Consider the following 248,094-nt stretch of genomic DNA (forward strand, 5'->3'; position numbering starts at 1 on the left):
TTTTATGTCCAATTAACCACCAAAAAGCAGGAAGTGGTGCTGTGGTTTAAGTGGTAGACCACCAGTCTTAAGCAAAACAGCTAAAGAATAGTGCCTAGTCCATAGGTTTAAGCCCCAGAACTAGCATGCATGTACACACACACACACACACACACACACACACACACACACACACACACACAAACTGGGCCGTAGTTATGATGATCATGGTCAGAAACATAGGAAGAACAATACCAGCATAGTCCAGGAAGCAGAACACTGAATCTGGGGTCCAAAACGACACATACAGGTCTTGTCACTGTCACCCATTCGCTGTGTGAACTTAGCTCTTGCCTGGTGGCTCTAACAAGAGACAGTTTCTCAGGGCTGCTGTGAATCCACTGACAATGCAGGTGAAAAGCGCATTCAAACTGCAGAGCGTTCCACAAATGTAAGTTATTATGATTCAGCTTGTTGTTTTTGGAAAGCTTGTTTCATTTTATGTATCACATGCATTCTCCACCCCACCTCCCCCTGCAATCTTCAGATCAAAAGTGTTTGCCTTTCTCTTTGGAGCCAGGAACCTCTGATCTGACAAAAAGCTATGAAGTCACCAGGCTTGCTCTCGCCCAGCTTTATGTCTCAGCCTTGGACAAGTACGCTCCCCATGAGGCAAGCAGCCTAGCCTTCACCACCCCATTTGAAGAAGGGCGAGGGTGGGGGGGAGGGCAGAGAGGAGTTAGTCACCGCTGTCTGAGTTTCATTATGCAGGTCTCCAGACAAGCATAGGGGAAAAAGTGCAAAGGAGAGGGTCAGTGTCTGAAATGTGAGAAGGGCAGCCGTCTCTGAAGTGTATGGGAACCAGAGGAAACATAAGGCTGCTCCAAAAGGGGGAAGGGGCATTGCATCATGTGAAAATCTTGCAGGCGGTCAGTAGAGCAAGGGGGCTTGGGGAGGCCAACTTGTCCACTAACCCACTTGCAACAGCACTTTACTCTGTTCTGTTCTATTATGAGCAGGCATCAGCAGATTCTTACATCAGTCTGGGTATTTGCAGGAATGGAGACTGGATCCAGGGCATAAGGGACCAGGTCCTATGAGAGTAGCAGAGGGATATAGCAGGCACTTGGAATTCCAGCTTTGATTTTTAAAAGAGCCATAATTTGGAACTGGAGAGAATGGGGCTGAAAAATCTACTAATTAGCTGTCATTTCTGTTCTTGCATTTAACATATGCTAAGACCACACTATTCTCTCTTTTCATGTAAGTGTGTGGGGGAGGGGTGTGTATATTGGGGTTTGAACTCAGGATCTGGGCACTCTCCCTTTTTTTTTTTTTAAGGCAGGCTCCCTACCCCTCCAGCCTAAGCCCCACTTCTAACTTTTTGGTCTAAACCACGATCCTCAGATCTCAGCTTCTTGAGTAACTAGAATTTGGGACACTATTCTTGCACTGCTCTATCGATACTGTGCACTTTCATTTCATGTACCAAGAATCATAATCATGCCTTAAGTGACTTTTCCAAGGGCACACAGGTAGTGTGTGGCCAAGGCAAAGTCTGAACCCAGATTTGTGTAATTCCAGATTTCTGATTTCAGAACTTTCAGCTATCTCCATCTCTAAATTGCTGGAGTATAGCTCAAAGTGCATGCTTGATGAAAATAAGAAGGGGGATGGGGTCCTGGATTTCTGAAATATGAATAGCTTTTCTTCCTGGCTGAGTGAGTGCATGTGGTTTCCTCTTATATTTATAATGAAAGAGTTGGCTACTTTTCCTAAGTAGATAATACAGGGCTTGGCCTCTCATCTTCAGTAGAGCTGTGGCCTCTATGAGAAGTAAATACAACAGGGACATAGGAAAGATAACATACATGGCCAGCCACTGTTGAGATTTGCCTCAGGTGTTTTTTATCAGTTATTCAATGCCATAATAAACCTTCATAAGATACTACCCCAACACTTACAAGCCTAAACCACAAGTATTTATATTGAATTTCTCAGAAACCTAGTACTTGGCTTTGCTGCTTCACTGGGATGGGTTTTAGATCATGTCACCCAACCTTGCTCTCGGATATGCCAATCTAGGGCAGGTCTGCTGGAGATGGCTGATCTAGTATGGCCTCAGCTGGGAGCGTGCTGCCCTACTTAGTGGAGTGACTCATCTCTCAGCAGGCCTAGCTCAGCATTACCCTACTGTTCAGCTAGAGCTGAGAGAATGCTTCAACAACTTAGAACTGACCCCTTGGGCTTGCAACTGGAACATCATCTCTTCTGCATAAAGTAACTTATGCCACCTCTTTGTGGAGTTGCTGGCAAAGTCCCACAACAAGATGCTTCAAGAATTGCAAACTTTTTTTTTTTTTTTTTTTTTTTTTTTTTTGCTGTCACTCTGAGGCAGGACTTAATTCCAGTCCCCGGAGCAGACAAAAAGTAGTGGTGTTACTCGACATTCTGAATTGTGTCCACTTCCCTACTAAAAATCCTCTGTCAGGGCCAGGAGTTTGGCCTAGTGGTAGAGTGCTTGCCTAGCATGCACAAAGACCCGGGTTCGATTCCATGGTACCACATACATAGAAAAAAAGCTGGAAGTGTTGCTGAGGCTCAAGTGGGAGCCCTGAGCTCAAGCCCAGGACTGGCAAAAAAAAAAAAAAACACAAAAAAAAAACACCACCACCAACAAAAAAAACCCCACCTCCTTCCATTGAACTCCATCCCCTTGTCCAATCTCTCTGTGTCTGGGGAGAGAGGGATAGAATGGCTCTACGATGGGTAAATAAGAAAATGTGTCTGACTCCTTTTCCCTAGGGGTAGTAAAATTTAGACCATTTACCCATTACTTCATCTCTATATTTTTTTTTAATAACAAAGTTTTGTTAGAAAGTATACTTAAACCTTCCGAGTTGTCCAGCTTCTCCATACTTATATGAGAATGTTGCCAAATTCCAGGAAACAGATGTTCATTTAATTAGATGAATTTTTACTAATATGTCTACCCCACCACAAATACTATGTTTGTGACCTGAATTTAAGGCACTAAACTCCTGCAAATTTATTTCCTACAATATGGCTAAGATCATGGACTCTCCAGCACTGTGCCTTAGAAATCCCTTACCCATGAAATTATTGGCATGGTCTTTGACATTTTTATGCCAAGAACTAACTGCTACAATGTATTGGAAAGAGTATTGGAAGCAAGAAGACTTGGCTAGTGAGGACGTCAATGGCGCCTGCTCTGGTTTCAGATTGCCTGGATTTGAGATCTGGCTTCATCGCAAGTGCTGGGTAATCTATCACAGGTGATTTTACTTCTCATCTCCAAATGGAGTATATAGTACCCACTTCCAGAGACGTCCACTCAGAATGCGGAGAACAGCGGCTCTATGGTACACTGCACCAGAGTGTCGCCTGTCATTACTGGCTGCAACACCTGCTGAGTAGATGACTACTCAGATGGTTAAGCAACTTCCTTAACCCCTCTGCTGCTAAATACCAGCATCTGTAAGACAGATGTCCAACCTGGAGCACCCACTAGATCCTTCAACTTCAGAGGTCAGCTGGGCTTTCCTGTCCTTGAAAGTGCCTTGGAACCATGCCTTGGCTCAGGCTAACCCACTAAAAGAAAAAAAACAATACAAGGAGCGGGGAGAGGATCCGGTCATTCTCACATGGGTGTTCTTTCCCTTTCTCATCAGCCGTTTGGATTCTGTGGACATAACTGCCCTGTGTTTATGCAAGATATAGCACTCAACTGGATAGACACCTGGGAGGACTCCTTCTCACTTTCTGTCCACATCCCTCCAACATTTGACAGTGAGGAGGAGCCCATGCAAGGGCAGAATGTTGAAGAACAAGAGCCTGAACTGACATCAACCCCCAATTTCATGGTTGAAGTTGTAAAGAGTGACGGCACAAAGGCCCTAGTACTGGACGGTCACTACCCAGAGGATGAGACTGAGAAGAGGAAGAGGCTGAGAGTGACACTTTCTCTATCAAGGAAGTTAGCTTTCAGGCCCCTGGTGACTCTGAATGGAAGGAAATGAATTACACTCTCAACACAGACTCCTTGGGTGGGGCCTTCGATGACCATCTGATGGATAGTCTCATGGACCAAGGAGTGGACAACACTTTTGCCGATAAACGGGTGGAGCTCAGCACAGCCCTGGAGCACCAGGAGTGTATCACCTTTCTTGAAGACCTCAAAAGTTTTGTCAAGAGCCAGTAGCGCTGTGAGAGACAATGAAGGCCTTACTTTTACACCCACATTTGGACAGTAAGCAAAACTACCCTACCATTACAACAGAATCATGTGCTTTTCAAATGGATATCATCCTGATAGCATGGGGGGAAAATAGCAAGTTTATACTGCGTTCACGTTTACTATTCACCCCGTATTTTTTTCTGTACAAATTGATTTCTTGATTTTTGTATAACCTGATAGAGAATAAAACTGTTTTGTGTCATAAAGAAAAAGAAAAAAAAGAAAAGCCAGCTTTAACAGGCTTATACAACTTCCCCATCTATGGAGTCATAACCTCCAGTGCTCTCCTTTCTTTGTCCTGGGTTGGGGTAGACTAAAAGAGTACAGAGCCAAGGGCAAAGAAACAAGCTCTCTGCTAACCAGAAGGAAAGTCATGGAGAGGGTACCAAAACACAGTACTGTGCATTTCAGTCTCAGGACTGAAAAACAATAATGCTCTTTTTAATTTTTTAAAAGGCTATTAAAATACTTTACTCTTTTTTTTTGGCCACTCTTGGGGCTTGCACTCAGGGCCTGAGCACTGTCCTTGGGTGCCTCTCTCTCTCTCTCTCTCTCTCTCTCTCTCTCTCTCTCTCTCTCTCTCTCTCTCTCTCTCTCTCTCTCTCTCTCTCAGCTAGCCCTCTACCACTTGAGCCACAGTACCACTTCTGGTTTTTTCTATGTATATGGTACTGAGAAATCAAACCTGAGTCTGAGTCTTCACGCATGCTAGGCAAGCACTCTATCACTAGGCCACACACACTCCTGACCTGTACTTTCTTAATTTCAAAAGGAGATAGAGATTTATTAGTGGCTGGGCTTCAACATTCAACAAGAATTACCAATGTCCAAAAACAGCAGCTAAAACTTCTTCTGCAATATGGGATAATATGCTTCTTAGGCACCATGGCCTACGCCTAGCAACTTGAATTCCTTGACATGTGCCCAGAGTACCATGTTCTTTGCCATCCTCTTGACAACTGATTTAGTTTGGACTCATTGTGATCTACCTGGAACATGGCATGTAGTTCCTTGCTGCTCCACCCTCTTCTCTGATGCCCCAGCAAGTCTGTTAATTACATGTTCACTTTTCCATGGTTCCCAAGACTCTATGGATAATGAAAGCCTTGCATTTGCAGCCTTTTAAAGTTCAGTCTTTCTCCATCTCCATATCACTTCCCATACCTAAGTCTTGGCTGCAACATTGAATTTCGCGCCACACCTCAAATACTCTATTTCCTTTCCCATGAAATGTCTCCGCCTTAGCTGTATTCTCATTTTTTCCCTTTTCCTTTCTCCTCCTCCTCCTTCTTTTGTCTCTCTCATTTTCCTAGATGTAGCTCTTTCTCTTCTTTCTCTTCCCACCAACATGCCAAGTTTCACGTTATCCTCTGCACCTTTCCAAGGCATCTTTGATAAAGACCATCCCTTCTGTAGGAAGAGGTTCATTCCTATTAACTGTGAAGATGATTCTCATTCATCTTTCGACACCTATAGCTTTCCTGTGACCCAAGCCATGCCTGTTCATTCCGTATAAGTAGAGGCTGTGTGTCTACGATAGCCATTCTCTTCAGCCAGTATTTAGGAAATCAAAATGGGAAATCACTTAGATGTGATCAAGACTTGGCTCAGATGTGATCAAGACTTGTTAGTTTGGGGAATTGGATAAATTGCTTTACCTCTAAGAACAGCAAAACTATGGTACAAGAAGTGAGCCATTCAGTCTTTCTTGGTGAGGTAAAAGAAAAGTAAGAGGATGGGATGGGAAAGAAAAGGGGAAGAAGGGATAGGAAGGGGAGGAGAGAGGATAGGAAGGAAAGGAAAGGAAAGGAAGAGAGGGAGGTTATGGGGAAAGGAGAGGAAATGGAATGATGGGAAAGGGGTAAAGGAAAAGGAGGGGTATAGGATTGGAGGGGAAATATGTGGAACCTGAGAGCAGACATTCTAAAATTTTGTACCCTGTGGGTCACTTGTTTCATTCCATCCTGATTCAGGTCTAGAAAAAAAGGGAGATATTGGTATCTGTCTCATGAGATGGTTGTGGTATTCTTTGAAATGATGCATACCATTCGCTAAACAAATCCAGTTAGAATATTTATAATTAATAATCAATCAGTGCTTTGCCTCAATCATTGTAGCCCTTATAATTTCAAATATTATTACTCAAGGAATCATTAAGTTCAACAGAAATTATTTGAAAATGAATGCTTGTTTGCAGTTGTAATAATTAAAGACCCCTAATAATATTAAACTTAGTAGACAAAGCATTTAAACCTGCATCCGTGGTTCTACTTACTCTAACACATAAACCTGTTTTCACACTCAGACTATAGATGGCATAGAGTCACCATCGAGACGAGGTTTTCATTGTTGGTAGTGGAGTATTTGCCCACAGGAATGTTGGTTAAGCCTCATGTTTGAAATCACTGTTGGTTTTGTGCATCTCTGGCAGCTGAAACCAGTGATCTGTCTCTTCTAATTGGCATCGTTGACGCCTCTCTTTGTCCTCAGCTTCATTGCAGAGAAGATGAACACCTGTCTCCTTGGGTGTTTCAACAAGCCAAGTCAGACGTCTGCTCCAGATGCCTTTTAAAAGTTTGCCTTTCTCAGCCCTGAGAAATGTCATCATAGGCCTCTTCTTTGGGTCTCAAACAAGTCTCCCATTTTATTGACACTTTTAAAAATCTCTTTAAAAGAATTCTTCCCATGATCAAATTTATGCCTTTAAGGAGAATTCAGTCCAGTTAGATTCCTTAGACACATCCACTGGAGGAAAAAACATTGATTATTCTGAAGTATGATAAACCCAAAGAGGCTTCCTTATCATAGAACTAAAGGAAATCTTATAAAAATGTAAGTGTTGCCAAGTGTCACTCGCTCATACCTACAATCCTAGCCTCTTGAGGGACAGAGATTTGGAAGACTGAAGTTCAGAGGCTAACTTGGACATAAAAAGTTCTCACAACTCCATCTCAACCTAGCCTGAGCAGAAAAGGGAGATCCTACCTTGAAAACAAACAGTGCAAAATGTGGCATGAAGCCCTAAATTCAATCCTGAGTGTTGAAAAAACTTAAAATAAAAATCCAACATTGGGCTTTCAGAATGAAGTACAGCATCCTTTCTAAAAAGATAAAAAATACCCCATGCTTTCCAGAATGAAATCTTGACATGTTGGAGCTTATATTTGAAAGGAGGCCATCCTCAAAGACTCTGAGAATTTGTTGGAAATTAATCTAGCTACTTTCACATGATAGGCTGCCAGAGGGCCTGAGAAGAACCAACTTGTATTTATGTAGCTGGCGATAGTGGATGTACGATGCATGTATGAGAACATTAGGCTGATTTAGAGACTGAGCAGCAGCAGATGGTAGTTGACCCCAGACAAAGCTGGAATACCTGCTGTTATCTGTTATGCAGACAGGGTACAAAGCATGCATGTCCCATCATTGAGGATGTAGATGAAGAACAAAAGAGGAAACAGATGTCAGTAAAAGTCTGCTAGGAAGTATACCGAACCATCCAGAATACTGCCTTAGAGCTCAGAAAAGCCGTCTCATCCCTATTTTCTCATTTCACTTTTATAAACAAGTATTATTTATATCATGAAAACAACATGAAGTGCTATTACACTTTGATCCTTTTAAGAAATTCTATTTTGTCTAATTTTATGAATCACTTTCTAGACCTCTGCAATGCTCTGAGAGAAGTTTCGTTAGGAAGACTCAGAAAATCGACAGGGACACATCCTGTTGCAACAATGCACACCAATTTCCTCTCCCCTTCTCCTTCTCTCCCCTCCTCTCCCTTCCTCTGCTCTCTCCCTCTCTTCCCTTCCTCTCCCTTCTCTCCCCTCCACTGCCCTCTCATCCTCTACTCCGCTTCCTCTCCCCTTCCTCGTTTCTTCTTCCCTCCTTTTTCCCTTCCCTTCTCTTCTTCCCTCCTTTCTTCTCCCCCTTCTTTTCTCTTCTCTTCTGTCCCCTCCCTTCTCCTTTCTTTTCCCCTCCTCTCATTGCTTCCTCACCTCTCCTCTTCCCTCCCATTCCTCTTCTTATCTCAACTCCTTCCTCCACTCCCGTCCTCTCCTCTTTCCTCTCCCTTCTTTCCTTTCTCTCTCTCTCCTTCCTCTCTCCTCTCCCCTTCCTCCTCTTCCTCTCAACTCTTTCTGTTAAATAAATGATTTGCAGTGTGTCAGCTTCCATATTTTCATTTACTAAAAACTCCTATTGCCAAAGCTGCCTGTGCAAAATGACAACATATAAACATTCACATGTTTGCTATTATTTTTCAAGCAAAACAAAAAAATGAATTTATCTTAAAAACAACCAGACTGTGTTGGTTACTTCTTTATTTTTTTAATGTTCCTTTTAACACTAACAGTATTAGTAGCCAGAAACTGCCAGAAAATCTCTTTGCAGAATCCAAGGCACTGACCTCAGTTAAACTCCTGACTACTAGTGAACAAAGCAAACAAAAAAAAAATTCCCACAACTAAAGCCTGATTTTACGCCCCAGCTGTGTAACAGGATGTGGATATTTTAAAACAACCCAGCAACAAAATGTCACCACCACCACGGTCTTCCAGTATCAGGATATGGTCAGAGTAGCTCCTTCCAGAGTCCTGCAAGAATTCTTAAGGAATGGGACTCCTGGCCCCTTGACTGATGGAACCAAGCTGAAGGTTACCTGGCCTGAATAAAAAGCTCCCACTTGGGTGGTGAATGTAAAGGGACTTTGCCCAGGTTGATGACATGAGTGATGTCTGGACCAAGAAGAACATCACTGTGGGACAGGTACACTCCTGCTTTTGTAGTAAGAGATGAAAGAAAGGGAGCTAAACTGATCAAGGATCTGTTTCAGTCAGTCCTTCACTGTATCCCTTATCCACTGTGGCTTTAACAACAACCCTAAGAGATGGGGGTTATTGTTCCTGATTTCCAGGCAAGAAAACTCAGCCCTCAAGAAGCAAAACAACTACAATGGATATCATCTTTCTTAGCAATGGAATCAGATATTAAATCCATCACCTTGGCTGATGTTCAATGAGAAATCTCCCACTGTGGAGGCTGAATGTCAGGAATCTCATCTATTAGGAATTCTCAGCCTTGGTCTTTAACCAAAACAAATTCAAAGCTGGGTGTGGGTGGCTTATTCCTTTAATCCTAGCCATTCAGGAGGCTGAGACCTGAGGATGGAGGGTCAAAGCCAGCCACAGTAGGAAAGCCCATGAGACTCTTCACTGGAGAATTAGCCACCAAAAAGCTAAAAGTAGAGCTGTGACTCAAGTAGTAGAACACTAGCCCAAGGACAGTGGCCAGCCCTTGAGTTCAAGCCCCAGTAGTGACACCAAAACAACAAAAAAATTCAAGAGGTTTTGCCCTATGATAAAGAGGGTTTTCCTTCTAGGGAAAAGTGGATCACCTTTTCAGATGACAATTTTGCTGTCCTTACAGCAGTAGTACCTTTCCCTTGCTGGAACTGGGAACCAGGTCTCCACAGAGGATCCTTTCCTGTCTCTGAATCTCATCACCAGATAGCACAGGAGCCAGGTCTTCTGGTCTAATCCTTAAATGGCTTTAGTTCCCTTAGCAGGCTTTCTGTTAGTCTAGATCATGACGTGGTTAGAAGATAATGTGTAAATATCTTAGGACTAACTCCTCATAAAAGAATATAGGGCAGCTCTCATTCTAAGCTGTACCTGGTTGGATAATGGTCAGTCCTTAGGCAGTAACCAGCCTAAGCAAAGTTATCTAGTCTTCAACAGAGATTTCAAAATCAAGGAAGATTTTGGTTTTTTCAGAACTAACAATCCTTTGCAAGGCTTTTGGATGCCGGTTTATTCTAAAGTCTCTTGTCCTAACTGTTACAAAACCTGGCCGTTCTGGCAGCGCTTTTGACTGGGCTCTAACTAATGTAGGAGAGAAGGTGAACAGCACATGTTCAATTAGACAGTTCTTTTTGAAGAGACATAGCAGAAGCAAAAATAGATGAGTCAATAGGTCTAGGTTTTCATGGATGAGTTTCCAATATAGCAAAGAGGCCTCTGGTTCGTATAAAAATGACCCCTTCATTTTGGCCCTGATTTTCTTTTGGTTATAATTTCCTAGCATTATAATTATGTTATCACCACAAGCCAAAACTCTAGGGAATGGAGAAAATACATAAATTACTACTAATCCTATCATCAACCAAGAATAACACTTTAGAGGATTGTTCTCCTGTCAAGCCTTTTCTCAATTCAACAAATACTTATTGAGCAATAGCTAACGTTTGAACATGGCTCTTTTCCATTGTAGTAGTCATTGCAAAAAACACAATTTCTTCTCTCATTTTCACTGAATAGTATAGACAGCTTGTATTAGAAAATACAAGGACATAAACTCATAGGAGATGGAAAAACCTTGGATCCAGCTAAAAGACCAGAGTCTTCGTCCTAACACAGAAATCACTGAAAATAAGGGCCTTTTGCAAATGTGATATGTACCTCTTTTCCCATTCATTACCCACAACAGCTCCCACACTGGCCTTGACCCTAGAATAAAAGCAGCAATTACCAATTTGTTCTAGGTAGGCAGATTTATCAACTCCCTAGGTGCTAATAAAAAGATTGCATATTTAGATTTTTTTCCTCAGGAATCAAAGCAGTTGTTGTGGTTTTTTTTTTTTTTAACTTCTCAAAGCACATCATCAAATGAGTGTTTTGATGCATATATAGGATACTGCAGGAGCCTGGGTTTACCATATAGATATGGCCAATTCTTAGAACCAGACCATGAACAACCAATCCCAAAAATGGCACAGGAATTGCATCATGAAATGCAGATCACAAAGCTATGAATCTCCTAAGAGAATAGACCCTGAAGTCCTAAAGAGAGTGCATTTTGCTAAGAAGAATAACAGGAATAGCCTGAAGAAGGTGAAGGCAGACAAGGCCAACATCATAAGTAAAAGTTGCTGAGGCTATCAAGACTCTTGGAAAGCCCCAAGAGGTTAATAAAGGCAAGATCCTAAAGGAGATCCCAAACTCCAACAACTTGCCTTCATCACCTAATCCGAGCTTGGGAAGTATATATTTGTGCTTACACTATCAAGGTCACAAGTTCTGCTGGCCAAAGGCAAAGAACTCAAGTCCAGGCTACAGTTCCAACTTGTGGTCCTGCTCAAACTCCAGCTCCAGTTCTTAGCCAGGTTCCCAGATGTGCCTAGACCCCCATTAAGGCTTGACAGTAAAGGTCTCTGTCTGCCAATGTGAGGACAGATAGACTTTGTTCCCACCTGGCTGCCATCCACAGGATGATAATGTCCTAGGCTACTTCTATAAACAAAGCTGAGACAGAATCTGATAATCAACAAACAATAAGTACAAGACTTCAAATATCACATATTTCACCTTGCGTCAAGCCTCAGGTTCTTTATAAAATAGAGGCAAATAAAGTCTTTCTAATAGGGACTTGGGGGACTGGTGTTAATTAAGACAGTAGTACTATAGTAATTGAAGTAAAGTACAGTACTTGTTATCGGTGTTCTACAAATGGCAACCATTGATTGGAATTAATCATGAGAACCATGCATTAAGGATTTCTGGCTCTACATGCTAGAATTTTTTCTACTTGGCTGGATATTTCACTGAGGCCATGACAAATGTTCCAGTGTTATCATCAAGGTCTCTATTTTTAGGGACAAATTGTTAGTATTCGTCTTTGTACTGGGCTGAGGAATGGAATCCAGGCCTCACTCGTGCTCAATAAGTACTCTGTCATTCAGCTACCAGCCCAAATCTAGAGCATGCTGAGAAGTATAGACACTCCCTAACTTTCACAAAGGGTAAATGTCTTGGGAGCCTTCTAGTTATAAGTTTGCTGCAAAAGTTCAATCAACTGAATCATGGTGTATTAGAAGTGGACTTAGAGATATTTTAATCCAACATCCTTATTCTGTAAAGGATGTTACGTTTTTGTTTCCAGCTAACTTTTTACTTTCAGTACTGATTTTTTATTGACTGTTCACAAAACAAGTTTAATAATACACCAACTCAACTTTACATGAACGACGGACTTTCTATGCTAAAGAACAAAAACACAATTATTCTTGTTAAAAAGCATTAAGAAAGAGTCCATTCAGGGCAATTGTAATAGATACAGGAGACACTGTAATAGCATTGTTCACTGGGACAGAGAGATCAGGCTCAACTCCAAGAACAGCAAGGACAAATGGGAATTTATAACCAAGGAGCCGGTAGGAGTTGATGGGTAGAAATTTACTATGAGACAACATCAGGAGTAAAAAGATTCCACCTAATTAGGCCTAACCAATTTTTAAACTGACGATGGTTAAAATGTGGAACCTGACCAGGTATCCACAGCAGGGAGAGTGTCTTGCTAAACCTGCATTTGACAAGGACATATGCAGGTGGCCTAGAAAAAGTTTCTGACTAGCATTTAGCCAAGTAAGAATCATTGCCATAGAGCACTCCTATCTCTCTTTCTTCCTCAGTTCTCATGAAACAAGTCACCCTTCGGGGGGGCGGGGCGGAGGGGAAACTGGCAGGGCCATGATAGAAATCCCAAGGATATTTACATTAAAGAGGATGTATGAAAATTTGGTCATTCTGGGAACATTTGAATCATGTGTGTGTGTGGATATGTATATTGCAAATACAGTTTCCCCACATTTCATCTGCCCTTTGTTATAACGAAGATTTTCCTTCAAGCAGCTCCTAGGAAAATGGAAAGTTTAGAGCCCAGCATCAGCTAACTTGCCTTAGAAACCCTGCCTTGTCTTCTACTAGCTCTTTCACTGATGAGTTCAGTTGACTCCTCCAAGTCTCCATTTTCCTAGCTGTAAAAAGGGGGAAACAGTATCCAACTACTGCTTGATAGTTAAGGCCAAGTGAAACCCTGAGTAGCCATGGGGGTGCAAGATGTTCTCATGGATGCTAATAATTAAAATCTGGGTTGTCATTGGTAACACTGACAGGAATCTCAATTTGTGCTTAATTCCTGGTAATGAGTGCTTTCTAGAATGGCATCCAGCTTTGGTCTGTGGTCATAGAGTTTACTGGTAAATACTTGTGTATGGGTGGCAAGCAACATTCTCAGATGCATATTTAAGCTATCAGTCATACCAGAGAGGCATCAGCTGAGGGTCTTGACTCTTTCTGTCTGAAAAAAAATCAGGGAAAAGTGTTGTTCTTGGCATTTTAACTTTCTTTTCTTGGCATTCTGAGACACAATCTTGTTGATATATCTGTGCCAGTATCACAGGTACACACCACTGCATCTAGGGTTTTTTTTAATACACTTTTTTTTAAAGTACATATCTTGGTTGTGTCTGAAAAGTGGCAAAGAAAGCATTCGAGTCAAAGCAGATGAATAGGAAAAAAAAGATAGCAAGTGGGATTCGTGAAAAAAAGTGGGAGCTGGGCATGAATTACCAAGAGCAGTGCAGTTTCCCTCTGAGAGGAAAGGAAGCCACCAGAGGGCTAGGTCCGTCCAGACAATGACAGCCTAACTCAGGCTTTAAGTGAACCATTAGGAGCAAGTGGAGCAGATGGGCCAGGGAGAAGACTTGCAATCATTTTGACAAGAGGTGTGAGGACCTGGCCAAAGAGTTAGTGATGCAGGTGGTTGTAGGAAGGAGGCTCTGGACAAAGGAAATGCTGTATTAGAAGAGAATGGTGTCAGGAATCATCCAAGATTTGGGACTGAATAACGGTAAAGAAGACAGCGGAGCGGTTCTTGGAGAAAGCAGGGAGCCTGCAGTTTTGCTTTACTTTAAAATATTCAATAAAATCATAGTTGGAGTGTTACTAATGAAAATTCCCACATGTGAATTTTTTTAAAGGCATTATAGTTTTTGAAGCAATTTTACAGATGAGAAAACTGAGGCTTCAAATGATTGAATAAGTTACTCAAAAACCTCCTTAGTAGACCAGGAGTTTGGCCTAGGGGTAGAGTGCTTGCCTAGCATACACAAAGACCTGGATTTGATTCTTTTACACCACATATACAGAAAAAGCTGGAATTGGTGCTGTGGCTCAAGTGACAGAGCACTAGCCTTGAACACTGTCCAAGGACAGTACCCAGACCCTGAATTCAAGTATTGGTAAGAAAAAACCAAAAACAACAACAACAAAACTTCCTTAGTAGCTAGGATTATAGGAATGAACTACTCAGGAAGTTTAGATCTGAGGATCATGATTCAAGGCCAGGCAGGAAAGATCATGAGGATTTTATCTCTACTTAACCACTAAAAAAGGCAGATGTAGATTTGTGGCTCCAATGGTAAAGTGCCAGCCTTGAGCAAAAAGCTAAGGGACAGTACCCAGACTGTGAGTGCAAGCCCCAGTATTAGCACCCCCCCAAAAAAAGTATAAAAGAACACAAGCCCAGATGTGCAGCCAAAGCTGTTAAAGCCTCATGAACTATTTTGATGCTTCCATTCAGCTCTGTTAGTGGCTCATTCAAGACTGGAATCTAAGTCTTTTCAACATCTAACACAAGCCTAGCTATAGTTGGTTATGATTTTCTAGAAAGACTTATTGCTTTGAATACCCAAATGGGCAATTTCTTTACTGAGGTCAGTCCAGAAGCCAAAAGCCACCTGCCTGGTGAACAGAAGAGTTCTCTCACATTTGCTGTCAAGAGAGGACTAGCATTGACCTTCTCCACCTTGCAAACAGGAAAACAAACATAGCCTAAATCTGGGAGATTAGACAACCGTAGCACTGTTCTGTAGCCATATTGTCTCCACTTCAGTGTTCAGTCCCTTGGAGGCAATCGTGTAATCACTCATCCATGATTCAACAAAACTCATGTGTCCGGCATAGGTTTATTAGGCATTCCTTCATATGTACACATGAAGGGCAGCACACACAGAAGGGAGCTTGCACATAGTTCCTGCCTTCTGTGACTTCATTGGTAGCTGGGAAAGCTTCAGTTCATTCCCATTACTCCCCACCACACACATATATCTAAAATAGTTTCCAGAAACACAGCACAAGAGTCAGGGCAAACTGGTGGGGAAAATGACTGATGGAATTGTCTTTCATTTCACTCAATTAATAATAACTAAATATGTGTTGTATTTCTCTTCTCAGACACTGTCCTAGACACTTTGTTTTTTTTTTAATTTTTTTTATTGTAATTAGTAAGAGGGTTACATGATATTTGCCAGATAGAAGGTGCATTAATTCACATACATTGATACCCTTTCACATGTCTTGGTACCCATTTCCCTCCCCCCCCACACCCCCCATGTCCTAGACACTTTGGATGTTAACTACATTTCATTTTTCTATCGGCCCTGTATAGTAGATATTATAATCTTGATTTTACAGGTAAAAAAAATTGAAGTACACATGGGAAAATTTCTTGCTTAAGAATATCCCATGAGACAATGTTAATAATTCTAGAATCTAGGTAATCCAGTGATCTTTTATTTTTAATTTATTCATTTTTTATTATATTTTATTTTGTATTTTTTTTTGTTTGTCACAGGACTTGAATTTTCAGCCTGGTCACTATCCCTGAGCATTTTCATTCAAGGCTAGTGCTCTGCCACTTCTGGATTTTAGGTAGTTAATTGGAAATAAGGGTCGCACCGACCTTCCTGTCCAGCCTTGTTTGAGCCACAATTCTCCCATCTCATCTTTCCCGAATGGCTAGGATTATAGGCAGGAGCCACCTCACCCAACTCCAGTGTTCTTTTAATTCCATCATCTTACAAAGGAGACTACAGCATCCTTGAGCAAAGCAAAGTTACAAAATAGGGGTGGACCAATCAAATGAGTGGGGGTGGGGAGGTAATAAAATTCTGTGGAAAACAGATAGCTTGGGAAGGTTTCCTATGTGATGAATTCAAATGTTTGATACTTCTCCTCATCGGTGACCATATTTTTATTTCCAAGGAATTTTTCTGGTTAAGGAGTATTATGAGGAGTGTTTGAAATATCACCAGAGAGATTCTATGCTAAGTATTTCAACAAGGTACAGTAGCCAAAACATGACATGGGTAGAAAAATATCCAGATGCTGGTTGAAAAGTTACAACATACAATTTTCTGTTTCATTTGGGAAAACATTTTTTTCCCTGAGTCCCAGAACCTACAGTGAGCTTGGCCAGGCAGTCTGCTCTGAACTCTTGAAAACAAAGAATCTCTGTCCATTTTAGATATGGAGAATGGGACCCCTCCATCTGTACATCACTCAACCTCTGGCCTATGTTGTGACAGGATTCAAGTTCTTTCAGCTAAGAAAGACTTACTGATAAGTCCTGGTAATGTGACAAGAGTCTATCCTAGCTGTCAAGTGCTTTACAGATATTATTCCTGTGTTCTGATTCCTAAAAATAGATTTCTTCACAATAGTTCTGAAAGGCAGGGTTGTTACAATAGACTCACAGAACTTGTCAATTGAGCTGCTGTGGTCATCCACTTGGAAAATGGAGTCTGGCTTCATGTTCAAGTCTAGAGAACCAGGAGATCCTTTTGCCTTACTGGTTCTATTCATATCATAACCCTCCAGACCCTAGATATCTATCTGGGAGAAGGGGGAAGATACTTTTGTCTTCAATTACATGCCGTAATTTACATCAGGATTTTTCTTTGCAGAGGGATAGAATAAAGTGTGTTTAATTTAATTGGTCAGGAGATACCATGTATATGTTTGATCTCTCAGGAAAACTTTTTGGTCATTGTTTTGGAGCCTGGTAATTCAGCTGCCCTCCCATCAAAGGTAATAACACAGATTGGTTTTATTTACCTTTTTCTATTTTTCCTATTATTCTTAAGAATCTAGCCCTAACTGTTCCATAACTTGCTTTTACAATGAGATATCTGAAATACAGCCCTCTTTACAGTATGGAACAGAAAACTCATTTGAGAACATTATGGTCCATGTGGGGATTGAAACCCCATGGAAGCTGGTCAGAGGCAGGCACTGGGCTTTGGAGTAGAATTCGACTAGTTGAGTTGGACACAGAAGGCTGCCTTTACATTCCAATCTGTTATACCTCTGAGCCCAGCTAGACTATTTCTCCAAACCCCAGGGCACTGGGAGTGCCAAGCTCAATCTGGCTGGAGACCAAGTACTATTTCCTGAGTTCAAATCAACATTCTTTGTTCCAGAACCCTTACAATGCCTGTGTCACCTGCTTCCCTTTCTATGTCCCTCCAAATTCCTCATTCTCTAGGCCATGTTTGGTCTTTATCTTGGCCCCCCTCTCAAGAGTATCATCCACCCAACTTAGAAAAAATTGCTTGGTAGTATAATGAATTTCAAATTTGTACATACCTTGAGCATTTAAAACTTTCTATTTATAAAGAGACAGAAAAGAATCACACACAACCTCAAGTTGTTCACTTATAGACACAGAGCTATTGAATTAATATTTGTCCTGCTGCACACACAGCTTTGGCAATCGCTATATCTTAATGTGGTGAGGATGGCAAATTAGTCTCATCTCTTATCCTGACTCTGGTAAATGCCTGAGGTCCTGGCTTCAAAGAGCCTCATCTTGTGGGCCCCAATGGTTCTTACATGTGATCCTAGCAGCTCAGGAGGTTGAGATCTGAGAGTTACAGGTGAAGCCAGCCCAGGCAGAAAAGTCCCCATGAGACTCTTATCTCCAATTAACCATGCAGAAACCAGAAGTGGAGCTGTGGCTCAAATGGTAGAGTGCTAGACTTGAACACAAAGAGGCTTAGGGACAGTGTCCAGGCCTTGAGTTCAAGCCCCTGATTAAAGGGGGGAAGAGAAAGAAGAAAGAAGAAGAAGGAGGAGGAGGAGGAAGAGGAGGAGGAGGAGGAGGAGGAGGAGGAGAAGGAGGAGGAGGAGGAGGAGAAGGAAAAGAAGGAGAAGAAGGAGGAGGAAGAGGAGGAAGAGGGGGAGGAGGGGGAGGAGGAGGAGAAGGAAGAGGGGGAGGAGGGGGAGGGGGGAAGGGAGAGAAATTTGGGTCCTTGGCTAAATCTTTGTTGTTGTTGTTGTTGTTGTTTGAAATCAGGGCAGTTGTATGGGTTGTATTCATGTTCACAACACCAGCTCTGTAAGAGAATACTGGGCAGAGTGGCAAAAGGTTGAGAAATGTTTCATCTGGCTTCCTGATAGATAATTGGCTATAAGAGTCTCACACATTCTTCTACCCAGACTGGCTTTGAACCAGGATTCTCAGATCTCAACCTCCTAAGTAGCTAGGATTACAGGCATGAGCCACCAGTGCCCTGCAAGCTATATCTCAACTGCTTTTTTCTTTGCCTTCTTCTAATGAACTGCAGAGAAAATGAGGCTCTGACTTGCAGGCCTTAAGAGGCCTTGCAGGCTTTGTTTACTCTCTTGAGATCCAAATGACATGTAAAGTAGTTCAGGTTAGATTAGATGAGAGTTCTGGTGGGAAGAAACAGAACTCTAGTCGGCCCCAGATGTTCCTGCCATCACCATGAGCCACCAACAGTGGATTGAAATCATCCTGGCTATTTGGCCCTTACCAGACCCCAACTGAAGGCATCTATGAATGACCTACTCCACACCACAGGCACAAGAACTACCAGCAGAGCCCATGCAAGCCACAAAATCAATGCAGAAGAAATGAAAAAATGTGGTTTTAAGCCACAACAATAGAGTGTATGTATATACAAATTATATAAAACATTTTTCTGTTAATAGCTGACTTTCCCAATTTCCACTATAGACTATGTTCCTTGATCCTTTTCCATTCAAATGGAAATTAAAGCTCTCTCCTTTGTATCCTTTTGACTTCTCAGTCTTCCTTTCTTTGGATGGAGGGGTGAGGAGACACAAGGAAAACAGTATTAGGGTTTCAGCTCAGAGCTCTCTCTATGCTACACAAGGGATTTGCCACTTCAGTCATGTACCCTAGTTCTTTTGTGCCTATATTTGAGGGTTTTTTAGCCAGCTAGCCTCAAACTATGATCCTCCAATCTCTGCCTCTTGCACGGCTGGAAATACAGACAGGAGCCACCATTCCCAGAGACTCCTTACTTTTCATTGCATATATTTGTTTTTAAGTCTATCTACCTCACTGGGTTAGAGACTGTGGAGGTCACTGTGTGGATTGTATTCAAGTTCATATCACCAACTCTATCAGAGAATTTTGGGCTGAGTGACAAAATCTTGACAAATGTTTTGTGAATAGGTAAACAGACCCCTGCCATTTTATGTTCACGTTAAAAAAAAGACCCCTGCACCAAATCTTCTCTTTGCCAACAATACTACCTCCTCTCTTACAATGTGTTGGCATATCTCTCTATTTCATGGAGTCTCTTAATAACAAGGTCTTCTTCTCTATGACACTTCAAATGGTAACTTCCTCTACCCATCTCTATTTTCTTAAGCTCTTTGATTTTTCTCACATTGCACATATGATCTAGCAGTTTGCACACATCTATTGTTAGTCCCTACTAGAATACAAGCTCATGATGTCAGGGACTCTTAAATGCCTTACATGCCCTAGTATCTAGAGCTCTGCTTGGCTTTGCAACTATCTAATGCTTGGCACTTAGTAGGTTCTCAACAAATACTTTCTGGATTAAAACAAGTTCATGAATGCATGCTTACATTTAACTTGGGCTTTCTTGAGGTTCAGCTTGAGCCCTTTGAGTAAGTATGATTAGTTCACATCAACATTCAGTGTCATCTCTTTCTGAGTACACAGAAAACTCTTGCCATAGGTGTGGCCATGTGACTGGGTGTGGCCCCTGGACGCAGAGGGGCATTAATGGGGAGTTTCTTGACTGAGGCACTGCAGAGGTTGTGTGTGTGCTTTCCACCAGCTCACAGCTCCTGCACTGCCTGGTGCTGAGATGATAGAGCCACCAAATCAAAAGAATCTGGGATTGATGAGCCACTGTATGGAGAACAGCTGTCTTGGAAAGCTGCCCATAACCACAGAGGACACTGTATGAGTCAGAAATAAACTTTTGTTAAGTTAAGCCACCGAGATTTTAGAGAGGATTGTTATGAAACACAGCCGAATCTAACCTGATCCAAAAAAATAAAAAAGCCTATTAGGTTAAAATTCCTGTACACTTGAAAAACAGAAGATGTGAATGCAGAGGAAAAAGGGGGGAAACAAGGTCTTTCCATCACCCAAATCTCAATTTACCATTTCAAAGGACCAAAGCATCTACTCTGGGCCAGGCACGGTGCCAGGAGTAGGGCCAGACCCTGAGGGAATAGGAACGAATCTGATTCCATCTCTCCTCACAGAATTCACAGCCTAACAAGAGAGACAGACATGCTATTAAAATATGATGGGAGTATTGCATGGTAATAGTTACTTCATGTACAAAGTGCTCAGACACACAGAATGGGCCACTTCGTTCTGAATAGTCTTCCCATCGTAAGGTCACTCTGGGCTCAGCCAAGCTGGGGCATGCCTAGGATACACACAAGATTGAGACTTGGTCAGACTGGACAGGAGGTGATGAAAACAGAAAAAGGGAACATAGTTTTCCTTCTTTCCTGGCCACATACATACTGGCTCCTCTTTCCACTGTGGGGAGTCCTCACTCTCCTGGCTCTGCAGGTCCTCCCTTAGGCTTGTCATCTAAAATTAGAGCCCTGAAGTTGAGGATATTGTCTTGCCTTCTTTCCCATTAATTCATAGCCATCTCACTTTTGGAAACAGAAGGAAAAGGAAAAGAATCCAATACACAAATGCACAACAATGTCAAAAACAACGCCAACTCTCATTCATCCACTGGCTACTAATAACTAGACGTCCTATCTTCTACGGAGACATGACTATCTCAAGAATTAGGGTACTTTCTTGGTCTAATCTTTATAACAGCTCTGGAGCTAGGCATCAGGCTTATGTGATAAAGTGACTGCCCAGCAAACATGAGGCCTTAGACTCAAATCCTAGTACCTCCAAACAAAACAAAAGGTTCTATACCATGAGAAGAATTAGTACCATTCAAAGAGATTACGGATCCACTTAAAGTCAAAGTCACACTTCAGGTAAAGTATTTTATTTGCTAAAGGCTTTTAGAAGTCTGTGCAGAAGGGAATCTTCCAAGTTCTACCCATTGCCAACTCCTGACTTTAATATCTAAATTATTCAGCCTGTTCCTGCTGCTTAGGGTTATTATTTCCTTCCTTTGTGGTTGTAAAATACAATAGGCAGGCCAACTACATGCTATTTAATAAGAAGGTTAAGGTCATGGCAGTGAATTCAGGGCAGCAGATCAGTGAATAGAAGGTGACAAAACAGTTACTTCTCTTCTTTAACCACTTTCTGACCCTGCGAAGTCACTGAAGTAATGGATCTAACAGTTAAAAAGCTGGTATGCTAATGGCAAGATGTCCTTTGGGTTCATCGCCTTTAGTCCTAGAGACTCCTACTATTTCTTTTCTTCTTTTCTTTTTTTTCATATATTTTTATTGTAATTAATAGAGAGGTTACATTACATTCACCAGATAGAAGATGTATTACTTCACAAACATTGATACCCTTTCTCATGTCTTGGTCCCCATTTCCCTCCCCCACTCCCATCCCTCATCTTGTTTTCCTCCCTTCCCTATCCTATTTCAAATAACCAAATACGTATATATACAATATATCAGACAACAAGGTGAGATACTGTAACAATATGAGATAACCAAGGGATAGCAAAAGAGATGAGAGATAACATAGTACATTAAGGACAACAATCACTCATTATATGGCTTTTGTTTCTATATCCTAGAGTATCATTTAGCATCATACTATATAGCCTTATGTATCTAGGTTTTGTTCTCTTGTAAATCTCTGCTAGGAGAGCCCAAGTTTTCTGATTATGACAAATGGGGGAAACTATTGAGCCTATGTTCTTTTGAGTTTGGCTTACTTCACTTAATATGATTTTTTCTAAGTCTTTCCATTTCCTTACAAATGAGGCGATGTCATTCTTTCTGACAGCAGCATAGAATTTCATTGTGTATAAATACCACATCTTGTTGATCCACTCATCAACTGAGGGGCATCTGGGTTGGTTCCGTATCTTTGCTATGGTAAATAGCCAATCCTGGGTCTTGAACTTAAGGCTTGGGCACTGTCATTGGATTTTCTCAAGGCAAGCACTCTACCACTTGAGACACAACATCACTTCCAGCTTTTTCTGTGTGTGTGGTACTGAGGAATCAAGCCAAGGGCTTTGTGCATGTTAGGCAAGTACTCTAACACTAGGCCCTGCTCCTGGCCCATCCTACTATTTCTTTACTTGGATAATATTTAGTTGTGTATTACTTGTGTATTACCTGAGGACCTTATGCTTACTAAGCAGGTGCTATATGTACCACTTGAGCCACACTCCAGACCTTTCCTTGCACTGATTTAATAGTTCCTTTAGCACCAAAATAAGTTGAAGTAACTTCTTTCTCTTTATTCACTGGTCAGCTCATACCTGTGATCTAATTGCTTCTCCAATCAGGAGAAAGGCAGGAAGGTCGGCCATCTAGACTGAAGTTATGGGTATACCTGAGAAAGGTTAGAGGGTTGCTGCCATTGTAGCTCTGGCTGGCAAGAGTACAAGGAAAGTCTAAGGAATCAAAACACAAGCATCAGAGAACAGACATTGAGAAACAAGTGTTTCTAATCCTATGTTTTACTAAGACTTAGCTAGCTTAAGAACTGGGCTACTTTCTTGATTATAAACATAACTTTACTGCTAGACACAGTGGCTCAGGCCTGTAATCCTAGCTACTCAGGAGGCTGAGATCTGAGGATCAAGGTTCAAAGTCAGCCTGGGCGCAAAAGGACCTGAGACTCTTATCTACAATTAAATGGAAGTTGGGCTTGGCTCAAGGGTAGGACAGTAGCCTTGAGCAGAAGAGCTCAGGGACAGTGCCCAGGCCAGAGTTCAAGCCCCACAACCCACCAAACAAAACAACAACAACAACAAACTTTATTAAGGTAAGGACAACGTAAGCACACTGCTTTAAGAGTTTCTAAGGGCAGATAGTAGGGGTGTATGTAGATCGTGCCTACAATTAGAATGATCAAGATCCAACCCCACCCAAATCACCCTTATTCTTTTTTTTTTTCTTTTGGGTTTTTTTTTGTTTTGTTTTTTGTTTTTGACAATCTTGAACTTAAGCTCAAGGCCTGAGCACTGCCTTGGACTTTCTCAAGGCTAGTGTTCTACCAGTTGAGCCACAGCACCACTTCCAGCTTTTTTTCATGTATGTGGCACCAAGGAATTGAATCTCAGTCTTCGTGCATGGTAAGCAAGCACTCTACCACTAGGCTAAACTGTTGGCCCCCCAAATCATGCTTATTCTTAAAAACAATGTATCTGCCATTTTGCCTGAATTAGTGATAAGCTATGGAAACACTTATTTTTCCCACTTCTTGCCAGAGGCTTCCAGAATTTTCACAGGGTCTTTTAAAGAACAATGTTTTAATTGATTGTCTTAGTCTATTTTGTGTTACTATACAAAAATCCTTGACACTGATAATGGTTGGGTGGCGAGGATGATAACTAGTGGCATGAGTGACACAAATCACAAGGGGAGAAAAACTAGAGCCTAGGGAAGACCAGGCCTACCCTTTTCTAACAACCTGATCTTGAAGAAATGAATCCATTTCTGCAAGTTTAATACCAGTACTAGTTGTTTCATAAAGACAGCCATCTCCCACGAGGCTCACCATACTTTTTTTTTTGCCAGTCCTGGGGCTTGAACTCAGGGCCTAGGCACTGTCCTTAGATACCTTTTGCTCAAGGCTAGTGCTCTGCCACTGGAGCTACCACTTCCAGATTTTTCTGGGTATGTGGTAAGGAGGAATGAAACCCAGGGCTTCATGCATGCTAGGTGAGTCCTCTACCACTAGGCCAAACTCCCAGCCCTAGACTCACCCTTTAAGTTCTCATTACCACTCAACACCATTATTCTGGAGACCAGGCTATGATCACACAAACCTTTGGGATTCACTGTTGCTACAGTGATCCTCTGGATGAGACAGAAATACACATTAATTAAGGTAAACCATTGAGATTTTACAGAGAGCTGTTATGAAACATACTCTAACCCAACATGATTTCTGACTCACACGTCACATTTTGTAATGTCTTGTTCAAACATTAACCATTCTTGCCAACAATGTCGTCTATCTGATAAACAATAACCAAGAAAATACTATTAAAAATAACAAATTAATAACTCTCTGAGATCTAACTGGTTTTGTTTAGATATTTTGGCTTTGGCTATAAACAAAGAGAAAATAAATATTCATGTTTCTACCAGGAACAGTAGCTTACTATGTGTTAGGCAGAGTTTTCATAAAAGCAAGAATGGCAAGAAAAAGCCCAGTTATGGTCTGAATGATCTCCTGGAGTCCTTTAGATATACATGGGAAGATTATTTGCATGTGGATCTACACTATATATGTTTCAGTATCAAGTTATGGGTATAACTTCTCTTTTTCTTCCTAACAAATTCGAATCATTTCTACTAATAGCACAATTAGAAACAAACTCTAATCTCCTTGCTTCACTCTCTCCTTCCTTCCTTTATGCATTGGAAGATAGGACTTTGGGGCCAGAGAGACAGGGCATTGAACCCTATAAACTTTAGCTTCCTTATTCTGAAACCTGTATGATTCTATCAGCTTTCAAGATTTGGAGAATCCTTCATGAATCATTAGCAAGTGTTGAGCTTCTGGAATGTTCTCTTACTGAGTGTTACTTCACAAGTACATTTCCAAGAACTGGCATTACTTGGGTATGACCTGAGGACCTTATACTTACTAAGCAGGTGCTATATGTACCACTTTGAGCCACACTCCAGACCTTTCCTTGAACTGATTTTATAGTTTCTTTAGGACCAAAATACGTTGAAGTAACTTCTTGCTCTTCACAAGTGCATTTCCAAGAATTGGCCCAGTGCATACAGCTGTCATTTGTAATAGTTGTAGAGTATTCCACTGGGCTAACATGTCATAATTTGTTCTACAATTTCCCCAACATTGGGAATTTGGATTGCAGCCAGTTTTGCTCTCTTATGAATTGAACTGCCAAGAACATCTTTGGACAGATACTTTTATTTTTCTCCTCCAAGTTATTTCCTTGGAGTAAATTCCCACAAGTAAAATTACTGGTCAAAAACTGGGAACAGTTTTGTGCCCCTGGTTATTTATTGCCATGTGAAATCTCATTTTCTAAGAAAGTTGACAGCTGGGAGACCTGCATATGTGGTAGATACTTAGAACTGTTTCTGCCACAAACCAAACTGGAAAAACTATCTCAGACTCTCTCATCTTGCAGTTAACATTAAATAGTAGGAAATCAGCACTAAATAGAGAAGCTAGATGTAGACCTTGTATATCTATGGATAAAGCGCTGGGAGAGGGAAGACTGATAGAGCTCTGAATTGAGGTATTAGAATCTGATATAAACAAATGATGTTGGGAGAAAACTCTTCAGTAAGCTATGCACTGCATATTAGTACCTCAACCTGAATGTCCATTGGTCCCTTTTGTAGCAGGAGGAAAGCAAGGGGGATTAAGTCTGGCTCTGCCTAGAGACTGCTCTTCAGTTAGGATTATCAAAAGGGAGAGATTTCGTATAAGAAAGTAGGGTAGAACAACTGGGTCTGAGTAGAACCCCAATTTAGAGGTATATAATAAAACTGTAATATATAACACATCCAAGAACAAAGACAATTTCCCACATTTGTTTTTAAAAAGTTTTTTTAATTTTTATTTTTTGCCAGTCATGTGCTTGAACTCAAGACCTAGACATTGTCCCTGAGCCCTTTTGTTCAAGGATAACACTCTACCACTTTGAGCCACAGTGCCACTTCCATTTTCTAGTGGTTAATTGGAGATAAGAGTCTCAGGGTCTCCTGCCCAGGATGGCTTTAAACAGCAGTCCTCTGATCTCAGCCCCTTGATTAGCTAGAGTTACAGGCATGAGCCATCAGCATCTGGTTTTCCTATATACTTTTAATTGTATTTTCAAATTTTGATCGTTTTCACAGATAATATTTCCTCCTTGCTATGCTAATAGCTAAAAAAGCTGCATTAAAATAATAAGGGGGTTAGTAGTGATTCTTTGTAGATCCAATTGTCTTTGTTTATGCATTTTGAAGCTATAAAGATTAAAAATGTTATCTTCCTGACAAATTGAATCACTTGGTGTTATGTAGCGATTCTCTTTATCTTTATATTGATTTCTTCCCCAAATCTATTTTGCTTTGTATTGGTTTAATGCTACCTGCTCTTATACTTATTATTTCCAGGCATATTTTTTCTAGCCACTGAGTTTCAACCATTCTGTGTTCTTGGATGGTTAGCTAAGTCCCTTGGGAAATCCATAGGTAGATTTGTGTTTTTACGACCAAGAATCTGTGTTTCAACAAGAGAATATAATCTATTTGCATTAATATTATTCACTGGTGTATTTGGATTTTCAGTCTTCTGTTTCTATTTATCCTTTCAGTTTATACTACATTGATTGCTTTTCTACTTACCCTTCTGTTCAATTATTATTCTACTCCTACATAAACTCCTTGGTACACAATACCATCTCCAGACCTTTCTGCACTTTGGACCTTTTTGTCTTGTCACTTCCTGTATTCATTGCACCTATCTCACTTCTCACAGTTCATTGCTGAGATATGGCCTCTAATTTTGAAACATCATCATTCCTGTTGTCATGGAAGAGGGCACTGAGATGCCCCAATCTCCTAGCTCTCATTACAAATGGTAGCCAGTACCAAGCTTCTCAGTGATGATCTTCCTTCAACCAAAGTGTTTCCCATTGCTTTGGCAAATAGAATGCTATCTGAGCCCACCTGTGCAACATATCTTCTGGTGATTCACCGACCTTACATAGTTCATGCATTCTAATATGCACATTTCTCTGAGCCATTTGATCTCTTTATCAACTAAAATGTCTATGGGATTTCAGCTCCCCTTACCATAAGCAGTAACTGCCAACTATGGAAGAGTCATGTGGTTAAGTGTGTTAGATTTGTCAGCCAGAGTCCTTGTCAGGGAGAGTGCTGCCATACCTAAAATTTCCTCTCATCCAAGTTTGAGATCTATACCCCAGCCACTTACTGGACCGCTTTCAGTACTGAGCTCCACATATTGTCTCTCCCAGCTTCTATCAGGCAGGTTGGCTAGAGCTACAGCAATGCTGGGAAATAAGTCTACGTCTTCCCTTAACACGTATTTCACACTGTCATGGCAAAGATGTGTTTTTGCTTAATTTCATTGTTTTTTGCTTCTTATTTTGGGGGGTTGGGAGGATAGGTCTGGTAGTCAGAGAAGTTGTGTTATTTTTCAAGGCAAAGGCGTTTTGCATTGCCTAAAATCAAAGGGGATACCATTCACCTCTAACAGGACACATGAGCTTCATTTCTAAGCCCAGAGGGTTTAAGAGAATCTACAGACTGAAGACCAAGTCAGCCGTGAAGGCCTCCCATCCTAACCAGAGTTCCATGCCTTCCTTATCAGGCCCAATACATATACTATAGTTCTGCCTGGGTTTAGAAGCTCTATGACCCTTAGAATTCATTCTGGGCTTGATCCTCAACTGTTTCTACTCAGGATCTCACAGATGACAGTCTCTTCTTCGCTAATAAGCATTTACCCTCAACCGTTCAGCCTCTTTCTCTAAAGCTCTCGGCCATACTCATCAATTCTGTTCTCTTGCTAACTTCATATTCCCCTATACTGGACTTACCACAGCACACAGTACCTGGGGATGTTTTCCAGTTCACTGTGGTAAAAACTGAACAACTGCACTGCTACTTTGGGCAGCCAGAAGCCATCTGTAGTCCCTCGGCTACAGTAATGGTGTTCTTTTTTCGTTCCCCCTGTCCTGGGGCTTGAACTCAGGGCACTGTCCTTGGACACTTTTTGTTTAAGGCTAGCACTCTGCCTTGAGCCACAGCACCACTTCTCGCTTGTTCTGTGTATGTGGTATTGAGGAGTTGAACCCAGGGCTCAATGCATATGGGGCAAGCACTCTGCCACTAGGCCATGCTCCTGGCCCAGTAATGGTGTTCTTATTGCCAGCTCCAAATCAGCACAGAAATTTCCTATTAACATCTGTATTCTTAAGACACTCCCAAAACCAACTGTTGCAGATCAGATTTACTGAGCAGCAGACTCTGGGATGGACATTCTAGGGAACTCTCAGAGTAAACACTTTGATAGACACAAAGGAAAAGAGCTGGCTGGAAGGAGAAGTTGACATGCCAAAGCTAAGGTCTCATCAAATCCAAGGCAACACTCTAGAGTTAGGATGGACCAGCAGAGCGATCCTGAATGAGGTGAGGAGATTGGCTTCATTCCCAAGAATTCGCTACTCAACAGCTGCAGACTGCCCTTGGGGAAAGGGTGTGTTCAACTCCTCAAAAACATTTGAAGTTCAAGAGGAGAGAAATGGAGGCAAAGCTGGAGGACTTGGTGTGGACAAGAAATTTCTTTAAATAAAGGAGACTTTAGAACTTTATAAGTGTGTGTGCCATTCCTGGGGCTTAGAATCAAGGACTGGGTACTGTCCCTGAGTGTTATTTGCTCCAAGATAGTGCTCTACTTCTTGAGCCACAGCTCTACTTCTAGCTTTTCAGTGATTAATTGGAGAGAAAAGCTTCATGCTATGACTAGCTTTCAACAGTGATCCTCAGATTTCAGCCTCCTGATTAACTGGAATTACAGGGGTAGGTCACCGGTACCCAGTGACTTTAATCCTTTTTAGGTTAAAGGGAAGGAAGTTTTTTCAGCCATCTGGATGGTGTGTTGATGGATGGGATCAGGGAGAAAGGAGCACTCACTGCCCTGCTGATGCAAGGACTGCCAACATGACGAGAGAAGCAACCCGAAAAGATAGTTCAGGATAAGTTTCACGTATGAGGCCATATATGTGCATTTGAACGTCTTCATTACGTACGTACTCTTGAGAATAATGAGTGGGCCTAAATCTCACACAGATGGAAAGATCTTGAAGAGAACCACACAGGGGATAACCCAAGCTCTCAGAATATTTGCAATTAAAAGAACAGTCTGCTGGATATGTTGAATCCCTGTTTCCCAAACCTACATAACTATGGAATGTTGACCTTTTTCTGGAACACCCAGTGACATGCACAGCATAAAACATTATGAACCAATTAATAACTTCAACATCTTCATCAATCTTGTAAGAACCAATTTGTAATTAGGACATTGATCACCGACTCATGATTATAATGAGGAAAATTGAACAAACTAGAATGACTTAAAAAAAAAAAAACTTTCTTATTCAACAATGGCTCTACTTAGAAAACATTTGTAGAGTGTCTCTACTACCTGGTCAGGTCTGTTCTGGGCTCTAAGGATACAGAGATGACAGTGGAAAGGTTCTGTCCTCAAGGGAATTGGCAGTCTATGAGGGGACTCAGAAGAGTTAGAAGTAACTATTATACTAAGTAGTAGGTTCTTTGAGAAGGAGACAGATGTGGGGTGCCCAGCCAGGAGCCTGCACTTGTCCAGACATGGCCTGAACCCCTCCCTTCCTAAGACTGGCACTAAGAAAAGAAAAACAGAAGCCAAACCAGGGCAATCCAACTGGAAGAGAAAGATTGCAAGTAGCAGCCAAGATCTGGGCCCAGAATTTATGGGGAAAGACTCCGCCAATACCTGTTAGTGTAATCTTAGCCCTGGCTGGTCTTTTTCTCTCTCTGAGCTTCTGTCTCATTTGCAAAGAGAAGATAGTAATCATCTACACCTCCTAGGGACTCCATGAAAATCAAACAGGAAAAAAGAATAGTAAAAAAAAACTTATCCAAACACTAAAGCACTCCACCAAGAGGGATCTTATGACTTATTCCTTTGCAAAGTACATTTCAAAGAAAGCTAAACAAATTTCCCCCAAACTTTCCACTCTCAAGGCTATTTTTATTTTGTGATTTTTCCAAGCCTCAAAATGAAATTTAAAAAAAAAAGGAAAGGAAACCTTCAGCGGCTTCTTTTTATATGGTAGTTTATAAGAGTCCGGATGAACTAGAAATCATGATAGCACAAGGCCCCAAGTTTACATTCTCAGAGGGAGGCCGAGAAGCTGGGAGCTCCAACAACTTGAAGGAGGGCAGCTGAAATCACCAGTGCCAACCTGGCTCTAACCAGCCTGTATAGTTTTAAGTGGTCTAATCAGCCCTGCTTTTCACAAACACAAATAAATAAAAAATGACACTACATCGGGCAACAATATGGCATGCCCCGTGCAATTAGAACCAGCTGAGTTTATGTACCCCACAGTTTACAGAGAAGGCAGCCAGACACTGTACTCTAGGGACAGATGTCTCTGTGGCTTCTTAACACACGTTCCAGAGCAGCAGTTCCCAACCCCCTGGGAGGTGCCGGGTGAGTTCTCTGGGGAGCCACGCATTACGACAGTCATGTCCGTAGGGTGGCTAATCGTTAGCTCCCATATAACGGAGGTATAATTTTCTAGCATGCATTAGTCAACGGAAAGACTGTTCTTTAGATATTTTCTCAGTTAACATACTAACATACCAAAAGCATAATGAGTATGGCATTGGGTAAAGTTTTTTGTTTTTTTGGTACCTTAATAAAGGGTTCTCAGGCTCACAAGGGTTGGGTCTAAGATGACCAAATTGCCAGAATTTATTGGAATCCAGTTTAATGATGCTATGGCTTGCATAGTCCAAGACAAAAAAAAGGAATAACAGGAGTTAGAGAAATGATAGAAGCCAAAGAATGTTCTAGAAGTTTCAAAGCCTAGACTTGTTCCTGGAATGAAAAGATCTTTCTTTACTGTTCTTTCTCTGACCAGATACCAAAGCTGGGGTTTTTTCCAGGCTGCTTTCTATCAGGGCATCACATTCTGAAAAGGGAATTGATGGCTCTAAAATGCAAAGCTAGAGGTGGCCCTCCTGGCTCCAGTGATCTCCACCTCCCTGAAAACAAAACCCAAGTTCTTATAAATGGCTCCCAAGGTTCCTGGCCAGATCTACCCAGCTCCTGTTTCTTTTTAACCTCACTTCCTACCCCTCTGTTTTCCACTCTAGATGCAGGCTGTACCCTGCATACGTCACCTAGCCTCTGCATGCACACATACTTCTGTCTTCACCCTTCCTACCTGTGCCTGAATCACTTCTGTGCTCCAAGTTTCTGACCTTGTTCTCCCAGTTTCCAATGCTGTTTTAGATGCTAATTACTTAGAAAAGCTTTCCAGAATATTCCTCCTCAATCCTGAGGTCTTAGCCGTCCTTCTCATGTATATAACTTCCTACAATTGTGCCATCGAGCGTGGAATGCAGCTGATTCTTTAACCATCATCAGGCCTTAAGCTTCCAGGCTGAGCTGATCTCTGTGCACATGTGTCCCTCTAGAAGGAGTGAAATACATAATGTGTTCAGTGGATACTGATTTCACTGAGGGCTATTTTCAGACAGAGAAACCACTCCCTTCTTTAGATCCCCCCCACCTAGTCAACCACTTATTCCATGGGTCCAGATTGCTCTGGACAGGGGTACCTGCTGCCATTAAAGAACAGGGCAACCAAGACGGGTGGGGGATGTGGGGAGGGGGAGGGAAATGGGTACCAAGACATGTGAAAGGGTATCAATGTATGTGAATTAATGCACCTTCTATCTGGCAAATATCATGTAACCCTTTTACTAATTACAATAAAAAAAACTTAAAAAAAAAAAGAACAGGGCAAAGACTCTCAGAAGTTTCTGGTATTAGTCACAAAGTATTGGAAATGAGACAAGTGAAGAGAGAAATGGAGGGGAAGAATGTAGTCATACTACAGAATTCATATCCTATAAAACTAAGAAATTTGAGAAGAGGGTTTGGGAGGGGTGGAATGCAGGACTATGAACAAAATGACATCAGGCAAGACGCATTGTACTATAAGCTATAAACTAATTTGTTGAATGGTAACTCTTTTTGGTACAGCTGTTTAAAGTATAATTTTTAGAAAGAGGTGCTTAATTTGAGGACAGAAGGAAGAGATGGCTAAAGTTCCCACAACCTCCTTCACCATCCTCTCTCCCACTGGAGGCATCAACAGAACATTAGGGAAGCTTCCTCTCAAGGCCAATCTTGAAGACCTAGGATGCTAAGGGCAAAAGGTTCTGGAGAGGATGATACGTTTTGCAAATTTGGCCAGCAAAGTAAGAGGCGGATGGTCCTCAGCCTTCCTCCTTCCAGGATGGCATGGTGTTCGGTGCTATATATGTTTCCCTAGAGAGACTGGACCCGTTCCCAGGTGGAGCATATCACACTTCAGCCAGAGATAGCCTCAATAAATGTGCATTATTGCTTGGTTTTCAAAGCGAATGTTTACTCACACCCTACAATGTAAGGTACATAAGTTCCTGGTGGCCCTGGGCCATTTCTAATGTACTTATCAATTATATTCAATTATTTTTTTCAGTACATATATTTTCTGCATTAGACCTGGAATAAACAAAGTTTGGAGTAGAGGCTAGTTTAGCTGAAAAGCAGTATGTGCTCAAGAAAAAAAAAATATGTAGTCATTCCTGATTATCCAGTTTCTGACAAGTTCAGGAGCAAAATCAATCAAGCTTAAATGGACTCAGTGCTCTGTTTAAGATAGTCTTCCAGGGACAGCATATTGCTGTCCTTCAGGACATGCTCGGAAGAGGAGACACGAGTAGCTTGCAGCACATAGTTCAGTACAATTCAGGATAGCTGGGCTATGACTATGACCTTGTCTCTAACCATTGGTAACTATCCATGCAAACTGCTTAAATTCTATGAAATTCAGTACCTTCATCTGTATAATGTGATTAACAATATCTTCCTACCTGATTCTCTATTCACAATAGACCAAATTGAAATCCAATTTGGATCTATCTACTGTTCTATCTACTGTTTACTATCTACTGTTTACTAAAGTATCTATTTACTGTTTACTAAAGGCCTACAAGCTAGGGGACTGGCTCTTCTGGAAACTCACCAGTTGGCTGCGGTCACAATGAAATTCTGTCTTTTACTAGTAGAGGCCAGAGAGATGAAAGACATTGAATTAATAGATGATGGGTACCTGTGGTCACAGGCCACCGGCTCCTGCCAGCCCAGGCAGGAAAGTCAGTGAGGCTCTTTTCTCCAATTAATTACAGAAAAGGCTAGAAGTGATCCTGTGGCTCAAAGTGGTAGAGCTTGAGCAAAAGAGTTCAAGGACAGCGCCCAGGCCCTGAGCTCAAGTCTCATGACCAGCACCAGGCTGAGTAAAAAAATAAAAATTGAGATGCCAATCTTGACCCTGTGTTTTCTCAAGAATGCAACACTGACTTGTTTAATATCTGCTTGTCTCTCCTGCCTTCTTGGGCTTATTGGGTACTACTCTCTTTAGCAGGCACCTTCCTTCACGAAATGTCATCTGCAAAAATGGGAATCTCTGCACCAGCCCTATGCTATTAACAGTCCTGGAGTTGTTTATGAAAATATCCCTGGTATTCCCTGCCCAATGTGGTTCCAAGTCACACTCCACTTGTAGGCCAGCTTTGCCGACCTGATAAGGCACCCTTTCTTTGCCCTTTAGGGAAGTTGTGACTCACATCTTCAGATTTCCTTCCCTTTCCAGAGCTCATGTTATTCATACAGAGGACCCATTATGAAGTCACAGAGAAGATTAATCCCAGTCCTGGCTTTAAACATTCTCTCTAGAACACATTTCAATTCGTGGTATCTGTGGCCAATTAGTTTGATTAGAATCTATTTAGGTTAACAAGACACTGGTTAGTTCAGGCAGTAATTTGTCCATTACTCTTGATACTAGTTAGTTTAGCAAGGGACTGGAGAGCCCAGGGAGGGGCAGCTAATACAATCAAGGACTGATTATCTCCTATTTGATTTGGAAATTGCAGTGGGTTAATGTACTTGGCAGCTGATTAGCTCAACTTCCTATAGCCCTGGGCTTTGGAAGAAAGACCCTGATCTTTATCTCACTGAGAGTTAAGTCAGCCTCACTCTGCCAGGTTCACTAACCACAGACTTCAGGCCTAACCCAGGTAGCAGATGCACAGGTGCAGAGCATAGAAATGGAGCCCCACAGCACATCAGGCTGTGCAGGAAGAATAGCTCTAAGTCTAGGTCCAGCTTTCAGTTCATATCTAGGTCCTTCGGTCTATATCATGTTTAAATGTCAAGCAGGGTTTCAGTGGAGAGCACAGCAGTCAAGAGCAAAGAAGATTCAAACGTGTATTTATTTGATGTTGTTTATTGAGCATCCAACTCTCCCCTAAGCCCTGAGCCATAGCTAACAGCATTGTGTACAGTTTGATGATAGTTTCCAGCATCATAATTTAGCCCCTAAACGTGTACAAAGGTTATATACTACACCTTCAAGAGAGACCTAAAAGTCCCTCCATCGTCTTTCTCTTCCTGTGTTTACCAGGGGACACAAAGGCTCAGGAAAGGACTCTGAGCTTTCACAGGAGGTTGGAGCTATAGTGAATGGATCCTGGGTCTCCAATCACTGCATAGAACAGAGGCATTGGCCTCTTCTGTCCGGACTTGACATGAAAAGACGAGCTGTCGTAATGACAAGCCACTGAAACTTGGGTATTCTTTGTTGCACCATCCTGACTAAGGCACTGCCATTTCCCTCTTTTTCACTTCACTTGCAGTACTTCTTGCCTCCTTCTGACCCCAGAAAGGTAGGCCATCCTGAGGCTTGAACTCGAGGCCTGAGCATGTCCCTGAGCTTCTTTTGCTCAAGACTAGCACTCTACCACTTGAGCCACAGCAGCACATCTAGCTTTTTCTGTGTATGTGGCATTGAGGAATAGCATCCAGGGTTTCATGCATGCTAGATGAGCACTTTGCCACTCAGACACATTCCTACACCTGATCTGGCCCTTTGAAAGGGAGGCTTGACATTTTTTAAATGAAGTATGTGAAAAGGGGAGGTGTTTACCAATCTTGATTCTTCCTGAAGCAACTGACCTGTTTTGAGCCTTCATGTCTTGAGTTACTCAGGTTGCTACAACAAAATACCATTAACTGAGTATCTTATAGACAACAAATATGTGTTTCTCACAGCTCTGGAGGTAGGAAGTTCAAAATCAAAGCAGATTTGATGCTTCATGAGGATTCAACTTCTAGCTGACACAAAGTAATCTCTTGCTATGCCTTCACATTGTAGAAAGAACAGTGTTTCTAGCAGCTTTTTGTTGTTGTTCTTGTCAGTTGTGAGTTGAACTCAGGACCTAGGCATTGTCCCTGAGCTTTTTGTACTCCAGGCTAAAGGTTTACCACTTTGACTCACAGCGCCACTTCCAGTTTTCTGGTTGTTAAATGGCAGTAAGAGACTCGCAGAGACTTTTCTGCCTGGACTGGCTCCAAACTACAATCCTCAGATCTCAGGCTTCCAACTATGATCCTCAGGTCTCAGCCTCCTGAGTAGTTAGGATGACCGTCAGGAACCACCTGCACTGGGCTTCTCACAGCTTTTCGAAGGGTACTAATCCATTCATGCAGACCTCAGTCCCATGACCTAATCATTCCTCAAAGGCTCAATATCTAAGACTGTAATCACTTTAGGGTTTAGGATTTCAAAACATAAATATCAGGAGATAAAAACATTAAGACCAAAGTACTTTGTGATCTAATCTCTGGTAATTAGGCCAGACTTCTTATGTCTACCTTATCACTTATTGACTCCTTATGCCACAGTGATCTGGCTTTCTCTCCCAATGCTGCCAGTCTCTTTTTACCCTGAGTCTCATCATATCCAAGGGATTTTTGTAAGTTGTTTTCCCCTAGATTAATCTATCAGTAAGGCCTAATAACACCTCTATCCTCATTCTTCTCTCTTCTGGCTCTTTTTCTCATTCAAGATATGCTCCCATATTTTTTCTTGTTCTTGGCCAACATTTTTCTCTCTAATTTTTTTCTACTTTGGCAAACAGGATTATTGAGTAGAAGTCTTCCTATCAATGAGTACTTTTTAAAAGTTCATGCATGAGACAAGTGCCACGCAGATCACCTGCCTTGTCCCACCTGCTCCCTCACAGAAAGTCACACTGCTGACTTCACTCTACAGATAGGAAGGCAAGGTCAAAGTCAGGGCTGAGGAAGTTGTGCCAGGCCACACAGCTGGCAATGAGTGGAACTGGAAAAGACCATCATGTCCCACCGAGCACTTTGTCCTATGTTTGAAAACAGGTATCCTAGTTCTCTGGACAGATGTGACCCTGTGGCAGAGTTCTTGCTGGGTAAAACAGAGGAATGGCCAGGTCCCTTTCTACAGGCCACCAAATGTGAAGGTATACAGCGTAGTCACAGAGCCAGAATTCAAGCTATAGCCTTTCTGACTCCGACACACTCACTGCAAACCCCAATGCCCCAACTTCATGACATGATGGAAGGACTAAAACTAAACAGATCGTAGATGTATAACTCTTGGCTCAAAGTCTGGCATATAAGAACTACATAATATAAGGTAGTCAGTATTATTGTCATTATTATTCATAGCACCCTTCTGATCCACTTCCAAAGCTTCAACAAACTCATTCATCAAATACTTAATTATCCCACATGTGCCAAACAGAATGCTAGGTGCTCAGGTTACAAAGCAAAGAAAAGCATGGCTCCCGACTCACTGCATTAAAAATCTAGTGAGAGAGAAAGCCTCACAGTGAACTAGAACTATGAGGAATACAGTAACAGCTATGGGGCAGGGATAGGATCCAAGACTGGTTTGGTAGCAGCTTCAGGAGAAGGGCCATTTTGAAAAGTGTCTGAATGATTAATGTCAGGTGGTGTGGATCACCGGGAAGTAAAATCCAAAGAGGGAAACTGCACGATACCAAGCAAGGAGGTAGGCTGAGCAGTGGTGGCTCATGTCTATAATCCTAACTACCCAGGAGGCTGAGATCAGGGATCAAGGTTAGAAGGCAACCCATGCAGGAAAGTCTGTGAGACTCTTTTCTCCAATTAATGCCCCAAAAGACAAAAGTGGAGCAGTGGCTCAAGTGATGGAGTGGTAGGCTTGAGCGGAAAAGCTAAGGGACAGTGCTCAGGACCTGAGTTCAAGCCCCAGGACATGCAAGGAGGTTAGAAAGTGCATGGTGTATGTGGCCTAGAGTTTGCACTTGGCAATGAATGCCATTGGAATTATGTAAACTGAGCTGGGATTTAGTCAGTTCTGTTTAGAAAGTGGTCCTGGCATCTAGAACAGTATTTTGTCCACAGTGGGTGCTTAGTAAATGTTTAATGGGTGAACTGACAGATGGAGGAACAAAAGAATGGATGAACAAATTAGAGGACACTTTGCCTTCTTGTGTCAGCACTGAGACATTCACATGTGAATTTCAAATGCCTCTGGAGCTGTATAAACGTATTTGCTCACTTATTTATTTTCATCCATAGTAGGATGAACTTGGACCGGGTTTGAGAATGTTAGCACCCTGTCAAAGTCCCTTGGTAAGAAACCATTCCTGTTCTCTCCTACCAACACAGAAGCTGAGGCGCCCAGAGGGGAGGGGCTGTGCCTCATGTCCCAGCCTCTGTGTGTCCATCATGGATCTCACAGCCTTTCTGTTTTGGAATGGAGAAGATGCTCCATTCAGGGGAACTACCTTTTGTGAAACATGCCCTTTGTGTATCCATATCTCATTGCAAGCCACAATGCCTACAATGCCTTCTCCCTTTCTAAATACTTCCCCAAACTGTCCCTCCTCCAGGACTTTTTCCTCCAGGAAGTCTCCCTTGCTGACCCTAGCAGGAAGTGATCTCCTTTTCCACCAGCAGTGGCTGTGAGTACACTCACATGCCAAGAATGGTACTCAGCAATTTACAGTCTTTTATTCTTATGCTTAACCCTTCCAGCAGCTCTATGACATATGGAACATAGCTTTATGCCCAGCGTGAGGGGTCATTGGCATGACCACAGCTGGTTATACTGCAGACCGTGGACTAAATACTTTTTAATGATTGCATTGGTTATCTCCTCAGTAACCCCATCATGCTGAGGCTTTTACTTCTGTTTCCAAATGGCTGAGAGGAAAACTGAGGCTGAGAAGCCTAGATCTAAGTCTCCCTGGAGATCGGGCGCTGTAATCAAACCCAGCCTTCTGTTTCTAGAACTTCACTGGCTTCCAAGTGAGAGTGAGGACTGGCGTGGGGATACCCTACAATACAGAAGAACCAAGGTGTCAGCTCACCTAAAAATACACACTTGATTCCCCGGCACTAGACAATCTTCCATCACGGGGCTACTCAACCAAATAATGTCCTGCACAGATCCTTCTTTTTCCCCGGGCTGGTCCCTGGGTTTGAACTCTGGTCTTGAACTTGCTAGGCAGGCATTCTACTCTTGAGCCATAACCCCCCACCCTGCCCTTGTATTCTTACTTTAGTTATTTTTCAGTAAGGGTCATTTTACCCAGCTCCAGCTTCAGATAATGGGCTTCCATAGTGTGAATAAAACACTCAGTTTATCTGTTGAGATGGGAATCTCACTAGCTTCTTGCCTGAGCTGGCCTCAAACCTCTATCCTCTTGATCTCTACCTCCTGAGTAGCTAGGATTATAGGTGTGAATCATGACACTTGACCCCTTTTGTTGTTAATAACACCACTTTTTCATGTCTGACTTGTCTACTCACATTGCAATTTCCTCATGACAGAAAATGTGCTTCTGATATTCCAGTATCCTCAGATTACCAACAAAGAGCCACTAACCCATAGGTACTTATGCACTGTTGATTAATCAATTCTTATGGAAATATGCTTACATTTTCTTGAATATGGAGATATTTGTAAAAATCAGCAGCTTCAAACTTTATTGTAGAGTAATAATCTCATTTACTGCTGCTCATGTTTTATTAAATAGATCCAAAAGTAAAGAGGGTTGAAGTTATTATCATGTGCTCAAATTAAAAAATAAAAAGCTTCTCTAAAAAGTGGGTAGCCTTTTTGCCTAAAATACCACCAGGAAGTTGCTCTATAAGTACTGCTGATTGATTAGTCCATAAATATACAATGTATCTTAACACTGAGGAATATTTTTGTTAGGTTTTTGGTCCCTAGACTCTTATTAGTTTAGCCTAAATAGCACTGGTTTTACATTGGATGGATTTCTTTATGTGAATTTCCTCCCTCACAAATATAAGAGCCTACTCCCTGAGAACAAACTGTAAAATTTTGAGACAGATTTCTGTGAAACAGGGGTGTGGGGTGAAGTAAAAAGATTTTACTGCCAGACTTTATTTCTCAGTTCCTTCCTAGGGGTTTAGATATTTCCGAACGTTTCCTTCTCCAAAGGACCAGCTTTAATCCATCGTGTTGTCGCCCCCTACTGGTAATAATGAAAAATGATTTGCTCTCTGACGTTAGAACTGGAGTCCTTCACCTTGAAAACTTAGAGGATTCGCAGCTTAAGAACATTTTAAGGTCATATACGATGAGGCTAAATAAAAGGATCTCCAGGATATGGAAACAAGAGCTCTATCTTGTGTGATTGTTGTTCTTAATGTACTATATTATTTCTCTTCCCTTTGGTTAATCTCATATTGTTACTGTATCTGACTTTGTTACCTGGCATATTGTATATATGTTTATTTGTTTATTTGAAATAGCAAAGGGAAGGGAGGAAAACAAGATGATTGGGAGGGGGTAGGAGTAAGGAAATGGGGATAAAAATATGAGAAGGGATATCAATGTGTGAGAAGTAATACACCTACTATCTGGCAAATATAACTGTAACCCCTCTATACATTACAATAAAAATAAAATAAATAAAAATAAAATCACTAAAAATAAAAAAAGAACATTTTGTTTTTCATAGTAAATTTGCCTACCAGTGGTATGCCTTACTCACCTGGAAGAAAACATGTCTCATTTCTCATATTCCAGGACTAATTCTACTATAGTTCTTATTTTCACCATATAATAATCACATCCTTCAATTTCATTCTGTTCAAGCTTCTCCAAGACCTGAGCACAGGTCTTGAGACTAGGAGATACTGAGTTAAAGATTTGAATGGAGCTAAAGGAAAGGAAGGAAGGGGAGGGGCAGAGATGGGAAGGGGAGGGGCAGAGATGGGAAGGGGAGGGAAGAAAGGAGGGGAAGGAAAAAAAAGGAAGGGGGAGGAGAACTGGAGGCTGAAGGGAAGGGGAGGAAGAAGGAAGGAGAAAGGAAGAGGGAGAGAAAACCAGAGTCCTCCTTTGGTTAGCAAATGGGTGCCCAGCACATACTCAGCACATGGCAAGTATTCAATAAAGTTAGATAAGAGAGAATGCTTCAAAGAAAAAAAAAGAGCTTATTTGGTAGTCTTCTCACCTGATCCCATCTCAGATAAACCCAAATCAACTACTCAAAGTGTGTGGTCCACTAGTAGAAAGGTAAACTATCAGCTCCTCCTGAGACCTGCTAAATCACATGCTGCACTTTTTAACAAGTTCCTCAGTGATTCCTCTGCATTTTACAGTTGAGAAATGCATCTGTGAGGCTGTCATCTGAGGCGTGGGCTGCGTGACCTTCTCAAGTCTCACATTTTTCCTCTGCACAAGAGTAGTCAGAAAGCATAGGAAATTGTTCACATTTAGCCATGTTGGGCTATAGAAACAGCAATTCCATATTGTACAGCCTGACATTTCCTTTCAGAATTAGGTAAAATTCTCTGGAGAACGTGTTTACCCCAGAGCCTGCCTTTCCACAAAGGTTGCTCCAGGTCTTCACAGTCAGACACTGGTGCCAAACTTGGTAGGAATAAAGAGTGCAGGGAATGCATTTATTGAGAGACTGTAGAGGATTCAATTCAACATACTCGATCTTGCAGTTGTTCTGCACTAGCTAACTTGCTACATGCCTAGAATTCTGAGTCCACCAAACTAGAACCCTTGGGACAGATCGATCTTGACCGTGTGTATGGCATGGCTACTCGTGTACAATATGGAAAGTTGTCACATCCATTCTTTCATTCCATTCTCATTCTCACAAAGTGGTGAGGTGCAAATTGGCTTCCTGAATAAATGAGAGATCTAAGGCCAAGAGCAGCCACTAGACAATAAAACAAGATTGAGGATCTAGACAAGCATTGCTAACCATTGTGAACAACTGCCATGACACATCAACATAGCATGTTAGAACCTTCCTGAAGCCCACAGAGCTTGGCTAGCTTCTTTTTCTCAAACACTTACCTGTCCTGGGCCTATCTCAAACTTTTGCCTCTCATGGATCCATGGTTTCCTTACCTCTTCTGATGTCCAATTCTAATTTGATTGCATCATGGCCTCCCATAAACGGATGGCTCCATTGTGACATGATGAATGACATTTTACTCTGACTGCACACACTGAACCTGTATGGTAGCATTTCCTGGGTGGCTGGAGAAAGTGTCCTAGACTTGGATGAGCATCTTGCAGACCCTTTAGCTTCAGCTGGTCCTTTCTTCTTCTCAATCATGATAGAGTGGCAACCCCTTAGTCAAGGTTGTGTTGTGGTTGTGTGCATGCAGCACAGCCTGCATGGGTGGGTGCTCTGTCATACATGCCACCACCAGAGGCCAATGCTGTGGCCATTCAAAAATGGGAATGGCTGTGGATTAGTTGTTTTGTGGGAAAATACTGAGTACCTGGTATGGGTAGTGAAAACCATGGAGAAGCAAAACCTGCTACATCCTTCCTAGGCTTTCCCACTTCAAGACAACTACCCTTGGCATTGCTGCATCTTTGCCTTAAGACTTCCTTTCTTTTTCCTTCCTTTTCTTTTCTTGCTTTCTTCCTTTCTTTTTTAATGACAGACCCTTTTGTGTGTATATAAGTCCTAAAATTAACACCTATACAGAAATCCTCTTCTGATTTGATTCTACTGGTGTATAAGAATGCCAAGTCATGGGCCGGGAGTTTGGCCTAGTGGTAGAGTGCTTGCCTAGCATGCATGAAGGCCCAGGTTCAATTCCTTAGTACCACATACATAAAAAAGCTGGGAGTGGTGCTATGGCTCTAGTGATAGAGCACTAGCCTTGAGAAAGCCCAAGGACAGTGTTTAGGCCCTGAGTTCAAGTCCCAGGAGTGGCAAAAAAAAAACCAGAATGATTTGTTAATAGTACAGTTTTGAGGGGCCAGGAGGGTGGCCTAGTGATAGAGTACGTAGCATGCACCAAGACTTGGGTTTGATTCCTCAGTACCACATGCACAGAAAAAGCCAGAAGTGGTGTTGTGGCTCAAGGGGTAGAGCGCTAGCTTTGAGAAAGCCCAGGACAGTGCATAGGCCCTGAATTCAAGCCCTAGGACTGTCCAAAAAAAAAAAAAAAAGAAGAATGCCAACTCTTATTCCTGTTCTCCAAGCTACTTAGGAGGCAAAAACAGGAGACTTGCCATTTGAGGACTTATTGAAGAAAAAAAAAAAAGAAGGGAAACTCCAGCTCTGAAACATGCCATATGTGGCAGCTCCTGTTTGCAATCCAAGCTACTTGGAAAATGGAGATGAGAAAATCACTGACAGAAGATAATATCTGGCCAAAGGAAAAAAGAAAACAGAGGGGGGGGAGGGAAAGAGAGAGAACACTTACCTGAATAAAAGGAACTAAAACAAAATGGGGGGAGGATCTGAAGGCATGTCACAAGTAGATGAGCACTTGCTCTATCATGAGGCCCTCAATTGCATCTCTAGCACCACAAAAAAATAAAACTAAACAAATAATATTCTAGCTTCCTCACTGATCAAGCAGGTTATCTCTAAGACCAGTACTTCATATTTGTTCCCAGAGTTTCCCACAACAGCAGAATGATTAAAACAACATTCTTCATTGGCCTCTTTCCCTTCCTTATCTCACCTCTCCACTCTACCTGAGCTGATTGTAGTATGCTAAGTCAATCATTTGCACATGAAAGTCAGCTCTGTGACTGTGCTCCAAGCCCCCGTTGTCTCTTCCTCCCTCTCTCTCTCTCTTTCTCTTACACCACACACACACACACACACACACACACACACACACACACACACACACACACACGAATGTTATGCCTCCAAATCATTGTTGTAATTATTCCACAACTATTAAGTGGAACTAGGGAATTAATACCACGTTCCTATGAATACATACTGTTTACAGAAACAGCCTAATTACTAGTTCTTATCTATAAGAGCTAAAAGCTGAAACATAAAGGAAAATAAATAAATGGAAAAACTGGGCCCTTTTTGATATTGTGGTTCTCTCTTCAATTTTCTTTGCATATTTTATATCTTTAAGTAGTTGTACAAAAGAGTTGTTATTCAGCAAAGCAGTTTATGCTTGCAATGCATCTTGATCAATGTCAACCCCTTTCCACATTCTCACTCACCTCCCCCCAACCACCCCTTCCCTCACTCTTCTTCATTTTGTCAGATATACTGATCTCCTCATACAGTCTTCTTGAAGTAGACTTGATGAAGGCCAATGAAATCTTCATAAAATTAAATGATAAAATTAAGTCCTAAGTTCCCAGTCAAAAACACTAACAATACATTCATTTTCTGGTTTTAAGAACAACAGCAGATTATGGGTCTCACAAAGTATCAGTGTCATAGAAATACACTGAGATCAGCCTGAGCTAATGGATGGATGGATGGATGGATGGATGGATGATTGAATGTACAGGTGGAGGATATATAAATAAATGAGTGGTAGATGGAAGGTTGGCTACGTGGGTCAGTAAATGGAAGAATGGAGTGCTAGCATCATATATGAATGATAGTCACTTATAAATGGAACACAAAAATGGAAGTGATTCATTACAAACCAAGATTACTTGCCCTGAAATATAACCCTGGGAATGTAGCTCAATGGCAGAATACTTACTTAGCATGTGTAAGATCCTGAATGTAGTCTTCAATATTGGAAAAAAGTGTATCCCAATTTTCAAATGTGTTGTACCTCAAATATGTCAGCTATGAGAATCTGTAGATTTGCCAGGAGTGAGTTTATCTGCCTTTAAAGGAAAAATTATCCCATAGTGAAGCTCAAAGAATGAGATGACTCTATTTCATCATTTCCTAATGCTGTGATATAGCAAGTTTTAACTTTTCCTTGGCCTTGGTTTCTTCATCTGTATAATGTGAATACTCTCTTACAACATCTTTCAGAAGAGAAAAGAACATGTGAAACTCTTAACCCAGTATCTGGCACACAATAAATGGTAAGCAAACTTTAAAAATAAACAAATACCATGAGGCTGACTCATCTGTGGTCAGGAGCCTATTTAACAAGCATGAGCTATCATTTGTTAAAACCAATTTCAAGGACACAGAAGTAATCTAGCTTTAAAGAGTGTTAATTAATGCTTCTGAATAAACATAGGCTAGGAGGGAAAACAGAAGTAGGAGACTCTAAAATTCAGAAGATAACTCAGCCCTGGGAGGACTTTAATTTAAGAACTTTCTTTCAAACTCTGAATGCCTTCCTGTGCTCTTTATCTGCACCATCAGCAACAGCCATTGCACTCGATTGGAACCACTCAGCCAGGCTATAGCAGAATTTATCCTGGGCACAAGACAGTGTTTGGGCACATCCAGGCTTGTAGAGACGGACTCATAAAAACTAGGAGAACTTCATCCAGAAAAATAGAAACTATCCAGTGGTCTCCACTTATTTATAGCTTCTCTTTTTAACTTTTCATTTGGCTGACTTTCACTGTCACCCCAAAATGCTAAATGGGACTTTTTCAGAAATAAATAATTCATAACTTTGCCTTTGTGCCCCATTTGTATAGCATGATGAGATCTCACACTGACAGAGACTTCATGAAGCCTCAACTTCACTAGCCTCATAATACATCTGGCTGTGGTCAGAGGAAGTATGTCCCTGCCTCTAAACAGGACTGTGTTTGCCCTCAGTTGTAAATATAGTCTCATTTTGCATGCAGACCTCTAGAACTTATTTCAATACTAAAATATACTTCAGAAAGTATCTAACCACTGATTTTCTATGTGATGACAGTGAAAAGTAGAGGTTGGTCATCTAGGTCACCCAATCCAGAATAATTAGAACCTAATCTGCCAACGACTTCTAAGAGATAGAAAGAAACAGGGAATTTTAAATATACAGACCTAAGTTACCCTTTTATAGATTTATATTATCAAAAAAATGAGAGCTAGGGGAAGAGATGTGGGTGTGTGTCCTGTTCCTGGAGCTTGAACTCAGGGCCTGGGCACTGTGCCTGAGCATTCATGCTCAAGGCTAGTATTCTTTTTTTTTCTTTTTTAATATATTTTTATTGTAATTTATAAAAGGGTTACATTATATTTGCCAGATAGAAGGTGCATTACTTTACAAACATTGACACCCTTTCTCATGTCCCATTTCCCTCCCCCCTCAAGGTTAGTATTCTATACTTGAGCCACAGCTCTACTTCTTGCTTGGTGGTTAACTGGAGATAAGGGTCTCACATACTTTCTTGCAATGGCTAGTTTCAAACCGTATCTTCAGATCTCAGCTTCTTGGGTAGCTACAATTATAAGTACTGGCCACCATTGCCTAGAAAGAGTCTATTTTTTAAACAACAACAACAACAACAACAACAACAACACACACACACACACACACACACACACACACACCCCACAAATCCCAGAACACCAGTTTTTAAAAGCCATACATAACTATAGAAGTTGAAAAATCTCTCTCTTGTATTTACTTTAGTGGCAGTCAGTGAACTCCGGGCCTGGGCACTATTCCTGTGCTTTTGTATGAGTCTAATGCTTTACCACTTAAGCCACAGATCTACTCCATCTTTTTGGTGATTAACTGGAGATAAGCATCTCAGAGATTTTTCTGCCTGGGCTAGCTTTGAACCAAGATCCTCACTTGGCCACCAGTGCCCAATTTGAAAATATCTTTTTTTTTTTTGTACTGAGGCTTGAACTCTGGATCTTGGCTCTGCCCTTGAGCTCTTCACCTCAAACTAGCACTCTACCACTTGAGCCACAGCACCACTTCTGACTTTTTCTGTGTATGTGGTAACAAGGAATGAAACAGAGGGCTTTGTGCATGCTAGGCAAGCACTCTACCACTATGCCAAACTTCCAACCTGAAAATATCTTAATACTATTGTTCACACATATTCCAGAAAACACTTCTTAAATTGCTTTGAAATTATCTACCACAACTGAATTATTCATGAGTCAAAAACCCCTTGTTTTACTATAGTTTGAGTAATTCTGAAAGCTCAGAAAAAGAGATTTATATGCCCACTTCTCTGAGTGACAAGGAAAAGACACAGCAAAAGTGGTATAGAGAAGCCATTGCAGTAAGCTAGGTGGCAGACCACAGCACTTGACCTGTGATAGAAGCAGAGAGAAGAGAATAGAGAATTCAAGCTACATTTTGGAGGTTGGTTTCATAACACTTTCAGATGTACTGGATAGCAAGAAATGAAAGGTGACTCCAACGATTTTAGCTTGAGCATCTGGATGCCTGAGAGATTATTTATTGAGATGGGGAAAACCAGATGTGTTAGTTTGAGTTCTCTAGAGAAATAGAAAACATAGCCTAAACATGTCCTATTATATGAGAGAGATTGATTTACCATAAGAAATTGCCTCATGCGATACCCAATGTAATATGCAATAAGGCATCCAATATTTTTAGCCGACAGATTAGAGACTAGTGATAGCCAATGCTATAGTTCCAGTCCAAGTCTAAAGGCCTGAGAACCAGGAAAGCCCACACTGGAGAATATCAGTGACCCAGCTCAAAGACAGAAAGAAAAAAATACTTGTTCCCTACTCAGCTTTTCATTCTGTCACTGCCTGCACCAGATTGGCTGAAGCCCACCCACACTTGGAAGGACAATTTGCTTTTATAATTCCACTGATTCAAACGTTAATATATTCCAGAAACACACATACATTCACTCCCCCCTCCAACACATACAACATTTAGCCAAATATCTGGGCATCCCATGATCCCCTCCAATTGACACATAAACTTAACTACCACACCAAAGGGGGGAAAAAAAAAGATGATCAAAATAATGCAGAGGACTAAGACTTCTGTTTAAACCCCATTAATCTGAGATGCCTAAAAAGTACCAGAATGATGAATGGACAGTGGGATATAGAAGTTTCAGGTTCTGGGAAGAGCCCAGGGATGGAGGCCTAAATCTGAAAAGTATTGATTTAAGAATGGCTTAAGAGCAAGGGAATTGAATGAAGTCACCTAATTTAGAAACAACAGCTCAGTGCCAGAGGCTCACACCTATATTCCTAGCTACACAGGAGCTGAGATCAGGAGGAAAAGGTCAAAGTGAACCCAAGCAGAAAAGTCTACTATATTCCTTCTCCAATTGACCAGAAAAATGCTGGACTGGAGGCCCGACTCAAGTAGTAGAGTATCAGCCAGCTGTAAGTAAGAAAGCCAAGCAAGAACATGAGGCTCTGAGTTCAAGCTCCAGTCTTAAACATGTATGTGTGAGAGAGAACAAGACAGAGAGAGAGAGAGAGAGAGAGTACTAGAGTACTCTAAAGTATTATTTATGCAGTTATTTTTAGGGCTTCTCAAACAAAGCACCTAAAATTTGGTGGCTTAGAACAAAACAAATTTTTTTGCCTCATGTTCTTGAAGCTAGAAGTCCAAGAGTAAGGTGTTGAAAAGTTAATTTCTTGTGAAAAGAAAAAAAATAGCGGTGGAGCTGGTCACTGAGTGTCTCATACCTGTAATCCTAGCTACTCAGGAAAGTAAGATCTGAGGATTTGGGTTAAAAGCCAAGCTAGGCAAGAAAATCCTTGAGCCTCTTATCTCCAATTAACTACCAGAAAACTGGAAGTGAAGCGGTACCTCCAAGTGATAGAGCTCTAGCCTTGAGCAAAAAATATTAAGTCCTGAGTTCAAGCCCCATGACTGACCAAAAAAAAAAAAAAAAAAAAAACATGTTAGAGGTGCAGAAAAAGGATCCCACATGGAGTGAAATATGAGCTTTCAGCTTTGCTCTGCAATCCTGATTCCAGAATCAAGGGTTCTGGAATCCTTGATTTAATCCACTTCCTCTTTTTAAAGTGCTCTTTTCTGGTTCATAAAAGAGAAAGGTCCTTCCAGTTCTCCTCATCTGTAACCAATAAGAAAAGCCTGGAAGCTTCAGCCTCATGACAGGAAGTAGAGATAGGCTGCAGTTGATAATGACATACCATGGGCAGATACAGTCTGAATGGGCCTGAGGACTAGTGGGAAAAAGGCCTCCTGGCCTCTTCAGGTGACCATGCAAATTCTATACACTGGGCTCTGCCCTTGTGAATGGACTGATGTTGTTACTATGGGGTAGGTTACTTCCTGTGGAAATGGTTCTATATAAAAGTGGTTTGCTCTGTTTTGAGATTTCTTGCTCCTGCAACACCCCCCTCTCTCTGTCTCTCACACACACACACACACACACACACACACACACACACACACACACCCCTCTTGCCATGCGCTGCCCCCGACTCCCATCACATTGTGATACAGCATGAAGACTTTTCACCAGGTGCCTTCCATATTGGACTTCCAGAACTGTGAGAAATGCATTTCTTTTCCTTATAAACAGTTCAATTCAGCCAAATGCAGTGTCTCTCACCTGTAATCCCAGCTTCTCAGGAGGCTGCGATCTAAGGAATATCATTCAAAACCAACCTACTCCGAAAAGTCTGGGAAGCTTTTATCTCTAATCAACAAAAAGCCGGATATGAAACTATGTACAGTTCAAGAGCCTCGAAAGAAAAGCTCAGGGACTGCACCCAGGCCTTAAATTCAAGCCCAGGTGATATGTGTGTGTGTGTGTGTACATACACATGCATACACACATATGTATATTCACACATGTGTATAGACATACACACATACATATATACACACATATACATAATAAAATTACTCAACCCATAGATTCTATTATGGCAATGCAAAACAAACTAAGACACTCCAAATGGAGCCTCCTAGGGACAGAGGTGATGTTCTGCTCTGTTCATCATTATATCCTGCTAGCATGTCAGTATCTGGAGGGAGGGGGAAGGGAGGGGGAAGACAGGGAGAGAGGCAAGGAGCAAGGCAGGAGGGAGGGAGGGAGAAAAAGCATTCAGTGGTCTTTGGGAAAGGACTGTCTAGGTCCGGTGACCCTTGTGCGCATGCTTCCTACACCACCGGGACCCCACAGTAGCCCGTGGGAGCTGCTTCTTCCATCGTCTGCCAGATAAGATCATTAGACTGCCTAGGTCTTCTTGTAAGATTTCAAATTCCCGAAAAAGAGTTGTTTGGCAGATTCCCCCTACAGCAACTCCATCACTTTGATCCTCCCCTTGGCACCATCCTGCATCAGCCTTTGGAGAAATGAGTAACGAGAGGTTTTGCAACCAGGTCCAAACCCTGGAGGAGCAAGCGACCTAGATCTCCTTAACAAGAGCAGTCTGAGGATCTGGGGGAGACAGCGAGGCAGGAAAAGAACAGGTAACGGTGGGTGGGATGTAACTGCAAGGCGGTAGACTGGACAGATATCTGGGTTCTGCTGTTGGCAATATGCTTACTAGACATACCAGAGGCTTGTGAAGGCCAGCCTTCCAGGTAACACTGGAGAACAGTCCTTATTCTTCACCTGAGCTTCCTGTCCACTGCAGTGGAATTCTCATCCTCTCCCTGCCCTATTCCCAAACCCCTGCTGCAGCCTCATCCTCCAGGAACAAAAGCCATCTGGACTCATACCATCCAGGTGCTGGGCCACAGGTTAGTCATCCGTTCTCAGCGCCCCTCCCTCCCCTTCTGCTCTGGCAAGTCTCAAGATCTCCACAGGATGAGTTCAGCCAATGGGAGATGCTGTGGGAAAGGAAGACAGGAGCTGGGACAGAGGGTGGGGGCCAGAGGTAGGGTAGCCAGATCTGATTCAGTAACAAATCTTTAACCAAAATGACAGGAGCTCAATCCTGAGACAGCATGTAGGAAATTGAGATGAAAATAATGACTCATAGAACTCAAATCTTTGTAATAAGGAATTATCATGCTATGTTTATGTTTAGTTGTAGAATTAGACGGTGAGACCCCAGACAAAGGAGAAATTGAGTTAAGTCTTTCTAATTTAGTTATCAAATGTACAAAACTCCTGTTGATGTTTTCAAAAACTGGATAACAGAATGATGCATAGTAAACCAGCCAGTCTCCTGAGCTTACTTTGGTTACAGGCTACATGAGAGCCTGTAACCACCTGGGAATGCAGCAAGTCTGCGTTGTGGCCTCAGAGTCTATGTTTCCAGTGAATTTTCATCCAAGTCTGCTTCAGGCTAGACTTTAGATAGCAAGACCTAGAATGGATCTATTTTGAAGGACTTAATTCCATGGATGCTTCCAAGAATACTTTGAGAAATATCTCAAATATATACTTTGGGGAAACTGAGTATAGTAAAATTCATTCTTTTGAATGTTAAGAATTTTGAGGGCTAGGAGTTTGGCCTAGTGGTAGAGTGCTTGCCTAGAAAGGCACAAAGCCCTGGGTTCAATTTGTTGGTGCCACATACACAGAAAAAGCTAGAAGTGGTGGTATGGCTCAAGTGGTAGAGCACTACCCTTGAGAAGACCCAAGGATGGTGTTCAAGCCCTGAGTTCAAGCTGCAGGACTGGCAAAAAAAATTTTTTTTGAGACAGGGTTACACTCTGCAACCCAGGCAGGCCTCGTACTCATAATCCTCTTGCCTCAACTAGGATTACAGCCATGTGCCACCACTTCTGGTCCTACTTTGAGAACGTCTTGCCCAATATGTCTTTTGGCTCAAAGAAGGAATTAATTATGAGTTTTGGTTCCTGAGTTCATTTGGGCCACTGAATCTTTGCTCCTCCACATCTCAAAGATTAGGATTTTCAGACTACCTCAAGGATGCTTTTCTGAGAACTTAATCTTTAACCACTTACTCTCAACCCATGATTCCAAGGCGAATTATTTTTAACAATGATTACTCATAGAAACTGGGTTTGTTTTTTTTAATTCAGGCAAAAGACCTTAATCAGAGAGATTAACAACAAAAGAATGTGTTGATGGTTTAGTTACAGTAATAAAAACATAGGTTTGAACTCTCCCACCACAGCTTACTAGCTTCATGAGCCTGCCATTCTCTGAACCTCAGTTTTCTAATCTACAAAATGGGGCTAGAAGCATATGCCAATCTTGTAGGGCTGTGGTGAGAAATCAGGCTGGGATGCACATAGAGAACTAGGGATGTCACTAGCACACAGTAAATGTACAATGGAAGCCCTTATTATTACAATGATGCAAAAATGTCATAACATTTCAGATACAGCCCATTTATGACTCCAGTTTCTTCTCTCAAAGAGGGAGAAGGAGATGGGGAGAGAGAAAGAGAAAGTGCAAGTATTCTGGCTTGGAAAAGAAGTCAGGCTTTGAAGCTGACATGTATAATTTGTCTTGAGACTGCCAAGTGTTCCGCTTGGGCCTTCATATTGCAAAGAGACAAGCGAGATTAATCTGGGGCCTTCATTACTTACTCCATCTGGCCAGGCTTGGCACAATCCCTGGCCTCCACAGACTCATTACTCCTTCAAAAGCCTCAGCAGAGAGGTCTCTAATGGGTTCTGACATGGGAGAAATGGGGCTCAGGCAGCTTGGAGATAAGAACCCCAGCACCAGGGCCAAAACGCTTCCAGCCCTCCAGCCTCTGCCACAGAAGAAAGAAATACTGAAAAGGAGCCAAGGTCTCTGGGTGAAGCTTAAGATTCCCAGGAGCACCTGGATACCCATCATGGGAGAAGCATGCCTCAGCCTCACATGGACAGGTGCCTGAGATACATTCCCATGTCCAGGGACGCTCAGTAGACCAGGATCATGTCACACAGGGGATAAGAAAGTGCTTGGGGAGATAAAATTTGTTTTCAGACATTTGTTCATAAAACCCAGCTAACAAGCTTCATGTACACACACACACACACACACACACACACACACACACACACACACACACACGTATTTCACGCCAGGAGAAGTGAGCTAATGTTTCTGGAGCATTTACTATGCTCCAGGCATGAAGCCTCACCATTTCCACACACTTGGTTGAATCATTTGGCCCAAGCCTGGGAAATAAGCATTACTATTATTTTATGATGACAAGGTTAGAGTTTCAAGTCAGACATTCAGTGACAGAGCTGGGACTTTAGCAGAGAACTTTCTAGGTGTGGGCAGTTGTGCTAGCTTGCACTCACAACATGAATCTCAGGATCTCTGAGAGGAATTATGAGGCGGGAGAATCTTCCATGTCCCCAGGAAGCATCAACTCTTCTCCCTAGGACATGGTAAAATGGGAAAGCTGGGAAAGTATCTTTGAGACACTCTTAGAAAGGTTATTACTGAACCAAAGAGTAAGCCAGATCATCAGGGCTTTGTTTATGTTGGACTTCGGGCCTGCCATCTCTGGAACAAAGGCTCGCCTCTGTTCAAGCTGCTTTGAACATCACAGCACCCTGAGAGCTATACTTGGTGGAGGCCTATGACTCCAGGGGACAAGATCAGCTCTGCAGCACTCAGGGCTTTCAGAGAGTGGTAGGAAACTTTGAAAGTCAGGCACTGTGCAACACTGCCATCTCCTGGGAGAAAGGTCCACTTTGGCCTGGGAAGACAGAAAATCCAGCTTGGAATACCTGGCTGATATAAGAAGAGTTAGGCCATCTGTATCTCTAGGGAGCATTCCATATTCACATGGTGATTTATGACAGCCAATTTTATTAGTCAACTATGCCCGTGAAGATCAGAAACTTCCAAGTCAAACATTCAATCTTTCTATTTGCTTGTTCTATTTGGCAAGTATGAATGAGATTCCTATTTTTGTGCCATGTATTGTGTTATTATGTATAGATGATGATCAAGATAAATGGTCCTGAATTTCATAAGGCTGGTCATTTAGTGGAGAAGATGGGTTGTAAACAAGCAAGGACCTTATTGTAAACATTGTATTGTTCATCAGTCTGTTATGAGTGCTTGGGAGGAAAGCACAGTGTGTGGGCAAGGACAGTGGAGCATGGGAGGGCTCTGGCCTAGTCAGGCAGTCAGGGAAGCCTTTCTTAAGGCCACGAATATGGACACACACAGAGGAGATGTGCAAACTACCCAAGCCATGTAATTAGAATAACAGCATATGTGAAAGCTCTGAGACAAGATGGAGCCTGGAACATCTAAAAAAACAAGAGAACTTTTCTCTTATTGAATCACTGAAAGTAAGAATACAGAGTGTGAACTGAGAGTGTTTATAAGGAAAAACCCAACCACACAGGGCCTCAAAGTGTTACGATTAACACGGAGCTCCATATTGATTAAGATTTTTTTTGGTACCTGTGACAAAAATTGAATGCCAACTCATTTTCTTTTGAAAAATAAAACAGTAATTTTTTAATGTACAGGTTAAAGCTTTGGTATGGTTAGATCTGAGAACTCAAGGCCTGCATGTGGCTGGGCATCGTACCATTGTGAAATAATGGACCTGGATAGGAAGAACTAAGCCAGTGCCAAGGAGAGGATACGTGTGTCTTCTGGGCTTAAACTGTGGGTAGATAAAAGCCTTTGAGAGTGTATAAACAAGTTTCCACAGCTCTTAACCCAACATTTCCATACGTCTGGGTTAAAATCTGTACTACTTACATGGCCTTGAAATCTCCCAGCCAATAAACTTTTAAAAAAGAAAAAGGGTTCAGACTAGTCAAAAGCAGTGCAACTTGTCTGAGAGACTCTCAACCTCTGATGCCAGAATTCCCTAAGAAACATCGCCCTGAGCAGTGGCCCACAGCTCCATGCCTGTGCCTTCAGCCGGCATCTCCCCTGTAATGAATCAGTGAACCTTTAGCTGGCCACCAGCCACCCAGGCTGTCTTAACTCCTTTCTGAACTATGTGTACACTCAGGGCTCCTCCTTCTGCCTGAGGCCTGCACTGTGTCCTTGTATTTATGCCATTTTCTCATTTAGGCCACCCCCTCAACCTCCTTCAGGGTCCCATTTTGATTAGGCAATCTCAGGCTGCACCCTTCTTCATCACCAAAGCCCAGCCTGGCCATGGGATCCTACACAATTCCCACGTGGTGGGTGCTTCTTTCATTTCCCTGGCCAGACATGCTGTTGCATGACAAAGAGCACTGGAGAGTGAGGAAGGAGCTGGCCCTGGATTGCTCTTCATTCCAGCCTAATTCCATGTTGGAGGTGGCATAACCCATCCTATCTCCACAGGCTTCTCACCTACCTGCTAAGAAGGCCTATCGGGGCAAGATGAGAGCTGTGGGAGTCTGACTTAGACCACTCAAATGTGAAGCGCCTTCCCTGACCAGCTCCAGGAGCCCAAATTCCTCCTCACGCCTCAGCCTGTGGCAACCAGGCTGGCACAGAGTTCTGAGGTCAAAACCAAAACAGATTAAACACAGTGGTCTTTGTGAGAGGAGAAAAGCCCCGGAGAAGTCAGAATCTGCAAAGTAGCCAGGTTGGCAGCTATGCCCTCCTCTACAGCAAGGAGGAGGCTTTCCTGAGACAAAAGCAGGGCCTTGGCAGCCATGGCTAGGACAGGACTCTCTTCCTGGCCTTCACAGGCAGGAACATCACCAAGTGAGGCGCTCTTCCCAGGCAGCTCTGAGGGGGTGGGGAGGGTGGCTGTGAGCCCAAGAACACACACAGGGCCTGGCTAACTGCAGCAGGCTCTGAACCGCAGCCCCCTCTGCTCTCATCATTCTCCAAGCACTGATCCTCCCCTAGTACCTGGCACTGGGAGTTGCCATTGTGTGTCTAATTTAGCTTTGTGGATGGCTGGCCTGTAGCCTCAGGGGTCATGCAGGCTGTTGCTGATAGTAGGGGCTCAATAAACAGCTATCAGTGCCTTCGAGAGTTCTGTGGGGGATGGAAGGAGGTTCAACGTCTCCAAAAGACTTAGCCTTGCATAGAATTTGGAAGCACAGGATCAGAGGCCACAGAGAGAATTTCAAATCTGGCTCTAGTACCCATTTTCGGGTATTTTTGCAAGAAAAGGTTGACCTCCTTGTGAATGCCCTCTGGAGCATGCGTAGTCAGTGGTCATTGCACAAGGCTTAGGAAGGTATCATATAATCACCTGTGCAAAACACATAGCACCACGCAAGATGCATAGTAGTACTCGAAGCCGAATCTCCACATCCATTTGCTTCATGATACCCTGTGAAGTTGGCACTATGAGGGCAAAGGTGAAGATATTAGGGGGGCTCATAGTCTAAGTCCTTGGCTGAAATAAGAATTCCAGGCACGTATTTTATAATTCTACTTATGTGAAATCCACAGAGTAGGCATGTCCATTGAGTCAGGAAGTACATTTGCGGGGGGCAAGAGTTGGAGGGAAGATGATATGGGGAGTGACCGACTGCGAGTGGGCCCCATGTTTATTGTGTGAGTAAAGAAGATGGTCTGGAATTGGACACTGGTAATGGTTTCACAACCTTATGAATATACTACAGACCAATGAACTGTGGGTGGATTTACTGTTTGTGGTTACATCACAGGGTTTTCTTTGGTGCCATTTCTGGGGCTTGAACTTAGGACTTGGATGCTGTCCCTAAGATTGAACTAAGTCTTTCACTTGTTCGGCAGGTACTTCTCATTTGAATCATGTCCTTGTTCCTTTTGTTTTTAGTTTGTTTCTCAGATAAGGTCTCACACTGGCTTTGCCCATGTTGGCCTCCTCTGATCTCCTATCTTCACCTCCCAATATCTGTGAACCGCAGGCTTGTACCACCATGCCAGGTGGCAAAAAAATTTTTTTGCAAGTCCTGGAGCTTGCACTCAGGGCCTGAGTACTTTTCTTGGGCTTTCTCAAGGCTAGAGCTCTACCACTTGAGCCACAGCAGCACTTCGGGCTTTTTCTATGTATGTGGTACCAAGGACTCGAACCTAGGTCTTTGTGCATGCTAGGCAAGCACTCTACCACTAGGCCAAACTCCTAGCCCTGGCAAAAATCTTTTTTTTCATATATTTTTAATTGTAATTAATAGAAGGGTTACATTATATTCGCCAGATAGAAGGTGCATTAATTCACACACATTGATGCCCTTTCTCATGTCTTGGTCCCCATTTCCCTCCCCCCACCTCCATCCCTCATCTTGTTTTCCCCCTTCCTTATCCAATTTCAAATAACCAAATACAAATATATCCAATATGTCAGATAACAAAGTGAGATATTGTAACAATATGAGATAACCAAGGGACAGCAAAAGAGATGAGAGATAACATAGTACATTAAGAACAACAATCACTCATTATATGGCTTTTGTTTCTATATCTTAGTACTTGGATGGGAAGCAAAAATCTTTTATTCACATTTCTACTACATTAGATTAGTCTTTTTCTTAATTCTTCCCTCTTTCCTCTTTTTCTTTCTCCCTTCCTTTCTTTCCCTCCTTCCCTCCTCCCTTCCTTCTCTTTTTTCCCCTCTCTCTCTCTCTCTCTCTCTCTCTCTCTCTCTCTCTCTCTCTCTCTCTTTTTATTTGTCCTGGGGCTTGAACTCAAGTTCTAGATACTGTTTTACTGACAACTAGCACTCTACAACTTGAGCCATAGCTCTACTTCTAGGTTTTTGGTGGATAACTGGAGATAAGAATCTCACTGACTTCCCTGCCCTGGTTTTGAACCACAATTTTCAGATCTCAGGCTCCTGAGTAGCTAGTATTGCAGACATAAGCCACTAGTATCTAACATGATTAGTGTTTCTTGTTCAGCAGCTTATATTGAGATTTCTGGAGTCCTGTGTAGGTTTAATAGAAATAGTGCTGCAATTGATTTGTTATATCTGCCATAGGCATAAAATGATAGCACATGACACTATCTAGAGAATCAACAAGAAGGGCAGGGAGTTTTGCCTAGTGGTAGAGTGCTTGTCTAGTATGCAGGAAGACCCTGGTTCAATTCCTCTGCACCACATACATCGAAAAAGCTGGAAGCAGTGCTGTGGCTTAAGTGGTAGAGCGCTAGCCTTGAGGAAAGCCCAAGGACAGTGCTCAGGCCCTGAGTTCAAGCCCCAGGACTGGCAAAAAATAAGTGTAGAGAATCAACAAAAAGATGCTCTTGGGCTAGGGACCAGTGGCTCACACATGTCATCCTAGCTACTCCAAAAGCTGAGCCATGAGGATCATGGTTGAAAGCCAGCCTGGACAGGCAAGTCCATAAGACTCTTATCTCCAGTGAACCACCAGAAAACTGGAAGTGGTGCTGTGGGTCAAAGTAGCTAAGCAGTAGCCTTGAGCACAAAAGGTCATAGTCAGTGCCCAGGCCCTAAGTTCAAACCCCAGGACTAGCACCAAGAAATAAACAAACAAACAAAAAAAAAGCTGGGTACCAGTGACTCACGCCTATAATCCTAGCTACTCAGGAGGCTGAGATCTGATGATCAAGGTTCAAAGCCAGCCTGGGCATGTAAGTCCATGAGACTTATCTCCAGTGAACCACCAGAAAACAGGAAGTGGTGCAGTGGCTTAATGTGGTAGAGCACTGGCCTTGAGTTGAAGAGCTCAGGGACTTCCCCTTGAACCTGGGCTGGCCAGAGAAGGCTGGTGGGAATCAATGGACACAGCTGAAGTGGTACTGCAAGGCTTCCAGAGCTGGGTAGAAAGGGGAAGCCCAGCTTCTACTTGCTCTCTTGGCACCTTTCCTCTTGGGAAGCTCCCTCCTGAGGCCAGTCCCATGTGACACCTACAGGACATAGGAAGGCCCTGTGACTTAGCAGTCCCAGATATACCCAGACTTTGAGCCCTAAGAGGCATTTGAGCAATTCCACACACAAATTCCAGCCCTCAACCCTTTAGATCTGCCTTGCCATTTGTATCCCAGGTGAAGTTCCAGAAATTGTAGGGCAGAGATAATCTGTCCTCACTGACCTCTTGGTCAAGGAAATCATGCCTGTCTTCAATATGACTAGATTTGGGGGTGCTTAGTCATACAGTCAGATCAGCATCAGCCACACAAAAAAATCCTAAGCCCCCAATAGCGAGTGGAGATGATGGGTCATGACCGCAGAATTCTGTGTGGGCCACATAAATTCTCAAACTGCCCATCGCTCTCTCTGGAATAGGAATAGCCCTCCTGTCATGGAGTAGAATGAAGCCAGAAAACAAGAGAGGCAGAGCTTTTCTGCATCACACTTGTGAAAAGCCAGCAGTGTAGACTGCTTCTGGGAAGAGGTTCCCAGCAACAGGCTGTAACCCACAGATGTGCTTTCTGGGCAGTAGTTATTGGCCCACACCCTCAGATGAATCTAGATGGAACTACCACACTGGGTGAAAGCCAAAGCCAAACTCTCAGAAGTTGCCAGTGGCAGACAGACAGACAGTCAGACAGATGGGAGGCAGATTCACTAGGCAATGCTGACTTCACACTTCCATGGTAACATGACAGTTTATGGGAATGCCTCTCCTTCTGACAACAGGAACCAACAAGACCCCATGATCCTTTCAGCAGTACCTGCTTTGTGCTCTGAAGCACACAGCCCAGGCCCGGGGTTCCCTTCTGCGAATTTGTTCAATGGGCAGGCATGTCAGAGCTCGAACCTGACTCTGTTGATTCTGCTCCTTGAAGAAAAACAATCTCTTTCTGGCTTCCACAGAAAGAAGTTATCTCTAATTAATCACTTTTCTGCAACTAAACCCCCAACTAATTGTTGTAGCAATGGTTAATGACATGACTTCTGATATTTAGATTTTGTCATTGTCATTTTGAGATAGGGATTTGCTCTGTTGTCCAGGCTGGCCATGAACTTCTGGGTAAAAGCAATCCTCCCTCAGCTCCTAAGTAAGTATTCACAGACTACAAATGTGTGTCATGGCACCCAGCAAATCATCTTATTTAAAGTGGCTATGATGCGTATTTCCTACCTGTTGCTAGTATCCCTTCCCCCCACCCCTGGACTTTCCCACCTTCAGCCTCTACAGCTTCTGATAAAATTCTTGCTGTGCTGATGAACCTGTGAAAGTTGTACTAGGTATCACCTGTAAAGTCATGCTAATCCTACCTCTAGCCAAGCACCAGAGGCCTGTGCCTGTAATAGTAGATACCCAGGAGGCTGAGACTGAGAGGATCATGGTTCAAAGCAGATTTGGGTAGACAAATCCAAAATAATGCAAGCAAGCAAGTAGTCCAGGGCAGTAGAAAAAGCTCCCCATAGGGCCAGGAGTTTGGTCTAGAGGACAAGTTGTAACAAGGTAAGTGTACTGGAAAGTGTGCTTGGAATAACCAAAGTATAGCTCATACCAAAGTATCTGACTTAGAGTGCTTGCCTAGCATACACAAAGACCCGGGTTCAATTCCTTGGTAGCATATATATAGAGAAAAAGCCATAAGAGGTGTGGTGGCTCAAGTGGTAGAGTGCTAGCTTTGAGAAAGCCCAAGGACAGTGCTCAAGCCCTGAGTTCAAGCCCCAGGACTGGCAAAAGAAAAAATTAAAGGAAAAAAAAAAAAGATAAAGCTCCCCAACTAGACAGACTGCTTAGGCTGAGACCTGGAGAATGAACAGGAATTCTTCAAGGGATGGTGGCAAGTGAGGCTGAGGGAGAAATGGCTCAGGCTAAGAAGAGCAAGTAGGAGGACAGGAGGCAAGGGCATGGACTAGGAAGCTACAAGTGTTCCCACAGGCTGCCCCCCAAATCGTCCATGTAAGGCACAAAGTAGACAGTGACGGGGGCTGCTGGGGTAAGCAGCAGGCAGAGAGCCTTTGGGCTTCAGCATGCGAGCACTTAGCAGGGTACAGGGGAATGGCTCAGTGAGCACAGGTGTTCAGGCCATGCAGGGGCGGCTTGTCAGACACAGGGAATGCATAGTGTCTGTTTAAATATACCCCACCCCTTCACTGAGGCTGAAGGGGAATCTCTCTCTCTGTCTCTATGTCTCTGTCTGTGTGTGTGTGTGTGTGTGTGTGTGTGTGTGTGTGTGTCTCTCTCTCTGTCTCTCTCTCTCTCTGTCTCTCTGCCTCTCTCTCTCTGTCTCTCTGTGTCTGTGTCTCTGTCTCTCTGTCTCTGTCTCTGTCTCTGTCTCTCTCTCTCTCTCTGTCTCTCTCTCTCTCTCTCTCTCTCTTTCTCTCTCTTTTACACAAAGGCTGGATTCTAAGGAGTCATGAAATGCAACAGAAACCAACATGGGTGAATTGTGGGACAGAGGAAGAGACCCAGGTCCCAGAACATGACTTAGAAAGGCCAAGAGGATGGCATTCTCAGCACTGTGGAGAACTTGGCCTTGGCTTTCCTGCTCCATAAGGCCCAGCCTGGGAAGCCACACTGTACCTGGGCTATGGGTAACATCCTGAACTTCTTCAGTAAGTCAAATGTCAAGAGCAAGGAGAAAAGTAAAACGTTAAATTTGGGCTCCAAATAGTCCCAATCTAATTTTCTTACTATATTCCTCACCATACCCAAAAGGCAAGCGTGACTCACCAACTACTTCAGCCCTGGGAGCTGGGAGGCCTGGCTGCTGCTCAGTCTCTTCATCTGACCTACACTCCACAGGATTCAGGTGTTGGTGTCTCGAACAGCCTTGCACAGAGAAAGACTGACCCTTATCCACACGCTCCCCTCCTCGCCCTTTCCTATTCATCCACTGAGATTTTAGCTCCCAAGCTGAAGATAAATGGGGTCAGAAAAAATAGCCGAATCATGATCAGGGATAAGGAGATGTTTTTTTTTTGAAGCCATTCCAAGGGCCACCTGGCTGGGAGTACTTCCAGTTGGCTTCACAGATGCAGAGGCAGAAAAGAATCATGGAAGGTAAACAGGATTCAAGGTCAGAACTCCAGTCTCACCACATGGTCCCTGAGGATCAGATATATGTTACTTAAACTTTTGTTGTATTTCAGGTGATTGGATTATACAATGAGAATAATTAATGTCTTGCCTGGAGGATCACTAAAATGCATTTTTCCCAGTCTCTACACCAAAATAGATGCCTGGGAAATACACTTTCTAACAGCAAGTATTGCCTACTCACCTTGTGACATTTATCCTACCCAATCTTCTACTTGTGCTGAAGTTGATGCCCCCCCCAATTCCTCTCCTAGGCAGTGACTGCATGGTACATCCTTTCCTTCCCATACCTCTCACATTTAATGTGGGTTGGTATCTGTATCTTGGGACTGATATATCCAGATTTTGAGATTTCTGGGGGACAACAACAGTGCCTAGTTATTTCTAGCACTTGGGGCACACAGAATCCTCCCCTTAAAAAACAGGGTTATTACACAACTTTTCTTTTTTGCCATAGAAGTAGCCAATGGACAGAATAGGTAACGGTGCTGGAGTGACACTGTCTGGAGTATCTACCATTCCTCAGTGTGTGAATGATCAGAACTCACATATAAAATGGGAATATTCAAGAGTACAGGGCTCATACAGTCATTGGCAGCATTTAAGGGGTATGTGGAGCCAGTCACTGATGACTCATGACTATAATCCTATCTCTTCAGGTGTCTGATATCTGATGATCATGGTTCAAAGCCAGCCTGGGCAAGAAAGGCCCTGATAGTCTTATCTCCAATTAACCACCAGAAAACTGGAAGTGGTGCTGTGGTTCAAAGTGGCACATGCAGAAGCTTAGGGACAGAGCCCAAAACATGAGACATATGACCAAACACATGAACTATTTTTTTTAAAAAAGGATATGTAGAAAGTACTTAAAAGTAATGTATAAGTAGTATTCTTCATCACCATCATCACAATCATTCATTATAATCATCACCAGCACAATTATCATCACCATCATTATCACCACCACCACCATCATCATCATTACTGTCATTACCAGCACCACTACCATCATCATCACACCATCATCATCAGTCAGCAAAGTTCAGCTGTGTCAGACTGGCCTCCCCTGTTACATGTAACACTGAAAAAATCTCATCCCAGATAAAAGTTTTCCCACCTAACCACAGAGTCCACACGGGGTGGTCAGAAGGATGCAGAGCTGGGCTGCTTTTCTGGAAAAGCCAAGGTAGCAAAGTGATTTTGTGGAAGTGGCTTGCAAACCATAAAATGTATTGTAAATATCAGTATTACAATTTTCATACTATCATACTTCAAAAATCTATCTAGAAAGAGTAACAAAAATATGATCAGAGTTATAGTTTACTTAATAACCTTCCATGGAACAAACACTGTGCTCCCTGCCTCTCACAGGTCTACTTACCTAACGCTCCTCAAGCCTGCTAAATGCTAGAATTCTTTCCCTCCCCCATTTTAAAGCTGTGAGGAATGACAACCACAGATCACACAAGGTTAGAGATGGGGCTCACACTCAGGTCTGCTGGCTCTCAGGTTTGTGTTTTTATCTCTTAAGTCGCACATGGGTTGAAGAGACATGTTCTTTCTGAGTGAAATGCCAGTGGCTGATTTCCAGCCAGATGCCAGCAACCCTGCTCTCAGATTCTAAGAGTTAGTCCTCTGACCCTTCCATAGGCACGCAGTATCTCAGTACTGCAAGGCATTCTTTGCTCTGTCAATTTGAAACTCGACTTTCCATGGTTCCAGATTAGCTAAATTGATGCTACTTGTATTGAAAACGATGGTTTCCAGCACTAAGGATTTTCAACCTAAACCACAGACCATTTTGTTTTTTAGCTAGGATATCAAAAGAAAATATAATCTCTTCTCATCTGCAAAAAAAACAAAAACAAGAAAACAAAAATCTGTTTTCTCTCTAAAATCAAAAGAACACTTTATAGTTACAAAAAAACAAAGGCAACAAACAATAGTAGTTTATTCTGCTTTAATATCCCCAAAGAAGTGTGCAAATAGGGACTATATTGCAAATCAAGGCAGAAATCCGCAGACAAGTACGTCTCACTCAGAGGAAAACTAATTGGAGAGAAGGCACCAGAATTTGCATTTTGTTGACTTATGTGTAAACAGAAAACCGGAGAAGGGAGAGGGGAGATTCACCAATGAGAAATGACCATGTACTGTCACTTCGTGGGTGCACTCTAAAGGAAGAAAGATGGCCTTGCGGGCTGACACCCAGCCTTCACCTGCTGCTGTGGTGTAAATAGTGTCTGATGTTAAGGAGACCAACACCCCCACAGCGGCAGTGCAGAAGGGCATAAGGAGGAGTCGACGCTGAAAGAGCCCACAGGTCCTCTTTTCCTCACACTGTCCCCACGGGCAGTGCTTATGAATGCACCATTTGTCAACATCGAGGAAATGGAAAAATCAAATCCTAAAAAAAATAAAAATCCAGGCCAATGCGTTTGTGTTTCTGTCCATGCTCCTCAATCAGATGGCGTGGCTGGGTCTTGGGCAGAGGGACGTACCCCATGGTTGTCTTCTTAGGTGATAACGGTGGGCGCAGTACGTCCCGTCCTTTCTTGGAGTTGAGAGACCTTCAGGGCAATAGAAATAAGGGGGGCCAACATGACCTGAGGGAGACACAAAACAAAGAACTTTTTCTAGCATTTTCTCCAAACAGAGGCTTGGATCCAAACCTAACTTGGCCCCTGATTCCAGAGTCTAATCTAGACATGTCAAGATTCCTCTAACTCTATTAAGTCTAGGCATACGATACACATTGATCACCAGAGGTGCCCAAAGAACATTAGATCTCAGCTACTGGGATCCTATGGACCTGAAATCCTGTATCCTTTAACCAACATCTTTCTATTTTCTGCAGCCCGGGCCTCTGCTAGCTACCCTTCTACTTGCTATTTCCATGAGTTCAACTTTCAGAGTGCACATATGCATGAGATCATGCAGAATTTGTCTGTGCCTGGCCTATTTCGCAAGGATAATGTTCTCCAGATTTCCTCAGATTGCCACAAATGGAAGAACTCCTTCACCTTTCTAGGATGGAGTAATTTTTGGTGATGTGATTATGACCCACCTCTATCCCTTTCATCTTCTGATGGACACTTCAGGTTGGTACCATATCTTGGCTCTTGTGAATAATGCTGCAGTGAACATGGATTGCAGGTGGCTTTGAGAGTAATGACATGAGTTCTTTTGGATATACAGTAAAAGAGGAAATGCTGGATCACATGGAAGTTCTGTTCTCAATTTTTTTTTTGTCCTAGTCCTGGGGCTTGAACTTAGAGCCTGGGGCTGTCCCTGAACTTCTGTGCTCAACACTAGCACTCTACCACTTGAACCATAGCTCTACTTCTGGCTTTTTGGTAGTTTATTGGAAGTAAGAGTTTCATAGAAGTTCTGCCCAGACTGGCTTCGAACTGTGATCCTCAGACCTCAGCCTTCTCAGTAACAAGAATAGCAGACATGAAACACTGGCCCCAGGCTTCAAATTTTTGCTGGAAACTTCCATACTGACATCAAAATGATGTCAAAGCTTAGTCAACTTTTTGCATATGTGTTGGCTATTTGTATGCAGGTGGCATTTAGCAGGGCATCTTAGTGCAAGACCTCTTGGAGCCTTTAAGGTAAAGTGTGTGTGTGCAGTGAACAGCTGGGAGGAGGACATGAAGCATGCAGAAATGTTCTGTAGGTAGAGAGCTCTGGCTGCAGGGCATGTGGCTAGGTAGAGGAACTTACTCAGAGAAACACCCCTGTTCCCCTTTCCTCCTCCCAATTCTTCCACTTTAGTGACTATCCTCTAAGTTCACTGTCTCACTCCAAGTCCCTTCCCACTCTGACATACCCCTGGACACTATGTGGGTAGGACTGGAAACTCAACCCTCCAGGCTGCAGGTTGGTAGACTTTTCTTTGAGAATACATAAAACTGCTTCTACCTGATGGAGCAGGTAATTCACCAAGCAAAGATAGTTGTGGTAAGTGACAAGCCAGAACACCAGAGAGAGGTTGATACCAAGACTAGGGTTACACACCTGTAATCCTAGATACTCAGGGGGCTGAAATTTAAGAACTGAAGTTCAGTGCCAGCCCCAAGGCTGGAAAGTCCATGAGACTCTTATTTCCACTTAAGTAGAAACAAACAAACAAACAAACAAACAAAAACAAGAGGATCTCTAGCTCTAAAGGAAAAGTCCTAGCCAGCCTTCAGCAAAAAAGCTAAGGAGCAGCAGCACGTAGGACTGGAGTTCAAGCTACAGAATATATTCATATTCTCTCTCTCTCTCTTTCTCTCTCTTCTCTCTCTCTCTCTCTCTCTCTCTCTCTCTCTCTCTCTCTCTCTCACACACACACACACACACAGACACACACACACACACACACACACACACACACACAATCCCGTAGATACTTAATAGGCATGCAAACCTATTCAGTGTTGCTTGACATTTCTGTGCCTCAGTTTCCTTATCTGTTATTTAAGAACAGATTGTATCATTTGAGAATTAAATGAGTATGACATTTGTGTGATAGGCTGAAAGCAAAAGTTTGGCAAATGCTTAGATCTTTGTTTCCTCTTAATGTTATTGCTGGTATTTATTTGCTATTGTTGCAGTAAGTAAGTGCAAGCACCCTTCCTCACTCTATTGGAAGGGAGGGCACAGGAACTGGGTACTACCTGTGGGTCCTGGTTGATCTTGGCCTCGTCCTTCTCGTAGCTATCAATGTACAGTCTTATGGTGGCCCCTGCGCTCCCAGTACCGCTCAGACGGAAGATGATTCGAGATCCATCTGCAAAAATGAGCCGCAAGCCCTACAAAACATAAGCAGAAACAACATGTAGGAAGGGAGACTGAGGACTGGCAAATTAGAAGAGATCCACTTAGAGGCCTAAACTCATCAGAAGATTAGCTCCTTGATAAATGGCAGAAACTGTGCCTAGGGGGTCTGCCTTCTGTCCACCTCTGACTGCACTCAGGCTGTGGGGACTTAGCTAATGCAGAAGGGGCATTTCCAAGGTCAGGCAGGAGATATAACCTAAGTGAGACTGGAGAGCATGAGGGCTACCCACCCCTCCCCTCTGATTTATGGACTTGCCATTCCGGTATGAAGCTTACTAAACAAGTAAGTAGAACCGTTGGGTACAGAAATTTGATTCTCAGTCTGGCTGAAACCAGAGCTCTAGAAAACACTGGTTGAGAGCCTCAGGGAGCGCAGAGCAGCCATGCCCAACCTATCAGACAGGACCCACCAGTCAATCTCCTGCGGGTATGTGATGACTCCAAGTAGGGTCCCATGACTACAAATAAAGCAGGGTATAAAACTGACCCTCAAAGATCAATGGCTTTCCTGTGCAACAATGAGAAGAGTGGGGCAGAAATCAGGAAAACAACTCTTTTCGCAATAGGCTCAAAAAAATGCTTAGGAATTAAAAGGATGTAAAAGACCTTTATGATGAAAACTTTAAAAACCTGAAAAAGGAAATTAAAGCAGAACTGAGGAAAAAACTCCCATGCTCCTGGACTAGAAGAATTAACAACATGAAAATGGCAATCCTGCCAAGGGCTATCTATAATTCAATGTAATACCCATCAATATCCCAATGTCATTCTTTAATGAAATAGAGGAAGCAATTCAAAAATTCATATGGAATAATAAAAGACCCAGTATAGCAAAAACAATCCATAGCAGAAAGAACAGGGCTGGAAAAACATCAATACCAAACTTAAGCTCTACTACAGAACTATACTAATCAAAACAGCTTGGTACTGGTACAAGAACAGGCCTGAGGACTAATGAAATAGAACTGAAGACCCAGAAATCAACCCACACACCTATGGTTACCTAATCTTTGATAAGGTAGCCAAAAAATAGGATGGAAAAAGACAGCCTTTTCAACAAGTGGTGCTGGCAGAATTGGTTAAGCACCTGTAGAAAACTAAAGTTGGATCCATTTATGTTAGCCTGCACCAGAATTAATTCCAGATGGATCAAAGCAGATACCCTGAAAACTTTAAAAGAAGGAATAGGAGATACACTAGGACTCCTTGGCACAGGGTGAAACTTTCTTAATAAAGACTCAGAAACAACAAATTAAAGAAAGCTTGAACAAATGGGACTGCATTAAACTGCAGAGCTTCTGTATGGCAACGGACATAGCTAGCGAGTTAAATAGAAAGCCCACAGAGTGGGAGAAGATCTTCCCTAGCCATACAACAGACATGGGCCTCATATCTAAAAAATAACTACAGCAAAAAAAAAACAAACCTGAATCTCTCCAAAACAAATCCTCCAAGAAACTACCATCCCATTAAAAGGTGGGCTAAAGACTTAAAGAGAGACTTCTCTGAAGAGGAAATAAGAATGGCCTATAGACACATGAAGAAAAGCTTGACATCTTTGGCCATAAAAGAAATGTAAATCGAGGGCCAGGAGTTTGGCCTAGTGGTTAAAGTGCCTGCCTAGCATGCATGAAGATCTGGGTTCAATTCCTCAGCACCACATACATAGAAAAAAGTCGGAAGTGGTGCTAAGGCTCAAGTGGTAGAGCTCTAGCCTTGAGAAAGTCCAAGGACAGTGCTCAGGCCCTGAGCTCAAGCCCGGGACTGGTGGAAAAAAAAAAAAGAAATGTAAATTAAAACAACTTTGAGATTCTACTTCACACCAGTTAGATTGCCATTATCAAGAAATCTAATAACAGACACTGGCAGGGATGTGGCCAGAAGGGAACATTACTACACGGTTGGTGGGAGTGTAAACTTGTTCTGCCACTCTCTAGAAAGCAATATGGTGATTCCTCAAAAGACTACACATAGAGCTCCCCTATGACCCAGCAATCCCACTCCTTGGCATTTACCTAAATGTCCAGAAACAAGGTCATACTAAAGCAACTAGCACAATGATGTTCACTGCAGCATTACTTACCATAGCTAAGATATGGAACAAACCCAGACAGTAGATAAATAGATCAAGAAGATGTGGTATTTATACACAATGGAATTCTATGCTGCCATCAGAAAGAATGGCATTGCCCCATTAGTAAAGAAGTGGAAAGAGAGGCCGGGAGTTTGGCCTAGTGGTAGAGTGCTTGCCTCACATGCACAAAGACCTGGGTTCGATTCTTTAGTACCACATACATATCAAAAAGCCAGAAGTGGTGCTGAGGTTCAAGTGGTAGAGCTCTAACCTTGAGAAAGTCCAAGGACAGTGCTCAGGCCCTGAGCTCAAGCCCAGGACTGGCAAAAAAAAGAAGAAGTGAAAGGACTTGGGAAAAAAAGTCATATTAAGTGAAGTAAGCCAGATCCAAAGGAACATAAGCTCCATGGTCTCCCTCATTTGAAATAATTAGCACACATCTAGGAATCTTCTAACAGGATCACAATAGCTCAAAAGCTATGTATATATAGTAATACAAGATGAGACTAAACAAAATGAACTCTAGGATATAGAAACAAGAGGTTTATCTTTGTGACTGTTGTTCTTAATGTACTATGTGCAGTTATTTCTTTTCTCTTTTTTTCCCCTTATGGTTAATCTCATGTGTATCTGACTTTGTTACCTGGTACTTTGTACATATTGTTTATTTGAAATAGGGAAGGGAAGAGGGAAAAACAAGATGACTGGGAGGGGATGGGAAAGGGAAAGGGAGACAAAATCATGAGAAAGGGTATCAATGTCGAGAAGTAATGCACCCCTACCTGACAGATGTATGCATTACCCTGATAATAAAAAAATTAACATTTTAAAAATAAAAAAATTAATTCTGTCACCAGTCACCACCCAGACTCATCCAGTTGCTCAGCTATGGAGCCTTGTTATATTGGTTGGGTCACAGACATTGAACTATTAATAGTTCTAAGTCCAGGAATGTTTAATAAAAATTTAGATCATATGAAAGAAACATGTAGATGCTGCAACTCTCAGTCTTTCTGCTCTAATCTTTGGGCAGGGAGAGAGGAGCTGATATCTAAGGCTTACATGACATCTGTGCATAGTTCCAAAGAATGCAAAAAGCCCTCTGCATGTTGATTCAAAATCCCACAACAGCACATGTGACTGCACAGAACGAGGACAAACCTATTGTCCATATGAATGTGTGAGAGTCGAGGACCTCAGCAGAAAATCAGCTGGGAACAATTACCCAGGAAAAAAAAAATAGGCCAGCCAAGAAAACCCAGGCCAAGGGCTTGTTCAGTTTTGAAGTTTCAGGGATGCAAGCCCAGAGTTCTCTTCACCATTCCCCAATCTAGTCCTACCTGATTTTTGGAAACACTTCCATCCACCGGGTCATTGTATTCAAAGTTGTCCGCTTTCTCCACCGTGTAGACCTTGTCATTTGCAGAGAACTGCTTCCCCACAAAGGAGCGGTCCAACATCAGGGCCTCCAGGTCCTTCATCATCTTGTTTGCACCCTCTGCTTCCACCTCCTCATAATCGTACCTGGAAGGAGTCACATGGTTGACTTCGGAGCACACTGAGGTATCCCAGCCCTGCTTTCATCATTTGCCTGGCCCCTCCAGAGCTCTCTAACTTCATAGGCACCAGGGGGAAACAGCTGTTTGCCATTAGGATGGAGCAGGCCAGACCAAAGGATAATCTCACGGAGAGGCCTTCTGAATAGGTAGAAAACTTTCACCTTGGCCTTCGCACAGAGAAAGGCTTGAAGATGCTGTAAAGGCTCTGGAGAGACACTACCTAACATTATACTCTCACCTCCTGAGTAAGAAATATCAAAGCTCTATATCTCCAGAGAACTCCACATCCATAAGCTCAGGACTCAGGCCTTTCTCTTCCCACCTCTCTGAGCTTCTTTGGGAGGAAGACGGGAACTTTTCCGTCTGTGACCTGCCTCAGGTTTCTGACTCTGGTTAAGAGAGTGCCAGTCTCCACTGGAGCTTCCTACAGCAAGGCCAGGATTTCACTGGTCAGAGGAAGGAATCACAAGCTAACGCTTCACACTTGAAAATCCCCACATACTGCTGCAGAGGGATGGATTCAGGTCCAAATTGCTTCAACTTCACCCTGACAGAAGATGCCCCGGGAAGATGCCGAGGGGCCAAGACAAAAAAGTTCATGCCAAATGAAAGTTTGTGATTAGTTTTTAATTTAAAACTCTAGATTTAAAGCTTGTTCTTTGTTCCTATCAGGTTAAAGACTCTCTTGGGCTTTATTGACCTAGTTGTTGCACTCCCTCTTGAGTTTTTAGAGGCTCAAAGGTACAGAGTCTATATTTGTTTGCAACAGTAAAACAAATACTATACAAATATATACAAGATGATGCCTCTGAGACATGAGAATACCAGGGGATTAAGGTCAACTTTGACTCCAGAATTCAAGTCAAGAATAATACAGACCCCTTAAGACTGATGTCAGACCCTTCCCCACACTGAAAAGATAAAGAGCGAGAAAGTACAACCAGGTGTTTATGCTTTCTGTGTGTGACCTTTACCCAAAGTCCGAGGGAATTGTTTTATAAATCCTAGACACAGAGGCATGGAATGGTAAGAACTTGGACCGCATAGTCAGGTGGACTAAGCTATGAATCTACCTCCTGCTGGCTGCTAACTGTAACGCTGAGCCAGTTGTCTGATCTGGAATCTCAGTTATCTTGTCAATAACTGGAGGCTGATGTGGCATAATTCATAAACTGTGCCTACTACTATGATTCAAAAAATAAAAATTCCAAGGACTTGGTTTATAATGTATGATTCACAGTTATCATTAGTAATCTAATTTATTGTGAATGAAAATATGGTAAAACAATTTGCAACTGGAAGTTCTTTTTTTTTTTTTTTTTTTTTTTGCCAGTCCTGGGCTTGAAATCAGGGCCTGAGCCCTGTCCTTGGACAAGCACTTTTACCACTAGGCAAAACTCCCGGCCCCAACGGGTACATTTTTAAATGCTTATAAACCATTTGATTATATTAACTAACTACTTTAAGCCTCTTTCTTTGTAGACAACAAAAAAATGACTTCAGTTTGACCATGAACAAGTGATTTTTAAAACCCCCGACTGGTAGAACTGGATCAATTCAAGTTTCCTTATTGCTTCAGACAGGAAAAAAGACAATGTGTGCCTAAGACATTTTTCATGCCTGTCCTCACTCCCCCCACCCACTGCCCCACTCCTTAAATCCCAGACAAGGTGGCCTATCTCACCTGGTAAAGAAGTTCCGGCCAAACTTTTTCCAGTGATCTTTGAGAATGTCCTCGACACTCTGCTTGCGGGTAGCTAGAATGGAAAGCCAAGCAAGGACAGCCCACAGCCCATCTTTCTCACGGATGTGGTCAGAACCTGGCAGGAAGGAGCAAGTTTTATCAGAAATGTGGCTTCATTTCAAAACTAGTCGGGCATAAACTGAACAGTGATCATAACAGACCTAATAAAAATGTCCCTGAGGGCCAGGAGTTTGGCCTAGTGGTAGAGTGCTTGCCTAGCATGCACAAAGACCTGGGTTCGATTCCTCGGTACCACATACATTGCAAAAAAGCCAGAAGTGGTGCTGTGGCTCAAGTGGTAGAGCTCTAGCCTTGAGAAAAATCCAGGGACAGTGCTCAGGCCCTGAGCCCAAGCCCAGGACTGGCAAAAAAAAAAAAAAAAAAGTCCCTGAAACTTGCCTAAATATTTGAGTAAACAGAGGGAATCGTATATTGAAAAAAAAAAAAAAAACATTAGCAAGAAGTTGATGCTTCCCAGAGTAATTTAGAAACTTATGGCAAGTAAGTAGAGCTAGAATAATTTGGCAAAAAGTCATATATCAATTACAAAATCTTCATGTGAAAAGGGAAAAAACAAAGCTTAAATAAGTAGGAGACATGATCAAAATAAAATAGTAGCATTATTTAACAAAAAGAAAACACATGAATTGATGCACGCCTAGAATTCTAGCACTTGGAAGGCTGAGGCAAGAGGATTGTGAATTCTAGGTCAGTCTGGGATATATAGTAAGATTCTGTTTCAAAAAAAATCAAAAATAAAATCTAGAGAGAAAGACACAAAGCCAGAGAGTGATTTCAATGCATAATAGGTCTTATTTCAAGGCAGTAAAGAAAGAATAACTTTTTCCCTTTGGAAATTTTAGCAACTGGGCTTGAACACAGGCCTTGTGCTTACCAGGCCCTATACCACCTGAGCCATGCCCTTAGCCCTTCTTCTGATTTTCAAATATAGTCTTGAATTAATGCCCTAGTTGTCCTGGACTGTGAGCCTCCTGTTTATATTTTCTGAACGGTGACAGCTATGTGCCACCATGCCCAGGTATTAGACCTTTTCCTTTCCTAGTTGGCGGGATTTGGCTTTCTGTTCCAGGATCTTTTTGCTGTCTTTGTGCAGTTTCAGCCTGGTGATAACCACTTGCTGGGGTGAATCCCCACGAGGACAGTGGTGCCTTTGCCTTTTCCTGCTGTCCCTGTTCAATGTAGGTAACATACTTCTTCCTGTGACCTACACCACTTTGCCAACCTGCTGCCCTTCACAGTGTCCTCGTACAACCTGTACCTCATCATCCTTTCAGATGGGCATAGACAGCATGTTTTACTTGTCTCCGCTCTGAAAAGAGGGGAAGGCATAATCTTTCTGCGAAGGTGGGAAGGTGTACTGAAATGCCCTTTCCGGTTCTTACTTTGGTCAGAAGTGACAAAGGGATTGAACTTTAAACTTCATTTTGGCTGTTCCTGATTCAGCGATGGCCAAAAAGGGCTCTTCCAAACTTTTGACTGAGCTGGCCTCAAACCATGATCTTCCTTCTTTCTCAAAATGAATTAATTTTTAAGACGGGTGCAGTGGCTCACGCCTACAATCCTAGCTACTCAGGAAGCTGAGATCTGAGGATCATGGTTCAAAATCTAGCCAGGGCACAAAGGACCTGAAACTCTTATCTACAATTATCCTCTAGAAAACAGGAAGCGGGGCTTGGCTCAATGGTAGGGTGGTAGCCTTGCGCTAAAGAGCTCAGGGACAACCTCCAGGCCCAGGGGTAGGATGGTAGCCTTGAGCTAAAGAGCTCAGGGACAGCATCCAGGCCAAGTTCAAGCCCTATGAGCCACCAAAAACCAAAAAACACTAATTAATTTTAAAATGGTATTCATATAACTGCCTCAACTGTTTGGGGGTGGGGTCTTGCTTTATCATCACACAAAACTCAATATCAAAGAGAATTCTGACTGATATGAAAACTTCAAGGTAGGTCTGGGTATGTGGCTTAGTGGTAGAGGGTTTGCCTAGCATACATGAAGCTCTAGATTTGAGTCCTCAGTACCACATAACCAGAAAAAGCTGGAAGGTGCGCTGTGGCTCAAGTGGTAGAGAATTATTTAGCCTTGAGCACAGAGAGGCTCAGGGAGAGAGCCCAGGCCCCGAGTCCAAGCCCCAGGACCAGGGGACAAAACAACAACAAAAAAATCTTCAAGGTATGTACCACCAGCACCCAGCTTACTTTTACTGATTTATATGCTCTTTGCTACCCTCATACATTTTTTTTTTTTGCCAATGATGATTATGTTGTGGCAACAGTTCCTTCATGAAAAGCAGAATTCTGGCAGCTTCCTAGTATATAAAGAATTCACTATAAAAACAAACAAACAAAAAAAGAATTCACAACAGTAGTATACAGCTTGGAACTATTTGTCCATTCTCCACTTCCTTTTTTATTTAAACAAAAGTGACTGATACATAAAAAATATCCATTAATTTTTGTAAGAAGCAAGACTGAAAGCATGCAGGTAATGTTTCTTCTCTAGATGAGAGATTTGTTTTTTGTCCTTTCATGTGGAAATAAAACCTAAAAGTCTTACCCAACTGTAACCCTATTTAGAGAAAACCGAATCACATACCTAATATTATAAATGAAGTATCTGCCTAGGTAAAAGAAACAAACACTCTTATTCTACTTTACAGTATCCTTGGTCTGTCTGGGTATTTTGATTAATCTCACTAATCACTGTCCTTGGGCTTTCTCAAGGCTAGTACTCTATCACTTGAACCACAGCACCTGTTCTGGCTTTTTCTGTGTATGTGGTACTGAGAAATCAAACACAGGGCTTTGCACATCCTAGCAAGCACACGAGGCAAATATTATGCCACACTCCCAGACTCTCTCTCATAACACATCGCTATGACGAAAGAAGAAGAGGTATTTTGTAAACTGTTAAGGACTATACCACTTCCAGATATCACTATAAAGAAAGACAAAAAAATTTTAAGCTTTTAGAAAAAGTCATGTTTTCCAATGATTTCATTAAGCTTTCAAAAATAATGTCCCTCAACTATACATACTGGAGAAGAAAATGGAAATCTGTTGCTCTGGACAGCAACAGATTTTTCAGCACTTTCTTCTTTTCTCTTGATGAACATGAATTCATTTGTTTCATGATGGTTTAACTTTTAAGGAGTAAAGGAGGCCAAGCTCGCTTCAGTGCAAGGACAAGGAGAGCATTCTGAGCAGCAGGCTGCCATCCCAGTCTGCACAAAGGTAATTTGGGTGCTGCTTTGAGTTTCTTCATTCTCACTCCAGCTCAGGGAGTGACTGAGCACTCGGGAATTCCACCTCTTCAGCATCCTCAAACACCTGTCATCGCACTTTGGCTTAATCAGCACTTTGTGTTAAATACAAACTCAAGTCAGGGCATGCTTTGGGTCACAGCCAAGAAAAATGTCAACCCTCACTGTGGGAGCCAAGAGCTAACAGTTTAGGGATTGGGTTACACTAGCCATTGCAGTCATCTCAGGAGCTGCCCTGGCTTCTGTCCCTACTAGGTGACAGCTGGGTGGGAGTTGGGAGGGGAGGAAAAGGAGGTACACGGACAGGAGAGCTGACAAGCAGCTTCCTGTAGTTTTCAAAAGCATTAGTATTTGTGTGTTTCTTCTCTCTGCCCAGTCTCCAGTATGTGCTATTCTCTGCCTGGAAATTTCCACTGCACATACCCCCATTAGCCTGGCTAAGATCTCCTCCAGCTACCCTCAGGATGCTATCTTTGTCCCACTCTGTGTTGCTATCTTGTCCCCTATGCTAGATGTTGTGCCCTCATGATGCTGTGGGGCTCCCAGTTGGTCCCAGAGTGGTCAATCCAGGCTGCCTGACCAGGAGGCTCTGTTCAGTGGCATCTTTTGCTTTGCCTCCCTCTCTGCTCAAACAATGGACATCGTCACTTAGAAAGGATGGTGAGCTGGCCAGGAAGCCTTCACCTGGCCTCTTATTAGAGGGGTGGCCCTGAGGGCTCCTGAATACTCCCCGCCCCCAGCATTCCTCCGGCACTTATGACCACCACCGAAGGACTTGATTTCCTTTCTGTAAGGTGTCTTAACATAAACCTCACTTTATACCCAGCAAACAAGATGAGTAAGATATGTCTTCTGCCCTTATAGATAAGTACAGACATACAGGTGAGAGATACATGCAGGTACAGTACAGTTAGTTAGTTCCAACTGTTCTAAGCCTGGTTGTGTTGGGATAATCTGTGTGGAAGATATGGAAGATAGCAATATTCCCTGGGGCCTTTGCCTAAAGGGAACTGTACTCAAGAGCTATGCAAGGGAATGGCCAGAGAATGAATGGCCCCTACACCACAGAATCAGGTTAGGTACCTTGAGTACAATCTCGCAGAACACCAACTGATCTACTTCTTTCTTCTTTTTCATTTATTTATTTATTTATTTTGTTTGGTCTTAGGGCTTGAACTCGGGGTCTACAAGCTCTTCCGCTCATGTTTAATTACCTGGCAAGGGTCATATTTCTTTCTCAGATGGAAACTTATTTTGAATCCCTAACTCACTCTCAGTCTAACCCAATATCTGGGACACAAAGTTCAACTCATATTTGAAGAATAAATTGGTATTTAAAAAAAAAGAAATATGTTTTCAGATACTGGTTGTTCATGCCTGTAATCCTAGCTACTCAGGAAACTAAGAAGCAGAGAATTACAGTTCAAAGCTAGCCTGGGGAAAAAATGTCTGCAAGATTCTATTTCTAAATAACCAGCAAAACGTGGGCTGAAGGTATGACTCAAGTGGCAGTACACCAACGAAGCGCCTTATAAGCATGAGGCTCTTGAGTTCAAACTCTAGTATTGGCAAGAAAAGTGAGAAAGAGAAAAAGAGAGAAAGAGAGGAAGAGAGATGAGGGAGAAAAGAAAGAATGAGATAAAACAGAAAGAAGAAAGGAAAGAAAGAGGGAGAAAAAAGAAGACAGAAAAGGAAGGGAGGGAGGAAGGGAGGGAGGGAGGGAAACAAAGGAAATGGAAATAGCATTAATACTGTCTCTTCAAGCTATCACTTCTATATGATATTTTATCACTTTTATAGATAGGACAAGAAAAAATGCTTCTAATCTCTACATAAATAATAATGGTATATGATATCAAGTTCAACCTCAACTAGGCTTCTTGTCCTTTTCCCCCAAATCCCTTATTTTCTTAAATGGGCATTGCAAAAATGGCAACATTTTGTACTATTCAATGATTACCCTTTGAAGCCAACTAGAACAGGGCTGACACTCTGTCCTGCCACTATCCAAAACCTGGCTCACTATTTTAAAATCTCAACAATATTATAAAACTTCTTAAAAATGAAAGTTATATCAAGAAAAGTATATGAGGCTAGATGTGTAGTTTAGTGGTGAAGTTCTTTCCTGGCATGCACAGGTCCTAGATTTGAACCAAGAAAAATTTAGAAGTGCAGTATCCAACTCTTCAGAAATAATCATTCCACCTACTCTTCACCTGCCACGCTAACTTTGGAAAACGTGGGCTCAGTTCTGGGCATAAATTTCTACAAGGAATACTGATGAACTCAAAGGCATCTAGAAGTTGGTGCTGAGTCTATAAACAATATGCAATGAAAGAAAGACTGAGGGAGTGGCACTATGGCTCAAGGGGTAAGGGCAGTAGCCTTGAGCTGAAGAGCTCAGGGACAGCACCTAGACCCAGAGTTCAAGTCCCACGACTGACAAAAAAAAAAGAAAAGAAAAGAAAAAGAAGAAAGACTGAGAAATAGGGTAGGTAGTCTGGAGAAGACAGAACCTGAAAGCTGTTTCTAGTACTTGAAGTAATACTGTGTGTGATAGAACAGCTGCATTGTCTTCAGGCCTCTTTCTAGCTAGTGTATACCAGGCACTAATGCGTGGCGCTGGGGTTCTTATTTTCCTTGTCCAATGTTTTCCACATGGGTCAAATGAATAAAAATTAAAGATGTTACTGGGTATACTACTATAGGGGAGAAAAAGTAGAAAAAGATTTTTAAAAACATACCATGGGCAAAACTATGTTTGGGTATAACTGTGTCAACAGAGTTCCTTGCAGGAGAATGTTCTGGAATCTTCAAATATTTCTTATTACCATGAATATCCATAATAGGGAGGTATATTCTGAGATTACCTCCTAAATTCCCTGAGCATTTATATAGTATCTCTTGGGATAATGGAGTATCACCCACATTTTGTGGAATATAACAAGACTAAGCAGTGGTCTTGTGTACTCTGAGTAAAGATCTAGATCTTTGGGAAATTACTTAGCATCCTCTGTGGACACTACACAATCACCCATTTCATCTACCTCTTTCTTCTTTTCCATTTATTTATTTATTTTGTTTAGTCTTAGGGCTTGAACTTAGGGCCTACAAGCTGTCCCTGAGCTCTTCCGCTCAATTTTAGTATTCTACCACTTTGAGCCACAGTTTCACTTCCACTTTCTTCCTTCTTGAGCTGGCTTTAAATCATGATCCTCAGATTTCAGCCTCCTGAGCAGCTAGGATTACAGGCCTATAGTTTTAAACACCGTTTAGTTCTATCATGTCTATTCATTGCCAAAGAGTACTGCCAGTCTCCTAAAGATATTCAATTGCTTAGAACTTTGTTCATATGGGCCTCAAAACTACCAGTTCATCTCACTGACCCTCTATCTGCACTTGTGGGAAATGAAAAGAAATCATACACTGATCTATTCATCATAGCAGGAATTCTGACTCAATTTCAAGGTTGCAAGAATCCTGGGTTTTGATCTCCTTTGTTTTGTTGAGTGATGATTATAGAGTAATAAAGCATAAGAAGACTAGTTTCTTTATTTCAAAATATTGGATAGGGGCAATAGAAGAGATGTGGTTGTTTAAGTACCTTGCAAGCTAAATGGGGACCAATGCAGGAGAAAGTACATACCTGAGACGTCTTAGCAAAATAGAGGATGATGCAGCAGGATGGGGTGGTAGAAAAAGCCAATGGTGGCGGTGGGAGCTAAGATCAGTACTTGGATGGTTAAAGAGGAGGAGGGAGAGCACAGAAAGCAGAGTTTGGCCTACTTGCCAAATTAGAGTGCTTGCCTAGTATGCACGAAGACATAGGTTCAATTCTTTCGATTCCTCAGTCCCACATACATAGAAAAAGCTGGAAGTGGTATTGTGGCTCAAGTGGCAGAGCTCTAGCCTTGAGAAAGTCCAAGGACAGTGCTCAGACCCTGAGTTCAAGCACCAGAACTGGTAAAAGAAAAATTTAAATATCAGACTGTAAAAGGTCTTGGATCATCCCTAGAGTATCCCCCAATATACTCCTTCAGCATGCTACCTGTGCACAAAGATTTATTTTTAATTTCATGCCCACCTATCAATTTATTTCCCTAATTAGTTCTCCGTACATTTAGCCTTGATAAATCACAACTTGTTGCTATGGAAAACTTGGGCCTACAAAAGTGAAAGATTTAATGCTGTTCTGAAACCCCTTCTTCGGTAAAAAGGAAAAGCTGACTGGCTCTACCATATTTCTTCTCAGAAATGAAAACCTTTATTAAGGTTTCCTTGGCCACGAAGGTAAGAAAACAATGTTTATCACTCTGTTTAATCCCCGCAGACTCAACGGCCAGTCTGTCAAGGAGCCCCCCAAACTTCTTGTCTCAGTAGATATGATCCTCTGAAAGTAAAATTAGCCCTTCTGGCTGCATGCACCTGCTGCTTTTCAGATATGTATACTTCATCAGAGTTGTTATAAATAAATTGTGCTTTGATTTAGGACACCTCAGCTACCATGACTATTTCAGTGCTATCTTAAGCAGTCTAAGTTTTCACTGGAGGTGGCAGATGTGGAGAAGGAAATGCTAGCACAGAGGTACAACTTACCAGTCCCAAAGCTCTCCTCCCCACAAAGGGATAGTTTGCTTGCATCCATCAAGTTCCCAAAAAACTTCCAGCCAGTTGGAGTCTCATACAAAGTGATCTTTGTAGCGTTAGCCACCCTTCAAAGGCATGAAATCAAAGTTACATCACAGCAGGACTGTGAGCAGGGCAGTGTGAGGGATGGAAAAGAGCAACCGCTATTGTAATCAAGGGTCCCATTCAGTACTGCTCAGGGGCAGACAGAATTCTAAGATTAGTGGAAAATCCTAAGAGAAAACTTGGACATAATGGTTTCTTCTATCTGGACTCGGAGAAAGAGGGAGATGAAGAAGAAGAAAAAACTAATTCAGATTACAGTTTAATATTTTAGAAGAAAAAAAAAGAAGCAATAGCAGGAAAAATACATGGAGCTATCCTGGGGAATATTTAAATTCATGTGTCTTGGGTACAGACTGTGTCCACCCCATCTAGAAAGAACAAAAGAATGATGTTTTGACAAACTTATAATCACAGAATTGGAAGGTCAGCATTTTACAGAGAAGAGAAAAGGGTCCAGATTAGCCTGGGGTCACACAGACAGGATGACTGACAGCCTTGCATTCAGCTTTGTAATCAGTATTCCCTTCATCTCATCAGAAGGCTCTCAGTAAAAGCACCAAGTGGGGTTTCCTATTTACACCAGCCTCACCCATCCTTTTCTTCTCCAACATCTTTTATTCCTAACCAGGTATTTTAGACTTTTTATAAGCTTGGAGTGGGGATTGGAACTCAGTAGTTGAATATGTGGTTATCATATGCAAGGGCCTGTGTTCTATCCCCAACATATAAACAAACAAACAAATGAAGTAAATATACACACAATACTTGAGTGACTTTCTAAAATCCAACCAATCCTCTTTCTTTGAACAGAAAACATTACATGGCAAGTAAGATTTATACTCTCTTCCTAACAAGGCTATGTGATATTTTGTCCCTAATATTTAAAGACAATCAAATCTATGATTCTGAAAACAGTTTTATTTGGGTAATAGAATATCTCAGTTACAAGGCTATCTATGTATGCATTATTTCAAAACTTGGAATTATACTGTTCTTGGAGGTGTTTCAAGGCTCAGTCGACAAACGTTAATAGTGTGTCCACAAAATGACTAAGCCTTACATGCAGGATCTGAGGACAGAAGCATTGGATTCCAATTCCTGCTCCAAGTTAGTTGCAAAGTCTTACTGCTAACTCTCTTGACTTCCAGCTTCCCCTTCTTTAAAATAAGGACTGCTGTGAGAATCAGCTGAGGTGGAGAACAGACGAAGCAACGCAAAAACTCCCAAAGACTATGTAGATAATCACTTACCCTTTTTCTTGTTGGCTGAAATGAAGCCAACACTAACTGTAGCTCATTTAACAAGAAAACTACTGTATGGGCAAGTGATTAGTCCAGTCCTGAGTTCTGAGACCAGTGCTGACTCAGTCATTTCCTAGATGGATGACCTTTGAACAACTTAACTCTTCTTTTCGTCTTCCACTAGTAAAGTGAGGTCATAGTCAGCCTTTAACCATGAGGTTGGTCTGAGATTAAATGACTTAAACATGCCAAGTAGTTAGTGTGAAGGTAATATTCAGGAAAGCTTAACTATTAGTATGAGACTACATTTATACACTCAACTTTTCTTCCTATTCTTGACCTTTTAATTATCTTCCTTCTCCTTCCCACCTCACTTTCCCCTCCTTCTCTCCTCCCTTCCCTCCCTCCCATCATTGGATGGTTCCTTCCTTCCTCCCTCCCTCCCTCCCTCCCTCCCTCCCTCCCTCCCTCCCTCCCTCCCTCCCTTCCTTCCTTCCTTCCTTCCTTCCTTCCTTCCTTCCTTCCTTCCTTCCTTCCTTCTTGTCTTCTTTTTTTCCTGCAGGTCCAGGAGTTTGAACTCAGGCACTATCCCTGTGCTTCTTTGCTCAAGGCTAAGGGCTCTATCACTTAAGCCAAAGTTTCACTTGTGGCTTTTTGGTAACTAATTAGTGGTAAGAGTCTTATATTCTTTCCCATATTGACTTAAAATTACAATCCTCAGATCTCAGCCTCTGAGTAGCTGGGATTAAAGGTGTGAACCACTGGTTCCCATTCACTTTTTACTATCCATTAAGCAAAAGTTTCCTGAGCATCTGGCATATTCAAAAATATTTTCCTTGTTCTCCATTTGTTATTTATTACTTCATACTTTTTAGTTTTTATGGATATGGTCTCATAAACCCCTTTAAAGCTTTCATATAATAAACTCATATATAATGAATAGAAGAAATATACGAATAAGCAAATCTGATATATCAATTGTTTACTGTTACTGGTTTCTATTGCACAGAAGCTGAATGTAATTTTTTTTTTTTTGCCAGTCCTGGGCTTGAGCTCAGGGCCTGGGCACTGTCCTTGGACTTTCTCAAGGCTAGCACTCTACCACTTGAGCCTCAGCACCACTTCTGGCTTTTTTCTATGTATGTGGTACTGAGGAATCGAACCCGGGTCTTCGTGCATGCTAGGCAAGCACTTTAACCACTAGGCCAAACTCCCGGCCCTGCTGAATGTAATTTAAAAATATTTTTTTTTTTTTACCAATTTCATGTTTTTGTTTTAGATTTTGGACAAAAAAATAATTCTAATTGTATGTGCATGAACAATGTAGTTCTTTTGAAACTTCAATATTAATTCCAACTTTTCTTTTGCTCAGTCACTGCACACTACTGAAGGAAACTAATTCTTTAGAATAATGTCTTGAACACAATGGAAGTGCCATCTACCCATTCACTCACTGACATGTGATCATTCACTCATTTTTAAAGTGATGCATGTATGTGTATCCTACAGTCAGACAGCTTCTCCACAGAGTCGAGTAGGCTTGTTGGGCAGCCAATCGAGCAAATGGCCTAAGAGGACAGAATGGTAACTGCCGGGATGGAGGAAGTGCAAGGTGCTGAGAGAGCTCAGGAGGCAGTTCTAACCCTGAAAACACTCACCCATCCTCAGGCAGAAGGGGAGGAAGAGCACTTGGGGAACATGAGCATGAAAAGGGAGGATCTAGGGAAGTGGCAGACCTACCGATCTAGGGCACCGCTCGTGGGCATGCTGCGTGCAAAGCCCCGAACCCCGGTCTGCTGGAAATATGGAATGCTGAAGATGTTGGCGGCGATGACAGCCACGGAGTCTGAAGGGTTCACAAAGAAGCCGTGCTTGCCCAGAATCATGTTCCGATCCTTGGGAATAAGACAGCATAAAAGGAAGACCTCTGAGTTTTGAAAACTGAAGACTGACCCATTATCTCATCCTGAGCTTTCTATGACAGATTTTATTATTATTGAACGTGAATAGTACCAATGAGCCAAAGATGCCTCCATGCCCAAGACTGGTTTCAATTAAACTGTGAGCACAAACTTCTTGTGAGCTGAATCCTCTGTTCTCCCTCCAGACGCTGGCTAACTTTAACCTCCCAGACCTTTTCCAAACTCTGGAACCAATCATGCCTCTCCCAGAGGACAAGAGAGGATGCACAGAGAGGAAACACTGGCTGTGTATACAGTTTGATAGGTCTACCAGACATCCAGAGAGAAACAAAGGCAGGTTTCTTTAAGAAATGGTTTCTAAATCATGGTTCCTCCATTTGGTACTGGACCCAACAAAATATGCTGCTACTTTCATGGCTTGTGGTATACTCTTTCCTGTAAATAACTGTGAGTGAGAGGAAGAAACTCCCAGCAAGAGCTGCATCAGAAAGATATATTATGAAATCATTCAGCTAGGAGTCCTTTAATTTCTCCAAAATTTGATATGGAAAAAATATTTTGAAAGAAATAGTAACTCCTATTATAAGGAACACTGACACCAACAAAACTCCAAGTTCAATGCACTAAACACACCAAGTTTCAACTACCTATAAGATACCAAGGAGATAAACTTGACTATGATGCAGATCTTCATCTTTACCTAGCCAGCAGTATAAGCAAAACCATTTATTTGTAAATGTTTTCATAAAATATAGTTTTGAGTTAGTCTTTAGACAGGCAATAAAACTATAGTTTCACCATTCAACTAATGTGAATGTATGAATAGGTATACAAGCAAAACCTCTTCTAGAAGTTAAAAAGCCTGTCAATTGCTGGTTGACAGGAGTTCCCTCTCCAGATCTCCACCAGCTTGTGATGTACCTGTCGTTACATCATAACCAGCACCTAATAACCCTGCCATTCTTAACAAATGTCTGAAATCAAATGCATGAATTTTATTCCAAAGACTCTTGTTTCTGCTCAAGAGGGTTTTGTAAGAATGTACTTCTGAGACAAGCACAATGAAGGACCCCAAGCCAGGCAGAAACACCTGTGTTTATTTTGTTTTTCCCATCTGCAAGGTGTGGCCTGTATAGGAAGGCACTTCCATGCACGTGTACCCACCCCATCTCCATCGAAGGCGGCCCCAAAATCATGCTCTCCTGATTTCATCGTCTCCACCAGGTCAGCTGCATAGGTGAGGTTGGGGTCAGGGTGGTGACCTCCAAAGTCTTCCAGGGGGACACAGTTAACAGCTGAGTTTGCAGGGGCTCCGAGTTCTTCACAGAGAATCTTCTTGACATATGGCCCCACAACTACATAAAGCACCAAGTGAAAAATAGGAGAAAATAAGAAGAGTGCTATGACAACAGTGGGACTGCAAACTGTACTGAGAGGCCGGTGCAGAGTGAGCGGATTCCATACAAGGGAGAATCCTCACTACCTAGAACTTTCGAAAATTATTGTAAAACAAATTGTTGTATTCTCAAGTGAGAAAAATCCCTCAGTTCTGGTTCACAGTCATGGTTGCTGTCTCCACTGGGGTAGGTCACACAAGTAACCCACAGAGGAAGAAAGGAGGGAGACAGGCATGTTATTGTTCCCTGAATGGAATCCTCAGCTTCTCTTCTAAGGAGAAGGAGCATGAGGTGGAGAGTGGGGATGGGTAGTGCTCAGGAGCATGTATACCACAGCTAGAAAAATGCCTACTCCCCTCAAATCCACAGCAGTGCGGCATTCACTAAGACTGCGAGTGATCTACAGGGGAACAGGCAGCATCCACAGTAACAGTTGCACGGGACTCAAAACCTGAGGCTTAATGTGGAAACATGACCTTTGCGCTACCTTATCACAACAAGTGATAAGGTCCATTGGATTTTTGCCTCTGAATTGATTGCAAAATAACTGCTGAAACCATCAGAGCCTCGAGAAGAAGGCTGTAAGGGTCCATGATCCCCAGAGTAGAAAGCACCTGCCTGCTTCTGAGAAGAGAGGATGGAAAAGTGGCAAGTCCATACCTCCATGCATGGCATCTATACGGATCTTCAGTCGGTTTGGACCAGAAAGCAGCTCTTTCAGTGCATTGAAATCAAAGATGTTTCTTAGCATCGTGGCATAAGCTTCCACTGAATCTACAATTTCCACTGTGAGAACAAGCAACAATGAAAGAATGAAAGATGAAGAGTATTTAGAAATAGTAAACAGTGGAATAATTCTATTGATATAAAACACAATCATTTTTAAAAGGGTTGTAGGCTAATGGGGAGAACCCATGACAAGACAAAGTTAAAACATGGGTTTCACTGCTAACCATGAGACCTTCACTTTATTAACACAAGTAAATGCATAAATATTAGTCCATCAATTATTGCAATACCTGACATTCAACAAAATGTCAATTTAACCACAGCTACTTTTGTAGAGCATTTCAATACAGCCCAAACCATCATCTGATTTTACTGAGTATTGGGGCAGGAGGAAAACTGAAATCCCCAGTTTGAGAATCATTCACACTGAGTCTGAGTCCTGTTTTTACCTTTCACTAAATCTGTGACCTAGAGTCCATCACTTAACCTCTCTTGGCCTTTGTTTCCTCCTCTGTAAATAGTGAACAGACAGTACTCCCCTCCCAGGGCTATTGTGAGAATAAATGGAAGAACACATGGAAAGAGCATGGGGCACAGGAAGAGCTCAACAACAGTAATCTCCCAGTCTCCTAGTCAAAGCCACTTTGTTTTGGGGTTGTGTGTGTGTGTGTGTGTGTGTGCATGTGTACACATGTACAGGACCTGGGACTTGAACTTGGGGCATGAGTGCCTGTCCCTGAGCTTCTTTTTATGCTCAGGGCTAGTGCTCTACCACTTGAGCCACAGTTCCACCTCTGGCTTTTTGGAAAGTTTACTGGAGATAAGCATCCTGCTTGGGATGACTGTAAACCATGATCCTCAGACCTCAGCTTCCTCAGTAGCTAGGATTACAGGTGTGAACCATTGGCGCCCTATAAGGCCATTTGGTTTACCTGTGTGGAAATGAACCCTTGGAAAGTTTGGGAATAAGTTACCTAATCTCACAAATTCAGAGCACTCAGCTCTCTAGACTGGTGACACCTAATTCCAGACCTACTCATTAATTAATACATGTAAAACTCAGTGTCTACCATCTTTCCAAAGCAGGAGAGCCACTTTAATAAAATCATGAAGAGAAAATTGCTCAAATCTGAATAGAGATAAACAGGAAGAAGAAACAACCATGCCTGTGAAGGGCTTGAATTTGTTTTCCAAATCAAACTGCTGCTTTCCCAAAACGCCAAGGTCTACATTCAGGTCAGGGCAAATTGCATATTCCTCAATTGTCTTGCTGATTTGGAAAATTTTATCAGTGATTGCTTCTGGAGCAGGACCTGGAAATCAAACAGTAAACAATGAGCTTTTCTGTATGGTTCACCTGAAAGTAGAAAAAAAAATTCAAAGTTTAGGATTCTTCTTCCCTAACACATTGACCATTACTTCACGCAGGCAGCAGAGCAACAGGATTTTTCTAACAGGAAGTATCATGGTAGTGTTCCTATTCGGGTACAATGGAAGGAGAAGCATTTCACTGCCATCAAAAAGAAGCCATGACCCCTTGCAAAGGAGGAGAGTGGGAACCCTGGCCCCCAAAGCCTCAGGTAAATGCCTTGGTTTATCAAAGTCAATATAAAAACTGCCTGTTCTCAAGAAAACAGTCAAGTCACCTCCATTGGAAATATTGAACTTGATTCCAAAATCTCCATTAGGTCCTCCGGGGTTGTGGCTGGCTGTTAGGATGATCCCACCAATGGCTTTGATTTTTCTAATGATACAAGATACAGCAGGAGTGGAGAGGATCCCGTTCTGTCCAATAACCAGGCGACCAATCTAGAAGAGACCCAGAACACATACTTGAACATCCCACAAATCCAGAGTCATCCCATGGAAATACCAGTGCAGTAAGAAAATGGATAAAACCAAATATTGTTTAACCAGAAAAGATTTTTCTCTAATGAACATCTAAGTTCTGGCTGTCTCCACCATGTTCCGGAAATAGAATCAGTATTGTTGAACAAAGACATTCCTTCAGATAGGTTTGGGGACTTTGTAGTTTGAGAACAGTGTGTGGTCTGGGGGACTGCAAGACTCTGGCAAGAAAGCAGTGCATTTTCATAACAGAGTTTTTCCAGATCTGGCTCGTAATTTAGATATAGTAAAGAACCGTGAGAAGACCCACATTTTTATTCAACACAGTCATACTTTCAACCCACAATGGGAAAATGTTATAGGTTGGGCTAGTTAAAAAGGATCTGACCCAAAGAGAAAGCTTTTGTAATATAAGATTCTTTAAAACTAAATAGATCAAACCTTATATAAATCATCATCTCTAAGGCACATTATAAATGTAGCAATCCAATCAACTTTTATTTTCCATGCAGTGGGACAACAGCTTGGGTTTGTGTGCATTGCTCACCTCCCTCCATCTCTCACAGATGTTATCAGTCTGCCTCTTCCTTTGCTACGACAGTGATTTACACCTGTTTCACCATAACCCAGGTTGCACATTTTGTCAATTATTCTAACTTGGAGAAGATGGGACTGCTATATCAAAAAGACTTATAATTTTGGAGTTTCGCCCTCTCCTACATTCTCCTTTCTGAGAGAAGACAGGAATAGGAATATTTAAATTTTTTTCCATTAGTTATTTATTTTGGCCCCTTTGCCCCCAAGATAAATATGGCTAAAGAAATGATTTGATGGTGGAAGATGTGTTTCTAATATGGAAAAATGCCACTAGAGAGCCAGGAGGGTGGCACACATTTGTGATCCTGACTACATGTGAGGTGTAGGCAGAATTAGGAGTCCTTGCCTCGCTCTGACAAAGGTCAATGAAACCTTGTCTCAAAGATTGCATGTTTTCTCTCACATGTGGAAGCTAAAATTAGTTTATAAATAGGTAAGTAAACACATTGGGTGGAATGCAAGTATACACAAATATATAAACTGAAATATAATAGATTCAAGGGAGAACATAGTATAATTCCTTAGAAAGGCAAAATCATAATTCAACAAAATAAACACCAGGAAATGGGTACTTGAAAGGCATGAGATGGGATGGGGGGTGGATGAATAAAGAGAAGAGGAGAGAATGTAGTCAAAAACTCCTATGAAATTAAAAAATATGCACACAATTAAAAAAAGAGTGAGGGACCGGGTGGGTTGGGAGTGATGGGTGAGAATGTTGGAAGGAGTGACATTGACCAAGACACATTGTATTCATAAACTGCTTAGCTGAATGACCACTCCTTTGTACAGCTTCTTAAGATAATAAAAATACAAATAAAATGGAAAGTAAAAAATAATTTGCAAAAGAAAAACAGAAACAAAGGGATTGAGGCATAGATCAAATGATAGCATGACTGCTAAACGTGCACTAAGTCCTGGATTCAATCTACCACACACAGACACACACACACACACACACACACACACACACTCTGCCATGAGATATTTGGACACATAATGCCATTAGACATCTGGATTTCCTGTAGAATGTTTTTCTGGAACTGTTATATTTGCCACCACCCCCACCTTCAATACAGGTCACTGGAAACTAGACATCTTTTATTAATCCCTCCTTCCCTACTACCAAAAATCTCCCAGAAAAAAAAAAAAGTGGTTTACTCCCATCACCTCTGGGCTCCCATGCGTCCATCACTGAACAATTTTGGTTGCAGCTGCCCTAAGGTATTAGCTATATCCTGCCTTCCCCAGAAAGAGGTAACCAGCAGGATAGGTGCTCTGTAGGCTCTGTTTTAGGCTAGAGAAAACAATAGATGATACAGAATCAATAGTGATGGTTAGTACTGAGCTACCATAGCGCTTTGTACATCTCATAACACCATTCTTATAATTGTTGCTCCCACGGTCCACTGCCAGAGTTGGTATGGTCCTTCCCATTCTCTCCCTCTTGAACCATCAAACCCCAACAGCATGGAAGGGACAGTGTTGGAAAATGACAAGGTCACACAGCAAGTTAGTCATACTGGAAAAGGCACTGAAATCCTTTGACTTGATTCTGTGGGAATAGAGATTGGTAATTCCAGAGGTGGCCATTTAATCAACCAGAAGAACTGGTTAGTAATCCGACAACTGTGTGTGGGGGAGAAGAGGCTGCGCTGCCCAAATCACTCCTTCATTTTGTAATTTCTTATGGTGAGATCTGTAGTAGAGGGAATTATGCCACAGGGAAATAGAATAAAGGAAGCTAAGAGAAGTAACTTCTCTCTGTTGTGCCCAAGAGGAGTTACATTTGGTCAATGTATTTCCTTCTTTCAGGACAGCTTTCTACAAATCTACATCAGGACTATTTATAGCTCAATCTAACATAGGGGAGGTTTTACTCCACATCATCTTCCTTCCCTTAAAGATGCCCAGACCACGGTAACAGCTCCTAACACAATCTTCTATCAGACCCTTCCCTGCTTTACCAGGTTGAATCCATTTTACCTAATCTGGCCCACCCAGCTCATCTTTCTAAATAAAACCCTGTGTCGCTCTTCTCAAAAATCTACCTGATACATGTGTTACTTTCAGGATGCACCTAAAGAAATGAAAGCCAGACTTAAGGCACTCACATGCGAACATTCACAGCAGTATTGTAATAGTCCAAAGGGGTAGCAACCCAAACATCCTTCATCAGACGAATGGCTAAACAAAATATTGCACAGACACAAAACGGAATTACATGAGAAAGAAATCCATTTAGAAGATGTTGCACACAGAGTTGATGAGTGGGAACATGAAGTAGAGATAAAATAGGTTTTAAAAGGGAAAGGAATCTTGTCACATGCTACAATATGGAGGAACCCTGAGCATATTATGCTGAGTGAAATCAGCTGCTCACACAAAGACAAATACTGCAGGATTCCATTTGCATGAGGTATCTGAACAGTCAAAATAGTAGAAACAGAAAGGACAGCGATGGTTCCCAGAGACTCAGAGGAGGAAGAAATGGGGAACTGCTATTCAGTGAGTGTAGAGTTTCAGTTTGACAAGATGAAAAAGTTCTCTAGATCTGCTGCACAACAACGTGAGTACAGTTAAAGCAGCTGAACTGTATAGGCTGTGGTTAGTATCATAAACTATGTTCTTCCTACAATTAGTTTGGCTTATAAATCTGTTACTGTATCCAAATATGGCATAGACATGGTTGTACCTGGAAGGACTTATGTAGAATATTCTTTTTAAAACTCAAAAAGAGAATAAAATTCTTATCCATGAATAAAACTTGAAGACTTTAACAAGACGAGGGGCAAGGGTGGGGGTAGGGAAATGGGAACCAAGACCTGAGAAAGAGTATCAATGTATGTGAAGTAATGCACCTTCTATCTGGTGAATATAATGTAACCCCTTCCATTAATTACAATAAAAAATATGAAAAGAAAACTTGAAGACTTTATTCTCAGAGAAATAAGCCAGACACTTAAGGGCAAGTCTTGGATAATACCACTTAGAAGAGAGTCCTACAAAGGCAAATTAAGAGGAACAGAAAGTAGAATTGATGTGACCAGAGACTGGAGGGAGAAAGAACAGGGAGATATTATTTATTGGGAATGGCATTTCTGTTCAGGATGATTTAATATTTGTGGAGATGGATAGTGAGGATGGCTTACCCAACACTCAAATTGTAATGAACACTGCTGAACTGAAAATGGTTAAAATTCTGAGTGTGATGTTATATGTATGCTCCCTTCCCTAGCTCTTGAGTTTGCCAAGGTTGCCCCAGCCTTCTCTCTCATCACTCCTTCCCTCCTAACTCTCATGTTGTTCCCAAATGAGGACTTTGCTGTCACCTGCAGTCAGGCAGTCCAGAAACAAGCATGGCAAGAAGCAAGGTTTTCAATTTTCCTCCTAATTGAAAATAGGACATGGTGCTTTCATGTCTCATTAAAAAAAAATCCAGCCCAATTTCTTTATTTTGCTGGTCACACACATGGTTCTTCTCTCAGTTTTAAATTTCCTTCCAAGTTCAAAGCTCTGGGAACTGAGTGAGACTCCAGTATTCTAAATGGAGCCCACTGGTGATAATTATTGAGTACATTAAAATGTCCTGTAAAAGTAGACAGCTCTATGCAAATAAGAACAAAAAGAAATTTCTAATGAAAGCAAATTACATTCAATAAATGCACCAGATTAAAAGTATATTAAAAAGAGAAAATAAAATGTTCTCTATTTAGTTCAGCCTGAAAGCCCTCACGCACTGGTCCCTGAGCAGAGTGGGTGAGGTTAGGGGAGAAGAACACTGCCTTTTGTCCAAATCTGTGGCAATACTTTATTTTTTTCTTAGATTCCTGCCTTGTAGTGCCTACAACAAAGAGGCTATTTAAATAGAACATAGGATATGTTAGAAAAAGAAAAAACTAAACCTTTAAGAATTCCAAAGGTTGTATTTTTTAAAATCGGGTTTACATGTTGTATCAATCCACTAAATGTTTCAAGTAATTCAGATGGACAGCATGACTACTTTAGATGCAATCCAATTTTTTTAATAAGGAATGTCCTTGAAAAGACACAGTCCTCACAAATAGGCAGTTACCATACTAGTCAATTATTTTCACGGAAATGCATTATTTAGCAAAACTTCAGATAGTAAATCTGAGCAAGCCTATAGGGTCTGCCTGAATTACATATTCCAACCACCTCATCCACATCCTTCCACCCCACACACAAAAAAAATGAAATGAAGCCAAATATATCATAGCAAAGTGGACAGTGTATCAGATCCACTCAACAATCTAGATGTATGCGGAGAAATAATGTTCCATTTGTCCCTCTCAAAAGATTAAAAGCATCTTAATATCGTTCCCTGTGCAGCCCTCCTTAAAGATGAAATTTACGGCATGTCACATTTTATCTTAAAAATGTGGTATGCTTCATAATAATTTCATATTTGGGTGCTTTATCAGCAATTTTAACACGAGAAGCATTCAGATTCTGAAACCTCAAAGGAAACTTCATATTCGAGCCAATGAATCACTAGCATGTTTAAGTTTAATTTGGTGAGATTTTTTTTTAATTTGGCTTTTTATAAACACCTGCTTGTCATATTATTGAGGTAAGCTGAAAATGAACACCCAACACATTTGGTTGTAATGCTAAATTTTATGTTCTCAGAATCTGAATCTTTTAAAATTTATAGGTACTAAAGGACTGTGTGCTGAAAATTCTTGCTAAGCATTATCTAAAACACTAAAAATCTATCTTTGGTCCCACAAAGGAATCTGCAGAGCAGGGCCAGCAGCGTACCGATGCTCACTCCTATAATTCAGTGGGCTATACAAGTTGTTGTATCAAGATCAATGTATCCTGGTGCAATATTCCTTCTGATTTGCTTAATAATCCAACCAACATGTTTTTCTCATGATGCAGAGTTCTAGTGAGCTTGCTTATATGCTAGTCTTAGAGAAACTGTTATCTCATCCTGCTGCACCAACTCACCACGCACTGGGCTACTTTGTGTTCAGGGTCATTATAAGCAGATCCCTCTGTAACAAGTCCTCTTGAAAGGCTCACACCTAAAAATTTCCAGTCCCCTCCTAGCACTTGTGCATGTCTACCAGGATTCCTAAACCAACAACACACTGTTTGTTTTCCTGTTTGACAAATGACTAAATTTCAAGAAGGAAGCCAAGGAAAGTACACCATATTTCCTCTTTTCACCATTCCGGACAGCTCTCTTACATAGGAAAGGATGCCCCTGCAAGCCAGCTGGAAAGCAGACATAAAAGCTTAAGGCAGGGAATATGCTATACATGTTGAAAAAGCAAGTGGTACTTTGCAAACAACAGGAACAGAGCACAATACACTTACGTTCCCAGATAATGCTAGTGTATGTTCACAACATTCAACTGCTGAAGTCACAATGAAACCTAAGTGGGTGTTAGTAGAATTGAGTTGTAGACTACATACACATCTTTGAATATTTGTATCCTGCTGCACAATGAAGAGGTTATTTGGAGAGCCAAAGATAAAAGAATTCTGATTGTATACCAACCCCATTGGCAGCTGCCATCTGCACTATTGTTTCTATTGCTGATTTGTTAAAGTACCGCCCATCTCCACCGACCACCAGTGATGATCCCTGACGATCTTTTAGGTCTATGGAAAAGAACAGACTCTGGATGAAATTCTCCAGATAACATGGCTTTGCTTCAAAATCGTAAGTTTTCTTTCGTAGTCCACTTGTTCCTGGTTTCTGGTCATGGTAAGGAGCTGTAGCAAAAGTCAACAGAGGGAGAGGACCTTCTTCCATTTTCCTGTATTTCCCAGAAATCCATTCTTCAAAATCACTCATTTTTCATTTCCACCACTTGGCTCCAGGATGCAGCTGAGACTCCCCCAAATAGTCTGTCCAACACGAAGTCGCCACGGTGTCGTCTGAGTAAACTAGCATAGAGGTTTTGCCTACATGATCTCTCTCAGTGAGAAAGCTTGGTTAATTCCATGTGGCTTTTTGTCCCACATGAAAAACTTACGAACCATACACCCACATACAGCCATGCACAAAGTAAATCTTCAAAGCTGTTTTGGTGGGGATACTTCTGCCCACACAACCATGCTAGATATTCTTCAATTATTTTTGTCTCATCTCCCTGTTAGGACAGAAAGAGCTCCAAGAGTATTGCCAGTTCCAGACTTCAGTTACAGTCACCAAAGACTGCCAGACTCCACTCCCAGACAGAGCGGCTGCAGTCCCCCAAGGAGCAGGTTAGTGAACAAGACAGCAGGTGCGTCTCTCACTGTCCCTGCCACCTCTTAAACTGGAGTCAGCCTCTGGGCATTGAGCACTGAGAAGGCCATATGCAGCTAAAGTTGCTCTATGCCATCCAGCAAGCTAAAGGTCAAGCTTAAAATGGAAGTGAGGGATCTCATTTCTGTTGGTTTCCTTATTTCACTCATTTCAATACCCGAAGGTCTTTTTATTTCCGACATACAATCCCAGGTAGTAGGTGAAAAACAATCATTTAACAGAACAGATTTATTTAATAGCCACCAAAGAATAGTGCTGGGTATATAGCTCAGTGGGGAAGAGAATATTCCAGTCTCTTCATAAGCAAAAGATATACAGCTTGTGCAAGGTCTCAGGGGAGGGAGGGTGTCAAAACTCACAGCTTAAACCAAATTAACCAATAATAGTCAAGTCAGGAAGAAGAGATATGTACAAACATCTTGAATGACCAACAGCTTATCCTTTCCCTCAGATTCACCAAGAAAATGTGATAAGGATCTATCAAATCTTTGAGAAATATAAGAACAAGAGCAGAGGTGAAAGAGATGAAAGATATGTTTTTCTGAGTACATAAGGTTATTATTTAACCATGATAGGAATATAATATTCTTTTTTTGCCAGTCCTGGGGCTTGAATTCAGAATCTGGATAGTGTCCTTGGGCTTTCTCAAGGCTAGAGCTCTACCACTTAAGCCATAGCATCACTTCTGGCTTTTTCTGTGTATGTGGTACTGAGGAATCGAACCAGGGTCTTCGTGCATGCTAGGCAAGCACTCTACCACTAGGCCAAACTCCTGGCCCCCTAAGATTCATTTTTAAAAGTATTCTTCAAAGAAAATTTTCTCAGTTTTAAACACATCTGACTTTTAAGAAAACCATTTTAGAGAAGCAGTTTGTCTTTTGTATTTCTGAAAGCAAACATGCTTAAAACATTTCACCAAACTAAATGTATTATACAATTTTATTTGATTTTTGAGATTTTTTTTTCTTTTTTTGGTCAGTCATGGGCTTAAACTCCGAGCTTGGATGCTATCCCTGAGCTTTATTGCTCAAGACTAGCACTCTACCACTTTGAGCCACAGTTCTACTTCTGGTTGGTTAAGAATCTCATGGACTTTCCTGCCTAGAATGGCTTTGAACCATGATCCTCAGATCCTAGCCTTCTGAATAGCTAGGATAACAGGTGTAAACCACCAGGGCCCAGCTGAGATTTTCTTAATGATCCATTTTTTATAGACAGATGTGTTCTGTACTTGGTCTAGCTGTCAATTCAGAAGCTCTGTTGTCGGGTAGATTGGCCTAGTGGTAGAGTGCTTGCCTAGCATGCACAAACACCTGGGTTCCATTCCTTGGTACCACATACATAGAAAAGCTGGAAATGGTGCTGTGGCTCAAGTGGTAGAGCAATAGCTTTGAAGAATGCCAAAGGGCAGTGCTCAGACCTTAAGTTCAGTCCCCAGCACTGGCAAAAAAGAAGAAGCAGAAGAAGCAGAAGAAGCAGAAGAAGCAGAAGAAGCAGAAGAAGCAGAAGAAGCAGAAGAAAAGAAGAAGAAGAAGAAGAAGAAGAAGAAGAAGAAGAAGAAGAAGAAGAAGAAGAAGAAGAAGAAGAGGAGGAGGAGGAGGAGGAGGAGGAAGAGGAGGAAGAGGAGGAGGAGGAGGAGGAGGAGGCAGCAGCAGCAGCAGCTACAGCTGCTCAAGCAGTAACATGCCTGCTTAATAAGGTCAAGGTCCTGAATTCAATCCCCAGTGCTAAAAGGACAGGAAAAGAAAAGAAATGGGAAAAAAAAATCCATTGTAATTGGACCACCAGTGGTTCACACCTATAATCCTAGCTATTCAGGAGACTGAAACATAAGGATCAAGGTTCAAAACTAGCCCAAGTAGAAAAACCTGAGAGATTCCATCCCAATTAACTAGAGGAGGAGTAGGGGAGGGGAAGATGTGACAACACGAGGCCCTGAGTTCAATCCCTAATACCAACAAAAACAGAAATAGTAGTTCTATTGTCAATATTTAGAGCTTGTTAAAAGTGCTTAAAAAGTAAACCAGGACTAGTCACACCCCATGTCTGGAGAGTGACATGCACCAAAGAACCATTAAAAAAAAAAAAAAAAAGAGTGAGAGCTTCCTCAAACCAAAATCTGAGTGTTTTTCTACTAATAATGTCAATTAAGATCTGCCAGTACAGGTGGCTAACTGCCTATCTTATCTGAGGGAGCAGCACCCTGTTTCCTGGGGCTTGCTTTGCATAGGACCTGAAGAACTAACAAAGAGAAAGCAGGACACAGCTCATGTGCAGGAAATTCCTCAAGTCATAAAAAATTCACACCACTATTCAATGAAAAACAACTACTCAATTAAAAAGCAATCAGACAAAAAAAAAAACCTAAATTTTTACAGTTTATATTAGGTTGGGGTGCTTAGTGAGTTTTCAAAAGGAAAATTCCTTAGAAATGAATTTTAAAAAAGCAAGCTTACATTATTATAGCCATAGTTTTTCAACTTAACTGCAAATGCATTTTTTAATTTGTAATTTTGAAGTTGTGCGCCAAGTTTCCTCTCATTTTACACAAGCTTGCCAATGTGTCAATAAGAGTTCCAAATTTATGAAATATTATTCCAATAATCTCTTCATTGGAATAACACAGCAAACAACCATGTAATTGTTATGTTTTCGTAATGAGATCTCCAAGACCCAAGAGAAATTTGGGGGCGCTTGGGCACAAAAGGGTTCCAACACCCCCCACCAAGGCTTCTCATCACATTCTAGCATGTTCTCTGCTGGTGGTCTGCTACTCTTGGGTAAAGCTCTTTCTTAAGCTGGAACTATGAGAGCATTGCTTTGACCAGCTGCATATGTCTGGCCTGGTGTTTGTCAATACACAAACCAAAACCAGAAGGATGTTCATTCTGACTGTAGAAACGCTTCTATTCTAAAACTGGGCCTGAGTCATAATTTTATGGACACTATAGAACTCAACCCCATATAAAAATATTACCAGAAGCAGCAATGTTAGATGGGCTGTGAAGTATGGTAAAAAAGAAAAGGCATTAAAAATATTAAGCTTCCTGAGACAGGGGGACTAACTGGGGCTGCTATTAAGAAACTCATTTGTTTCAGCTCTCCAGCAAAGGTTAAACTTCATCTTCAGAAGCGTTGCTGTCGAGCATAGCAAACCCAATTTGGTCTAATGAATTCGCCTGCATTGCCAGTACTCCTTCACAATGACACAAATTACACTGAAACCATATGGGGAATGTAAGGATTACTCCCTTCAGACAAGGAACTTTCATACTGGTCTTGGGCCCAATCAATTTCCCAATGGCAGAGTTATGAACCTCTTCGTTTCCAGCCTCACAAAGATGTGGCTTCCATTCTTACCAGAAAGGATTCCTTCCTACTGGATGCAGCAAGAACTACAGACCATCCATTCTCCCCCTTCCCATCCTCCTTTTCTCCTCTCCCTTGTTTCTCTCTTCCTCCTTCCTAGCTCTCCTCCTTTTGCTTTTCTTGTGTGTGTAATCCTAACTACTGAGCAAGTAGTTACTACTTTACTGAACTAAGCCTGTAAAATTTAATTCCCACCCATGGAAACAGGTAATCCACTCTGGGAACATCTAGTGATATGCCCAGCACACTGTAGCTTGTCAGTAAGTCTTAGCCCTCGACTTTTACCCCTCCATGCCTCTCAAGCAGGATCTTAATACCTGCTTCACAAGAAGACAAAGACTGTGGTTAAAGACTGTTACCTTACGGAATATGTCAGGACCAAGCCTCTGTCAGATAGATGACTCGTGATCTCCCTCCCCCGCCCCCCTTTTTGAAGGACAGCAGGGACAGAAACACATGTAAGTGAGAAGTTTGGTTCTCAAGAAGTTTACGTTAAGAGAGGGGTCATCATGGTGTGGTGACCTGGGGACGGCTCTGGAGGTCCATTTACACAGCAGTGACTTTGGAGTGGTGACAAGGACGAGGCTCCAGGAAGGAGTCAGTTGACACAAGACTATGCAAACACATGTTCCATGAGAAGGTTGATTTTGTAGGTAGCAGGAAATGATAGGGATGTTTAAGCAGGATGTTCACACACCAGTACCACTTTGGAAACCAACTGGCTGATAGTGGTGCACTGAATAGCTGGCAGGAAGGACTGGAGAAAAGCCTAAATACAGCTAGTGCAAAGTATTCCTTCCTTAGCTGGGCTGGAGTGAGTCTTGGTGAATGTGATTTGGTGCTGGCCTCCTATATTCATCTTGGAGGTTCTGTCCATTTTGAGAGCTCATTTTTTCTCATCCCTCACAGACTCCCTGAAGAGTTGCTTTCCTCTGCCCTTGTCCTCTACTCATTCTCTTCTCTGACAACTGTCCTGCCCCCTATCTCACAAAAGTGGAGTGTTGGGGTCATGTTTCTACAAGAGGACCCTAATTCTGGGCCATCATCCCCAAGGGCAGACACTTGATCCAAGCTGTTCTTGGAATCTAGAACTGCGACTCAAAAGGTATACCAAGTCAAATCCTGTTAGCCCTGCGGCCAGAAAGACAAGCAAACTTGGGGTGTTCTGGGAGGCAAGAAGAGTCAGGTCAGAAACATATCCACAGAACTGTTACCAACAGCCAGATGACACATGAGGATACAAGAAAGATGAGTGAGATGTGTCTTGGGATCATTTATACATCTCTAAAGGTTCTGGCATTGATAAATAGGAAGAATCAGAAATGAATTCAGAAGAGAATCAAGCAGAAAATAGGTTAGATGAATCTTTTGAAGCTGGTGGAGGTCTAGATTCGTCACACATAAGAAGAATGAAGTGGCATGTTCTGTGAATACAAGTCACTCAAGAATCACTGAGGCACAGTGTTTGGACTGGAGGGCTCCACACCCAGACCCCTGGTCAAAATGCACCTCACCCAGCTGACAATGTCATACCCATTCAGCCAGAAAGAGAAATCCCAATCTCTTCAAGTGAGCCAATGAATGTCTTCTTTTAAAGTGAACATTTTAAAAATAGATTCAGAATTAAGTACAAAGATGCCTAAGTTTATCTCCTATAAAACAGATATAAGAAATCAAGTTACTGTGTAAGTTGAGTATATCTGAAATGTTCAAATGTATTTAGATCTGGGATTTTTTTCTGGATTCTGGAGTTTCTGCATATCTATACTTAATATCTTGGGGATGGAACTGAATTCTACATAAAATGAATTTATGTAGCATATGCTTCAATTTTACAAAGCAGGAAGGTAATTTCATGCAGTCTTTTTAGTGTGCTTGTGGTTTTGACCATGACCTGTCCTAAAGTCAGGTGTGGAATTTTCCATGTCAAGTCAAAAAAAATTCAAACCCCCGGGGCGGGGCATTTTAGACTTCTAGGTAAGATAGGGAGAATGACAGTTCAAAGCCAGCCCAGATAAAAAGGTTTGGGAGGTCCCTTGTCAATCAATAGCTTGACACAGTGGTGTGTGACTATCATCTTACTTCAAGGGAGTCACAATCTAGGTATGCAGTGAGACCCTATCTAAAATAACAACCATAACAAAACACAGTGGACAAAAAGGACTAGTGGCCTGACTCAGTGGTATAGTACCTGCATAGTAAATGAGAGGCTCCAAGTGCAAATCCCAATACTGCCCAAGGAAGTAACAAAAAAGAAAAAAATTATGATTCAAGTTTATCTTGTAATTGTCACAATAACACATGCTTGAGTAACCTATTTAAAATTGTGATTTTAACACTAAATGAGAGTACTTCACCAAAATTATAAACATCAGCAGAACTTGGAATGTACTATAAGTTCAACTCATGACTCTAAGGACAAACTGACAGCACTCAAACCTCATCTGTAAAAACAGGGATGGTGGCCCTTTCTATTTCACGTATAGTAATGATTGGAAAAGATAATACAGCTGGTATGCAACTTGGAGGATTGGTTCCAGGATACAAAATCTGCAGATGCTCAAATCTCTTATATAAAACTGATGGATGATTTCCATTGTCACCAATCCACAGCATCATTCCAAATGCTTTAAGTTTCCTCTAGACTACTTTAATGTCTGATGCAATGTCAAATCAATGCTATGCAAACAGTTGTTATATTCTATTGTTTTACTAGTAATGACAACAACAAAATAAGAGCCTTCACATATTCAGTACAGAGGTAACTCCTTTTTTTTTTTTTTAACACTATTTCCTTCTGTGCTGGCCTGAATGTGGCAATACAGAACCTGAGAACACGGAGTACAGGCTATATAAACACAACACCCCAACAACTGGGCTTGTACAGTACACCCTTCACAAGAACCTGCTGTTACCACTACAGTTCACACAAGAAGAACTTGAATTCACAGTCATGTTACACGAAGAATTTGTGTGTGTGTGTGTGTGTGTGTGTGTGTGTGTGTGTGTGTGTGTGTCTGTCTGTCTGTCTGTCTGTCTGTCTTGGCTCAGGGCCTTGAACTCAGGGCCTGAACTCTGTCCCTAAGCTTTTGTTCTCAAAGCTGCATACTACCACTTAAGCCACAGCTTTATTTTTGGCTTTTTGGTAGTTAACTGGATAAGAGCCTCATGGAGTCTCCTGCCTCCTGAGTAGCTATGATTACAGATATAAGCCACCACTGGCAGCCAGCTCCACACAAAAGATTTTGAAAGAAAATGAACATTCGATTTCTAAGTTTCAAATACTCCTAAGAGCATGATTAAAATGAGTTCATAAATAAAAGTATATACACAAAAACTCAACTTAGGCTGGCATGTGAGTCCTCAGGAGGACAAACGCCAAGCAGATGTGCAGAGACAAACAGATGAGAGACAGCAGCTGCCTGGGCTTCGCTCGCATCAGCCTCTGGGAGCTCTCTGAGGGTAGCTGCCTGCCCAACCTAGCCTTGGCTTCCGGGAGCCCCCACCTCATGGAGCCAGCCTGCTTGGCACTCACTAGGCTTCTGTTCCTTGCTAACACCTACCCCTCTTGACTGCTGATGGAAGCGCTATTGTGCTGACTCCTGTTTGCCAGTTCTGTGTCAGCTTCCCCCTGCAGACAGGCTGAAGAGAAGAATCCCCTTCCCTTCTCCTGTGACTTCTGAAGAAAACAGCAGGAAAAAAAATTTTTTTAAAAGGGGGGAAGATAAAAAGGGTTTGTGTAGGATTTTGTAAAGAGCTGTGTGCTCAGAAGGAAGAGAAGGTATGCACATCATTCATTCTCTATCTCCTTTTTTTTGGGGGGGGGAGTAAGGGGCAAGGTGTGTGCTGTTTGTATGAGTACTTGAGCTATCATTAGTTTTTGGTTGCTTTTGTTTTTTCTCCAGGCTTGTGCTCTACCACTTGAGCCACGCCTCCAGGTTCAGCTTTTTGTTGGTTAACTGGAAATAAGAATCTCACATACTTGTCTGCCTGGGCTGGCTTTCAATGCAATCCTCAGATCTCAACTAGGATTACAGGCATTAACCACCAGTGCCTGGCTAACAAATGCATTCCTTAATTCATGCTGCTATGATTAAAACTAACCCCCAACCAAACTGAAGAAGCATAGTTTCAGGGACTGTCTTCCTAAGTACTGTACTTAGGAAAACTCCTGTGTTTTCTTCAGAAAACTACCAATAATAGGTCAACCATCTGGACTGATTAAAATAGGAGTTTATATGGTTTGTACTGTTTAATGTTTTATTTCCTTCTTGGAATATTCCCAAGGCAATTTTCATCTGAATACCTTAAGGATATTCATCTGGAGCAAACATAAGCATTCTCTACCTTATGGCTATTACCAAGAGTTAAGTTATTCAAGACTTTTGGTGAAAATAAGCTCAAGTTCAAAGCTTCCCCATGCTAAACATTTATGGAGAGGAAAATGCTGGGTGCCATGAGCTGATCATCAAACACTGGTAACATAATACATGCTACCATATCAATTGCTCCAGAAATACGTACAACTGTTATGAGTCAACTTAAAAAATAAAGGGAAACATGGTAATGGAAATATAAACATAACTACACAGACATAAAAACTTATGACTCTATAGACATAATGTTTTATTTCATAAATTAATACGTTTCTATGACATAAACCCTTAGCCTAATTTGGGTTAAGTCCCAGTGATTGTATATAGAGATTCCCTTCTTGAACACTTGTTTGTTAAACTTGTCATTTGAAATATGATGTAAAAATCAATGTTAATAAATTCTTTAATAAAAAAATTAAACTTAAAAAAATAAAAAAAGAAAGGGAGGGGCCGGAAGTTTGGCCTAGTGGTTAAAGTGCTTGCCTAGCATGCATAAAGACCAGGGTTTGATTCCTTGGTACCACATACATAGAAAAAAGCCGGAAGTGGTGCTGAGGCTCAAGTGGTAGAGTTCTAGCCTTGAGAAAGTCCAAGGACAGTGCTCAGGCCCTGAGCTCAGGCCCAGGACTGGCAAAAAAAAAAAAAAAAAGAAAGGGAAGATTGATCAAATTTCACTGTATTCATATCCTACTTGGTTAAATGGCAACTCGTCTCTACAACTACTGAAAGGTTGAAACTAAAGATTCAAAAATAAAAATAAAAGAGGTCTAGCTAAGGAGGAATAGATTTATTTTCAAATTATTCATGGTTGTATGTTTCCCTCTTGTGGTAGAAAAGAGAAAAATACTGAGGCAGGATTTACTGCAGCTTCATAAGGGGAGCTAACTACCTGGCTCTGGCATTGACTCCCTCTTAGAACACAGCTCCAAGGGCCCGTGCATTAAGACTGCAATGGAATTTTATATAGTTACAGATAAATGTAGCTCTAGATGATATAGAGATATACGCACATATATATTCACATATGGGTATATATCTTTACATATCTATACCTATATGTGTATATATGTATGCATATATATACATATATGTATGTATTTTGTGTACATACATGTCTATGTTGTGGGTAGCTATGTGTGTATGCTTATACTTATCAGCGGGCTGTGTGGCTCCTTGGATAAACAAGTTTGAACTAAACCCCAGATTAATCCCAAAGAAATATTGCCAAGTGTCATTGCCTGTTCTGATCACTGCTACTGGTTGAAGAGACAGGTGTTATGGCTGCATCTTTTCAGATGTAACCAAGTGAGTGTTAGGGCCTACTGGATAAGGACTGGCGTCTGCGTTAGGAGAGGGAGATTTGAAGACAGAGATTTATAGAGAAGCACACGAGAAAAAGAGCCACATGAAGACAGAAGCAGAGATGAGAGTTATGCTGAACAGGAGATGGATAAAGAAAATAGGATGTAGGTACCCAATGGAATAATATTTGGCCATGAACAAAAGAATGAAACTCTGCTATTTGTGGCAACACTGTAGAATCAGAAGACATGATGTTAAGTGAAATAGGCCAGGCAGACAAAAGCTGTATGTTCTCACTAACATGCAGAGGCTAAAAAAATGATTTCAAAGAAGTCAAGAGAAGAAGTGGGTCCCAGAGGCTAGGAAGAGAACAGAAATAGATAGCTGTAGGTTGGTAATGGGTCCCAAAATACAGTCACATAGGAGGAATAGTTCTAAGGTCTTTGCCACAGCCAATAATGGTAACTTACAATGATTTATTATACATTTTATAAAGAACTAGAAGAAAGGAGCAGAAAGAAAATTATAAATGTTTATGAAGATGGAAACACTAACCACCCTGGAAATATTGTATACCTCTATCAAATTATTACATTACATTCTATTCCATAAATACGATTATTACCTAGCAAGAAAATGAAAATTAATTTTAAAAGAAAGCCTAGGGAGAGTCAAGAATCAGGGTGGCAGTAACCCTGTCACTGGCTGCCTGCCATGGGCAAGGAGAATAGGGGCAGAGAGAAAGACAGAGAGAAGAAGGAGGGAGGAAGACACATCGGTGCCATGTAAAGTCAGTTGAGACTTGAGTTACACAGACACACATGCCAAGGAGCAATCCAGTGCAACCTGCAGCTGAATGGAGCAGGGAAAGACCTGCTCCGGAAGCACCTGGACTGCGAACACCTTGAAAAAAGAAGTGGATTTTTAAGCCTCCAGCTAGTGGTCAGATATCTCATGGTCCCCATGAAACTATTGTAGTATGGGCACGGCATTCTTGTAACTACTACAGGCTTGCCTGTGTTTGCCACTAACGTGAACACCCAAAGCCAAAGGACTTGACCACGTTCATCTTCTCCCTCTTAGCAGTTCAACTACAGGGTGGATGAACAAATCCTTGTGTTGACAGCAACACAAGGGTTTTTTTTTAAATTTAATTTTATCATAAGGGTATGTACACAGAGGGTTTATAGCTACATAAGCAAGGTAATGAGTACCTCTCTTGTCCATCTTTGTTACCTCCTTCCTCATTTTCTCCCACATTCTCTCCGAGGGAGGGAGAAAGAAAGATTCATCCTGCCCTGCCAGCTCATGATTCATACCAAGCAGAAGCTTCAAATCAGTGGGTCTGCAGTAGAGCTTCATAGTAACTGGCAAATCTAAGAGATCATCTGTGGACTGAGAGACAGAACTAGATATCCAGAAGGTGGCTGGCAGCCACCTTCTCTTGGTGCCGCCATCTCTTAGTCCCTTCCTGCTGCCTTCCAATGGCTTCAGTCTTTAGAATAACAACATCTCAAAATGATCAGAGTGTGCTATCTACTAAACACAGTGTCAGTGGTTCACAAACGTGGCTCATCCTCACATGAGTCATTCAAGGCAGACATTGTTACCCTCTTTCTATCAAATCTGCAGGTCAAGAAACAGATCATGGTGAACTGGCCACACAGAGCTGAAGCCAACTGGGAGGCTCAGCCCACAGAGGAAGTTAGGCTTTCTTGACAGGCACTATGCTTACTCCTGCTTTCTCTTTGTGTCACTGAAAATCTTCACTTAAATTCTATTTCATGTAGCTACACAGGAAGTCTGTGATAGAATAATTGTATTGCTAAATCACAAAGCCTTTCCTCATCTCCACCCAGAAACACCATCACAGCTCCATATTCTGGCCTCCTTGCTGCTATAGGTCCCTATCTCAAGAGTTATATGGACCCTGGCTTAATGCTTGGGTTTGTGGCTCAGAACTGACAGGACTCTCCTCTTATGTCAGGGTTGGGATGGTATTCAGCCACACTGTTTGCAGTTGAACAAACTTTCCCACTGTGAACAGCTACTAACCATCTAAACATATTCTGATGTTCACCAGAACAAAAGAAACCATGTTCCCAGCCTCCTTGGACTGCTGCAGGACACTGGAATGGTAGAGGTCCCACTGTACAAGTTGTCTTCTAAGACCTTTCTATAAGGCAATGACTGAAGAGTACAACATCTGAAACTCACTTGAGACAGTTGTGCCAGAGTGCATTTATGGTGATCAGCCTATCTCCTTCGAAACAACCACCCAGGGAAGCAGAAAATATATTCAAACAATGCACCATGTTAAACTAACTCTTTCTAGACAAACAGCTCTTCTAATCTGTGGCACTTTCTTTGAAAGTCCTCAGTCATGACAAATTTCATCCTTTGAGAATAGATTTGAACTTTGGAAAGAGACAAGAATTGGCTGGAGCCATGTCTAATGAATAAAGTGGGTGATCAAATCTTGTTATATCGTTTTAGGTGAAAAATGAGGCATGACTATAAAGTAATGTGACTGGCTTTCCTTGGTGACCCATAAAATGACTAGCTGAAAAATAACTCCCACGGAGGAGTTTCCTATGCTCCCAGGATGCATTGCTGGAGTAAATGTGCAGTTCCCACAGCGGAGATGTGGCAGGATACAATACTAACTGAGATCTATAAGTTCAAAGACATTTGGAAGATGGGGAGGAGAAGGAGGAAGAAGAAATCTGATTGCTTACACTGATGAAAACAAAGAAGCTATTCTCCACAAATGTCCCCTCCCTCGCCTTTTTAGTCCACCCTGGATAGAGAGTCTGCTGAGAAACCAGAAAGAATTACACTATTCCCTTTCCATGCACACATGTGCACGCATGTGTGCTACTGCAAACCCAGCCCCTGCCCTCCTCACTCCCACTTTCCAGCAACAGGAGGCAAGGTATAAAAGCTAGGCAGCCCTTGCAAAGGCTCAGGGTCTACTTGTCAATGTTCACTACTAGGTAAGTGCTGAGGCTCTCGAAGATGAAGAGTGTTCATCTCTGAAGGTGAAATCATGGCTCTTTGTGGACCTACTCTGTACCAGGAAGGGAGCCTATTGCTAGCCAGTGTAATACAAAATCTAGGCTAGTGGCTGCCCTACGCATCTGGCCATATATACCTGCACAGCACTCTCCTCTCCCCACCATTGATAGTCATATCAATCTGTCATTTATCTATTTACATACACACATATTATTAATGGGGTAGAGGTGACTAATAATTTGCTTTTAAGTTGAGTCATAGAAGCCTGATGGAGAAAAACAGAACAGATGGAGACATTAAACTGCCTAACGAGGGCATGGCTTTTGAGTTTTCCCTTCCTTTGTTAAAGTAACAATGACATTTTAGGTGATCATATGCCTCCCAATGAAAAGTCAGCATTTCCAGCTTTTCTCACAAATAAATGCATCTGAATGATAGATCAAACCAGTGGACTGATAACAGGAATGAAGCAAATATTTTCCAGATTTTATGTGTGTGTGTGTGTGTGTGTGTGTGTGTGTGTGTGTGTGTGTGTGTGTGAGAGAGAGAGAGAGAGAGAGAGAGAGAGAGAGAGAGAGAGAGAGAGAGAGAGAGAGACTCCTTGGGCTTGAATTCAGGTGTCTAGGTGCTGTCCTTAGCTTTTGTGCTCAAGGCCAGAGCTCTACCACTTGAGCTACAGCTTCACTTCCAGCGCTTTTTGGTGGTTAATTGGTGATAAGAGTCTCAGAGATTTTCCTGCTTGAACTGGCTTTGAATCGTGATCCTCTTTGATCGTTAGCATCTTGAGTATCTAGGATTACAGACATGAACCATCAGTGCCTGACAAAATTTCTGTATTTGAAAGGGCTACATGGTCCATGCCATGAGTAAGCATCCCCAAAGACCCCTCGGTAAAGGGATGAGCCCCAGTCCATGGCTACAGGGCCAGCCCTTTCCTCTTTGCTGAGGGGTGTGTAGGCCCCCTCCCCACCACACACTGTCACCATGCTGTACTGTGCTACTGCAGGCCCAAAGCAACAGGGCGGTTTGATGATCAACTGTGACTCAAAATAAATCTTTCCTATCCTTATGGTGGATTTTCCCCAAATATTTGTTAGAATAACAGAAAGATGACCAACACACTTGCCTTCCCATCTTCCCATGGCCAAACATGGCTAAAACGTGGGTATAATCCGGTGCTCAACCCCTTTAGATGGCAGAGCCACAAGACTAAAGGTAGGCTGTGTTCAAACACCAGATCTGTCACGCCAGTTCTAGCCTGCTAACATCAAATTACGAGGGGAAAAATTCTATTTGGTCAATTGCATTGAGTCTTTGCTACAACAGTTCAATTTACGTTAAGCATACATATTATTTGGCTTCAAATGTAGGCTACGTGGGTTATATCAGATTCGATTTTAGAGGAACCTCAAAGTGTAATCTTCCGGAGCAGCCAGAACTAAGCTACAAAGGGAAAACCAAGCTTTGATGGGGGAAAAAAAATCTAACAGAGATTTCAAGAATGAGCCTGGGAGAAAGCCCTAGGGGCATCACGCTCCAGGTCACATGTGTTGAATTACGATTGAGATGCTTCCCATATGTGCATCTCTGAGTGACAGCAGAAATTTGCACTTTAGTCCCATCACATAAGTAATTTCTCTTACACAAATTTAACAATGTATAACTGTCAAAAAGATGATTAGGAAAGGGGGAGGGGCTAAATGGTACAGGTAATCCTGCCATCCTTTCTCTTAATGGCCCCACACTCTTGCTCAGCCCTGGTTCTTATGTCTCTCAAAGTCTGAACTGTGCTGAGAGTTCTTCTGGTCTGTAGGATGTATATGTTATGCCACACAATTCTCTAATGTGATGCTTGTGTAAGGGATGTCAAGGAAACTTTGGACTGTACTGAACTGCCATCTTCCACTCCAACTCTAGAACCCAGCCCATGTTAAAATGCCACTTCTGCTTCTTCCTAAGATGATACTGACATGATCAGAAATCAATAATTCCCTCAAACCATCCTCAACTCCCCTCCCTGTGGCCACCTCCTACACAGCCAACGGGAATTTGTTATGCTTCTATAGTTTCTGTGGATCCCAAAATAGTTCAGTATGAAAGATAGCTTTCATGTAGCTTTCATAGCTACATGCTATGGTTATGTTATTATTAAAGTTTCTACAGCATATTTTTCTCTCTTACGTTTCCACCAAAGAAGAACTGTGGAAAACATCTAACAAAAAATCCCGAACTGCTGGGTGCTGATGGCTCACACCTGCAATCTGAACTAATCAGGGGGCTGAGATCTGAGGATCACAGTTCAAAGCCAGCCTGTGCACTAAAGTCTGTGAAACCCTACCTCCAATTAACCACCAAAAACCAGAAGTGGTGTTGGGACTCAAGTGGTAGAGCGGTAGCCTTGAGCTAAAGAGCTCAGGGATAGTGCCCAGATCCAGAGTTCAAGGCCCATGACCAAAAAAAAAAAAAAAGGCCGTTCCCTGTATGACAGTTGCTAATTTGTCACCATTGATCTCAGGAAAAACACTTGGTCCTAGGACTATCATCTACAAGCTCAGTTTTCTTCTTTCTTTTTTAAACAGGGATAGCAAAGGGAGAACAGTTGTCCCTGTGTAGATTCCGCCTCCTCTTTCTCATTGAGATTCCATAAACTGGTTGTAATTTAATCTAGAAGTGAGAAAAATGGCTTCTGCCCACGGAGCAAGACCTACATGCAACTTCCCTGTATAAAATCCTCATTTCCTGGGGCCGGGAGTTTGGCCTAGTGGTAGAATGCTTGCCTAGCATGCACGAAGACCCGGGTTCAATTCCTTGGTACCACATACATAGAAAAAGCCAGAAGTGGTGCTGAGGCTCAAGTGGTAGAGTTCTAGCCTTGAGAAAAATCCAAGGACAGTGCTCAGGCCCTGAGCTCAAGCCCAGGACTAGCAAAAAAAAAAAAAAAATCCTCATTTCCTGCTTAAAATGTCACACACACATACATATCAGCTGTATTCTCTATCTCTCCCAGTGGGACCTGCCATTAGGACATGATTCTGTGGGAGTTGGGAGTTGGGGGAGGGTCTTTACTTTTTACTGTAATCATCTCCCAAAGTCTAGGACAGGCAGGGAAGAGGGCAAATCCCAATCTCTTTCCCTGACCTTGTGACTTGGGATACCTAAAAGGTTTACTGTGGAGAGGAAGTGAAGCAATGCACGCGGAATTGTCTTGAGCAATACATAAGGTTTGTTTTTACAGCCGTTGTTTTTTGTAAAGTATAAGATCCAAATACAAAGGTAGGGGCATGGCAGGCAGAGTATCACCTTATATCTCCACCATGTCAGTCTCGCTCACCTCTGCTTCACCCTGGAACATATTAATATGTCACTCTTCTTTATCTAGTCTTGTTTACAAAGAGGGGAAAAAAGCTTTATTTTGAACAGGGAAAATGCTTTTCTTTTCAGTTTTTTAAAGCTTTGTGGAAATTAGGTTTGCCTAAGAATGAAGGAAAAGCTGGATGTTATAGATCTTGCCTATAATGGTAGCTATTTGGGAGAAGAGGAGGATCAAGGCCATCGGAGCAAAGACTCCAAGAGGCTCCAACTCAATTAATAAAAGCTAAGGATGAGCACAAAAGGACCTGATACTCTTTATCTCCAATTAACCTCTAGAAAATGGGAAGTGGGGCTTGGCTCAAGGGTTTGGCAATAGCCTAGAGCTGAAGAGCTCAGGGACAACACCCAGGCCCAGGGGTAGGGCAGTAGCCTTGAGCTCTCAAAGACAGGACCCAGGCCAGAGTTCAAGCCCCATGACCCACCAAAAAAAAAAAAAAGCTAAAGCAAAGGATGATGGTACAAGGTACAAAGTACTTGTCCTTTTACCTACTCAGGAAACATAAATAGGAGTATAATCCAGATCATCATAAATATGAGATACTACATACTGAGTTCAAACCCACTACCAATAAAAATAAAAAGGAAAAAATATTTTTGAGAGTACATTAGTGAAACCAAGAAAGAGAATCTCTAACAATTTGATTATAAGACTTTACGTAACAATGGGCTATACATATATATATATATGTGTGTGTGTGTGTGTGTGTGTGTGTGTATAACATACAACAACTTCATAGGACAAAGATTCTTTATAACTGTCTGACTCTTAAAAAAAAAAAAAAAGTCCTCTCCTGGCTGTTCCCTTTCCCTGAAAAATGGCTGTCCCTTCTGTTTATCAACTCAAGAAACCCTATATTTTCCACATCTTCTTTCCTAGTCCAAAATGTTCTCTCCCTTTTCTATTTCTGCTGTTTCTCTATAAATTTATTTTTTGGTTCTTATATCTCCTGAAGAACTATAGATTTCTAGACAGAAAAGGTATGTGTTTATTCTGGTTTCTTAATGGCTGATACAAAAATCAGAACACATCTACAAAGGGAAAACAATCATGTAGACGCCCATCAAAATTAAAGAAGTTGTGTGTGTGTGTGTGTTTGGGAAATGGGATTAACTGGGGTTTCAACTCAGGCTTTGTGCTTGCTAGGCAGGTCTCTATTGCTTGAGCCACTCCTCTAGCTCTTTTGCTGGTTTGGTCTGAGAACACAGAGCCCTTACTTTCTGAAACATACATGTGAGGCCCACTTTGGTGCAAGCAGCAATTGATTCTAAAAGGGGACCATTTACTTAGCTCAAGGGCTGTTAATTCAGGATGCTTAGACAGCGCCCTCTCTTGTTTCCAAGAGGTCCAGAGGAAAAAAGAAACAAAAAATGGTTGGGCACTGGTGGCTCTCGCCTGTAATCCTAGCTACTCAGGAGGCTGAGATCTGAGGATGGAAGTTCATAGCCAGCCCAGGCACAAAAAGTCCATGAAACTCATCTCCAATTAATCCCCAGAAAACCCGAAATGGCATTGTGGCTCAAGTAGTAGAGCAGTGTAGCCTTGAGCTGAAGAACTCAAGGACAGTGCCCAAGCCCAGAATTCAAACCCCTTCACCAAAAAAAAAGAAAGAAAGAAAGAAAGAAAAGAAATGAAGAAAAGAAAAAGAAGAAACAAAAGTTTAATTTCACTAACCTCTACTGAATTTTTTTTTTTTTTTGCTAGTCCTGGGGCTTGAATTCAGGGCCTGGACACTGTCGTTGGATAAGTTTTGCTCAAGGCTAGTGCTCTGTACTTGAGCCACAGCATCACTTCTGGCTTTTTCTGTGTATGTGATAGCAAAGAATCAAATCCAGGGCTTTGTGCATGCTAGGCAAGCACTTTACCAGTAGGCTATACTCCCGGCCCCACTCTACTGAATTTTAACATTTTCTTAATTGTAAATGCAGAGAGTAAGCCTCAAGTGTTTGCATTTGTATGTGAGTGTGTGTGTGTGTGTGTGTGTGTGTGTGTGTGTGTGTGTGTGTGTGTGTGTTTGTATACCAGACATGGAACTTGAACTCAGGGCCTGCGCGCTGTCTCTGAGCTTTTTTGCTCAAGGTTGGCACTCTACTACTTGAGCCACATTTCCACTTCTGGCATTACACTGGTTAATTAAGAGATAAGAGTTTCTTCCATTTGTCTGGCCAAACTGACTTCAAATAGGGATCCTCAGATCTTAGCCTTCTGCGTACCTAGGATTATAGGTATGAGCCATCACCAGTTGGCGTAAATGTGTTTTATCTAATTTTCACAATAACATCTCTGAATATGTATGAGCATTTCCAACTTTTATCAATGACGCTGAAGATATAGTTCAGTAGAGTGATTGTCTATCCTAGTGAAGTCCAAGGTTCAATTCCTAGCCTTGAAAATACAAAGATCAGGAAGTAAATGACTTGCCCAAGAGAACAACAGTCCCACTCTCATTCTGCCAAGAATTCCTCCTGTAGCACATCTAACTCCAATTCCTCCTTTAAAATTCAATTCAGCAACCCCTCCCTCCCCCCACTCCACTCTTCCTCTCTCTCCCCATGATAGCAAGCACACAGAAAGTATTTAATGAATGAAAATATCTGTTGGCCACCAACTATTTGCTAGCTTCAAGTTAAGTGCTATAATATATATGGGACTCACAAATCAGAATTAACTGAACAAGAATTCATCGAAGGCTATCTTGCCCCACGTACTGCACATATAACCTGCCCCTTGTATCCATGGGTTCTACATCTACAGACTTCACTCAACAATACATAATAATAATATTTGGAAGAAACAGAATCACTAAAATAAAATCAAATAGAAATGCAAGGCCGGGCACTGGCGGTTCACACCTGTAATTCTACTCAGGAGGCTGACATCTGAGGATCGCAGTTTGAAGCCAGCCAAGGCAAGAAAGTCCCTTAGACTCTTACCAACTAACCACAGTGCCCAGGCCTTGAGTTCAAGCCCCAAAACATCACAAAAAAAGGAAAAGAAAAAATAAAAATCCAATATAACTACTTCTATAACATTTACCCTGTACTGGCCACTGTAAGTAACAAACGGGGGTTGGAGATTTAGCTCAGTGGAAGAGCACTTGCCTGACAAGTGCAAGGCCCTAGCTGGGTCCTCAGCTCAGAGCTAGGGGGTGGGAAGGAGCTATAAAAATAACATATAGATATTTAAAAATAGAGGATATGCCTCAGTTACATACATTCTAAACAGAAGAACTTGAGAATGGTAAGAGGCCCTGGACCAAGCCAAGGACCAATACCAATACTAAGGAGATGCTTTGCCAAGGTAAGACACAGATCCTATCTTAAGGAAGCCTTTACTCCAGTGGGGGACTACCATCTGTAAACAGAACACTTCACATGAGGCAACTTGAAAGATGTTTCTGGGGGCCAGGAGTTTGGCCTACTTGGTAGAATGGTTGCCTAGTATGCACAAAGACCCGGGTTCAATTACTTGGTACCACATACATAGAAAAAAATCTGAAAGTGGTGCTGAGGCTCAAGTGGTAGAGCTCTGGCCTTGAGAAAGCCCAAGGACAGTGCTCAGGCCCTGAGCTCAAGCCCAGGACTGACCAAAACAACAACAAAAAAATTGTTTCTGCCAGGTCCTGTGAATGAATGCAAAGTCCCTTGACTTTGAACCTGTGATCTTTGACCTGAACTACTCTCTGCTACAGTCAACTTTGCAATTACCACGGATGCCAAGAAAGACCACATTCACAGAGAAGCCACCTTGTGTGGAAAGCAAATGGCCCCTCAAACAAGCAAAGAGCCAAAACTTCAGGAGACAATCTTGTTCCTGTTTTCTGGTAACAACAACTTCTCCAGAACTCCTCCAAGGACAAAGAACAAGCCAGTGGCCAACCAGGTCACACACCTGTGACCTAGGACAGTTTTAACTATGCTTACCTTTTTCATTCCCTGTCCCCAGTTCTTCTTTAACCTAACTGGCCAATGTCCGTACATTGAAGATGGCGGAAGGTGTACTGTGGTGCTGCCTTCCTATGGTTGCCATGTAATGAATTTCCTTTCTCTGCCCTTCATCATGTCTCTTATTTGGCATATGGAACGAGTGGTCAGACCTAATTTGGGACTCTTGGACTCTGGACCTATGGTGTGAAAACCTGATTTCCATTTCAGTGGAATCTCATTAATCCATACTACAGGTAACAGTGGGAAGGAAGCAGTTAGGCAGGACGAAAACAGGAAGAAGAGATGCTGAATAAAGAAAGATTTTATGAAGATACTGGCAGAGGACTAGTACATTTAAACTCCTGGTGAAATGAGGGAGCTGGGGGGAAGGGAGAGAAAAATCAAAGAGCAGAAAGCTGAGGAAAGAAACTTGGGTAATAGTTCACAGAGGACATTACAAAACATGTGAGATCTGGATAATGACCTAGGCTGGGAAGCAAGATTGTTAGGCGTGTGAAGTCAACCATGCCAAAGGCACAAAAAAGGTCAAGATGAAATCTATGTTCTCTGCATTTAGCAACCACTGGTTAACTTCGGCAAGAGCATTTCAGTAAAGATGGAGGAAGAAGAACTAGAGGCAGGTAGGGGGGTGAGTGGTGGGAAAAGAGAAATAACTACAACAAACTTTTACAAAGTTTGGCTAAAAGAGGACAGAGAACAGGAAAGTAGCTAAAAAATGACCAAGTTCTAAGACCTTGTTTTGTCTTAACCAACACTATTCTCAAAAGGGTTTCCATTCAGACTCTAAAGCTTCCACTATATTGCAAGCTGCTTAAGGACAAGACCCTGGTCTGAGCTGCTCTGGATCTTGGAATTGGTAAGTCTGGATTGGGTTCTCAGTGCTGCCACTGTAGTTCTGGCAAGTGACTGGCCTGCCCAGGCCCCAGTCCTCTCACAGATGACTTGAATGTACCACGGTGGCAACTACCTCTAGTTGCCTTGCAGGAGGGTGGATGGCATGCAAGTGAAGAGCTTATCCTGGTACTTGGCAAAACAGCTTGCAGTAACAGTAAATAAACTAAGACAAAGTATTACTATGATGAATAATGCCACTGCCAATAGTAATGGAGCCCAGAAGAGTTGTGTATAAGTTAACTCTTACTCTAAATATTGAAAATTTGTTCCTTAGAACGCTTTAGAAAAGATAGAAGAAATGACCAATTATACAAATCCACATTTTCGGGCAGGGAATGTGGCTTAGTAATAGAGTGCTTGCCTACCATACATGGGGCCCTGAGTTCAATTCCTTAGGATCACATAAACAGAAATAAAATAAAATGAAAAACAGACATTAAAATTTTTAATCCGTATTTTCATTCATTAGGATTTACACACACACACACACACACACACACACACACACACACACATTTTTAAGTTTCAAAATCTGCCCGATCCTCAGATGTCAACCTGGGTGTTGCAATCATTTCCTGGCCAGCCAAAACTGCTTGCTTAAGAATGCTCTTGGGCATGTTTCAGTTTGAATGAAAATACAGCTCTCGGTCCCCTTTGGTGGCAGGGACTGCAGGGACTAGACTCTTCTAAAGCCTGTGTGTGCTCCGGGGAAAGTAGGCCAGGCAGAGGCAGAAGCTCTGCCCTCTCAAAGCAAACTCGGAGGAGAGAGAGGCTTGGCAGCTGCCGGCCACGATCCGCAGGCCCAGCGCCCCGGTGTGTGTGTGGGGGCGGGGGGTGCCCAGGCCACCCTGGCCCGGAGGCACCCTCCTCCCAGCCACAAGGAGGTGCCAGACGCAGCCCAGAATAGCAGGCGCGAGGCAAGGGGTTCTGAGCAAGACGGCGGCGGTCTCAGCTTTCGGGGTGCCGGCTGTAACAGTATCCCGAGAGCCGGCAAAGGTTAAATGGAAATGTCAGAGGCCCAGAGAGCCGCTGGGAGCCAGTACCGCGGACCAGGGAGGGGCAGGAGGCGGAGAGAGGGGTCTAGCCGCCCAAGGTCAAGGCTGCCCACGCCTCCCGACCCCCAGGGGTCAGGGACCAGCTCCGATCGCCCGACGGGCGGCCGGTGTCCCCACCTGAACCCCGACCCCGCAGCGGACGGAGCGGGGATCGGAGGCCGGGTGCGGCGCGCGGAAGAGGCGGGGCCGCAGCGGGCCGGGCCGAGCCGGGGCCGCACGTCGCTCACGCGGCGGCCCGCAGAGCAGGGGGTGGGGCGGGGGGGCGGATCCCTCCCTCCCCGCCTCCGGGGGCCCCCTTACCCCGTTGGCGGCGGCGATGCGGACGATGAGCTGGACGGCCTCCTTCATGTAGAAGCGGCCGTCCCCGCCCACCACCAGGACGGCGTCGGGCCGCAGCGCGGGCTCCACGGTGGAGATGATACTCTGGATGAAATTCTCCGCGTAGTTGGCGCTGCTCTGGAACACCTTCACCCGCTTCCGCAGCCCGCTCGTGCCGGGCTTCTGGTCGGGGTACGCCTGGGTCTTCACCGTCACGATCTTCACCATGGTGGCGACTGGCAGCCGGGCGCGGGGCGGACGAGGCTCACCGAGGGGGCGGCTGCGACGGGGGCTGCAGCTGCTCTGGGGCGCGGGCGGGGGCAGCGCCGGCTCAGCGGGCCGCGCCCGGCCCTCCTCCTTAAAGGGGCAGGGCGCTGGGGCAAGGGGCAGGGCCCGAGCCCTCCTTCTGTGGTCAGCCCACCTCCCCGCTGGTCCAGCCAGGACTCCAGTAAAGGGGGTGGAGCCTCCCTGACTGACCCGCCTCCCTAAACCCTAGCACGGTTGAGAGAAACCTCCACTCGACCTCCAAGTGGAGGGGTGGAGTCGTGGTGATCTGGTCAGAGGGCAAGGGGTGGGGAGGGAGGAGAGGGGTCAACGCCCGGTTCAGTGTAATGATTTTCTGTGGTCTGCTTAGAATATCTGGTGTAGATAACTTTCTGAAAACCTGCTCAGGACAGAAATAGGTTTCCTGACTGCTTGTTTCCATGATCTCCCAAAATGGAAGGGTGTTTGAGTTGGAAAAGAAATCAACTCCAAAGGTCTTATTTCACTCACTGTTTTCCCTGTGCTCTGGTTGGTTGGTCAGAATGTGTATCGAGTATGTAATGGTTCTAAAAGTTGTTCTGGCTTAGAGCTCATGGCTCACGCTCGTAATCCTAGTTTGTCAGGAGGCTGATAATCTTGAGATTCAAGGTTGTATTCTGCTGAAAGCCCGAAGTGGAGCTGTGTGTGGCTCAAGTGGTAGAGAGCTTGCCTTGGGGCAAGAAAACTAAGGGCCAGTGCTAAGAGACAGAGGCTCACAAACTTTCTTGCCTGGCTGGCTTTGAACTATGATTCGCAGAACGCAGCCTCCTGGGTAGCTAGTATTCCAGGCATTAACCACTGGCACATGGCTCAAAACTAAATTTTGAAAGAATAAAATGCTTCATCAGGATTTCCAGTGCATACAGCAGTCCAACCCAAGTTTAACCCCAAAACTAGAGCTCCATGATCTGTCATCAGGTTTGGAGACTAGGAAATGTACAGCGTTGCTTTGATCAACACAAGTGCAAATATAAGCTGACATGGAGTGATTGTCCTCTCTGATGAGCTTTGTGTCCTTTTGGGGAAGTAGTAATAAACCTTATTTTTACAGGATGTGTAAGCTGGGGACATTTGCTAAGCACAGACCTGATTTCTGAAAGAATGGGGTTCTACATGTCAATAATCTTCAGTCGGGGAGATGCAGTAGAATTGCCTGGGGATGCTTTTGAAACTACTCTGGTGCTCAAGCGAGGTGACTTCCTCATAATCAACTGATAGGCTAGCAATCTAGCAGGAAACAAAAGCCCTGGAATAGTAGCTCCCCTTCCCTAATTCCCTAATGTTAACCTGTGAATTAGCTTCTGTTCATGCTTCTGTTGGTGGTTAACTGGCCATCAGGCAAGAAAGGTGAGTTGTTTCTCAGAAACCAAGTGTTGATACACACATTGAAAAATTAGTATGTGTTCTGTCCATATGTATTGTGTTGATGTCACCACTGTGAACTTTCATGAAAACTGAATTTTGAACTGGTACTTTCCATAATTTCTAGTATTTACACAGAAATTCACAGTTAATAGCTAATCTTGTGAATTAAGTAGTATAAGCAAGAATGTAAGGGCCGGGAATATGGCTTAGTGGTAGAGTGCTTGCCAAGCATGCATGAATCCATGGGTTCATTTCCTACTATAGTACCACATAAACAGAAAAGGCTGGAAGTGGTGCTGTGGCTCAAGTGATAAAGCGCTGGCCTAGGAACAGAGAGGCTCTGGGACACAGCCTAGGCCCTGATTTCAAGCCACAGGACTGGTTAAAAGAAAAAAATGAAAGGAAAGAAAATTAATAAAGGATTAATGAATGTACTCAAGATTCTAGCTCAAAGTGAAAATATAGCATAGAAAGTATAGTTTTAGGGATATCTGTTGGTTAGATACAGTTCCTACCACAGTGTTTATAACTACACATACCCGTGATCGAAGCACTTAGGAAGTGGAGGCAGAAGGAATGCGTTTGAGGCCAACCTAGATTACATAGAGTACATGTGCGCACGCACGCACACACACTCAAAAAATGGTACTTCATTAAGTAGTGGGCTCAAATTTAGATCCCATGTTCCTTTCATTCACTTCTTTGGACTTTCTGCTTCAGGGGACTGGATTTACACTTCTTTCACTTACTCTCCACTGCTTAACAAATCAGTCTAAATCTTAGTGGCTGTTTATTATTGCTTCTATGTCAGGAGTTAACTGGGCAGGACTCCAGTGACAAATGCAAAGTGGTCTTCATGGTTCTTTCCACCTGGTAATTATGTTTCTATATTATATTCCCCTTTGTATTCGTTTCTACCACTGTGCATCAAAGTTCCACAAATGTAGTGGTTGAAAACATCTATTTATTAAGCAGAAATCTGGGCAGATTTTGTTCGGTTCAATGTTGAAGGTCTATAACAAGACTAAAATCAGTGTTGACCAAGCACTTTTATCCAGACACTCGGGGAAGAATTTGCTTCCAAATGTTAAAGATGGGTAGTAGTAAGAGGCCACAGTTTTGACATTGAAAGCTTAGTTGAGTATAGCCCCTGCTAGTGTAATCAAAAACAAACCACAAAGTGTCCTCATCATGGTGATGAACTAAAATTAGAATAACCAGCTAGAGACAGATCAGCTTCAACAACTTTGATTGCCTTTAAGGAAATGTTAATGGTTAACAGCTAATTATGAAGAAGGTCAAAATACTTCCTGCTTTATAAGTGTAGTATAGCTGGCTCTAATCTGACCTTCTCACTTTTGATTAGAACACTGCCAGTTTGTGAGTTGTTCTTTGTATGCACCTTAAATTCTTTTTAAAAATTTGACCTGCTTTTATTTTTTGACAGTGTATTTGTGTCATTGTCAGGATGAGTTCCCTTGCAGACATAGGATTGGGATCCTCATTTATTGGATGGTCTTCAGCTACAATCTATCAGGCACTGGAGACCTTCTCATGATTGAAAGCCTCCTCTTCTGGCATCAGCCAGAGAAACTATTTAAAAAGATATGCGAGTTCCCTGGTGCTGGTGGCTCACTCCTGTAATCATAGCTACTTAGGAGGCTGCGATCTGAGGTCATGGTTCAAAGCCAGCACTGACAGCAAAGTCCATGAGAAGCAGATGGTCATCTAAATACAGGAATATTAAACAGACAGGGCATTAAACAGATAGGACTAGAAAAGAATCTTTCCAAAACCTGTTAGGTATGTCTTACAAAATAAGAAGAAAGAGGTGGTGGGTAGGGGAGGGATGGGTCAGAGCGTTGAAGGGGGTGACATTGATCAAAATATATTGAATTCATAAACTGCTTTGTTAAATGGCAACTCCTTTGTACAATTAAAGATAATAAAAAATTTTTAAAAGAAAATAACTGCCAAAATAGATTGAGCTAACATAGAAACATAGAAAAAGGAACAGGAAAAACTAACCCTCAATGCTTGAAGGCAAATAAAATAAAATAAAATAAAATAACAAAAAAACCTTACATGATTCTGGCTCTGGTGGCTCACACCTGTAATCATAGGTACTCAGGAGGCTGAGATCTGAGGGTTTCAGAGGAAAGCCAGCCCAGGCAGAAAAGCCAGTGAGACTTGTACTCCAATAAACCACGAAAAACCTGGAAGTGCAGGTATGGCTCAAGTGGTAGAGTACAAAGTTTGTGCACAAAGGCTGTTTAAGGACATTAGTTCAAGCCCCAGGACTGGGACAGGAAAAAGAGCAAAAGTAGCTTATCTGCACGTACTCCTATCTAACAAAGCAGTCCACAAACAAAACTTAGGAGAGACAAAAATGACCACTTTATATACTGATAAAGGAAACAGTCCCCTAAGAGAATATAACAATGGTAAACATATGAACTGCACATTGGTGTATCTACTTTTTTTTTTTTTTTTTTTTGCCAGTCATGGGGAATGAACTCTGGGCTTGAGCACTGTCCTTGGACTTTCTCAAGGCTAGAGCTCTACCACTTGAGCCACAGCACCACTTCCAGTTTTTTTCTATGTATGTGGTACCAAGGAATCGAATCCGGGTCTTCCTGCATGCTAGGCAAGCACTTTTACCACTAGGCCAAATTCCTAGCTATCCATCCACTTTTATAAAACAACTACTAACGAAAATGAAAGTAAAGTATAGATTCCAATACCCTAACAGTGAGTGACTTTAATATCCTACTCTCATCAATGCTAGGTCACTGAGACAAAAAAAAAAATTAGGAAATGGCACTGTGGCTCAAGTGGTGGAGCATAGCCTTGAGCTAAAGAGCTCAGGGACAGTGCCCAAGCCTAGAGTTTAAGACCTACAACCAACAACAACAACAAAAAAAAAAGAATAAAGAAACTTCAAGGTTAAATGACACTATCAATCAAGTGGATTTAACAGACATCAACAGAATATTCCATCAAACAGCACAGAATATGCTTCATCTCTGCAGCCCACAGAATCTTCTCCAAAACAGAACAAATTTTAGGAAATACAAGTCTTAACAGATAAAAGAAAATTAAAATAACTTCCTGTATGTATGTATGTATGTATTTTTTTACTTATTGCCAGTTCTGGGACTTGAAATCAGGGACTAGGCACTGTCCCTGAGCTTCTTTTGCTCAAGACTAGCACTCTAGCACTTGAGCCACAATGCTACTTCTGGCCTTTTCTGTGTGTGCAGTATTGAGGAATTAAACCCATGTAAGGCAAGTACTCTTCCACTAAGCCACCTCCCCAGCCCATTCCCATATTTTATTAGGCTACAGTAAAATAAGCTAAAAGTGAAAAGCAATAGAAATTACAAAAAACATTAGAATACATGGATACTGAACAAAATACTTTTGAATAATCAGTGAATCACTAAAGAATTCTGGCAACAATAACAACATTCGTAGGATCAAATGAAAACAAACAATCCACCAAAATCTTCTAGACATATATCAAACAAGTGTTAAAAGGAAAGTTTATAGCTATGAGTGGTTATATTAAAAAAATTAGAGATGTCTCGAATAAATAATTAAATAGTATACCTCAACCTCTTAGAAAAATAGAACAACTAAACTCAAAAGAAGATAGGAAGAAAAAAATGATAAGAGCAAGAATTAATGAAACAGAAACTAAAAGAACTATGTAAAGAATCAATGAGACAGAGCCTGTCATTTGAAAAGAAAAACAAGATTAACAAATCCTTAGCCAAACTAATCAAACGTGAGAAAAGACCCAAATTAGTAAAATCAGAGATGAGATGAAAGGAGATATAACCAAAATTATCTATGAAATTCAGGTGATCATTAGAGAAAATTGTGAAAATTTTATGATGATGCACAAAATCTAAAAGGAATGTATAAATTTCTACACACAGATGGCCTATCGAAATTGAACCAAGAGGACATAAACCAGTTGAACATAACAGTGTGAAAAGAAATTGAAACAATAATAGAGTGTCTCCACAAAGAAAATCTCAGAGCCAGATGAGCTCATTGCTAAATTCCTCCAGAACTTCAGAGAACTAACATCAGTGTGAAAGGAGGGAGGAGAGAGAGGATCTCTGTAAGCACAAGTTCATGACAGGATCAATATGATCAAAGTACATTGTATGTTTGAAAACAAGATAATGAAATCTATTAAAATTATTTAAAAATATGGGCGAGAGATATAAAAAGTAAAGAGTGATTTTAAAGTATGGTTTATGCAAGTATGGACATAACTCCCTTTGTGCAATTAACATATGCTAACAAAATAAATATTTAAAAATAGTGACATGGATAAATTGTGAAGAGATAAGTGGAAGATTAGCAATGAGAAAAGTTTTCAATAATTTACAGCTGACAAATAATTGGTGACTTTATACTAAACCCAAATTTCCATTGAAATATTGCAAATGTCAGCTTAACTCATTTGTTAGACTTAAATTATATGCTTTTTTTCTCAATTACTTCTGATGTATTTGAGGTTTGCTAAAATGACTAGTTCATATGGAACTGACACTGTGTTGCATTGACATTGTTATTGATGCTAATAAGTTATTCACTACGTAAAACCTTTGAATAAGACTCTGGATATTTGAAGGTTATAATTCTGAAATTAAGTTTGTTCCTATGCTAAAAAAGTAAGTTTCTGAAGTCATATTTCAGTGTCAAATGGTTATTCATGAGGCTACATGTGAAAAGAACTGATATATGATAAATCAGTCTTTTTCCCTAGAATTCATTTTTGGAATCTTCTATAAAGGATATCACTCTGAATTAATATATATGAATATTTTATGTGAAAATTTAAATATTTTAAATGAGAAAAGATAAGATTTTTAAAAATACAGATTATAAAAGACATTTTTCAAGAGATAATGAATATCCTCATTATCCCATTTCATCGATGTTCTCAATTCCTGCTAGGTGCTGTGGTAGATTAAATAATGTCCCTCAAACCTTGATGGTGTGAGTATCCATGGAAAGAATGATTTGGCAAATATGTTTAGGGATTTAGGGATGCAAAGATCATCCACCTCCTTGCTCCTAAAAGGGGTTTGGAGATGGGCTCTAAATATAATGTCCTTTGAAAACATATGTCCTGGGGGTAATATGATTACATAAATGGAGAAGGCAGTATGATTCTGCAGGCAGAGATTAAAGTGATGAGGTCAGAAACCCTGTCATTTGCCAGTCACAAATTCTGGATGAGGCAAGAATGCACTGTTTCTAGAACTTCCAAAGGGAGCACAGCCTTATTGTCCTTTTAGGTCTTTTCCCAATGTGTTGATTTCAGCCTTAAGAACAGTGAGAAAACCATTTTTAACTTACATCACAGCATTTGTGATCATTTGTTACAGAGGCCACAGAAAACTAATAAAGATGCTTTAGTTTTACATAATATGGGACAGGAAACTTATGACCTCATTCTCTGGAGACCTAAAGTGTGTCTTCATGTGGCCAGCCAATGACAGAATACCACCACTACTACCACTGAAAGCTATCCTAATGTTTACCAGTAAGTTAACATAATGGGTAATGGGCAGGGTACCTTGGCACCTGCCTGTAATCTTAGCTACTCAGGAAGCTGAGATCTGAGGATCAAGGTTTAAAGCCAGCCTGGGCACAAAAGGACCTGAGACTCTTATCTCCAATTAACCTCTAGAAAACGGGAAATGGGGCTTGGCTCAAGAGTAGGGTAGTATCCTTGAGCTGAAGAGCTCAGAGACAGCATCCAGGCCAAGTTCAAGCCCCATGACCCATCAAAAAAAAAAAAAAGAAGATGAAGAAAACGAAGAAGATGATGCCAAGGAAGAGGAAGAGGAAGAAGGGGAAGGGGAAGGGGAAGGAGGAGAAGAAGGAGAAGGAGAAGAAGAAGAAGAAGAAGAAGAAGAAGAAGAAGAAGAAGAAGAAGAAGAAGAAGAGGAAGAGGAGGAGGAGGAGGAGGAGGAGGAGGAGGAAGAGGAAGAGGAAGAAGAGGAAGGGGAAGAGGAAGAGGAGGAAGAAGAAGAAATAATAATGGGTAATGGGTGTCCCAAAAGAACAGAACAAGAAAAATCATAGAAGTAATTAGTTCTAAATTGTTTTGCTTCAACTTTTAGAATAAGGTCAAAAGGCATTCCTGCCTGAACAAAGAGGTTTTCTACTTATCCACTAACTGGCTACAGTGTACTGAGTATTCTGCATATAACCTGATATTCTGAACACTGCCTTAACAAAGTCAGCTTATTGCTGGTATCAACAATTTCTTTCCATGAGATACTTACTTTTTTTTTTCTTCCTTGCTATTTCTTACTTTTAGATTTTGTAAAATATCTTCCTACGTTGAAAGTACCTTTGAAAGTTTATGTTCATTGCTGTCACTTACTCTCCTCTGATTCATGTTATCATTCAAACTATCGATACTATCCATATCCTCAGTTTAATTATCTAAAATAAAAACTTTATATTCAAAGAGTTTAAAATAAAATCCAGACATGCCAACAAACTAATAAAAAACATTATGCACAGTTAAAGTCACAAGAAAAGATCGTATAAACTCATGGAAACTGAAAAAACTTGAAAAACTTGAAAATGTCAATAAATGGATAAACCTCCAACAAAACTGATGAAGAAAAAGACACATTTTTTTAACATCAGGAACAAAATGTCATGTTCGACCCTATAGACAATTTAAAAAACTATATAGAAATTTGACAATATGAGGGCTGGGAGTTTGGCCTAGTGGTAGAGTGCTTGCCTAACGTGCACAAAGACCTGAGTTCAATTCCTTGGTACCACATACACAGAAAAAAGCCAGAAGTGGTGCTGTGGCTCAAGTGGTAGAATGCTAGCCTTGAGGAAAAAGCTCAAGTACAGTGCTCAGGACCTGAGTTCATGCTCCAAGACTGGCAAAAACAAAACAAAACAGAAATTTGACAGTATGGATATAATCAATCACTTTTTCTAGAGCCACAGATTACAAATATTCAACCAAGATGAGGTAAACTCAATGATCCTAAGCTGCAGATAGAGTTAAAAATCACAGCAGGATTCTTTGAAGTTATAATCAAACTATTTCTAAAACATATGGCATGGGAAAGAAATTAAACCAGTTAAAACAACCCTGAAAAAAAGAACTGAAAATATGAACCAGCACATTTGTTTGAAAGATATACTATAATCAGAACAATGTAGTATTAGTGAAGGGAAAGGTACCTAAATCATAGACTAGAATCCAGAAATCAACTCACAGAAATATGTGGGTCTATATGATCAATTGACTTTTCAACCAAGATGCTAAAAATAGATGCTAAAAATAAAAGTAGATTTTTTTTTGGTGGGTCATGGGGCTTGAACTTGGCCTGGACACTGTCCCTGAGCTCTTCAGCTCAAGGCTACCACCCTATCCTTGAGCCAAGCCCCACTTCCCTTTTCCAGAAGTTAATTGGAGATAAGAGTCTCAGGTCCTTTCAGGCTAGCCACCATGCTCAGCTAAAAGTAGAATACTTTAAAAGAAGTCATAAAAAATCTTTTGTAACCTGAGCGTACCAAATGTTCTAAACTTAATACCAAAATATAATTCATCAGAGGAAAAACTGATAAACTGGACTTCATCAAAACTAAATTCACTTTTCATACGATCCTATGAAGTGACTGAACATTTAAGACTAGAAGCAAATATTTTCACATCATATATACTCTAAAAGACATCAGAATTTAGAAAAAAATCCTCAGAATTTAATCGTAAGAAAATAATTCAACTACAAAATGGACAAAAGACTTCAAGGAACATCTCAGCAACAACATATGTTAATGGTAAAGCAACACAGTAAAAGTTGTTAGGCATCTTTAGCTGGGGCCAGGAGTGCTGCATAGTGGTACTGTGCTTGCCTAGCATACATGAAGCCCTGGGTTCAATTCCTCAATCATATAAAATGATGCTTATCAAAATGAACTCCAAGAAGTGGAAATGAGGATTTTTTTTTCTTTTTTCAGTTCTTCCTCCTCCTCCCTCTCTCTGCACCTCTTCCATTTCTCTTCCCTTTTGTCACTGTATTTGGTTTCTGTACCTCTTTTTTTTTTTTTTTTTTTTTTTTTTGCTAGTCCTGGGCTTGAGCTCAGGGTCTGAGCACTGTCCTTGGACTTTCTCAAGACTAGAGCTCTACCCCTTGAGCCTCAGCACCACTTCTGGCTTTTTTCTATGTATATGGTACCAAGGAATCGAACCCGGGTCTTCATGCATGCTAGGCAAGCAGTTTAACCACTTGGCCAAACTCCCGGCCCTGTACCTCTGTCTTATATGTAAGTTTATCTGATTTGGGGAGGAGGAAGGGGAAGCACAGAATCGGTGGGACAAAAGGTGAACTAACTAACTCACAGTGATACACACTAGACACTATATTGAAATGAACTATACAAGTTGGCAGGGAGGGAGACTGGGAGGAAAAGAAAAACTATACTATTCAAAAAAAATGTACTTAATATCTGACTTATGTAACTCTAACCCCTCTGTAGACCACCTTTACAATAAAAAGAAAACTGTAATGATGATTATATGAGTCTTTATATGTGTTAATAGAATTGTGTAACTCTCCCAAAAGGATGAAATTAACTATATAATTTGTTTTAAATCTGAAACAAAAACTCCACAAGAAAAAAGGAACTCATTTTAGAATAAAAGCTCAAGATGTGGAACAGTTTCTTATGGTTTAAGGAAAGGGTGAAAGGCTTCATAAAGAATGAAGCATTTAAAAAATGTATGTTAGAGGTACAGCCTGTAATACTCATGATTTATCTTCTCTGATAGACTAATGAGGGCAGGAATACTGTCTGGCTTGTTCACTTCAGCATAATCAGGATCTAAAGTAGTGCACTGCACATATTAGGCACCCAAGAGCTACATGATTAATTGACCTATTGCCTATGATATTAATAGGCAGAAATACAACAGTAGGGCATTCTAGGGAAAATGAAAAGTAGGAGACAATATTTCCACCCAGCTTTCTATGTCTCTGCCATCTTCTCTTCAAAGTCAGCTGACATTGGGGTCTGCCTGTGCTGAGTTGTTCCAGCTCATCTTCCCAGTTTGTATTTGCTCTAGCAAATGAGTCTTAACAGGTTAGCATAGAGGCTCTCAGTATTTTAAAGTCTGAGTTGTATCCTATGATAGCCATTAAAGTAAGTCCCTTATATATTATTTAATGCTTAAAATATATTCATGACAAAAATTAAAACACCAGGGGCCAGGAGTGTGGCCTAGTGGTAGAGCGCTTGCCTAGCCTGCACAAAGCCCTGGGTTTGATATCTCGGTACCATATTCCAGAAGGCTGGAAGTGGTGGCATGGCACAAGTGATAGAACACTAGCCTTAAGAAAGCCCAAGGACAGTGCCCAGGCCCTGAGTTCAAGCCCCAAGACTGGCAAAAAAAAAAATTAAACACTACATAGTTTCAAGTTATACTTTCTCTATAGATAGAACACTAACTAGCCTTGAGAAAGCCCAAGAACAGTGCCCAGGCCCTGAGTTCAAGCCCCAAGACTGGCAAAAAAAAAAAATTAAACACTACATAGTTTCAATTTATACTTTCTCCATATCTTCAATCTTTCAAGACTCTCGTCTTCTCCTATGGCTACTCTACTGGTTTTTTTTTTTAATTATTGATATTATAAAGGATGATATACAGAGGGATTACAGTTATGTAAGTTTAGTATTGAATATATTTCTTTAGGGACAATGTCATCACTTCCCTTGTTCCTTCTCAGTTCCCTGCTGGTTGAAGTTTACTAATTAAGATTTAATATTTTCTAGTAAGCCAACATGTGACTCATTTCCTTGGCCTTTCTTTTCCTAAGGACAGAGAACATGCCTCTTCCTTCACTGTGGTACTAATGTAATGGGTAATAGACACTTGAGAGTTGGATGGCCCTATGTATATCCTCCAGATTAATTTTTACTTTGTTAGTAAGAAAAGTTTTTTTGAAATCTAAATACAATTTTGTGATAGATGCCTAGAAAGGACACAGAAAAAAATGTACTTTTTAGCAATGTTGTTTATTCATATCTGAAGTAGTTAGAAAGCTCATTCTCTAACTGGCACTATTACATTTGTATGATGACTATTATCCACAACTATAAGACTGAATTTCTACTTGGTTGATCTGTATTTAGCTGTAAAGGAAAGTAAAATTGTATAAAATTCTGGATGTTTTTGCTATATCTGAAAGATATTAAAAAGTATTTAATTTTCAAGAATGAACTCATATCTTAACCTTTTTACCATATGTGTATGTTTTTCTGTTTGTAGTGTTGGGGACTGAATCAGGGACCTGCGGGTTCTAGACACATATTCTATCACTGAGCTACACTCTTAGCCTGCGAAAGCCTTTTTTAAATATCCATACTTATTTTCAGAAATATATAAAAAATAGCAGAGTGTCTATTTTTCATTTTATTTTCAGCATTGGGGATCAAACTCAAGGCCTCATACAAAGGAGCAAAGAAAGACATGTTATGGCATGCAAAGCTAGCAGGGCTATCTCTATATTCCCTAGGAAAATATGAAGAAATGAAAGTCACAGCTTTTGAAGACTAGAACATTTAGGACCCATTTTATAAGTTCAAAATCAATTTTTCAATTAAAAAGAGGTACATACGCCTGGATAATACATAGAGGAATTGTGTTCAATACAGTTCGCCAAAGCAGTTTTAGAAGTTATACAGGACTGACACTATACTGAGAAATCTTTTTCTCTCTGAAAATAATATGCTCACCCTCTGGTGGACAAAGTCAGAAATACATATCCATTTTCCTGGATTAAATCCAAAGCATCATTAGTGTGGTATATTAAGTTTCAGCTTCATATTTAACCTTAACCAAAAATAGATCTAACATAGGCCATTAAAAAAATGTGTCTCTAATATCTAATAAAAAATCCACACAATGCTTAAATATAGTCATCCCTTAACATTTAAACTAATTTTAAGTATCAAAACTATAGTACTTTAAAGTTAGAGTTAATAGGGCTGGCAGTGTTGCCTAGTGACAGAGTACTTGCCTAGCATGCACGAAGCCCTGGGCTCCATTCCTTGGTACCACATACACAGAAAAATCTGGAACTGACACTGTGGCTTATGGTGTAGAGTGCTAGCCTTGAGAAAGCCCAAGGACACTGTCCAGGCCCTGAGTTCAAGCCCCAGGACTGGCAAAAAAAAATTTTTTTAAAAAGGAGTTATAATGATCATGTGGTTTGTTATCTAAAATTACTTGCCAGATAATCACTGGAAAAAAAACTGTCACCATACTAACGGAACATAGGCCCAATTGTCTCCCTCATTTGTCATAATCAGTAGAAATCTTGGGCTCTCCTAGCAGAGATTTACAATAGAACAAAATCTAGAGACATTAGGCCAAATAGTATGACACTAAATGTAAGGAACTCCAGGATAAGGAAACAAAAACCATATAATGAGTGACTATTGTCCTTAATGTACTATGTTATCGCTCATCTCTTTTAACATCCCTTGGTTATCTCATATTGTTACAATTTTTCACTTTGTTATCTGATATATTTTATATGTGCTTAATTGGTTGTTTGAAATTGGATAGGGAAGGGGGGAGGGAAATGGGGACCATGTTATGAGAAAGGGTATCAATGTTTGTGAAGTTATGTACCTTCTATCTGGTGAATATAATGTAACCCTTCTATTAATCACAATAAAAAAATTTTTGAAGGGAAAAAAAACTGTCACCTTTGTTTATTCATTTTAGTAAAATACTAATTCAGGATTCATAAAATTAAATATTCTTAACTAGCCTTAGTTTTAAAAGTCTTGCTACATTTTAAGTTTTAATTTCCTACCCAGGTTTTTCAACCATGCTCCCAATGAATATTTATTATATACCCATAATAGTTTATAAGGCTATTGCTGGGGTTCTAAGTGTTTCAGATTTCAACCTCCCCTGAAGTACAGATACATAAATAGCAAACCATAAGTAGTAAAATGAGTGATACAACAAACAGTAACCACAAAGTGTTAGGGCCAACAAAGTTAATTAGCTGAGTATAGTAGCTCCAACCTATAATCTTAACTATTTGGTAGGCAGAGGCAGAAGGATCACAAGTTGGATACCAGCACAGCAAGGAATAAGGAAAAAAAAAAAACAACTCTTGATCAGGGGAAAAGTCAAGAAAGCATTCTTGGAAGAAATGGTATGGCCGCTGAGACCATAAAGAGGGTAAAGGGAAGAAGAATTATTTTGTACAAGGAGGATATATTCTGGAGGGTCTGAGGTTGAGAAGGATGTTAAAATTGGGAGAAGCTACAGAAATATAGGTGAAACCCAGATGCCCCTCAGTAGATGATTAGATCAACATGAAGTGATATTTATACACAACGGAATTCTATGCTGCCATCTTAGAAAAATCATATTAAGGGGAAAACAAGATGAGGGGCGGGGGTGGGGAGGAGGGAAATGGGGACGAAGACATGTGAAAGGGTATCAATGTATGTGAATTAATGCACCTCCTATCTGGCAAATATCATGTAACCCTTATATTAATTACAATAAAAAATATATGAAAAAAAGAACAATCATATTAAGTGAAGTAAGCAATGCAAAACTACCCCTAAGCCAGGCATCTGTAATCCTAGCTACCCCAAAGGCTGAGATCTGAGGATCATGTTTCAAAGCCATCTTGGGGCACTGAAGTGGGTGAGACTCTTATCTCCAATTAACCACCAGAAAACCGGAAGTGGACTGTGACTCAAGGGGGAGGGCAGTAGCCTTGAGCTACCTCATAAACAGATGATAGCTAACTTTGAGTGCACAGAGGTTCAGGGTCAGTGCCCAGGCCCTGAGTTCAAGTCCCAGGATCAGCAAAAAAATAAAATGCTTCCCTTTGTTACTACTTTTTTTTTTTTTTTTTTTTTTTTGCCAGTCCTAGAGGTTACTGCTCTTCCACTTGAGCCACAGCACCACTTCAGGCTTTTACTGTTTAGGTGATACCAGGAAATCAAAGCTTTGTGCATGCTATGCAAGCACTCTACCACTAGGCCATGTTCCCGGCCTTATGTCACTATTTTAAGACACGCCATCTGAAGACCTCAGATTGCTAGGTAATGACAATCCACTTTATAGATATCTAAAACAAGGGCAAAACAACCACTGATATTTGAATTATGTGCTAGTATGCATTCGGTACAAACATAATACCTGCCATATTGCATTCATGTTTCAAAAGCTGACATTTACTAGCCACACATTATATCGGTGATATTGCCATACAGTTTTTGGGTTTTTGGGTTTTTTTTTTTGGTCAGACCTGGGGCTTAAACTCAAGGCCTAAGTACTATCCTTGGGCTTTCCTCAAGGCTACAGCTCTACCACTTGAGCCACTGCATCACTTCTGGCTTTTTCCAAGTATGTAACACCCAGGACTGGAACCCGAGTCTTCGTGCATGCTAGAAAGGCACTCTACCACTAGGGCAAACTCCTGGCCCTGCCATACAGTTCTTAATTGCTTAGTTTCATTTTTCATAGTATGTACTATTCCACTAACTGCTATATTTCATTCCTATTATTTCAAAGTGTACCTAACAAACCAGAGGTAAATTAATAGAAATTTTACTATTAGATCAGACTATTCCTACTATTATCTTAACATAAAAAAACTCTTAAGTTTCTCTAACTTTTTTATGGTTGGAAAATTAAATGTCTTTTTTATATTTATATTCTTTTGTTTTGTAATGAGTAAGATAAACCAAAAGCATATAGAATTTAAGAAGTTAATGAGTTTTATTTTAAAAAGCTTACCTTTAACTTTTTACTTACTATTCCTAAGCAAAATGCACTTAGGTTTACTACTAAATTAACAAGGCCACGTATTTAAAACATTATTTATATTTTAATAATAAAGTACATGGATTATAAATATAAGTGTGCATAATTAAATTACTATTAATGAGGTATATCAGTTATATTGAATAGCATTGACTTCAGCAATAAACAGCAAAATATATCTAAAGTAATTATTTGTTGGCTCCAAGTAGACTTAGTTAAGATATAAGGGAGTACACACAGTAATACATCCATTCCTGTTGTTCGTTCAAGGGCATTACATGTTGACAAACCTGCACATAAAAACAAACAATTTTTATTTATTTTTACTTAATTGTCTAATTTTCAATAAGATAACATTTCTAGACTTTGAGAAATATCTCTGTGATGCCAGGTGCAGTGACATGTGCCTGTAGTCCCAGGTACTTAGGAGTCTGAAGCAGGAGACTATCTCTAGAATTCAAGACTAGCTTAAGCAACATAGTAGAGCTTGTCTCAAAAAAAAAAAAAAAAAGAAAGAAAGAAAGGAAGGGAGGGAGGGAAAGAAATTAGGCTGGATATGGTATCCCACTCTTATAATCTGAATACTTAAGAGGCTAAGATAACAGGATTGAAAGTTTGAGGCTAGCCCAGACTACATACTAAAATTCTATCTCACAATCCCTACCCCAAATCCCTGTGCTGATAAAATTCCACAGTATTTGTCCCTAGCAGAGACTGGTAGTTTATGATCAGGACTCTAAAAGTTAATTGTTAGTTGGTGTGTATAAATGTGAGTTAAAAAAAATAAATGTGGGTAAAGAATGGGGTCATAGCTAGGCACTGATGGTTTATGTCTATAATCTTAATTACTAATGAGGCCGATACCTGGAAGATTGCTGTTTGAAGCCAGCCCAGGAAGAAAAGTTCATTAGGCTTCATCTTCAAAATAACCAGCAAAAAAATCAAGATAGAGGTATGGCTCAAGTAACAGAATGCCAATCTAGCAAGCACAAGGTCTTAAGTACCATGGAAGAAATAAAGGAAGAAAGGAAGAAGGAGAGAGAGAGAGACAGAGAGAGACAGAGAGAGAGAGACAGAGACAGAGACAGACAGAGAGACAGAAGAAGTAGAAAGCAGTAAGCTTAGAGTATTTCCTAAAGTCAACCATTAAACATAAAAGATAATTCTAGAATGTTTTAGATGTTCATGGACTGTACAGAAAAACGGGAAGAACAATCAGCGTGCTTTTTCTTTGTCTTTTTAAATCCCTGCCTTTGAATTTGTGGCCAAATCATAAACCCAGATTAACACAAAAATTATAGCTTTTTTTTGCTCTTGATTTAGTAGCATATCTAAAACACAAGAGATTCTTTCCTGTCTTATATAATGATAGAAAATATTACTGTAAATATAAATATTTGGGGTCATTAAAATTCTTATTAACTCATACTGTATATTTTTCTCTATATGATATTCAAAGTTGTTTCTGTTTTTTTGTTTTTTAATATATTTTTATTGTAATTAATAGAAGGGTTACATGATATTTGCCAGATAAATGGTGCCTTAATTCCCACACATTGATACCCTTTCACATGTTTTTATAAAAAATGCCAACAACTGGACCGGGAGTTTGGCCTAGTGGTTAAAGTGCTTGCCTAGCATGCATGAAGACCCGGGTTTGATTCTCGGTACCACATACATAGAAAAAAGCTGGAAGTGGTGCTGAGGCTCAAGTGGTAGAGCTCTAGTCTTGAGAAAGTCCAAGGACAGTGCTCAGGCCCTGAGCTCAAGCCCAGGACTGGCAAAAAATAAATAAATAAATAAATAAATAAATAAAGCCAACATTATTTAAATTTCCTAATTAGAAGGAAAGTTATGCCCTTTTTTAGTTTCCTATCAAAATGTTTAAACATACACAAAAGTAGATAGGATAATATAATAAATGTACTTACCCAGTTGTACATGACAGATCTTGATTCATGTATCATTTTTGTGAAAGCAGATTAATCTCAGGTTGCAACTAAGAATTAACCAATATATACAAAAGGGATTCTTCCAATAGAGCTACTGTAAGTCTATATGTTGTAGAATCTCTGCTTTTGTCACTATTTAGGATTGGCTAACCTTGGTTAGGAAGTAGGTCTACATACATTGAATAAGATGGGTCAAATTATTATTGTTGTTGTTAGTTGTCGGCTTGAATTCAGGTCTTGGGTGCTGTCCCTGAGCTTTTCTGCTCAAGGCCATCATTCTACCACTTTGAGCTACAGCTCCACTTCCAATTTTCTAGTTGTTAATTGGATATAGACTTTCTTGCTCAAGCTGGCTTCAAACCACTACCTTCAGATCCTAGCCTCCTGAGTAGCTAGATTTATAGGAATGAGCCACCAGTACTCAGCCAAATTATTATTTTTTATTTAAAAACTAATGTATTGTCAAGGTATAGTTTTAATTTTATCTTTACATTTGCCTTATGTACTACCTAACAAAACTAGTTTAACTATCTTAATTTTACCTTTAGAAAAAGTGAGCAGACATTAAAGTAAACATCCCCTTGTCAACAAAATAGTGACAGAAATCTGGGTGCCAGTGGCTCATGCCTATAATCCTATCCATTCAGGAGGCTGAGATCTGAGGTGCAGTTCAAAATCAACCCTGGCATGAAAGTCCATGAGACTCTTATCTTCAGTTAACCACTAGAAAACCGGAAGAAACCCTTTTACTAATTACAATTAAAAAAAAACCGGAAGTGAGCTGTGGCTCAACACGGGAGAGCACTAGCCTTAAACTAAAGAGCCCAGGAACAGAGCCCAGGTGCAGAGTTTAAGCCCAACAACAACAACAAAAAAATAGTGACAGACCAGATTAAGCCTCTGTGTCAGCGTATAAAATGACATAGATATGAATATCACACTTGAAATTATTTTCCACTTCATTTCCACCCTACATATTTATTTATAGCACAGATTTCTTTTCAAAAAGATAAAAGAGTTAAATTAGATAATTAAACATTACCATTGCAGATTTTGGTGCCACTTCAACTGCAAAAATGCTGAGTCCTCTGTTGTTTACGCAGTTTTTGCTTAGCTCATTGTTAACATGAATAATCACTTTGTCATCTGACTATAAAAAAATTCCATAAGTTACTAGTTCTTTAATAAGTACAGAGACAAATATAAAACCTAAAATAGGTCCTGAGATTCTGTATTAAGTAGTCTATATATCTCTCATCTCCTGTCAATATATCTAGTTTATTTATCTCTCAACTCCTGTCATTATTCTTATTCTTTTACAAACTGTAGAAAGTTTTTCTTCTATATTTGATCGATTTACACTTTAATCTTCATTTCCAGGTCATGGTGGATTCTAAGGACATACTATCTCAGAAATACAGAAATAATCTGTATTTCTTTTATCTCCAGGGTGTTTTTTCCCCCACCTTCCATTTACTTTGATACTACCTTCCCACTAAAACACTACCAAAGATTTGCAGTTTGCACAAAGATTATTTTCACTGATGCCCAAATAGTTAATTCTTATATTTTAAAATAGTTAATTCTCATATTTTAAAATAAAAACAGTCTGAGAATGTGGCTTAGTGGTAAAGTGCTTGCCTAGCATGTATGAAGCCTTGGATTCAATTCCTCAGTACCACAGAAACAGAAGAAGCCAGAAGTGATGCTGTGGCTCAAGTGGTAGAGTGCTAACCTTGAGCAAAAGAAGCTCAGGAACAGTGGAGGTCAAGCTCCAGGACTGGTAAAATAACAATAACAATAATAAATGTAAAAATTACAAACAATTTCGAGCCTTTAAAAATCATGTAAGAACTATTATGCTCCAATTGATGTACAAACTAGCAGAATGGACAATTGTCATTAATCTATTGGGATATTTACTATGTGAAAAGTGTAAGAAAGAAGATAGCATCTTATTAAACACTTTATTAAAAGTAGGGAAACAACTCAATAATTCATACCTTATTTTCAATAACTGATGTTATCCAGGTATCACAATTGTAACCATGTACAATTATATTTTCATAGCCATCCATTACTTTAGCATCACTCCTGCTAAGCACAGATTTACAAATGGCCTTTTCAAGTTGCCCACTGCATGCTTCCATATGGACAGCTTTAATCCTTGGCTTGCATTTTTCTGCACAGATATCAATGACAAATGGACATGCCTGGCATGGAAGAAAAATATCTTGGTTTTAGCCTCTGGTAGAATTTTAAATAAATTATTTATTAATGTTTATCATATGATTTAAGATGTATCAAACATTCTAGTTTGTCTTTCAGATACATCTTTAAAATTTTAAACTTTTAGTAATATGAACTGAGTGATTAAAATGTTTGAGATTCTGACTTTAAGGTAGTATATTAACTGATGTTCATAAAAACAAAATTTAAAGTATATAGCAAATTGTGAAAGATTCATAGTTTGAATCTTTTCCTATGCAAGTAAAAATTTAAAGTTGTCAATGGTTTGCCTTCTTTTGCTTCATGTATGGAAAATGAAAATAATCTTTTTATTGAAAGGTGATATACAGAGGGGTTACAGTGACATAATAAGATAATAAGTTCCTTTCTTTCTTTTTATTTTGTGGGTCATGAGGCTTGAACTTGGTCTGGGTGCTGTCCTTGAGCTCTTCAGCTCAAGGCTACCGCCCCACTTCCCATTTTCTAGAGGTTAAGTGGAGATAAGAGTCTCAGGTTCTTTTGTATCTGGACTGGCTTTGAACCTTGATCCTCAAATCTCAGCCTCTTGAGTAGCTGGGATTATAGGCATGAACCACTGTGCTCAGGCGTACCTTTCTTTTTGAACAGTGTTAAAAATAGTATTATTATTATTATTATTATTTTTGGTCAGTTGCGGGCTGAAACTCTGGGCCTGAGCGCTGTCCATGAGCTCTTCAACACTTGAGCCACAGCACCACTTCCAACAGTACTATTTTTAAAAGCATAAACAAATATATTGTTACTTAACTGAAACTGTTCAGTTCTGTATTTAAAATGTGAAAAAAATTTAAGGAGATCTACTTTTAATTATTTCTGACAAAAAATATTCAATTTTTACATTTACTAAATTAATAATGATAGTACATAATAGACATAGTACTTTGTATGAGCTAGCCAGAGCATCTTGCACTTACTCAGCTTTTTTACTCATGACTGGTGCTTTAGCATTTGAGTCATGTTTTGAGCTTTGCTTTTTGCTAGTTATTTTGAAGATGGAGTCTAGTGGACCTTTCTGCTTAAGCTTTGCTTTGAACTGTGATCCACTAGGTCTTCGCTTTCTAAGTAGCATGAGCTATTAATTTATAGAACATTCTCTTTAAGAGAGCCTTTGTTCTGTTAGGACAGAGTTTCCTTTCATAAATGAGACTAACAACTCAAATAGCTATCTCCAATTCGAGAATATATATATATATATATTTACTTTTTTATTAAAGAATTAACATTGATTTTTACATCATGTTTCAAATGACATATTTAACAAACAAGTATTCAAAAAGGAAATCTCTATATATTCATGAGAATATATATTTTTTAATGATCATGTTTTCCTGTATATCATATACTGTCTTTCTCTCTGAATTACTTAAATAGTTGGCATTAAGTAAATTTCAGGTAAGAACAGGAATTTGAATGAACAAGTAGAATTGTACCCAGAGTACCCAGGATTCATTCATATATTACTGAAAGTCAAAGATCTTAGTGCCCAGGAAAATGTTCAAGGGGGTAAGATACTATGACCACTAAGCCCATTGGGAAAACTAAGAGTGCTTTACCTCTGTCAACTCCAGGGCTTTATTGTAGCCCATCGAATGCAGAGTTACCCAGAGGTCAGTAGGATCGCCTTCTCGATCATTAGCTTCCATTAGATTTAAATCCATAAATCCTTGTCTTGTTAATTCATTCTTTTTTGTATCAAAATTCTCTGTTAAGAAAAAAGTTTCTTCTATGTAGAATTTTAAAACTCATACAATTAATTAAATGTTCAAAATACATGTAAAACTCTTAGAACTTACCAATAATAAATCCAGTATTTCAATTTAAAAATGGACTAAAGATTTAAGCAACATGTCATCAAATATTATACACAATGGAAGAAAATAAACAAAAATGTGTTATGTCTACACAATGCAACATTATTCAACAAATAAAGATAACTGGCATAGTGGTTGAAGCCTGTAATCCTAGCTACTTGGTAGTATCATCAGAGGACATGGTTTGAGGGCCACCTGTGCATAGAAGTTCATGAGACTCCACCTCAAGCAATGGCTGGGCAAGGTTGCATGCACCCGTTATCCCAGCAACAGAGGACACACAATCACTTGTAGCACATGCCTGTCAGCTGAGGAAAAGTACAAGTATGTGGGTACAGACTGCTCAAACTGGTCCAGACATAAAGTGAGACCCCCCTCCACACCTTGAAAATAACCAATGCAAAAAAGGATTCAAGTGGGAGTGAACCTGCCTAAGAACTGTGACACTGCATTCAATTTCTGGAATGGAGAGAGGAAGAGAAGTAGGGAGGAAGGGAGGGAAAGAAAGAAAATAGATATCAATAGATGTGCAGAAACCTTAAAAAAAAAAAGTATGTGAATACAGTTCTTAAATACACAGGTGCTAATCTTATCCCAGACTCCTCCTCAATGACAAGAGACTTTGTCCCATTCTCAATGAGGTTCTCCAACCTCTTGACACTCTGGGATTTAGTATTTCCATCTTCATTTAACTTAATACAAAAATTAGATATTGTGTGTGTGTGTGTCTGTACATGTGCATGCATGTGTGCGTGTGCGTGTGCGTGTGTGTGTGTGTGTGTGTGTGTGTGTGTGTGTGTGTTGATCCCACGGCTTAAACTGGGTGTTTTCCCTGAGCTTTTGTGCTCAGAGTTAGTGCTCTAATCATTAGAACCACAACTTAACACAAAAAAAAGAAAAAAACAAAAAGTATCAGTGAACTATAATGTATCCTAACACATTTTTAATCAAAAACAAAAAGTATCAGTGAACTATAATGTATCCTAACACATTTTTAATCAGTTGAGTGCCGAGACAACTCCACTTATGGTCTTTTTGGTGGTTAATTGAAAAGTCTCACAGACTTTCTTGCCCAGGCTTGCTTTTTACCATGAATAACTAGGATTACAGATGTGAGCCACTAAGAATTTTTAACATGTATAAATAACTTTTGGGAACTACTTCATATTTTAGTAAAACTAGGCTATTAACTCTTTGCTGCCTCTCTTGAACACAGTGTGTACTCCAGTGATACCAAGAGATAGTACAGGGTTTTAAACTTTTTATATAAGCTAGCAAGACTATAGATTGAAAGCTGAAATCATGAGCAATTCACCTTTTTAAATATTAATAATACATTACTTAAGGAAAAAATGTTTAGGTTGTTGAGATCCACAAACAATGCTACTACTTTTTTTTTTTTTCGTTTTCTGTGTCAGTATTGTGGCTTGAACTCAGAACCTAGTGTACTCACTTGGCATGGATGGTTGGTGCTCTACCACTTGAATGAGGCTCTAGCCCAGCTTTCTGCTAGTTGGGTAGAGATTCTCTAGGACTTGTCTGCCTGGGCTGGTTTCAAACTTTAAACCTGGAGGTCTGTCTCCTGAGTAGCTAGGATTACAAGTGTGAGTTACCAGCACCTAGCACCAAAGTGTTTATTGCATGGAGGAGAGGGTTTAATTTCTTCTTTGGAATAAAAGGATGTTATATATATTCCTACATATCCATCATGGAGGAAAAGTGCTCACCTCTGCAGATAGCCCATGCATCTTCATCACATTTCTCACCACTTGTTCTCAGTTCAAAAAAATTGTATTCCTCAAGGCTAAGAAGACCATTTCCATCCAAATCAATTATTTCAAATATGTCTGATAAAGTTGATCTAAAGTAATAAAAGTAGAAAATTATTTCTTGACTTTAAGACAGCTAGGGTAAAGACAGTTTAAAGACAGGCTAACCCAACATTCAAAGGAAGAATACAGCATTAATCAGTTCCTGCTCCAGGTGCCAGTGGCTCATACTTATAATCGTAGCTACTCAGAAGGCTGAGATCTGAGGATTATGATTCAAAACCAGCTCAGGTAGGCAAGTCCGTAAGACCCTTATCTACAGTTAATTATTATTATTTTGTTGGGAGGGGCAGTCATAGGGCTTGAACTTGCCTGAGTGCTGTCCCTGAGCTTCTCAGCTCAGGGCTACCAGCCTACCCTGAGCCAAGCCCCACTTCCTGTTTTCTAGAGGTTAATTGGAGATAAGAGTCTCAGGTTCTTTTGTGCCCAGGCTGGCTTTGAACCTCGATCCTCAGATCTCAGCTTCCTGAGTAGATAGGATTATAGGCGTGAGCCACCACAGCTGGCTCTCTACAGTTATTTTTTTAAAAGCCACAAATGGAGCTGTGGGTGGTAGAGCACCAGCATTGAGTTTAGCCTAGTGGTACAGTGCTTGCCTACAATGCACCAAGACACAAGTTCGATTCCTCAGTACCACATACATAGAAAAAGCAGGAAATGGTACTGTGGTAGAGCTCTAGCCTTGGGAAAGCCCACGGTCAGTGCTCAGGTCCTGAATTCAAACCCCCTAACTGGCAAAAAAAAAAAAAAAAAAAGCTATGGAACAAGGGAACAACACCCAGGCCCTAAGTTCAAACCCCACAAACAAAGCCAAAGCCAAAACAAACAAAGAAAAAAAATCACAGCACCACTTCTAGCTTTTTCTATGTATGTGGGGTACCAAGGAATCAAACCCAGGTCGTAGTGCATACTAGGCAAGCATTCCACCACTAGGCCAAACTCCCAAGCCCAAGATAAATAAGTTTTTAAAGCAACCATAGAATTATCCAACATAATAGTATCTTAACATACAATGGGAACCCAATGCTAGTACTAGGTTCCTTTTTTTCTTCTTTTTTTCCTTTTTGTGCTGTTTCTGGACTTAAACTCAGGGTCTGGGCCCTGTCCCTAAGCATTTTTCATTAGCAGTTCTACCAGTTGGTCAGTTGAGCCACAGTTCCACTTCCAGCTTTTCTGATACTTAACTGGTGTTGAGAATCTCAAGGACTTTCTTGCCTAGGCTAACTTAAAACTACAATCCTCAGATCTCTGCCTCCTGTGTAACCAAGATTACAACCATGAGCCACCGGTGCATTAATTAATTCCTTTCTTCTTTCTCTCTTTCTCCATTCTACTGTCTTTTTTCTGCATGTGGTCAAATCTCTTAGTATATATGTAACACATAAAACAATTCCCTAAGTTTTGTATTCATATTTGAAAGTTATCAAAATCAAGAATATAACTAGCAAGTTCTATTTTAAAGTTTGTGTCTGTTGGAGGAGAAATTGATAAAGCTGCCTTGCACAAAGTATGTACAACCCAGAAATCAATTACCATCTGTGACTTGCAAATAAAAGGTCAGTTTCAGATGCCTAGTGAATAAATTATATATATATAGTATATAACCTGTTCAATGCATGCACACATTATAAGATGACTAATTCAAGCTAAATAATGTATCCATTATCTCAAATAATTAATCTTTGTGGTAAGAACACTTAAAATCTACTCTTCTAGCATTTTTCAAGTTTACAATACATAGCCATCAATTAAAGCACCACATATCATACACTACATGGCCTGAACTTTTCCTGCTTTCTAACTAAAAACTTGTATCCTTTAAACAACATCTCCCCAATTTTCTTATACCCCTATCTCCTGGTAACCACCATTCTAGTCTCTGTTCATGTAAGTCTATCCTTTTTAGATTCCATCTCTATTCAATCAGTTATTTGTGTTTGTAAAATTGGTTTATTTATTGTTTTTAGGTTAACAACCTCCAGGTTCACCCATGTTGTCACAAAGTTTTAGGTGCTGAATTAAAATATGAATATGAGGCTGGAAGCTAGCTAAAGGAAATGGGAGAAGATAGACTATAGTTAGTTAGATAGATAGACAGACAGACAGACAGACAGATGATATAGATAGATCCACATGTTCTAACTACAATTTTAAAAATACTTACTTAAATTCTTTTGTAAGAAATAATTCCCCTGTTTCATCCCTGTACACAAGTTGGGCTTCTTCTGTTATTGGTTTTATTTCTTTCCTCAGCCGACAGCCAGTTGTGGAAGGAATTAACCAGTAAGTTCCAGGTCCTAGTTCACCAGTCCACCCAAATACCTTTCTCAAAACAATTTAACAAAACAAAACCATCATGCATTGTAGTGATTTTTAATCATTCTTAAAAGGAAACACACTAGAAATAATTTTGAAATAGTCACCAGTTCTATTATAGGTATCAAACCTTTTATAGGTATCGAATTTTTTCTTAACTGCAATCACCATACAAGATAATAAGATATAGTTTCCTGTGTATTTTTTAAATTATCTAAAAATGGACAAAACATTACATATCTTCTAACTTGTCTCCAACAAGCTTCAAAAATGTTTGGGATGTAAATATCTTTAACAGAAAGCAAAAGATTAATTTTAGGTTGTATTTTCAGTAAACACTGAGCTCCTTAAAGTAATAATATTCCATGTTATGTCTCTTATTGTGATTGAAGTATGTGATTTGTAAATCAATGGCACAAAATAAATTTTAAATATATTTTTAAATTTTTTATTATTTGTATGAGTTAATATAAACATTTTTATTAAATAATTTATTAACATTGATTTTTACATCATATTTCAAATGTCATGTTTAACAAGCAAGAAGGGAATCTCTATAGACAATCATTGGCACTTAGATTTTAGAACATAATTAAAATTAAGCTGAGGGTTTATATGTCATAGGTACATATTAATGTGTGTAATAAAACATATCTATAGCGTATATAGCCCGTCATAGATTTTTGTGTCTATGTAGTTATGTTTATATCTCCAAGACCATGTCCATAACATTGGAGTCATCGTTTTTAATACTGTTTGGATCTAATATCCACATATTAAGGATACCATGCACCTTTTGTTCCTTTGGTCTTGACTTATCTCACTCAATATGATTCGCTCTAGCTTCATCCAATATAAACATTTTTAAGAGCTTGGTTTTGTGGATTGAAATGTAATTTGAGCTATGAAACAAAATGCAGAATTCTAAGTATATTTGCCTTATGTAAAATTCTGTTATTTACCAAATGTTGAATATTTATGATATCAGGATATTCATATGGGGAAATATTTTATTCTGTACTATAAAAGAAAGCAAATTGTAACATTCTAGGAGCTTCCTTCTAGGATAACTTCCCAGGAGCTTTCCAGAGTCCCCAAATTATATATATGGGGAGGGTTATATAGACATATAAACTATAATCATTTGCTTTCAAATAATTAAATCTATGTGTTTTACTAGTTTTATGAAATGACTAGGCACAGTTACTTGTCTTTCACTGTAGATCAGCTCAAGAGAATTTGTACTGCATACAAATATAACTTCCAAGACCTAGGTACATGGAGATTCGTTTATGAAACAAGATTGCTCCTCTGAATTCCAGGTTCAATATTCTGCCCTGACTGGTCAGAGGAATCATAATCATCTTAAGGTCACCTATTTTGATACAAGAAGCAATCCAATATAACGAAGGGTCAATTTGAAGACTAAACTACAAAATCATGCTTTGAAACCATAATCTTTTAGATTGGCAAGATATAGATCGATAAGACATTAATCTTAAAAAAAACATACATAGATTTTGTTGTTCCCTAATATGCAAATATGTTATCCTATGACTCTCCATTAGCCTTCACATATAAATTGTGGATAGCAAAACATTTTTTCTTAAAGTAATTGTGAAACTAAAATTACAAATGAAAAATCTCCTGTAAATATGACATTGCAGAAAAACAGATGCCTATATAATAAAGAAGTAAATAGAAAAACTCACTGAAACTTTATTGTAGCCTTGCTATGTACTAACTTTTCTTACACATGCAATCTCATAAGAAAGTAATTTTACTCAAAACCAAATGTGAAAAGCTATTGTTTTAGATAATGCTTTATCTTGAATTTAACTTGGTAGTCAGTTCCAAAGAAAAGTTTAATCAAAACACTAACTTATTCCACCTTATTTGTTTCTTGCCTATAACTATCATTGTCTGTTTGATGCCTTCAATAAAGACTTTTATATAACATTCCATCAGGGAAATGTTGGAACTATATAAAGATTAAATATGATATTGCAGTAAACCTTGAATAGTATTATTTCTGTTGTATAGCAGATGTATTTTGTAGTCCTCATAAAATGAATAGCCACATTTATGTATCTGCTTCACATATCTGGCCTCTTGAGTAAATACATAATTAGAAAAAATCAGAACAGACTCAAGGGCAACATCTGAAAATGTTTAAAATCATTTCTTCATATAAGTCTATTTTGAAATCTATAATATAAGTTAGGTTTGAGGACCATAATCTTAACATTTTTCTATTTTGCAGTAAGAAGAGTATAAGACAAGCATCTTGAACAACTCTTCCAAAGTCTGAAATTGCTAATACTGGGGGTGGGGTGGAGTGGAAATATCTATTGGCATCAGTATTTGTTACTGAGTATAACAGAAAATGCTAACATATGAGGCACTAGGGCTTTTAGAGAAGGAGAAAGTAAAACACAATTTTGAACAACTGGCAAGCCAGGGCTGTCTTTTAATCTTCAATCCTTAATAAATTTCAGCAAAGAAAAAGTCTTTTACAATTAACAAAACATATACAATATCCATGATGTTTAAGAATTGCATTATATCTTAATGGGGAGACTAAATGTTTAAAGAATCAAATGAAATAAACATGGAAAATTCCCCAAATTTAAGTTCATACTATATTTTTAGTTAAACATTAGAAAATATATCTTTATACTTCTCTGTTTTGTAGTTCAGTAAAACATATTAGCTGTAGATTTGCTCGACTCTCATTTTCCTTAAGAATATATAAGGTAGTATCAACAGATAGCCAAGATGATAGTTTTCCTATATATAAAAAAACAACAATTTAGGCAATTACTACTTAGTCTTTCATATTTTAAAAAGTTAGTAGTTTCTGTGCCTCTTAGCAATTTTTTAAAAAAAATCTACATGTGATTTTATATGGGAACATTTTAATATTTACAGTAGATCATATTTTATTTACAACATTATGAAGAACATTCTCTATACAGTCATTTTCTAAAATTCCTAGCTATTCTAAACTATTCATCAAAAGCTGAGTTCCCAGCAGTAGGAGTTTGACACAGTGCTAGGTTTGCCTAGCAGATGTGAGACTAGTTCAATGCCAGTGCTAAACAACAAAAACAAAACAAACAACAACAAGCAGAGCTGCAGGATACAACTGAATAACTCAAAATTCAAGAGAAACAGACAAAGGAACAGGAGGAAAAATATCTGTGTGCACAATCAGAGATTTTCATCCAGGGCCTTTTGCTGAACGTTAACCTCACATAAGCAACTGTCTAACTAACATTTCCACTTACATTTCTCTTTCCAAAAAATAGGACTGCTCATCTTCCCCAATCTCTTAAGAGAAACTAAACATCTAGAGTCTTCTCTGTTTTAACAGTTTGGCTCCCAAATCTTAAATCATCTTTTAACTTGCACATATCAAAATTAATCCTCAGGAAATCCTATTGTTATACTTTTAGAACATAACCAGGATCTCTATTTTCCCCTTTTGGTCTACATCTTGAAAAGGACTTGTTTAGAGGATTAGGGAAGAATCTGGTAGTAGGAAATATTTCCATAAAACACTACAAAAGAAAAACAAATATTGATTTGGAACAATTAACATTAAAATAATATCTTAGGGAAACACCCATGTAAACATTTGTTGCTGATTAAAAGGACATAATCAACATTTTGGACAGTAGGAAACTCATTTATATATGTAAATATATGAGTATTACTATAATTATTAATATTGCATTATTGTTATTGTTGGGCATGGGGCAGGAACTCAGGGCCTGGATGCTGTCCCTGAGCTTTTCACTCACAGCTAGCATTTACTGCTTAGTTGCCACAGCATTATTTCTGGTTTTCTGGTGGTTAATTGGAGATAAGAGTCTCATTAGGGTCGCGAGTTTGGCCTAGTGGTAGAGTGTTTGCCTAGCATGCACCAAGACCCGGGGGGGGGGGGGGGGGGGTTGATTCCTTGGTACCACATACATAGAAAAAGTCAGAAATAGTGCTGTGGCTCAAGTGGCACACACTTGAGGAAAAAGCCCAAGGACAGTGCTTGGGCGCTCAGTTCAAGCACCAAGACTGGCAAAAAAAAAAAGTCTCATTGACTTTCTTGCCCAGGTTGGCCTTGAATCATGATCCTCAGATCCCAGCCTCCTGAATAACCAGGATTATAGATATGAGCCACTGGCACCAGGCTTATAATTATTGATACTGCCTCAACTATAGACATAAACTTTGAAAACACTAAGAAATGCTTGTAGATTCACATCTTGAACTATGCTTCTATAACATTTTTCATGGAAATTTTAATTTAAAAACTGATAAATTAAAAAATTAAGATTAATTGGAAAATAAAAATTACCTGGATTCTGGTATAGAATTTTGCTTGTTTTTAATAAAAAATGCTTTAAATGTATATACAAAGCATTGTTTTTGTTTCATATAACACAGTCAACATATGAAATAATATTTTCTCTCATGAAGTGTAACCACACATTTCTTTAATTTTTTTTTTCTTTTGTGGACCTTGGGACTTGAACTCTGGGTCTGGGCGCTATTCCTGAGCTCTTCAACTCAAGGCTACTGCCCTATCCCTTGAGCCACAGCACCCCTTCTGGTTTTCTGGTGAATTGGAGATAAGAGTCTCAAGGTTTTTAAGTGCTGGGCTGGCTTTAAACGGAGATCCTCCGATCTCAGCCTCCTGAGTAGCTAGGATTACAGGCTACACCCAGCCATAACCATACCTTTCTTATGTTAGTTATTTGCTACACTAATAGACCAGTTAAATACACAGTTAATTACAAAGAGGGCACAGATTGATATTTTAAAAATAAACAGAAAATTTAAACTTGCCTTCAACTTGACTCAAGTTTAATGGCTTAATTGTTAGATAAACCATGGACTTTTGAGTTATTTGCATTTTATATTGATGACTAATAATTTCACCATCCTCTTCTAAAAAGAAGCAGCCTTTTGATTGTATACACTGCCAGTCCTGAAACGAAGGTAGAAATCTTTTCAAGTTGTCCTTGTTAAATGTTTCCAACATGCATTAGCATGAGGGGAAAAAAAACAAAAATATAAAAGATGTCAAATACAATCATTGGTCTCCAGAAATGTTCAGCATAAGAAGTGTCAGAAATTAGGCACAATTGATGACTGAGACTAAAAAGTCATATATACAAAAACATTCCTAAAACTCTGTCTAAAATAGGGTTTAGCCTATTGAGGGTGTTCGATATTTATTTTCTGATTTATAGGTGAAATTGGTATAAAACGAGTGACTAGTGAACAATACCATGAAGAATCAATGCCATCCGAATCATGAAATGTTAGGAAAATCCACACAAGAATACGAAAATAAAGCTCAAAAAGTAAGAACTGAAGCAAAGTAATAAATGCAGTGCCATAATTTGGATGAAATTAGTGTTGGGAGCACAGCAAAACAAGACTTCTAATATAAATACATTTCAAGAAAAAGTGACAAGGGAAAAGGGAGGAAGAAAAGAAAGGGAAAGAAAAAAAGAAAATTAACTATGCTGATGAATTATAACATGGTATTATTTATTTTTTGCTTGGTAGAGTTTGGTATTGAAACTATTGTTTTAAGGATTTTCTTTGATGAAAGACATTTATTATTTTATCTCCTTTATTTTTGATTTTCTATTTCTCTATGAGAAATAGAAAGGTTGTGTGTACCAAGGAATTTTATCCATTTCTCCTAAGTTATCCCATTTTTAAAAATAAAATTGTTCAGTTTAATCACATAAAAAATATGCTGATGAATAAGAAATATGTTTGGAGAAGGACCTTTCTGGACTGGCTGTTTCTTTTCTCTTTGTCTTAATTTAAATGTCTATGTTCGACTGGGTGCTGGCGGCTCATACCTATAATTCTAGCTATTCAGGAGGCTGAATCTGAGGATCCTTGTTCAAAGCCAGCCTGGGCAGACATATCAATGACACTTTTAGCTCCAGTTAATGAGCAAAAAGTCAAGTAGAGGTGTGGCTCAAGTGGAAGAACATCAATATAAGACCAAATAGCACCAGACCTTGAGTTCCTGCCTCAGTACTGGTAATACGTATATGTAGGGGCCCATAACGAGAATTAAATAAAAATTTAAATGGTACATTGTACAAAAAGCAATTTATACATTCTTTGTTGACATTATGAAAAATATACCAATACTATGTGTATGCAAATTTCTCTCACTTTATCATTATCATATGGAATTTTCTGTTTTCTTTCTTCTATTGAGGATTGAACCCAAGAAATCATGCTTGCTTTTGGCTTTTTGACTAGTTGAAGATTCCCATAGATTTTCCTGCCTGTGCTGGCTTCAAAGCATGATTTTCAGATCTCAGCCTCCTGAGTAGCTATGATTGCAGGCATTAGCCACCAACATCCAACCTTGCTATGATTATCTTTAAAGCCAGCTTTCAAAAGAAAATTGTTTATAATATTAATAAAGCATACCAAAGCATTATCATTAAACAAGTATTAAATAAATGTAACTACTTTCCTCATTCAAAAAACATTGATTTCAGTAGTTACAGCATGTCTTGTATTTATGACTATAAGTGTTAACAGCTTCCCACTGTTTAAGTAAAATTGTAAAAAGTAACACACTTTGGTATATTGACAGTGAACATAATCTGCGCCATTTGGGAAACTCAAAGATGAAAGAATTATTCCATGCCTAAATGCTTCTTCTGAGAATAGTATTATAGGTTAACAGGAGATAGCCTTATAAAATCTAGCAAGGGAGAACTTAAATATTTTTATTAGAGATCTTTCCTACCTAAGTTTCAATTCTAGAAAATAATGCTACACTAGATGAGAATTTGGGTTTCTATGGAAAGATTGTCAAACTATACATCATTCCACTATACATGGGTGAAAAGGGCTGAGATGTAAAGCAACATCTAACCTAGAAGACGATGAAAATGATTGACACCAACCAAACCTGCATTGTGATAATCACATTATTTTTAATAGGAAATTGAACCTCCACTGTTTAAAAAGAACTTCTTAAGATCTGTAGATTATTAAACATATGATACTTCTTAAACTTAAATTTTATTTTAAGATAAATATGCTTTCAATCACACAAAGCTTTTTCTCTTGGATCCAGACTAAAATGCTATGAATTAAAAGGGGAAAAGTACTGACAAATGGAGAGCTTGTTGAAATAAATCAACTTGAAAGGATTATACATTAAGTTGGCAGTTTGAGCATTATGAGAAAAATGGAAGGAGGTTGAAAATTTTTAGAATGATAGAGCAAGAAATGCCATGTATGATACAATTTTTGACAATATAAAAAAAAGCAGAGAAATAAAATAGCTTGTAATTCTTATATACGACATGAGGTGGTGCTATCTTCTGCCAATTCAATTAAACGCATACAAACACAAACAGAACTGTTACATTTATTGTTCATATGTAAATTTAACTTATTTTCATTCTGAATATATAAAGACATGTTTAAAGGCAAAATTGCAAATAGTAAAGCAGAAAATGGCAGAAATACATTAACAGCATCACATCTTTTTTCTTTAGGCCACTATCATATTTTTTTTTTTTTTGCCAGTCCTGGGCTTGAGCTCAGGGCCTGAGCAATATCCTTGGACTTTCTCAAGGCTAGAGCTCTACCACTTGAGCCTCAGCACCACTTCTGGCTTTTTTCTATGTATGTGGTGCCAAGGAATCGAACCTGGGTCTTCATGCATGCTAGGCAAGCACTTTAACCACTAGGCCAAACTCCCGGCCCTATCATGAATATTTGACATGTAAAGTATATGTTATTTTTAAAAATTAAGGCTAATTACAATTTGTAATAGATTTGGTAGAGATATAATCAGAGGAGAAACATATCACCATCATCATTTTGTATATCCTTAATAGAACACTATTTGCTGTCTGTATGTTAAGAAAAATGTATGTAGTTATTAAATTTGCTATTATTAAGTACTCAAAATAAAAGGTTAAGTAGATGACTTATGAAGGGAAAACTGGCATGGGTTGTCTCCTAATTGACAGACTGAACTGATTAACATTTTGTAAAAACATTTGTAAGAGGGGCCGGGAGTTTGGCCTAGTGGTAGAGTGCTTAGAGTGCTTGTCTAGCATGCACGAAGACCCGGGTTCGATTCCTCGGTACCACATACATAGAAAAAACCCAGAAGTGGTGCTGTGGCTCAAGTGGTAGAGCCCTAGCCTTGAGAAAATCCAGGGACAGTGCTCAGGCCCTGAGCCCAAGCCCAGGACTGGTAAAAAAAAAAAAAAAACATTTGTAAGAAACTGTCTCAAAACTATTTGGAACTTTCATAAAAATTAAGACATGAACCATTTTGAGTTTGAAATGTTTATATATTTGTATTGTCATAAAGACACATATAGAAGACATATAGAAAACATCTATATGGTATGCAAAATATGCACTCATAAAATGGCACAGAATATACACTGTACAATGTATGTGTGTATAACATACATAAGCTACACAACAATTCTATGTACTGTATGGACATATTATACAATATACATGCATAAAATATATTTAGGCAGTTTCTAATTAGCATCAATGTAGGAAGTAATTTATCTCTGCAGTTCACATTGATGTTTGTGGCCTACTCTAATTTTAGTCATGACTGGCTTTGTCATGGAATCTGAAGCTATTCCTCACTCAAAGGAAAATACCTGACATTCCTCAAACATTACAGAACCTAAGCAAATGGACAGACCTCAGGATTAAAAAATAGAGTAGTAATATAATACCTAAATATGGGAAGGAGAACATGATATATGTATAGTTACTGTAACATGCTTACTTTTCCCTGCAATTAATTCAAGTCTTATCAAATGTAGAGGACTATGTTTCAAAGTATGGCTGTAGGCATGGTGGTATATGCCTTTAATCCCAACTACTCACAGCAAAACACTTACCAGCATAGCTTCAAAACCTCAGAAATACATAAAACTTATGAAATCAGTTGCTTCAAAATATAAATGAAAACAAAGGAACAGAAACAAGCTAAGTCAGAGTCATAGATTACTTAAAAATTAGTTCATTCAACAGACAACAAATAGTAAACAATCCTGAACGAGCAAGATCAGAAACAGTATATAAAAAGTTAAGAAATACAAACATATCCAAAATATTTTAAGTTTTATATAAAAGTCACAGAATTAAAAGGGTGGCATATGCCAACTTCTTGTAATCATTAATCTTTCAGTATCTTTTACATATTCCCAAATGTCATCACCACCATTTCTGTTTATGAGTTTTGAGATGCAAAACCTAAGTGGACTATTACATAGAATTGCTGTGGCCTACAATAACTTTTTTTTTTTTAGTCAGTTAAGGGGGTTGAACTCTGGGTCTGGGTGCTGTCCCTGAGTTCTTCAGCTCAAAACTAGGGCTCTACCACTTGAGCCCAGTGCCACTTCCTACAAGCCCATTTTGACATTCTTCTGTCCTTAGAACATACAAGTAGTACCCTAGGCCAGGCTATCAACACTTCATATTTGGATAGCTGTCAGTCTCTCAGCTAGTCTTTCTAACTTGGGAAGTGTCTATATATAATACTTGGTAATTTAAATTTCACTTTTATCAGGTCACCCCATATAAAGACCTACAGTTACTTCTTAGTGTGTGTGTGTGCTTTCTTAGTACAAAATGCTTAAAATCTGTCTGATGACTTAAATCTTTCAAACATATTAAGGTAACATTCTCAACAGATAAATAAATAAACTGAATCTCAGAAGGGAAACTGATAAACTTAACTGAGTTTGCACAGTGATTAAAGAAAGCAAAAAGCTAGGATTCAAACTCAAGTCTGTATTTATCCAAAGCTCTTCATCAATACTTAAAACATTGCACTAAACAGAGTAGTCAATAAATATTTGTTTATTGAAATATTATGCAATACCCCCTTGATATTAGCGACCAAAGAAAAAAAATTTTTTTCAGTTCAAGGCTCACATTTAACACTAAACAAAACAGCTGGCATACATTATCTAGCTAGAGGTCATTTGTTGAATTATGTGTTAACTAAATTTAAAGACACTGTTACTGGTAAAAGCTCAATTAAGGGCACAGAGAAAAGGCCTCCTTATGAACGAATATGGTCTATATTAATATTTAGATATGTACGCCTTTATGCTGGATAAAACTAGGTTTATTTATACTTTTTGTGGTTAATTATTTAACGAAGTTAATTTTTTAGCATTTAATGTCGCTGTAAAACATAGAAGGCGCCACCAGTGAAAAATAATATTGGTGGAACAGTAAATATGGTCTGAACGTGCTGGACAACGCAGACCAAATTGCTTAGGGTGTACAGATTCCTAAGCAGTCTGAACAAAATTCCTTGGAGATAATGTTTTAAAATTTTAATATAGAACAAATGTCACTGTCTAGCAATTTAAAGATATAAGGGACTTCAGAGTTCAATAACAAATACAGAGTTGTTATTTGAAACAAAAATGTAGCTCTTGAGAACAATCAGTTCAGTTTTCTAACAGCAGTTATAGGATGTGGTCATAACCATTTTTCCCCCTTTTACAGAAGTCTCCAGGTGCACATTTTTAATGTATCCTAGCAGTTTCCAGTTAATGTTTTATATTTCTGCAGCTATTATTTTCTGTTGAAAGAAAACTAGTAAAGGTTGAGTCCAGAAAGGGAAAACAAAGGAAGAAGATCAATATTAACACTATAAACAAACTATTAACAAAGTAACTTTGTTGTCTTTCTCTCACAAGAACTGATGGAATGGATGACTAATTTACATGAAACACCTATGAAACAACAAAAAAATTGCTTGACAAAGTATATAATTGGACAATCTATTCATCAAGTCAAAAGTTCAAGTCATTATTTTCAAACTAAAGGCCTTATAATATTCTTATGATTTTTATGTTAAAAAACATAGATTTTTAGGTTTTTCCTGTAGAATTGCTTCCCAAACTACTGCATTGTGAAGTACTCATGCTGAATATTTATTAACAAACAATATCAAATACTTTCATAAAAAACTAATTAAAAATACTCTACCTTTAAGTTTGGCTCGGTTAATTTTGAGTTTTGGTTGCTACTGGCACCCATGGTAATTGTGAAGGAAACAGATGTCTTGAATTTTCTAGCTGTTGAGAGCAAAGAACTCCTTGTGTCACCTGTAACAGGCAATAGTTATTTGGTCTCATATTCTGGAAAGCTGTTAGCAGGAATTTGTTTCTAAACATGTTATAGTATAAAAGATGTGTTCAAAACATTCTCTTTTCTCTTCCTATTGAATAAAGGCATTAGCTTTATCAGACTTTCAGAGTCCCTAATTTATGTGCTACTAATAAGATTCCTTGTTTCAATATGTCCCTTTAATCAGAATTTTTAGTTTTAATTAAACATAATAGTCAAAGCAAGTTCCATAAGAAAATCTTTTATAATAAAGTTTTATAGCTAAGAGTCTAGAAATGGTATCTAACAAACGTTAGATATCACTGACAACTGAGAGATGAAAGAATAATTCTATCTGAATTATACCTCTTCATTTCTGATCAAAAGTCTTGGTGTTGAAAGTAAATACCTTTATTTGAGAATGCATCCTGGTCACTTTTTCCCATGATTCTAGGTGATGGTTTTGGTACTGGTGGTGGGTCCCTTTCAGGGGACCCTTCACTGTGGCTTCCAAACTGCTGACGCCTGAGTTTACTGTCAACCTCCAGTTTTTCTAGTGTATTCTTGAGACATTGCTCACTGGTTGTCATATACAATTTACAAAACTATAAGAAATAAAAAAGTAGTCCACTGGGTAAAACATTCACTCATACATTTGGGAGGGGAAGACAAATGCACATTACTAAGCAAGGAACAGACTGAGGTGGAATATATTTCTTATTGAACTTGGTTACTCATTTTATTTTCTTGAATCAGATTGACCAGCCTCGAGTGACATAGTAAAACGCAGCCGTGATTCAACGAGGAGGTCCATACTCTGAGTGAAAATAAAATGCTACATACAAGGAGACGTGATTTATTTTTTTTACAGGACATGTAGACTTGAGTTGTTCTAAATAATTTATATGATTCTTCTACACAGGAAAGATGTATTACTAGAGAGAGTGTGTATGTTTGCTTACAAAGCGGTATGTAAAGACAGAATTTTAACTTATACAGGTTGAATAGCCTTTATCTGAAATGCTAAAGACTAAAAGTACTGGGGAGCTCTTATTGAAATTTGGTGTGTTTGCACATATGAAGTAAGATATACTGACCAAACATAGATGCAAAATTCACTTATGTTTCATGTATACCTTATGCAGAAGTACTGAAGGTATTTCATGCAATATTTTCAGCATTGCTGTGTTTTGACTGAGTTATATGAAGTCGTGTGGAATATTCTACTTGGATGGCATGTCCACACTCAAAAAGATTCAAAATTTGAAGTACTTTGGATTTTGAAGAATTCTGATAGACTTTCAGATTAGAGGATGCTCATTTTCGATGCTCATTTTCAATGTAGTCATCAGATCACAATCATGGGATTAACAAGAATACATTTAAAGATAATGAGCTCACAGTATACAACTATGTTCTCTTCAATATGAGAGAAGTGCCCATTTTTAAAAAATGGCTGGAGATGTATGCAGTGCAGTGGTAGAGAGTGGTAGAGTGATTAGCATGCAAGAGACCCTGTGTTCCATTCCCAGCATCAAGAACAAACAAAACTAAACCTTTTTTTCTCATGTGGATTAGCTTGATTTATTCCACAACCTATATACATAGTGTAACACGACATGTACACTAAAAATATAGCATTTATTGATTATACCTTAATGAACCTGAAAGAAAATAAAAATTTAAAAATTCCTGTGCAGTATGCAAACATATATCAATAAGAGCTTATTTACCTTAATGTAGTCAAATCTTCCATCAGTATTTACATCAGCCAAATTTATTATGGCATTTACTTCTTCTTGAGTCATCTTCTCACCTCTCTAAGATTTCAAAAAGATTTATTTTAAAACAACACAATTACTAAATCTCTTCTTCAGGTAAGTTTGAAAATATGGTGTTGTTATAAACCAGAGTGGAGTGAGAACTACATCAAGCAACAATGATACTCTTGTTACCTTTTGAGAAAATGTACTGAATTTCAATTTACCAAAATTTACCAATTGCTTATCATGGAATGGTAATAACTGCTACTGCATTTACAGTAATAGTATTTTCTAACATTGTGCCAAAAAGAATGGATTTCTAATTTCATTTATAATTTCCTCTTCCTTATCACATAAAGACCTCTCAGTAATTTTCAAAAATTCCTGAGAAAGAATTGCCTTCAGTGATTTACAATGCACACTCAGTTTTATATTTTTATTTACAAAGCACGTTTCATCCATAAGAATATTTAAGTACTTTATAAATAAAATGTAGGTGACTCATTTAATCTATCAATGAAATACTTATTTTTATATGATCTTCAGTAGCCAAAGATAGATTACCAGTTGTTTTACAAATATGCACATTATAGTTTCACAGATCTTACCTTTGTTAGGAATTTATAAAGGTCAGTGTGTAAAATAGAGCCATCATCATTTATATCTAATTGCTTAAATGATTTTAACAGTTCTGCTTTTGAAGTAGGTTTCTCCTTCCTTAAAATTACACAAAAGTCATCAAAATTTAGTTTAGCAGTTTGAGGAGTCCAATATTTATTGATGGTCTTTTGGGATGGATTTCTTCCCGCATGCTGAAGAGCTGCCCATAAAACAAGAGTTGTTTTGAATTAGCATGTAAGCATACTTTTTCAAGTCATTATCATTATATTAAGTAAATCCCATATATTTGGTGCTTTGGTGCTATCTGGTTATATCAATATATGTTTGACACATCAGCCATCTCTATCCCTTCAAAAGTTGAGAATATAAATGGAACCTACATGAAGTTACAACTGGAAAGTAAAAAAATCCACATTAAAATAATATTTTCTGGTCTTGGAATGTAGTTTAGTGGTAGAGTGCTAGCATGCATAAAGCCCTGGGTTTGATTCCTCAGTACCACATAAATAGAAAAAGCTGGAAGTGGTACAGTGGCTCAAGTGGAAGAGTACTAGCCTTGAGTACAGGAAGCTCAGCTCAGGAACAGTGTCCAGGCTCCAAGTTCAAGTCCCAGGACTGCCCCCTCCCCAAAAAAATTCTGCCCAGTGTTGGGAAAACAGGTGAAGAGTAGGTCAGAGTGCACCTGATGTTATGTTCAGTAACAAAGAAAACATTATTTTCTAAAATGGATTATAATTATGAAAAAACTTGTAAAAATAAAATTGTCAAAATATGTAATTGGTAAGTAAACATTTCTATATCTAAAATATTGATAATCTAGTTATTACTAACTAATCTTAAGGTTTAAGTTTATTAAATTTAATGATACTGAAAACATCACATAACTGTAGAAAGCTACAACAACAAAAAAGATATTCTAAAGCTCTGGTAATGATGCTGCTCTGACTTTAAAATGGAAATGTCAAGGCCAGGAGCGTAGCACAGTAGTAGAGTGCTTGCCTAGCACGCATAAAGCCCTGGGTTCAATTCCTTGGTAGCACATACGCAGAAAAAGCTAGAAGTGACGCTGTGGCTCAAATAGCAGAGCACTAGCCTTGAGCAAAAAGTGTCCAAGGATCAGTGACCAGGCCCTGGAGTCAAGCCCCACAACTATCAAAAAAAAAAAAAAAAGGAAATGTCAGAGCTTATGTTAGATGTCTAAGGAGAAATCACTACAAATGAAATACAGTAGTAACAAAGAAACATCATTGGCTTACATTATTCCTTTTTTAAAAAATTAGGTTATCTGAAACCAAAGTCTTAAACAAAATATTCCACCATAAAATCAAAGCTGCATACAGCACTGAGAGACAAACACTAAATTAATATCTTCCCAGATAATTTTATTAGATTGACAGTTTTTTGTTTTGTTTTGTTTTGATTTTGGGGTTAGCCAGTGGATTTGAATTCAGGGACCGGGTGCTGTCCTTGAGCTCTTTTACTCAAGGCCAGTGTTCTACCACTTTAAGTCACAGCTCTACTTATGATTTTCTGATGGTTAATTGGAGATAGGAGTCTCCCATACTTTCCTGCCTGGGCTGGCTTTGAACTGTAATCCTTATGTCTCAGCCCCCTAATAAAACCTTATTAGACTGATAAAACCTTATTAATACATAGTGATTTATAAACTAAGTGCCATGGTGGAAGAAGACTATGTTAAACTTCTAAATATACTAGATTCGTGATCTCAGCCCATCTTCAAAAGAATAAACTTGGATATTTTAGGAATCATAGCAAATTGAAATTTTAATTGGATCTTTGCCTATATCATGTAATGTACATCAACATATACATTTGCATTTTGAGATTTATGAATCTAAATTGTAATCTAAAGTGCTATACCATAATGTAATTTCATTGTTCAAGTTTCAGTATAAAATAGTGATGACTTATAGGATGAAACTAAATGAAAGGATCTCTGAGATATGGAAACAAGAGCTTTATCTTTTGTGATTGATGTTCTTAATGTACTATGTTATTTCTTTTCTTCTTTTTTGCCCTTTGGTTAATCTCATATTGTTACTGTATCTGACTTTGTTACCTGGTATATTATATATATATATATATATATATGTTTATTTGTTTATTTGAAATAGGAAAGGGAAGGGTGGAAAACAAGATGATTGGGAGGGGGTGGGGGGAGGGAAATGGGGACAAAAACATGAGAAGGGCTATCAATGCGTAAGAAGTAATGCATCTACTCTGGTGAATGTAACTGTAACACCTCTATATATTACCTTGACAATAAAAATAAAATAAAATAAATTTGATGACTGAATGATGTAACTCTAAGTTCCATTTTTCTGATCTATTCACTTTGAATGAATAAGGTGAAATATTTGTATTTTATGAAATTTACCTAGGTAAAGTTGATCTTTTGAAACAATGTTTTCTAAGCTGCTTTTGAACACAGTTAAGTAGGCGGCCCTACAATTCATATAAAATATCTCTTCTTCAGTTAGTGGAGACTTTTTGGTTCGAAGACTCTCTGAAAGTGTCAATTTCTGACTGGAATAAGATGTATCTCCTCCTGGACTGATGGCCATTCTAGTAGAAAACAATTTAAATATTGTTTTAGTCACTATTCAACATCTAAAATGCAAAGGTCATTGTGCTTTTCAAATACATGAAGAGGGCTGGTATGTAGCTCAGTGGCAAAGCGCTTGCCTAGCAAGTGCAACGTCCTGGGTTCGATCCCCAGTACCAAAAAAGAAAAGACAAAAAAAGAAATACAGTTTTAAAAAAAACATCAAATACATAAAGATTTCCAGATTTCAAATGAGATCAAGCTATTAATGTCCCCATAATGTAAAAAAAGATGAATATTATGGGATCTGTATCTCATATATAAATATATCTTACTATCATGTTAAAAAGAATAAATCTTTGTCTACTAAATTCTAATTATACAAACATACATAACACACATATTTTTGTCGTATGTGTAATAATAGCCAAAAGAATAAAAATACAACAATACAAAATAAGAATCAGGACAAGGGGAAAGCATACATCTACTCTCACAAAATAACAGGAGAGTCAAATGAGGCCCTTCATAAAGTTAAGAGAATTAAACCAAATAGTATATGTGAAGCATGTAGAACACTGCCTGACACCTAATATGTGCTAAATAAACTATGACACTCCCAAGAATTTTTGTACAAATCAATTGTAGGTGGCACCTGTCTTCTACAGCAGGATCAACCAAATAATTTCATGAACATCTTGATAATGTAAAGGCACATTTCAAATAATTGAATTTTGAAAGTCCCATTTACAAAACTACCATGATGCTTTACTGTGTCTTTTTATTAACAATAAAACTTGGGATTTACATAAGATCCATTAATACTAAAAAGACTTTAATGAACTGTCATCCATCTTGTTTTACGCCAGTGTCAGGTACTTTTTTGTCCACTTTACAGATGAAAAAATTGAGGGACCAAGAGATCACCTAGTTAGTAGTAATTGGTAAGAGGCAGAAATTTTCAGTTCAGTTTTTTCCTTGTTAGTGCAGATGAAAGTATACTGAACATTGGTTACTGGGAGGAACTAAATTGTGCTAGTGGTCTCATGACTTCCAACATTATTTTATTCTGCTCGGACTTTACAAAACACCATTCCCACCTAAGAAATTGAATGTTTCAAGTTCAACAATAAGATGACATAGGTAGAGTCCCCTTCAGGACTCATTGGATTCTTACTCAAGAGGCCTAAATCACTGGCACCTTCTTGAATTATATAGGTCTTTTACACTTGGGAAAGAAAGATAATAATCGCTTATCATGGATGAAGTACCCTATTTATAATACACAGACCGCCTGGCTGACACTTTCATATTCCACCAGATTTTGAAGGACCCCACAGGGATGTGGTGTCACAGTCTGGTTACTACAAATTGGTATCACTATAATTAAGCATCAGTTTAAAACACATACGCGTGCAAGCAATCTCTTCCCAAATGTGAAAGGCAACTGTTCCAATATGGAAGAATAAAATCCACGGACGTAGCGAGCAATTCTTAAGTGTAAACGTTTGGGGGTTTATTTTTCCAATCTTCAAATACTCCTTCCCAAATCACATGACTCTTAATAACAAATCCCCAAAACAGAAATGTTCCAGAATTCTAGATTCTCCTCCCACCTTTTCTATGAAGAGAGACTAAACCGAAGCTTAAATAAATATATTATTGCATCCCCCTCAGGCTGAGAAAACCTCCTTTATGTTTAAAACTCCAGCCCGGGACTCAGACCAGGGACCTAGAGAGTACCTGGAAGCAAACGGCTCCATAAATAACCCGGCCCACAATAGCAGGAAAAATAAACTGTCAACAAGCGCCTAAGGCTGTCAACCAGCCAAGCCAAAACAGAGCCAGGAGCCTGGGTCCCCTGCGCGTCCGGGGTGGCCAGGCCTCCAGCGCTCCAGCGGCCCTGAATCTCTCACTTACAAGTCCCCCAAGTTACGGGACCTGCGTGGGCCAAGGGTTGGTAGGCCAGAGAAGTTAAAGCAGCGAGTGGGAGGAAGCTGCAGGAGGAGGGACCCCACGGAGGAACGGAACGAGACGCCGAGCCGTCTGCTACCTAATTCCAGCTCACAAACCACAGCGCGAAACCGATTCTCCGCGGCGACTCGGCGAGGCTCTCACCGCAGCAGGACACACACGCAGGCCGGTATCTCGTTACCATGGAAACAGCTCTCCTTAACCCTCCCGGCCTGCCGCCACCGGAAGTAAGGTCTAGGCGCACAACCTCTCAAAGGTCCGGGTAGAAATGTAGGGAGCATTGATCCAGAGCGCATGCACTGCGCTGCACGTGTTCCCATGGCTGGAGTCGGGGAGTTGTTGCGCAGAGAGTCAGAAGAGAGAGCGAGCCGGGCATTTCAGTCGACAAGCAGGGACGGATGAGATTCTGGGCCTCACACTTACTCCATTCCTTCCTCGTGCGGATGCAGTTTCCGGAGGGGCAGTGTTCAGAGTGACACCGTGGCCGGGGTGGTTTCGCCCGCGCTTTTCAGGCTTTGGTGTTTTCCTGTGGCGGATTCTCAGGTCTCGGAAGAGGTGGATTACTTCGTTTGATCCAGCTGTGGTGGTGGTGGTGTGTCTGAACCCCGAAATGTCGTAGGTATCTCCTCTACAGATACTGTTGGTTGTTGGGGAGGGGAAGTTAAGCGGCCTGGAGCAAAACAAGGACCTATTGATGTGAGCCAATAGCTTTTTTCGTTTTCCTGTTTGTTGAGTCTCCCCCGTCCCACCCCTAACGTCTCAGTTGACAGTTCTCAGTGATTGCAACCCGCAACCCACCTCTCTGCTCTCTTCCAGCTTTTGTTCACTTTGTTTCTCACGCCTTCTGATCATTTGTAAGCTGCTGACCATATTTAGGTTGTGTCTAACTTGAAATATTTCAAGTAATGCCAGTATACCGAGGATGGGACTAGAGGAAGACTAAAACATGTCCCATGTAATTTGTAGTACCTTTTAAAGCTGAGTGCAGCGAGTTTGAAGCAGGATAGATCAGGGAAAATAAGGCATGGTGAACAGCAGCCAAAAATTAATAAACTGTATTTAGAAATATAGGAGCACCATCTTCTTTGTTTTTAACCTTGCACTCATTTATAAGTTGCAGTATTAACACAAGGAAAAAGAGCAAGAGCATCTTTCTCCATCTGACCTTGCCTGGTTCCCCCCCCCCCGAAAAAAAAAATTAGTGTGCTCTAAAAACTGAGGAAGGATATTTAAAAAAAAAAAATGAGCTGTGGGTGTTGGTGGCTCATGCCTGTAATCTTAGCTGCTCAGGAGACTAAAATCTGAGGATTGTGGTTCAAAGCTAACCTGGGCAGAAAAGTCCCTTTATCTCCAATTAAACCCCCAAAGTAGGAAGTGTTGTTGTGTCTCAAGTGGTAGAGCAGGGCCGGGAGTTTGGCCTAGTGGTTAAAGTGCTTGCCTAGCATGCACAAAGACCTGGGTTCGATTCCTCGGTACCACATACATACAAAAAAAAAAAGCCGGAAGTGGTGCTGAGGCTCAAGTGGTAGGGCTCTAGCCTTGAGAAAGTCCAAGGACAGTGCTCAGGCCCTGAGCTCAAGCCCAGGACTGGCAAAAACAAAACAAAACAAAAAAAAAAACCCAAAAACAACATCAAGTGGTAGAGCACTAGCCCTGAACAAAAGGATGCTCAGGGACAGCACCTTATTAAAATGTTTATACTGGACTATTTATTTATTTATTTGCCTATCCTGAAGCTTGAGCTCTGTCCCTGAGCCTCTCTGCTTAAGGCTAGCGCTCTTCCACTTGAGCCACAGTGCCACTCTGGGTTTTTCTGTTTATGTGGTACGGAGGAATTGACCCCAGGGCTTCATGCATGCTAGGCAAGCACTCTACCACTAAGCCCCACTCCCAGCCCTGGATGATCTTTAAATTCTCATTCAACCCCAATAATCTGATTACTGTGAATAACCAATTGTTAGTAGTGGATAATTATTACACTAGGTACTACTTGTTTTATTTTCCTACTCTTCATGCATCATATATTCAGAGAAAGAAAGAAAAAGTCTGCATTAGGCCACTCTATAAAAACTTAGAAAAAAAATCACTCAAGAATTTAGAACTGGGGATGGCTAATATGTGAATCTCTCTGGCTATCTTTTGTTCCCAGGCTGACTTAGATACTGCTTCTAAAGTAGCCTGTTTCTTCAATACTTTTAGGGTTGAGTAAAATGTAGAGTGAACAGAGAGGAAAATATTTGAATCAGATAAGAATTGAAGAGTGGGCGTGTGGCTAACGCCTAATATGAGGATCAAGGTTCAAAAGCTAGCTGGAGCACAAAAGGACCTGAGACTCTTATCTCCAATTAACCTCTAGAAAACTGGGAAGTGGGGATTGGCTCCAGAGTAGGGCAGTAGGCTTGAACTGAAGAACTCAGGGACAACTTAGCAGGCCCAGTGGTAGGGTGAGCTGAAGAGCTCAGGGTTCAAGCCCCATGACCCACAAAAAAAAAAAAAAAAAGAATTGGCATAGAAGTGAAAAGAATAACTGAAGAAATACTAGACTGACTATTGACTCTCATTTGATTATGCTGTTTAGCGATTTATCGCCATTTTCTCATTTAATCCTAGAAAAAGAACTTCAGAACATTAGAGCTGCTATTATACTTACTTTGCTTATGCCTAGATTATGTTCTTTTAGAGAAGTGGAGAAACAAAAAGCTGATAAAAGTAGAACTTTTGGGCAACTAATTTCTTAGCATATCACTAGATGTATGATATGTTAGGGGAATTTAAAGCAAAATGTATTCCAAGAGTAAAAATGCAAGCATGAAGTTGAGGTGGACATCACTTATATAATGTTAATTAATAATTTTAACAAAGTGATTTAAGAACAATTTGTTAATGCATAAAGCATAATGCCCATTTTAATGGTGGATCTCCATTATTGATTATAAAGTGTTTTAAAATGTGGCATGAAGTGAGATCAGAAATGGAGTAGCAAAAATTGTCATGCTGGCAAGTTTATGTGTGAATTTTTAAGTGATATTGAGATGACTCAGGTAGGCACTTTTGAGGCTAAATATATAATTTAACTTATGGGAAAGTATGATCTAGATCCTTTCTAATTTCCTTGAAATTTGGCAGCAAAATAATAAATGTAATAGAGAAATATGTGTGGCCTACATCAATCTAAATGGGAAAGAGTAAGTATCCAAACACAACATACTGGATTGGTGAATCTTGAAGTCATAGTGAATGGAAGAGCTAATCTATGGAAGACTACATACATTGACTTTATAAAGCTTACAGATAAGCAAACAATCTGTTATGTTAAGTATGTATGTATTTCCTGTGATCATTATGGAAAAAGGCAGGTACTGACAGTTACAAAATTCAATATAAATGGCTGTCTATTGGGAGAAGTACAGAGAAGTAGGTATACCAAATCATTTAGGCAATGATCTAGTTATTGAACTATGTGGTAATGTCTTGGGGTGCTAATGTTTCCATGTTTCATAATGTACACGGCTTCTGTTTATTTTAGTGTGCATCACATACTACACTAAATGTTTTTGAAAGGACAGATTATTTTAAGATCTTAAACATTATCATATCCTTTGTCTATGTGTTGGAACTGAAAAAGAGATGAATAAAATAGTTGCTTCTTGTAGTTTAGGGTAATCTTCAAAAATTACTCATTCTCTGTACATTATAAAACTAAAGGCAATGTATTTCTCTAGCTAGCCTGATACCTTCACTGACTTTAGTCTTGAAGTAGAAAAATGACAGATTTTGGAGAAAGATTTGAATCTTAGTTCCGTTAGCCAGCCATATGAGCTAAACTTAGGTTAATAAATGTCTCATCAAATAAGTAGTTGCTAATTAAATATTAATTGAAAAGTAAAGTTGCTTCTTAGAGTAGATTTTATTCTGATATAATTTTTTTTTTTTTTGCCAGACCTGGGCTTGAGCTCAGGGCTTGAGCACTATTCTTGGACTTTCTCAAGGCTAGAGCTCTACCACTTGAGCCACAATACCACTTCTGGCTTTTTTCTATGTATGTGGTACGGAGGAATCAAACCTGGGTCTTCGTGCATGCTAGGCAAGCACTCTAGCACCAGGCCAAACTTCTAGCCTCTGAGTAGATTTTATTCTATATGAACATGTTTCACACCATTATGTTTATATACCACTACATTCAGATACAATAGATTTTGCTATAAATATCATAGTCTAGTGCTTTTTCCTTCATCTTCCACCTTTTCCTTTTGAAAGCTTCCTAACACTGTTTGCTTAGTCTTTCCAACAATTATTAGTCTATTATTTTAGTAATAATATGTATTATCATACTAATTCAGCCACTGAGTAATCTATCAATTTCCATAATATTATTCTGTTCTAAACTGTAACTGAACTAGATAACTAGAACATCAGTAGTTGGAGACAAACTGAGCATTCTTTCTCAGAATAAGGGCCCATTCTGAGAGTTTGCTGAGGGAAATTTAAAATGTCCTGTTTTTGTGTGATAAAATGCACAAGCCATCTGCCGTAGTATTTTATCACACGCATTTGAGTTTAGTTATGCTAGTTCTGTCAAGTGTAATGATTTGTATTGTATGGTTCACTTACTTAAAAAACAGGGAAGCGAAATGATGTGTCATGCCAAGTAAAAGTGAACTATTTAATAAACATCCTTTGAAGCATAATGGATATTCAGAGTTATGTAATTACTTACAGGATACTTTTATCCTACAACTTTAAGTTTGACAAAATTGGTAGTACTTAATGTATTTTTACATAGAAAGTTTTGTGGGGGCCAGTGGCTTACACCTATAATTTTATTTAGTTAGGAAGCTAAGATATGGAAGGTCAAGGTTTGAAATTGGTCCAGGGAGAAGAGACTATGAGATTTCTCCTCCAAAATAACCAGCAAAGAGCAAGACTTGTGACATGACTCAAGTGATAGAATGTCAATAAAGCAAGCAAACTGAACAAAACCAAGTTTAGAGTCCTGAGATGAAGCCTCAGTCAGTACCACTACCAAAAAGAAAAGGAAGTTTCTTGCTTGCAAGAGTCAATAAAATTAATAGAGGAATTTTTTTTTGCCAGTCTGGGCTTGAACTCAGAGCCTAGGCACTGTCCTTGGGCTTTCTCAAGGCAAGTGCTCTACCACTTAAGCCACAAGCACCACTTTAGGCTTTCTCTGTGTTTGTGGTATCAAGGAATTGAACCCAGGACTTTGTGTGTGCTAGGCAAGCATTCTACCACTAGGCCACACTCTGGCCCAGGAAATTACTTTTTAATTATTGTTAGTAGTGTATATTAATACCCCCCTATTCTATTCACCCATTAGTCTTCCTTATCATCATCCCCCAAATGCCTCCTTCTTACTATCTTCAAGAAGTTGTGCAAGGTTGTTTCAATTGAACATATCCACTAATATGTCCATTGCATCTTGATCAGAGTCACTCCTTCTACCATTCTACCCTCTTCTCTACTCCGACTCTACCAGTCACCTTGTTTCCCTATTTCCATGTTCATATATGCACTGTACATTGTATTATGACTGTCTCTGCCCACTCTTTATTCCTCTTTCCATTATCCCATTACTGCCCTTTTACTCCCCACCCTTCCAATCAAGACATGCTTTACTTTCTTAATATTCATTTTGTTAAATCGTTAATTGTTCACAGCATTTCACCTTTCTTAAGCTTTCGTGTACATTTTAAACATTTCAATTTTACTTTTTCCTACCTGCATAAATGTATTTCATCTCCTTCTACGCTCTTTTCTAGCGGTAGTAGTTCCCCTTCTACATTCATGTCAGTTAGTTGTCCCTTCTTTGTCTATACTTTTCACATAAGGTTTTCTGTTTTGCTTGGGGCAGGCCTCAGATATCATCCTTTGTTTTTTGGTCGGTGGTGGTACTTGAACTCTGGGCCTGAGCGCTGTCTCTGAGCTCTTCAGCTCAAGGCAACTGCCCAACCCCTGGAGCCACAGCGCCACCTCTGTTTTTCTGATGATTAATTGAGGATGAGTCTCATGGACTTTTTAGTGCCCTGACTGGCTTTGAACCGTGATCCTCAGATCTCAGCCTCATAAGTAGCTAGGATTACAGACGTGAGCCATTGCTATAAGCTCCCAGCGTCATCCCACCTGAGATCACAAGTATAGACTACTGTGCCCACTTTTTGAGATGAAGTGTCATGACTTTTGCCCTGGGCTGTTCTCACTTATGGGGTAAGAGGGTGGGGCATAACGGACTTCAAGGATATTCAGAGAAGTGGGGTTTGGGTTTTTGGGGGTTTTTTTTGTTTTGGTTTTGCCAGTCCTGGGGCTTGAACTTAGGGCCTGAGCACTGTCCTTGGGTTTTCCTCAAGGCTAATGCTCTACCACTTGAGCCACAACACCACTTCCAGCTTTTCTATGTATGTGGTACCAAGGAATTGAATCTGGGTCTTTGTGCATGCTGGGCAAGCACTATACCACTAGACCAAACTTCCAGCCCTTGTTGTTTTGTAAAGTAAGGAAATGCTGAAAGAGTTATGGTTACATAGGTAAGCAGAAGCAAGGGTAAAAGTTAGATAGTTCTGTTGCCAAATTTGGAGTAAACACACAATAAGAAGATTGGCTAAAAGTCTATTGGTGGGAATAAAAATCCATGACACTAAAGTAATGTAAATAAGTAAAGAGAAAAGGAAAAACTTCCTTTAGTAAAATGCCAACCTTGGAGAAAACTAGAAAATAACATCTTGATCAAAACTCTTGCCACTAGCAATATAGTACATTAACAGTGTATACTCAAAAGAATACAAAAATTGTGTCAGTGATAATTTATGTCAAAAACAAAAATGAAGGATCTGATTTTGAAGAAATAGTACATAGCCCCAAAGTGAGTATATTCTACAAAAATTATAATGATCTGCACACTTGAGGAAAATATCATAGTTAAAGATATGAAGAGAATAATTAATGAATTATTCCAGATTAGAGAAGACTAAACAGATGGAATATGTAAATGTAATGAGTGATTCAGAATTAGCTACTAGACTTGGAAAGAAATTGACTACAAATGATAGTCTTCGAATAAGTGATAGAATTTGATATTAATGATAAAATTTTAAAGCTTTGTTAATTTGTTTATGTAAGATATGTTTTGTGTTTATAAAAATATGGACATAGATGTATATCACTAACAATTTCAGTAGCTCAAAATATTATATGTGTGCTATGAGAATGATATAGCAAACTTCAAATGGAAAACACAGTATTTGAAGAGACTGTAGGTTAGAATCCTTTCTGAAATGGATTATATATCAACAGGCACGACAATGTGACAGTCTAGGGAGGAAGCATATAAGGATTATATTAACAAAGCTTAGTGAGGATATCATGAACAAGTGCCAGTAAGTAGAGTGGAAGTATCCTTAGTAGAAACTAGGCAGTATCAGGGGAAGCTTTTTTAATTTTTAATGTTTTTATGCTGGCACTAGGGCTTGAACTCAAGGCCTTAGCACTGTCCTTGAGCTTTTTTCTTCCAGGCGAGCACTCTATCACTTGAGCCGGAGCTTCACTTCTGGTTTTTTTCTGGTCAGTTGGAATAGTCTCAGTCCTGCTGGAACTGGTCCTCAGATCTGAGCATCAGATCTCAGCCTCCTGCATAGCTAGGATTATAGGGGTAAGCCACCTCAGGGGAAGCATTTTACACATGGTTGTGCTGAAGTCTCAAAAGTAGAGTAGACATCCATGTTAGTTCATTGTTATATTTATGACATGAAATGTAATTTATATATAAAAAAGCATAAAGCAGTCCATTGGCCATTTTAAAATTCTATAAACCTGTTTAAACCTTTCAATAAAGATATATTTAAAAAGGCATAATTATATCATATGTCTTCAAATATGTTTATTCATGAGTATATATGGTTTTCTGGCAGAAAGTACCATTAATGAATATATTGGGAGTACTTATTTTGGTGAGCCCTGAGAACATTATAGTCCCATCTATTTATCTTTGCAGTTAATCTCAAATACATCCATTTAACTTCTGAAAAAAAATTTTTTGCTGCTCATTAAAAATAAAGAATTTGTTGCCTAAAAATTGGCCAAAGTGGGCCGGGAGCATAGCCTAATGGTATAGTGCTTGCCTAGCATGGGTCGGGAGCATAGCCTAATGGTATAGTGCTTGCCTAGCATGGGTTCAATTCTCAGTACCATATACACAGAAAAAGTCAGAAGTGGTGCTGTGGCTCAAGTGGCAGAGCACTAGCCTTGAGCAAAAAAAAAAAAAAAAAAAAAAAAAATTGTCCAAGGACAGGCCCAGGCCCTGAGTTCAAGCCCTAGGACTGGTATAAAAAAAAAAAAAAAGGACCAAATTTTTTTACCTATTTTGTCATAAAGAATAAGGAATCCATTTCTTCAGGTAGGAACTTGACAATAACTATCAAAACATAAAATGTTCCAGGCACTGGTGGCTTACACCTGTAAGCCTAGCTACTCAGGAGGCTGAGATCTGAGGATCGTGATTCAAATCCAGCCTAGGCAGAAAAGTCCAGGAAACTCTTATCTCCAATAAACCACTCAGAAAAAGCCAGAAGTGGCACTGTGTCTCATGTAGCTCTAGCCTTGAGCACAAAGAGGCTCAGGGATAGTGCCCAGGCCCTGAATTCAAGCCCCAGGACCTGAGTGGGGTGGGAGAGTAACAGGAGCCTAGCATACCTGTAATCCTAGCAACTCAGGAGGCTAAGATCTGAAGATCATAATTCAAAGCCAGCCCAAACAGGAAAGTCTGAGACTTTTATCACCAAATTTTATCACCAAATTGGAAGTGGCCCTGTGGTTCAAAGTGATAGACCACTAGCATTGAGTAAAAAGAGGGACAGTGCTCAGTCCCCAAGGTTCAAGTCCCACGACCACCAACAGCAACAAGAATAACAGGACCATTTATTTATTTTGGTACTTACACACCATGAGCATACTTCTACCTTTCTGGGTGATGTTTCCAACCCCCTCCGCCCCCCCATGGTGTCATTTGTGATATTTTAACACATGGAAGCATAGGCTTGAATGGAGAGAATGCTGACAGGAAATAGGAGATTCTGGTCTCTTTACTCATACAAAGAATGGAAAAGAAATCATTTCAAATATCTTAACTTACACTAAAGAAATCAGATGGGTTGTGAATTTGGCCATTGCCTTTCATCAAAGGCTTTCTAAGCATCTCACGAGCATACTCACTAATCCTCTAAACACTCCCGTGAAGTTGCTAGCTGCCAATAGCATGGGGTCCATTTTAGTGTGGAGTAAATGGAAACACTGAAATACTAAGTGATATTTTTATCTTCCACTAAGAAATGTCTTACTACTTTACAGGCCAGTATTATTATCAACTTTATGGAGCTTAGTGAGATTATGTGATTTGCCCAACCTTAGGGAAGAATTTGGCATAACATCAAAGCTCTCTGAGTCTTATCTGCTAAACTAAGTTTATTCTTCACCCTCTAATCCCATCCTCAGCCCTACCATTTAATCTAATATTTTAAAAATCTTATAAAAAACAACAACAACAAAAAGGAACTCCATTCTATAATTTTCTGAACTTCTGAGGTGTCCCTCTTGGTTCTTGGTTAGGAATCAAATGGTACCTTTTTTATTCTACAATAATTTCTTTGATATTGCAACTGGTGTTAGCACTGTATAATAAAACTTACCCAATTATTCTGACAATTAAAATAACTAATTTATAGTAATAGTATAAGTAACTAGTAACAGCTAATAGTTAAGTACAACAGATTGGGAATATCTTACATAATACCAGCTAATTGAGCAAACAAAATTTATCTGTGTATCAAATATTTTTTTCTCTTTTTAAAATTCCAGCAGCAGCAGTTGTAGTATTTACTAGAATTTTGATTCCAGCTGTGTTAATTTTTTTTTAATCACTGTGACCTGGCCAAACACTAGAGTGAAACATCATAAATATTGGCTCACATTCAGAAGTTCCAAGTCCTTATGGCATGAAGGGTGTGGTGGAGTAGAGCAGGTCAAATCTTGGTTGCCAGGAAGCAGAGAAGGCCTACATTGTGGGCTTCCACATTTTCCCTTTTATCCCCTCCTGACCCCCAGACACATTCAGAAATGTGCTTTACTACTCTAAAGTGCCCCTCAATCCAATCTAGCTAATAACCAAGAGTATCCTGTAAACTTAGCTAATTGGGAGACTGAAAATGACAAGAGTGCAATCAGAGGCCAGCCCAGGCAAAAATGTTTTCGAGATCCCTTCATAACTGATACTTGGGCCAGGTGGTGTGTATCTCTCATCCTAAACTGTATGGGAGGCTAAGATTGGAAGGATCCTGGTTCTAATCTAGCCTAGGTTGAAAAGCCCATAAGATTTCATCTCAGTAGATAAATGCTAGGCATGGTTGTCTGCTCCTGTCATTCTAGCTAGATAGGAGCCTAAAATAGGTAGATCATGGTCCAGGGGCATACTGGGCAGAAAGTTAGGCTGTCTCAAAAATAACCAGTGCAGAAAAGGGCTGGAGGAGTTGGTCAGCACTAGAGCACACTTGCTTGGCAAGTACAAGGCCCTGAGTTCAAACCCAAGTATTGAAAAACATACACACAAAAAAACAACTATCACATCTTTAAAAATAACATAATACATCTAAAAATAGAACAATATTTAAGTTATGGGCATATGCAGACATTTGGGTAACTCAGACATGAGAAGTTGCTCACAGAAGTTATATAATTACCCACAAGAGGGAGATATATTCACACTGTTGTGCAACCATCGCCACCATCCATCTCTAGGATTTTTTCATCTTGTTAAACTGAAACTACAATCATTTCCCATTCTTCTCCATCTAGCCCCTGGCCACCACCATTTTATTTTCTCTTTTCTATGAATGTGATTCCTTTTATGTGAGTAAAATCCTAAAAGTTTGTCCTTTTGGGATTGATTTGTTGTACTTAGTATAATTCTTCAGGGCTCATCTGTGTTTAGCATGTGTCAACTTCCCTTCCTTTCTTATGGTAAATAATATTCCCTTGTATGTGTGCCACCACATTTTCTTTTGTCTGTTGTTCAGTGAATAAACTGTCAGTGGATACTTGGACTACTTATTTGTTTTCATTGTAACAAACAGTTGTGCATTTAGTTATACAAATATTCATCAACATTCCTGCTCTTTTACAGATATGAAATTACTCGGTCATATTGGTAGTTCTAGTTTTAGTTATTTGAGGAATTGCCATGGTTTATATAGCTGCTGCATCATTTTACAACCCGTTAGCTGTGCACAAGAATTCTGATTGTTTTACATCCTTACTAACACTTGTGGGGTTTTTTTGTTGTTGTTGTTGTTTTCCAATTTTCTGTAGTAGCCATCATAATGGGTGTAACCAGGTATCTCATTGTGGTTTTAAGTTGCATTTCCCTAGTGTTTAGGGATGCGGGACATCTTTTCATATGCTCAACTGTCTTTGGAGAAATGTGCATCTAACTCTTTTACACATTTTTCTTCCTCAACTAAGCTAATAGCCATGGAAACCTTATAACTTTATGCAACTTCCAGAAGGATATCACTTTTGTTAAGCTATACTGCAAGTATTATAATAAATAATGTTTTAGAAAAAGTATCTGTCTCATAGCTTATTGAGTTTTGTCTGTTCTCCCTCGATGGTTTTGTCCATCTCTTATCTGTTGACATCATTCTGATCCACTTGGCATCATGTTTTAGTATATCATTGTGCATAGGGAGAGCTAAGTGCTTTCTGTATAGTAGATGTTTAACTGTTGATAAGTAACTCGAGTGTCCCATTGTAATAAAATGGTAAGAAGTGACCATAAATTCTTCTAGTAAGTTTGTTCATCTTTACCTGTTCTCTAATTCTCTCCCCCTCAATTCAACTAAGATTTATTAGGAACAAGATCTAAAATCTGAGTTTCCCCTCTCTTAAGTAAGCCACACAAATTCTTTTGCCTATAGGCTGAACTAAGTGATTTCTTGAATGACATCTAGTTTTACAGTTAAATTTTTTAGGGATACTTACAAATATGTCTAGCTTTCTTTATTACATTATTACCCTTAATAATCATATTTTTAGGTTTTGGCCATGCATAAGCTGGAAAATAATAGCCTATTTTTGGCTTTTTTAATTTTTATTTTTTCCATATATTTTTATTGTAATTAATAGAAGGGTTACATTATATTTGCCAGAGAGAAGGTGCATTAATTCACATACATTGATACCCTTTCTCATGTCTTGGTTCCCATTTCCCTCCCCCCGACCTCCACCCCTCTAGCCTATTTTAACTGGACTCACCTTCTTACTTCATTTTTCATATTTCCTTGGTCTTCTTAGATCTACCTAGGACCTAACCTAAAAATCTTTTTAATTACAAATACTAAGTGACTTTTGAAGAATTAACCATGATAATGAAGCAGTAACATTTTGAAAAAAATCAGAACAAGTTTGTTCCCCACTTTATAAAAGATTACATTGCATCTTTACAGCATTGAATACAAAAGAAGAGGTGCTATACTGTGTGACTTGGCTTTTGATTTCTACTTTTGAATTGTTTTAAAAACCAGACCCTCTCAGATACCTAAATAAGGCAATGTATAATTGAATATAAATGCTTTTTGGCATTATTTGCCATTCTGTGTGTGTGTGTGTGTGTGTGTGTGTGTGTGTGTGTGTGTGTGTGTGTGTGTGTGCATGTGCGTGTGTGCGTGTGTGTGTGTGTGTGCGCGCGCGTACGCCAGTTCTGGGCTTGGACTTTCTCAAGCCTAGAGCTCTACCACTCGAGCCTCAGCACCACTTCCGGCCTTTTTTTTTTTTTCTATGTATGTGGTACCAAGGAATCAAACCTAAGTCTTCGTGCATGCTAGGCAAGCACTCTACCACTAGGCCAACCCCTTGGTTCCCTCTGTTCTCTCCCTGCTTCCATGAACATCCATTTTAATTTGCTTTTCACTTGACGTCTGAAAGATACAAATAGTTATTTAAACCAATTTAATCTCAAGGACTAATATTATGCATGGCTAATGAGCATTGGCAAAATTAAATAAACCCTTTGAGAGATTAACTTTTGAATATTAATTACTAGGTAATTTTCAAAGATAGTCTATTCCATTTTTTTCTTGTTTCTGTTTATAAATCAGTAATTTTATATGAATGGTAGTTTTCTACAATCTATACAGATTTTTGAGGCGTGTCTCTAATGCAACCTTTCTAGTGCTATGTTTTGAATAATGCTGTAATTCTCTACAACTTTTAAATTTTAATATCTGTTTCCCAGGGACCAAGGAGGTACTTTTTAATGCTTCATTTGTCAGTGGGAAAACTAGTTTTAATTTATATTGACCTTTTCTCCTTTGAGCATTTAGTCTGCATTCAATAAAATGTTGATGACTGCTCTTTAGAAGACAGCTGTACGAAATAAGGTATTATAAATATTCAGCTTTCCTTTCTAAGCATTGTCACCAACAGCTGGGCATCCAGTTTAGCAGAACAGATTTTACACAGGGAGAGCCTGGCATGTTCCTGATTCAGTTTAGTGAAGGAAACAAAAAATAGTTTCTTATGGATTGGGGACTTATAAAGACATAGAGCATCTGTTCCTCTGTTAAGTCATAGGCTGGTTGCACTGAATCATGTTTAATGCTACAATAATGTGCAAAACTTTTTTTATCTTGTGAATACCTTTAACACCTATTACTCTAGTTTTGCAAATAATATACTTTTAATGTCTCCATTGAAGGTATGTATATTATTATGTTCTAATCTAAAAATTTGTATAGTTATCTTTTTTCTAAAGCTGTAGTCCCAATTTATAAGGCTACATATATAAAAAGTGATTTAGATGTTTATGATCATAAGTTAAAACATGCTATTAAAACACATAATCAGATTAAAAAAGATCATCATAAGTAGTTCTTTCAACTAATAAAAATTAGCTTAGAGTGTTTGCATATCTTACCCTTAAATATTTGCCTATTTAAAACACCTAAAATCTAAAACTCTTTAAATATTTTATTTGCAGTGCTAGAAGGTCACTGAAAATGGATGATCTATTAGAAGAAAATGTAAGTATTTGCTTTGGAATTGATGACATGCTAAGATTGTGGGAGGTTTTTGATTGTTTTATTTTTTTATTCAGTTAGTGGAGGTTGAACTCAAGATCTCAAACTTTTGCTTCGTTTTTACAATCAAATCTGATTCTCTGTCTCTTAAGCCACACTTCCACTTTGCCATCTTGCTGATTAATTGGAGAAAAGTGATTCTAGGATTTATCTGCCCAGTCTGGCTTTGGACTAGGATCCTCAGCTCTCAGCTCCCTGAATAGCTAGGAGTATAGGCAGGAACTACCAGGATCCAGCAGTTGTGGATTTGGGCTTTTTGTTTTTTGATGCCGGTCCTGGGTCTTGAACTCAGGGCCTGGGCACTGTACCTGAGCTTTTGTGCACAAGGCTAGTGCTCTACCACTTGAGCTACAGTTCAATTTTCATGCACTTTCCTGCTTGGGCTGTCTTCAGACCACACTCTCATATCTCAGCCTCTTGAGCATCTAGGATTACAGGCATGAATCACCAGTGTGTGGCCCAATTGTGTTCACGCTCAATTACTGATTTACCCTGACATAAAAATAATGATCAAAACAGCAAGTGACATAACTTGCATATAAAATATTTTTTATCAGTCACGTGTGGAAGTTTCTGATCAGTTTGAGGTAATTCTCTTAAGCAAAATACTTAGAAACCTTAATTTAGTGGCAATTTGTCGGTAGGAAAAAGTAGAATGCCTTCTAAATGTGTAAGGAACAATACAGCATATTGACAGTCCTTTAATCTGCAAATTAAGTATAAAATAAAAATATTAGTAACATTTTCATATCAAAAATGAGTATTTCCCTGTGGTCCTTTTATTTTTACATTGGCACAGATTCAACATCCAAGTACTAACATTGTCATAAATCTCATCATGGTTATCACAATAAAAATTAAATTGTACTGCTGCTATTACTTTTATAAATCTAGTCATAGCATATTCCCAGTGCCAGCATGTCAGAACATATGTTAGTTTATTATCTTTTCATACCAAATGTGGATTTAGATACAAACACTAATACTGAAATAGTTATGATTTCTCACCAAATAAATTGGGGAAAAAGTAAATGAAAATACTAACCAATATAATGCACTCCTACAAAATCTCATGAGAATGTTATTTTAAGAAATGTATTTTATGTGGAGATTCTGTTTGGAATATTTACTGATATTTAACAAAACCAAAATATTCACCATTTAAAAAACTTTCTAAATGCTTTTGTAAAAAAAATTGTACACCACAGTGGCAAAATACTGCAATGACACTAAAAAAAATCATTAACAGTGTCATTAGCAATTTAGAGTGCCATTATCCAACTTGTTCTGTGCAGAATGCAGCTGTGACTTTAATTCTGCATCTGTTTCTTTGGTCAGAATGGTATTTTGGTAGATGAGTAGTCCAGCTTGAAATGAAATACTGTTCTTTTCTGCCCCAAAGCTCTTTCTTGGAGATGGAAACATTATTTAAATGGGGAAGAATGACCATTTCAGAATATATTCTCTTTATGAAACACAATTGTCATCACAATGGGCTTTCTGTTCTTTTTTTTTTCCTGCAGATAAAAATCTAGCAGAAGCCAGTGCTGCAAATAACTGCCTGTATTAAAAAATTATTATTATTATATTTGAGCCAGTTCTTTACTTTTAAGCCAGTTACATTGAAAGTTAACTCAGGGAGCCGGGAGTTTGGCCTAGTGGCAGAGTGCTTGCCTAGCATTCACGAGGACCCGGGTTCGATTCCTCAATACCATATAGAAAAATACCTCCCATTATAATTCCAAAAACCTGTATTTACCACGTCCAATTTTTAGATACACACACACACGCGCACATACACACTTGCATACTCATACACATCCTTGTGTATGGTAGGCCTAACAATTTCATTAAAGGCTGACTTGAGTATAAAGCAAGATCATATGCACTCAGATTAGAGATTTGAAATAAGCATCCTTGTTATAAAATAAATGTAGACACTTCATCTATCTTGACTTCCTTCTCCTGACCCATGCTAATTCTCTGCACCACTTTTTTTCTTCCTTCCTTCCTTCCTTCCTTCCTTCCTTCCTTCCTTCCTTCCTTCCTTCCTTTCATTTTGTTGTTGTTGCTTTTGGTCAGGAGGCTTGAATTTAGGACCCAGGCACTTTACCTGAGCTTTTTCACTCTACCACGGAGCCACCCTTCTACTTCCAGTTTTCAGGTAGTTAATTGTAGTCTCATGGACTTTTCTGCCCAGTCTGGCTTTGAACTGCAATCCTCATGTCTCAGCCTCTTGAGTAACTGGGACTACAGGTGTTAACCACTGGCTCTTAGCATTGCACATTTTTCTATTGGTATTCATTTCTAGTTTTCTAGTAAGTCAAGTCCTGGGGCCATGTAACCAAAACTGAGTCTTCCATCAAGTGAATAATTTCAAAAAGGCACAGTAGTAGAAAAGCCAGCTCTTACTGGTAATAGTCTATATACTCCAAGCCATTTTCTTTGTGGTGATAAAAATAACAAAAAGCATTCCTGCTGTGCAAATCTGAAGCTGCAGCCAAGTCATCCATCACATTGTTCGTGTCCCAGAATACACAGTGTATGAATGAAGACCACTAATTGAAATACACTATAATACAAAACTGAAATATTTACAATAAGAAGTAAAAGTACATAAAACACCATTTGCATACATTAGTACATTTGGCCCCAAAAGTTATCCAAGACCAACTCTTGGATAACAAGGAGAAGTTATCCAAAGGGATAAAGAAAGTTCTAAAGTTCTAGAAGTGCAGAATAGAGTGTCAACATAGAGGTTAAAAATCAGAAACTAGTCCATCTACTCCTTTTCTGTGTTATCAAATCTGTTCCTGAGACAATTCTTCATCCTTATCCCAAGAATGGGTTACGATGAACACAGAAATGCCCTGCTATCTACCAGAGAGAACCCATCCTACAGAATATAGTGCTTCAGCATTGGGTATATCAGTTTGGTTTCATGTTTACAATTTTCATTCTGGCTTAGAAAATACTACTGCATAAAAGAAAACAACTTCCCTAAAGTTTACAAAAAATTGAAGTTTGTAGAAGTGAAGGACCACATACCTCACTGAGGTTCTAGGTAGATTTTCCACAGAAACCATTTCTTTTAGAATAGCAGGGTCCCAAACTAGAAACAACCTCCATGTCCATAAGCAAGAAAATGGAAAATCAAGATGTAGTGTATTTTAAGAAAGGAATGCCACTCAACAATAGAATATATTACTAACACATATGGTCTCAAAATAAGTTAAGCAGCTGGCACCAATGGCTCACACCTATAATCCTAGCTACTCAGGAGGCTGAGATCTGAGAATCATTTCAAAGTCAGCCCAGGCAACAAAGTCCATGAGAATCAGGATTCTCCAATGAACGACAAAAAAAAAAAAAAAGCTAGGAGTAGAGCTGTGGCTCAAATGGTGGAGCATTATCTATGAGCAACAGAAGCTCAAGGACAGCACCCGGGCCCTGCGTTCAGGCCCCAGAACCTACACACACACACCAAAAAGACAAACATGCTAAGCAAAAGACGCCAAACACCTAAATTATGTCTTCAGTTTATATGAAGTTCAAGAATAGGCAAAAATTACATATAGTTATTGGAACTAGAAAATGGTTGCATCTGAGCCTGCTCTGGAAAGTAAAATGTATATCTCAGCTAATAGTTTCATCAGTTTTATATACTCAGAACTCACAGAAGTCAGCAAGTTGAACTAAATCTGTATATTTTATTGCAGTAAACCATAGTTTAGTAAATAAAAACCTATCTAGGTTGGAATAAACTTACTATTCTGAAAATAAGAGGATATATGAAAGTATGATGAGAAATAGCCATGAAAATGCTTCACAGAAAATATCTTGATTACAAGATGAATACAATAATATATCCTTTTCTGCTGGTATAACTTTCTTATATTAAAATTATTATAGTATCATAAAATTATGGAAGAATAATGAGCACAAATAGAAAAAAAGTATATCAACCTTTTCAGCTGGAATTTTATTTTTCCTTTTAAAACTTTTTAAGATTAAATTGATAAATCATTAAATACACAGGTTTATGTATACATTTCAATGAATTCTAACGAATACATAGTCCTGTGTATCAAATACCCAAGCGAGAGGTAGTATATTTCCATTATTGCAGATCTGATATTTTGGTCCTATTCTTTCTCTACTATTCAGTAGGATCATTAGGTATGTGCAGATCCTTTTGTGTTCTACATTTAATTAATTTTTTGCCAGTCCTGGGGCTTGAACTCAGGGCCTGGGCACTGTCCTTGGACACTTTTTGCTCAAGGCTAGCACTCTGCTACTTGAGCCAGAAGGCTACTTCTGGCTTTTTCTGTGTACATGGTTCCAGAGAATCGAACCCAGAGCTTTGGGCATGCTAAAGAAGCATGCTACCACTAGGCAACACTGCCAGCCTCTACATTTAATTTAGAAAGCAACAAAAGTCCAGTGTTGATAAACCATTAAGTCTGGTAATTGTGGCAGCTGATAAAATTAGTTAATACCTGTTACTTTTCCAGGAACTCAAGGCCCAAAATGTAAAAACTACCTAATACCTTTAGATTTTTGAATTCTCTAATATAAATTCCATAACTATTAGTAAAAGTGCTTAATAATTATACCTTAGATGGAACATTACACTAAATTAATTGGTGGAAAGTTATTAAGAATTATGTCTGCTAGATGCTAGTGACTCAAATTTGTAATCCTAACTACTTGAGAGGCTGAGTACTGGCTCAAGGTCAGCCTGGGCAGAAATGTTTATGGGACTTTTCCACCTTCTCCATGTCATCTCAAACTACATGAATGCTGGGATTGGGAACATCATAGCACCAGGCTAGGCTAAACACAAAAATCCATGAGACTCCATCTCCACTGACAGACCTAGATGAGGTATCATGCATCTATAATCTCAGCTACAATAGGAAGCCTAGAGTAGGCAGGTCAAGGCTCAGGCATGTACCTAGGCTGGGAAGCAAGACCCTATCCTAAAATAACCAGTGACAACAGGACTGTGTATATGGCCCCAATAGTATCATGCCAGCCTAGCAAGTACAAGACCCTGCATTTTCAAACTCCTACTACTACCAAGCAACAATTATCTTTCTGGACTTGGTATTACATGCCTATATTTCCCCCATTTAGGATACTGAAGCAGGAAGATCATAAGTTTGAAGCCAGACTGGGCTTCATAGTAAGTTTCAGGTCTATAGCACAGAAAGGTCTGTCTCAAAAATAAATAAATAAATAAACCAAAACAAAAAACCTTTAGCTGCCTTTTTATTTTTGATTGTCCAGGTACCTATAGTGCCTATGTTTTAAATATTTCAATGACGGCATAGACTAGTAATTCCAAATAATAATTTTATATTCTATATTTCATTGTGAAATAACCCTTAGTACTTTGTGGACTATATATATTGGGTAAAAAAGTAATCAATGAAATGCAGGCATCTTTTTTGGTAAAATGCTTTAAACAAGGTGATGAAGCAAACTACAATTCACAAAGGATATTGAAGAAAAAATGTCATATCGCTTTGAAATTATAGAAAGATCATTGATCACTTCTTACACACAAAAATCAATGCCTGAATTTTAGTTTTGCTATCTATACAAGATTTGACTTCTTAAAAAAAAGTTTAGCATTTGGGCTGATCATAAACCAAATCTTCAAACATGGCCTTTTTGTTCAGTTGTTCTGTGATATATTTGTGCTAAATAGCTCTAGGTATTCAGTAACTATTTGAAGCAATTATATAAATTACTATAGAGATGGCTGTGACATCTATTTCCTAGCATGAATTTTTTTTCCCTTTTCTAGCCAAATTTTACTGCTTTTTGGAAGGGTCTGGTAAGATCGCCCTTTAACATCTTCAGAGAATTAAAGTTAAAAAACTGGTAAAATCTTGAAGGAAGGAAAACTTAGAGAAGTAAGGTTTTATCTTTGTGTGTACAGGAGGGCAAACATATTAAAAGAAACTGTTGGGCCTAGTGCCAGTATCTTACTCCTGTAATTCTAGCTTACTCAGGAGGCTGAGATCTGAGAATCCTGGTTCAAATACATCCTAGAGAGGAAACTCCATAAGAATCTTATCAGTTAACCACCAGAAAACTGGAAATGACAGTGTAGCTCAAAGTAGTAGAGTACTATCCTTGAACAAAGGAGCTCAGGGACAGAGCCCCATGACTGATGATGGGGCAAGGGAGAGTAATTGTTTACTGAAGAATATTTAGGGGGAGGATAGAGAAAAATAGAACTTCAGTTTTATACCAATCTAGAACAGTTACTATATATTTTTCCTTTTAACTAGCACAATCAAAAGAAAAAGAAAAGAAAAAAAATAGAAGACTTGATGTTTTTAAAGTGAGGCAAACCACACACACACACACACACACACACACACACACACACACACACAAGTTTTCTGAAAGCTAGAAAATTGTTTTCAAGAAGAGATATATTATCTACAGTTGCAATGTTTAGACATCTGGCAATTGGATAAAATAATCTTTGGCGAAAATAAGAAAACAGATTGACATAACCGTACATTAGAGTAGTGATTTTCATTTCTTGTACATACACAGTGAAATAGTTCTAGGCAATAAATTCTTGGAAAAGCAGAGTAGGGATTGGATAAATGTCATAGTTTATGACTGAATATATATAAACAGGTGAAAACTCAAGATGAAGAGGTAATAGGAACTCTTGATAAAGAGACTTAAGACCCTTCTACCCTACTAAAAGGATTACTTCAGTTATAATGATATGATGGCTTTTTTTTTAAAGACTGGTTACATTTGTGGTGCTACTTAGATATATAAAATAAATGCCTTTTGTTCCCCCAAACAGAGAAGTATTTATCATTTAAAATCTTAACTATAAAATTTTTGATACTGTATATTGTTGGAATGAATATCAAGATTTTAGAGAAAGGTGACAAAGCCTCTATTTCTGTCTTGGGTCTCTTAAAAATAAAGGATAGTTGACCATTGAGAGCGACCAAGCTAAAGTTTAGTTGTACAATGTTAACAGTACATGAGTCTTGAGACTTTTTCTTTATCCCCAAATTCATCCTGTGCTATCTGTTATGCTAAACTTCTGGGTTCTCGTACTTTTTATATTCACTTACCTAAGCCACAGCCATCCTTCTCACAGCTATCCTTCTGTAGCAGATTACTTCACTCACTTTGATTTCCCACCTCTCTGACTTTAAAATTTTTTTTCTATAAGTAGTTGTACAAAGGAGTTTATGCATTTAACAAATCAGTTTATGAATGCACTGCGTCTTGATCAGTGGCATCCCCTTCAACATTTTTGACCCACCTCTTCTCTTACTTTTCTATACTTCTAATGTGCAAGTGAACCCCTTAAGAAAACATGCTACCTACAATAAGAGATATACACAAAAGCTAAGGGTATAAAAAGAAACTATCAAAAGAAGTTGTGGTTAAACAAAATTTTCAGTTGTTTAGACATTACTTTCATTTGGACATGATCTAATCTTCACTGTGAAACAGTTCACTGTGAACTGTTTCAGAATAACAATATAAGAGAGCACAAGGATGAGCCGGGAATTTAGCCTAGTGGTAGAGTGCTTGCCTAGCATGCACGAAGACCCGGGTTCGATTCCTCGGTTTCACATACATAGAAAAAGGCCAGAAATGGTGCTGTGACTCAGATGGTAGAGCTCTAGCCTTGAGAAAGGCCCAAGGACAGTGCTCAGACCCTGAGTTCAAGGCCCAGAACTGGCAAAAAGAAGAGAGCACAGATCCTTCCTAGGATCTCCTTGCTGATCCTAGGAACAAGCAACTTAGAGTTCAGACTCATTGAAACAAAAAGTGAGGATGCTGCTGTGAGAAAGATACTGCTAAACCTGTTGGGAGATCCCAAGTCACAAGTTAGTAACCCTGAAATGTCAAAGTTGCCTAAATATCTAATTGAAATGCCCTAATTAGTGCAGAGATCTGAAATAGCTCCCTGAGTAGAATGGTGTTAGTTCTGAAGGTGGTAAATGTGTGTCTTTAAAATCTGAAAAGACCATGAAAACCAGTATTCATTTGAATAGTGCTGAATTTTAAGGCACTTTCAAAGTTCTACAACTAAACATATATTTTTGTGTTCCAAATTATTATTTATTTCCAGTCATTTGCTTCTTCAGAAATCACAAGGAAGAATAGCATTGCAGCTTATTCTCCAACAACTGGAACTTGTCAAATGAACCTATTTTCTTCTCCCATAAGATCTAAAGAACGAAAGCACAGAAAGAGACCATCAAATGGTTAGTTGAACTTTCTTTTCCACTTACAGTGAGAATTTTCTGGTCTTGGTTAAATCAGGATTTTGATTTGGTAATATAGAGATCTGCTATGTTCTCCAAGAATTTAACATAGTAGATTAGGATGTAGATATCACTTTGGACATAAATGTAAACTTTCAGTCACTTATTTTAAAATGCTATTGCAGACTTTGTTCCTATACACTATTACATCCTTAAATAGAAATTACGGTCTGATGGCTTTCAGCTACTATCAATTATAGTGATTTCAGATACACCCCTGAACAAGCTATCCATCATGTGCATAAATTAAAGGGACGGAACTCAGGTACACTACACTACAGGCTAACAGTAAAACTCTTGAATGTTATTTTTATCCCTGATTTCCATTATTTTCATACATATTTACTGTATTTTATATGGTTTGCCCTGATCATATTTCATCCCCTTTTTCTTAGCTATTTGAAATGCTTTTGTAAATTGTACCATAGGAAAAAAAACAATTTTAGTATGAAATCTTTATTTAAAAAATTTTAGGGCCGGGAGTTTGGCCTAGTGGTAGAGTGCTTGCCTAGCATGCACAAAGACCCGGGTTTGATTCCTTGGTACCACATACTTAGAAAAAACCGGACGTGGTGCTGAGGCTCAAGTGGTAGAGTTCTAGCCTTGAGAAAAATCCCAGGACAGTGCTCAGGCCCTGAGCTTAAGCCCAGGATGGGCAGAAAAAAAAAATAAATTAGTTAAATAGATTTAGTTATGAATGTAAATAATTTTTGTTCTGTTAGTTCATTGATAAAGTATTTATTTAAAAGCACAAATTTCCAGGTCATGAATCAGTGACTTGTTATTTTTTATATTACAGAATTTTGCATAAGCTCAAATTTTAAAAAATGTGTTTTTGATATGCTAATTCATGTTTTATTATTTAACATTTTGTTTAATTGTATACTAAGCATATTAGAATCTATACAGTAAATAAGTCTCATTTTATCTAAGTTATGATGAAACATATTAATAAGTTCTTAAACTTTTAAATGTTTGGTTTTTCAAATTTTATAATTCTATTTTAAACTTATTTGATATTTTTAAATTAAAAATTAATGACAATTTTATTTCTCTATACTAAAGTTTGTAAATGGAAAGGGGCGACATTTTCCATGAAACAATGACAAGTATGTGAAGTAAAGGACCATCATATTGTATACTTGATATATTTGTTAAACAGATAACAAGTACTTTTACCCTAATGTCAGTTTTTGAACTGTGCTATCATTAAGAACTATTTTCTAAGTATTTGTATCATTAATTCCTTGATAAAAGAACGCAAACTCTAAAGCCTTAATATAATAGCTTTGATTAAAATAGCTGATGAGCCTGCTGCTGGTGCCTCCCACAAATAATCCTAGCCACTCAGGAGGCAGAGATAGGAGCATAGCAGAAAAGTCTGCCAGACTCTATCACCAGTTAACTAGCAGAAAAGCTGAGAAAAGCTGGGCTAGAGATAGGGCTCAGGTGGTAGAGTTCCACATGTTAGCAAAAAGCCAAGCAGGGCCCTAGTACTGGCACATGCACACACACACACACACCAAAAACAATTCATTGATTAAAGTATCCATTATTTGTTATATTCATCCATCAAGAAGAATACAATGCCATTTGCAAAGAAGTGAATGGACCTGCAAAAAGTTATGTTAAATGAAGTAAGACTTAGAGAGATAGAGTGTGTGTTTTCTCTTATATATGGGCCTTAGATCTTATATATAAAAATATATGAAAACATGGGTCATATGCATATGTATATAAACATATTGAATAAAGTATAGTATACATAGGGAAAGATTGCAATGGAGTAACTTCTTTAAACAACTAATTCATAGTTTCACAAGAGGAATACTAGGTAACTGAAATATTGTTGAAAGTAGGGGAGATCAAACGGAGGGAAGTCAGTTGAATGGAGAAAAAAATCAGCAAATACGATCATTATATTCAATGTTACATATGTAAAAATTGAACCGGGTAACTTGAGGGCATGGGTAAAGTTGGGAGATGGGGAAAACAAATATAATATTACCATTTTTTAAATTGTTTAATTTTTTTTATTTTTTTGTGGATCATGGGGCTTGAACTCTGGGCCTGGGTGCTGTCCCTGAGCTTTTCAGCTCAAGGCTATTGCCCTATCCATTGAGAACGGGAAAGCCCCATTTCTCTTTTTTCTAGAGGTTAATTGTAGATAAGAGTATCCGGTCCTTTTGTGCCCGAGCTGGCTTTGAACCTTGATTCTCAGGTCTCAGCCTCCTGAGTAGCTAGGTGTGAGCCACTGAGCCAGGCTGTTACCATTTTTTTGGCCAGTCTTGGGGCTTGAACTCAGGGCCTGAGCACTGTCCTTGGGCTTTCTACGTATGTGGTACTGAGGAATCAAACCCAGGTCTTCGTGCATGCTAGGCAAGCTCTCTACCATTGGGCCAAACTCCCAGCCCAATGTTACTACCTCGTTTCTTTCTTCTTTTATTTTCCATTTCAAATTTGACACCGAAGTGGAGCTATGACTCAAGTGGTAGAGGGCTAACATTGAGCAAAAGAAGCTCAAAAACAGTGCCCAGGCCTTGAGTCCAAGCCCCAGGACAGGCACAAATAAATAAGTTGATAAATTCACATTAAAATTTGGCAATATTCTTTTTTTGGCAGTACAGGGGTTTGAACTCAGTGCCTTGCACTTACTTGGCTAGTGCTCTACCACTTGAACCACACCCTCAGCCCTGCCTTTGGCTGCGTATTTTGGAGATGGTGTCTTGTGGAATTTTCTGGAAGTCTAGCATTGAACTATCTCTGACTACTGAGTAGATAGAATTGTAGACATGAGTCTTAACACCCAGTTTAGTCCTAGTTTCCATCAGGTTTTAGTGTTTCTTTCTGTGAAACAGGGCCTTGCTTTGTATTACAGGTTGGCCTTTAAGTCAGTATCCTTCTGCCACTGTCTGCAAGTAGTGGGACTGCAGGCATGTCCAATCACACCTGGCTAAAATTGGCCATCTAAATTCTACTTAAATTTGATAAATTGTCTTTTATCTACATGTAACTTTGCTTTATTACTCATATAGGAAAAACAATGACTCACTTCAATTTGACAGAAGAAGACGATGAGTAAGTTTATTATTTATGAAATCATACATATTTCGTAACAGAGGTTTTATATTTGTAACCATGAAAACTTAACTGTAAAAGCTCAGCTGAAATATTTCTTCTTAAAGATGTGATGTACTGTACTTGTAAAATTCCTATAAGAAGTTCATTGACACAATTATCCATTAGTGACCCAATATCAGTAATTTTCTGGAGTATCCTCTTCTCAAAATCAGATTTGTTCAGATAAATAGAACTATTAAGGACAATCAGTAATCTAAGAATGAGAAGTCAAGCAGTATGATGTTTTCAAGAATATTTTCAATTAGTTGAGTTAGCTGTAGGATATCCCTTTTCTACATCCTCTATATTCCTGCCTAAGTAACTTGTCCCTTCCATAAATGATGGCACTGTCACTTGCTGGGGAAATTGGATCTGGACCCTTGCCTCACACTATACACAAAAATCAATTCTAGATAGATTATAATGTGAAGAGTAAAAGAGTAAAAATTTAAGAGGAAAATGTAGGATAGCTTTTTATGACCTTGAAGTAGGCAAAGTATCAACTACAAAAGAATTGATAAATTGGCCTGTTTTAAAACTTCTTTTCATAAAAAGAAACTTAATTTTTTGAGAGGTCCCAAATAGAATAAACTTAACATATTTGATTTTCTAAACTCCCTCCTCATCCCCTTTTCACGAATTATCTCTCATTTTTATTTCTGTAGAACATAGTATATTGAGAAATATTGGTTTAAGCAACCTGGTATCATCAACTAAGCATATGTAAATCAATCTCTCTCTCTCTCTCTCTCTCTCTCTCTCTCTCTCTCTCTCTCTCTCTCTCTCACTCTCTCTCTCTCTCTCTCTCTCTCTTACTCACTCAAAAAGATGTTTGTACATCGGTACATCAGTATACACTCTAGCATTCTTTACAATACCCAATAGGTGCAAACAACCCAAATGTTTCTCCACAGATGAATGGATGGGACAAAATGTGATATATACATGCAACTGAATATTATTTGTCATAAAAGTGAATGAAGTTTTGGTACATGCCACACGTTGAATGGACCTTGAAAACAAGACTTAGTGCAATTACCCAGACTGATAAGGACAAATATTCTAGGGTTTCAATTATATGTAGTCTCTAGAAAAGATGAGTTTAAAGAGATAAAATGTAGATGATAGGTTCTCAGACCCTAGTTAGGCTGGGTACACGGAGTTAAGCATTTTTTCCCCTAGTCCTGGGGCTTGAACTCAGGGCCTGGGCTCAACTGTCATTGAGCTTTCTCAAGGCTAGTGTTCTAATACTTGACCCACAGCACCACTTCCAGCTTTTTCTGTATTTGTGGTACTGAGGAATTGAACCCAGAGCTTTGTACATGCTAGGCAAGCACTCTACCTATAAGACTACACTCCCAGACCCCTCAAGCAATCTTAATGGTTAAAATTTTTGTTTGTAATAATAGATTTGGTGGTGGTAGTGGTGGTTGCACAATATTGTCAATCTACTGAATTATACACTTATCATGTTTTAAATAATAACTTTTGTTATACCTTTTTTAAATTTAAAAAACTAAATGATACCTAAAAAAACCTACCCAGGGAAGTCCATGAAAATATAATATAATAAACAGACCTAAAAACACAGGGGACATTTTTTGGCCAAGGAGTATTTTTACACTGTCCATTGATTGTTTAAAAAAATGACCAGTCGGGGCCGGGAGTTTGGCCTAGCGGTAGAGTGCTTGCCTAGCATGCACAAAGACCCAGGTTCGATTCCTCGGTACCACATACACAGAAAAAAGCTAGAAGTGGTGCTGAGGCTCAAGTGGTAGAGCTCTGGCCTTGAGAAAGTCCAAGGACAATGCTCAGGCCCTGAGCTCAAGTCCAGGACCGGCAAAAAAAAAAAAAAATGACCAGTCTTGAGGCCAGGAAGCGAGACATACCTAGCTTCACATCCTGGCTGTTGTTAAGTCTTGAATAATGAAATGATTCTTTTGTCTTCAGTTTCCATATCTATAAAATAGAAATGATTTTTACCACAAAGTTGTCTTTAAAATTAAGTAATATAAAGATTATAAAATAATATACCTTTAATTGAGAAAACAAAATTATTAGTAGCGTATTATTGTCAATTTAATTTTTTTTTAATTTGAATGTTCTGTGACTTTTGTTATTGGTGGTGGTCATGGGGCTTGAACTCTGGGCTTGAACACTGTCCCTAAGCTCTTTAACTCAAGGCTAGTGCTCTGCCACTTTAAGCCACAGTGCCACGTCCAGTTTTTGAGTAGTTAATTGGACATCAAAGTCTCATGGGGACTTTTCTGCCCAGGCTGGCTTCAAATCACAATCCTCATATCTTAGTTAGCCTCCAGAGCAGCAAGGATTACAGGTATGAGCCACTGGCTTATTTTTAACGAAGTATTATGTAGCATGTATTGTCAGTATGATGAGAACAAAAAACTTAATGATGTCACCTTTGTAATGTACAAGTAATCTCAGGTTAATTGTTAAATGTAGTTTCTTAGCAATAGTAACTTTCCAGATAACACTTCAGTAACAGAGTCAAGAGTACATTTGTATCATTGGAGAGTAACTATTGTTTTAATGGTGTATAATATACCCAAGCATATGAGTTCTTTTTTCTTTTTCTTTTCTTTTTTTTTTGGCCAGTCCTGGGGCTTGAATTCAGGGCCTGAGCACAGCCCTTGGCTAGAGCTCTACCATTTGATCCACAATACCACTTCTGACTTTTTCTGTGTATGTGGTACTCAGGAGTCAAACTGGTCTTCATGCACGTTAGGTAAGCACTCTACCACTAGGCCAAACTCCTGGACCCCAAGTTTTCATTTTATTATGAACAAAGTAGAGATTGGGTTAGACCATTGTTTTGTTCAATTATTTCTGAAAAAAGAGAATATTTTGTTAATTGACATTATTACAACAGAGTTAAATTGCATTGAGACTCAGCAAAATCATATACTTTATTTCTAACATTGATATTAGTTCTGCTGTAAGACATTTTTGGGAGTGCTATGGATCAAACCCAGTACTTTCAATATGCTAGGCAAGCACGCTACTATTAAGCTATATCCCTACACTCACATTTTATTTTTCTTCTAGCACTTACAGCTTAGACCACGAACACAGAAAAAAAAATAGGTAGAAGAATCCAGAGTTCCACATTAGAAAAGCATGTATATGACAGAATATGAAAGGGCTGAAGTAGTTAATTTCTCGGTGTTACATCTGAATCAATGAATTGTGGAGTCTTTGGTATGAAGGAAGTGAAAACATGAGACAAGTGAAAGATGGACATATTTCACTTTTTTTTTTTTTTTTGGCCAGTCCTGGGCTTGGGCTTATGGCCTGAGCACTGTCCTTGGACTTTCTCAAGGATAGAGCTCTACCACTTGAGCCTCAGCACCACTTCCAGCTTTTTTCTATGTATGTGGTGCCGAGGAATCGAACTCGGGTATTCGTGCATGCTAGACAAGCACTCTACCACTAGGCCAAACTCCCAGCCCTATTTCACTTGTCTTATAGGTTCTTGGGTTTGATCTTTTTGGATCTTTTAATTGATCTGATCCATCCAGTATTTATTGGGCAACTGGCATACTACAAGCACCCTTACAAACACCCTAATAGGCAATTAGTATGTAAGTCATGGTACCCCTGTACTAATTCTCTAGGCATTGAAAATACAGTGCAAGAGGCAAAACCTCCAAAAGCCATGATAAAGTCCCCAAAAGAGTGTTTTGTCTTCTTTCTGTAACTTCTAGTTGTGTGTTCCTCTATATGTGTTCTTCACCAAATTATAAGATTCATGAGGGCAAGGATGTATGCATTTATAACCTAAGTTACCTAGAATGGTGCCTACTGAATAGTTACTGATTAACAAGGAAGAGGTTACTTAAGGAGAGCCCTTGTTTCAGTTTTCTCAAGTTGGCTGCTATGGACTTTGGCTATAACAACAGGATTTGACCAAATGGAAGGATGCGATAAGACTGGCAGCAATCGCTGGACGTCTGAATGTAGTCATCTGTAACGCCTGGGCAGTTCAGAGTCATTATAAGATGAAGGATTTGATCCTGTTTAGACTAGACAAAAGCAAATCTATTTAGGAAGCTGACAGTGATATGTAAGATAGAAATGACCTTCACTGGTGATACTTTTACATGAAGATCACTAGTGTTCAGAAATAAATATGAGAAATGTCAAGATATACTAAACGCAGAGGAGCTCTTGTGCAAACAATAATACTGCCATCATCTAGCGAATTGAACCCCTCATTGGAAATGTAGAAGAAAATTATCAGTAAGCACTGAAAATTTTGTTTCTAGAACAAGCAGTATTAAATATGCTTATAAAGAATCACCTTTATTTCTCTAAAATTTGGCTCAGCAACTGATCTGCAAAAATTATGAAGACTTCTTTGTTGACTCAGAAGACATGGCAAAGTACATACTTTATGATTTTTGTAAGGAATTGGTATTTCCATGGTAGACATAACAGTCATCAGAAGTTTGCTTGGCATGGCTTCTCGGTGATCGTCTTAATGTGGAGGAGTTACCAGGAGGTTCTTTGGGGTACCTCATTCCACACCTCCTGAGGTTGCCATTGCTGTCTTACTGTATACATGAACACAGCCCCTGATAGTCATTCCAGATGGCAGGTCTGCAGGGTTTAATTCTTCCTGCACTGCTCTCTGAAGTTCAACACTAAGTATCATCGTCTCTTTGAGATAATGATAAGAAAATGTGGAAAGGCTCTGCCACTCCAGATTTCCCAGGAATAGGATACAAGATAAAGAGTCCCAGGATTGCTTCTTACAAGAAAGAAGTTTATCTGCCTCTGCTTTGAACTTCTGGGGCCATTGATTAGTTGACTTTCATGGTATGTAGGAGTCACTTAAATCCTGCTCCATCAGGGAGACAGGTTCCGTGTTTTCAGTATCATTTCTCAAGCTAAGTCTCAAGGGTTAAGCAATTTAAACTTCAAACAGGTGACACAAAGTAAAATGTATAATATTACAGAAAAAATTTAAATAATCACCCATCATTGTTTTTACAACTTCCCCTCTTGTGTTATACCTCTGTTCTTTTTGCCTACTTAGAAATTTATTCTGCTCAATTCAGACCTAGAGCACTACAGTTATATTTGAAATTTTTAATCCATCACTTTTGCCTTTTACAGCACAAAATTTAATGCCTAATATCATGTGATCTTGAATTTCTGGTCTCATAAAATCAATAATACAGATTGGTGCTGTCTTAAAGTCACTAGCTTCATGTGGCAGATGAGCACTTGAAATGTGGCATGTCAGAAATGAGACAGGTGATGAGTGGACTTGAAAAATATAAAATAGGGCCGGGAGTTTGGCCTAGTGGTTAAAGTGCTTGCCTAGCATGCATGAAGACCCGGGTTCGATTCCTCGGTACCACATACATAGAAAAAAGCCAGAAGTGGTGCTGAGGCTCAAGTGGTAGAGCTCTAGCCTTGAGAAAGTCCAAGGACAGTGCTCAGGTCCTGAGCTCAAGCCCAAGACTGGCAAAAAAAAAAAAACAAGAAAAATATAAAATATTTGTTTGTTGATTAAATGCTAAAGTGATTACGTTTAGGATATGTGTTAAAGAAAATGTTACTAAAAATACGTGCACCTGTTTCTTTTTACTCCTTTTAGCATAGATACTACAAAATTCTAAATTATATATGTAACTGGTATTACATTTATTTTTTACTGTGTAATCTAGATATAGATTGTCACATATAGTATGGAATCTTAAAATTGGAAAAGAGACTGAAATAACAATAAGGAACAGGTTACATTATCTTCCCATATTTACTAAATAGAAAATTGTACAGCCCCTAAAATTATATACATTTTGAGTATGTTATATTAATTAAAGCATGATTTAAACTTATAAAATATTTTAAACTAAGAAAAATATCCAGAACATTAACTAGCAATATGGTCAGAAAGTGGAACTATAAGTGATATTTCCTTTTTTTCCTTTTCTTCATTTTCAAATTTAAAAGACTGCTTTCATATCTTCTTTGCACTGAAATATGTAAGCCATACAATTTGTTTTTTATTTTTCAAAATGACTCTGAGGGGGCTGGGAGCCTGGCCTAGCATGCACAAAGCCCTCGATTCGATTCCTTGATACCACATACACAGAAAAAGCCAGAAGTGGTGCTATGGCTCAAGTGGTAGAGCACTAGCCTTGAGAAAACTCAAGGACAGTGGCTGGGAGTTTGGCCTAGTGGTTAAAGTGCTTGCCTAGCATGCACGAAGACCCGGGTTCGATTCCTCGGTACCACATACATAGAAAAAAGCCGGAAGTGGTGCTGAGGCTCAAGTGGTAGAGCTCTAGCCTTGAGAAAGTCCAAGGACAGTGCTCAGGCCCTGAGCTCAAGCCCAGGACTGGCAAAAAAAAAAGAAAAAAGAAAACTCAAGGACAGTGCCCAGACCCTGAGTTCAAGCCCTAGGACTGGCCGCAAAAAACAAAAAGTCTGAGTAACACCACCTCACAGTTTTGAGTGAAGATAAGTGAGCAGTGGTATGAAGATGCTTGGTCACATATATTTTTTGTAAAGCAATGAAAAATGGAGGACAGTTTGCATACTTTACCACTCTGAGAAATATTGAGAGGAATAGAAAACAGAATCAAAGTTTCTTGAAGTGGACGTGAAGCTCTAAATGTGACTTGCTACATGTATAATATTTACTTATACTGGGTATTATTTTCTCCTTCATTCCTAGATTCATGACTTTGCTATCTGAAGTTGAAAAATCATCAGAAGAGATTGTGAAGATAATACAAAATTTACATAGTATACAGGTTTGCCTTTTTGTATATAGTTTGTCATACTTCTACCTCATTTGAAAAGAGCAATAGGAAATAAGTCTTAAATTGGAGATTCAACCTAATAGAATTTACAAGTGATATTTTAGTTTACTTGAAATGAGAATGTCTTTGCTTATGTGAATATTGCTGAACCATAATATATTAGTAGTTGTTGGCTTTTTCACATCTGTAGATAGGCTTAATCTTTTAAACTAGTAACCCACTGGTTTTGCCTGTGGGAGACTCAGGGCCTTGACTTGCTAGGCAGGCACCCCACCATTTCACCCCGAGCCACAGCCACAACCCTTTTTGCTTTATTTTTTATTTCTTTCAGTTGGGGCTCCACATTTTTCCTAGGACTCAGATCCTCCTACATGTGGTGTATACTAACACCTGTTGTTAAGACTGTGCTCTCGCTGACTCTTTGCCTGGGCTGGTCTGCAATCATGATTCTCTCCGTCTATACCTCTTGAATAGTTAGGATTCATAATAATGCATTGTTTTTACTCAGGCATTAGAAATCCTCCACCACCAAAACTATTGAAACATTTGAAACTATTGCCTAACATAAAATTTTCTATTGTCAGTAATGCTATAGAAAACTTACTTAACTCATTTAAGATGGTTTTCTTTTAGGCTTTCAAGGGAAACAGAGAACTTGAAAATCTCATTGGTACCTTCTATACACCACGGTTCTTAAAAAGAGAAATGAAGAAAACCAAGGAACTAAGTAAGAAAAATTAATGTTTTTCAACATTAGTAAATTTAAGTAAATATCTTCATTTTTCTCAAGTTTAAATTTGGTAAGACTACATATACACTATTAGTGGACATGTGAAGGAACTACTTTTGTTTCCAAATGAGAAGCCATGTATCTTTTATTAGGCTAGCATTGAGGATACCTCTTTATTGGGAAAGAAAAAAAAAACTATACCTTGGAAACTTCTAATAGGCTTCTAACAAAGATCATTTTGGAAATATGAAATTGCATATTATTATATATGTAGTATATGTAATTATATATATATATTACATATATTATTTATGTAATAAGACATTGCACTTTGTATTTGATATCCATGGCTTATATTGACCTTTAAATTGTGCCTTCTGAAGTTGTTTCTTCCATATAATGGAAAATTATTCATATTTCATATGAATTGTGTTTCCCTATATATCCCAGGATGGTCTGGAACTTGCACTGTAGCCCAGGCTGGTCTCAATTTTGCCATCCTCCTACCTCAGCTTCCCAAGAGCTGGGATAACCGGTATGCACAACCATGTGTGGTTTTTCCATGTTAATTCTTAATATTTCTTTTCTTTTAGTGACAAAAGTAACAAAACAGAAATTGTTTGAGAAGAAGAGTTCAGTACTTCCTCACAAAGGTAGAGTTATGTTTTACTTTATTACATAAAGAGATACTTTAATCCCATTTGACCAAATAAGGCCAATTATGAATATTATTTTTAAAAAGCAGTAATCTCATTTGCATTTAGCAGAAAACTATGTCTAATGAAATCAGTTTCCCTGATGATTGTTTTAAATGTCTTTTGAAATACAATCTAAAATTTTGTCTATTAAATTTCCTTCTTCATAGGACCAACAATGTATAATTTTAGTGGTGGATTAAATGACTATATAAAGCATTTAAAATTATTGTAGCCAGTACCCTGGAAACTTCCCAGCTTGAATGTTTGATCTGTTCTGTGAACTAATGCCTCTGACTTTTTACATGATGGGAAACTGTATGGCAAGAGTCTTTAAGTTATAGGAAATATACATCTATAACTCCCAAATGGAAGAAAGTTTAGCTCTATATATTCCATGCCAATGGTATTAATGGAAATCTGTAGTGTCCTGGACCTACTTAGAACTAGATTCTATACTGTAGTTGGCATTTACTAGAATTTGAAAAATTTGGAAGAGAAAAATTCTCAAAGAAGTGAATAAAGAGAAATTGTACCAAAAGTATTAATATATCATTAAAATCCTCTTTTCCTCCAGGGGATACATTTGTTATCTCCTTTCTGTTATCCATTTTACTTCACCGTGTTTATGCAAGATCAGTCTTACAGCTAATTTCTTTTCTTTCATACAGAATAACTTGTCCATTGTCAAGTTTTCCCATACAACTCAGTTTTGCATGTTCCTAGAGAAAATTGTATCACCATTCATGTTTTACATTTCTAATACATTGGTTACTTGTGTCTTAAAGCTTAAAGAATACAGCACCTTTAGATCTTGCATATTAATCCCTCTACATATTGTGTATAAATATGCCTAAGCTTGATACCAGTGGCTGACACCCGTAACTGTAGCTACTCTGGAGGCCAAGATCTGAGGATCACAGTTTGAAACTAGCCAAAGCAGACAAATCCTTCAAATTCTAGTTTACAATTGACTAGGAAAAAGCCAAAACTAGAGCCAGAGTCTGAGGCCTCCAGGGTTCCGGTACTAGCACATGCATGCACATGCACACACAAACACAAACATATTAGTGCTTATTTTCTCTGTAATTTGTGTTTGAGCTATGTAGGTTTATTGAGTGCTTTTCTGCCTCTTTCTCTGGTTTCTACCTTATATATTTTTAATTTGGGGTTTTTTGTTGTTAAAGTTTTTTTTTTAATGAAGCTGTTTCTGTTTATACATTCATTTTAGGAGGACTTTTCTGGTTATTTTTGCTTGTTTTCTTGCTAACATTTCAAACTAATTTACTTTGTTATGTTTCTTATTTGAAATTAGGCTTTTGGTTTTTAATAGAAATTTCTCATTGCCTTTTTATTTTTAATTTTATTACCCAGAATTTTAAAAATTAATCCTAGCTACTCAGGAAGTTGAGAACTGAGGATCGCAGTTTCAAACCAGCCCAAGCAGGAAAATCTATAAGATTCTTATTTCCAATTAACCACCAAAAAAGTCAGAAGTGGAGGTGTGACTCCACTAGTCTTGAATGGAAAAAGTACTAGTCTTGAATGGAAAAGCTAAGGGATAGTGTTCAGGCCCTGAGTCCATGTCCCAGTACTAGCACAGGAAAAAAGTATAAATTTTAAAATGTTTATGAACTTCACATTAAAAAGTATATAAATAAAAGTGAACCCAATACAATGTACTACAATTGTTTCATTTATGTAACTGTGAAAGTGAAAATAAGCCTGTCACTTTAGAGTACTATTTCCTGCTCATTTTCCCTTTTTCTTTCAGATTCCCTTAGATTCGTGTACATTTTTCCTGGATGTATTAAAATAGACATTTGGAGGGAAATTTTAGTATTTGTGCTGTTGAGCACTCCTTCAACTTGATCTTTTAGCCTAATTTTTTTTTCATTTCAGTGCTGTTTCCCTTTACTTAGTACTGCTTACAGTCATTATTATACTAAGAGTATAATTGTAAAAACAACACTCAGGTCCTGGGTGCTGTCCCTAGGATTTTTTGCTCTACCACTTGAGTCACAGCTCCACTTTCTACTTTTTTGGTGGTTGATTGGAGATAATAGCCTCACAGACTATTCCTGCTGGGGCTGGCTTTGATCCTCAATCCTCTGATCTTAGCCTTGGAATAGCTAGGATTCCAGGAATGAGACACCAGTGCCTGGCTAACACTGGTGTTCCACGCAGACACCTGGCACAGGTTTTTAAGGCTTCGGGCATTCTTTGCATGCATGGTAATAAGAAGCTGCACTGAATGTTTCAGAGTTTTGAGAAGAGCTAACCTTAGAAATCAGAGAGTTCCTTGATATAGTACAGATGATTTCCTCTACTAAGTACTAGTTTCTTTTTCTTTTTTTTTTCTTTTTTTTTTTTTTGCCAGTCCTGGTGCTTGAACTCATGGCCTGGGCACTGTCCTTAGACACTTTTTACCTAAGATTCGTATTCTGCCACTTGAGCCACAGGGCCACTCCTGGCTTTTTCTATGTATGTGGTACCGAGAAATCAAACTCAAGGCTTCATGCATGCTAGGCAAGCCCTCTACCACTAAGCCACACTCCCTACTTTCTTAAACAAAGGAAGACTTCTTACTTTCAGTTATTTAGGAAGTAAGCCTAACTTCAGTTTCCTTAATAATATTGGCTTTATGAGTATTAGGAAAAGACTCAAATGAAAAGTTCTTTTTCTGTTAGATATGGATGTGAATTTTCATAGTTATTTTAAATTTGTTATGCCAAAGAGTTTAAATAGATGACCATTGAGTGGGCTGGCACAATGGAATGTCACATTATCATCACATGGCAAAGCATGAAATGTATTCACTTTACATAACCAACCTCTACTTAAAACAACCTGATCCAGACAGTTCTTAGTCAATAGATGGCATTTTGTAGTATTTGGTATTATCTTTTTTTCTGGAGATTCTAACAAATGCCACCATTGTTTGTCTATGACTAGTACTTCCAGTAAACAAAATGTTTTTGAAAAGAATGTAAGCAAAATGTAGAGTGGTTGCCAAGATATGAAATGTAGACATTTAGCTTCAGTCCAAAACATAGTTTATCTGTTTTGAGAATAATTGTGTAGGTTGCAGTATGCATATTTTAAATGAAATACAGCCATCTGAGCTTTATATTGTTCAAAGAGTTTGATTGTTTCAGCTGTTTGTAATAGAAAACATTTCAGAATTTCTAACTCTGGTGTTTGAAGAAAAGCATGTCCTTCTTTAGTTAGCTTACATTATAAAATTCTGTAATTAATTTACATTATAAAATTCATATAGGTTATAGGATTTTAAAATTATCAAATTCTTAAGCATGCAGAACAAATTTTCAACCCCTTCTGTTTGTTCTAAGACTATAAATAGCTTACACTGCCTTTTTATTCTAACCACGCACAGAAGTATTTTTTAAACATAAAAATATGTTGTCCTTTCCCCTACTCTGTCTTGAAAAAAGTATTTATCACATCAACTAAATAATTTTACTCTCAGAGAACTCCTAGCCTTTTTTCTCCCAACAGTACATGGCATTAAACAATATCTTTTTTTAAGCAGATACTTCTGTTTTACAAGCCCCAAGGTCTGAAGTTTAGACATGATGAGGTTTAAAATTTTCCCCCTTTAAAAAAATCCCTCTTGTCTTTAATAATTATGGGTGAATTAAAAAATGTAGCTATTACTTTTGGGAGCACAAATATGTATTAGTATATACTGTAGACCTCAACTCTTACAAGTAATCAGTTTTCATGTAAGCTATCCAAGGGTCATACCTGAGCTATTAATAAGGTTAATGCACCATCCATCATTGTTTGGGGAATACATTTCAACAGTTAAAAATGCTTCTTGGGATTTGTCTAGGACTTAACGGGGGGAGGGGAACAGGTTTATGACTTTTCACAGCTTTTTTAGTAATTTTCTTCCATGATTTAATTTTTTTATACTTTTATGAGAAGTATGATAATTTTTCTTTTGCGTAAAATCAGTAAAATAATGTTGAAACGATATATCTGGACTCACTTAGTAGCAATTATGTGTTTAAGAGGTGTAAATAAGTTGCTAGCAGCAGACATTACAAATATCCAGGTGCTCTGTATGTGCTGATGACAACAAAATTGAAAAGAAAGACTGTAATAATTCTGACTGGTTTTCTCTGCAGAAGATATTGATTATTTGTGTGTGGTGAGAGATTTGGAAAATTCAATTAAAGGAGTTGTGCAAAGGTTTCATAAATTTTCCTTCTACAGCGTGTACACAGACATTTTTGCGTATTAAATCAATGCAGCACTTCACAATATATTTTCTTTGAAACATAAAAATAAATAACATTTAAACAGTTCTGCTTACTACAGAAACAAATTTTATTTTCTGTGAAGCATTTAGTCATGTGCTATCACTGACTCATACACATTTGCCAGCTGTAACAAATTTTATAGACATTTTCTCCTGAGACACAGCTCACATACTATGAATTTTTAAATGAGCAAATGGTGAAGAAGGGATGTCAGCAATATAAAAATTGATCAGTTAAGAGATAAAAGCATAAGTAAAGAGATTTGTATGGTAGTCTTAATAGGTTTTATTAAATAAAAATACTATAAAAAGACTGTAATGAATAGACTGAATGAATAGACTGTTCTTGTGGTAGAGAAAAATTATTCTGGCACATTTATAGAAATTGGTTTTCTGTCACCTGACAGTCGAACATTTCTTTCCCCTTTCTTAACTCTGAGACAAGTCAAAAAAGCCCTCCATCCAAGTCAAATAAATTTTTTTATGGTTTGCATATTTTAAATACATGTATAGCAAAGCAGATATTAGTAGTATTATAGCTAATTAGATTACTAAGAAACTGATTTGTGTAATAATAGTAGGTGATTAACCCTCCCTCTCAGACCCTAGAAAGGAAAAAGCTGGTCATATTAGCCACACTTCCCATCACATACTTCAGTCCTGCAAAATTTCTTTGACTAGCTTCCCTGCTGGTCCTCTCTCTACTAGATTGTTCTTCCTTCTCATCTAGCAAACTCCTGCTTATCTTGGAACATAAGTCTTAGATGTCTCAACTTCTAGGGTAACTTCCCAAACCCTATGTAACAGAAAAATTGCCTCATCTTCTAGACCCCCTCCATTTGTCTGAATATTTATAAATGTATTATGATGCAATATAGTATAATGCTCTATTTCCTTCTGGACTCCTCTAAAGACAAGAGCCTCTACAGAACTAAGTCAGAAAGTCCTCAGTACATGACAATGAATGTATGAATAAACAGCTATTCTAAGCATTTTTTAAAAGAATTACCTGAGTATTTTCAAAGGCTTACAGATTGCTCTTTGCCCACTTCATTTATTGTTTATTGAATGGCTGTTACAAACTAGGAACTGTCCTAGGCAACCAGAACAGCCCTGCTGTTCACGAGTTTTGAACCTAGCGTAAATGACAAGTAATCACAATGACACACAGCGTATAATGACTAGAGTTACTATCAGCACACTACTCACATTCCTTAGTCCAACAGTGGAAAGTATACATTATAACAAATGTTCTTGTCTGTTTTTTAATAATTTTTAAATGTAAATTCTAAAATAAAACTAGCCAGAAGTCTATGACTTCTGTTTACTATGTAAACTAAGTTCATTTTAATTTCATCTGGAATCAGTATTTCAGCATCATATACTGTGATAAGTTACTCTGAAGTGTTTTCTGAAAAAAAATTTTTTTTCGCACAGAATTGTATCATCTTGACAGTTATGAATTCCTGAAATCCATTTTAAACCAAGGTACTGTTTTCAGTTTTCTAATTTCTCTAAATTTCACTGTGTTTTGTTCCGGTAGAAACCAGGTATTTACATTATGAGATTTACAAGTCTTTAGTTTAAAAAATAGTAGCAGAAAAGTAATTATAGTTGCTATAATACAAAATATGTCTGTTAAATTTGGAAATGCACAAAATTAAGTAAATAATTACATATTAGTTAAACCTTTTCCTTAAAAAAATAATCCTTGTGGAGCCGGGAGTTTGGCCTAGCATTCACGAAGACCCGTGTTCGATTCCTTGATACCACATACACAGAAAAAAGCCAGAAGTGGTGCTAAGGCTCAAGTGCTAGAGCTCTAGCCTTGAGAAAGTCCAAGGAGAGTGCTCAGGCTCTAAGCTCAAGCCCAGACTGGCAATCAATCAATCAATAAATAAATAAAAATAGGGAAGGGTAAGGACCCACCATGCAACTACTTCCTTATAACTATTAAGGAAGGAGGGATTGAAAGTTCCAAATACCCTATGGGACACACAACACCATGGAGTGCCACCAGCTGCTTCCTTCCAAGGCTTCTCTTTTCACACAAAGTTCCTAATGTCAAAATAAGACAAGAACCTCTACAGTACCACTAGGAGTCCCTAGAGGGACACACTGTGGATAAGAATCTCACAATAAAGTCTTTTAGGGGGCAGCTGTTGAAGGAAGCACCTGCTTAAAAGACCCTTTAAGCTTTCAGAGGAAGGCATGTAATTGTGGTAGTTTTCAGTAGGTCATGTCAGAGCATTAAAATTCTCTCAAAAGTATGTCAGGTATTTTCACATAAGATGAAGAGCCACTGCTGTGTCAGAGTAATCATATAAGTTCTTGTAAAGTGAATCCTACTTAAAACCTCAAACTAAGCAAATGAGGGCAGGGCTGTAGCTCAGCACCCATCTAGGAAGCCTGGGACCCTAAGTTTAAACAGCACTACACAAATAAAAAGCAAATAAGAGGTATCTAATTTAAAAGTTAACAGGATTAAATGGGTGATTAATGATTAAATAATTTTATACATAATGTATGAAATATATTCATTTGGGAACTGATATGTGATGATGCAATAATCATCTTTTATATTTTACAGACACCTAGAAGAAAGCTACCCTCTATGAGCAAAATTTCTGCATCTGCTTGATCATATTTAAAGGAACAGAAGAAATGTTTGTAATTAATCTGCCCAGTAAATACCAGCTTGTAGCACTAGGCAGGTGCAAGACTAGATAAAATTTCTTGCAGCTAATTTAAACTTTCTACACACACCAGTAGATAATCTCAATGTAAATAATACATTTCTTCTTGACCCTTTAGTGTAAGCCAACACGTAGAAGAGGACCTTATATTCTGTGTCACGTTTCTGTATATTCAAAGCACTGTTTCTATATATTCAAAGTATGTATGACAGTGGACAAGGCTGTATTTTTTCTGGAACACTGAATAAATTAGAGTCAAATTAGGTAGTAGTTTTTCTACTTTAAAGTATGAGCACCTTTTAAAAAAAAAAAAAGTTTTGAGCTGGCCAGGAGTTTGGCCTAGTGGTAGAGTGCTTGCCTAGCATGCAGGAAGACCTGGGTTCTATTCCTCAGTACCACATACATAGAAAAAAAAAGCCGGAAGTGGTGCTGAGGCTCAAGCGGTAGAGCTCTAGCCTTGAGAAAGTCCAAGGACAGTGCTCAGACCCTGAGCTCAAGCCCGGGACTGGCCAAAAATAATAAATAAAATAAAACAAAATAAAATGTTTTGAGCTCTCTGAGCCTGGACCTGTGTCGGGGCAATGTGGCCAAACGCACCAAGGACAGCGTCATAGGTAAATACGGCACCCGCCATGGTGCCTCACTCCAGAAGATGGTGGAAAAATTTGAAATCAGCCAGCATGCCAAGTATACCTGCTCCTTCTGTGGCAAGACCAAGATGAGAAGAGGCAAGCTGTGGGCATCTGGAACTGTGGTTCCTGCATGAAAACAATGGCTGGTGGTGCCTGGACCTATAACACTACTTCACCCAAGTGAAGAAGTCTATTATTAGAAGACTGAAGGAATTAAAAGACCAGTAGAAGCTCTTCCATCTGAGATATCCCTAGCCTACAATAAATGGCTTAATTTATATAACAACAAAAATGTTTGGCAAGTACATTTTTTTTTTTCTTTTTGGTCATGGGGCTTGAACTCTGGGCCTGGACACTGTCCCTGAGCTCTTCAGCTCAAGGGTGCTGTCCTGTCCCTTGTGCTAAGCCACCATTTCCAGTTTTCTAGTGGTTAATTGGAGGTAAGAGTCTGATGGTGTTTAGTGTCTGGGCTAGTTTTGAACCACGATCCTCAGATTGAGAAATACATTCTATAGCCATTATCTTAGGGATGTATCTTTATTATTTACATGCTAGCCTTTTTGTGCTTGTATAAAAATACATTTTGAAAGTTCTTTTCAAATTTTATACCTCATATGAAATATTGCAATGCATTTCCCAGCATAGACATTTAAATGTGACGTTATTTTGTAACTTACCCACTGACTCCAGTGAATTTTAAAGACCTTGAGAGAGCAAGCAATCCCTTCTGAATTATTTTGAAGCATTAACTTAGATTTCTTTTACTCTGGGTGAAGTTTGTGTTACCATCTATTGTGCTGTCACTCACAAATGGAGTGGAGGGAAAGGAGGAATCAGAGTACCCTACCCTGTAAGTTTTTAAAACCATTCCAGAGGCATGTGTCGGAAAGATGCTTTCCTAGTGCTCTCCATAGTGTTTGACAAGATGTCTTTTAGTTCAGTAGACCATGAAAATAAAACATGGAAGCTAGGAGTTTGGCCTAGTGGTTAAAGTGCTTGCCTAGCATGCACGAAGACCCGGGTTCAATTCCTCAGTACCACATACATAGAAAAAAGCCAGAAATGGTGCTGTGGCTCAAGTGGTAGAGCCCTAGCCTTGAGAAAGCCCAAGAACAGTGCTCAGGCCCTGAGCCCAATCCCAGGACTGGCAAAAAAAAAAAATGGTACGAAAATCTGAAACAAAAATCTAATAAATTAAGATTGAAAATAAAAGAATACTCTTTGGTACAGTCTTTCTGATCAATCTTTCTGATCAAATGTTACCAAAAACTAACTTTGGGGTATAAGCCAAAACATTTCATAAAGTTAACTATTACTAATACTAGTTAGGAAACTAAGGGTTAAATAGTAGATTGGTTTCATATGTAATCCAGGTTATGTAGGCATGTGCTTAATGCTATTAAACCAGGCCCTGTGGGTTTGACCTCTTGATATACTAAGCTTTTGCCTTTCACAACAGCTGGGTCTGCTAAGAATCATTTCCCAGTTCTCTTCATTGTAGATCAGATGACTCTCGCTTTATCACCCTTGGAGTCTGCATGAAGGACAAAGCAGAAAGATACACACACAAAACTAATGTTTGCGTGGGGGAGGGAAAAGGGGGACATACTTGGCCCTGATCTTACAATGAATGTAACAGAAGGGAGTCCCACTGTGACTTGAAACCTCTGTGTTATTGTAACCAATATTTAGTTATAACCTATCTACCTCCTGTTCCCTTCCTTTGGTTGCTCTGACTTTTGTAAATACTTCACTCCTTAGTTGTGGTTTATCATTTGGACAGAATGCTTCTCCCCTTCTTACTGCCTCAAGAGAAAATCATTTCTGTATACTTCGTATATGACGTATAAGCATATACTCTATTCTCTAAGAAGCAAACTGAAGTGCATCAGCAATGAAGAAATGTTCCTTTCTCAGAAATGTTTCTGCCCTCTAAATGGACTTCAAAGTAACATTAAGAAGGTTGATTTTTTGGCCAATATGTTAGTGACGGAAGTAAGACATTTTTCTATCTTTTCTATAACCTAGACATCTATTAAAGCATCCCTGTGACCCTGAATTTAGCTTCGAGAAGTGCTCTGGAATTGGCTACTCCTGTGGTCCTAATTGGGTATTTTTGGTATTTTGGAACCTAGCTGCTCCAAGTTCAAAGTATGTTCTTAAACTGGTTTCTAATAGATAAAAAATAGTATTTTTACTATTATATATTTCCTTAAAAACTGCAGTGTAATTCCGTACTAGAGTGAATCCATCTGAAAAATGTATTCTAATAGAATTTACTTATATCTTAAATGCAGGTGATTACTTTTAAAGTTTCTCTATTCCAGTTACTTACATTGATTTAACATTGTGTTAAATCCCAGTATACTACAAAATTTAAAACAGTATTAACAAGGTTACACCAGCCAGCCAACATGCTGACATCTGGGCACAGTGATTACAGATGGCGACCATGCACAGTGCCGACGACTCGGCAGTCGCTCAAGGCTGCTAAGCTGTGCTGACCTGCCCTTTGAGTCTTTATGCACATTTGCTTTGAGAAAGAAATACTTCATGGTTTTTGTTTTGTCTAAACTCATTTTCCTTTATCACACTGAAAAACTTTTTTTTGGTCAAATCATGGGACTTGAACTCTGGGCCTGGGCACTGTCCCTGGGCTCTTTAGTTCAAGGCTGCCACTTTGAGCCTCAATACCACTTCTGGTTTCCTGGTGGTTAACTGGAGATAAGAGTCTCATGGACTTTCATGCCCAGGCTGACTTTGAACCTCCATCCTCAGATCTCAACCTCCTGAGTAGCTAGGATTATAGGCCTGAGCCGTCAGCACCCAGCTACATATAACCTCTTACATCAGCCCTTAGACGACCATGTCCAGAATGTATGTGCTGTTTGAATTGCACCATTTTAAGTGATAACATCATTTAATATAATTTAATGTCTACTTTATGGAGGAAATATATTCATTATGTGATGGTTAACTGTGAAAATTAACATTTGTATCAAAGACCTAGAAAATGTATTATGAGAAAATACAAAATAGGTATATTTAAAGACTAAAAGACTTGTTTTTGCTAACAATAAGTGATACTGCATTAATAGAACAAAAGTAACCTGAAACATGATTTGAATTACTGTTTCTGCTGCTGCAATCTTGATCATAACAAAAGGATGAAATATTTTATTTTTCAATTGGTCATGGGGCTTAAACTTGGTGCCTGCATGCTGTCCCTGAGTTCTTTTGCTCATGGCTAGTGCTCTACCATTTTAAGCCACAGCACTACTTCCAGTTTTCTGGTGATTAGCTGGAAATAACAAGCCTTCCAGAATTTCTTGCCAGGGCTGACTTCAAACCACAATCCTCAGATCTGAGTAGCCTTCTGAGTAGCTAGGATTAGATGTATGAGCCACCTGCGCCCAATGGATGAAATCTTTATGCACCAGTTTACACAGAATGATTCTAAAAGGACTAGTAATTATGATTAATAAAAAAGAGCTTTAGCTAGAATCTTGGTGGTTTATACCTGTAATCCTAGCTATTCAGGAAGCTCTGAGGATTGTAGTCAAAAAAAAAAACAAAAAAAAAACTTGAGACCACTTAGATTAAATTTAGGGAAAAAATGATTTTTGTGGATTCATGTATACCTGTATTCTTAAAGAAAAAAAAGAATCCATTTAACCTACTTTACTTTGTTTAAAAACATTCAAGTGTACATATCTAATGATAATCAACCTTCAAGCACCTTAATTTACTCTCATTAATTAAAAAGATTATCCCAAATTTGTCAAGTATTGGCAGACTGATACCTGTAATCTTAGCTACTCAGGAGGCTCAGATCTGAGGATCACAATTTGAAGCCAATCCAGAAAGGAAAGACTATTAAGACTCTTAGATCCAATTAACCACCAAAGAAACAGAAATGGAGCTGTGGCTCAAGACGTAAGAGTGCTACTTTTGAGCAAGAACCCATAAGGCCAGTGCCTAGGCCCTGAATTCAAGCCCCCAGGCCTGGCACAGAAAACAAATAGACTAAATTCAATTTCCTGAGGCACTTTCTACACAATGAAGTATACATTACGTCCATACTAAAAGGCAAAGAAAACTTGATTAATAAAATTGGTGATTTCCTTTACAAAGAGCACCAATTACAGATTTTAAGGTATCCTTTATAGTAGTCATTTCCAATAAGAACATTATTCTTACATTTTGCCATTTAAATAGCTGTGAATATTAATCAAAATACAATATGCTTTGGCCAACCAATTCCTAGAAGTTAAAAGCCTCAATTGATCTTTGGTCCTATTACATTTATTCTGTTCATGGACACAAAAAAAGCCTTTTTACCTTTTTCTAGTAATTCCATGATTCTCAAAATGATCATTTCATTTAAAAAGTTCACATTTGTTTTGGAATACAGATTAGTTGATTTTCTTCTGACTTCTTCCATGTTTAAAATCCCACAGGATTATAATGTTAAAGTATACCAAGAAGAACAGAAAGTTCATACAGGATATAAAACACACCAATACAGAAAATAAATCTGGCAATTTCTGGGGAGGATCCACTGTGACAGTCACCAGCGTCAAAATGAGCATAGCGATTACTGAAGTAAGAAACTAGGAGAGAAAAACATATTTAGTATACAAGGCAAAAGTAGATTATACTGCTAACAATGATTTACAGTTATTAAGTAGATTTGATGAGAAAAAAAAAATCTAGTCTCTTTAGCAGGTAGCTCTCAACAACTTTGGCTTCATGTTAGAATCATCTAAGAATTAAAAGTACTTCCATGATGGAAGTCAATATGTGGCTCAAATGGAAGAGCACCAACCATGAGCAAAAAAGCCAAGGTAAGTCTTTGTACTTGGTAGGAGCAAAGCTTTCCAAATAGTTTCACTGTGTTAACAGCTAGGTCTGAGAACCTGTCTAATACTTCAAACTACCAAGACATAAAAGGAAGCATTTGGAAACTGAGTTTCAGTAAGCTTGGGCTACATAGCTAGACCTTGTCTCACAAAAGCTGTGGCCAATAGCTCATGCCTATAATCTGAGCTACTTAAGGAGGCTGAGACCTGGAAGATCATGTTTGAAGCCAGTCAGGGCAGAAAAGTCAGCAAGACTAATCTCCAATTAACCATTTCAATCTGGAAGAATGCCTCAAGTGCAAGAGTGCCAGTCAAGTAAGCCAGAGCACAAGGCCCTAATGGCAATCCCTATACCAGAAAAGTGGGATGGGGGGGGAAAGGCAAGACATCTTTTCACAGTTTCTTTGGGATCTCAGGTTTCATCCTCATGAATGATGAATGTATGCTGTTAACTGGTTTTCAAGGGAGATCAGTAGATATGCTCATGATTTATTGGATGATCCAATACAGGTGTACCTGTGCTGCAGTGCAGTGGTGCTGGCCTTCAACACGTGCTAGTAAGCTTGGATTTGAGGCTGGTGGGCAGGAAGCATCTGCCCCAGGTGGATATTTCATATTCTTGTGATGGTCCTAGACCCCTCCTCCATCTACTTGTTAGCAGTGCTAAGCCAGCTTCTGCCACATCACTGTTCCCAGGGCACAAGCAGCAGGATAACTCAGCTGCACCCAGCACCATACTCTGCTGAGTAGCCGTCCCAAAAGAACAGGACATCTGGAAAAGGGGGTCCAGATGACAGCAAAGCAATAGGGAATCACCCTACCTCCCTCTAATCAACAGCCTTTGGGTCCTAATACGCATTTCTCCCCAAGAGATCCACAACAAGAAAAATATAAACAGAATGACAAGAACAAAGAAAAACATATACCTAACACACACAAGGACAGAAAACTGCAAACTGCCTTGTCCTCATCTCATACATGCAGCTCAGCTATAGAGCAGCCCAGCAGCTGCACGGGACCTGACCAGCACACGGAAAGACTATAGCATCCAGATGCAGAAAACTGCAGTCAACCCAGAACCAATGCCAGGAAGTGTGAGCACCCTGCCGGAGGTCCTTCCCTTGGGAGACCAGTACCGGTGGTGACCCAGAGTGCTAGGCCCGGATCCCTCTCTCCCACCCAAGAAAGGACCACAGAGTCCTCTCTTACCACGGAGTCATAATAACAAAACAATTTGGTATTGGCACAAAAACAGATCCAAAGATCAACGGAATTGATTAGAAGACCCAGAAGTAAAATCATACATTCATAGGTAGTTATCTGATATTTGATAAGGGAGCCAAAGACATACAATAGAAAAAAATAGCCTCTTTAATAACTGATGTTAAAAACCAGGCACAGTGGCTCATGCCTGTAAACCTAGCTACTCAGGATCCTAGCTACTGAGGATCACCGTTCAAAGTCAGCCCAAGCACTAAAGTCCATGAGACTCTTATCTCCAATTAACCACCAGAAAACCAGAAGTGGCACTGTGGCTCAAGAGATCGATAGCCTTGAACTGAAGAGCTCAGGGACAGGGCCCGGGTCCCGAGTTCAAGCCTCATGACCAACAAAAAAAAAAAAGATGTTTGGAAAACTGGGCATCCATATGCAGAAAACTGAAAGTGGATCCCTGTTTCTCACCATGTACTAATATTAATTGAAAGTAGATCAAAGACTTCAATGTCTAGGAGAAACATTAGACCTTTTAGGTATAGGTAGAAACTTCCCAGAGACCCAACAGATAGGAGAGAGGCTTGACAAGTGGAATTACATCAAAACAAAAAGTTTCTGAACAGCTAAGGACATAGTTCCTAAACTAGAAAGACAGCCAACCAATTGGGAAAAGATCTTCATCAGCAATATATCAGAAAAAGGCCTAATATCCAATATATACAAGGAGCTCAAGAAACCAACCCCTCCCAGACCTAATAAACCAATCAGTAAATGGGCAAGAGAGCTCAGAAGAGATGTCTCAAAAGAGGTAAGAATGGCAAAGAAACCTATGAAGAAATGCCCATCCCATTTATATATAATGATCAGAATAGGTAAATCTACAGAGATAAAAAGTAGACTAGTACTACCATGGCTGGGGGTTAGGATGAAAAGTATGAGAGATGACTGCCAATGGGTACAGGGGTTTCTTTTTGTAATAGTAAGATTATGGTGATATTCATATAAATCTGTGTCCATACCAAATGTTACTAATACGTACACATTAAATGGGTGGTCATGTGAATAGTATCTCCAAAAGCTATAGAAGACATCAGTAATTTTTTAAAAATAGGCATGCTAGAAAATATTCCTTAAAACAACTTACCAAATATTGTATTAGTTTGGGAAGAAATGTAAAACGTGGAAGATACTTCCTTACAGAAATGCAGAAAGATTTCAACTTCAGTTCTTCTTCTGAAGTCTTTCCAAATACTGGAAAGAAAGTTGTACAGGCTACAAAAAATGCCATCGTTGTCACAACAGAGGGTATTAGGAGTTCGTCCTTTAGTAGAAGAGGAAGCATACTGTAAAGGGAATGGGAACCCATCAAAATAAAATCAGCTGTTCAAATCACCATTTGGATAAAAGTTTTACATGTTTATAAAGAATCATAAAGAAAATGTTACATGGGAAATGATAGATGGTTTGACTCACCTAAAGGTTGACACAAGTAAAAACCAAGTAGCCATAAAAGGAATGTCATATAAAATTAGGCAGACTGGTCTAAAATGACAAAGAAAACAGTTTTAATATTATGGACTATAACTGCATCCTCTGCTTCTGAAAAATATAAATACATTTTATCAGATTTTTTTTTTTTTTTGGCCAGTCCTGGGCTTGAGCTCAGGGCCTGAACACTGACCTTGAACTTTCTCAAAGCTAGAGCTCTACCACTTCCAGCTTTTTTTTTTTTCCTATGTAAGTGGTACTGAGGAATCGACCCCAGGTCTTTGTTCATGGTAGGCAAGCAATCTATCACTAGGCCAAACTCCCAACCCCATTTTATCAGATTTTCAAAGTTAGCTTAAAAGGAAAAATTTGTTCACATAACTTATGATTTATTTTTTTATTGTAGCCCAATCTATGTCTAGAAAGAAGGTAACAACTACAGAAGAACTTGACAACTGTTACTATCATAGGCCATTAGTGGAATATTTTTGTTTTCTGTCACATAAACAGTACCTTAAGGAAAAGATCAGATGAGTCCTACCTGAACATTCAGAGAAAGCAAGCTTTTTCATCATTTTATTTTCTTGGATGACTGGGTCTCACTATGTAGCCCAGGTTGGCCTTGAATTTGTGACCTTCTGCCAGCAGCCTCCCAAGCTTGGAGCTGCAGGCGTGTGCTACCACATTCAGCCCATGCATTGCCTCCTACTTGGAAAATGTAAGATGAATCCCCATGATAGTTTGTTGTGTTTTTTTTTCAAACTTTGCTTTTTATGTTCCTCAATTTTATATACTAGCTAGATTAAAAATGAAGGTTTTAACAGAGAGATCACTATGCCAGTGAAAAAAAGGACAAGAGAGAAAAGATAAAGGGAAAGAAGTGTTAATGGAAGACTAACAGGAGGAAACTGAGTCATAAGAGACTTCACGAAAAGGGCTCTCGCACAGGAATAGAAAGCACAATACCAATACAGTGGGGCCATTGGCTTATCACACAGCTGTCTAAGATCGTAACTCCAAATTCACTTACTCTTGCTCCAATACCTTCTGGATACAAATGTGTCAGTACTCACAGAGAAGGAAGCTAGTCAGAAGCCTTAAGTACTAATTCTATTTGTACTTACTGTATGATCATGAAACAATAACCATAACCATTTTTCCCCTCATGTCTATTTAGCATCATACTAATAGCTTGTATTACAAGTAGTTGAAAAAATTTGGGGAGTGTCACATAGTATTTATTTTTATCAATAAGAAGTAAAATTTTCTGATGACAATGACTGTGAATAATTGTTGCTTCTATTATTACTTTGGCTTCCCTCACTTTTAAACATACTCTTTGAGCATTCTCCCCCTTTCTTAGAAGTCTTCTCTCCATATCACCTAGCACATTCAATTAAATCTTGGGATCAGAAACTGATTTAAAGCTCCTATACTATGAAATAATACTATGGCGGAGCTGGGAGTGTCGCTTAGTGGTAGGTGGGGCCTGCCTAGCATGCACAAAACCACATACACAGAAAAAGTAGGAAGCTGGGGCTCAAGTGGTAGAGTGCTAACCTTGAAAAAGCTCAAGGACAGTGCTCAGGCCCCAAATTCAATCCTCAGAACTGGAAAAAAAAAAAGAGAGAGAGAGAGAGAGAGAGAGAGAGAGAGAGAGAGAGAGAGAGAGAGAGAGAGAGAGAGAGAGGAGAGAAAGAGAAAGAAGGAAAACTATGGCACTTTCCATTTCACTGTTTGAATATATTCTAAATCAGAATGGGTTCACTAATAACATAGTAGGTGCTCAATATATATGATTTCCTTAGGTCTTAATTCTTTTCCATTTATTTTTAATATACAGTTACAAAACCTGAAGCACTGATGAAAAATTTATTATACATAGCTACTGCTCTGAAAATATAAGGATGGGGCCGGGAGCGTAGACTAGTGGTAGCATACTTGCCTAGCATGCACAAAGCCCTGGATTCTATTCCCCAGAACCACATACACAGGAAAAGCCTGAAGTGGTGCTGTGGCTCAAGTGGCCTAGTGCTAGCCTTGAGCAAAACATGTCCAATGACAGTGCCCAGGCCCTGAATTCAAGCCCAAGGACTGGCAAAAAAAAAAAAAAGATAGATAGATGGATGGATAGATGGATAGAACTAGAATTCAGCCCTCAATCTCAAAGTACTTTATTCATAGCAATAAACTCAAGCAATAAATGCACCACATTCTCAACCTCCTCTCATCTCCTTCACCCTGTCTGAAGCTATATCTGGTTCCTCATTCCCTTCATGATAAAATTCAAAGCTTCTAATATCGCCTACAAGGTCTTATACAACTTGGACTTATTATCTTGTTAAAACATAAGATCTAACTTAAGAGAAAGACATGTCCTCTCAGCTTCCAGTTGTGTTCAGAGCAAGGACACCATCCATATAGACAAGCCCAGGTGCTTTCAGACCAAAGCTCCACATAACAAAAGCAATACTGCATTCTATTTGTCATGGCTCATTCTATACATGTATCTTCCCCAGAAACCTTAAAAACACAGAGTTAAGTATAATTTTTGTTGTTGTTGTCACTGTTTAAATAATATCAGGAAAACATACTCCAATTATCACCCAATTCTTTCTATGAAGATTAGGAAAACTTTAAATATCTTACACTAGTCTGGTTTGCCAATAAATTATTTTTAAAAGTACCTAAAGATTGTAAAAACAAGGGGCAACAGAATAAAAACAAAACAAAAAATGTAAGAAAAAATACTGCAGAGGTAAATGTAGAGAATAAAGTATCAAATAAATAAGAGAGTGAGGCAAGAACCAGTGGTTCATGTCTGTAATCCTAGCTACTCAGGAGACTGAGATCTGAGTATCATGATTCAAAGCCAGCCCGGGCACAAAAGCCTGTGAGACTCTTTTCTTCAGTTAACCACCAGAAACCCGGAAGTGGTACTGTAACTCAAGTAGTAGAATAAGCTAGCCTTGAGTTGAAGAGCTCAGGGACAGCACCCAGCCCAAAGTTCAAGCTCCATGACTGATGAGAGAAAGCAGGGGCAGGAAGAGGGGAATGGAATGAAAAGGCAAAGAAAAGGAACAGGCTCCAGACTAAAGCCTCTTGGAGAACATTTTTTCACTAGCATTAAGAAAATAATGAAGTAATCGGGCATGGTGGCTCATGCCTATAATACTAGCTACTCAGGAGGCTGAGATCTGAGGATCAAGGTCAAAGCCAGGCCAGGCACTAAAAGACCTAAGACTCTTATCTCCAATTAACTTCCAGAATAGGAAGTGGGGCTTGGCTCAAGGGTAGGGCAGTAGCCTTGAGCTAAAGAGCTCAGGGACAACACCCAGGCCCTGGGGTAGGGTGGTAGCCTTGAGTTGAAGAGCTCAGGACAGTGCCCAAGCCGAGCTCAACCCTCATGATTCCCCCACACCCCAAAAAAAGAATAAGAAGAAAGAAGTAGGAAGGAGAAGCAAATCAACAATAATTCTATTGTTTTCGCCTAAAATATATTTTATAAGTAAAATCACAGTGATCACTATTCCAGAAAAAAAAAAAAAGACTGAAGCCAGGCGTGGTGACTCACGCCTGTAATCCTAGCTATGCATGGGGCTGAGATCTGAGCATCACTGTTCAAAGCCAGCCTGAGTACTAAAGACCATGTGACTCTTATCTCCAATTAAGCACTAGAAAATCAGAAGTGGTGGCTCAAAGCCAGGTCCCATGACTGATCAAAAAAAGAAAGAAAGAAAAAAGAAAAAAAATACTGAAATCACCATATATAAAAATATATATTTGTTAGCTAGATTAACAAGTATTTTTATATATAGTGATATATTTTATATATAGTAAGATAAAGCGCTGGACTGAAGTACAAAACCTCAAGGACAACACCCAGGCTCTGAGTTCAAGCCCCAAGACTAGAACACACACAAAACAAATTTGTTTAACATTTAGCCAACTCCTATATGTAAATTATAAATTTATGTATATAATAAAAATAATGCAAACTTCAAAGATTGCTACTTACAATGATACCAACAGAATGGACTTTTCATGTACTTGGAAAGAAAATAAAAAGAATGACAGTGCACAGCTAACCTTTAAAAAAAGGGGACGGAGGGGAATAAGATGTTACAACATGCAAAATATACCAGCTGAATTATGAATCGAAATCGAAATCAGTTCAAGTGAATTTTTAATATTGATTACAGCTACTACCTAGCAATCAAACAGAAATACTACTAATATACATACTATTCAATCAGATTAAAAATGTACATGTTATTTTCAGAAAACATATAGCTATATATCACCATCTAAAATGAGTTCACTAAATACTTAATAAACAAAATTACTTAAGATCTATACAACAAAAATAGTTTCATCTTCTCTTTTTGACTAAACTAAAAAGCATGAAGTACAAAAGGGTGAAAAAAATCTAAAACTGGTCAAATCTATAGTTTTTTTAAATGTATGGCTTCAAGAACATATACTGTTTTATAAATTCATCTATTTGAGATGTTAAATAAATTACATCTATTTTAGGTTATATTTTACATATTAAATATATCTATATACATACATCCAGTCTATCTCCAAATCCTAAGACACTGCATAATATATCCTACTTCTCCCTATTCCTCTCTGAAGATGTGGCAGAGTAGCCCAGGCCACGCCTGTCTCCTCTCTCCTGCAGTAACCAGTAACATTTCCCCTCACTGGTGATGCTGTAGCTCCCTTATACTCCACTCTCCCTACCATGTCAGCACGCAAGAATTCTCTCTTTAAATCCTCCCTTAACTTCTCCTTATGCTTTGAATAAAACTCAAACCCCAAGAGGTCTAGCTCCTGTCTTTCCTTTTAATTCATTCATTCATTTCACACCAGCCACTTTATGCTTGTCCCTTTTAGAACTGGAACAAGCCAAATTTGTTCTTGTCTTGGGGTGATGTTCTTTTTGTAATGAGGAAGAGAAAATGTTGTTTTTGTTGTTTGAATTATTTTTCTTATATCCCAGAAAGTAATTATCTTCTAGTACTGTTATAGGTATACACATTCTAAAATTCTATTCCATTACTCTAAAATATATTTTTAGCATGCTATTCCCTAGAAAAATCATAGTCTTTCACAAACTTGAAAACATTGCATTAAGTCCCTTAAAAACATCAGAGAATTACTAAGCATGTAAAACCTGTCCAAATAGTACAATAGCATTCTCACCGTTCATTCAGGAAATGAAAGTTAAAAACAATAAAAAGATAATTAAACTGAAACCAGTTATGACATCACACACTTGCAATCCCAGGCACAGAAAGAAAGATAAAAAAGTCTATGCCAAGCTAAGTGCCAGTGCTTCACACTGGTAATCCTAGCTACTCAGGAAGCTGAGATTTGAGAATCCTAGTTCGAAGACAGGTGCTGGTAGTAAAGTCCGGGAGACTCTCATCTCCAATAAACTACTCAAAAATGCCACAAATGGTCCTGTGGTCAAGTGTTAAAGCATTAATCTAGGATTCGAGGGGGAAAAAAAAAGGAACTGGCCTCACTCTTGTACTTTTAGCTACATAGGAGGCTGATATCTGAGGGTCACAGTCTGAAGCCAATGTAGGCAGGAAAGTCCATGAGACCCGTATCTCCAATTAACTACCAGAAAACCAAAGGTGGAACTGTGGTTCCAAGCAGTAAAGTACTAGCCTTGAGCAAAAGAGCTCAGAGACAGTGCCCAGGCACTAAGTTCAAGCCCCACAACAGACCATTTTAAAAACAATGTGGAGAGGGCCTGGAGTTTGGCCTAGTGGTAAGAGTGCTTGTCTAGCATGCATGAAAACCTGGGTTCGATTCCTCAGTACTACATATATAGAAAAAACTGGAAGTGGTGCTGTGGCTTAAGTGGTAGAACGCTAGCCTTGAAAAAGCCCAAGGACAAGTGCTCAGGTCCTGAGGTCAAGCCCCAGGATTAGGGGAAAAAAAAAAAAGGAACATGAAAATACCCTCTACTGTACTGTAGCACTGAAAACACTTTTGAAACATTCATCTGTCATGTTCTGCTCTTATTTTTAGAATGCAATGTATGTAAGTACATGTCCCCAAATTAAAGTTAATTCCTAAAATGAAACCCATTAGGATTACTATTTTCATAAACTAAATGTTCTTGATACTATAGAAAGTATTCTTAAAAGGCACACCGAAACAAAATTTTAATACTTCAGAAAAATAACCAGGAGTATGCTGATACAAGTGAGTCATGATTGCAATCCTTGGAAGGATAGGATCCAGAGGATCACAGTTTGAGGCAGTCCAGGCAGAAAAGTCCTTGAGATCCTTTCTCAACCTGTAGGGTTATAGTAATGTACACCTCTAAGCTATGTAGGAAGCCGAAATTGCTAAGACAGAAGTTTCAGGCCACCCTAGGCAGGAAAGTTCTTAAGACTCCATCTCAAGGAAGGAAAGTTGGATGCAGTGGCATGTGCCTGACATTCCAGAAACGACAAGAAGCCTATAATATTCAGATCAAAGTCCAGGCATACTCAACAGGGAGAGAAGTTCTATATTGAAAATAAACTAAAATACCTACCTAGCCTGCATGAGGCCCTGAGTTTAAACCCCAGTTTAAACTCACAGAAGTAAAAAATACAAACAGGAAGAAGTTATAAACCCACTCAGAACCCTAAACTACAGGAAACACACCCCATCCATCTTCAAACTGACATGTCACTTTCATAAAATAAAGATCTACCCTTTCCCTGCCTCATTTTTCATTCCTTTTGTACATAGATTAAACTGCTAACTATTCATCAAGATAATCAAAGCCTGTAATTTGGTCTACTGTTTTTGACCTTTACCTCTTTCCTACTCTGAATTCACTCACACACATACACACATATCACAAATTTTATTGCCTAAAAGGTTTCTCAAAACATTTCTTTTCCTACTTTGAACTCTTCTGGTCATGAATTTCTCTTCTGCTATCATCTCCTATTCCAAATCTTGCCTAACTTTCAAGTTTGGCCCACTTGCTCTAAGCAGCTGTCTAAAATCTTTCTCCAATGTCTCCCTTTCTCACACCATCTTCACAGGACTTGATTTGTACCTAACAGACTCAATACCATCTACTTGATAGCGTAATGGTTTAAGTATGTTTATCACCACTATTTTCTTCTTTGTATCCTCTCATTAACCAATACAAAATAGAAAGTGAAGAGTTGTTGAAGTAAACTGGAATATCCTAAGTGCTCAGCCTTATGTCCAACACAGCATCTATACCGAAGACACTCTGCCAATAAATGAATGTTTTATTCCCGAACCAGAAATTCTTATTTAAAGCAAGAAAATAACTATCAATACTTTTAAAAGATCAGTTATAACAGAATCAAATATCTAAAATAATGACAAACTTACCAAAGTAAATTTGAATCCTTTGGGTGAGGGCTGAAGTGTTAACTTTATGCATGCAGGAAGCAAACTCAAAAATGTAAAACAAAAGCTAAAAAATGAATAAAAATAAAATATGTGAGTTTATATAGACATAAATTAGCTAAAACATTTTATAAAATATAAAGATCACTCTTTATCAATTTCAGTTGATTTTGAACTAAAGATTATTTTTTATTTATTACATTTAAAACCAAGTACCATTTTTTTTTTTCTGGTCCTGGAGCTTAAACTCAGGGCCTGAGTACTGTCCTGAGGCTTTCTCAAGGTCAGAGTTCTACCATTTGAGCCACAGCACCACTTCCGACTTTTCCTATTTATGTGGTAATGAGGAATCGAACCCAGATCTTCGCGTATGCTAGGCAAGCACTCTACCACTGGGCCAAACTCCCCACCCAAAACCAAGTACCATTTAAACAAAATCTATACATTGAATTATATGTAGACTTTGTGCATGATATATGTTATAATACAAAACAAAATATATTTTATTTTAGTATCAAATACCATGTAGAGAAAATATACAAAGCTAATACACTGACAGCCTACTGTCAAACCCTGACTATAAATTAGGTATAGAGACAATACTACATTTTTAACACAAACATACATAAACTTTGCTCCCCAAAGAATTCCTCTAGATCTCATTTCACAAAAGCTGACAATCTGGTTGTCAAGCCCATGATAGATCAAAAAGAGCAAATTATTTCGAGAGAGAGCAAGCAGGAAGCTAGTGGAAGTTTCTCCTGATGATGGCTGGCTGCAGGGAAGAAACACTCTAAAACAGACATATTCAACAAGTAGCAAGAGTCGGATCCACTTATCACCAAGAGTAACAGTCCTCAGAGCCCTGAAAACAAGTATATAAACTAATAGAGCAATGTGTCCCCACTTCCAGTGATACATAACTTGTCAACTTGGCTAGACTGGAGTAAAGACCCCAAATTCCCTGTCTAAATGCTTCCTATTTAGGTGGACCATGAGTGGGACTCTCACTAATCTCCCAATCCTTCTATTTCTCTGGTTGACCTTGGCTGATATAATTCTGAACAATATAACTCTTCAAGATGGTGTTAAATCATGTTTAATATATTTTCTGTTCAAGAAGGAAGTTAAAGTACAGAAAAATTTTCATATCAGTTTTATGAGCCTGAGAGTGTAGCTTTCTGTTGAAGTGCTTATCTAGCATATACAAGACACTGGGTCCAATCCCCAGAACCATTAAAAAAAAAAATCTGAATTGTATGCATTGTATAGAAGTAGAGGTTTAAGTGGGGGGAAAAAAAAACTACCACTAATAAAGAAGATTTCATTCCCTACTATTGTCAGATTAATGATATTACTTAATAATTTTGGAATAACTTATATAACACCATATATAAGCTATGTCTCTTACCTTATTATGATCTGGATATGACGTGGCACAATGTCCTTAATCTTCAGGAAAATATTGAAACTGCACCAAATATTGGCAACTTTATCCTTAAGAGAGATTTGTAAGTTTTACATTTGATATAATTGAAAAGTTATCCCTATTAAGTACAATCCCTAGGTACATTTGAGACATATAAAACTTTTATTCACATTTATAACAAAGATTAAACTCTTCAATCAATTAACATAAACTTATATTCTCATTGTATTTCTTTTTGTCTTTTTGCAATTGGAGCTAGTGTAAACTATTAACTATAATGTAGACATTTCCAAGAAACATTTAATATCTTCTCAAATAGTACACTATGCCTAAATATATTCCTAAAGTTATTCTTTTAGAAATTGTTCTAAGACATCTTTCCTTCCTCTAAGTTATAAAACATTTAGTTGACTTAATTACTTGAATTTATTTAGAGCAATCTACTAGATACTAGCAATAATAAGAAAAGCTAAAGGAAAATAAATCAAAACTTTAAAAAAAAAATTAGTAGTGGCTCAAGGAACACTTTCAAAATTAAATTTGTAACTGCAAGTTCTCCTGGTCATAAAATCATAGTTGAGATACTACTTGATTCCCAGCTGTGTAAGAAAGACATCAAGAAAAGTCACTGTCACTGACAACTGTACCATCCTACTTTCCTCTATCAGATCAAAGAAAATCTCCTCAGAATTGGAGGGCAACAACTGAATGGAAGAGAATGGCAAAACGATCAACCATGCCTGATACCTAGCTTTATAATTACCATAATAAATACCATTTCCTTTTAGTTTTTAATCAGTACTATAATTTGATGTCAGCCTCATGCTTGCTTACTTGACACTCTACCACTTGAGCTACACCTCCATCCCAGCTTTTATTTGTTATTTTGGAAATGGAGTCTGAAGGACTTTCCTACCTAGGCTGGCTTCGAATTGTAATCCTTTGAGCCTCAACCTCCTGAGCAGCTATTATTACAGGAATAAGCTACTGGTGCCTATCTGATAAGTGCCATTTCTAAAATGATAAGTACAGCAAATAACTAGGCAGGTTTCACTGAGAGATTAATTTTTCTTTATAAAGTATTAGAGATCATTAAGGAAGTTAAGAATATAGTCAAAAGTTCAAATCTCAGCCCTATCACACAGTAGTTGCTTTCCCATCTGAAAGGTGACAATGACTGTAGTCCCACTTAAAGACACTATAATGATAAAATAAAATTATATGGAAAGATCTGGTGCCCAGAAAAGAATTGAAACAATCTTGATTACTGATCATCATCTACAACAGCACCACTATCATCCCCACCAACAGTCACATATGCAAATTCCTTCATTCTAATTCTTTAAATTTCTTTCAAAACACAGGTTCTATTGAAAGATAAACCCATTGAAAGATGAAATTTACAGATTCCAGTATTAAAAAGATATATGCATTAATTCTTTTTTAAAGAAATGTTTTTCAAAAGCAAATTATCTATAAATATGTTGTCTCTAACTTTATTAAAAGGTCTTGTTTCAGAAAAATGGTTTGTTTAATTTTATTACTAAGTCTAAATGATCAAATTATTCACGTAATAAAAGTTTAACAAGAGTGATTAAGCTAACATTAAATGAAATGAAATGAAAGATCTCATTAAAAATTACTATGGATGAAGGTTACATATCTCATAAGGAATTATGAGTCCTTTCAGAAGCAAACATGATTATTAGTTTAACAAATAATTTCCTGAGACTAAAAAGAGAATATAAACCAAAAAATTACAGAGCTGTTAAGTTTTTATGTACAACTTCTCCTGTTATCTTTCTGAACCCAATTTTATTAGAAAAACGCATAACAGCATTATGACTATCATGATGTTAAAAGTATCACCAATTTATGTAATGTCCTAGAAAATACCAACTGTGTTCGAGGTTCCCTACTGGCTTAAGTAAACAGCAGGGAATAGTTGTAGGAGAAAAGCAGCTGAGGTTCCAGTTTCTGTTCCTGTTCTTCTACAGGAACTCCCCAAAGGTTACAGTTAGAATAATAGAAAGGAATGACGGTACTAAGTTTTGAAACATGCCTCAAATAACCCACGGTCAACTGGAAAAAGTCTTCTTAGAACTTGCAGTGTTTGTTCCCATTCTGTAAAGAATGGGAACCAGCAGAGACTAAAGGAAGCCACCACAGTACAAACCAGCTTCATCAGCAGCACACACCTAGAACAAAACCAGAGGGGAACAGTAAGATAGGGGAAAGGTAAACAGGACTGCAAAATCAATGTGAATGTCATGGAATACAATGAGTGCACTGCGTATAGTAACTATGCCCCTAATACAGATTTAAGATTGGGGGGGAAGTCTGCTCACAATAGAAAATTTCAGAACTGTTAAGATGTATACCTCTCCAACAGAAAGCTCTTAGTGGCAACCTAATTAACATTTAACTTGGATGACATTTCTATGGGGGAAAAAAGGATGTAGTCATAAAGAAGAATGTCAAAAGGAGTCCCTTTTTATAGTAGGTATACAACATAATAAGCTGTAATATAATGAAAGCTACAGCAATGCTCTTAACAAGTTCCACATTTCCTTACCTACAGAAAAGATACCATGAGGAAAATATTTCTCTAGTTAGGAAGACTTAGAAAAATATAGGACATAACTTAATCACTTTCTTCTCCTCCATCTACAGCCAACACATTTATAAGAAATCACCAGAAGCAAAATAAAAGACTACCTTCCTTCAAGTAAGTATGCCAAATCAATTCTCTGAAGAAAAATTTTGAATTCTATCTAGAGTTTAAAAGTCACTCACCCCTTTCCTTTGAGGTCTTTTTTAAAACATTTGCCAAGTAAAAAGCAAAAAAATGGCAAAGAGTGGTAAAGTTCCATCTGTTTATAATTTATAGCTAAGCAAAACGCCAGTGACCCTAGTAGGTCCCAGTCACAAGACACTCCAAGAACACCCCACAGAGCAAAGCCAAGACTCACAGAATTATATATGTTCCTGTGTCAAGGAAATTATCTCAATAAAGAAAAAGTCTTACATTTACCAAGTACATTTCATTTCATATATAACGTATATATTATGAAAGCCACATGTAAGTAGAAATTGAAAGCTATTGGTTAGACTTGGTTACCCATGTCTGTAATCCTAGTATTTAGGAAGCTAAGGCAGGAAGACTCCAAGATTGAGGTCCCCCTGGGCACATGAGTTCTATACCAGTCTGAACTACTAAAGGAAGACACTGTCTCATTTTTTTTTTTTTAAGCAGCCAGGCACCAGTGGATTACACCCGAAATCCTAGCTACTTAGGAGGCTAAGATCTGAGGATCAGTGTTTGAAGCCAACCTGGGCAGGAGAGTCCATGAGGCTCTTAGCTCCATTTAACCACACCATAAATCCACAAGTGCTACACTACTGTTCAAATGGTACAGTTCTAGCTAGTCTGGAGCAAAAGAGCTTAGGGGCAGTGCCCAGGCCTACAACAAACAAACAAATTAAAAAAAAAAAAAAAAAGGAAGGAAGGAAGGAAGGAAAGAAAGAAAGACGAAGAAAAATGTTAAAGGTCTCCAAACAACTATGAAGACCTCCTATGCCTAAACAAATCACTATAAATGTCATACATTAAAAGATAATTATACCAATTTTAACAAATATCTATATAATGCTTAGCATCCTTCCATGAGCTATTGTAAATGCTTTATAAATATTAATCAAGTTAATTCTCAAAGCAATGATTATTATTCCATTTCTCCCATGCGAAAAGAAGCACGTTTTAAAAATACGTCCCCATAAAAGCACATAATTTAAAATTATGAAAATAAGTTAATTCCAATCACAAGAGAGACACAAACTTATCAGAATGTTTAAAATGAAAATAAGAATCAGAAAAATAGAGAACATAAGAAGCTCTTACAGTATTCAGTTATTAACAGCAGTTGCTTGCCTTTTGGTATTAGGCAAAGAACTATTAGGCAAACCTCTACTATTTAGCCATGCCTCCAGGTCTTTTTTGTACTGATTATTTGCAGACAGGGTCTCACTTTTTCCTGGGCACACACCTAGATGTAATCCACTTATCTTACAATTCCTGCCACCATGCCCAACTTTCTTTCCTTTTGAGATGCAGTCTCATAAATATTTTTCCCTGGGCTGGACCAGAATCTCAATCCTAATCTAGTTTCCCACATATCTCAGATGATAGGTTTGCACCACCACACCCAACTATTATTGGTGGAGAAAGGGGTCTTTCATATGTATGTCCAGAGCTGGCCTCAAATCCCAGCGCTGATCTCAGCTTCCCAAGTAGCTAGGGTTATAGTTGTGGACCACTGGTGCTCTGCCTATTAAATGTTGCTAGTGAGAATATTAGCTGGTATTTTACACTTAAAAATAATTTGAGGTTACCTAAAATTGGACATAAATCTTATAACTCAACAATTCCACCTATGAAAGCATAAGAGATACAAGAATGTTTATAACAGCAGTTTTTTTCATAAATCAAATCTAGAAACTGCCTATCGGCAACAGAGGTACCTCTATTCATACAATGGAATATTGAAAAGTAATGTAACAGCTAGAGCTATACACACAACTATATGAACAAGTCACACAAACAAAATGTTGAACCCAAACACTAAACACAAAAGAATATCTACTGCGTGCTCCGTTTATAAAAAAAAATTTAAGGGGGAAAGAGGTGGGCAGAACTAAACTGTGGTAGTGCTAGCAATATACCTTTGGAAAAAAAGAATACGTTATTGGGAAGGATACATATGAAGGCAGTTTTTAGATACTGGCAATGTTCTAGTTCTTGATATGAGTATACTTTGCCAATTTAATGGGACGCATTATTTGTTTTGAATAGTTTTCTATAGGAAATATCATGTTCCAAAGTAAATATAGTGGTAAAAATCTGGTTTCATATGTAAACTAGGCTGCACAGGAACAGAAAGGGCATGAGACCCTTTCCAGAGCATGACCCCAGTTACATACTTCCTCCAACTATGCCTCAATTCCTGCTTTCTACTATTTCCCAATAATTCCATCATATTACAAACCAGCAACTGATTAATTCTTTTATTAAATTAGAGCCCTCATGACCCAGTCACTTCATAAAAGCCCCACCTCTGGGCATTGCATTGAGGATCATGCCTTATACTCTTGAGTTTTGAGGAGAAATTTCGTATCTAAAATATAACAGTAATCTCTTATATCATTACATAAATAGTTCCTATTAACACCCTATCACATATGACATTACTGGATGATATTATAGGAATTAAACTTAGATTTCAAATTATGTGACTGATTTTTGTTCTAAATTAATAAAGGATACTGAAAATGTCCATAATCAATGAGAATAAGACCTGGATACAGCAATATGCATAATGCAATAGCAATCTGTGAAGAAAAACACTGTTATAAGTAATTTCATTACTCAAGTAAGGTAAAGGTATAGCTTTTATTTAATATAATAGCAAATGATCCCATTTTCCTAAGGTGATTTTTATCAAAATATTCCATTTTCATAAAACAACTTTTACATGCTGGGGTTTTTTGGTTTTTTGCCAGTCCTGGGCTTGGACTCAGGGCCTGAACATTATCCTTGGGCTTTCTCAAAGCTAGAACTCTACCACTTGAGCCACAGCACTACTTGTGGCTTTTTTCTTTGTATGTGGTTGATAGCAAGGAATCAAATCTGGGTCTTTGTGCATGCTAGGCAAGTAGTCTACCACTAGGCCAAACTCCCGGCCCTGAACAAGCTGGTGTTTTTAAGGAAGTGACTTAGGACCCTTCATTCAAAAGGAAAAGAAATCACTGAAGATACGATTTGTCAAAGTATTTTTAGATATACAAATTAAAGAGGTTAATCTGATAAGCCTATCTAATCATTAAATGTAAAAAGTCATAAGTGTGTAACTATGACTATGAAGACTACAGCAACTATTCAAAATGCTTTTTCAGTTCCATCATTCTCACCAGCTCAAAATTCTTATTTATCAGTTAAGCAACAAATGACTCTACTGCATAGAGTAGAATGAAATTTAGTATTGTCATTGTTACTATAGTAGGACATTAAACTATTATTATGAGAGACTGTTTTCTCAATGAAAATTGATTGATAGAAGAAGATACAGTGCTCCCAGCCTTACTGTTATCCTTTTGGGGGGAAAACAGGGAGATGGACAATAAATTCATTTTAGGGGGGGTGGACCAGAGCCTCACACTTGTTAGGTAGGCACTACTGTCGGATCCACTCTACTAATCCCTGTTTTGCACTGGTTGCTTTTGAAGAAGGGATGCTTTTATGCCCAGGCTGTGCGCCTCTTGTGCTTTCCCATGCCATTGAGAATGACAGTCACATTCCACTGTGCCCAGCCATTGCCAACACTCTGCCACTGAAGCCATAGCACCACTACTGGCTTTTTCTGTGTATATGGTACCGAGGAATCAAACCCAGGGCTTTGTGAATGTTAGGTGAGCACTCTACCACTAGATTATGCCCCTGGCCCTCCTGTAAACTTTTATGCCCAAGCTGCTTTGAACCACAATCTCCTAATCTCTGCTTCCCAAATATTTAACATTACAAACTTGAACCATATCACTCAGGCAGTATAAGCTAATAAAAATACATCTCAAGCCAAATGATAGTGACTCACTCAATAATCCTAACTACTCAGGAGAATAAGATTTGAGGACTGTGGCTCAAAATAGTAGAGTGATATCCTTGATCGAAAAAGTTCAGGGACAATGCTCAAGCCCAGAGTTCAAGACCAAGGACTGGCAAAGAATAAAAATAAATATAAATAAGTAAATTTACCTTTTTCTTAGTTCAATTGATAAACTAATTTTAGAGCCATTCTAGATATTCAAGAAACTGAGATCTGAGGATCATGGTTCAAAGCCAGCTGGCACAGAAAAGTCCATGAGACTTGTCTACAATTAACCACAAATGGCTAGAAGTGGAGCTGTCACAGGAGGACAGCACCCAGGCCCAGGGTTCATGCCCCAGGACTGGCAAAAAAAAATAAAATAAATAAAAATATGTATATAAATAATTTTTCAGAAGGCTAGGAGTTTGGCCTAGTGGTAGAGTGCTTGCCTAGCATGCATGAAGTCCGGGGTTCGATTTCTCAGTACCACTTACATAGAAAAAAAGCTGTAAATGGTGCTGTGGCTTAAGTAGTAGAGCTCTGGTCTTGGGAAAGTCCAAAGACAGTACTCGAGCCCTGAGTTCAAGCCCCAGGACTGGCAAAATAATAATAATAATTATTATTATTATTATTTTCAGAGATAAAATGCCAGATTGCTTTAAAACTTACCTTTTTTTTAACTGAAATTTCTTTTAAACAATAACAGTAGAAAACCACCGCCGGTATATAAATCAACAAATCAGCAATTAAAACTGAAACACAAGCAAATAATTTCAAGCATGAATACATGGGGATCTCCAGCAACCTACTAACTGCCTTTCTTCTTCAAACTAGATTGAGAATTCTATTAATACAAGGCTCATTCCCATTATGAGCACGCTCCCCACACCATTAACCTGTGCCCAATTTCAAATGCTACATTATAAATGTTTCTTCACTTTTCTGTAAAAACTCATGTGTTTGATCTAATGTTTGATCCATTATATGTACTTAATGTTTTCTCTTTACTCTACCTTTTGCTTAAAAATAAAAAATGCTCAAAGTAAGAAAAGGTATCCTTTTCTCAGTATCTGTATGCTCTGAATTTTCTTTTTCTTTCTTTTTTTTTTTTTTTTTTTTGCCAGTCCTGGGGCTTGAACTCAGAGCCTGGGCACCTTGGGCTTTCTCAAGGCTAGTGTTCTACCACTTGAGCCACAGCACCACTTCTGGATTTTTCTGTGTATGTGATACCAAGGAATTGAACCCAGGGCTTCCTGCATGCTAGGCAAGCAATCTACCACTAGGCCACACTCCTGGCCCCTAGTCTGAATTTTCTGATGATGAAGACAACGCAAATGTGATTTATAGAAGAGTGTGTGTGTGTGTGTGTGTGTGTGTGTGTGTGTGTGCGTGTGTGTGTGCGCACCCATGCATACATACAAGTACTGGGACCTGAATTCCAAGCCTCACACTCTCAGCTTTCTCACTCACAGCTGGCAAACTACCACTTGAGCTGTGCCACCAACTTGACATTTTGATGGTTAACCAGAGATAGTCTCAAGACCTTTTTTGCTTTGTTGACTCTGAACAAAAATCCTTATATCTCTGATTAGCTAGGATTACACATGTGAGATACTAGTACTAGCCATAGGAGAATTTTTTTTTGGTGGGTCATAAGGCTTGAAGTCAGCTTGGGTGCTGTCCCTGAGCTCTTCAGTTCAAAATTACCTCCCTATCCTTGAGCTAAGCCCAACTTCGGTTTTCTAGAGATTAATTGAAGATAAGAGTCTCAGGTTCTTTTGTGCAATCTGATCTCAGCCTCCTGAGTAGCTAGGATTACAGCATGAGCTGCCACACCCAGCTAAGAATTATTTTTAAATGTTAATATTTTTATTTTAGGCCGGGAGATTGGCCTAGTGGTAGAGTGCTTGCCTAGCATGCATGAAGACCCAGATTCAATTCCTCAGTACCACATACATAAAAAAAAGCCAGAAATGGTGCTGAGGCTCAAGTGGTAGAGCTCTAGCCTGAGAAAGTCCAAGGACAGTGCTCAGGCCCTGAGCTCAAGCCCACGACTGGCAAAAATATATTTTTATTTTAATATTCTTTTTTATTATAACTAATAGAACTAATTCTCCAGATAGAAGGTGCATTTCTTCACAAACATTGATACCCTTTATGATAATATTTATAGTTGGAGGTATAGCTAACTCAAGAGGCAGAGTACCTTCCTAGCAAGCCTAAGGTCCAAAATCAATGGTTGGTAGGTAGGTGGGTAGGTAGGTAAGTGGATGGGTATAAGGGTAAGAGAAAGGGGGAAAGGAGAAGAGGAAGAAAGGAATGAGAGGAAAGAGAAGAGGGGAGGGAAGAGAGAGGGAAAGAAAAGTAAATTTTAATGCATATAAAGAGCTTAAGGGGATTGGGTATATTGGCTCATGGCCTTAATTCCAATATCTGAAACTCTTGATTTTCCTGCTAATTGATAGAAATTTGTGTGTGCGCGTGTGTGTGTGTGTGTTCTAAATGGGTAGTTCTTTTAGAACCTTTAGAGAAATGTATTATGTTCTCCAGTAGGCCAACTTAGCTGTCCAAAGATTTTTTTATACCTACTGAATATAATATATAGAAAAATGGTAAGTAATGATAAATTAACTATGCACAACCTACATGCATCTACAAATGATACATTAAAGATGATACTGTGGATATAGATCAGTAGTAAAGCAATTGCCTAGCATGATTAATTCCAGCATCAATTATAATAATAATAATAATAGGGGCCGGGAGTTTAGCCTAGTGGACGAAGACCCAGGTTCAATTCCTCAGTATCACATACACAGAAAAAAGCTAGAAGTGGTGGTGTGGGCTCAAGTAGTTGAGTTCTAGCATTGAGAAAGCCCAAGGACAGTGTTTAGGCCCTGAGTTCAAGCCTCAAGACTGGCATAATAATAATAATAATAATAATAATAATAGCAGCCCGGTATGTTACAATCCCAGCACTCAGAAGACTGAAGGAGGAAGATAACAAATGATACTAGCTTGGGCTACAGAACAAGACCCTGTTCTCAAAAATGAAGGACACTGGCTGGGAGTTTGGCCTAGTGGTAGAGTGCTTGCCTAGCATGCACGAATACCTGGGTTCGATTCCTCGGTACCATATGCATAGAAAAAAGCTGGAAGTGGTGCTGAGGCTCAAGTGGTAGAGTGCTAGCCCTGAGAAAGTCCAAGGACAGTGCTCAGGTCCTGAGCCCAAGCCCAGGACTGGCAAAAAAAAAAAAAAAAAAATGAAGGAGACTGACAGGATGGGAGCATGGCCTAGTGGTAGCGTGCTCATCTACCATGCATAAAGCCCTGGGTTCCACATACACACAAAAATCTAGAAGTGATGCTGTGGCTCAAGTGGTAGAGTGCTAGTCTCAAGAAAGCTCAACGACAGTGCCAGGCTTTAGGACTGGCAAAAAAAAAAACCAAAAACCTGACAAACTGAAACACACCCAAACTGGTCATCTAAGGAATAGTATTCAACCTAGAAGAATTATTTCAAATGACTATAAGTCTTTAGGTACATAAAGGATCAAATGTGTTCTGTATAACCTAAGAAAAGTAAATTTAGAATGACAAGTTATAATACAAGGGAAGTTTTTTTGGGGGGGCAGGGAGTTTGGCCTAGTGGTAGAGTGCTTGCCTAGCATGCACGAAGACCCGGGTTCAATTCCTCAGTACCACATACATAGAAAAAAGCCAGAAATGGTGCTGAGGCTCAAGTGGTAGAACGCTAACCTTGAGAAAGTCCAAGGACAGTGCTCACGCCCTGAGCTCAAGTCCATGACTGGCAAAAAAAAAAAAAAAAAAGAAGGAAAGTTTTAATGACCATGGCTCTCTGAAAACAGAATAAGGCATTCTAAAGGTTGAGTTTCCTAAAAAACACATAGATAATGGTTCAGTGAGTGAAAACATAGTTGGCAAAAGAATAAAGCACTAGGGCTGGGAGTCTGGCCTAGTGGCAGAGTGCTTGGCCAGCACGCACAAAGATCTGGGTTCTATTCCTTGGTATCACATACATAGAAAAAAGCTAGAAATGGTGTTGTGGCTCAAGTGATAGAGCTCTAGCCTTGAGAAAGCCCAAGGATGGTGCTCAGGCCTTGAGTTCAAGCCCTGGGGCCAGCAAAAAAAAAAAAAAAAAAGAATAAAGCACTAGTGGAGAAGGAGTAAGATGCAGAAAAGAGAAAGACAAGACAGGTAATCTCCTGGGCCTGAAGAGTCTATAAAACCAGATTAACAAAAAGATAACTACACTGAGTAAACTTAGACTAAGGAGAAGGTCCAGCTAACATAGAAAGCTTAAAAGGCTTAACTTGTTACTTCTAAACTCCTAGAACAGCACACACAGGTACTTAATAAAGTTCAAGAAGGCCCTATGGGTATAGATCAGCACTAGGGCACTTGCCTAGCATGGGCATGTTCCTGGACTTAATCCCCAGCACCAGAATGGTGAAATGCATAGTGGGAAAGATTATTCAATTTAAGCCAGGCACTAGTGGCTCATACCTATTATTCTAGCTACTCAGGAGGCTGATCCTACTCAGGATCATGGTTCAAAACCAGCCTGGATCTGTGAGACTATTATCTCCAATTAACCACCAGAAAACTGAAAGTTGTGCTATGCTAGTGCTCAACGTGGTAGCACACTATCCTTGAGCTGAAGAACTCAGGAAAAGCACCCAGGCCCACGGTTCAAGCCCCATAACTAACAAAAAAAAATTACTCAATTTAGCAACAATGCAGAACAATAAATGTATGAGATATAACTGTGAGGCTGACTTTAAGGAAAAGGTGAAAAGAACCTAAAATTAGAATATGGAAGCAGCTATCCAACTAAAACTATAATGCACAGCTATGCAACCTCAGGGAAGTTACACACCTCATCTATTTGTGCCTAAATAGCTTCCTCAACTTAAAATAAGGATAGAAACCAGGCACTGGTAGCTGGCGCCTATAATCCTACCTACTCAGAAAGCTGAGATTTGAGGATTACGGTTCAAAGCCACCCTGGACTGGAAAGTCCATGAGACTTTTATCTCCAAATAATGAGAAAGAGAACGGTACCAGAGGTGATAGAGCACTAGCCTTGAGCAAAATAGCTCAAGAACAGTGCATAGGCCCTGAGTTCAAGCCCTAGGAAGGACACACACACACACACACACACAGCTCGGGGAAAAACACCCAAGCCCTGAGTTCAAGATCCAGGACCAACAGGAAAAAGAAAAAAAGACAAGAACAGTATTCATCGTATTTGATGACTCAATTAGAGATAATAAAATATTCAGAATTATTCCTTTCTACTCCTTTGGTTTATAGCTTACATATATATTTAGCCTTTGATCAGATATACAAACTAATCTATACATACAGTAGTTGTTCAGATTTAAAGTCATTAGATACTTCTTACTCATTGGTCCAAATGGACTGTCAAAAACTCAATCCATATCATTACCTGTGGTACGCATGAAGAGCTTGTGCTCCGGACTCTCATATCCACGTGATGCGTGGAGAGCAATCCACTCTGGATTTATAAATTTTGCCCTGAAATAAAAGCACATACACATGTACTTTACTCCTCACCTCCTTTAACAATAAGACCATTGGAGGGCACAGGACTTATATTGAGAATTTTGCTCTTAGTAATCAATGATGAAGCTTTACTCCTTTTTTTTTTTTTTTTTTTTTTTTGCCAGTCCTGGGCTTGGGCTCAGGGCTTGAGCACTGTCGTTGGACTTTCTCAAGGCTAGAGCTCTACCACTTGAGCCTCAGCACCACTTCCAGCTTTTTGCTATGTATGTGGGGTACCAAGGAATCGAACCCGGGTCTTCGTGCATGCTAGGCAAGCACTCTACCACTAGGCCAAACTCCCGGCCCCCAGCTTTACTCTTTTTAATCAGGTGAAACTCACTTAAGCTATAAAACTCATGTCGTACAGCTCATATTCTTTTAGCGATCATAATTATTGACTATAACAAATTGCTATCAATCATAAATCACTGTATAAAACTGAATTAGCATTAAAGATATATGAAGTTTTCAATCACATTATAGTAACACTGAATGTTACAAAGTATAACTAGTTGTTATGATGTCTAAGATATTTCTTTTTTTTTGTCGGTTGTGAGGCTTGAACTCTGGGCCTTGGCACTGTCCCTGAGCTCTTCAGCTCAAGGCTATCACTCTACTACTCCAACCACAGCGCTACTTTTGGTTTTCTGGTGGCTAACTGGAGATAAAGAGTCTCACAGACTTTCATGACAGGGCTGGCTTTGAACCACAATCTTCAGATCTCAGCCTCCTGAGTAGCTAAGATTACAAGTATAAGCCACCAGCACCTGGCTGGGAGTTTATTTTCAATCCATAGCTTATTTTTTATAGACTATGAAAAGTTAAATGTTAGAATAACAAAACATGGAAAATTAGTTCAAGATATACTATGAAATGTTCCTTAAATTTTTGCTGACAAACTAAGTCTGAGATGAAATACCAGTACAGCGAAGAACTAGAAGAGTCCACTAAAACAAGTCTCATTTTCCATAAACTATTCTATTTCCTCAAAGGAAAGAGGAATTCCAATCCCAAATCTTAAGTCAAAGTGAAAAACTACAGTGATTCCAGTTTCTAACTTGACATTTTAGTCAGGATACCATTTGGACTTTTATTTTCCACTTATTTGGATTGGGGGAGAGGGGACAACAACATATATGCAATATGGATTTAACACATGTAACTATGGATACATGTATCTCTCAGTAACCAGTGTACAATTAGAAATGTTTCCACTTCAGAACAAAGCTAAGTTTTGTATTTTGATATAGTCTGTCCTCCAATAAAATTAATGTTCAAATTCTGATACTTTCTTAAATCCATTTGGAATATGCAGTAAAACAGGACTATAGGGTATCTCTCCACTTTTCAATAAAGCCAGATCTGACTTTCTTATATCTGTGGAGGGCATAAAAATTCAGTTATATTAAGGAAGAAAAACTTACACATAGGCACATAAGAAACTATGATAAGCTGTGAGAGGTGGGTAGTCCAGTCCCCAATACTGTAAATTGTTATCAGTGCTGTTAAAATACCTGGGGAAAAAAATCAGAGAAGAAAATTAAAAATCCCATTATCAATATTCAAGGTTTATTTAACATGTATCATCTAACTGAATTTCAACCTAAAACTTTTAACAATTATAAAATTGATTTGAAAAGATATAAAGCTGATATTCCAGACAAATCAGGGCTGACCATTTTTCTGTTAACTGGCCTAATCATGCAACAAAAAATATACAACCAGCTTGTAACTCTAGCTATTCAGGAGGCTGAGATCTGAGGATCAAGGTTCAAAGCCAGCCCAGACACAAAAAAAACCTGAGACTCAACTATCACCTAGCCACCAAAAAGCAGTAAGTGGAGCTGTGACTCAATGGTAGAGCACTAACCTTGAGCAAAATATTCAGAAACTGCATCCAGACTCAAAAAAAAAAAAATTTAAAAGTTCATGTTTGAAGAAATCTTAACTATAAGTGCTATGGCTCAAGAAATAAAAATTAGCAACGGGAGTCTGGCCTAGTGGTAGAGTGTTTGCCTAGCATGCATGAAGACCCAGGTTTAATTCATTGGTACCACATATATAGAAAAGCCAGAAGTGGTGCTATGGCTCTAGTGGTAGAGCACTAGCCCTGAGGAAAGCCCAAGGACAATGCTCAGGTCCTGAGTTCAAGCCCCAGGACTGGCAAAAAAAAAAAAAAAAAAGAAAGAAAGAAAGAAAGATAGGTTAAGCTTCTGTAAACATTCTTAGTCATATCTTCTTCTATCCAGTTTCTTTTTTTTTTTTTTTTTTTTTTTTTTTTTTGCCAGTCCTGGGCTTGGGCTAGGGTATGAGCACTGTCTTTGGGTTTGCTCAAGGCTAGAGCTCTACCACTTGAGCCACAGCACCACTCCTGGTTTTTTTTCTATGTATGTGGTACAAGGAACAGAACCCGGATCTTTGTGCATCCTAGGCAAGTACTCTACCACTAGTCCAAACTCCTGGCCATTTCTTTTATCATAGGAATAACTTATAATAATGTATATCAAATGACGTAACCTGCAAGTCACCACTATTCATGGGTCTGTTTATAATGGGTCACAGTTACAAGTTACAATCTCTTACTTCAGGATTAAAGTTTTTAAGGTGGAACTCAACATGATCCCATTAAACAATCTATTGCCCCTATTCAGTAGAACCAGTTGGCCATTAGCCAGACCATTGCTGGGACAGCTATGGCTGTGATAAAGCAATTCAATTGAATTGAAAGTAATTCAAAAAGTCAAGTAATTCATTTTTGACTAATGCAACATAATTTTCAGCTTCTTATAAAATAAAAACTAGCTTTCACTCACTTTTGCCTGGAGATTCACTGGAAATAAGTAAGTGGGAGAGGTGTTAAAATGATGGTAAGCGGTAAGCATGCAATATCTTCAAATAAAGTATTTTATGATAAAAAATAAAATTCAGCCAAAATTGTCCATACCATTGTTTGATAGGTAAATTATAAGTGACTTCTTGCCAGTGTCTCTGAGCTTCATAATCCCCAAACATGGGAGGTTTTCCAGCACCTATAATAAAAAATAAAAACAGCAAAACAGCCATGGACTTTACTATACTAGTGATTTTAAATTTCCTTATAAAAAACTTTCTAAGGCTTGGGATATAAACCAGTGGCAGAACACCTGCCTAGCATGATAGAGGCACTCTGTTCAATTTCTAGCATTAAATAAATAAATAATTAATTAATGGAAGGGAAGGAGGAAGGGAGAGATGGAGGGAGGAAGGGAATGAAGGAAGGAAGGAGGGATTATAGAGGCAATGCTGGCAAGCACATAGATAGCAGTTAGCAAAGAAATCAGGGAGATGAGACACTGCTAGCAAACTTGAGCAACTGTGTGGTAAGCAAACTTCTTCTTTCCTAAACTTTAACAAATGAAGAACAGGATTACTATAACTTATCTAGAAAACTGCCAGAATATGGGGCTGGGAATTTGGCCTTGTGGTAAGAGTGCTTGCCTAGCATGCATGAAGACCAGGGTTCAATTCCTCTGTACTACATACATAAAAAAAAAAAAAAAGCCGGAAGTGGTGCTGTGGCTCAAGTGATAAGAGTTCTAGCCTTGAGAAAGCCCAAGGACAGTGAGTGCTCAGGCCCTGAGTTCAGTTCCCACAACTAGCAAAAAAAAAAAAAATCCTACCAGAACAGATATAAAATATCCACAGTATACAGTAACCATTCAATAAATAGGAGCTACTATTAACACTACTAAGTTGTAAGGTACACTTTATGAGGACTGTCAAATTAACTATTAGTTATTGATTTCTCATATTACTTACACTTTCAATATCATGTTTCATCACATAAATATACAATTTCCTAATTGCTTCCAAGTAATAGCTTTAGTTCCTAGAGACAAAATATTATATTCCAGAATACAAACATTTGCAAACATACATAGTATATTCAAAACATAATTAAGCTGGGCTCAGTGGTTCATGCCTGTAATCCTAGCTACGTAAAGCCAGCCCAGGCACTAAAGTCCATGAGACTCTTATCCCAATTAACAACCAGAAAACCAGAAATGGTGCTGTGGCCCAAGGGGTAGGGCAAGAGCCTTGAGCTGAAGAGCTCAGGGACAGCCCAGGCTGAAAGTTCAAGACCCATGACCAGAAACTCACAGACACACACACACACACACAATTAGGCCAGGTGTTGGTGGCTCACACCTGTAATCCCAGCTATTCAGGAGGCTGAGATCTGAGGATGGTGATTTTAAGCCAGCCTGAGCAGAAAAGCCCACAGAAGAATCTGAACTCCAATTTTGGCTCTGATGGTAGACTGCTAGAGCACTAGTCTTAAGCACAAAGAAGCTCAGGGACAGAGCCCAGAACCTGAGTTCAAGCCCCACAACTGACAAAATAATAATTAAGCTGGGGGTGGTAGCTCAAGCCTGTAATCCTAGCCACTTGGGAGATGGGATCATAGTTCAAAGCCAGATGAGTCATAAAAAGTTCGAGATACTACATCTCATCTCATCGCTTCTCATTTTTACATGTATATTTTATAGGTATGTTATGTTTGTTTTCTATTTCAATGAATACAACCACTGAGTATGAATTCATTTAGGAGAAGAAAAGAGTTGATTTTTATTTCTTGTTTGTTTTTGGATCACTGAAATGATAAAAAAAAAAGTCAGAGAAGATGTTAAGAAATTTCCTATACCTCTCAAAATTTAACTGTCTAGATTTTCTGCGATTACTCTACATTCGTGGTCAGTGTGGAAGAATTTATCACCATTCTCTAACAAATAGAAGAATGGATAATGACTCTCTTTAGGGTTGAGAAACAAGTTTTTATCCAGAGTCTGACCTACTTCAATAAATTCAGCTGACACTGGCTATGAAATTAGTACTTAAGTTTTAAAACTGCTAAAGTGCCCTTAAACCAACCCAGAAGGACAACCCAACTGTACCTGTGGGAGCTCCAATTGGGAAGGGCAAAGAGGATGCCTTCCACAGGGTGATTAATTCTAGAAATTCGTTTACATGAGACTCCATGTTACACAAAGAAAACACTCTAATGCTTATTTATACAGACTTAGCACTGTCTCGTTCTTAGGGAAATGGCCAATACTTAAATGTTCACTTTATTATTGAATTCATCAGAATTACATTTAAATTAAAGGACAAGTAGCATGTGTTAACAATAGATACGTCAGAGTACCTTCTCATTACAATTTTTGTTGTTGTTTTTGTTTTTTTTTTTTTTGTTTTTTGCTGGTCCTGGGACTAGAACTCAGGGCCTAGGGCCTGTCCCTGAGCTTTTTTGCTCAAGGGTCCACTTCTGATTTTTTTTGGTGGTGGTAGTGAATTGGAGTTAAGAGACTCATGGATTTTTCTTGCCTGGGCTGGCTTTGAACCACAATCTGCAGATCTCAGACTCCCGAGTAGCTAGGATTTCAGGTATGAGTCATCAGGGTCTAAGTGTGATTACATTGCAATTTTAAACATTCTAAAAGAAAACCCAAAATTCTTCATATAAAATTGTCCTTCATGTTTCTGGTTAAAGAACTTGTAACTTCTTACAAGTTACCTTAAAAAAAATTCTAATCAATTAAATAGAATCATAGTTTAATGATGATAAGGTGCACAAGCTAATTATATACAAAACAGCCAATACAACTTTTGGGAGGAAAAGATTATTAAAGTAAAATAACCTTTCTCTGTTCAAGTGCAGATATTTTGTCTAAAAATATTAGTATACTTTGGATCAAGTAGAGGATTTGTGAAGGCAATCTTCTACAAGAAATGTTAAACAACCAGCACCAGAGGAAGAACCTGTCTACTCTCCACAGATTGTTGAAAAGCAAAAAGCAATATATTCAGTATGCTTAGGTCCATGAAAACTACTTTACATGAACAGCCTAAAAATTTAAGAAGTATACATTTTAATGCATTCAATTCCAGAAACATATTTAAATAGTTTACTTAAATAATGGGTAATTTCCAAAGGAGGAATAATAGAGTAATAATAAAAACAAGCTAATTTGAGTTTCTACACTTCAGTGTGACAAGGAATCTGGGCCTGCTTCCCAAAATATAGCATCTTATAACACTGCATATGATAAGCTAAAGGCAATTTGGGAAACACAGGTAGAGGAAGCAGATTTAGACCCGAAAGTTAGGTAATCAAGGCTTTCTCTCTATACCCAGAGGAATGGACCATCCTTGTCTTCAAACTGAACAGGCTTTGCAAATTCCCCCCAGTTTACTACTCCTAGTTTATCCTCCTTGAGTCCCCCTGTATTTTTCACAACTTTCTTCTCTCCATCAAGGCACACAGGTTTAACTGTTTCCTCAGCTCTTCATTTTCTTCTGCAAGATCCCATATCATGTGAAATTTATTTTGATAAATTTATATGGTTTGCACTTGTCTCTCTTCTTATATGAGCCCTAACAAAACAAACTGATAGAGAACAAGAAAAAGATAGATAGCCTCCGGGCCGGGAGTTTGTCCTAGTGGTAGAGTGCTTGCCTAGTATGCACGAAGACCCAGGTTCAATTCCTCCATAGTACATACATAGAAAAAAGCCAGAAGTGGTGCTGGGACTCAAGTGGTAGAGCTCTAGCCTTGAGAAAGTCTAAGGACAGGGCTCAGACCCTGAGCTCAAGCCCAGGACTGGGGGAAAAAAAAGGTAGATATCCTCTCCTGTAAGTACTTCCCAAGCACAACTCTTGAATGTGTCGTCTTATCACCATGATGAAAACTGGCTACACAAAGGACATTAGAAAACCATTCTCACCCAGCACCTAATACAATGCCTGGGACATGAGAAGTGTTAAATGTTAAACCTGACTGCATCTCCAGTCTCCAGCAACTCTTCCTTCCGCAGTCCCAGTTTCACTTCTCTCCATTGGTCTCCTCTTCTCAATTTAGCAATATACTTTCTTGACCATAAACAACAACAAACTAGGATTCCATTCCTGTTTCTTCAACGTATAAGACATAATTGTTTCATAATTTGCCATATTTGCTATAAGTATACATTTTTGTTTTCTCATAACACAAAGTGCATTTAGTTCTGACACATTTGCTTTAGAATTACATATTTAAACGTTCTGTTTTTGTTTTTTTGTGCTACCAGGCCTCACCCTTGCTTGAACTACATCAAATCTTTAAATGTTATTTACTTGACCACACCAATAAAGCCTCGAACTTTCCTGTTTCAATCTGAAAATTGTAAACCGTTACCAAAACATCAAAACCTTATTCAGGAACTGGGGGTATGGATCAATGGTCCAGTACGTTATCAGAATCATGGGGACGTGGGTCCCAACTTCAGCACTGAAGAGGGGAACCCTACTCAAATGAAATATTTACCTATCTTTTATAACAGTTTTAAAAGAATGTACTACCTGAGTAAGAATTAAGGGAAACAGCCCACCGCACTGTCAGTCCCATTAAAATTACTACTGTCATCCAGTACCACTTCTCCATAGTTCTTCAAATTCACAGAAGAAAACAGGACCAGGAGCAGAGTATTTTTATCACAGTCAGTCACTTATTCCCTTGATTAGCCAAATGTCATCACTTCTTCGGAATTATGGGTTTGGAGGGCCTTAAATGATGTTTTGCTTCCAAGCAGTCAAAAACTGTGTCTGTGAAGAAGCCTAGGATGGAAAAAGATGTCAAGGATTAGGTATGCGTAGTACCTTAACAATGAAGTCTCTATAGCCAGTAGAAAGATGTAGAAGGAGGGGGAGAAGTGGGGATACACTGAAGGAAAGGAGATTTGTTTGATGCCTTATTCCCTATTTTTCTAATTGGGAAATCCACCTCAAAGGGCAGCTCTACCTGCAAAATGTGAGCTGAAATATAATAAAGGTTTGTTTCCATAAGAAAGTATTTCTAAGAGGGCTGGGAGTTTGGCCTAGTGGTTAAAGTGCTTGCCTAGCATGCATGAAGACCCAGGTTCGATTCCTCGGTACCACATACATAGAAAAAAGCCAGAAGTGGTGCTGAGGCTCAAGTGACAGATCTCTAGCCTTGAGAAAGTCCAAGGACAGTGCTCAGGCCCTGAGCTCAAGCCCAGGACTGGCAAAAAAAAAAAAAGTATTTCTAAGAAAAGAAGACCACAAGGGTAGACAAAGGGTGATTTTTTTTGATGCAGGAAAAAAGAGGAATTTTATCTTTGTGTTTAGCAATGCAAACCCCTCAATTCAAGCCCCAGTCCAACCAAAGAATGGTGGGCGGTATTCTCTTTCTCTTTCCTCCTAATGACAGCATTCTCCTTTGGTCATTTCACTGTACCTCTATGAAGCAACGTAAGAGAAAAATGTTAAATCACTCTCTGAATTCTGGATTTGACACTGGTTACAGCCACTGTAAGCTATTCAAATCCTTTCTTAGTCCATTGCTAGAATTGCTTTTTAATAATATCCTGTATTTCTTTCTAAGACATGTTTAAAATTCAAAATTTAAATATTCCTAAATTTAAAAAGTATCATTGAGCTAATATTCCACTGGGAAATTCAAATCACTACAGGGGATAGTGTAGACCTGTACCCTGTTACTAAGAGGCTAAGGTAGGCGGCTTGAATGTAGTTTAGTAGTAAAAGAGCTTACCTATTATGTGTGAGGCCCTGGGTTCAATCCCCAGTAACAAAAAAATAAAAATAAACAAACAATGATAATTACAAATACAATCAGGTTACCTATACATACATAGTTCCAGAGATCATATAGATCAGGTTTCACAAGAGCATTATGATGGGATAGCAGAGAAAAGAATCAAATCCAAACAGATTTGAACAGCACTTATGGTTGGACTAAATCTAACTCCAGAGATAACTTCAAATAAGTGCAAAGTCCTACTATATGCGCTGGGGGGAGGGGAGATTAACAGCATGATTACCGAATAGGAGGCAATAATTACTAATTATCAGTTCTGTGTGAAGCTCAATATTACAGACATTTTTATTAAATATTAAAAGCTTGGCTGGTTTGTCACTGGTAGTGGAGCATATGGTTGGTAGTTACTGGGTTCAATTCCAGCATCAAAATATAAACAAATATTAAAGCAAGTTTTCTAATAATTAGAACCATGCAAAAATGAAATGAGGGGGGAAGTTCCTCTTTAAAGCTTCAGGAGTACTTTTTAAAGAGTTAGAACAAATGGCTTATTTCTAAAGTGTCCTTGAAGTCTAATTTTTGAAAACAAATTTTATCTGCATTTCTACTAAAACTTTTGTCACCTTTGCTGGCTATTCCTTTTTTTTGGGGGGGGGGGGGTGTTAAGGAGAGGATGGCTGGTGCTCTAGCACCTGAGCCACAGCTCGACTTCTGCCCTTTTTGGTAGTTCATTAGAAATAAGAGTCTCACAGTTTCCTGCCCTGGCAATCTTTGAACCACAATCCTCACATCTCATCCTCCAGAGTAGCTAGGATTACAGGATGAGCCAGACTGCAGTGTTTCTGAGAAGTAAAATGGACAGGCCTTCAGGTCTTACACAAGTGGATTTCATGCTAGGGAGGTGAGGGACATCAACATCATTTCTTCCTTACATCTTCCACACTTAAATGAAATCTAAGTACCCCACACATAGGCAGATCTATGACCTGGCCTTTGCCAGCCTCTACAACTTCCTTTCTTGCTAGAACCTAACAAGTTCACTCAAGCTCAACAACTTTGTGCTTCTGTCACTCTGCTTGACCAGCTCTTAGCTCACTGGCTAATTAATCTTTTGTCATTTATGCTATATCTCATGATGCTATATCATCGCCACACTTAATCAACTATCACTTATTGTTCATAAGGTTACCTTCTTGATCTTCATAATTCTCTTCATCATTAGAAACTATATTTTCAAACAACAAAGAACATTCTCACACAAAAACAAACTAGGGGGCCAGGAGCATAGCCTCACAGAATGCTTGCCTCACAAGCACAAAGCCCTGGGTTCAATTCCTCAGTACCACATACACAGAAAAAGCTGGAAGTGGAGCTGTGGCTCAAGTGGAAGAGCACTAGCCTTGAGCGAAAAGTGTCCAAGGACAGTGCTCAGGCCCTGAGTTCAAGCCCTACGACTGGCCAAAAAAAAAAAATTAAACACCAATACCATTTCATCTGCTCATAAAGAAGCAGAAGGGCCGAGAGCGTAACCTAGTGGTAGACTGCTCACCTAGCATGCATAAAGCCTGAGTTTGATTCCTCTGTACCATACATATAGGAAAAAGTTGGAAATGGTGCTGTGGCTCAAGTGGCAGGAAGCTAGACGAAGTGTCTAAGGACAGTGCTCAGGCCCTGAGTTCAAGCCTTAGGACTGGGAAAGAAAGAAAGAAGGGAGGGAGGAAGGGAGGGAGGGAGGGAGGGAGGGAGGGAGGGAGGGAGGGAGGGAGGGAGGGGAGGGAGGGAAGTGGTTGACAGACAGATTACCTACAAAGTGGAAGAAGGGACAGTGATTGGGAGGAGTTCCAGGTAGTTAAAAGATGTGTTGGACCAGAGGTATGACCAAGCTATAGGGCTTCTGCCTAGAAAGCTTCAGCCAGATTCCAGTACTGGTTAAAAAGAGTTTGGCCTAGTGGTAGAGAGCTTGCCTAGCATGCACAAGGACCCTGGTTCAATTCCTCAGTACCATACATATAGAAAAAAGCTGGAAATGATGCTGAGGCTCAAGTAGTCTTGAGAAAAGTCCACAGACAGTGCTCAGGCCCTGAGCTCAAGCCCAGGACTGGCAAAAAAATAAAAAAGGGGGGGGGAAAGCCTTACTTTGTGATAAGTTAACAATTTACACCTTATTAAAAATATTGTTTGGAGCTGGGAGATTGGGCTAGTGGTAGAATGCTTGCCTAGCATGCATAAAGACCAGAGTTGGATTCCTCAGTACCACATACAAAGAAAAAAAAAAAACGGAAATGGTGCTGTGGCTCAAGTGGTAGAGCTTTAGCCTTGAGAAAGCCCAAGGACAGTGCTCAGGCCAAGGGTTCAAGGCCTAGGAATGGCAAAAAAAAAAAAAAAAAAAATTGAATAGTTTGTGTTAAAATGCTTTAGTTTAATAAAAATGTATACATGATTTCCAATATTACAATAGTTCTCAATGACATTGTCACACCTGTACAGCATTTTTCTTATGCCACCACCATCTCTTGTCTCTTTTCACTAACTAGTTCCCCCCACACAAGTAGTCTTCCTGTACCTCATGAGAGTTGTTTTTCTTCTTTAAGAAAGGATTACTTTTTAGCATATATATGGGTGGGGGCTATTCCTTGTGACAGTTCCATACACAGAACAAAGCACCATGCTCAAACTCACTCCCTTACACCTCCCAAAGTTATCTCAGCAGGTTTCATTTTTCTATTATCATGTATACAAACCAACTAAAGGATGGCAAAATAAATAATTAACGGAAAATAACGTTTACTCAACAGCTAAAATGAAAAGCCTATGTGATTAGAGATGCTCCTTTTGTTTAGTTCCTAGTACTTACAAGTGTGTTGGCAAAGAAGCAGGAACCCAATCTGCTGAATGGAGAAGCCTCGTGTGATCTAGTGAGCGAGCGACAGACCGACAGACAGAAGACGGAGGGGCAATACTAATGTTACTGAGTCCTGTGTGATTAAAGATGCCCAGTGTGACTCTTAATCACTCTCTTCACAACTTTCCCACCCGTGAAGCAGCCGGGTATCTTTCTAACCTAGGCGCCCGCTGCCCAGTGGCCCCGCAGGACCGACGGGCGCCGGCGCGGAAGGAAGGGAGAGGAGCCGTGGGAGTCCCCAGGCCAGCGGGCCCCTGGGGTCTGGAAGGTGCCCCCTCCCCGAGGCCCGCGAGGCCACCCCGGGAGGCGCACAGGACCCACCCCAGCATTCCCAGAGGCCGCCGCTCGGGACCGAGGGGGCCAGGAGCGCCCCACCACAGACCCAGGCCTCGCGGCGCGTCCCCAGGGGCGGAGCGAGACTGGGAGTCCAGTCCCTAGCTCCGCGCCGGTCCGTGGCGCGTCGCGAGCCCCTTCCCCTCCCCACCCAGGCCCGGAGTCTACGTGTCGGGAAGCGAGACTCACCCGCCACAGGCTGCCAGCTGCAGGAATTCGCGCCCACAGCTTGTCATGGGAATGCGCCTGCGCAGTCGACCCCAACACTGAGCCTGGAGCTCGCGCACGCGCGCGAGCGCGGGCGAGTGTGCGAGCCCGCTGGACGTGGTGGGCGGGGCCTCGAGGGAGGCGGGGCCTCGAGGGAGGCGGGGCCTCGAGGGAGGCGGGGCCTCGAGGAGGCAAAGGCTTAGAAGGCGGGGCTCAGGAGCCGGAGAGGTGCCACCGCCCGGGTTACACCCGGGGCAAGCGGAAAGCCCCTCGCTCTTCTTTCCCGGGATGGCAGCCAAGGCCAGAGCCGCTGCTTAACTCACAGATTCCTGTCAGGGGTGGGCCCTGGCCCGCTTTGCAGAATGAACACTCTTGGCTGGTCCCCATCACAGGCAGCAGATCTTCCTGTGGACCTGGGAGGTCCAGGAGCCACAAAGCCAGCCTACCTCAGTTTCTCCCAGGCCTATGCCTGCAATAAAGAGTGTTGCACAGTCAATCTGGTACATAGTCAGTCTTCTGGAAACTCACTGCGTGTGAGAAACGCGCGTTGTGCCTAAGAATAGCTCTGGCTCCGCGTGGAGGCGCAATAACTGGGAGGGGGGGACATAGGGGGGAGAGGGAGGCTGACTTTCAGGAGGCTGGAGGATTAGAGGGCTGCATAGCAAGATCCTGTCTCAAAACTGAAAAACGTTTCCCCCTACTAGCAGTTTGTTAGGTGTGCCCCTTCAAGATAGCTTAAATGGCCTATTTCCACATTTGCCAAAAAATAGTTGCATTCCCCTTCCTTCAGAGAATACTTATTCCCATTCTCCTTCAGAATCTTGCCATTCTTTACAAACCAAACCCCCTAATTGGTAAGTATCAGCAAGGCCTCTGTGTCTTTGTCTTGCAGTAATCAGCAGGGCTAGGTGAATTACCAGATCTAAAATTTTGTTATTATTTGCAAGACTGTCAACCTGGGAAATGGAGCTGTGATCCAAGTGGAAGCCAGCCTTGGGAGAAAAAGCTAAAAGACAGCTCCCAGGCCCTGAGTTCAACCCCTAGTTCAGGCAGACATGTGCATGCACACAAAGAACTATCATCAGCCTGGAAAAATGGCCACGTCTCTGACCAATTTAGAAAGATACTTTCTCGGATAAAAGGATAAAAACCAGGGGCCAGAAGTTTGGCCTAGTGGTAGAGTGCTTGCCTAGCATGCACGAAGACCCAGGTTCTATCCCTCCATAGGACATACATAGAAAAAAGCCAGAAGTGATGCTGAGGCTCAAGTGGTAGAGCTTTATCCTTGAGAAAGCTCAAGTACAGTGCCCAGACCCTGAGTTCAAGTCCTATGACTGACACACACAAAAAAATAATATTAAATGTTTTCTCTAGTTTAGAAAGTTGGTGAAGAAACAAGAGAGATTATAGAGAATGTTACTTTTTATCTTTTTTTTTCTTTTTGCTAGTCCTGGGACATGAACTCAGGCCTGTACACTTGGGCTTTCTTCTGAAAGCTAGAGCTCTACCATTTGAGCCAACGCACCACCTCTGGCTCTTTCTATGTATGTGGTACCGAGGAATCAAACCCGGGTTTTCATTCATGCTTCCTGACAAGCACTTTACCACTAGGCCAAACCCCCAGCCCCTACCTTTTTTTCTTTATTTTCTGCAAAAAAGCTTTATTTATTTGGTCCATGGCTTGGAAAGGGCTACAGGGTGGTTAGTTAGGAAGTTGCTCAGTGGCTAGAGGGAGAGCCTCAGGTGAAAACCCTGATGTCAGACGATGCAGAGATGGCCCTCAAAGGCTGCTGGACTCTGGGATCTTCTAGACGTGCTTGAGGGTGAGACGTTCAGCCCAGCATGAGGAGCGGCCAGCCTGCGGAGGTTAATTAGATGGCCGCCCATCTTCTTGATAAGGTTCACTTCATCCAGGAAGTGGCTCTCCAGGAAGTCTTAGCGATCGGGATCCGTGCGGGCAGAACCCAAGGCAGGAAGGTCCAAAATGGCTTGGTTCAGGTTCTTCTCCAAGGCCAGGGCGGCTTCCATGGCTTCCAAGGTTTTACCCCACTCATCCTGAAGAGGTTTCTACACATCCTGGAACCGCGCGCGGCTGCCACGCGGATTCTGCATCTTCAGGAGACGCTTCTCCTCCACCCACTCACGGAAGAAGTGGCCCACGCCATCCAGAGCCACGTCGTCGCCATCGAAATAGTAACCCAGAGAGAGGAAGGTGTAGGAGGCCCGCGAATGCAAGTTGACAGGCGGTTGACAGCAGCCTCCACCTGGGTGGAGTAATTCTGACGAATCTGGGAGGTCATGGCCAGTCGTCGGTGGAGAGCTGACCACACACACACACACACACACACACACACACACACACACACACACAGGCGTTGGTTGGTCCTGGAAGCAGGAGAAGATAAGGGTCGGAGGTGATAAATGGAGAGGAGATCCGAAGGTAGTCGCTGGTGGGAGAGAGGAGTCCCGGGTCTGTTCTGTCCAAACACTGTTGAAGCAAGAGACATTTCCGCGGGTCTGGCACGCGCTGCTGGAGGTCTATCTTAAAAATAATAATAATAATAATAATAATTTTAGTTTCCTTATTCTGTTTACATACATGTATATAACGTATTTTGATCCTTTTCAACCACTATCTCCTTTCACCGGCTTATCCTCTCCATAGTCCCCTTCTTGCATTTATGTCATCTTTTTATGTCTAGACTCCACATATAAGAAAAATATGTGTTGTTTATCTTTGTAAGTTTGGCTTATTTTGCTTAACAACAGCTCCAGTTTCATCCAATTTCTCGAAAATAACATAGTTTGTTTTCTACCTCCGAATATTATTCCACTTTACATATAGACACCTTCTTCCTTTTGGACAGAACTCAGGGTCTTGCATTTGTTAGGCAGGCATTCTACAACTTGAGCCCCTACCTCCTCTGTCCACCTCCACCCACACCTTCAATCTCTTTTTACTTTCTTTTTAAAATAGTCTCATATGTATGCTTGGCCAGGTCTTGACCATAAAACACCTATTTATGTTTCCTCAATATATGGGATGGCTGTTGTGCATCGTCACTCCCTGCTCGTTTTATTATTTGAGTTAAGTATATTCTAAACTCTTTGCCCAAACTGGCCTAAAACCATGATTCTCCTAATCTCTGCCTCTTGAATAGCTAGACTTTCAAGCATGAGCCACCACACACATTTGATATAGATAGCTGATTCCACACCTTCGCTATTGTGACTTGTTCTAAAATAAACACAGGTTTGCAAGTAACTGTTGGGCTCTAATTTACATTTATTCAGATATATGCACAAAAGTAGTATGGCAAGATCATATGGTAGTTCTATAAGTTTTCTGAGGACCCTCCATTGTGATTTTCATAGTGCCTGAATTCTTAATAATCCTCCTCTTTTCTACACACACACACACACACACACACACACACACACTGCCAGCATGTGTTTCTATTTGTTTTCTTGATTATAGTCATTCTGTCAGGAATGGGATATAATCTTATTATCATTTTGATTGCCATTTGTTCTTTTTTTAAAATTATTTTTCATTTTATTTCACCACTTATTAACTGGATTATTTGTTCTTTGTGTGTTTAAATTTTTGTGTATATATATATGAATTATATTGTAGACATTAATCCTTTGCTGGATAAGGAGCTGGAAAATAAGAGAGGGAGGAGCAGAGTTCAAGGATAGTCTGGGCAGAAAAGTTCTTAAGATACTCCTTGTAGCCAGGAGTTTGGCTTAGTGGTACAGTGCTTGCCTAGCACGCACGAAGACCTAAGTTCGATTCCTCAGTACCACATACATAGAAAAAAACAGAAGTTGTGCTGTGGCTCAAGGAACAGACTGCTAGCCATGAGGAAAAAGCCCAAGGACAGTGCTCAGGCCAAGAGTTCAAGGCCCAGGACTGGCAAAAAAAAAAAAAATGATACTCCTACTCTCTCAACATTTTGCTGGATGAGGTGGTATGAACCTAGCATACCAGCTTAATTTAGAAAGATAGCAATCCAGGGACGCTCTGGGCAAAAAAGTCCATGAAATTTGTATCAACAGAAAAATTGGGGCATGGTATCATTCCAGCTACTAGAGGAAGCATAAAATAGTTAGATTGTAGTTCATAACAGATCCTATTTCAAAAGAACAGTAAAGCAAAAAAGAAAAAGAAAAAGAAAGAAAGAAAAAAAGAAAGAAAGAAAAAAGAAAAGGCAAAGGCTGGAATGCCAGCCTTACAAATGTGATAGCATGAATTGAAACTCCAGCTCTCAGCAGCCCCAACAAAAAAAATATTGTCCATTTTCTGTAGGTTGTCTCTACATTCTAGTCATTCTTCTCTTTTTAGTACTGGGGACCAAACAGAGGGCATTGCATTTGCTAGTCAACAGCTTTACCATCAAGATTTATTATAGCACCTGACAATTATTTTCAGTACTGACAATTATTTTCAGCCTTTTTGATTTGGTGCAAACTCATTTGTCAATTTTTGCTCTCACTTCCAGAGCTATTAGAATCCTACTCAGAAAGTCATGACTATAAACTATGACTATATCTTCAAATGTTTTTCAAATATTTTCCCTACTTCTTTCTTGTAATAGTTTCAAAGTTTTATATATATGTTATGAAGGTCTTTCATCTATTATTTAATTGACTTTTGCTGAGGGTGAGAGATAGAGATGCAGTTTTAGCATACTATACGTGGGTTTCCAGTTTTTCAGACATCTCTTATAGAAAAGGATATCTTTTCTCCAATATATGTTTTGAACACCTATGTAGAAAATAGGTAGCATGGTCTAGTGATAAAGCACAGTGATAGATTGTCTGCCTAGCACGCACAAAGCCATGGATTCAGTACCTAGCTCCAAGGAAAGGGAAAGGGAAAGGGAAAGGGAAAGGGAAGGAAAGGAAAGGAAGGTAAGGAGGGAGGGAAGAAGAAAGAAAGGAAGGGAGGGAGGGAGGGAGGAAGGAAGGAAGGGAGGGAGGGAGGGAGGGAGGGAGGAAGGAAGGAAGGGCAGTCAGATGGCTGAAACTGTGTGAGCTTATTTCTGAGTCTTACTCTGTTTCATTGGTCTACTGATCTGCCTTTGTTACTATACCTCTATAGTATAATTTGAAGTTAGATATTGTGATACTTACAGCATTCTCTTTTTGCTCAAGATTATATCAGCTATTTGGGATATTTCATATAGACTTAGGACTGATTTTTCTGTTTCTGTGATGGAAATTTGGATGTCAATTGCATTGAATCTACAAATTGTTTTTAGTATCATGGCCATTTTTGCAATATTACTTGCACCAATATATGCACATGGGCAGTCTTTTTATCTTCTAGTGCTAGTGTCTTCCATTTCTTTCATCAGTGTTTCATAGTCTTCAGTTTTGAGGTCTTCTATGTCTCTAGTTAGACTCATTCCTAGAGGTTTTTTGCAGTTATTATAAGTGGGTTCATTTTTCTAATTTCTTTCTTAGCCCAACGTTATTGGTATGTCATCTTTTCCATTCAGCTTACTGATGGCTTATAACTGAGTTTTTAAATTTGATTTTTTGAGCTTTTTATTTCCAAAATTTCATTTTGATTTTTTTAGGATTTCTATATCTTCATTGAATTTCTCATATACATCTTTCATTATCTTTTTTGTTTCATTTAGCTGTTTGTGTTCTCTTGAAATTTATTTCAGACATTTATTCATGTGTTCTCTAATTTCATTGATCATTCTTACACTCATTCTATCAAATTCTTTGCGATTTCATCCATTTTAATATAATCAAAATCTGTTATTATGAGATTGCTACTTTTGGAAAATTCATGTCACGTTATTGTTTCCTAGTTCTTATTTTTCTGTATTGAGATTTGCACATTTGAGACCAAGTTATTAACTGAAATATTGTCCCTGTTCAGTTATTAACTGAAATATTGTCCCAGAATTGGATAGTTTTTCATCATTGAATTGCCCAGCTCAGTATTCAAACATTCACCTGGAAGCTCAGGATACCAGATAGAAGAAAGCTAGCTGGAGTCTTCAGTATTCAGGTTGGTGCTATAATAGGTGGAATGAGAGAGGGCTTAATTGTCCTCTTCAGGATTGCTTTTACATGCTTACCTTCTGGGTAAAACCATGAAGGCAGCCAGTGCTGGCCACAAAGAACTTTGGGGTGGGGGGAGAGGGGAGGAATGTGCAGGGGTAGCCAAGCAGGTTCCCATGTCTCCACAGTTACACAGCCACACCTGGCATCGGGCTGTCCTCCAAATTTGCAGGCAGTGTGGGAAAGGGGATCAAACAGAGCCGGGAGTTCCATATCAGACCTAATATGGCAAACCTGAGCGATTCATGCCCTCTTCAGTGTTCTCAGAATTTGCAGACCCTGGTTTGGGAAATCATGCAGGAAATATGTGGCATCGGACTCTGAGCTCTCATTCACCCAGGAACCTCATCACCCTTGCAGCTAGAACGCAGAACCAAGCACTTCGCCAGCCACAGGCTTGTTGCTGTTTCTGTAGTGACCCTTCAGTCTTGAGGCTTCTCTCCAGAAAAGGTGGGGCCACCAACCACAGTGCCTGCTGCCTCTGGACAGAGGGGGAAAGAAGTCCGCAGACATCTCTAATCTACCACAGAAATTTAGGAATGAAAGGAAAATAGAGAAGAGCCCAACCACTGTCACTAACCAGGAAATCAGAGTTAAGCCCTCTTACTTTCTTGTCTTTCCACCACATCTTTCACAAACCAGCAACCTCTGGTTACTATCTAGATGTATAAATTGTATAATACAAATTGTATACACTTACTTTGAGGCCAAATTATTATCTCCCCAAATTCCTTTTTGAAGTCCCTACATTAGATATGGCTAAACTTAAAGACAGAAATTTAAAAGAAGCAATTAAATCTAAATGAGGTCATATCATTGGTTCCTAATCCAATATGATTAGTATGCTAATCAGAGTTCTGTCATGGCAACAAAATACTTGAGGTAATCAAGTTAAAAAAACAAAAACAGGCTGGGAGTTTGGACTAGGGGTAGAGTGGTTGCCTAGCATGCACGAAGACCTCGAAGACCTGCGTTTGATTCCTCAGTACCACATACATAGAAAAAAGCCGGAAATGGTGCTGAGGCTCAAGTGGTAGAGCTCCAGCCTTGAGAAAGTCCAAGGACAGTGCTCAGGCCCTGAGCTCAAGCCCAGAACTGGCAAACAAAAAACAAAAACAAAACATTTGTTTGCCTCTTTCAGAGGTTCTAGCAATGGCTGACTAGACTCAGTGTTTTTGGACGTATGACAAGGCACCATACAATCAAGGCAGAAGCATATGGCAAAGAAGGCTGCTCACTTCAGAGTAGTCCAGAAGTATAAGAGAGGGAAGATGGACCAGTGTCTCAATGTTTCACTTAAAGTCACATTCCAGTGACCTGACTTCCTTC

At 39.4% G+C, this 248,094-nt stretch overlaps 4 protein-coding genes and 1 pseudogene across 10 annotated transcripts; 2 read left to right on the forward strand and 3 right to left on the reverse strand.

The window, feature by feature from the left end:
* Positions 1-62,867: 62,867 nt before the first annotated feature.
* Positions 62,868-115,122, reverse strand: Pgm1 (phosphoglucomutase 1). Its single transcript, XM_090334686.1, has 11 exons — positions 114,756-115,122; positions 86,037-86,199; positions 85,557-85,703; positions 84,322-84,447; positions 83,429-83,619; positions 82,083-82,237; positions 79,006-79,121; positions 71,070-71,205; positions 69,167-69,350; positions 65,590-65,724; positions 62,868-63,528 (listed from the first exon to the last, which is right to left on the reverse strand). Exons 1-11 carry the CDS (start codon positions 114,999-115,001, stop codon positions 63,439-63,441), a joined length of 1,689 nt encoding a protein of 562 aa, XP_090190812.1. The 5' UTR covers positions 115,002-115,122; the 3' UTR covers positions 62,868-63,438.
* A 15,220-nt stretch (positions 115,123-130,342) lies between these two features.
* Positions 130,343-158,812, reverse strand: Efcab7 (EF-hand calcium binding domain 7). 4 transcript variants are annotated; one of them, XM_090334690.1, is made up of 15 exons: positions 158,681-158,796; positions 158,253-158,257; positions 156,445-156,632; positions 154,034-154,245; positions 153,396-153,482; positions 152,072-152,267; positions 151,543-151,661; positions 145,339-145,480; positions 143,171-143,280; positions 140,339-140,496; positions 138,073-138,206; positions 136,088-136,236; positions 134,270-134,479; positions 133,309-133,416; positions 130,343-130,604 (listed from the first exon to the last, which is right to left on the reverse strand). In XM_090334690.1, exons 1-15 carry the CDS (start codon positions 158,768-158,770, stop codon positions 130,530-130,532), a joined length of 1,983 nt encoding a protein of 660 aa, XP_090190816.1. In that variant the 5' UTR covers positions 158,771-158,796; the 3' UTR covers positions 130,343-130,529. The 4 variants fall into 4 exon arrangements, with proteins under 4 accessions (XP_090190816.1, XP_090190813.1, XP_090190814.1 ...); XM_090334687.1 differs by lacking the exon at positions 158,253-158,257 and having other exon boundaries at positions 158,731-158,812; XM_090334688.1 differs by lacking the exon at positions 158,253-158,257 and having other exon boundaries at positions 158,666-158,756.
* Positions 158,813-158,859: 47 nt separating this feature from the next.
* Itgb3bp (integrin subunit beta 3 binding protein) lies at positions 158,860-200,304 on the forward strand. 2 transcript variants are annotated; one of them, XM_090334691.1, is made up of 9 exons: positions 158,860-159,205; positions 172,622-172,664; positions 180,859-180,994; positions 184,090-184,132; positions 190,884-190,962; positions 191,605-191,698; positions 192,295-192,354; positions 198,122-198,172; positions 199,275-200,304. In XM_090334691.1, exons 2-9 carry the CDS (start codon positions 172,641-172,643, stop codon positions 199,280-199,282), a joined length of 495 nt encoding a protein of 164 aa, XP_090190817.1. In that variant the 5' UTR covers positions 158,860-159,205; positions 172,622-172,640; the 3' UTR covers positions 199,283-200,304. The 2 variants fall into 2 exon arrangements, with proteins under 2 accessions (XP_090190817.1, XP_090190818.1); XM_090334692.1 differs by having other exon boundaries at positions 158,879-159,201.
* Positions 199,928-200,304, forward strand: LOC150061712 (large ribosomal subunit protein eL43 pseudogene; annotated as a pseudogene).
* A 3,863-nt stretch (positions 200,305-204,167) lies between these two features.
* Alg6 (ALG6 alpha-1,3-glucosyltransferase) lies at positions 204,168-240,478 on the reverse strand. 3 transcript variants are annotated; one of them, XM_090334694.1, is made up of 16 exons: positions 240,460-240,478; positions 240,091-240,148; positions 236,021-236,275; positions 231,588-231,672; positions 230,068-230,157; positions 228,528-228,616; positions 223,724-223,806; positions 221,737-221,801; positions 219,210-219,395; positions 218,476-218,611; positions 216,396-216,481; positions 214,967-215,051; positions 211,596-211,666; positions 207,563-207,631; positions 207,234-207,432; positions 204,170-204,625 (listed from the first exon to the last, which is right to left on the reverse strand). In XM_090334694.1, the coding sequence occupies exons 3-16, from the start codon at positions 236,100-236,102 to the stop codon at positions 204,428-204,430; spliced, it is 1,524 nt and encodes a 507-aa protein (XP_090190820.1). In that variant the 5' UTR covers positions 236,103-236,275; positions 240,091-240,148; positions 240,460-240,478; the 3' UTR covers positions 204,170-204,427. The 3 variants fall into 3 exon arrangements, with proteins under 3 accessions (XP_090190821.1, XP_090190822.1, XP_090190820.1); XM_090334695.1 differs by lacking the exons at positions 236,021-236,275; positions 240,091-240,148; positions 240,460-240,478 and adding an exon at positions 235,457-235,504 and having other exon boundaries at positions 204,168-204,625; XM_090334696.1 differs by lacking the exons at positions 236,021-236,275; positions 240,091-240,148; positions 240,460-240,478 and adding an exon at positions 232,442-232,506 and having other exon boundaries at positions 204,169-204,625.
* Between the last annotated feature and the right edge of the window lie 7,616 nt (positions 240,479-248,094).

Source organism: Megascapheus bottae, chromosome 6 (assembly GCF_031878675.1).
Source record: "Megascapheus bottae isolate mThoBot1 chromosome 6, mThoBot2.hap1, whole genome shotgun sequence".
NCBI lineage: Eukaryota > Metazoa > Chordata > Mammalia > Rodentia > Geomyidae > Megascapheus > Megascapheus bottae.

Coding starts and splice junctions, on each gene's coding strand:
- Efcab7 (XM_090334690.1), bottom strand. CDS start 158,770: ATGGTAACGAGATACCGGCCTGCGTGTGTGTCCTGCTGCGGTGAGAGC. Junction 151,662..152,071: donor GGATGCATTCTCAAATAAAG/GTATTTACTTTC, acceptor TGCCTGTTACAG/GTGACACAAGGAGTTCTTTG. Junction 140,497..143,170: donor CTGAACTACAAAACAGAGAA/GTATAAAGATAT, acceptor GTTTTGAGAAAG/GTATTTGGGTGGACTGGTGA.
- Itgb3bp (XM_090334692.1), top strand. Junction 172,665..180,858: donor ATGATCTATTAGAAGAAAAT/GTAAGTATTTGC, acceptor ATTTATTTCCAG/TCATTTGCTTCTTCAGAAAT. Junction 191,699..192,294: donor GAAGAAAACCAAGGAACTAA/GTAAGAAAAATT, acceptor CTTTTCTTTTAG/TGACAAAAGTAACAAAACAG.
- Pgm1 (XM_090334686.1), bottom strand. CDS start 115,001: ATGGTGAAGATCGTGACGGTGAAGACCCAGGCGTACCCCGACCAGAAG. Junction 71,206..79,005: donor GGAGGAGAGCTTTGGGACTG/GTAAGTTGTACC, acceptor CCTTCCTGCCAG/GTTCTGACCACATCCGTGAG. Junction 63,529..65,589: donor AGATCAACCAGGACCCACAG/GTAGTACCCAGT, acceptor TGTCTCCCTCAG/GTCATGTTGGCCCCCCTTAT.
- Alg6 (XM_090334694.1), bottom strand. CDS start 236,102: ATGGAGAAGTGGTACTGGATGACAGTAGTAATTTTAATGGGACTGACA. Junction 231,673..236,020: donor TTCCCTTAATTCTTACTCAG/GTAGTACATTCT, acceptor TTTTTATTATAG/GTGCTGGAAAACCTCCCATG. Junction 219,396..221,736: donor ATTGATTATGGACATTTTCA/GTATCCTTTATT, acceptor ACACAGGAACAT/ATATAATTCTGTGAGTCTTG.